The sequence below is a fragment of the Grampus griseus genome, assembly GCF_964374135.1.
Source record: "Grampus griseus genome assembly, chromosome: 2".
In the NCBI taxonomy this organism is placed as follows: Eukaryota; Metazoa; Chordata; class Mammalia; order Artiodactyla; family Delphinidae; genus Grampus; species Grampus griseus.
This window is the reverse complement of record NC_139018.1, coordinates 176,385,531-176,667,483: the sequence shown is the minus strand read 5'-3', so window position 1 is coordinate 176,667,483 and position 281,953 is coordinate 176,385,531. Positions and strand designations below refer to the sequence as shown.

General features: G+C 40.9%; 1 protein-coding gene across 2 annotated transcripts; it reads right to left on the bottom strand.

Annotated features, from left to right (window-relative positions):
- Positions 1-82,730: 82,730 nt before the first annotated feature.
- Positions 82,731-279,942, bottom strand: ODAD2 (outer dynein arm docking complex subunit 2; the record flags this gene model as incomplete). Of its 2 annotated transcripts, none has more annotated exons than XM_082649613.1 (19): positions 82,731-83,189; positions 163,641-163,862; positions 165,003-165,191; positions 199,196-199,310; positions 217,019-217,261; positions 218,275-218,429; positions 220,994-221,104; positions 221,455-221,697; positions 225,952-226,161; positions 226,561-226,707; positions 249,484-249,631; positions 255,076-255,174; positions 256,569-256,774; positions 269,004-269,120; positions 271,363-271,499; positions 271,673-271,779; positions 272,406-272,607; positions 274,831-274,988; positions 279,719-279,942. In XM_082649613.1, the coding sequence occupies 19 exons, from the start codon at positions 279,940-279,942 to the stop codon at positions 83,076-83,078; spliced, it is 3,147 nt and encodes a 1,048-aa protein (XP_082505739.1). In that variant the 3' UTR covers positions 82,731-83,075. The 2 variants fall into 2 exon arrangements, with proteins under 2 accessions (XP_082505739.1, XP_082505740.1); XM_082649614.1 differs by having other exon boundaries at positions 256,569-256,771.
- Between the last annotated feature and the right edge of the window lie 2,011 nt (positions 279,943-281,953).

Genomic DNA, 281,953 nt, shown 5'->3' with positions numbered 1-281,953 from the left:
AAAGAGCGGGAAGAGGTGCCGCGGTCTGCGCACCGCCGGGCCTGCGGCTGCCCCCGTCGGGAAAAGCCGCCAGCTCACCTCCCGGGTCGCGGCGGCCCGGAGCCTCTGCCCGCCGCGCGTGAGCGTCGGGGGCCGGTCCGCGCCGCCGCGGAGCAGCCGGGTGACCGCCCGGAGGCGTGCAGCAGCCCCAGCCAGCCCTACCTCCCCGCCTCGCGCCTGGGGGCAGCTCGCTTTGCTCCCGAGCTGCCCCCGCCTCACAGCTGGCGCCCCTTAACCGCGCCCCGCCCCGGCGAGGGCCGCCACGCCCCCACACCCACGCCGCGTGCCCACGCTCGCCAAGACCCCCCCCAGCCCCGCCCTCCGGCCATCGCAGCAGGGGCCACGCGCGACGTGTAGTGCTGTGACCGCAGAGATTAAACGACAGCCCCCGTCAGTGCTCGCGGGGAGGTGAAGTCAGACCTCTACTAGCTGCCCCCCGCAGACAGGTACGTGTCTGGGCCGTCCGTGCAGCCTCCGCGGCCAGTGTGAGAGCAAAGGTCCGTGCTCGCAGCCCTCGTTCGAGGCGTCAGGAGGCGCCTTGTTTTTCCTTTTAAATCCGTGCGCTCGGTGATTTGCGCTCAGGCTGTTCTATTTGTGAAGCAACCCGTTCCCAGCCCCGCTGTCTGTCCCCACCTCAGCTCTGTGTTCCTGTTGGCCACGGCGTGTTTTCCCGGCCATTGCGCCGCGAAGCTTGCCACGCGGACCCTCCCCGCTATCCCAAGCCCACGCCGAGGTCGCAACCACAGACCCCGGCGCGGCTGCGTCTGCAGGCGGCAGGCGCGGCCAAGGGCCGGGAGCTGGGTCCCCGCGCGGTCCCCAACGCCGCCTCTCGGCTCTCGTGCTCCCCACTTACCCGGATTCACTCCACACTGGCTTGGGGAGCTCCCTCCCTGCGGAACCGCCCCGCCCCACGCCCGCGAACCAGGTGGGCTCCCCGGCTCCTCGCAGACCCTCGGGCCAGCCTCGGCCGCCGCCCCCACCCCCCCTCGGGCGCGTCCCCAAGGGCCTCGGAGGGAGGTGGGGGAAGGGCGGGGAGAGCCCAGGCGCGCGGAGCAGGGGGAAGGAACGGCTCGGGAGCCGTAGCGCGCCTCTCTTCCCGCGGCCCCGCGCCGGGACGCGGCGACCGCGAGCTGTACCGGTGGCGGGTGGGCCCGCGGCCGGCGGCAGGGCGGCTGGCTCTCCCGCGTCGAGGCTAGGCGCGCTCCCATCCCCGCCGCATGTTCTCCGCGCGGGCTCCAGCGCGCTCACCGCGGCCACCGCCGGCGTCGCGGCTTTATTTACCCAGACGGGCGCGCGCGGCCCGGGAACAGGAATAGCGAGGCCTTCTCATGTTTCCTGACTGCCCGGCCCAGCCGGCGAACATCCTGCGGTCGCGGTATCCACGTTCCCGGGCCGGCGAGGGGAAGCCTCCGCGGGGACCGCTGTTAACCCTCGCGGAGGAGCCGCCGGCGCCGGCGCCGGCGCCTCCGGGCAGCCCCCGGCCCGCCGAGTGCTCCGCAGCCGGGCGCGGCTCCCAGAGCTGCCGGCCTCGCAGGCGCGCAGCGAAAGGGGCGATGGCCTTCGCACTTCGGGGAGCGACTGGAGGAGCCGCAGCAGCGCCCGGCGCGGGCTCTGGGAGCTGAGCGGCTGCGGTGCAGATCCCGTGTCTCGGCCGCACCGAGCGCCGGAAATTTCACCACGCGTGGCTAGGCTGCAGGGGGCACTGCCACGCGCCCTTTTTCCTCCTCGCGGTTAGCTGGAGGGAGGTTAGTTAGAGCTCGGTTTATGCCCATAACGCGTGAGAACGGGTTGCAGAAGGTGCTTGCGCCCCATTTCTCGTGTCACTGGGCTTCTGCGGTCCTGGGTGTCTCCAAGCCAGGCACGCAGTCACCTTCCAGAGCCAGCGCTGGAGAGGAGGGAGGCAAGACGGGGTCGAGGCGGGCCCAGGTACTCAACCCACGGCGACCCAGGTGTGGGAGAGACGGCGAGTGCAGGTAGGGCCAGGATCTGCATGGAGCAAAGGGGAGGGAACTTGGAAGAATCCCGAACCTGGACACAGTGCAAGGGGAGAGAATCCTATCAGATTCTCTTAGAGGTGATACTTGCCTTCCCACTATCACCCCAAATATGGGAGTAGCGAAAGCTGTGGTTTAGGTGTCACTGGAAGCTCGGAGCCTCTCGCAGCCTAGGTGATCCTCGCGGCGCCGAGCGCACCAAGCCGCCCGCGTTCTCGCCGCAGGCCTCACTGCGGCAGCGACACCTTTCATCTCTTTTTAAAGAGCAAAAGTAGATTTCCCCCAAACCTGAAAGTTATGACATCATTTGTTCTTTTCTCCCCTAAGGGTGGCTGGCCATCCTGGCGCGGTGGCCCACCTAAGCCGCTTGCTTTTATTTGGCCTGGAAGTGGTTAAAATGTACAGTAAATCTGTTATTTCCAGCACTAATCGCCCCCGAATTTTCCATTACGTTATACCCCAAACGTGACTGCACACCGGGCAGGGGCACAGTCTAAAGCAGAAAGAGGCGTGGGTTTAAATTTTTGCGCATCTGGCAGATAAATATTGTCGTTTGATCCTGTTTCCAGATGTCCTTGGTTCTATTCTATCGTACGGTTTGCGGTTGTGGCGCTGCCGCATCTTGCCCTTGGCGCTGCACTTGACTTCTGCAGGGTGGATTCAGTGCAGACGTGTGTCTGCAGACGTCGCCGTGGGGACTTAAAGTCAGGGATACTTCATAAAATTTCAGTCACCGACTTGCAGCGAATAAGTTTCACAACAAAAGCAGATCTAATTTATAATTCAGAGGAGGAGAGAGATTGGTTCTCTTCTAAAGACTGTGACTGGTGGTGGTCACCAGACGTTATAATGAAACCAACTGTTACACGCCCCTCTGACATTTATTTTGCTCAGCTGTGCTGGATAAAGCACCAGGCATGTATGCCGTTGCTAGCAATTTCACAGCATTCTACTGGCTTACCTAGCTGTTTGCTGTAGTATATAGGCCAGTAGAGGACAAGTGAATTTTGTGGTTTTAGTCTTAACTGTATTTACTCAACTTTAAAATGCATTTTGAGGACTTTGATTTAACGCATTTTTGCATGTAATAGTACAAACCTGATATATACAGCAAAAAGTCTTTCTGCAAAATATTTTAAATTTGTTATAGGAATAACATACACCTTAGTCTCAAATTAAGTCACTGAAAAATTAATACATTTTAATTCATTTAGACTATAGTTTAATAATTAAAGTCCATTTTAAAAAATCTAAGAACAATGGAGGGTCCATTTTACAATGAAATAGTGTGGAGAATCCCTCTCTCATATACAAATGAGCATCTATTGTGTGATAGACCAGAATTGTATTTTTGCGAGTGTCACCCTCTATGCAAGAGAGAAATTCCTTCTTCCTTTTAATGCACAATACAGATCCATTTATCATTATCTTAAATTTCGTCTTTTCCTAAAATGAATTTTACTCAGCTGCTTCTGCTATATTCCAATCTCAGTATGTGAAATACTGTATTATAAGCCTCAGAAGTAAAGCTTTCAGTTTTAGAAAGCACTATCAGAAGATTTAAGAAAGTGTATGTAGTTTGTGGGCATCGGCCATATATGGGGGAAAAAACCCAGAACTTAGGCTACAAGTCACAAGACTTGAGCCCTAATCTTAATTCTGATTAATTTGATGTTGGTTTAGGCTGAATCTACTGAAGTGTAAACTGAAGATACTTAGTTTTCCACAAACTTGCCTTACGCTACGAAGATACTTTTTTTCAATGTGAAAGTAAAAATTGCTATTGCTAAAACTTGAAAAATGTTAAGTAAGAGCATTTGGCAGAAATCTTAATCCAGTCTATTGGACTTTGAGTGTAGTTATAAATGTAAGTAATGTTAACTTTCTAATAAAAAAAAAATAAGAAGCCTACATTTTAAGCCTTTTGATATTTTACCAAGGAACCTGACATTTCAGAACAAATATTGGTCAAAGTTTTTGAAAATAATGATTGCTTTTAAACTCTCTTTTCCAGTTATTACTTATAAGCAATGAAATGAATTACAAAGCCAGGGAATGAGTGTTGCCTCCCCTCCAAATGGTATAAAGTAGTAAATTTATGAGCAAATAGCCGTTCCACCTCACACTCGGCCAGTTTGCCTTGTAAAGCTACACACTGGAGTGTGTAAGTGGCCAACAGAACAAGCAGTGAGAGACTCCGCTGCAGAAACATCCTGAGTGAGCTAGGAGGATGGATGGCCCGAAGTATCTCACTTTTGCTTTGTTTATAATTTAACTTTAATTGCATACATAGTACAGAATAAATTCTCTCAGCGAGGGCCTTCTCCATAAATGCGCCCTTAAACGTCAAAGAACAGAGTACGAGTGAGAGTTCCTCTCCCACCGGTTGCCACTCCTGAGAGGCAACAACCAGGAGGTGGGCATCCTTTCAACTCTTTTCCACACAGTCACGGACATGAATACAAACAGATCATTATCGTTTTGTTGTGTGAGTTTTTTAAATCAGTGAGACCGTACTTTACATACGTGTACGCACACACCCAATAGTAAACTGAAACTTGCTTTTTCACTCCCTGATTTCATAGAGCACTTTCATATTGGTCCATATGAATGGAACTCCATCTTTTTAACTGGTACATAATGCCCCATAATCTGTTTATCCATCTTCCTATGAACGTTTCTGTCTTTTCAGTTTTCACTGTTATAAACGTTAAATACTCTTGTGTATGATTCTTTCTGTACGTGTGTAAGTATTTCTCAAGGCATAACTACATAGAAGTAGAATTGCTCAACTGAAGGAAACAGGATTTTAACATTTGGATAGGTCCTTACAGACTTCCCCCCAACCTCCAGCCCCACAAAGTCCCCGTTTCCTCACATGCTGCATAGCATTTCATGTGTTTGGTCTTCATTATGTTTCCCTATATGATAAGTAAAGTAATTTCTCATTGTTTGAGAAACTTTTCATTTATTTATAAGCATTTACATTTCTTAATTGAAGAAATTTGCTTATATCCTTATTAGATGCCTTATTCATTTATAAAAGTTCCTTTAAAAAACACTTTTCCATGAAATATATACTTTATGTATTGACAATATGCATTGAGAAGACTGCCTTTTACCTAGTTTGTCTTTTGCCTTACAGAAGGTTTAAACGTGGATAAAGGTCAATAGATATGTCTTTTTCTGTATGGAGTCTGGGTTTTGTGCCTTCCTCACAAAGACTTTTTCTATATTTTCTTCTAATAGTTTAAAAAATTGTTTTCACTCAGCTCCTTAATCCTTTTGGAATGAATTTGTGTATGTTGTAAGGGAGAAGTCGAACTTGATTTTTTTCTTCTCCAACTGAATGGTCAATTATTCCTATGGAATTTATTAAAGAGTTTCCCCCATCAATTTGAAATAACTTTCCTCATATATGTGGTGAATTCCTTTCCATATGTAGGTTGGTCTAACAAGGCTTTGAGAGATGTTGCACCCAATAGACTGTAATAAATTTAATCTTCACATTTTTAAAACCATCTTGCGCTCCAAAGACTTCCAATATTATTCTGTTTCTAATTTCAGAACATGTCAAGTATCGGAATAGTAATGTGCGTGGCCTGGTTATGTTTCCAATTTAGAAGACTAATTCAATCTGTTCTAGGATGAAGGTGCCGTTTTTTCTGTCGTGGTCCTGCTCAGAAACAGGAGAGTAGTTCCAGGCAGCCATGTTCTCCAGAATAGAGTACACTGATTAGAGCTCTTCAAACACACCATGTAACCAAGTGACAACCAACCACCGGTAACATAGGTTATTTGTAGAAGTGATGATGCCCTGCCATCCGTGATTTGAAAAGGGAAATTCATCTTTCTTCTTGCTCAATTCCTTATGGAATGTGAATTAATTTTTTTTCACAAAGCAGCCAGTCAAGATGAGAACCTTCGATATGATTGCAAATTAGGCAAACTCACTCTGGACAAAAATGCAAAAACGTAATCACCGAAATTTCTAGAAAACATTAGCTACGTATAAGTGCAGAAAATACAGGTAATAAGCAGTCAGCAGAGCTGAGATCCAGGTGGGTTAATGTCTTTTTCTACTTCATAGAGCTTGAGACAGGGCCTGAAGTAACCCTGCAGCCCTGACTAAGACTCCATCTTTTCTATTGATTCCAAAATATCTTCAGTAACTGCCGGCGAATACTGCGTCTTCACTACGTGGGTCCGGAGGGGAACCTGGACATTTTGTCCTCAGCATGTGCATTGAAATACAAGAATTTCTTGCAGAAGTTTATTCTAGCTTGAAAATCAATTTGCCTTCACGTCAGAAAGTGGCCCTTGTGATAAATAGAGTGAAGACTTTTCATCACAGGCTAGCGTGACTCTGTATTTGGGACCCAATGGACTTAAGGAACTCAGTAGATTTTTGAGGTTTAGTTACTGTATGTACTCCATGCTGTATCAGGCTTTTGGTTGAACCTCACCCCCTCCTCTCTCCATCCTCCCTGCTTTCATTTTCAGCCTCATTGCCTTCATCTCTGTGTAAGATTTTTTTTTAAACTTTTCTTGGAGTATAGTTGATTTACAGTGCTGTGTTAGTTTCTGCTGTACAGCAAACCGTGTAGGACATTTGAATAAGTTCACCAGAAGAACGCATGTGACAGAAGTGCTGTGTGCAACTTCTGCTTACCATACTTAAAAAGCAATTGCTTGCCCGCCTTTGTAGCCGCTCCCTGTTACCCTGTTACAGAGGGCTGGAACATGGATATGGGAGTGACCCAAATCTGCCAATCAGATAGCAACCTGGATGGAGACCAGCAGAGCCAGCGCAGGATGGAAAGAACCTGGGGCCTTGGATGGACCCCTTGAGTGAGATCTCCTTGGCCTGGGCTCAGCAGATTATTTCTGTAAAGCGCCAGGTAGTAAATGCTTTAGGCTTTGCACGTCATAAAGTCTCTGTTCAGCTTTGCCATTTGTAGTGAAAAGTAGCTGTAGATAATACTTGACTATGAGTTGTGGGTAGGTTCCAGTAAACTTTTATTTAAGGGACACTGAAGATTGAATTTTCTGAAGTTTTCATGTGGCACAGAATATGCTACCTTCGATCTTTTCTCAGCCATTTAAAGATGTAGAAACCAATCTTACCTTAGAAACAGGCAGCAAGCTAGATTTGACCCCAGGCTGTGGTGTTGTCTCCTACTCACACCCCCTGCACGATAATACTCTAATGGGAGACAAGTAAAGTTCCTTTTCTTTAAGTCACTGTATTTTGGGGTTTCTGGCTAAAAGAACTTAGCCGGTACCCTATGTAATACACACCTGTTCAAAGATGGTCTCAGTCACCATGGGTGGACTTGGATAAGTGCTTTTTACATGGCTCGAGGCTGCCATAAACAAGAACTGGAAGGAGATGGAGTGACAAACTGCCTCCCTCTCTTCTCCTTCGAGCATGCTGCGTGTGTTTAGAGAATCAGTCTGACTATTTTCACAATAGTTTACGTCAGGTACTTTTCACATTTTAACTACTTGTTTTTAAGGTATTGATATGCCTTTAGACCCAGTATTGATATTCGGGTTTGGATACCTGCGTTTTTTGTAGTCATGGAAAATAGTGATTACTTGATAAGAATTGCTATTTTCTGACTTAGCCTCCCCCTCCCCCCAAAAAAACCCCACGAAATTTGAACCATTTTTTCATTGTTTTCCTTTTTAATAGTCAACAATAAATATTTATGGGGCAACTGCATACAAAATCCTGCCAAGAACTGCATCAAATTTGATTTAAAAGACATGATCCTTGTGTAGTTTACAGACTGGTTAAGAAAACACGGGGAAACAAGTATACCTCATCTAAAAAGTTTTAGGGTGTCTGATGTAAAGATTGCTTGAATCCAGTAACCTGCAAATCATCTGTAGACACGCACGAGGACCTTGAAAGTGATAGAAGGGCCATTTGGTGTGTCGGCTAAAAATTTTGTAACCGTATTACAGACAGTTCTTCCCCAAAACATGCAAAACGAGATCATTATTTCAGAAATTTGAGCCTGCTCGAAAAACAGCATCTTCACCTCTTACATCAGACTTTTTCCAGTTTTATGCCCAAAACCTCTGGGTTTCAAGAGAGATTTTTAGAGCTTCTGTTGGAAAAAAATACAGTAAGAGTAAATAAATATCCTGAGGTTAGTGCACCATCTTTCTTTCTTCCCTTGTCCAGGCCTCCTCGAACTTTTCTCCACCTTTACACTTTTCGGAAAAGTGTTGAAAGGAGAGAGGGCTGGAGGGGAGAAGTTGTGGGTAACTCTGTTGTGGGTAACCCGTGTATCTGGGCCGCAGAGCCACGGGCAGGCAGCTGCACCTTGGACTACATTGTGATCCTAAGTAATTCACCTCCTCTTTGTCTTGGTATTCATTGAACTTTGTGAAGTGGGCTTCGGTGTTGTAGGCTACCACAAATATTGTTTAGAGGGGAGCTTGGACCATGAGAATGGGAGAAGGAGAAAGGTGCTATGCCACTTAATTGTTCCAGTTAATGGCCCAGAGTCTAGGGTAAGGGGAGCCATGCAATAGTCAAGTAGCACAAATTCTTTTTCCCTGGACCTGCAGTAGTGGTCAGCTCAAAACATACGACCTCATTTTGCAACAACATGGATGGACTTGGAGGGCATTATGCTGAGTGAAATGAGTCACACAGAGAAAGACCAGTACTGTATGTTCTCACGTATATGTGGACTCTAAAAAATAAAATGAATGAATGAAAATAACAAAACAGAAATAGACTCACAGATATAGAGAACAAACGTGGTTACCGTGGAGCGAGGGGCAAGACGGGGTAGGGCCTTAAAAGAGGGACAAACTACCATGGATAAAATAAGACACAAGGATGTAATGTATAGCACAGGGAATATAACTTTATATAATAACTTTAGATGGAGTATAGTCTATAAAAATATCAAATCACTGTGTTGTACACCTGAACCTAATATAATATTGTAAATCAACTGTACTTCAATTTAAAAAAAGACATATGTCCTGATAGTACTCTTGCAGACTCTTATAAATGGGGGCATAATTAAGGATACTTTTATTTGCATAATACACATGTAGCAGTTACTACAGGCCCACACACTATTCTAGGAACTTAGCCCATATGATCCTCGCACCCACCCTTTGGGGTAAGTACCCCTTAAAAACCATTCTGTAGAAGAGGACACCTAGGCATAGAATTGCCCCAAGTCACAGGTTGGTAACTGTGGAGCCAGGATCTAAATGGAATCAGGGAGATGCCAGAGCTTGTTTGCTGAGTTGCCTGACTAACTGCCTCTTTGCAGGTGCCTAGGAAGGACAGAGAGAGAGAACTTTTTTTTTTTACATTTTTATTGGAGTATAATTGCTTTACAATGGTGTGTTAGTTTCTGCTTTATAACAAAGTGAATCAGTTATACATATACATATGTTCCCATATCTCTTCCCTCTTGCGTCTCCTTCCCTTCCACCCTCCCTATCCCACCCCTCCAGGCGGTCACAAAGCACGGAGCTGATCTCCCTGTGCTATGCGGCTGCTTCCCACTAGCTATCTATTTTACATTTGGTGGTGTATATATGTCCATGCCACTCTCTCGCTTCGTCCCAGCTTACCCTTCCCCCTCCCTGTGTCCTCAAGTCCATTCTCTAGTAGGTCTGTGTATTTATTCCTGTCTTACCCCTAGGTTCTTCATGACATTTTTTTTTCTTAAATTCCATATATATGTGTTAGCATATGGTATTTGTTTTTCTCTTTCTGACTTCACTCTGTATGACAGACTCTAGGTCTATCCACCTCATTACAAATAGTTCAATTTCGTTTCTTTTTATGGCTGAGTAATATTCCATTGTATATATGTGCCACATCTTCTTTATCCATTCATCCGATGATAGACACTTAGGTTGTTTCCATCTCGGGGCTATTGTAAATAGAGCTGCAATGAACATTTTGGTACACGACTCTTTTTGAATTATGGTTTTCTCAGGGTATATGCCCAGTAGTGGGATTGCTGGGTCATATGGTAGTTCTATTTGTAGTTTTTTAAGGAACCTCCATACTGTTCTCCACAGTGGCTGTACCAATTCACATTCCCACCAGCAGTGCAAGAGGGTTCCCTTTTCTCCACACCCTCTCCAGCATTTATTGTTTCTAGATTTTTTGACGATGGCCATTCTGACTGGTGTGAGATGATATCTCATTGTAGTTTTGATTTGCATTTCTCTAATGATTAGTGACATTGAGCATTCTTTCATGTGTTTGTTGGCAGTCTGTATATCTTCTTTGGAGAAATGTCTATTTAGGTCTTCTGCCCATTTTTGGATTGGGTTGTTTGTGTTTTTGTTATTGAGCTGCATGAGCTGCTTATAAATTTTGGAGATTAATCCTTTGTCAGTTGCTTCATTTGCAAATATTTTCTCCCATTCTGAGGGTTGTCTTTTGGTCTTGTTTATGGTTTCCTTTGCTGTGCAAAAGCTTTGCGGTTTCATGAGGTCCCATTTGTTTATTTTTGTTTTTATTTCCATTTCTCTAGGAGGTGGGTCAAAAAGGATCTTGCTGTGATTTATGTCAGAGTGTTCTGCCTATGTTTTCCTCTAAGAGTTTGATAGTTTCTGGCCTTACATGTAGGTCTTTAATCCATTTTGAGCTTATTTTTGTGTATGGTGTTAGGGAGTGATCTAATCTCATACTTTTACATGTACCTGTCCAGTTTTCCCAGCACCATTTATTGAAGAGGCTGTCCTTTCTCCACTGTACATTCTTGCCTCCTTTATCAAATACATAAGGCAAATACTAACAGCCATAAAAGGGGAATTGACAGTAACACATTCATAGTAGGGGACTTTAACACCCCACTTTCACCAATGGACAAATCATCCAAAATGAAAATAAATAAGGGAACACAAGCTTTAAATGATACATTAAACAAGATGGACTTAATTGATATTTATAGGACATTCCATCCAAAAACAACAGAATACACATTTTTCTCAAGTGCTCATGGAACATTCTCCAGGGTAGATCATATCTTGGGTCACAAATCAAGCCTTGGTAAATTTAAGAAAATTGAAATTGTATCACGTATCTTTTCCGACCACAACACTATGAGACTAGATATCAATTACAGGAAAAGATCTGTAAAAAATACAAACACATGGAGGCTAAACAATAAACTACTTAATAACAAAGTGATCACTGAAGAAATCAAAGAGGAAATCAAAAAATACCTAGAAACAAATGACATGACGACCCAAAAGCTATGGGATGCAGCAAAAGCAGTTCTAAGAGGGAAGTTTATAGCAATACAATCCTACCTTAAGAAACAGGAAACATCTCGAACAAACAACTTAATCTTACACCTAAAGCAACTAGAGAAAGAAGAACAAAAGAACCCCAAAGTTAGCAGAAGGAAAGAAATCATAAAGATCAGATCAGAAATAAGTGAAAAAGAAATGAAGGAAACGATAGCAAAGATCAATAAAACTAAAAGCTGGTTCTTTGAGAAGATAAACAAAATTGATAAACCATTAGCCAGACTCATCAAGAAAAAAAGGGAGAAGACTCAAATCAAGAGAGAGAGAACTTTAAATGTGTGCCGGCATAATTGTGGGCACAGCTGACTGTGTAGCTGGACCTTCTGGCTTCTCACTTAAGAGCAGGGCATTCAGTGCCAGTGTGTTCATTTCCCTTCCGTACGTGCCCTTCATCCTGGGTGGGGAGAAAGTGGACTCTTAGGGTCAGCTGGAAAATGACGTCCCTTGGCTCTGACATCGTGGTGAAAAGGCTATACTTCACGTGGACCTTCCTGTGTGAGCTCACACTCAAAAGCCAGTGACTTCTGAATCTTCTGCGGGTCCTCTAAATCTGGAGGGCATCCTTCCCACTGGGAATGAAGTGGTTCAGCAATGAAAAACAGCAGGCTGTAGAGCGGCCAAGGCAGCTGGAATAGTTGCTCTGTCGCAGGAGTGGACACAGCATGGTTTAAGCAGTGTATCTTGAGTGCAGTAAAAAGCAGCAGCTTTGATTAAGATGGCAGTGGTCTCTACAGCTTCCTAATCCTGTCTTGCAGCTTCGTCTCTGTTATGTTTTGTTTCCTCTTGTTTTCCTTTGTCAGGCCTGCCTCTTACATTTGCATAGCCCAAGGCAAGAGTGCAAGTGAACGCCCACATACCATATGTCTAAATATTTAAAAGTTATAAAATCAGCTAAAACACAGTTAAATAAAATATGTTCCATCCTTCTACCTTGACAAATATACCATCAGAAGGAAGAATGGAAAACTATGTAAAGTTATGGGTTTTGGTGGGAAAATATCAAAGAGAAATCAGTGTAATTTTTATTGCATGTCCCAGTGTTTTGTCCTTGGACTGGAAATGTTCAGAAGAGTAATAAAATGAAAGAGACATAATTCATAATTTACTATATATTCCATTAAATTGACATTTTTGTCTTCATTTCAGCAGAAATCACTAAGGTGTCATTATAATCAATATTCCATCATAATTTGTGTTCTGAAGGATTACAAATAAAATGTAATTCTACTAAAAGGGTCCAAAATTTGAATATATTTTATCAATAATGTACATTAATATAAATATAGAACAATTTAACATTAAATTTATTTAATACATATTATTTATAAAATGCTATTTTTATTCTAAAATACTCAAAGTTACACATACAAATAGAAAAGAAAAATTATAAGTAATGAATATAAGATTTTAAATAAGGCTGAAATTTTATTTAATTTTTTGGAAAATAAATTTGAAATATTTTATGCAAATAAAAGTATTTGCTAATGCAGCTGGTTTTCAAGGTGAAGTATTAGTGTTATATTCATAAATTATTTGTGTAGATCTATAGACTTACCAACCTAGGAGTGATATGAATTGTTCAATATTGCAAAATGTCCCTCTGCTGCCAGGTGCAGCTGTTGCAAAGAGTCGCTAAATATTCAGTACCTGCAGAGCCAAGCACTGGAGAAGCAAGAAAACAATGCCAGGCCCCCTGGGAAATGATAGTGCAGGAGGAAAGGCTACATTGCATTCGCGTGATCTGCCAGGTTGATTAATGGTCTTTTCTGCCTGCTCTTGGAAGCAGTGTTCTTATCAGCACAGCCCGAGCCTTTATGCCATTTGGGTGTGATCACCTTTGACTTTGAGGACATATAGCAAGTGATGTGTGGAAGCATTTCCGTGGGTCCTTAGTGGTGCTGGTCACAAGAGCAGATGTTTGAGTTTAAAGTTGCACTGTATGCTGTTGAGCCCTAAATCCCAAATGACAGAGACATCATATGTTCTTGAAGTTCCGTGTGTGTGTGCGCGCGCGCACCCGTGTGTGATGTAAGGCCTTTAAAAGAAGGGCTCAGGGCAGTGGCCCTTTGCCTTGGTCTAAGAGTGGTACTGGTTTGGGGAATGCTTTAAAATAAGTATTATTTATTGACATACTTTTTACTTATTTTTATTTAAAGTATTAAACTTGGACCCTGTGATGCAACAAAATGAAATCACTCTTACGGGAGCCTTTCCATGAGTTTTTCCTCTGATGATCCTGCAGTCGTTAATACAAACCACAACTTCTGAAGTTGCAGAAAGCAGAGTTATTTTTAAAGCCCTTCTGGGGGCGACATATATTTTTAACAGGGGCAATTGTTTAAGAATCATCCTTTAGGAAATAATGTCTTCACTGAGGGTCAGAGGTTTATACACTTGGGAGAGGTCAGTTTTGCAAAGTCTTCCCTTCGACTTTCAACAGGACGAACAAGGAGACAGCTGGTTGTGGGCACTGCCTGTGGCACATGGCTACTACTTAACCACCTTGCTCACAGGCACTGTGGTCCCCATAGAAGGCTTTTTATTTCCTTCAGGGCCATTTTTTTCAGCGTGCAGCCTATGAACCACCTTAAGTAGGAGTGCTTGTTAAAAATACATGTTCCAGATCTCAACTATACATGCTCCAAGTGAGGTGTTCTGAGCTTAGGCCCTATAGCGATACTTACACAGATGCTTCTCAAACCAGGATTTGAGAAAAATTAGTCTAAATCAATGACCCTTAAGCTTTTGTTTGATTATACTCCCTTATCATTAAAATATTTTGGGCAGGCGGATCTAATATATAGTCATTTATGTATAAACAGTATACATGTACTATTATGCTAATATGTCATGTAGATAGTAAAACAAAACGAAGTTTTCTAAAAGGCAAAAATGAAATAAACAATATTTTTAAATAATTTTGTTTTATCTCTCAATGATACAAAATTTTTTTTGCTCCCACCAAACTGTCACTGTTAATGAATAAATAATTAATAATATGGTCAACAGGCTATTTTTAGTGAAAGCAATGTAATTTGAATTGCTTTATACTTTAAAAAATCTTGATTTAATAATGATATAAAGATTGGGATTCAAGTTCAGGTGAATTAGAGACTTGTTTTTAATGTCATCTTTAAAAGAGATGCTTCAGGACAAGCCAGGTTCACACAGCAGAGGTGGATTTCTGACTGTATTTGTACCTGTTTTCAGTCTTATCCACAAAATTATATAAAGGGTTTGTCTTTATAAGTCTTCCTTGAGATCCATCAGTTCTTATAAATTTTTCACAATTACATTTTTACTTTCAACAATTGACTTTAATAATTTGCTGAAACTCTTTGAGAGATTTTAAAATAGATTTGAAAATTCTGTTTCCAAGTTTTTAAAATGTGGTGAGTTTCAATAGGCAATACAGTCATTTTCAGGAACAAAATCACACGGTGATGGGTACATTTTTAATCATGTGTGTTTTGGAAAGCAGTAACTTTCTCATTGTTGTTAAATGTCATCTTTACCTGAAGGGGGCAGATAAAGAGTGTTTTATGGTTTTTGTTTTTAAATAAAGTAGATGCTCATAGAAAGTCACATTTCCAAAAAGATGAACAAATTACTGTGGTTTACGGCTGAAGTTGAGGAGATATTAAGGAAATAGTGAAAATCATGAGACTGCCAAGAAATGGGCAAAGGCTAGATAATGTGAGGCCTGTATTTTATGCCCGCGACCTTCATTTCTATCCTAGAAAAATGGAGCAATCATAAATGCCAGTCATGGACACCCCATTCACTGTGGGAGGGGAACAGGGCCTGTGGGATGTTTCTCAGCCCTAAGTGGGTAGATGACGGAATCCTCTCTGTGAGAGAGAATAGTAACAGTGACCAGAGCTAATCGTAACGGGGCCCTTAGGGGCAGGCACGGTTCTAGGGCTTTCACGCGTTGCAGCACTTCATTCAATACTCACACCAATGTATCAGCCTTTTATGGGTGAGGACTCTGAGCTCAAGGTCACACAGCTGCTGAGTAATGGATTCAGGAGCCCAGCAGGTCTGGGGATGACAGTCGTGGGTAATGAGGAATTACCGTGCTGTATGGCCTTGGACCTACTCATCACGATTCAACTCTGCCTTCCCAGTCAGATGGAAGGGGTACTCGAGGGTACCTGGGGGCTGAATGCTACACACTCAGGAAGCAGACCTCCCTCTCACTGAAGGTGCCCTCTGCGGTCTTCAGTCTGCAAACAGAGCAGAGGCTGGAGTATCTGAAACCATCAGCTGAGCTTGTGGGCCATGGATTTCCTGAGGTCTGCAAACTTCTCGGCAAGAATTCTCTGTCTGGTTGTTTTGGATATCATTTGCTTCAGAATGTGTTTCTTTAATTTCTGTGACATATATAGAGATGTAATATTAGTGACGGGGGCATTTTCTTTGATTGTTATAAATATTCGTTTGTGTTTTCTTGGACTGCTTCCTCCAAATGAGTCAATGTATAAGCATCCGTTCTGTTGCAGGCGTTGTGTTGAGTCTTGAGATGCAGCAGTTTCAAAGGTCTTTCCCTTACTCTCAGGAAAATTGCAATCTAGAGAGGAACAGGTTACGTGGGTGTGGAGTTCATATAGCATGTTGAGATTGTTCATAGGGACAAACGGCTGTGCACAGACTTGGGAAGACAGAGAAGGCTTCCAGAAGGAATGGTTTGCGGTCGGCTGGGGGGAGTGGTGGCCTTCTTTCATTTGTTTATCACAGTACCTGAAAATGGATATCAAGTGCTCTCTCTTTCACTTTCCACGTTCAGTCACCATTTCCTCTTCGCAAATTTCCTCCTATCCACACTTCTGTTTATTTTTTTTTTCTTACTTTTAGTAAGACAGAATTCCTTTCTTATCATCAGAAGATGTATTATTAGCAGGAAACAGGATAGGAGGAGCAGATATTCACCGACAGTCCTTACCTAGGGTGAAAAGTTCTCTGTTTGAATCCGTCCACATTTACTACAGTAATCAGTGCCAGGTAACAGAAAGGTCTAAAACTTTAAGGTCATTGAATCAAGGCACTCCTACCCTCAGCACACAATGTTTTTGTTCTTTTTTTTTTTTAATAAAGAAATACGTGTTATTGTTACAAAAGCTGTATATGTGCCTTGAGAAAGCTAGAAAATAAGATAAAAATAAGAAAATAAAAGCACTGGATTCCTACCACTGGAGATTATCTTTAATATCTTTTTGATTACATTTTCAGGTACCACATATATGTGTGTGTGTATGTATTTATTAAGATGAAATACTTTGCAAGTTGTTTTATATCCTGATTTTATAGGTTAATGATCTTTACTTCTATAATTCAAAATTTTTGTTTGTCTAATAGTCTATCCATATTTAAATTTCCTCAATTAACCCCAAAATACCCTTTAGAGCTAGTTTGCGCAAATTTGAGTCTAATTCAGGCCCACATATTGAACCTAGTTGTATGTCCCTCGGTTTTCTTCTAATGTAGAATCATCCCTGATCTCTCTTCCCGCTACACACTTGACTTGGTGGATAGACCAGACCAAGGATCCCAAAGGATGATTCGCCATCTTCATTTGTCTGGGGACCTCTGGTGCTGTCATTGAACTTTCCCTATTCCCTCTGTTGTCTTATGGTGAAAATTAAGTCTAAACGCTTGCTGGAGTCATGTTAAACATTTGGACTAGACTATGCCACAGCCGATGGTTTGTACTTTATTGTGTAGCACAGCGGGAGGCACAGCAGCTGATGGTTCCACCATCCATGGGGCCAGATTTGACCACTGCGTTAGGACGATGAAAGTCTGATCCCTCCATGAACTGGCACTTAGGTTCTACTCCGGTGGCTAGAAGGAAATCTTTGTGGGGTTACTTTGGGACCCTGGGAATGTCGGATTCCCCATAAACCATGCATTTAATGCTTTTTTTTTTTATTTTAAAAGAAGATGTTGCGGGTAGGAGTTTGTTAATTAATTTATTTTTGCTGTGTTGCGTCTTCGTTTCTGTGCGACGGCTTTCTCTAGTTGTGGCAAGCGGGGGCCGCTCTTCATTGCTGTGCGTGGGCCTCTCACTATCGCGGCCTCTCTTGTTGCGGAGCACAGGCTCCAGACACGCAGGCTCAGTAGTTGTGGCGCATGGGCTTAGTCGCTCCACGGCATGTGGGATCCTCCCAGACCAGGGCTCGAACCCGTGTCCCCTGCATTAGCAGGCAGATTCTCAACCACTGCGCCACCAGGGAAGCCCCACTTAATGCTTTTAACACTAGTTGACTACCCTTGCCTGGGTCAGTAATTTCATTAGGGATTGACAATGATTAAACTCTAATTTAATGCTTCCTTTTCTCTTAATAGGTGGCATACTTCTGTAAAATAAAGCTTTCTCTCATTACGTGAAGTTTTTCTTCTTTTTCTTTTTTCTTTTGGTTACTATGAAATATAGTCCTACGGGAAACATAGGATAAATGTTTAATTTTTCCCACTAGATACATGTTATCAAAGGAAGGAGGTGACCTAATAACTGCTTCAAATGATGACATATAAGTTGGAGGCTGCTTTCTTTTTTTTGAGTATCATTATCTATTCATGGATTTTCAGTGATTCAGTCAATGCCCCTACATCCCTGTAACATTTTTGGTCTAAGAAGTTGTGAGTTGAATAATTCAGTATCAGTTGTTTTACTCTTTAGTGTTATTCAGATACCGCCTAATCTACAATTTTATGAACATTTTGAAAAAATGAGATTGACCCAAACAGTGAAAATAGCTTTCATTACACATGACGGGTCACTCAGCCCAGAAAATGCCCTCCACCAGGTGTGGTGTCTGATGTTCAATCTGTCAGCCTCAAGTGATTAAAATGAATTTACTCTTGGAAAATGGGTTCACTGAGACTTAAAGAGAAACACCATTTCAAGAACTGTTCACCTGTACCACGGTCCAGACAAGAAGTTTCTGTTTGGGGAATTTTTAAAAAATTTAACACTGTGGCTATTGAACTTTATACTTTTTTCCTTCCTTTTTTAAAAAATGAGTTGCTGAATAGCCAACTGTTGGCTTAATTGCGCAGTTCATTACAGAGCACATCCGTTGAAAAGAGCTTTATATTTGGCTATCATTCTGCTCTCTAAAGTGACGTTAAACCCAGAAGAAAATGATAATGATAAACATGTGTGAGTATGCACACAGATACAGGCACACACGTGCATTGAGAGGTGTATTACTAAATTATAGAGTGACCAGTTGTCTCGGTTTTAGTGCTGAAAGTCACGTGTCACAGTAAACCCTCCAGTCCCAGGCAAAATGGGCTGGTTGGTCACCCGAAAGTTGTCAGAATGAGAAACAGCCTGGCATTCAAGCAACGGATCTCTGATGGATCTTCCTGGTCTTAACTCAAATGTTTAATGAAGTCTTTAATTCAAAAACAAATTGATATGTCAGACTGGCAGGGAAATTACCTTTTAAGTACATATGAATTGTTAGAAATATCAGGAATGCGCTAAAAGTGTCTAAAACTGCCCGTATAAAAGGGCCCAAGTATCTAACTACTGTAGAAGAGGTAATATAGTTGCCAACATTTTGAATATTTCAGCCAAAGCTTAGAAAATGGAATGGTGTGAGGTAAAATGTGCTTGTGTTGATTTTCACTATGGAATTTTATTTATAGTAAGTACTGTTCTATAGAGACTATTGATTGAATGTTATATTGAAAGGGACCTTGAGAAGTTATAGAATCTGTTTTCCATATCTAGTCAAGGCCACAATTAGACCATGGTGGGATTCTACCCAATATATTTTTAAAATACCCTCAAAGAAGAGAATATTCTATTTTTAATTTTATATCTTACCTAAAATTCTCATGCTTTACAGGAGACTAATCTTTTTCTCTGGTTGCTGCTAGTAATTGTGAACAGTAGGGCATCATTCTTTAACAAAAGTTTAGAGATTATTTTTCAATTCTCTTTCAGTATTTTAATTCTAGAAGGTTTTAATTTTTTTTCAAAGTGTATTTTCAAACCCTTATTTACACTTGTGGCTCTCCTTTAAATTCCTGAAGCATAGATATGGGTGTATTAACCAAGCAGGGCTGCAAGCAGAGGTTTTTCTTTGGGAGAAAACAATTTCTACTTTGTAATACAAGTTTTTGTATTTGAATTATGGCACTCATGAAACTGACATATTTATAATGAACAAAGTATTATATAATAGCCTATTGTTGAAAACCCTTAATAAATTCATGTCTCAAGGAATAAAACTATTAGTTTAACTTATCAGAGTTTAATAGATTTTGCGGGATCTCCAAATGGTTCTACAGGTAGGACATCTGATTCTTAGGATTTATCACTAAAATCCCATTCTTCATCTCAGGACCAGAGAGGAACCCAATCCTGGATGCTTTCTAGTAAAAAAAATTTTTTTTAAGTGCTTTGAGCCCATAAAAGGGAAAGAATATGATGCTATGAGACATACGTTTTAATTTCAGTCCCTTTTCTGGTTTCCAGATCTTTGACCGGAGTTACTGCATTTCGCGGGTAGTTCAGGGATCGGAAGTATTTTTTTTAGGTGGTTAGTATTTTTGAGATTGAAAGCGCTAACTGAAGTTAAAGGGTATTTGCCACTTGATGTTAGTGTAGGAGAATTGAAAAACAGCTTTCCCAAACTTTAACGTGCATGCAAGCTCGCCTGGAGGGTCTTATTAAAGTCCAGTTCTGGTGCAAGGTTGCCCAAGCTCTGTATTCCTGCCAAACTCCTAGGTGGTGCTGATGGCCCAAGGACTACGCTTTGAATAGCAAGATTGTAAAGAATTTCCCTACAGCCTAATTCAGCCTTTCTTTTCTTAACCTAGAAAAACAAATAGCATACAATGAGAAACTATCATTATAGAGAGAGGTGTGGACATGGGTAGGGATGAGAAAAAACACCTTTATAGTACTATTGGTATAGTGGAATATTTGAATTTCTAATTAAAACTAATTAATAAGGCTACTGGTAAACTAATGAATAAAACTTGTAAAACTAATTAAGAAAGCTCTTTCTGTAGCACAGTGACTAGAATGTGGATATAAATCTGAACACTGTCTATAATGGCAGCTGAGCCCATAATTGCTTAGTGTTTTAGTTTGAATTTTTAATCCACACTTTATAAGTAGAGTTAGACTTGTTTTATTCCCCTTTAAGGAAATGTATTTTTCTCTATTTTCTATCATGAAAACACCAAATCACTTTCTACAAAGAAACTTCACATACAGAAATTTGGTATTGCAAATACTGTAAACCAAATAAAATTATATGTTTTTACCCAAAGTTGGCATTTAGATCTTTTGAGCCAAGCCCCAATAGCCTTATTTCATGCAGTGCTTACTTCAATTCATGGTCATTTATTAATCCAGCAGAACTTATTTACTGAGCAGCTCTTTATTCATTTATTATACTTTGGGAATTTTTTCCTGATCTGTTAGGATTGTTTGGTTGTGAGTGACAGAAAAAAAAAAATCAGAATAGTTTAAACAAGATAATAGTTTACGTCTTCCTTATATCCAGGAGTCCATCTGGTATTCCAAGATGTCAAGGGTGTAGTAACCTTCTGCCTTGTTGCTTCCCAATGCATGGCTTTCGGTCCTGAGATTATTATCTGGTCCAGAATGGCTGCTGGGGTCTCAGCCATTACCACCACATCCCAGCCAGAGGGCAGGGAGAACAGGAGATAAAAATGCCTGCTTCCTCCACTCCCACACTACCTTTCTTTGGCTCCCATAGATGGTGTATAATCCCAGGGCCATACTGAGCTGAGGAAGGCTGGGAGCTGTAGTCTTTATTCCAGACGGCCATGTGCCCATCTACAAAATGAGGAGGACGAGGGATCCAGGGATCCGCAGGCTGAATCTTGTGAATAACGTTTGATTAGGACATTACCACGCCCATTCATTTACATAATGTCCACTGTTGAGCTCTCTGTGCAGTGGTGGAGCTGAGTAGTTGAGAAAGAGACCATATGGGCCACAAAGTCTAAACCTTTTCTGTCTGGCCCTTTACAGGAAATGTTTGCCGATTCCTGCTGTGAGAGAAAAGGAGGGATAACTTGTAGCCCCTGTCACATTTCTTAGGCGATTGCCCTCTCTTCTCTCATCTTTAGCCAAGTTTAGCTCATTTATAAAATCCAGCAGCCTTTACAAAGTGCTAAGAAGTAGGGTCTGAGTTGCACTTGCCATGGTACCGGATGTTAGGAGTAAGGTACCAAGATGTTCCCCCATATTACTGTCTTTTTCTTTATTTTATCAAGGTAAGATTTATAATTGTTCGACATTTGGGTCTTGTATCAGTCTGGCCAAAATTGATGCAAACAGAACCCGCTTTAGCTAGGATAATCAGGAAGGAATTTATTACAGGACACTAAGCAACACACAGAATCACTGAGAGCTTAAGGTGGCGAGGAGGGAGGGGCCAAACAAGTAAGCTCTAGGTAGATTTTTCAGAAATGACTCTAAGTACAGCACAGAGCAGGACCACCAGAAGGGCTTCTCTCTTGTCCCTGACCCACCACCACTTCTGCGGCACCGTCAGGAAACGTCGTGATTACAAGCCACCACTTCTGGGGGCACCAGAACTAAGGCTCACACAAGGAGCATCGGTGGCCTGCTCGGTGCCCCTGACACCCGTGGACCTTGTGTGTGGGCCTTGGAACATCTGCTGACGCTGGCACAAAAAACTTCAGCTGTCTCTGGGAGGAGGTCTGCAAGAAGAAACAGCGAAACTGCACAGGCAGGGCGTCTACCTTACTTCCAAATGCCAAATCTCACACAGGATGCATCTAATTTGTCAAATCTAAATGCATTTAGAGAATTCAAGCTGCAAGGCAGTCTGGGAAATGTAGATCTTAGTTTTCCAGTTTCTGTAGCATGTGAAGGCCGACTAGAGAAAGGGTGGAGTGGATGTTGGGCACCAATACCTCATGCTTGTTCTGGAACTAGAACGGAAACTCAACATTTATATGGGACAGTGTCCTTTTTTCTTGATTCTGACAAGTCAGTATGTTAATCTATCAACAATCTCCCTCAACTTGATCAAACCATGAAAGTTTTATATTTTCAGAAGTATACCAAAATCAGGTGATCTTAGATTTGACATAATCATTTTTATCATTGAATTGATGTCTTCATACATTTTTTTTTTTTTGGCAGAGAACTTTCTTCATATAAAATACCCCTTGGAAACATTGTATACAAGTAAATAAATAAATAGCTACTCTCATTGAGGCAGCCACAGGGCCCTGTGGCAGAAGTATTTTGTGTTCCTGGTATATTCCAGATGCTTGCTTATGTCTCCCAGATTTCCTTGCAGTTAGATTGGGACCATGTGACAGCACTGGTTGTTTGTGGGATGAGAAGTAAATGTCTATGGTATGACGCCGCTGAGACCCTGTGTTGTCACAACAGAGCCTGTCTCTCTTGACACAGTGGGCCTGGGGTCCTACAGTCACCGCCTGTCTCTGCTGCTTCTCTCCCTGGTCCTACCCAACTCCTAAGGCAACTCCACCCAGCTGTTTCTGGGAAGCACAATTTGTAAACCATAGGCTTTTTTTTTTTAATAAATTTATTTTATTTTTTATTTATTTATTTTTGGCTGCCTTGGGTCTTTGTTGCTGCTTTCTCTAGTTGCAGCGAGCGGGGGCTACTCTTCGTTGCAGTGGGCAGGCTTCTCATTGCGGTGGCTTCTCGTTGCGGAGCACAGGCTGTAGAGCGCAGGCTCAGTAGTTGTGGCTCACAGGCTCTAGAGCGCAGGCTCAGTAGTTGTGGCTCGCGGGCTGTAGAGCACAGGCTCAGTAGTTGTGGCACACGGGCTTAGTTGCTCCGCAGCATGTGGGATCTTCCCGGACCAGGGCTCGAACCCGTGTCCCTTGCCTTGGCAGGTGGATTCTTTTTTTTTTTTTTTTTGCGGTACGCGGGCCTGTCACTGTTGTGGCCTCTCCCGTTGCGGAGCACAGGCTCCAGACGCGCAGGCTCAGCGGCCATGGCTCACGGGCCCAGCCGCTCGGTGGCATGTGGGATCCTCCCGGACCGGAGCACGAACCCGTGTCCCCTGCATCGGCAGGTGGATTCTTAACCACTGCGCCACCAGGGAAGTCCCAACCATAGGCTTTTAACATGCCCTCTCCTCTGGTTTTGGGATGTAAAAAGCTATAAAAAATGAATATTACAAGTAGAGATAAATCCTGGAACAACAGAAGGGGGGTGGGGAGAGCAGGTTCTGATTCCCTATTGCACTTCGTAGAGAATTTATGTTTTACATATGGAACTTCCACTGCTCAGAAAGAGTGTAAAATCCATTGTTTTCAGATTTTTAATATATTATATATGGAATCCAGTTTCCTTTTCTGGAGAGAACATTGTTTGTCAAAGTGATATAATTTGCTCTCATTTGAGTCTGACTTTTCCATAGAAATAATGTTAATATAGAGACTAAGGTTGCTGAGTAAAAGCCCAATTTCTGAAATAAAAATTACTACAGGTACAATGTTTAACCAGATAGAAACAGTATAATTGATTAGCATATCAAAATAAAGTCATATTATTCAAGTAAATGGGAAGATGTATTAGCCAAATCACAGCACATTTTATTTAATAAGGAACATGATTCTGGAACTAACCCATCAGCCCATGAGAAACAATCTCAACAAATAGGTCGCAAAAGTCAGAAGGGCTTCTCTGAAAGACTGACAGACCTTTGGATTGGAAGCTTAGGTCACAGACACACTACATGACTCATCCGGGGATCTGATGACTTTCTTCTCCTCATCAAACATAACCCTGTAATAACCTTAGGCATCAGAGATCAAGCAGTTGATCTTCCTGACGCATCAGAGGTTGGACTGTGTCTCTGTCCACTTCTTGGGGACTCATGGTGGTCTCGCACGCCTGGAGCGTCAGGAGCAAAAGTGTGAGTGGACCGAGTGCAGCTGTCTCTGCTGTAACGGTGCGAGCTTCTGATGCATTCAGGCCTCAGCTCAGAGAGATCCTCCCTGACCACCTGGGCCGAAATGGTCTGCACTTCTCCCCAGCACTTCCCAGTCCCCGCTGTACCTTATTTTCTTCATTTTGCTTTTACCACTGACTGAAATTAGGTTGTCTTTGTCCTACTTTTCCGGGAGCATGTGAGCTCCAGGACGGAGAGCTTTCACTTAACATAAGTATGTCTCCGACAGAGACATGGCCTGGTACCTAGTAAGGCACTCGGTATTGTTTAGGTTTCCCTGGAGACTCGTTCTCAGGTATCATCTGAGACACACAGTTCTCTCGGTTGTATTCCTCAGCTGTTTCACAGGGGCCCTACTGATGGGCGGGGAGGTGTGGAGGGAGGGAAGCATCCTTGACCTCCTGGGATCAGGTCTCAGTCTTCAGTAGCCTGTGACCCTGGGCTGTGACCTCCGCATGTGAGGCTGTGACCACGTCTCCCTGCCTTAGGTCAGACAGGATTTCTAGAATGGAAGAGAGTTGGGTGTTTCCCTTCCTCTAGGTCAGTCAGGCTCCGGTATAACCTCTGTAGATAAGGCTCTTGAAAAGTAGTTTCTCTTGAGGGCAGGACAGGTGCGCTGGGCATATTTAGAATGGCTGTTCTCTCCTCCCGCTGCCAGAAGCAGGAGGGGAACTCCCTCTGGTATTTACTGTGAGAACCCGTAGGTAAAACCCAAGGCCCAACCCCCCAAGTCAGGACCCCGCCCCCTTCGCCCCCTAACCCGCAGAGTTTTTAATTTCCAAACTTGTCCACATGGGGCCTCCAGCAACTTGTCACTTACAGCTTAGGTTTCCTGCCATTGCACTGGTTCCCAAGGACATTTCCCCTGGTGGGATCCACCCATCTGTCTACAATTTTGGAGGTTTGCCCCCTGACCTCAGTTCTCTGATAGGTTCTGTTTGTTCAGCTTTTTTCTTTTGAGTCGATGGGAGAGATGACTTCCAAGCTCCTTACATGCTGGGCTGGAAACTGGAAATCCTTCGATACTTTTTTTACGAATGAGTTGAATAAATGCTGTAGGAATGGACAGCTATTGGTTGCTTCACTACACTTTGCTCTAGTTTTGCAAATCTGAACTGTATTTTAATCAATCACAACGTAATTGTACAGGAAGAGATGCACTTTCATACCAGCGAAAGGTGCTTCTTAAACATGATGAGGATCCCCTATGATTGACTATTTTGCTACACCAGATTGTTGGCATAATACAGAAAGCAGCATGTGTAAGTTATATTACCCATTTTAGTCAATAACTCCCTAAACTAAAAGCGACATATTCTACATGTATTGATCATGGTATGGCTAAGCTACAGTAACAAATACTTCTTACATATTAGAGGTATACTCTGCTCTCACGGGAACAGTTTGGGAGGAGGTACTTGACCAGTACGGATGGCAAAAGAGCCTGCAGAGACCTGGGTTCCTCCTGTGTTTGGCTGCTGCAGTGCTGTTCTGTCCAAGTGCTTGAAATGGGCTCAGCTCCTTCACACTTCAGCCTCAAGAAAGAGAAAATCTAGAGAACAGGCAATCTTCTTGTAAGTGACGCAGAACTTGCACAGTCACCTCTGCTCACCTCCGCTGACGCACACTTAGTCCAGTGGCCAGCTAACTGTGAGGGAGGCTGGGAAATGTAGTCTCTAGCTGTGTAGCTAGATATCAGGAGGATGGACTGAGGATCAGTTAGCGATCTTCTCTAGCACTGCGTGACTCTGTGCCTGGGGAGAACATAGCCTTGCTTAGAAGTTTTAAAATGCATTTTGAAGTCCAACGAAAGTGCCTGTGTTTATAGGTGATATCAATATTAGTAACTTTCTCTTCTTAAAAGTAGGTTCAAATGAAAGTTTTCCACTAAATACACAGAAGACACTCTGGAAAATGCGCTTTAGTGATTTTGTGGAGTTTCAGAGACTAATGAGTATGTAATGCGGACACTTGCTGTTTAGTTAGCAAACACTGCCTGTGATCGAAATGTGCAGTGTGTGTGTCTGTGTTGGGGCATGGTTTCAGATGAGTCGCTTTGTTGTTGTTGTTGTTTTTTAAAGAAGATGTTGGGGGTAGGAGTTTATTAATGAATTAATTTATTTTTGCTGTGTTGGGTGTTTGTTTCTGTGCGAGGGCTTTCTCTAGTTGCGGCGAGCGGGGGCCACTCTTCATCGCGGTGCGCGGGCCTCTCACTGTCGCGGCCTCTCTTGTTGCGGAGCACAGGCTCCAGACGCGCAGGGTCAGTAGTTGTGGCTCACGGGCCTAGTTGCTCCGCGGCATGTGGGATCCTCCCAGACCAGGGCTCGAACCCGTGTTCCCTGCATTAGCAGGCAGATTCTCAACCACTGCGCCACCAGGGAAGCCCCAGATGAATCAGTTTTAACATAGTCTTCCATCTGAAGAAATACATACTGCAGTGGCCCAAAGTAACTTAAAAGGAATTTTAATACTTTATGTGCATTTCTAAAGACATGTTGAGATCTGTGTTATAACCCACACAATTATTTTTAAGATATTATCTGTCTTCCACACTTCTTTCATTCTCCGCGTGTTCCCAACGTCCACCTTTTATGGCTTCTGTCTTCTACCTCCTGCCCGCACATCTGGCTCCTTCTTATTTAGATCAGTTTAGAATTGAGCTTCTTTTCATAGTTTCATTTCTGCTTTGCTCATCACCTGGACTGTCCTCAAGAAAGCACCCAGGGCTGACCCAGGAAGCAAAAACCCCTCCCTGTTCTTCATGCATCTCCCCGTCTCCTAATTTTGCATCACAGAAACACGAAGAACTAGACTGGCACAGAAAGGGTGCCTGCGATGGGGGGTGGGGGAAGTCTGCACAGACGGAACAAGCAGGCTGTGAACGCTTCTGCATTAAAAGCCTTGTTTCCACCACGCGTATGCTATTAAGAGCTCTCGTGAGGATAATGTGGACCGCTCTAACTCCGAAACAGATGGAAAGTCTCTCCGTTTAAAAATAGTCTCAAAGCTGGGTTTATACAGGTGTCCCACCTGAAGGCAGAGCTGAACAAATTAATGCTCACAGTGGACTGCGAAACTCTAATCTGTAAGGTGCAAAGGGAAGGGAAGGGAAGGGAACTAAAAATTATTGAGCACTTACTCAAGTATTGTGTTAAACTCTTTAAACAATGTCATGTCATTTACAACCCTCATTAACCCTTTAAACAATGTCATGTAATTTAAACCACCCATTAACCCTTCGGATCAATGTTCTTAGCTTGGAGATCTACAGACCATATTCTTGCTAGTCCGTGAGTGGTGAGATTTTAAAATGCTTGTGTGTTCACATCAAAAATAATTTTAAAATGTTTAACACGTTGTAGTGCAAATGCCTGACAATAAGCTCTTTGAACGTAAGTGCCTGACATTAAGCTTTTGATCACAGAAGCATCCATTTCAAAGACCTCATCTCCTGTAAACAGATTGCCAGCTGTGAGCCACGGTTAGTAGCCAAACAGCTAGGCAAGGAACTAGGCTGACCCTTCCCATGAAGTTCCCCTTTTAGAAAGTCCTGGGTAATTTCGATAACTGACTGCTGGAGTGATCCCACTTTTCCCTCCTGCACCCTAATCCCCACCTCATGTTTTAAATTTGCCAATGAAGAGTGAACCCATAAAACCCTAGGCACCCACGCTGAGACCCCAGTAAAGGCAGAGCCCCAGGTGCATGCTGCCTCTCTCTCTCTACCCGTGACCTTGCTGTGTGGTTCCATACCCACCAGAACCTGTGAGTAATAAACCTTGCTTTTTCCAGTGCCCTGATGCTTGTTGCTGAGGTACATCTTGCAGTCATAATAAGAATGACAAGGGCTGGTCCAGTCACTACATTGGCTCTCATTGGTAAATGTCTGGGGACCTTGCCATAGGTCATATGGGCCCTGGTGAATGCCCTCTGGCATTCCTGGGGATAGCATCACTGTCAGTAGGATGAGACCAACACAAAGCCCATGAGCATATTCTGGGTCATCAGGAGGACTTATTTTATCATCAAATACTTGAAGCCAAAGAGTCACACAGTATCTCAGTGTGCGACTTTAGTTGAGGTAGACTGATGAGAAGGGCATAAAGGCAGACTTAATAAATGACACCAGTATGCCAAGTAGAGGCCAAAAGATTTCATATTGTAGGAAACGAATGATGGCTTTGCAGGAGTTTAGATTCAGAATAGGGCTAAGAGATTTGAGTCATCACCTGGCCTGTGGTAGCAAAGTCATATTCTAAAGGACATGCATCATGGCAGTATCATGTTAATAACTGGGTACAAGCAAGACAACATCATCACACTGTTAATGCTGTTTCTTTGAGTTTTGTTGTTTTTGAGTATTGTAACAAATTTACAAATTTGTGTTGATTTATATCAGTGTGGTAAATTGGATTATTCTTCCCAACTTTTCAGTCCTTCTCTATTATGTTATTATACAGCCAAGCTTATGTCCTGTGCCTTTGCAGTGCCTTCCGCCAGAGAAGACAGAATGTCATAGGAGGCTGGGAAGAAAGCAACCTGTATTATGTGGCAGTGAAACATTGGCAAAACCGTCACTTTCTTTTTTTTTTTTTTAGGTATTTTTTTAAAATGAGATCTTTTATTCATAGTTTTATTTATATAGTTTAATGCTATATAGTAGGGCATAAGAGTTTATAACTGTTATATCTTTTTTTGTGGGGGGGCTGGGTTGGGTCTCTGTTGCTGCATGTGGCTTTCTCTAGTTGCGGCGAGCGGGGGCTACTCTTCCTTGCGGTGTGCGGGCTTCTCATTGCGGTGGCTTCTCTTGTTGCAGAGCACGGGCTCTAGACGCACAGGTTCAGTAGTTCTGGCACATGGGCTTCAGTAGTTGTGGCTCGCAGGCTCTAGAGCACAGGCTCAGTAGTTGTGGCGCACGGGCTTAGTTGCTCCGGAGCATATGGGATCTTCCCGGACCAGGGCTTGAACTCGTGTCCCCTGCATTGGCAGGCGGATTCTTAACCGCTGTGCCACCAGGGAAGCTCCAAAACTGTCCCTTTCAATAACGTAAAGGCCAAAAAAAACGTGTACCTAATGAACTTATAGCACTGGACAAGCAGTTTCTGAATCAGAGTGTAGACCATCTGGGCGGGCTGCAATTCACCGCATTTGGTAAGGTACAACAAGAAAGTGATGAGCTCAGAAAAGAATTGGCCAGTTTGTAAGCAAAATTGAGAGGGAATGTAGGGAGGCTAGAAGTTCCAGCAGCTGTAGGGTTGACAAATAAAATTGTTCCTTGTTTCCAATCAGTAGAAGATAAAATTTTTAAATGCCTTGTATTTGAATGACCTACTAAAATAGCCTCAGGGAAATGACAAAATCCAGGTATAACCCCATTAAGACAAACCTCAGGGCAATGTCCGACAGTAGATACTTTTACCTGCACAAAACAACTTTGAGAAAAGTGGCTCAGTGCTCTTGATCAATATCTGGATTAAGAAGAGCCACATCTGGCCCCAATGTAGAGCACAGATTCTGAACTTGGAGCCTGACGCCGTGATTGGATGAGGCTTATGGCATGTTTTGAGAAGTGGGGAAGAGTGCACTGCATAAGGGTGCAAAGTGAGTAATTACCGTGAGCAAGACTGTGGGACCATGCAGTGCCTCTGAGAGAGTACACAGGGTGTATTCCACTGCCCCATGGAAGCTGAACTTGGGTGGAATGTTAACGAACATGACACAAGATGAGGCTTTAAATATGTATGCATGATTTGCTTTGATCTTTGCAGTCCCATGATACATCATTAAAAGAAACACTCAAAGCCAAACCAACCAAACAAACCCTAAAACCCGTGCCCCGTGTTGCCTGTGGTCTCAGAATGAAGACGTGGGTGTGGGGAGCAGAATCCTTATCCAGTCCAGCTGAGATGAGCCCAACCCTACTGTGAACTGAAAACAAACTCATTCATCAGCTGCTGAGACTTGGGGGTTGTCAGCTCTGCTGCACTGTTATAGTCGACCAACACAAGTGGCATAAGAAGCATAAAAAACTTCATACCTAGTTTTATATTTACACATAACTCAGTAGCATTAAGTTAGAAAACATTTTGAATCAACACTAAGGTTCTATTTTTTAAAAGGTCTCCATATATTAATTAAGTCTTAGAAACCCTGCCTTGGAGAGTCCTGTCTAACCCCATTTTATGGATGAGGAAACTGAGGCAACTCAAAGAGGTCACAGGGTCTGAACAGGCCCTGCCTGACTTCATCATGAAGATTTTTCTTTCTTTTTTTTAATTTTTATAAATTTATTTATTTATTTTTGGCTGCATTGGGTCTTTGTTGCTGTGCGCGGGCTTTCTCTAGTTGTGGCGAGCGGGGGCTACTCTTCGTTGCGGTGTGCGGGCTTCTCATTGCGGTGGCTTCTCTTGTTGGGGAGCACAGGCTCTAGGTGCACAGGCTTCAGTAGTTGTGGCTCACAGGCTTCAGTAGTTGTGGCTCGCAGGCTCAGTAGTTGTGGCTCGTGGGCTCTAGAGCGCAGGCTCAGTAGCTGTGGTGCACGAACTTAGCTGCTCCGTGGCATGTGGGATCTTCCCAGACCAGGGCTCAAACCCATGTCCCCTGCATTAGCAGGCGGATTTTTAACCACTGCACAACCAGGGAAGTTCCAAAGATTTTTCTACTATACACCTTACTGCTGCTTTTTATTAGCTTTAAGTAACTTCCCTTTTGTTTAGGTGATTATTAAATTAAAATTTGACATAAGAGCATACAGAGATCAAAGGGAAGACAAAAAAATGTTTTCCAAAAGGAAAGATAGAAAGGACAAAGATATACTGCCTTATTCACATGATGAGGCCTGGCAGAAGAGCTGTAAGCAAGACCTAGAGTTACCCAAACCCTGTCAGGTCTGTTCACTGTCAGAGGACTGTGTCCCATGTGGCTCTACTCTTAGCAGCTAAGAACTGCTTTCAAAATACTTCAAAACCTGTGACCGTTCACCAGTTTCGACACTAACGTCACAGCGTGCATCCTGAGGAAGGCCACGCTGCGGGCAGTGTGGAGTGAGGCCTGGAGACCAAAGGGCAGGCTCCAAGGCAAGCAGGTTCTTTTAACGTTCAAGAGAGATTTTCTTGTTTAAGTTTTCCTCATAGGAGCATAATTTGAGTAGTTTCAGATGTGAATCGCATCAGGAAGTGGGGGAAACCCCTCTAGAGTATTATTTTTTCACATGGCTTGGTGTTAACAGGCCCTTTTAAACGTGGAAGAAACTCACAAGCTCCTTGGGATAGTTTTTCACACACTGTCTGTTTGGAACCCTGTCGTCAGTCAGGCCGTGGTGAGAGTGTTTGCTTCCTTAAATCATTGCCTCTTTGGGTGAGGAGAGACCCTAAACGCCACATGTGTCAGCAGCCCTAGGTCTGCCCTGTCCGTCTTGGGGGACCTGTGGTGAGTACACGGAGGTGAGTTGATAACAAGAATGTGTTGTTGATGAGCATTGCTTCCTCAAGGAAAGCTGGAGGAGTGCTCAGCGGTGAAAAGAAGAAATGGGAAAACTCATAAGAAAAGGGGGAGGTTAAATCTCTCCTCCAAGCACTGATACCCAATCTCCATCACTTTAGAAAACTTCTTCTTTATTTCTGAAACATCTCAAAAGACACACATTAATCAAAATAACAAAAATTAAATACAAAGAAAAAATACTAAAAAGCAGCAAGGGGAAAGCAACAAATGACATACAAGGGAATCCCCATAAGGTTATCAGCTGATTTTTCAGCAGAAACACTGCAGGTCAGAAGGGAGTGACAGGATATATTTAAAGTGACAAACGGGAAAAACCTACAACCAAGATTACTCTACCCAGCAAGGATATCATTCAGATTTGACAGAGAAATCAAAAGCTTTACAGACAAGCAAAAGTTAAGAGGATTCAGCACCAACCAAACCAGATTTTTAACAAATGCTAAAGGAACTTTTCTAGGCCAGAAACACAAGAGAAGAAAAAGACCTGCAAAAAACAAACCCAAAACAATAAAGAAAATGGTAATAGGAACATACATATCAATAATTACCTTAAATGTAAATGGATTAAATGCTCCAACCAAGACACAGACTGACTGAATGGATACAAAAACAAGACCCATATATATGCTGTCTACAAGAAACCCACTTAAGACCTAGGGACACATTCAGACTGAAAGTGAGGGGGTGGAAAAAGATACTCCATACAAATGGAAGTCAAAAGAAAGCTGGAGTAACAATACTCATATTAGACAAAATAGACTTTAAAATAAAGACTATTACAAGAGACAAGGAAGGACACTACATAATGATCAAGGGATCAATCCATGAAGAAGATAAAACAATTGTAAATATTTATGCACCCAACATGCAAGTACCTCAATACATAAGGCAAATGCTAACAGCTATAAAAGGGGAAATCGACAGTAACACAATATTAGTAGGGGACTTTAACACCCCACTTACACTAATGGACAGATCATCCAGACAGAAAATAAGGAAACAGAAACCTTAGATTACGCATTAGACCACATAGATTTAATTGATATTTATAGGACATTCCATCTGAAAGCAGCAAATAAGCTTTCTTCTCAAGTGTACATGGAACATTCCCCAGGCTACATCCCATCTTGGGTCCCAAATCAAGCCTTGCTAAATTTAAGAAAATTGAAATTGTATCAAGCATCTTTTCCAACCACAATGCTATAAGATTAGAAATCAATTACAGGGGAAAAAACTGTAAAAAACACAAACACATGGAGGCTAAACAAAATGCTACCAAATAACCAGTGGATCACTGAAGAAATCAAAGAGGAAATCAAAAAATACCTAGAAACAAATGACAATGAAAACACGACGACCCAAAGGCTATGGGATTCAGCAAAAGCAGTTCTAAGAGTTTGAATTTATAGCAATTCAAACTCACCTCAAGAAATAAGAAAAATCTTAAATAAACAACCTAATCTTACATCTAAAACAACTAGAGAAAGAAGAACAAATAAAACCCAAAGTTAGTAGAAGAAAAGAAATCATAAAGATCAGAGCAGAAATAAATGAAATAGAAATGAAGAAAACAATAACAAAGATCAATGAAACTAAAAGCTGGTTCTTTGAGAAGATAAACAAAATTGATAAATCTTTAACCACACTATCAAGTAAAAAAGGGAGAGGGCTCAAATCAATAAAATTAGAAATGAAAAGGAGAAGTTACAAATGACACCGCAGAAATAGAAAGGATCATAAGAGACTACTAGAAGAAACTATATGCCAATAAAATCGGCAACCTGGAAGAAATGGACAAATTCTTAGAAAGGTACAAGCTTCCAAGACTGAACCAGGAAGAAACAGAAAATATGAACAGACCAATCACAAGCACTGAAATTGAAACTGTGATTAAAAATCTTCCAACAAACAAAAGTCCAGGACCAGATGGCTTCACAGGTGAATTCTATCAAACATTTAGAGAAGAGCTAACACCTATTCTTCTCAAACTCTTCCCAAAAAATGTGGAGGGAGGAACACTCCCAAGCTTATTCTACGAGGCCACCATCACCCTGATACCAAAACGAGACAGAGATATCACAAAAAAGGAAAATTACAGGCTAATATCACTGATGAACACAGATGCAAAAATCCTCAACAAAATACTAACAAACTGAATCTGACAGCACATTAAAAGGATGATACACCATGAACAAGTAGGATTTATGCCAGGGATGCAAGGATTCTTCAGTATATGCAAATCAATCCATGTGATACACCATATTAACAAATGGAAGAATAAAAACCGTATGATCATCTCCATAGATGCAGAAAAAGCTTTTGACAAAATTCAACACCCAGTTATGGTAAAAACTCTCCAGAAAGTGGGCATAGAGGGAAGCTACCTCAACATAGTAGAGGCCATATATGACAAACCTACAACAAACATTATTCTCAGTGGTGAAAAACTGAAAAGATTTCCTCTAAGATTAGAAACAAGACAAGGATGTCCACTCTTGCCACTTTCATTCCACAGAGTTTTGGAAGTCCTAGCCACCATTGTCAGCGAAGAAAAAGAAATAAAAGGAATCCAAATTGGAAAAGAAGAAGTAAAACTGTCACTGTTTGCAGATGACATGATACTATACACAGAAAATCCTAAAGATGCCACCAGAAAACTACTAGAGGTAATCAGTGAATTCAGCAAAGTTGCAGGATACAAAATGAATACACAGAAATCTTTTGCATTCCTATACACTAAAAACAAAAAATCAGAAAGAGAATTAACTAAACAATCCCATTTACTATTGCAACAAAAAGAATAAAATATCTAGGAATAAACCTACCTAAGGAGGCAAACGACCTGTATTCAGAAAACTATAAGATACTGATGAAGGAAATCAATGACTATACAAATAGATGGAGAGATATACCATGTTCTTGGACTGGAAGAATCAATATTGTGAAAATGACTGCACTAGCCAAAGGAATCCCTATCAAATTACCAACGGTATTTTTCACAGAATTAGAATAAAACATTTTACAATTTTTATGGAAACACAAAAGACCCCAAATAGCCAAAGCAATCTTGAGAAAGAAAAACGGAGGTGGAGGCATCAGACTCCCTGACTTCAGACTATACTACAAAACTACAGTAATCAAGACAGTATGGTACTGGCACAAGAACAGAAATATCAATGGAGCAGGATAGAAAGCCCAGAGATAAACCCAGACACCTATGGTCACCTAATCTATGACAAAGAAAGCAAGAGTATACAGTGGAGAAAAGACAGTCTCTTCAATAAGTCGTGCTGGGAAAACTGGACAGCTCCATGTAAAAGAATGAAATTAGAACACTCCCTAACACCATACACAAAATTAAACTGAAAATGGATTAAAGACATAAATGTAAGGCTGGACACTATAAAACTCTTAGAGGAAAACATAGGCAGAACAATTTTTGTCATAAATTGCAGCAAGATCTTTTGTTACCCACCTTCTAAAGTAATGAAAATAAAAACACAAGTAAACAAATGGGACCTAATGAAACTTAAAACCTTTTGCACAGAAAAGGAAACCATAAGCAAGATGAAAAGGCAACCGTCAGAATGGGAGAAAATGTTTGCAAATGAAGCAACTGACAGGGGATTAATCTCCAAAATATATAAACAGCTCATGCAGCTCAATATCTAAAAAACAAACAATGCAATCAGAAAATAGGCAGAAGACTTAAATAGACATTTATCCAAAGAAGACATACAGATGGCCAAAAAGCACAAGAAAAGATGCTCAACATCACTAATTACTAGAGAAATGCAAATCAAAACTACAATGAGGTATCACCTCACACTAGTCAGAATGGCCATCCTCAAAATATCTACAAACAATAAATGCTGGAAAGGGTGTGGAGAAAAGGAAACTCTCTCACACTGTTGGTGGGAATGTAAATTGGTGCAGCCAGTATGGAGAACAGTATGGAACTTGCTTAAAAAACTAAAAATAGAACTACCACATGACCCAGCAATCCCACTCCTGGGCATATAATTGGAGGAAACCATAATTTTAAAAGATACATGCACCCCAGTGTTCTTTGCAGCACTATTTACAATAGCCAGGACATGGAAACCACCTAAACGTCCATCAACAGAGGAATGGATAAAGAAGATGTGGTACATATATACAATGGAATATTACTGAGCCATTAAAAGGAATGAAATTGTGTCATTTGCAGAGATGTGGATGGACCTAGAGACCATGATACAGAGTGAAGTAAGTCAAAGGAAAAAACAAAATCATATAATACCACTTATATGTGGAATACTGAAAAATGATACAGATGAACTTATTTGCAAAGCAGAAACAGACACAGACATATGGATAGCAAGGAGGGAAGTGGGGGGATGAACTGGGAGATTGGGATTGACATATATACACTACTATGTATAAAATAGATAACTAACGAGAACCTACTGTATAGCACAGGGAACTCTACTCAATGCTCTGTGGTGACCTAAACAGGAAGGAAATCCAAAAAAGATGGAATATATTTATATGTAGAGCTGCTTCACTTTGCTGTACAGCAGAAACTAATACAACATTGTAAAGCAACTAGACTCCAACAACAATTAATTTAAAACAAATCTTTCTCATTGAAAAATTTCAAATAACTCAGAGGTGCATACGAAATACTCAGATCTCCCTGGTAACTGTTTAACACTTTGGTGTATAGTTTTACAGGTGCATTTGTACACACATGGATCTTTAACAAGCTTTTCTCCCCTACTTTTCATTGGTACATAAAATTGACTTCATTTTTCCAAACAGTTACATAGTATTGTACCTACTAAAATTTATTAAGCTGTCTTCTATCAGTTGGGTGTTTAGGTTATTTCCAGTTAATTTTCTATTGCAAACAATGTTAAAACAAACAAGTGTGTATGTATGCATTTTTACACACCTTGAGAAATTTTTGCAGGGAAGAGTCCTAGAATCAAGTGATATACTAGATTAGATGTTATGCATTTAAAATTTTAGTGGATGTTTTCTAATTATTCTCCTAAACAATGTTACCAGTTTACAATTACATCAAAAATAGATTTAAAAATTTTCTGAAATACCTTTGGACTTCTGTACAATCATAGCCATTTATCATAAAAAGGACACTTTTAACACTTTCTTTCCAAGTCATATACTTTTTTTTCTCCTTCCATTTACTAGGACTTCCAAGTGCATGTTCAATGAAAGTGGTGATATCAAGTATCCTTGTCTTGATCTTATTTTTAGTGGGACTGTTTCTATAGTTTTACCAGCAAATGTAATATTTACTGTGGGTTTTGATAGATATCCTTTGTCAGATTAAAAGAGTCATATGGACTCAATTGCTTGTGTCCCCCCGAATTTCATATGTTGAAGCCCTAAGCCCCAGTGAGCTGATGTTTGGAGGTGGGGCCTTTGGGAGGTCATTGGGTTTACATGAGGTCATAGGGCGCGGCACCCATCATGGGATTAGTGTCCTCATAAGAAGAAGGGGTCTTGCCATGTGGGGACACGTGAGACAGTGGCCATCTGCAAGCCAGGAGGTGGGTCCTCACCAGAACCAGAGCATGCTGGCACCTTGATCCCAGACTTTTACCCTCAGGAATGCTGAGAAACAGATTTCTGTTGCTTAAGTCACCCAGTCAGTAGTGTTCTGCTACGCAGCCCCTGCTGACTAATACAAGAGGTTTCTTTTGGCTCAGTCGGGGTGCTGTCAGCTGCAAGTAACCAGAAAGCCTCGTTAAAACGGGCTGAACCTCCAAAGGCATCTGTTCCCTCCCTTAAGAACGTCAGCGTTTCCAGGAATTCAGGGCTGGGTTCCTGTCTCTTTTCGCTCTCCAGCTCTCAGCCTGTTCTGTTCCCATTTAGGTACTCCTGCCTTCCCTCATGGTCTAGACACTGCCACCACTGTTCAGGTGTCTGACTCAGATAGCAACTTTTGAGGCAGAAGTGGGAGTATTTGTGACTCTTTCAGAGTGAGGAAGCCTTTCCAACCCTCGGAAGCATACTTACACTAATGTGTCACCATCCAAAATTGAGTCATAAACCAAAGGCCACCATGATTAGCTTGCTTCAGTGAAGGCCTGCCCTTGGATCTGGGAGATTCCAGCCTTCCTGGAAGATTGATTGCATTACTTACCTATTGCTGCCTAACAAATTACTCGCCAAATTTAGCAGGTTAAAACAGCAACCCTTCATCATTTCACACAGTCTGTGACAGTTGGACTCTGGGGTGCTTAGCTGGTGGTTATGGCTGAGGGGTCTTCAGTGAGGTTACATAAGGCTGTCAGACGGAGGCTGTCTTCCAGAACAGCTCACCACTGTGGCCTCCGGGGGCCTCCGTTCGCGCCGTGGAGCCTCTCCATAGGGCTGCTCAGACGAGGCAAGCCCCACGGAGACAGCAGGGAAGAAGCTGCACTGTTGTTTATGACATAATCTCTCAAGCCAGTCGCACTTCAGTCACTAGGTAGGCTCCACTATTGAGAGAGAACAATCAAAGCTCTTGTGGACATATCTGAACACCACCACGACTGCCATGAGGGGACAGTGAGTAAAGGTGGCAGTTCTTTTAGGAGGGAAGAAGTGCAGGTGACTGATGGCATAACTAATTATTTTTTCTACCTTCCAGTCCTAGTTTGCTAGGGTTTTATCTTTTTTAATGATGCAACTCGAATTTTATCAAACATTTTTTCAATTATGGAAATAACTGTCAGTTTTTTCTACTTTAATCTTTTGATTTGTTAGATTATGTTATTTGATTTTATTAAACTTGAAACACCTTGTTGCTAATAGGGTACAATCTTCGATGTCATTCTGTATTATTATTTTTTGTACACTGCTGAGTTGATTTTGCATCTGTATCCAAGGTGAGATCAATTTCTTCTTTATGCCTCTATGGTCCTTATCTAGTTCTGGTGTCAAGGATATACTAGCCTCATAAAATAATTTGGGTTCTTTTTTTTTTTTTTGCTTTTTCTGTTCTCTGAGAAACAGGCTACGTCAGGCCGTCTGGCTTGCTCTTTGTTATCTTGCTCAGCCCATCTTGCCTTGGGCATATCTTTGAATCTGAAAATTTGTCTTTCGTAAGTGTATGGAGCTTCTTCCACTGCTTTTCTTCTTCTTCTTTTTTTTTTTTTTTTTTGCAGTACGCGGGCCGCTCACTGCTGTGGCCTCTCCCGTTGCGGAGCACAGGCTCCAGGCGCGCAGGCTCAGCGGCCATGGCTCACGGGCCCAGCCGCTCCGCGGCATGTGGGATCTTCCCGGACCGGGGCACGAACCCGTGTCCCCTGCATCGGCAGGTGGACTCTCAACCACTGTGCCACCAGGGAAGCCCTACTTTTCTTCTTTTAATAGCCAAATTTAGCCTCTGGCTCCATAAGGGTCCCACAGTTATACTTTCCCTGCTTTATTTAGAGAACAGTTTTTCAGGCTCTATTCCGGTGAAAATGCCACACTTTCTGTGGGGTCCTAGATGAGTACTTCTGCAAAATTTTGAGTACCTGTCTAAAAGTGCATGGCTCACTTTAACCTTTCACCGAGGTTGCTGAGAGTATTCTTTTTTTTTTTTTTAACATCTTTATTGGAGTATAATTGTTTTACAATGGTGTGTTAGTTTCTGCTTTATAACAAAATGAATCAGTTATATATATACATATGTTCCCATGTCTCTTCCCTCTTGTGTCTCCCTCCCTCCCACCATCCCTATCCCACCCCTCCAGGCGATCACAAAGCACCGAGCTGATCTCCCTGTGCTATGCAGCTGCTTCCCACTAGCTATCTACCTTACGTTTGGTAGTGTATATATGTCCATGCCTCTCTCTCGCTTTGTCACAGCTTACCCTTCCCCCTCCCCATATCCTCAAGTCCATTCTGTAGTAGGTCTGTGTCTTTATTCCTGTCTTACCCCTAGGTTCTTCATGAAATTTTTTTTCTTAAATTCCATATATATGTGTTAGCATACGGTATTTGTTTTTCTCTTTCTGACTTACTTCACTCTGTATGACAGACTCTAGGTCTATCCACCTCATTACAACTAGTTCAATTTCGTTTCCTTTTATGGCTGAGTAATATTCCGTTGTATATATGTGCCACATTTTCTTTATCCATTCATCCAATGATGAACACGTAGGTTGTTTCCATCTCTGGGCTATTGTAAATAGAGCTGCAATGAACATTTTGGTACATCACTCTTTTTGAATTCTGGTTTTCTCAGGGTATGTGCCCAGTAGTGGGATTGCTGGGTCATATGGCAGTACTATTTGTAGTTTTTTAAGGAACCTGCATACTGTTCTCCACAGTGGCTGTATCAATTTACATTCCCACAAACAGTGCAAGAGGGTTCCCTTTTCTCCAGCATTTATTGTTTCTAGATTTTTTGATGATGGCCATTCTGACTGGTGTGAGATGATATCTCATTGTAGTTTTGATTTGCATTTCTCTAATGATTAGTGATGTTGAGCATTCTTTCATGTGTTTGTTGGCAGTCTGTATATCTTCTTTAGAGAAATGTCTATTTAGGTATTCTGCCCATTTTTGGACTGGGTTTTTTGTTTTCTTGTTATTAAGCTGCATGAGCTGCTTATAAATTTTGGAGATTAATCCTTTGTCAGTTGCTTCATTTGCAAATATTTTCTCCCATTCTGAGGGTTGTCCTTTGGTCTTGTTTATGGTTTCCTTTGCTGTGCAAAAGCTGTGAAGTTTCATTAGCTCCCATTTGTTTATTTTTGTTTTTATTTCCATTTCTCTAGGAGGTGGGTCAAAAAGAATCTTGCTGTGATTTATGTCAGAGTGTTCTGCCTATGTTTTCCTCTAAGAGTTTGATAATTTCTGGCCTTACATTTAGGTCTTTAATCCATTTTGAGTTTATTTTTGTGTATGGTGTTAGGGAGTGATCTAATCTCATACTTTTACATGTACCTGTCCAGTTTTCCTAGCACCACTTATTGAAGAGGCTGTGCTTTCTCCACTGTACATTCCTGCCTCCTTTATCAAAGATAAGGTGACCATATGTGCGTGGGTTTGTCTCTGGGCTTTCTATCCTGTTCCATTGATCTATATTTCTGTTTTTGTGCCAGTACCATACTGTCTTGATTACTGTAGCTTTGTAGTATAGTCTGAAGTCAGGGAGCCTGATTCCTCCAGCTCCGTTTTTCGTTCTCAAGATTGCTTTGGCTATTCGGGGTCTTTTGTGTTTCCATACAAATTGTGAAATTTTTTGTTCTAGTTCTGTGAAAAATGCCAGTGGTAGTTTGATAGGGATTGCACTGAATCTGTAGATTGCTTTGGGTAGTAGAGTCATTTTCACAATGTTGATTCTTCCAATCCAAAAACATGGTATATCCCTCCATCTATTTGTATCATCTTTAATTTCTTTCATCAGTGTCTTATAATTTTCTGCATACAGGTCTTTTGTCTCCTTAGGTAGGTTTATTCCTAGATATTTTATTCTTTTTGTTGCAATGGTAAATGGGAGTGTTTTCTTGATTTCACTTCCAGATTTTTCATCATTAGTGTATAGGAATGCCAGAGATTTCTGTGCATTAATTTTGTTTCCTGCTACCTTACCAAATTCATTGATTAGCTCTAGCAGTTTTCTGGTAGCATCTTTAGGATTCTCTATGTATAGTATCATATCATCTGCAAACAGTGACAGCTTTCTTTCTTCTTTTCCGATTTGGATTCCTTTTATTTCCTTTTCTTCTCTGATTGCTGTGGCTAAAACTTCCAAAACTATGTTGAATAAGAGTGGTGAGAGTGGGCAACCTTGTCTTCTTCCTGATCTTAGTGGAAATGCTTTCAGTTTTTCACCATTGAGGAGGATGTTGGCTGTGGGCTTGTCATATATGGCCTTTATTATGTTGAGGAAAGTTCCCTCTATGCCTACTTTCTGCAGGGTTTTTATCATAAATGGATGTTGAATTTTGTCGAAAGTTTTTTCTGCACCTATTGAGATGATCATATGGTTTTTCTCCTTCAATTTGTTAATATGGTTTATCACACTGATTGATTTGCGTATATTGAAGAATCCTTGCATTCCTGGAATAAACCCCACGTGATCATGGTGTATGATCCGTTTAATGTGCTGTTGGATTCTGTTTGCTAGTATTTTCTTGAGGATTTGTTGCATCTATGTTCATCAGTGATATTGGCCTGTAGTTTTCTTTCTTTGTGACATCCTTGTCTGGTTTTGGTATCAGGGTGATGGTGGCCTCGTAGAATGTGTTTGGGAGTGTTCCTCTCTCTGCTATATTTCGGAAGAGTTTGAGAAGGATAGGTGTTAGCGCTTCTCTAAATGTTTGATAGAATTCACCTGTGAAGCCGTCTGGTCCTGGGCTTTTGTTTGTTGCAAGATTTTTAATCACAGTTTCAATTTCAGTGCTTGTGATTGGTCTGTTCATATTTTCTATTTCTTCCTGATTCAGTCTTGGCAGGTTGTGCCTTTCTAAGAATTTGTCCATTTCTTCCAGGTTGTCCATTTTATTGGCATAGAGTTGCTTGTAGTAATCTCTCATGATCTTTTGTATTTCTGCAGTGTCAGTTGTTACTTCTCCTTTTTCATTTCTAATTCTATTGATTTGAGTCTTCTCCCTTTTTTTCTTGATGAGTCTGGCTAATGGTTTATCAATTTTGTTTATCTTCTCAAAGAACCAGCTTTTAGTTTTATTGATCTTTGCTATCGTTTCCTTCATTTATTTCTGATCTGATCTTTATGATTTCTTTCCTTCCGCTAACTTTGGGGTTTTTTTGTTCTTCTTTCTCTAATTGCTTTAGGTGCAAGGTTAGGTTGTTTTTTCGAGATGTTTCCTGTTTCTTAAGGTAGGATTGTATTGCTATAAACTTCCCTCTTAGAACTGCTTTTGCTGCATCCCATAGATTTTGGGTCGTCGTGTCTCCATTGTCATTTGTTTCTAGGTATTTTTTTTATTTCCTCTTTGATTTCTTCAGTGATCACTTCGTTATTAAGTAGTTTATTGTTTAGCCTCCATTTGTTTGTATTTTTTACAGATCTTTTCCTGTAATTGATATCTAGTCTCATAGCGTTGTGGTCAGAAAAGATACTTGATACAATTTCAGTTTTCTTAAATTCACCAAAGCTTGATTTGTGACCCAAGATATGATCTATCCTGGAGAATTTCCATGAGCATATGAGAAAATTGTGTATCCTGTTGTTTTTGGATGGAATGTCCTGTAAATATCAATTAAGTCCATCTTGTTTAATGTATCATTGAAAGCTTGTGTTTCCTCATTTATTTTCATTTTGGATGATCTGTCCATTGGTGAAAGTGGGGTGTTAAAGTCCCCTACTATGAATGTGTTACTGTCAATTCCCCTTTTATGGCTGTTAGTATTTGCCTTATATATTGAGGTGCTCCTTTGTTGGGTGCATAAATATTTACAATTGTTATATCTTCTTCTTGGATCGATCCCTTGATCATTATGTAGTGTCCTTCTTTGTTTCTTCTAATAGTCTTTATTTTAAAGTCTATTTTGTCTGATATGAGAATTGCTACTCCAGCTTTCTTTTGGTTTCCATTTGCATGAAATATCTTTTTCCATACCCTTATTTTCAGTCTGTATGTGTCTCTAGGTCTGAAGTGGGTCTCTTGTAGACAGCAAATATATGGGTCTTGTTTTTGTATCCATTCAGCCAATCTGTGTCTTTTGGTGGGAGCATTTAGTCCATTTACATTTAAGGTAATGATCGATATGTATGTTCCTATTCCCATTTTCTTAATTGTTTGCGTTCGTTATTGTAGGTGTTTTCCTTCTCTTGTGGTTCTTGCCTAGAGAAGTTCCTTTAGCAGTTGTTGTAGAGCTGGTTTGGTGGTGCTGAACTCTCTCAGCTTTTGCTTGTCTGTAAAGGTTTTAATTTCTCCATCAAATCTGAATGAGATCCTTGCTGGGTAGAGTAATCTTGGTTGCAGGTTTTTCTCCTTCATCACTTTAAATATGTCCTGCCAGTCCCTTCTGGCTTGCAGAGTTTCTGCTGAGAGATCAGCTGTTAACCTTATGGGGATTCCCTTGTGTGTTATTTGTTGTTTTTCCCTTGCTGCTTTTAATATGCTTTCTTTGTATTTAATTTTTGACAGTTTGATTAATATGTGTCTTGGCGTATTTCTCCTTGGATTTATCCTGTATGGGACTCTCTGTGCTTCCTGGACTTGATTAACTATTTCCTTTCCCATATTAGGGAAGTTTTCAACTATAATCTCTTTAAATATTTTCTCAGTCCCTTTCTTTTTCTCTTCTTCTTCTGGAACCCCTATAATTTGGATGTTGGTGGGTTTAATGTTGTCCCAGAGGTCTCTGAGACTGTCCTCAGTTCTTTTCATTCTTTTTTCTTTATTCTGCTCTGCAGTAGTTATTTCCACTCTTTTATCTTCCAGGTCACTTATCCGTTCTTCTGCCTCAGTTATTCTGTAATTGATCCCTTCTAGAGAATTTTAAATTTCATTTATTGTGTTGTTCATCGTTGGTTGTTTCATCTTTAGTTCTTCTAGGTCCTTGTTAAATGTTTCTTGCATTTTGTCTATTCTATTTCCAAGCTTTTGGATCATCTTTACTACCATTATTCTGAATTCTTTTTCTGGTAGACTGCCTATTTCCTCTTCATTTGTTAGGTCTGGTGGGTTTTTACCTTGCTCCTTCATCTGCTGTGTGTTTTTCTGTCTTCTCATTTTGCTTATCTTACTGTGTGTGGGGTCTCCTTTTCACAGGCTGCAGGTTCGTAGATTCCATTGTTTTTAGTGTCTGTTCCCAGTGGCTAAGGTTAGTTCAGTGGGTTGTGTAGGCTTCCTGGTGGAGGGGACTAGTGCCTGTGTTCTGGTGGATGAGGCTGGATCTTGTCTTTCTAGTGGGCAGGTCCACGTCTGGTGGTGTGTTTTGGGGTGTCTGTGGACTTATTATGATTTTAGGCAGCCTCTCTGCTAATGGGTGGGGTTGTGTTCCTGTCTTGCTAGTTGTTTGGCATAGGATGTCCAGCACTGTAGCTTGCTGGTCGTTGAGTGAAGCTGGGTGCTGGCGTTGAGATGGAGATCTCTGGGAGATTTTCGCCGTTTGATATTATGTGGAGCTGGGAGGTCTCTTGTGGACCAGTGTCCTGAAGTTGGCTCTCCCACCTCAGAGGCACAGCACTGACTCCTGGCTGCAGCACCAAGAGCCTTTCATCCACACGGCTCCTTAATTTGGGATGATTCGTTGTGTATTCAGGTATTCCACAGATGCAGGGTACAGGAAGTTGATTGTGGAGCTTTAATCCGCTGCTCCTGAGGCTGCTGGGAGAGATTTCCCTTTCTCTTCTTTGTTCTCACAGCTCCCAGGGGCTCAGCTTTGGATTTGGCCCCGCCTCTGCGTGTAGGTCGCCGGAGGGCGTCTGTTCTTCGCTCAGACAGGATGGGGTTAAAGGAGCCGCTGATTCGGGGGCTATGGCTCACTCAGGCTGGGGGGAGGGAGGGGCACGGCGTGCGGGGCGGGCCTGCGGCTGCTGCGGCCAGCGTGACGTTGCACCAGCATGAGGCGCGCGGTGAGTTGTCCCGGGGAAGTTGTCCCTGGATCCCGGGACCCTGGCAGTGGTGGGCTGCACAGGCTCCCCGGAAGGGGGTGTGGACAGTGACCTGTGCTCGCACACAGGCTTCTTGGTGGCGGTGGCAGCAGCCTTAGCATCTCCTGCCCATCTCTGGGGTCCACGCTTTTAGCCGCGGCTCGCGCCCGTCTCTGGCTCTCCTTTAAGCAGCTCTCTTAATCCCCTCTCCTCGCACACCAAGAAACAAAGAGGGAAGAGAAAGCCTCTTGCCTCTTCGGCAGGTCCAGACTTTTCCCCGGACTCCCTCCCTGCTCGCCGTGGTGCACTAACCCCCTTCAGGCTGTGTTCACGCCGCCAACCCCAGTCCTCTCCCGGCGCTCCGACCGAAGCCCGAGCCTCAGCTCGCAGCCTCGTGCGCCCCGGCTGGTGAGCAGACAAGCCTCTCGGCCTGGTGAGTGCCAGTCGGTGCCAATCCTCTGTGCGGGGATCTCCCCGCTTTGTCCTCCGCACCCGTTGCTGCTCTGTCCTCTGCAACTCCGAAGCTTCCCCCCTCCGCCACCCGCAGTCTCCGCCCGCGAAGGGGCTCCTAGTGTGTGGAAACTTTTCCTCCTTCACGGCTCCCTTCCACTGGTGCAGGTCCCTTCCCTATCGTTTTGTCTCTGTTTATTCTTTTTTCTTTTGCCCTACCCAGGTACGTGGAGAGTTTCTTGCCTTTTGGGAGGTTCGAGGTCTTCTGCCAGTGTTCAGTAGGTGTTCTGTAGGAGTTGTTCCACGTGTAGATGTATTTCTGGTGTATCTGTGGGGAGGAAGGTGATCTCCGCGTCCTACTCTTCCGCTGTCTTCCAGTTTCTGAGAGTGTTCTTGATGGGAAGATGGTAACTTGCTCTCCGACAGTCCTCACCTACACGTGCTTGGGGTTATGGACACTTACCTCTGGTTTCTTCTTAACTCCAATTTCATTTGCTTTTTGTCCTACAGAAATTCTTCAGCATATGTGGTTTGATGATAATACTTGTCCTTGGTTTCTAGCACTGTTATGGACTCTTTCCTTTTAGTGTTTATTCCCTTTGAAATTTCCATGAGATATGGGGAGGAAAAACTACATAAACCTTCACGTAGTTTTAGTCAGTCTGCCATTAAATTGTGAGTCTGTTGCTGCCACACAGTGTTCACATAGCACTTGTGTGAACAAGCATGTCCTCCGACGTGCCACTTAGAAACCAGTATCTTTTAAGATATATGGTATAAAAGTAATATATGCATATTAGAGAAAACTTGGAAAATGCAAAAGCATGAAAGGAAGGAAAAAAGATCCAATCACCTTAAAACAGTGACTTTTAACAGGCTTGGGAATTTTCTTGTAATCCTATTAAATAAATATTTGTAATCATAATATGTATATATATGTATATATATATATATTTGTATCTTTTAAATTTAGCCTTATACCAGAAGTGTCTTTTACTGTAATTGCTTGTTTTGTAATGATTGTATTATTTTTTAAACCACAATTTCCGTGGTTCTAAAGTCTTATTTTAAAAATTTATGTACTTTCATGTTCTTTAGAACATGTTGTTTTATTATTTTACATGGAATTTTCTTTTAGTCCTTGAGTGGTGTTTCCTATGACCAAGGATGGCTCACCTTTTATCTTTCTGTGATGCTCTCCATTATTTTCTTTGCTGTAAACATGTTATTTCTTTTCCGTAGGCAGCTCTACCAAGGTGTTCTCTTTCATCTGTGAGTGAGTCATCTCGGTTCCCTTCTGGCTTTGCCGAAATCTCAGAATGTCGGAGTGGGGTGTTGTTCTGGCTGCTTTCTGGAAGCCTGAGGGTCTGGATAAAGAGGGGAAGTGCCGTGAATACCCGATCAATCATATTTAGTGAATGAGTTTGGGTCTCTCTTCTACAATTTAACATAAAGCCCTGTAATGGATTAATTCCATCCAGGCAGTGGCATTGCCTAGACTCTTAGACAGGATGTAGCCCTTCAGCTAAGTCACTCCCTTCACTCCCACCAGCTTGCCCCAGGAGCTGTCCGTCCTCTTCTTTGGCTTCTTCTAGAAAATAATAGTTTTATTAAAATATAGTTCACACACCATAAAATCCATTCTTTTAAAGTGTACAGCTCAGTGTTTTTGGTATATTCACAGAGTTGTACAACCATCACCACTAATTTTAGAACAGTTTCATTATCTCCAAAAGAAACCCTCCCCCGTTAGCAGTCCCTCCCCATTGCCCCTTCTTCCCCCACCCGCACCCTACTTTCCTGGGAATCACTCATCTACTTTCTATGGATTTGTACTTTCAGGACATTGTATATAGATGGGCTCCTGCAGTATATGACCTTTTGTGATTGGCTTCTTTCACTCGGCATGATGTCTTCAAGGTTCACCCATGTTTTCTGTTGCTGCTGTTTTTAACTGTGACAGGAACTCTTAATGTGAGAGCTCTCCTCTTAGCAGATTTCTGCGTGTGTACTGTGGTACTTTTGTCTGCAGGTGCAGTGTTGTACAGCAGCTCTCTAGAACTTACTCGTCTTGCATAACTGAAATTTATACACGCCGATGAGCGGCTCTGCAGTTCTCCCACCCCAACCCCTGGGGCCCACTGTTATATTATTTGCTTTTATGGATTTGACTATTTTAGACTCCTCATGTAAATGGAATCATGTAGTATTTGTCCTTTTGTGACTGATTTATTTAACTTGGCATGATGTCCTCAAGGTCCATCTGTGTTGTCACATATGGCAGGATTTCCTTCATTTTAAGGCTGAATAATATTCCATTGTATGTATATACCACCTTTTCTTTATCCACATTGTAGCATGTAGCATGTGGATGTACTTCATCTCTTTTTTTAAAAGATTTCTTTATTTGTTTGTTTATTTATGGCTGCGTTGGGTCTTCATTGCTGCGTGCGGGCTTTCTCTAGTTGTGGCAAGCAACGGCTACTCTTTGTTGCAGTGCACAGGCTTCTTATTGCAGTGGCTTCTCTTGTTGCAGAGCATGGGCTCTAGATGCATGGGCTGCAGCAGTTTTGGCTTGCTGGCTTAGTAGTTGTGGCTCGAAGGCTCTAGAGCACAGGCTCAGTAGTTGTGGTGCACGGGCTTAGTTGCTCCACGGCATGTGGGAACTTCCCGGACCAGGGCTCGAACCCGTGTCCTCTGCACTGGCAGGCAGATTCTTAACCACTGCACCACCAGGGAAGTTCCATCTTTTTTTATTTCCAAATACAATTCTGTTTTATAGCTATAGCACATTTTGTTTATTCAACATCAGTTAATGGGCATTTGGGTTGTTTCCACTTTTTACCTTTTTCCAATAATGCTGGGATGTCTCAGGGGTTTTAAGAGGGGAAATCCCAAGGATTTTGGTCCAGGAGTTCTTAGACGGGGCTGTAGGAGGTTCCCCTGGGTCTCTCCACTCCATCTTCCTACTCCTGCAAGTGGACTTGCCTTGTTCTCCATTCTCCTTTTCTTTCTGTCCTGGTAAATCGTCGTTTCCTGCTCTCTGCACCTCATGCTGACTGCTTGCAGTGGCTGCCATGTCTTCTCCTGGTCAAGAAAATCAAGAACAGAGAGCCAAACACCTTCCCCTGTCAGTGGCGAGATGCTGACCAAAGGCTCTTGCTTCTGCAAGAGTTTGCTGCTTTTCTTGTCCACACTGCCTCTCCTCTATCCCAAATGAGCCTCTCCCCAAACTGAATAGGATTCACAAGAATGTTTAGGATGCCATCAGCTCTCCTTTTTCGCTTCCCCACTGTCTGGAGAGCTCGGAACTCATCCAAATGACATAATGTATTGGTCTCTCTCTTGCCCTGACTACCACTTTTCAAGTATTATTATAAGAAGCTGACCTTCTGAGTGCTGGCTTTCTCCTTCTGTTTTTACCTATTTTTGCTCATTTCATTAGTTTTAAGGGGAAGGACATTTTGCAAGTTGGCTTCACTTTTTCTGGGAAAGTCTTCAGGTGATTCTCCCAAAAAATTACAAATTATTTAATTGCTAGGTAATAGTCCAGTGAGTGAATGTAACATGATTTATTAAAGAACTCCCCCTATTTTTGGACCTTAAATTTGTTTCCATTTTTGGCTATTGTAAATAATGCTTGGAGGAGCAATCTTTGCAAAAATCTTTGTTTTGAGATCATTTTCTTTGGCTAAACTGCCAAATGTGTAATTATCTGACCAAAAACTAGGATAGTTTTTAAAATCCTTGGAACATCTGTGCCAGATTGTGTCCCAAAAAGATTATTCTAATTTGCACTCCCACCAGCATGGGTTAAGCATGCCTCTCCGATCGAATCCTTGCTTTTACTAAAACAAAGCAAATCAACAAAATGCACAGCTAACTTTTTTTAGAATTTATAGTGTTATGGGGGCTTAGAAGGAGCAGAGGTCATTGCAATTGCCTTAAAAGGCATGAAAGTGTGACAGTGCTATTGTTACTGTTGTTTATATGTGTACTTTTAAGTTATTTATTTCAACCAAAAAAGTAGAAAGTCGTTTGTTGGATCGGTGTGAGCTAGCAAGTTTGAGTAGATTTTTCTGTAATTAAGTAGATTTTTCAGAATCTTGACTTCATCCGGGCCACTTTTTAACAACTTTATCAAGGTAGACATATATACTGAAACATAGCATATTGCATATTTTAAAGTGTACAATTTGATGAATTTTGACATGTATACACTTGTGAAAGCATCACCACAGACAGTAATGAACATTTCCATCACCCTCGTTTTGGTTTATTTTTAATTTTTATTTAATTAATTTATTTTTGGCTGCGTTGGGTCTTCGTTGCTGCACGCAGGCCTTCTCTAGTTGCGAAGAGCGGGGGCTACTCTTCGTTCTTTCACCACGGTGGCTTCTCCCTCTGAGGAGCGCAGGCTCCAGGCGCGTGGGCCTCAACAGCCCGCCTCGGCTCAGCAGCTGTGGCACGCGGGCTTCGTTGCTCCGCGGCATGTGGAATCCTCCCAGACCAGGACTCGAACCCATGTCCCCTGCATCGGCAGGCGGACTCTCAACCACTGCGCCACCAGGCAAGCCCCACCCTCGGGTTTTCTTTTGGTCCTTTGTATTCTTTCCAGATCCTTCCTGCCCTCCCATTACCCCACTGGCTTTTTGTCGCTAAAGATTAGTTGGAATTTTAGAACGTTTTAAGTACATGGAATCATAGATCATCTACTCTTTTTTGTCTGGCTTTTCTTTCAATCAGCATAATTATTCTGAGAGTCATCTGTGTCCTGTTTCCAGTTCAGAACTATTCCAGAAGAGTTTCTGTGAGCATTTGTGCTATGCAGCTTGTGTAGGACATGTGCTTTCTCTTCTCTTGGGTAAATAGCTAGGGTGGAAAGAGTCAGCCGCAGGTGGGTGTATGCTTAACTTTTAAAGGAGCTGCCAAACTGCTATCCAGAACGGCTGCACTGTGTCACATCCCACCAGCAAAGTATGAGTCCCCTGTCCCCTACATCCTTGCTATCCAGAACGGCTGCGCTGTGTCACATCCCACCAGCAAAGTATGAGTCCCCTGCCCCCTACATCCTTACCAGCACTTGGTGCAGTCAGTCTTTTGAGTCTAGAAATTCTAATTCTAATGGGTGTGTAGTGGATCTCACTGTGGTTTTAGCTTGTCAACTGGGTTACTTTGATGCTGTAATGAAGCAGAGTTATATAAGGGCTGTTCTGTCCCTTTGTAGTTTGGTGACATTGGGTAAATTATTTAATATCTCTGTGCCTTGGTTTAGGTCATCTAAAAAATAAAGATGATGAAAACTGTACTGCATACTTTAACAGAGTTGTTATTAAAATTAGTGGACGTAGTGAATGTAAAATGCTTTGTAGACTACATAAGTATTAGATATTATGATGATGGTTAAATTGCTGCATGATTTTAGGCAAATCACTTCAACTTATTTGACAATTACTTTCCAGCCCTATAAATTGAGGGGCTAAATAGGGTGACCTGTAAGTTTCCTTCAAGTACAAAAATGTTCTTGTCTAAAAAGTATACTGATGTTCTAATACCACATGTATGTAACACATTTATGGCAAGTACTCTTTAATGTGGAAAAAATGATAGCTAAACATTAAAAAACCATGTGTACTTTGTAATCTCTTATTATCTTAAGTATGCCAGATTTTAAAATTCTAACACAGATTTCCATTCTTTTGTGTCCTGTGTGGGGATAGTTAGTAACAAGTTGTTCCTTTATTTCTGTAATTAATCTGATCCAAACAGAAAGCAATTTTAGCGTTTATGCAGAAACTCATCTTTTGTATTCCAAATCTTCAAAATAATGTCATAATTTCACTAAAAATCATGCAGTCAGTTCAAAGTATTTTTGAAAAGGTTAAAAAACTGTATCTGTTTATTCAGATCAAGAGCCAGGCCAAATTTGGGGATGATAAAAGGTCTAAGAACCACATTTATTTGGATTTGTATATAAATGAAATCGTTTAAAGAAATACCTAACTGAAATTGAGAAGACCAAATGAACTGTGGTCTAAGCTGTTAGGAAGATGCCCGGCTCCTTATTTTAATAATATCCTCCAAGCGTCTGTTGTATTACTTAAAGTCAGGTAAACGAATAATATGAAATTTGATAGAATAGCAACTCAGACTTGACTGTCAAATTATTAAGAGATTTAAGAATATCGTGTCTTGTACCTAATTCATGTATGTCTTAATAGTTGACTCAAATACATGTTTATTCCCTGATAATTTCAGTGTCTTCACTGATATGTTATCATACAGTTTAATTGTGTGCCTGGAAATACACTCACAGTATCATTTTTTCTTCACATTTCCTTGAATGTATTATAATTTATCCATATTTCATAGGGTTTAACAGTCATATTTAGACAGATGATGGATAGTAGAAAGAAGGAGCCGAGTCCTTCCTTCCTATTCTCTGGTATTTAACAAAATTACAACCATTGGTCTCTATTTCTGTTTAAAAATTCTATCTTTCCAACATTTTTTAAAAATTTTTATTTGTTTACTTATTTATTTTTGGCCGCATTGGGTCTTTGTTGCTGTGTGCAGGCTTTCTCTACTTGCTGTGAGCGGGGGCTACTCTTTGTTGCGGTGCACGGGCTTCTCATTGCGGTGGCTTCTCTTGTTGCTGAGCACGGGCTCTAGGAACGCGGGCTTCAGTAGTTGTGGCATGTGGGCTTCAGTAGTTGTGGCTCGCGAGCTCCAGAACGCAGGCTCAGTAGTTGTGGCGCATGGGCTTAGTTGCTCCGTGGCATGTGGGATCTTCCCGGACCAGGGCTCGAACCCGTGTCCCCTGCATTGATTGGCAGGCGGATTCTTAACCACTGCGCCACCAGGGAAGCCCCCAACATTTTTTAATTGAATATGTTTGACATACAACATTGTGTACATTTAAGGTGTACAATTCGTTGCTTTGATACATTTGTATAATGTAATATGATTGCCATTGTAGTGGTATTTATCACGTTACATAATTATAATACAATATTGTTGTCTGTATTTATTATACTGTACGTAGATCTCTGTGGCTTATTTACTGCTCATTGCAGGTTCGTACCCTTAAACAATATCAATCTTATCCCCCCACCCCTATCCCCTGGTAACTGCCATTTTACTCTCTGATTTTTACGAGTTTGACATTTTTAGATTCTGTGTATAAGAGTAATCATACAGTACTTGTCTTTCTCTGTCTGACTTATCTCACTTAGCATAATGTACTTAAAGTCCACCTGTGTTGTCACTAATGGCAGGGTATCTTCTTTCCTCATGGCTGAATAAAATCCCACTGTTTATATATACCAGATCTTTTTTTAATTTATTCATCTGCTGATGGGCAGCTAGGTTGTTTCCATATCTTGGGTATTGTTTATAATGCTGCAGTAAACATGGGAGTGCATATATATCTTTAAAATACTGTTTTCATTTCCTTTGGGTATATACCCAGTAGTGGAATTGCTGGATCATATGGTAGATATATTTTTAATTTTTTGAGGAACCTCCATATTTTTTCCATGGTGATTGGACCAATTTACGTTCCCACCAACAGTGTATAATTGTTCCCTTTTCACCATCCTCATCAGCATCTGTTGTCTCTTGTTTTCTTGATCATAACCATTATAACAGGTGTGAGGTGATAGCTCATGGTGGGTTCAACTTGAATTTCCCTGATGATTAGTGACGTTGAGCATCTTTTCATATGCCTGTTGGCCATTTTGATATCCTCTTTGGAAAAATGTCTATTTAGTTCTTCTGCCTATTCTTTAATTGGATTGTTTGGGTTTTTTGTTATTAAGTTATATGAGTTCTTTATATATTTTGAATATTAACCCCTTATCTGATATATGGTTTGCAAAATTTTTCTCCTATTCCTTTTATTTTGTTAATTGTTTCTTTTGCTATGTGGGAGCTTTTGAGTTTGCTTGTAGTTCAGTTTATTGATTTTTGTTCGTATTGTTTGAGCTTTTGGTGTCATTTCCAAAAAATCATTGTCAAGACCAATACTGAGGACTTTTCCCCTACATTTTCTTCTAGGAGTTTTATGGTATCGGGTCTGTGTTTAAGTCTTTGCTCCATTTTGAGTCCATCTTTGTGACTGGTGTTGAGATTGGGGTCAAATTCCATTGTTCTGCATGTGTCTCTCCAGTGTTCCCAACCTATTTATTGAAGAGACTGACCTTTCCCCAGTGGGTGTTCTTGACTCCCTTGTTTAATATTAGTTAATCGTGTGTGCTGAGATTTAATTCTGGCCTCTCTATTCTGTTCCATTGGTCTATGTATCTATTTTTGTGCCAATATCATACTGTTTTTACTACTACAGCTTTGTGGTGTCATTTGAAATCAGGAAATTTTGTCCTTTTTTCTCAGAATTGCTTTGGCTCTTCAGTTCCATGAAAATTTTAGGATTGTTTCTTCTATTTCTGTAAAGAATGCCTTTGGTATTTTTTGGGGGGGCGGGGGGGCGTGTTGAATTTGTAGATGGCTTTGAGTAGTATGGACGTTTTAATGGTATTATTTCTTCTGATCCATGAGTGTGAGATGTCTTTCCATTTGTTTGTCTTCTTCAGTCTCTTTCAGTAAAGTCTTGTACTTTCCTACTTTCACTTCCTACTTTTATTCCTAAGTATTTTATCATTTTTGATGCTATTGCTAATGGGATAGTTCTCTTTATTTCTTTTTCAGATGTTTCATCATTCATGTAAAGGAATACAACTAAGCAACTGATTTCTGTATGTTGATTTTATATCCTGCAACTTTACTGAAATTGTTGATTAGTTCCAGCAGTTTTTTGGTTCACTCCTTGGGGCTTTCTATATATAAAATTATATCATCAGCAAATAGCAACAGTTTTACTTCTTCCTTTCTGATCTTGATGTCTTTTATTTCTTTGTCTTGCTAATTGCCCTAGTTAGGACTAGCAAACATATTGGATAGGAGTGTTGAGGAAGGGCATCTTTTTCTTGTTTCTTGATCTCAGAGGAAAAGTTTTCAGTTTTCCTCCATTGAGTATAATGTTATCTGTGGGCTTATCATGTATAGCCTTTATTGTGTTGAGGTATTGCCCACACGGTATTTCGCCATATCGTCATCTTTTTCTGGTCCCTGTCCTCCGTCGCAGGGCTTGATGTTACTGGATTTGTCTTTTCCAGCAGTTGTAGAATCACGACGATGGCTCCAGTTCTTTCTCCCTCCCTGCGTTCACACCTTCTGCCCTCTCATTGCAGTGGGCGGAGTGACTGCCTGCCCCTTAGGGCAGGTGAATGGGCTCAGGTGAATGCTTTGGCTAATGGGTGTTCGCTGACTTGACACAAGCCAAGTCTTGAAAAGGGATTGCATCTGTGGCTTCCTCTTAGCACCTCTGCCGTCACCATGAGAATATCTTTAGGCTAAACTGCCGGAGGATGTGAGAAGTGTGAACACAGCCAAGTCACCCCGGTCCTGCCCAGTCAGCTGGATCAGCCACTGGCCAGCTGACCCTCAGCTGTGTGAACTAGTCCAGCCAAGATCAGCAGGACCACTGAGCTCAGCCTGAAGTCACCCCGGATGCATGAACAGTGAACATTTCATGTTTTCTGCCAGTGAGGGTTTGTGGCTGTTTTTTATTGCAGTAGATAAGAACACATTAACTTAAGTCCCATTTCTAAGCAACTTCCCTTCATGTACATAAAAAAATTTTTTTAACTAAGCAAATATGAAAGGGTAATAATCTAGAACAAAAAATATATAGGTATCTTTTGGTGAAAATTTGCACCTATGTCAGGAATCTCCTGCACCATTGGTAGTGAACGAGAAAGTTTCAGACTCATGTTGTTTGACAGGATGGATTTACTAATACCGTCAGATCTTTTGTCAGGTAGTATAAAAGCCAGAGTCAGCGTTTGATGCTTTTCTGACTTAAAAAAATTCAGGTAGGTTTCTTAAAGAAAAATGGAGTTTCATTTTTAGTTCTAGGTGCAGTTAGATTATATAGTTCTTAGGCAGTGGTTCTCAACCCTGGTTGCATATTATAAGCAATGGGGGAGCATTCCAAAAATACCCATGCCCAGGCCCAATTCCAGGCCACCTGAGTTACCATTTATGGGAATGAAGCCCAGGCTTATATATTGTTTAGCAGCTTTCCCAGGTTTTTGTTTTGTTTTGTTTTGTGGTACGCGGGCCTCTCACTGCCGTGGCCTCTCCCGCTGCGGAGCAACAGGCTCCGGATGCGCAGGCTCAGCGGCCATGGCCCACAGGCGCAGCCGCTCCGCGGCATGTGGGATCCTCCTGGGCCGGGGCACGAACCTGCGTCCCCTGCATCGGCAGGCGGACTCCCAACCACTGCACCACCACGGAAGTCCTTTCCCAGGTCTTTTGATGCACAGCCTAGGCTGGCAGATGCAACCCTAACTGGAATGATTGCATTATGTAGGTGGTAGTGCTAAACATTTTAGTCTGGCCTCCAAAAGCAGACTTGTTATAAAAAATTTAGCATTGGGTCACTTCTATGCTTACAAGATACAGAACAGAATGTTTTTAAGATAGGAAACATATAAACATCTAACTTGGGGGCCTTTTCTCCTGACATAGGTAGGAGTTAAATATCTTGTGAATATTCCCAACATTTGTTTTACTGTAACAATTTTGACCTGGTTTAAAGAGTACAGCACAATATTCAACAATCTCTTAACTTTCCAGAGCTTTTCACTAACATCTGCTTTTTAAGCATCTGATTCTCTGCTTCTCTCAAGAACATACTAACCAGAGCTGAAACAAAGACAAGTACAGAGCCTCTAGAAATCAAGGCCTGAAGCAAAGATCACAGGTTTGGAAAATGACAGTGATAATTTCTCCTTCCACAGCAGGTTGAACTACTATTTGAATACTTTTAGTGTTAGTATTGCTTACTAGGGTAAGAATTCTAGGTCCCAGTTTAGTTAGGCCTGGGTTCAAAATCTGGTTTTTTCACTTACTGATTTTAGTTTCATTAGTTTTAAAATGGAGCTATAGTAATGATCACTTGCTCATGAGGTTCTTAGCTGAATCAAATAACATAACGTGGGAAAGTATCCCGCCCAGTTCCCGGCACATAGTAGCACTCAGTAAACGTTGCCTATAATAATGATAGTAATTGCTTTAATTTCTGTTATAATACAAGGCAGTTGGTTCTGTTCTATTCTATTGGGCAGCTCTTTATTACATTTAGGTAATTATATATTTTCTTAGAACTTCCAATTACACTAATTTTCTTTTATGGAGTAACATGGAATAAATTTAATATCTCTTCCAACTGAGGAGCCTTCAACTGTTTGGAAGAAATGTACAATGTTTTGTACTTTGGACATTCCCTCCCCCTCTTCTACTTTCCCCCTTCCTTTGGCAGATGGCCTCTGCTTCAGTACATGCAGTCTTAAGAAAAAGATAAGCCAAATGAATTTGTTTGCTCAGTCTGCCCTAACAGAGCACCACAGACTGAGTGACTTAAACAATAGAAATTTATTTTCTAACAGATCTGGAGGCTACAAGTCCAAGATCAAGGTGTCAGCAGGGCTGGATTCTTCTGAGGCCTCTCTCCTTGGCTTGTAGACGGCCACGTTCATGCTCACATGGAATTCTCCCTCTATAGGTGTCTCTGTCTAAATTTCCTGTTCTTATAAGGACACCAGTCCTATTGGATTAGGGCCACTCTGATGACCTCATTATAACTTAATTACCTCTTTTAAGACCCTCTCTTCATACATAGTCATCACATTCTGAGGTACTAGGAGTTAGGACTTCAACACAGGAATGGGGGAAGGGAGGGCACAGTTCAGCCCATAACACCAAGCTCCAGCCTCTTCTCCCAGGACTTTGCATCTAGAGCACAGCGACCAGGGGAAACATGACAGAGCTGATTCACTGGGGCAGAAGTGTCCTGGAGGGCCTTTGCAGTAGATCCCCACGGCTGCCCTGTCTTGTTCTGTCCTTCATGACAGATCTTTCTCTTTTCTATGAGTAACCCGGATACCATTGTGATAAATTCTTTTCTTTTCCCCTTAAAGCTAGCCAGAGTCCATTGCTATTGTTTGCAATAAAATGACTATAATTGATACCTACCCCTAAGTCCGTTCCCCAAATGTGTTTTCTAGACAACGGGTGCTGGAAACCAGGCTCACCCCTTGGAGGATCCTGTTACCAGAACCAACAAGTTCCCAATTTCAGATGGAACTAAAGAAAACTCTCTAATTGAGTATGTGTGTCTGCACATATTTCACTTTACAATTGGATTAAATTATGTATATGTTTAATATTAATATGTGCTGTGAAAATATCAGGATAAAGTGCTCAATGATGTTTTTAAAAAATTCTGTTTGTCATTGAAAACCCTTATTATAGACAAATAATCTGTTTTTGTTTGTTTAGTTTACAATTGTGATCCATGATGAAGACCAGAAAAAAAGCTGAGTTAGAAGCAGTTTTGTTGGAGCACAAGTTCTGTGTGCAAAGACAGGTGTTGCTTGGGAATAAAAGGTTACCATGAAAGGTCAAAGCCATCATGCTTCATTCGCAGGGACTAGTTGGCGGCTCTGGCAGAGACTGCTAAACGTGTTTGATATCCACTTGCTCTCTTTTCTATGGTATTAGACTGTTAGCTGTGCACACGGCACCCAGAGTAAAGGTGGCATTTTCCAGCCTCTCCTGCCATAGGGGTGGCTGTATGGCTGTGCTCACCCAGATGAGATACATGCACAAATCACATGTACAACCTCTGAGGTTTGTACTTGCCCTTCTTTTTTCTAAGTTTGAATCTGGTGGGCTCCCCTGAGTTATGCCTACAAGGGCAACACTCCAGAAGAACACTAAGCTAAGGGAGAGAAGGAGCATAGACATCTGACGATTGTATGGGACAGAGCTTTGGTACCAGCTTGGAAATTTGTGTGATGCAGAAAAAGAAGCCTCTCTCTTCTTCCAGGCTCTGTGTTTTTGTTTGACCTGCAACATATTTATGTCCTAAGTGTTATAGTGGCCATTAATATGCTTCCTATTCTTAAGTATTGGGGTAATAAAGACCGTTTCTATGACTTCCAGTGGTTTGCTAAAGGAACATGTGTTGCAGTCTAGTTGTTTTTGTTAATAGCCTGATTCTGTCACTTCAGAGCCAAAATTAACTTAATTTTTAATGTGGGAGATAAGAGAATTTCTTAAGCAAACCAAGCTCTGGTGCAAACAGCTCTATCACTGTGTGTATGACTTTTCAAACACCAAATACTCAATTTTCTTCCATCTTTAGAGGAAAAAAATAATGACATCATATTGGGCACATTATAAAACCACATACATATGCTGTAACAGTGGGAATGCTTTCCAGAGTCAAATGCAACCAAAGAATGGAAACCATTTGCCCCTAACTCCCAAGTGGAAGCGTACAACAGTCCAGCTTTTGAGTGTGTTATATTCCTTGATTTAGTCCTTGACAGAATGCTGAAAGTAGAGTCCTCAGTTGGAAATTTTTCTATAATTTCAATCCAGATATCCAGATCCATTTGTCAGAGCCAGAAAACATTTTCTGCCAGTTCTGATGAGTTGTGAGTTAGAATTTTCTTATCTGGTAGAATAAAGACGAAAAAACAAAACCATTTGGACCTGGACCCGGACCTAACACTTTAGCTATTCATTTGTGATATTGATGTGGATTTTTGGTGAAAAGATTGCAAATGTTAAAATCCCTCAACAATCACATACTTTTTTTTTAAATCCTTATGAATCTTTTTAAAGAAATTTACCTAAAAATGGATGGCCCCTATATACATCCAATGTTCAATTAGAGGATCTTGTATTCCAAAAGTTAAAGAAAAACTACTCAAAATCCTCTTTTTTCCCAGAGTTTTCATTCTCAGATTCCTTAGGATACAGATTCTTAACTGGGATCCACGAGTGGATTTCAGGGTCTGTAATGTGGATAGAAATGACAGGCAAAATTTCGAGAATACAGATCCATGGCTTTCATCAGATGTACACAAGTGTCTATGACCTCCAAATAGGTTAAGAACCTGTAAGGTATTGAATAATAGGTATTAAATAAGAGTCTAATATAAGCCTGGCTCTATAGCATTAGAAGATTAAAGCAGCTTAATCCTATTGGAATGACAAAAGCAGAACATCTGTTGCAAGAGTCCATGGTTTTCAAAACCTTGCTATTTTTCCTCAAGTGTACAGAATTCTGCTTGCTGTCTGTGATACTGAAGCCAGAGCCTCACCGAGGCTTAATGGAGACTATAACCCAAGACTGGGGTAAGAGTTTGATGTTTACTGCATCAGCTTCAAAGTCCAGCTGTAAATATACTATAGTTGGGAGATGGAGCAATATAATCTTTTCAGGCTTGTGAAAACAGTGATGTGTAGCCAGATACTTTGAACTGTTTGCTTGTTTAAGAAGAAATCTATTTCAAGATTTGATTACCCTAACTCAGACAACTTTTTCATCACTAAGTCCTTTCAATTCCATATCATGTGTTTCAAATTTAGTCTGCATAACTTATTTTTGTTCTACTTTTCTGTCAAAAACAATGTGGAAATCCCAGGTTATATAATTGAGGTCTTGGAGAGGCAGTATACATCTAGCCAACCAAAATAAAATGAAAGCTATTATCATGAAACATGCTTAAGGAAGTCTATCCTTTGTTCGGTTAAGAGTGCCAACATCTGAGATCTTAGGGTGAAGTCAAAGGAAACTAAAATGGGTTTTCCTTAATGCAACCATGTGCAAAATCACTCTTTATCATAGCAGATGATCTGTAAAAATATTTGTGGATTTTTAAATACCCATGAGAAGAAATCAATTTAAAATATAACAAGAATGGATTATTCTTATGATGTACGTGGAAGCTGAAGTCATCATATTCATCTTCCTTATTTGAGTTTATTATCAGCCCTGTTAGACAAGCCAAGTGAAAGACTCTTCTGCAAACCCTCCCTCTCTAGGGCAGACACTGAAATGTTTATTTTTTCCTCTTTCCTTGCATCAGGCTGGCCACGCAGTTCATTTGAGTGACTGCTAGAAGGGAAATGCTGCGTGGCTTTGGACTAATAACTAAAATCCATAGATTTGTAAATACACATATGAGGATGTTCCAGGAAGAGGAGGTCACCCCTGTGCAGAGTTGTGAAGCTAATGATAAGAGTCGACTCGGAGATGTTTAGTTTGGCAATACCCGGGGCAATTTCGATTTCCTGGTAGCGTGGTCCAGGAAGGGAGTGAGAGACTCTTCTGATGACCACCGGATAGGATAAAGGAAACGTTCCTCTGCGGGGGCATTGGGGGCAGTACAGAAGGGCCGACCTTTACTGGACTGGCTGGTTCTGTAAAATTGCTACAACAATGTTAAATAAAGTGAACAGCCTACAGACTCTAGCTGAGACTTCATGGAAACACCCAGGGAAAGAAAGAACAGAGGGCAGTCTTCCCAGTGTGCATGGAAGAAGTAAAATGTTTCCCTGAATTCTTCTATCAATGTCAACATTTTGGATGGAAATATGCTATTAAAAAAAGATTAGCTCCGGTTTGCTTAGAAAGAACTCTCCCTGCAAATAATCCTGTGTGAGTTTTTAATGTGTAGGGTTTACATTGTCGATCAGTTCTATTTGGCTGTTTTCAATATGATTTCTTTTTGAGCCATGAATTATTTAGAAGTGGGTTTTTAAATTTCTGAATATATTGATTTCTTGGCTATCTTTAGCTGTTGGTTGTATTTCTGATTTTAATGCATTGGGTTTTTTTGTTGATAGTGCCTTAGAGTCAAGAATATGATCCATTTTTGAAGATGTTCAATGTGTACTTGAAAATAATACGTATTTACTATATTTTTGTGGGACTAGCTACATACACAGTGTATACACATACATAGCAGTTATGCCAGGCTTAATTCTGTTGTTCATATTTTCTCATTTCTCTCTAAATTTTGGTCTGCTCAATCCACTATGATCTGTAATCGTAAATTGTTAATTTCCCCCTTGTGCTTCTGCTTGCTTTTTGCTGCATATATTTTGAGGCTACGTCTTTTTTTTTGGAGGATAGGGAATCAGAATAATTATGTCTTCCTGGTGAATTTATCATTAAGTAAAGCAACTCTTGGTCTTTAATAATGCTTTCTTGCCCTTAAGTCTGTTAAGTATATATCAGCTTTCCTTTGATCAACATTTATCTGCTGTTGTGATCATCACTGGTTGCCTAATCAAAATCCATTTATCCCTTTTCCTTCCAATAGAAGCTCGGTTTTGCTCAGGTAGACCACCTGTTTCTCTTTCACACAGCTAAATGTCTCAGACTGGTTGGTCTACGGGTGAGTGCATTCTGTTTTCCAGTTGGTTGGTTGTTGGGCATGAGATTCAGTGTCGGCCAAAATGAAGTGTGCTGACAGGCGGGGAGCCTCTGGGAAAGCGTCCTTCTTCTGAGTAGAGCCGTGGTCTCCCCCGCCACCTGACGATGGCTGTTCCTCGTGTCACCCCTGGATTTGCTGCAGCCGTCTTGCTACAAGCCTAAAAGCCAGCACAGAGCAGAGAGAAGGAAAGAACCCAGGTCCTTCATACAAACGTTTGCATAATTTCTTGTTGAGTATCCTTCTAATTTTTATGTGTAACTTTTCTTTTAGTGCCTTATATAAACTGAACAAACTGAGTTTGCTCTGGACACAAACACAGAGGGCTTTTTTTTAAACCTCTTATGAGGTACATTCATCCACTTACACTTAGTAGTATATTTGCTCTTCTGTCATCTTATTTTGCGGTTTTAAACTTCTTTGCAATTCCTTTTGCTTTTTAATCTTCTGTTATATGTACTTGGCCTTATTTGCTTTTTTCCTTATATTTTTTGAAAATTCTATTTTTTTCATTCTGCAAGCAGTTGCCTTTAAAAATAAGGAAAATTCTTGATGCTCCGTGCCAGTTTAGTAAAAGCAAAACTTGATGCAGTCTAAATGCTACTAAGAATTAAATTAGCATACATACGACGAATGGGTTGTTCATAAGCAACTGAAGTGGTAATTCACCTAGAAAAAAATTTAAGATATACTGCTAGATGATAGAAGTTGTTTGGAAACTCTGCACACTTGACCTTCCGTAACTTCCTTTAGTCTGTTCCTATTCCGAATATATTTAGCAGAAATTCTGTTATGTTTCTGACATGTAAATGCCCCCTTTTCCTAGTTTCCACAGCTAGTTCAGGCTGTCTCCCATTTTTGTATTCCTTTAGTCTTATCATTGGCCCAAGTGGTGGTGTAAGAATTAGGGTTTCTATTTTTCTAGGAAGCCTATTTTTTCCTTTAAAAACCAATGTCATGCTTTATTTATTCATTCCTTCAATCAATATTAATGACCGTTTACTAAGTGCCACATATTTAAATGTAATTGTAAGGCTAGATGTTTAAGCTTAACTGTAAGATTATGTAATCTTTAAACTAAAAATCACCAAAGGAAGATACCGGAAGATAGAAGCTGCATAGACAATAAAAGCCCACAAGGGTAGCTTTGGCCAGGGATGAATGACAGAGACAGTCTCTCCTTCGTGCATTTGCTGTGTTTCAGCTGAGTGCTAAGTACCCTATTTGGTGGGGTACTTAGTACTCAGTTGAAACACAGCAGAAGAATGTTCAAGGAAAGTAAAAGAGACTAGTAAGTCTGAAGTTATGACGCGTGACTTTTACTCAGTAACTTACCAAGGAAAAACTTCTGCCACTTCAAATGCCTTCAAAAACCAATAGCCTTAGTATCTGTGCCTCAGTTTCCTCCTCTGTAAAATGGGATAATAAATATTACCAATCCCCCTAGGCCTAGTCTGAGGACTGAGTGAACACAGGTAAAGTGGGATAACAATGATACCACTATTCTATAATGATATCATATATTAATATACTATATAATGATTTTTTTTGTTTCTTATGAGCACATCAAGTTTAACTTCTTGAAACTAAGAAATTGATCACAAAGTTATTTTCTACTAATCAATACAAGCTGGTCTACAGACAACTCACAAGGTGGAGCTTGATCTTACTGAAATTAAGGAGGTGATACACTGAGATTAAACTGAGGGATAAATCAGTGCACTTAAAGATAATCCGATGACATAGCCTTTAAATTTGTCAATATTTTCCTTGTTATGATGCTGGGAAAGAGAAAGCAAGAAGCATGAAACTGAAACTTCAGGACTGGGTCAGCAGCCTGAATCTGTACACCACAAACCACAGGGCAGTTATCGATGTGGAAAATCCCATGATCTTCAGCAGGCCTGTCACAGAAAGCCGGTTCCTCTCCCAGAAGGTGTGGGTGGTGTCGGCAGCTGCAGCATCCTCTGATTCAGGTTCTTGGACTCATATGTCTGTCTTTGCCACCTTCCCCAGAGCATTCAAGACCTCTCTAGCCGCCCGTTCTCCACTTCACTGTGTGGCAGTCTCCGTGCCTGGAAAGCAGATACTGCCTACGGGCTGGCGAATCGCCCTTCTGTCCTGTCCTGAGCCCTGAGCCCAGGGGGAAGAAGGAGTGTGGCGGCCCCCGGAGCATTACTCCTCTCTCGTCGTAGTGCACCGGGTGTAAAGCTTCTGGGGATCCATCCTAGCCCTTTGGCGTAGAACTCACAGATTGTCCTTATTTCTTTATGGACCTCAGCAAGGCGGTCAGCTTTTCAGGCAAGGATGACGCCCATGATGGCGGGCAGCGATCCATCTGGCTTGGCGTCATCCAGGGTCATTGAAAGCGGAGCGTCCTCACCTTCGATGATCACACAGCCACGGTAATCCTTCTTCTTCCAAAAGGCCTCCTGTGGTGCCAGGCAACAGGCTTGCACGGAAAAATGTGAAATCCAGGGGTGGTTATTCAACCGAATGATAACACGGTCAATAAGAACTTGGTTTCTACTAGTGCGGCCGATTAACCACTTTCTGGTGTCTTTTATGTCTACCCTACACTGTATTATCTTTCTCACTTTTGATGTGGTCCCTACACATGTGTTCATCCTTGGTGATCTGGCTGGACATCCTTTCTTAGTTCCCTAATTTGCCTTCAGAACTTTGCATAGTTCCGTTTTGCCAATTTGGCAGGCTGTTCCCTGTCCTTCATGTCCCATACAGTTTGTTCACTTGCCAAAATTGTTTGTTTAAAGGCCATCCAGCTCTTTGGACTCCTTTCTTCCCAAGTCTTTTTTTGCCAGTGCCCTAAACTTGCTGAAATTTGCTTTCCCAGAACTGATTATTTTTTCCTCATCAGCTTCTTTCCTTTTCCCTAGGAAAGGAATTTTATGTCTGTTTTTTTATTATTACTTTCACAGAAGTTTCAGTTCTCTTTTAGTTCTTCATGAACTCTGCCATTATTGAAAATTGAATTAGAAAGGATCTTTGCCTTCTGATGCATTTTGTAGCAATTAATTATCTCCAGTGGACTTTAAATCTATTTCACAGTTTGTGTGTGACCTATTTTCTACAGCAAGCATCAGGATAGTTAGAAACCTGTCTGATCACCACACTGGAGTATTAGGATGCATGTCCTCATGTACTTCTGTGGTGAATAAAACAAAATAAAGCAGCTGTAAATATGTATTTATACTGTTGGCTTATCTTAAAGACACTACAATAACGTCTTGAAAATTAAAAATTAAATTATCATCATACTCCCAGGAGCCAAAATAATGACTTATTCTTAACAACCCCCCACCCATCGACACACACACACACACACACACACACACACACACACACACACACACACACACACACACACACACTGGCACTATTTCTACGTGTTCTTGGGAAGAAACAACCCAGAAGTTTAAGAGGTGCCCGCAAAATTCCTCTGAAGGGGAAAATGTAATTTTTGTAAAAACAATTTAAGGACTATTGATTGTGGAGAGATAGCCCTGAGGATTTGTCGTGGACGGGTTCAGAGTGAGGCACAGAGAATTGAATCAGTCTCTATCAGAGAAGGAAGAAACTGTAGTAAGTATCCTCCTAGAGACACACCTGCTGTGGTGTGACTTGTAGCCCGCGCCATTGAGTGGAGACCTTTGACTTGTTCTGACCGATAGAATGCAGTGAAGAGTTGGTGGACCAGTTGTTCCTAAGGTTCAAGAAGCCTTGGGTGCTTCTGCCTGTGCTCACGGAACCCAGCCCAACCTCCTTGTGAACAAGCCCAGGCTGGCCTACTGGAGGGTGAGAGATTGCGTCGGGCAGATTCAAGTCAGCCCATCTGTCCCGCTGAGGCCCTAGACACACGAGAGCCCAGCCTCTAAAAACAAAGCCAGTCTGCCACTGCCAGCAGACGCCTGAGGTGCCCAGCTGAGTCCAGTCCAAATTGCTGCCCAGCAGACTCACGAGCTAAATGCATAGTTGTTTGGAACGACAGGGGTGTGTGTGTGTGTGAAGCAATAAAAGCTAATTGATACAAAAACATTTAAATCTCTGAAGATAGCATCACCAAGGCCAGGAGTTGGTGCTGGGAATAGGCGAGACTCTGGGAAGAGACATAGGTGGTGAGGGAGAAAGAGCCCAACAAGGCAGGTGATGTCAATGACAGGTTTTTAATTTTTTTTTTTTTTTAAACATCTTTATTGGAGCATAATTGCTTTACAATGGTATGTTAGTTTCAGCTTCACAACAAAATGAATCAGTTATATATATACATATGTTCCCATATCTCTTCCCGCTTGCGTCACCCTCCCTCCCACCCTCCCTATCCCACCCCTCCAGGCGGTCACACAGCACCGAGCTGATCTCCCTGTGCTATGCGGCTGCTTCCCACTAGCTATCTACCTTACGTTTGGTAGTGTATATATGTCCATGCCACTCTCTCACTTTGTCCCAGCTTACCCTTCCGCCTCCCCATATCCTCAAATCCATTCTCTAGTAGGTCTGTGTCTTTATTCCTGTTTCACCCCTAGGTTTTTCATGACATTTTTTTTTTCTTAAATTCCATATATATGTGTTAGCATACGGGTCTCTTGTAGACAGCAAATATATGGGTCTTGTTTTTGTATCCATTCAGCCAATCTGTGTCTTTTGGTGGGAGCATTTAGTCCATTTACATTTAAGGTAATTATCGATATGTGTGTTCCCATTCCCATTTTCTTAATTGTTTTGGGTTTGTTATTGTAGGTCTTTTCCTTCTTTTGTGTTTCTTGCCTAGAGAAGTTCCTTTAGCAGTTGTTGTAGAGCTGGTTTGGTGGTGCTGAACTCTCTCAGCTTTTGCTTGTCTCTAAAGGTTTTAATTTCTCCATCAAATCTGAATGAGATCCTTGCTGGGTAGAGTAATCTTGGTTGCAGGTTTTTCTCCTTCAACACTTTCAATATGTCCTGCCACTCCCTTCTGGCTTGCAGAGTTTCTGCTGAAAGATCAGCTGTTAACCTTATGGGGATTCCCTTGTGTGTTATTTGTTGTTTTTCCCTTGCTGCTTTTAATATGTTTTCTTTGTATTTAATTTTTGACAGTTTGATTAATATGTGTCTTGGCGTATTTCTCCTTGGATTTATCCTGTATGGGACTCTCTGTGCTTCCTGGACTTGATTAACTATTTCCTTTCCCATATTAGGGAAGTTTTCAACTATAATCTCTTCAAATATTTTCTCAGTCCCTTTCTTTTTCTCTTCTTCTTCTGGAACCCCTATAATTCGAATGTTGGTGTGTTTAATGTTGTCCCAGAGGTCTCTGAGACTGTCCTCAGTTCTTTTCATTCTTTTTTCTTTATTCTGCTCTGCAGTAGTTATTTCCACTATTTTATCTTCCAGGTCACTTATCCGTTCTTCTGCCTCAGTTATTCTGCTATTGATCCCATCTAGAGTACTTTTAATTTCATTTATTGTGTTGTTCATCGTTGCTTGTTTCATCTTTAGTTCTTCTAGGTCCTTGTTAACTGATTCTTGCATTTTGTCCATTCTATTGTCCATTCTATCTCCAAGATTTCGGATCAACCTTACTATCATTATTTTGAATTCTTTTTCAGGTAGACTGCCTATTTCCTCTTCATTTGTTAGGTCTGATGGGTTTTTATCTTGCTCCTTCATCTGCGGTGTGTTTTTCTGTCTTCTCATTTTGCTTATCTTACTGTGTTTGGGGTCTCCTTTTTTGCAGGCTGAAGGTTCGTAGTTCCTGTTGTTTTTTGTGTCTGTCCCCAGTGGCTAAGGTTGGTTCAGTGGGTTGTGTAGGCTTCCTGGTGGAGGGTACTAGTGCCTGTGTTCTGGTGGATGAGGCTAGATCTTGTCTTTCTGGTGGGCAGGTCCACGTCTGGTGGTGTGTTTTGGGGTGTCTGTAGACTTATTATGATTTTGGGCCGCCTCTCTGCTAATGGGTGGGGTTGTGTTCCTGTCTTGCTAGTTGTTTGGCATAGGATGTCCAGCACTGTAGCTTGCTGGTCGTTGAGTGAAGCTGGGTGCTGGCGTTGAGATGGAGATCTCGGAAATTTTTGCTGTTTGATATTATGTGCAGCTGGGAGGTCTCTTGTGGATCAGTGTCCTGAAGTTGGCTCTCCCACCTCAGAGGCACAGCACTGACTCCTGGCTGCAGCACCAAGAGCCTTTCATCCACAGGGCTCCTTAATTTGGGATGATTGGTTGTCTATTCAGGTATTCCACAGATGCAGGGTACATCAAGTTGATTGTGGAGCTTTAATCCGCTGCTTCTGATGCTGCTGGGAGAGATTTCCCTTTCTCTTCTTTGTTCTCACAGCTCCCAGGGGCTCAGCTTTGGATTTGGCCCCGCCTGTGCGTGTAGGTCGCCGGAGGGCGTCTGTTCTTTGCTCAGACAGGACGGGGTTAAAGGAGCCGCTGATTCGGAGGCTCTGGGTCACTCAGGCCCGGGGGGAGGGAGGGGCACGGAGTGTGGGGCGGGCCTGCGGCGGCAGAGGCCGGCGATAAGTTGCAGCCTGAGGCGCGCCTGTGCGTTCTCCCGGGGGAGTTGTCCCTGGATCCCGGGACCCTGGCAGTGGCGGGCTGCACAGGCTCCCCGGAAGGGCGTGTGGCTAGTGACCTGTGTTCGCACACAGGCCTCCCGGTGGCGGCAGCAGCGGCCCTAGCGTCTCATGTCTGTCTCTGGGCTCCGCACTTTTAGCCGCGGCTCGCGCCCGTCCCTGGAGCTCTCTCAAGCAGCGTTCTTAATCCCCTCTCCTCGTGCACCAGGAAACAAAGAGGGACGTAAAAGTCTCTTGCCTCTTCGGCAGTTCCAGACTTTTCCCCGGACTCTCTCCCGGCCAGCCGCGGTGCACTAACGCCCTGCAGGCTGTGTTCACGCCGCCAACCTCAGTCCTCTCCTTTAATTTTTTTAATTGAAATATAGTTGATTTACAATATTGTGTTCGTTTCAGGTGTACAGCAAAGTAATTCAGTTATTTGTGTATATATATGGGTTTTTTCAGATTATTTTCCATTATAGGTTATTAGAAGAGGTTGAATGTAGTTCCTTGGGCTATACAGTAAATCCTTGTTGCTTATTTATTTTATGTGCAGTAGTTTTTATCTGTTAACCCCATACTCCTTATTCATCCCTCCCCCCTTTCCCTTTGGTTTGTTTTCTTTGTCTGTGAGTTTCTGTTTTGTATAGATTCATTTGTATTATTTTTTAATTCAACATGTAAGCAAAATCATATAATACTTGTGTTTCTCTGCTGACTTACTTCACTTAGTATGATAATCTCTAGGTCCATCCATGTTGCCGCAAATGACAAGATTTCATTCTTTTTTATGCTTGAGTAATATTCCATTATATATATAATGGAATAGATACATGAGACTTTATATATATATATATATATATATATAAATTTTCTTAGACTGTTCATCTGTTGATGTGCACTTGGGTTTGTTTCTGTGTCTTGGCTATTGTAAATAGCGCTGCTATGAACATTGGGGGGCATGTATTTTTTCAAATGATAGAGTTTTCTCCGGATACATGCCCAGGAGTGGGAGGTTCCTGATGGAGAGAATGGCTAGGAGACAGCGCTGAGGCTGCTCTCACAGACTGAGGCTTTCTTCAGTGCTGCCCTAACCCCAGAATCTTCCGCTAATGGCTCCCACTCATACTTGTCTTGGATGGGTGGCATTTTTCAGAAATCAGAGAAAAGGAGTTGTGTTACATATCTGCGCCCACAAGGGCAGGAAGGGAGGAAGGAAAGGGGAGCACTTGCCAGAGGTGAGGCTGGGAAGAACTGAACACTGACAGGAAGCAAGCAATGACCAGAATCGTGAGGTGACTTGGAAGAATGTGTCCTGCTCAGGAATTCCTGGAAATACTCAAGAGTGTTGAGTTTGTCACTCTCTAGAGGTTCACTCTCTAGAGTCTTGTCTAAATCTTAGTGGGTAAAATCACTCTCACAAACCAGAGGACTTGCAGCCACTAGGAGCTGGCGTCGGGTTATACAGAGTTTCCCCACCGTACATAATGTTTCGTGTTTCATTCATTTTGAAACTGTGTGGCGTATAAGTTCAGCTCTAGAATCATTAAGAAGTAGTTTTCATCGCTTCATTGCTAACTTGCTTTTAATACATCAGGAATCAAAAGAAAAATTTCTCACCAAGCAATGTGAAAAGCCAGACAACAGCAAAACAAGTGTGAAGTCAAAACTGGATTCTTGTATGTATTTGAAGGGAAGGGAGCGACGCGGGCAAGATGTGGAAGCAGGGCCGTCCGGCATATGCGGGGGAAGAGAAACAGTTTAGCTTGGCCGATTACAGCGGGTGAGATTTTGAAATGCCGTACAATGGCTCTTTCCTCCTTAACAGTTCCAGAGCTGGTTTTTGTGTTGGTTGGTTGGTTTGGTTGGTTAGTTGGTTGTTTTCCAAACCCTGCAGCTTCCCCTCCATTGAGCCAAGAAGCTGAAGACAGTTTTTTTACAGGGAAGGGGAGACAGAACACCACCCAGAACAAAAGAAACCCTTGCTCAGCGTTGAGTTTCAAACTGGACTTTTAATATAAAGTCGGTAGGTGCATCGTAGTCTCAAGAAATCAGACTTTCAAGCAGGAGTAGGGTGTTTTCTCAGACCTTTCGCAGCAGACTTCCTACATCACAAGTTTGGAGGCTTGGCTTCAGGGAGGACGAAGGCGAACATGTGTCCAGAACTGCCAGCCACACAGGGGAGAGTAAGCGCCTCTGTTCCGGGAGGACTGAGCGCCGGGCAGAGGCGGGAAAGGGCGCCCCAAATGCTGGGCCTACTTGGGAGCCTGTGGGACCTAAGAAGCCGGTAGAGGGCCGGGCGGGGTCCGGAGCCCGCCCAACAGCAGGTGCGGCTCGGCGGCCGGAGCCCGGGCGGCCCCCGAGTCCCCCGCCGCGGCCCCGGGGTGCGGGGGAGGCAGCGCTGGGCCGGGCCCGGAGGCTGGCGGGGTGGGACTCACGCGGGGCCCCTCCCGGCTGCGCCCCCCGCCGCTCCGCCCGGGGCAGCCGCCTCGCTGGGGGCCCGGACGCCGGGCCGGGCGGCCGGGCGGGCGTCGCGCCGCCTGCAGGGGCCCTGGCGCCCGGGACCGGGGCGGGGACAGCCTGAAGGATGCGGCGTTCGCGCCGAGGCGCCGTTTTACGCTACTCGGTCCTTTAAAAGTCTTCTTTCCGCTTTACTGACGTGCGATGGGCAACAATCGCATCTCTTTAAGGCGTGCAGCGCGACGGCCTCCTATAAATGTGCGCTGTGAGAAGATGGCCGTCGCCCAGCCAGAGGGGCTGTTTTCACCCGGGAGACCCGGCCCCCCCCCCCCGCCCGAGCTGGCAAGGTCACGTCCGGCCGCCGTCGGGGGAGGCGGGTAAAACTTGAAGCTACGCACGCTTTTGCACGTCTGAGTCAGCGCCGGCGGTTTTTTTGAGCAAAGTCCCAGCAGAGTCTACGTGGAGGAGGACTGAGCGGGCCGACACGAGGGCGCGGAGGTCGTCCGTGAGGAGGCCGGGCTGCAGCGGACGGGGGGCTTTCTCCCGAGGGACGCGATGCTCGGCGAAATGAACCAGTCCCGAAGGCCGAACGCGGCCGATCCCGCTTCCGTGAGGCTACGAAAGCGGGCGGGGTCGCAGAAGCAGAGCGCACGGCAGGGGCTGTCGGGGACTGGGGTCCGAGTTCCGCCGCAGGACCAAGTGCTGAGATGGGCCGCGCGCGGTCCCGCGGTCCCGCGGTCCCAGCGCCGTGCGCTTCAGACGCGCTCAGGGCAAGTGCCCCTCCGCTGCCATCACACACACGCACACACGCACACACGCGCACGCACACGCGACAGGCAGACTCCGCGAGGCGCTTTTGGTTTTATGCCTTAACACCTTTGCTGGAGCCTAGCTGCTGGACGATGGTGTCTTAGTTTCTGCTCTGCAACAAAGTGAGTCGGCCCTGCGTGTGCATCTACCCTGGGAGGCGTTGATGCTTCTCCTGCCTAGACTGTGGTGCTCGCGAGACTGCTGTTTGGCATGACCAGAATCCTCAAGTCGCGCATGTTAAAAGCGCACAGTTCTCTGTGTATCAATCAAACCTCAGTAAAGCTGTTTTAAAAAAAGAATCGAGGGTTGTCTAAACTCCTAAGGAATTCTTTCAGCCTTCCTCTGAAACGTCCGTGCTCCGCCCAGAGGGCGTGAGTAAATACCCTTCCTGAGGAAGGTGCTCACATCGTTACCCTCGCGGGCGAAAGGGCCACGCAGCCAGAGTGGGCGCACGGGAGCGCACGGAGCACCCCTGGGCCCCGTGCAGCGTCTGCCCGAGTCCGAGGGGCACACGTGTCCCCAGAGTCACGACGCTCCAGGCGGGAAGGAAGACCCGCCTTCCCTCCACGCCTTCACCTCTGTTGTCGGAGCTCATGGTCAGTTTAGTTTCAGAGAATAATCCAAATAAACTAACCTCGGAGATCACAGTGGGGTCGCTTGTCTTCTGTTTTAAATCAGCGTCAGCAGCTGTCTATTGCTTCAAACAGGACAAAATAATTAAGGTGCTTCCTTAATGTTTTACACCTTGCGAGTGCAGATTAGGAAGGACCATCAGAGCTGAAAAAAGCAACACATTCCCTTCAAAGCAAAACCGGGGGCCAACCGTGACATCCTCCCCATGTGTCCTCGAGGTTCAAGCAGGACGCGGGTTGGTTGGGGCCAGCGTTTTTCTGCAGCGGAGGGGACGCATTTGCAAGCTGTCAGGGGCCACGCTCGCCATCTTTATGTGCCTGGGCCACATCCGCAGTGCAAACTGAGCAGATTGTCAGGGCAGCTCCCAGCCTAGAAATAGTTCTCACAGCCCCAGCACGAACTTTTCAGAGCCCTTCAGCCTCTTTTTCTCTCTCAAAGTGCTAAATTGTACATGGGAGTTGCAGAAAACTCACATTTGCCTTTTAGCACAACGTAAACACCGCACAGTGGAACTTTTGAGAGTTGGGTTCATTTTTTAGGCCATTTTGGTAGATTTAGTGGCACCGTTAGGAGACCGTACTGTTTTTCCAAAAGTATGACTATATCTTCTTAAATGCCTAATTTGCACCCACTGAATCACACACTGGGAGAACTTGGCTCATTCAGAATTAAAAATATACTGAACTGACTGAGGTAACTTGAGAGGATTCTTTGTCCATGAGTCAGTGACTGTGAAACTGTTGGGATGCTTACAAAATAGAGTCCCTGCTAGAGACGCTGTGGAGTGTCTCTCAAGTCCACTGACTCTGCTGGTAAGGATGCCCCGAACCACCTTTTCTTATTATAGGTTTGACTAGTTAGGCTTTAAAAATAATTTTATCCAATCCAGCTATTCCACTCCTGGGTGTATACCCAAGAGAATTGAAAGCAAGGACTTGAACAGATGTTTGTGCACTCATGCTTATGTCAGCATTATTCACAATAGCCAAGTGATGGAAACAACCCAAGCGACCACCAGTGGATGGATGGATAAACAAAATGTTGTATGTGCACAGAATGAAATATTATTGCCCTGTAAAATGGAAGGAAATTCTGACATACACTACAGCATGGATAAACCTTGAAGACAATGTGCTGAATGAAATAAACCAGACACAAAAACACAAATATTGTATGAGTCCACTTACATGAGGTAGCTAGGGAGGTCAGATTCATAGAGACAGACAGTGGTTTCCAGGGGCTGGAGGAGGGGAGGTTAGGAGCTGGTGTTTAAAGGGTGCAAAGCTTCAGTTTGGGAAGATGAAAGCATTCTGGAGATGGATGGTGGTGATGCTTACACAACGGTGTGAATGCACTTAATGCTGTTGCACTGTACAATTTAAAAAACAGCTGAAATGGTAAATTTTATGTTGTGTATATTTTACCACAATAAAAATAACTAAAACTAACTGTACACAAAATACGTTGACTATGGTCTTCTAGATGAATTGCCTTTGAAATTCGTATCAATTTGAATTTAAAAAGGCATCACGCCAACAGAAATAGCATGACTCTGAGAGGTCTGTCAGAAGGAGAAAAAGCACTAAGACACGATGCCTGATGATCTGGCATAACCCAAAGAAATAGTGAAAACTCACAGAAATTGAAACAGTATTGGTAAGAGAAACCCCTTAACCTAACCAAGTGTATAAGACTAAGACATACCAACATGGTACCCAGTGGCCACATAAGTGTGGCTCGCCTGAATTGAACTGTGCTATAACTCTAAAATACACACCAACCTCAAAGATTTAGTGAAAAACAACGTAATATATTTCATTAGTAATTTTTATTCATTAAATGTTTAAATGATAATATTTGGGATACATTTGGTTAAATTAAGCATATTAAAATTAATTTCACCTGTTTTATTTTTACTTTTTTACTACAGCTACTAGAAGATTTTATATGTGTATGCAATGTATGTACTTTATTGAGGTACAATTGACATATAACCTTATATTAGTTTCAGGTATACAACATAATGATTCGGTATTTGTATATATTGTGAAATGATCACCACAGCAAGTCTACTTAACATCTGTCACCACACATAGTTACAAAAATTTTTTTTCTTGTGATGAGAACTTTTAAGATCTACTCTCTTAGTACCTTTCAAATATGCAGTACAGTGTGATGAACTAGAGTCACCTTGCTGTACACTACATCCCGATGACTTATTTATTTTATAACAACACCCCACAGCCCCGCCTCTGGCAACCACTGAACTGTCCTCTGTAAGTTCAGTTTTGTGGGGGTTTTTGGGTTTGGGGGTTGTTTTTTAGATTCCACATATATGGATCATGTATTTGTCTTTCTGTCTGATTACACTTAGTGTAATGCTCTCAAGGCCCATCCATGTTGTAACAAGTGGCAATACTTCATTCTTTAGTATGGCTGAATAACATTCCATTGTATGTATTTACGGCACTTTTTCTTTCTTTTTTCTTTTATTTATTTTTTATTGAAGTATAGTTAATTTACAATGTTGTGTTAGTTTCAAGTGTACAGCAAAGTGATTCAGTTATAGATATATTTATATTCTTTTTCAGATTCTTTTTTTTTTAACATCTTTATTGGGGTATAATTGCTTTACAATGGTGTGTTAGTTTCTGCTTCACAACAAAGTGAATCAGTTATACATATGTTCCCATGTCTCTTCCCTCTTGTGTGTCCCTCCCTCCCACCCTCCCTATCCCACCCCTCCAGGTGGTCACAAAGCACCGAGCTGATCTCCCTGTGCTATGCGGCCGCCTCCCACCAGCTATCTACCTTACGTTTGGTAGACGGCACATTTTCTTTACCCATCCATCAACTGATGGACACTGAGGTTGTTTACATATCTTGGCTATTGTAAATAATGCTGCAGTGAACAACGGGATGCATATATCTTTGCAAAATTAGCATTTTAATGTTCTTCAGATAAACAGCCAGAAGTGGAATTGCTGGATCATGTGGCAGTTCTATTTTTAATTTTTTGAGGAACCTCCATACTGCTTTCCATGGCGGCTGCCCCAATTTACATTCCCACCAACAGTGCAAGAGGGTTCCCTTTTCTCTATATCCTTGCCAACACTTGTTATTTCTCGTCTTTTTGTTGATAGCTATTCTGATGGCTCTGACATGATAATCTCATTGTGGTTTTGATTTGCGCTTCCCTGATGGTTAGTGATGTCGAGCGGAAAATTTTAGATTACGCAGTGGCTCGTCCCATATTTCTGCTCTAGAGGCATGTGGTATGGTTCATGGTATAACAGCATAGAGGCAGAGTTCGTTTCATGACTGTGGGCTCCTTCTCTAAGGTATAAGAGACCAACTTTTAAGACTTCGTCAGTTCTGCTACCTTTCTATTCCTACTCCCTAGTCTTAGCCGTCTACTTTATAGCAGGCCCGGTACAACAAACTGTGCAGTGTTCTCATTTCCTCTCTGTATTCTATTCATTGTACCCTACCAGATTAACTTTTAGAAAACCCTTGTATACATTTTTTTTGCCATGCCCCAAATCCAGTAACTACATCTGGGAAGTCTGCAGATTCCGGGTTTCCCAGAGATTCTGAATCAGTAGGATGGGGGCAGGACCGAGACTTTGCTTGCATTTCAACGGCTACCCCAGACTAGCATCATGCGGGAGGTCTGGGGAACACTGGCCTGTGGGGTTAAGCTGGATTCCTCAAAGTATTTCTCAAGGCTCTTTTTTTTTTTTTTTTGCAGTACGCGGGCCTCTCACTGCTGTGGCCTCTCCTGTTGCGGAGCACAGGCTCCGGACGCGCAGGCTCAGCGGCCATGGCTCACGGGCCCAGCCGCTCCGCGGCATGTGGGATCTTCCCGGACAGGGGCACAAACCTGCGTTCTCTGCATCGGCAGGCGGGTTCTCAACCACTGTGCCACCAGGGAAGCCCTCAAGGCTCTTTTTTTTTTTTTTTTATTGGAGTATAATTGCTTTACAATGGTGTGTTAGTTTCTGCTTTATAACAAAGTGAATCAGTTATATATATACATATGTTCCCACATCTCCTCCCTCTTGCGTTTCCCTCCCTCCCACCATCCCTATCCCACCCCTCCAGGCGGTCACAAAGCACTGAGCTGATCTCCCTGTGCTATGCGGCTGCTTCCCACTAGCTATCTACCTTACGTTTGGTAGTGTATATATGTCCATGCCTCTCTCTCGCTTTGTCACAGCTTACCCTTCCCCCTCCCCATATCCTCAAGTCCATTCTCTAGTAGGTCTGTGTCTTTATTTCTGTCTTACCCCTAGGTACTTCATGACATTTTTTTTTTCTTAAATTCCATATATATGTGTTAGTATATGGTATTTGTCTTTCTCTTTCTGACTTACTTCACTCTGTATGACAGACTCTAGGTCTATCCACCTCATTACAAATAGCTCAATTTCGTTTCTTTTTATAGCTGAGTAATATTCCATTGTATATATGTGCCACATCTTCTTTATCCATTCATCCGATGACGGACACTTAGGTTGTTTCCATCTCGGGGCTATTGTAAATAGTGCTGCAGTGAACATTTTGGTACATGACTCTTTTTGAATTCTGGTTTTCTCAGGGTATATGCCCAGTAGTGGGATTGCTGGGTCATATGGTAGTTCTATTTGTAGTTTTTTAAGGAACCTCCATATCAAGGCTCTTTTTATCTTCATAAGCTGGTTAGTCCAATCTGTCTGAGGGGGAATGGGAAGCAAATACCTGGAGAACCTTTGGAAGAGAATAGGCCTCTGTCCTGAGCAGCTTTGATACTTGCCTGATAGAGGGCAGGGAGTTGGCCCTAAAGGTGTTTCCAGCTCTGCTATTCTTTGACCCTAAACCTAATTATGATTATCTACATCCTCAGAGTAATTTTTCCAAGCTTCAGTCAGTTTGAGGAAGTCAGCCTGTCCAATGCTGCATTTTGTAGTGCTGACATCATAATATGAATCTACATGAACCAAGATGGTTTTGACATGTGCTCTTTTTCATAAATTATTTTCCTTGCTTTTCTATTGATTAGCTCCAGGCATCTTTAGGGATGTTAATGTCAGGACTTAAACTCTCATTCTAATAGATGAAGGTGATGACATTGCAGACTGATGAGCTGAAGGCCATATCTGGCTCACAGGGTCTTTTTGATTTTTCTGCATGGTTGCTGTTATGGACTGCATCCCCCACCCCCAAATTCATATGTTGAAGCCCTAACCCTCAATGTGACACTAGTTGGAGATAGATAGGCCTATGAAAGAGATAAGTAAAATTAAATGACGTATAAGGGTGGGGCCCTGATTCCATAGGACTAGTGTCCTTGTAGGAGGAAAAGACACCAGAGATAAATCTCTTTGTGAGCACACGGCAAGAAGGTGTCTGTCTGCAAGCCAGGAAAGAGGTCTCATCATAAACCAACCTGTCAGCCCCTTGGTCTTAGACTTCCAGCCTCTAGCACTGTGTGTTGTTTAAGCCACCCAGTCTGTTGTATTCTGCTATGGCAATGAAATTGCCAATACTTAAAATTTGGGTGATTGCCTATAAAAATCTGAATTTCTCTTGAAAAATGATAAGATCTGGCTACAGTTAGCTAGAGATGAGTAGTAATTTGTCTGCACTCTCCACTTCTCCACAGTCTCCACCACTCCCTTCTGTCTCCCAGACATGGAGGATAAAGGTCAATTGGCAATTGTCTCAGTATTCTTATTATTTTTAATCCAGCTCTTTTCACTCATTTACATTACTTGCCTTACCATTGTGGATTTAGGTTTGTAGCTGATAATGTAACTAATCTATTGACAAAGGTCAGTTTTCTTCCAATAATGAAATAGGATTTGCATTTAACTATCCACACTATCTTGTCTGAACTCGCTTTTGATACATAGTCTTTCTTTATGAGCAAGCTAACCAGCTGTAGATTCTGAATATGTATGAACCATGCTGGTATACACTAATATACCTTTCAATCATGAAAATAAATTAGGACATAAATCTAAACTGAAATGACAAGTCTTAACTCTGAACATCATGGGCCAATTATGTACTCTGCAAAGGATGTCTTTTATCAACTAATGAATCAGGGTGGCATGAACTGGCAAAAGAAAAGCTCCCTTTTGTCTTGATAGATGCAAATAAAGAATAATTACTTTTACTTGAAATTTTGAAAAAAATGAATTGGGAGTATAAGGATTCCATCTGTTGCATGATTTCAAGTCAGCCATGAGAGCTGTGCATCAGAAACATTGAAATATTAACTTTAGATCTTGCATTTATGGAAATGAAAGCATAAGGCATTTTAAGAGCCAGAAAATGTAACAACCATTTATCAGAGAAAATGGGAGCAGAAGCTGGAGACACGGAAAGTAAAATGGAGGAAAAAAGAAGGAAAACAATTGCTGGAATGAGGGGAAATTAATGTAACAGAGCAGAAAAATAAAGAGCACAAAGGAGAAAAACACGATGCTTTAAAGGAGAACAGAAGTCTATGAAACTGTACTATATTTATTTATTGGTTGGAAGTGTATTTCTATTAGACGAATTCAGGCAAAATATATAAAGGAACAGTAAATCCCTATATTGTTTGTCTTAGGCATCTACAACAATAAACAAATGAATGGATCAAAATCATTCTTTTCAAAACAACAGTGTGTAAAAACCAATCTATCAATGACTTTTTGACTAATTTCATTTGTCTGCTTTTGGTGCTCTTGGAATAGAATTCAGCTGCTTAGACAAAAAGAAAATTTTCAGAATTTACTTATGGGCCATTTCAGCATGCTTCAAGTACACTGTACTACTATTAGTTGTAGTTGAAAGGTATTACAGATGTGCAGTTTGTAGGTTAAAGTATATTATAGTGTTTTAGATGTTGAAGCGACCATTCTTTTGTCAAAAAAAAAAAATTTATGTATGGGTCGTGTCTCCCATTTGTAAACTGAGGATCTCTCTTTTAAAGTTAGTATGAGGAAGAATGTCCGCCTTAGAAGTTTCCAAAGAATAAAAAAGTAAAATTCACTGGGAGTGTTTTTATTAAAAAAAAGGTAATTCATGTTTATTGTAAAATAGTTTAGAAAACACAGATGAGCAAAAGAGACAACAAAAATCATTCTTACTCCACCATTCAGAAATAATCACTTCTTTGACTAATCACAGCGTGGTGTGTATAAGTCCCATCTTCTTTCATTGTGACTAGCTACATGTATATAATTTTAAAAATGTGATCACACTGTATACATTGTTTCAGAACCTGCTTTCCAATTTAACAATGTCTTGCAAAAAGCTTTCTATGTCATTAACTATTATTCTACAACATGTTTTCATGGTGAGGTTGCACCGTAATTAAATTAACCAATTTTTCCCTAACATTTTTACCATTATAAATAATGATGTGGTGAACACCCTTGTACATAAACCCTTGGGCATAATCCAAAGGGCACAAAAAATTAAAAAGCTTCTGGTGTGCGTTGCCAAATTGTCCTTGCAGAATAACCGTGCCCACTTAGACAGACCCTAGTATGATACGAGATCAGCTGGTTTTACCAATTCTCCTGCATTTTAAATGAGATCACAAGTAGGAAGTACCTAATACAGTGACAGCATTAGGTAGCGTCACATAACATGTTGTTCTCTTTCTACTCCTTTCTCACTGAGGAAGAGAATCCCACTTTTTACACTAAGTACAGGAGGAACATAGGTGTTTTTTGGGCGCTTAATGCATTTGAGGCAGTGAGGTTCTTAAATAAGTGGGTGTCCTTACTGTTTTCACCGAATTATAAGAATGGACATAGCCTATTCCATTCTTGTCTTTTATGGAATGTGATTACACACCTTCAATTATTTGGACTGTGAACTTTTCTTTATTATTTTTAACCTAATCTTGTTAGATGGCTGTCTGTCTATCAACAACTGAATTTCTCATTTTCCTAAGTGGAAATAAATTTTCCAAATAGTTTGAATCATTGACTTTCAAGTCCATGCAAATGCCTTAGAGATTCATAGTGGTAATTCCAAAATCTATCAAAATAATAGGATTTGCAGTGTCATTCCCTAAGACATCTAACCTTCCACTCACTTTCAGAACCTAGAGAAGTTTTAAAAAGAAACTATTTACACACAAGTCATCCTGAGAGGCAAAATGATAGTGAGTACAAACAGCAGAATGATGGTGACCAGGATTTCTAAAAGGAAACTTTCCAAGCTAAAGACAGTAGAAGATCAGAGAGTATCTATCTGTTTAAAATTCCTTCCACCTTAATTAAACTCCTTTCAGACTGAAATAGCCAGCTATGATGAGGAACATATTGGATTCCCAGGATGTCCTGGGGAAGAATAAAACCTAAAAAAGAACTTTGTCGCTGAAAACTTAGAATTAATGTTGTCAGCTTTAAAGCAGAAAACAACTATAAAACAAAACATCTTATACAAAAACTAAGGCAAAAAAAAAAAGTAAGTGCTGTCCCATGGAGAGAGAAAAGTTGGTCTCTTTGCATGGAGTAGCAAAGAAATAGTGTGATCCTCAGCATGCTTGCTCTCTGACATCTCTGGGTGCTTTCACTCACTGCCTTTGACATTTTTCTAGTCAGGTCAGAATTTTCTGTTACGCCATTTCACACACACACACACACACAGCCAAAAATTGACCTTGAAATTCAGGTTCTCTTTTGTTTACTTTAAAGCTACTGCATTCCTGGTACTCAAGAATTAAAAGAAAGAATTCTTAGAAATACACAAGATGATTTTCATGTTAGCTTACTGTATCTGTTTCCACAAGCTTAGTTTCCTTTAGAATGGTACTTTGCTCTTATTTTATGCATTTAGTGATCATGCAAACAAGAGCCCCAAGCTCGCATATGGTAAAGGAACATCCTTCTCAACCGTTCCTCTGGTTCTTTGTGCTGCTGCTTCCCTCCACTCTCGGGACCCACTAATTCCAAGAATATTTAAAAATCTTAAAATGACGGTGAAAGCTTCTTTTAATAATAGCGTAACAATAATATACTTATTAATTTTCTATAGCTGTCATAATCCATGATTTCTAGATGTGTTTTTAATGTTAGTAGAACACAGCCAACCAGTGACTTTAACATGACAAATAACTGCTGTTGAAAGCTAAAGGATTTACACTATTATTTAAATTCTATTCTTCGTTAGCATTGATACTTTTTCCTTGTTTCTATTATCCTCTTTTGTAACCTCCTTTGAAAAGCAGTGAAGATGAATTGGTGTTTTACAGAACCTTAAAGTTCGCAGAAATGCCTCACCTTTTTATTGGAGAATCTATCACTGGTATAACTTTCATCCTGTACAGGCTTTTCATTTCATACAAATTATTTACACTTAATTCAATTAAGTTTATGATCTTCTCCAAATTATGAAGAACGTACCCGGTACTTAATGTTTTTCAATAAAACCTTGCCTGCTCTCTAAAGCATTAAGTGAGATGGTCGGTCTCCTGAGTGGACACATACAAAGCTGTTTTCCTAGCTAGTTTTAGACGCTGGGGACGGTTAGTTCCCAAACATTGCAGCACACCAAGGTTACATATGTGATGCTTTTAAGTGGCTTCTAATGTTTCTATAACCTGATAAATTGCCATTAATCCTTTCTAGCCACTTTTTAAAAAGTATTGTTTGTGCTGAAAACAAGTTCAGAAATTCAAAGCAATTTTCTGTGAAGTAATATTATCCTTAAATCAGCATAAACTAATTCTTTCAGTAAAAGTGTTGGTGAATCCTGTGAGGGAAATAAAACATCTAATTGTTTATACTTTGGAAATCCAAAAGTGAAAACCTCACTCATTGCTTGTTTTTGTGATTTGCATTATCTGGTACAGTGCCAGTTATACGTTGTCTTCTCAGATGTTTGATAGTTTTCGGAGAAACTTGGAATGACCTCGGGATGCTCTCTCTCTCAGCCCAGCTGCTTAACTCTGAATTCTATTCCATAACAGTTTGTGAAATCAGCACATCTCCTCAGAGCTCTCCCGTGGGTTGCAGGCGATCAAACAAACAAAACCATAGTGTCAAGACAGTTAGATTGGTTTAACAGAAAGGGAATTCTAAAGACATTCATGAATGACTCTAAAAAATGCACAACGGGAAGGTCATATCTTTATTAAAATCACCACAAACAAAAGCATCGCCAGTATATGTATATATAGATATAGATACACACACACACAAGCTGTATACATATATTCTCAAATTCCTGGAAAATTATCACAGATATATTGGCTTTTACATGTCATTACACGGCGTATCCCTAAAATAGAACAAAAACACCCACACGGTTTTTGGATGAACAGCATCCTTTGCATTTCTAAATTCCTGTGTTTTCAGACATTTGTTTGGAAAGGATTTGCTATGAAATGTTTCCCAGTTGAGGCCTCCCGGCCCTGGGAGTGACATGGCCTGTGTCGTGTAACATTTGGTAGCTATAATGTCCGTTCAATGGTATCTCGCCTTTTCTGTAGCAAGAGCCAACCTGCGAATGTTGGATATACAGCCAGCTGCGGCTTCCTGGAGCTCCTGGTCAGGTGACCCCACCATACGCAGTAGAAGCTGCACACACGGAGGAGCAGGGGGAGGAGGGAAATAAGAATAAAACCGTTAATCTAAACAGGTAAAGTTAGACTATGAGAATGATGTTAAATATGAAATGCTTTTTAAGTCACCAAAAAGAAGGGCCGAGAAATTCCACTGTGGCAAATGCAAATATAAATGGTACTTAATCAGATGCAGGAATTTCTCATGAAATTCTGCCTTTTTATTCAATGGAGCTGAGCTAGACCTGTTTCTCCCTCCTTGCTTTGGTCATCTAGCTGCTCGAAATTTCTGCTTTGAAATTCCTCTTGCATCCTTGTGGCTCTTCCGCCTCCGGAGACAGGCCAGCAGCGCGTCATGCCTAGCTTGTCGTGCACCCTCGAGGCTTAATCTCTGCGTTCCAGGCTACCCCATCGTGTCACAACCTCATTATATCAGTCCCTCAGTAGAGACTTTCATTGACTCCCAATGCCAGCTAACTCGAGCCCAGTCTCTCAACCTGTCCTTGAAGGATTTCTGTGCTCTGGCCTCAGTTTACCTTTCTAGCCATTCATCTTTCTCCTGTTCCATCCTGTAGTCCAAGGTCACGCTTCCCCACTTCTTTTGCCTTGATTGGTGCCATTACTCTACCTAGAATGCCCTCCCACCTCCTTCTCTGACTCTGTTATCCACCTTTCATGACCCAGCTAACTTTTCTGCAAAGCCTCCACTGATTTCTGTCAAGCAAAATGCCGTTTCTCCCTCATCAGAACTCTCATAGTTGTTTACTCAAATGTCTGTTGCTATACTTGTATTCTTCCCTTTTTCACAGACTTGTATTAATGCTTTTTGTCCTACTTTAGATTGTAAACTCTGGAAGAATCTTATAAAATCATACAGTGCCTCATACATGGTAGATGCCAAATAAATATCAAATAAATTAGAACTTTTTTAATCTATCAATTATAATTCTAACAGTTCTGATGAAAGATTTAAAATGTAATTTGAATTGAACATTTTTCATACAGTAGCCTTTGAGTACAAATGTGGATAATGTCCTAGAATGAGGATGTCCTGCTAAGGAAAGAAATATTGTAAAGAAAAATATTGTGAAACATCTTGAATATGGCAGGCCTAGGAGTTTGGCTTGTATTCTGCAGGTAAGGAAAGGGAGTTGTTGAAGCACGTTGATCAGGAGAGTGACGCGGTCGTGCTTGGATTTTAGAAAGATTAATTCGATGGCAACTTCACAGAGTAGGGACTGTGGAGAGAGGGGGCTGGTGGGAGCTGCAACACATCAGGCCAGAGGTGACGAGAACTGAGTAAAGCAGAACCGGGAGCAGCAAGGAAGGAATGAGTTCAAGGGATATTTAGGGACTAAACTATTCAACAGATGGCCCAAGGCCAGCTGGTTATCCAGAGAGAAGAAGATGAAAATGGTAATCTCACACGTAAACATCCCTTCCAGGTAGACTGATGACTTAAATAAGAAAGCAAAACGTGAAACGTTTAGGAGGTTGTACAAGAGGAGACCTTGATCACACTGGGGTGTTGAAGGGCGTCTGGCCTCTCTGTTTCTTGACCTCCTCATGTCAATGATTTTCACCACACTTCAGCCCCTACTTCCAGGGTCACACCCTGGTTCTTATTTTTCATCACTCTCAACAGTCCAATCTCCAGACTCTGATAACAATTACTGCTCTTCTGATTTGGCCATTGAACTTACTTGTTTGTTCTCATCACGACCTCTAGTCCACTGGCCTGTGTACTTTTCCTTAAACCGTCTCCTGTCTTCACTTCCTCCATAACCAGTTTAGATTGTACAGTCCATCTTTTCATTCATTCTCTTACCAGTTGTAAGGAACGGCACCAAAAACGGAAGAGAGCTTAAACAAGCTTTATTTGGGAACGCTCCCAGGTGAGGTTCACTGGCCCGAGAGAAAGGGGCCAGAGAAGTCGCGCCCGGGTGCGGGCGCGAACAAAATTTATCGGGGTGGACGCAGGGGAGGCGCTTGCTGTGTGAAGCAGCCCCCTTTTGTGGTGATCTTTCGGGTGTTGTGGCTATGTTGGGTGTCAGTTGCCTCAGCCTCAGAGCCATTGGTTCCGCCCCTCGGGGAGCGGGAAGACCGGTCGGTTGCATCAGCCTCCTTGGCGGGGGTTCCGTCTGGCTCCCTGGGCCCTTCCCCGGACCTGCTGGCCTTACATCCCGACTTCTTTGGTGTAATGGGCAACATTTGGTCTCTGGCTACTTCCTGCTGTACAGGGGCGCCGGAAGGGAGTCGGGCGGCCAGCGGTCCGGAGGTTAGGGGAGGGCGGCAGCGGGGGGTTCTTTGGGTAGTAAGGCATGTGGGTGGAGGAGCATCTGATTCACCGCCACCCGAGAGACTTCTTGTATGCGGCTGCGGAGGAACCTGTTGAACCACCTGAGAGACGAAGGCGGGTCCGTTGTCCGACTGGATGGAGATCGGCAGGCCAAATCGGGGGATGATATGTTGGAGAAGGATGGTGGCGACTGTGTCTGCCGTTTCTCGGGCCGTTGGGAAGGCCTCGATCCAACCTGAAACGGTGTCAATGAGAGTGAGCAAATACCGGAAGCGTTTACAGGGGGGCATGTGGGTGAAGTCAGTCTGCCAGTCCTCGCCAGGTTGGTGTCCGCGCATCTGGTGAGCAGGGATTCGGGGCCGTAGGCCTCCTTGTGGAGAGACGGACGCGCAAGTCTGGCAAGCCACGTGAGTTTTTGAGATGGCATCTCTGAGTCCAGGCATGTAGAAGAGGGGATCTAGGAAATGGAACATCGCCTTCGGGCCAATGTATAGGGACTTGTGGATGTCTGCTAGGAGGCTGGCCACTTGGGCTGAAGGGAGGGCGACTTTGTTGTCCATAAAAATCCATCCTTTTTCGGTCCTGTGGCCCCCTTTGGATAGTAGGGCTGTCTCTTCGTGGGGGTCGTATGCGGGTCGGATTGAGGTGGTGAGGAACAAGATCGGAGCTGGAGGGGCCTCTTTGGCGAGCTCGCGGGCCACGGAGCCAGCCTTTGAGTTACCGTGTGCTGTTGGGTTAGAGGGAGGCTGGTGGCCCCTGCAGTGGGTGATTGCCACCTCCTCAGGCAGCTGGAGGGCATCCAGGAGTTCTGCGATGAGGGAGGCGTTGACCACCGGGGAGCCCTTGGTGGTCAAAAATCCGCGCTCCCTCCGAAGAGCCGAACGGCTGTGTGCGATCGGGAAGGCGTATTTGAATCTGTGTAGACATTGACCCTTCGGCCCTTAGAGAGGTCGAGGGCCCGCCTGAGTGCGATCATTTCAGCCCTTTGAGAGGTTGTCCCTTCTGGGAGGCGGTTGGCCTCGATAATGGTTGAGATGGCTACTACCGCGTAGGCCGCCCGGCGGCGTCCGTCGGGGCCGAGTATTGAGCTGCCATCTATGAAGAGGGTGCGGTCCGGGTTTAACAGTGGAGTATCAAAGAGTCCCTCCCTCGGCGGGCTGAGGGCCTCTACGACTTGGGGGCAGGAGTGAGAAGGGGAGGTCCCGGTGTCAGAGGTGGGCAAGAGGGAGGCTGGGTTTAGGTGGGGGGGAGAGGTCGAGGGAGATAGCAGGGTTTTCAATGAACAGCAGGTGGAATTCCTGGATGCGGGAGGCGCCCGAGAGAGAGAGCCTTATGGCCGAGGAGGTCGGCCAGTCGGTGGGAGGAGAATACCGTCAGCAGGCGGGCCAGGGTCAGTTTGAGCGTTTGGTCAGCTCGGAGGCGTGGTTGCCGTCCCCGAATGGTTGGGTCGGGTTGTTTGGAGAGGTAGGCCACGGGGCGATGGGAAGGCCCTACGGGCTGGGCAAGGGGTCCAGTAGCTATTCCGACCCGTTCATCTACAGAGAGGTGGAAAGGACGGTCGGGGTTAGGCAGAGACAGGGGAGGGGAGGATAGCAGGGTGTCTCTGAGGGTGAGAAAGGCCCGTCGAACAGTGGAGGGAGAGGTAAGGGGTCCTTGGGGGTTTCTTTAGCAGCTAAATATAGGGGCTTAGCAAGAAGAGCGAAGTCAGGGATCCAGCGTCGGGAAAATCCTATTAGGCCCAGAAAGGAGAGAAGCTGGTCAGCTGCCTCTGGAGGTTGGAGGTCGCGGATGGCCTGGGTGCACTCGGCTGTCAGGCTCTTTGTTGTGGGGGTAAGGTGGATTCCCAGGTAGGTTACTGAGGGTATAGACAGCTGGGCCTGGGCTGGAGAGACCCGAGAGCCAAGATAATTGAGGAGGTCAGCAGTGTGCTGTTTTGAGAGACTGAGAGATGGGCTACAGAGGAGGAGGTCATCCACGTATTGGAGGACTATACTGGGGGTGAGAGGGCAGGAAGCGAGGTCCCGCGCCAGAGCCTGGCCAAAGAGGTGGGGCTGTCGCGGAAGCCCTGGGGAAGAACCGTCCAGTGAGCTGGCGGGAAGCACAACTGGGCGGAGGGGAATTATCGCCTCATTGATCAGCGGAGGTCCTGGACCAGGCGGTAACTCCTGAGGCCTTGCGGACAGGCAGGATGGGGGTGTTGCAGGGAGAGTCCGTGGGGACGAGGAGCCCCTGGTCTAAGAGTCTGGTGATAATAGGTTGCAAGCCCCTTAGATGAGTCTCAGAGCTGGGGACTCGGGGCCTGGATGGAAACTTAGAGGGGTCATTTAGACGGATTAGGACGTGGGGTGGTATGTCGCTATTATGGGTTTTGATCTATCCCAGACCTGGGGGTCTATCCGGTTGGGGGAGATGGGAGGAGGAAGAGAGGAGGGAGAGGGTTCCGCTGCAGACTGAGGAGGGGGAGCAGGAGTTGAGAGGAGGAGGCCTTAGGATCAAGCCTGGCAAGTTGGAGAGAGGCCCCTAATTGGAAGAGAACATCACGACCTAGCAGAGGAACTGGGCAGGATGGTATGACTAAGAAAGAATGAGTGAAAGGGAGCCTCTCAATGTAACATGAGAGGGGGCCGGTCTGGAGCGGGAAGGACGGCTTACCATCGATGCCCATAACCGAGATCTGGGAAGGAAAAACTGGCCCGGAATATGTAGGCAAGACCGAATAGGTAGCCCCCGTGTCCACCAGGAATGAGGTGGACTTACCCGCTACCTGTAGCGTTACCCTGGGCTCGGCGAGGGTGATGGGGGTCTTCCAGTCCGGGTGTTGTCAGTCGTCAGCCAATCCCAGGAGTTTGAGTGGTGGAGCCGTCGGGTCGGTCCGCCCTCCGCGTGGAGGCGCTGAGGGAGGGCCGGCCGTAGGGCAGCCACTCTTCCAACGGCCTGTTAGCCCGCAGCCAGGGCAGGGCTTGGAAGGAGGCCGGGGATTGGGACATTGGCGAGCCCAGTGCCCCTCTTTTCCGCACTTGAAGCAGGCCCCTGGTGGGGTTGCCTTCGGCGGGTCCCGTGGATGTTGTCCATGGGAGATGGCCAGGCGCAGGGCGGCTACGAGGGCTTGGGTCTGGAGGGCCACCTTTTGGTGCATCCGGGCCTGTCGGCTGGACTCTACCAAATCCTCACGGGCATTGTAGACTTTAAAGGCCATTTTTACCAGGTCTCGGTTGGGAGTCTGGGGGCCGTCCTCTGCCCGCTTAAGTTTTTTTCTGATATCAGGGGCTGATTGGGTGATAAAGAGGGTGGCCAAGACCGTTGCGCCTGCGGGGGTGTCAGGGTCCAAGCGGGTGTAGAGAGTTAGGGCCTCTGTAAGGCGGTTGAGGAAAACGGCTGGATTTTCACTGGGCTCTTGGGTTATCTCTTTTAGCTTTTCGAAGTTGACAATCTTGTGGGAGGCAGCCTGCATACCAGCCAAGAGGCATTGGATCATTAGATCGCGTTTGTGGTGACCGTCTTGGCCGTCCTGATAACTCCAGCCCGGATCGGTGCCAGGAACGGCAGTGGCTCCGACGGGCATAGAGTTATCAGTGAGGTGGACCTGATCTGCGTGGTTTCAGGCAGCAGTTAGAATTCTTTCCCTCTCGTCGGGGGTCAGAGTAGAAGATAGGATCACAAAGATATCGTGCCAGGTTAGATCGTAAGCTTGAGAGAGGTCGCGAAATTCTTTGATGTAGCAGGAGGAGTCGGCAGAAAAGGAGCCTAATCGCTTTTCTATTTGAGAGAGATCTTGGAGGGAAAAGGGAACATGAACCCTAATTAATCCTTCCGCTCCGGCCACCTCTCTTAAGGGACAGAGAAGGTCTGGGTCCTGGGAGTCGTGGTGGTGTGAGCGGGCGTGTGAGCTGACTGGCGAGGAGAGGGGCGAAGAGAGAGAGGCGGAGGGGGAGGAAGCGGGGGAAGGGGGGGGCCAAGGGGGAGGTTGACGGGGGGAGTGGGGGAGTGGTGGGGGGCGTTGGGGTGGGCTCGGGAGGGAGAGGGGCCGGTCCAGGGTAGGGTGGGGGTTGGAGAGGAGCTCTGGAGCGGGGAGAGGCGAGAGATTCAGGTGGGTCGGCTACTGGAGAGGGGTCATCGTCAAAAGAAATTAGGGGCTTGGATGTAGGAGATGTCTGTTTGGCAAGAAGGATCTGGGAAGTTGAACAATCGACGCAGAGGGAAGGGCAGGAGCGTAAATACCAGAAGGCCTGGACGTAGGGGACCTCGGACCATTCACCCGTCCTGCGGCAGTAGTTACCTAAATCGCGGAGGATGTTGAAATTGAAAGTCCCTTCAGGAGGCCATTTAGATTGATTGTCTAGAGGGTACTGTGGCCAGACCTTGGTGGAATAGAATACGAGCCGCCTGCTGCGGAGATCTTGAGAAAAGCCGAGTTTTGTAAAGTTGGCCAGGAGACACCCCAGGGGTGCCTTAGGATCTGGTTTGGATTCCCCATGACCTCCGGTCTGTCCCCGTGTGAATAGAGAAAGAGAGAGACGTCTCTGGTCTCAGTCTCTGGTCACGGCGGATCCGAGAGCAGTCAGGCGGTTGGGACGTCTCCACAATCGCCCGAGGCTCGGAGGGAGGACGGAGGAGTCCCTGACGCGGCCGCGGTTAAGGACAGGGAGTCCGGTGGGTAGGGCCCCCGGGGGTCAAGGGGAACGAAGGAGGGACTTACCCTGCTTCTGCCAGATCGAGTGGGTGAGCAGAGGTCCCCGGTCGGGAGGGGTGGCCCCGCGGTAATTTGTGGGGCTGGGTACCCCTCCCGGGTTTCGGCACCAAATGTAAGGAACGGCACCAAAAACGGAGGAGAGCTTAAATGAGCTTTATTTGGGAACGCTCCCCGGGCGAGGTTCACTGGCCCGAGAGAAAGGGGCCAGAGAAGTCGCGCCCGGGTGCAGGCGCGAACAAAATTTATCGGGGTGGACGCAGGGGAGGCGCTTGCTGTGTGAAGCAGCCCCCTTTTTGGGTGATCTTTCAGGTGTGGTGGCAATGTCAGGTGTTGGTTGCATCAGCCTCAGAGCCGTTGGTTCCGCCCCTCGGGGAGCGGGAAGACCGGTCGGTTGCATCAGCCTCCTTGGCGAGGTTCCGTCTGGCTCCCTGGGCCCTTCCCCGGACCTGCTGGCCTTACAGCGGTTTCTTAAGCCTCCTTATGACATCCATCCATTAAAACCATAACCTACTCTGTCTTCCCCGTGGCCTCACCTCTAACTGAGCCCTGCTGGAGACAATATGTGTGCAACAAGGCAAATGAACCCATCGTAAATCTAGCCCCAACCGGATCCTCTCACTGCCCAGCAATCTAAATATGTCTCTCTCTAATTAGGTCACTTCCTTGTTCTTTTCGATGCCCATTTAAAGTCTCCATTCTTGGACTTCCCTGGTGGTGCAGTGGTTAAGAATCCGCCTGCCAATGCAGGAGACATGGGTTCAAACCCTGGACCAGGAGCAACTAAGCCCATGGACCACAACTACTGAGCCCGTGTGCAACAACTACTGAAGCCTGCGTGCCTAGAGCCCATGCTGTCCAACAAGAGAAGCCACTGTGATGAGAAGCCCGCGCACCGCAACGAAGAGTAGCCCCTGCTCGCCGCAACTAGAGAAAGCCCACGCGCAGCAATGAAGACCCAGTGCAGCCAAAAATAAATAAAAAGAATTACTCTCTTCTGAGTCAAGGAAACAGGGCCTTTTAGGGGAGCTCACGCCGTGTGAGTTTTGCATTGTTAACATAATTAAACAAGGAGGCCATTAGGTGAGGTGGTTCTAATGCCCTGGTAGCCTTCATAAGCAAAGCAAAACCTCAGCTAGAGTCAATGCACTTGAACCTGAGAAAATACAGCTTAAAAACAACCAATCACAAATCACCAGCTAGGCTTTCCCAAATAAGGCAACTACTTAAGCTGTGGCCAATCGAGTCACTTCCTTGCTTTGCTTCCACCTCTTTGAAACGGAGCAGGACCCTATGGTGCTTGCCCCCCATGTTCTCAGCCTGCCTTTTGTCTGTGGAAACACTTTAGCCAAAGAATAAGTTTAATCAGAGAAGGGAGAAAATGCAGAAACAAAGGAAAACAGTCCAACAAGACTAAATAAAAATAGTTTAGTCATTAAGCAAAGTCAAGGACCTTTAGTTCCTCTTCAAGGGCTATAGATACTGTTCTGAGCCATGTCCTGTGAGCTGTCCTGTAGGTCCTGAAGCCCCACCAGGTGGGAGAAGTTAACCACATGATGACCTGACTGTAGCCATGACAGAAGCTGCCACAATTCCAAGAGCTGGCCTCCAAGAAATGGGAACAAACCAACCCTGGAACTAAAGACTAACTGTACTTAAACGATCAAGATGACTCTGGTCAGACCACCGCGCGACCAATGTCAAGATGACCGTCAGAGCTGACCGTGCTGTTTCTGCACAGAGCCCCCTCTCTCCGTCTATAAAAGCTCTTGTCGCCTGATTGTCAGGGGGGTGTGGGAGGGAGTAGGCCCTTGGACAGGGGTCCACCCTCCCCCCACCCCCGATCCGGTTACCAGCATCCAAAATAAAGCAGACTTTCCTTTCCACCAACGTTGCCTCTTCGTTGGCTTCTGAGTGGCGAGCAGCCCGACCCCGCTTTTGGTGACATCTTCTCTATAACCCCCCGGCTCCTGTCGGTGGAACCTCCTAACCATGTTCAATCTGGTGCCGCCTGATATGAATCAATGTTTGCTCAAACAGACTCTTGTAAATGCCTCCGTTTATCTTTTAAGAGCGTTATTGCGAGCTTTTCTCCAGCATCATTCAATAACCTAGGCGTAGGATGTAGGACAGAGGACATATATTATAGGACTGTAATTCATCTGAACAGCCATGCAGTCTGGGCTGGGCTGGAAGGGAAGTAAAACAGAAGTCTACTGATAATCTACTGATAATCTACTGATAATCTACTGAAAGTCTACTGAGAATTAGGAAGGGAGACCTCAGTGAGGTAGGAAAACAGTGTTAGTGGGAGTGAAGCACAGGAAGAAGTGGAAAAATAGGACGTTACAGTCTGAGAATGGATGATTTGGAGCTGAAGATTTACAGGTGAGGTTGTCTTGAGAATTGACAAAGGCCAGGATGTGGCCATGGGAATACAGGTCAGTATAACATTGTTACACAGTTTTACACACACACACGAACACAATTTATATTCTCATTCTCTGTCTCTCTCTGCAGAAAGAGGAAATGGTGGGAGAGTGGAAGGAAGGGCATAGGGGCAGCCAGCTCTCTGCAGAAAGAGGCAATGGTGGGAGAGTGGAAGGAAGGGCACAGGGGCAGCCAGCTCTCTGCAGAAAGAGGCAATGGTGGCAGAGTGGAAGGAAGGGCACAGGGGCAGCCAGCTCTCTGCAGAAAGAGGCAATGGTGGGAGAGTGGAAGGAAGGGCACAGGGGCAGCCAGCTCTCTGCAGAAAGAGGCAATGGTGGGAGAGTGGAAGGAAGGGCATAGGGGCAGCCAGCTCTCTGCAGAAAGAGGCAATGGTGGGAGAGTGGAAGGAAGGACACGGGGCAGCCAGCTCTCTGCAGAAAGAGGCAATGGTGGGAGAGTGGAAGGAAGGGCACGGGGCAGCCAGCTCTCTGCAGAAACAGGCAATGGTGGGAGAGTGGAAGGAAGGGCATGGGGCAGCCAGCCCTCCTTGGCTGCTGTGACGCGGAGCCTAAAAGTCTTTTGTAGCGGCTCACACTTGAGCCCCTTTCCTAGCTTGCAGCCATCAACTCTTTATCTACAGTTTGGTATTTTTACCAACCTACTTATTTGTTTATGCCTCACTTTACTATTATATGAAACCTTTTAAAGCAGATATGACGATACGAGATTTAGACTGTCTCTTCTGAATGTGTATTTAGCACAGAAGTTCATCCACCACTTTTTTTTCATGCTCTCACGGATTGTGGTCTCCCACCTCATCACTGGAACCTTCCGTTATCTTCACGTGTGGAGCGCTTGCTGTAAACGTGGGGCGTTGACGCTGCCGTGTCATTCCTAAGCCATTAACTAAGAGCATCCCAGGCTTGACGTCGAGGGAGCCTAAATCCTCTATTCTCAGAGGGGCCTGTTTCCCCTTCATTCTACTTTCCAATCTTCAAATTAGTTATTTTATCAAAACCAAACGTTCCAATCAGTTTCTCAGCAAATGACATAATCACTTGAGGGTTTTCTCCCTCCTTTTCCCAAGTACAATAGATGATTAATATGAGTTCATGAGTTCCCTCGTTGATCCCACTGTCTTATAAAATATAGCATTAACATTCTCCCACCAGTCTAAATCACTTTAATAGACAATATTTATTACTATATTAATTTTTAAAATTATAGTCATGTCATCATAATGTCAGTTACCTGTAGATGTTTCTGGGCCCTGGATTAGGGGGCCTGATGCCACCTTAAAAGCTTGATTTCTACAAGCAAATGGGATGTAGAAATGGTCCAGTGTCCAACTGCTCTGCATATGCTATTCAGAAAACTGGAGGACAATAGGGGCAGAGACTTGGTACGGAGAACTCACCTAAGCTTGCCTCGCGGGGATAGCCTGCCTCACTCTGCTCTAGTCTTGCGCCTCTCCTGCAGCAGTTTTTGTTGTTGGTTTTTTAAATCCAGGGAGAAGTGAAATGAAGCTCTAGCTGTGAACTCCAACCACCTGAGTGAGGAACTAGACGGCTCCTTATGCTGTCCAGCTCCTCTACAGAAAAGGCAGCGTCAAATAGTAGTCACGGCCGGGGCTTTGAGGTTGCAGCTGCTTCGATCTGCATCCTGACTTCTCCACTTACTGGGTAAGTTACGGAGCCTTTCAGCTCTGCCTTCTCGTGTGTTTAATGGGATCAGCTACCTCTGAGGGTCATCGTGAAGATGGATGAGACAGTACACACCTTTAAAAGTGCTTGACCACCTGTGTTCACAGGCTCTTGCGGTCTCTCTGTCTTGTGATCTTTGTATCCCCCCCCCTTACAGTTCTGTCTGATTGTTCCCTGAGGCCGTGTGTGAGGGGGAAACTGGAGAAGCACAGGCAGGGAGACTTTACAGCAGAAAGGGCAGAGGATTCCTTGTGGAGAGAAGCCACAACAGATGGGAAGGAAAGGGGAAAGGCAGAGAGAGGGCAGAGGATCCACCCGGTGTTGAAGAGGGTTTGGAGAGCTTGGAGGGGGCTTATTCGGGAGCAACTTCAGAGAGAGAGACTGCGTGGAACAAAGGTAGGAGATTTTAGAGAGCTTCACAGTGCTCTTAACAGAGCGTGACTGTGCTCTCTAGCTTCAAGAGAGGGAAACCAGGATAACAGTTAGTTACTTCCAATTGCTCCTGGGCGGCCAGTCTCGTGTGTCTCGGACTGCACGTCCCAGTCACGAATGGACCGTGAGGGGCTTGGCTTCATCCAGGTTACGCACTCGAATCCCGTAAACCAAGGGCCCAGGACAAAGCAGGTGCTCTGAATCGCTATCCATGACCATGGTGATTTCTTCACCAGTTCCAGAGTCTGCTTCTGGCATTTATTCTTTGGAGCCCAGCCCTGGTTCGTTTGAGAACGAGGAAGCAGGCATTTTGGCCCTGTGGTCCTTCTGCCCCTGTCAGCACTTGCTCCAGGCCCTACCTCGTCTCTGGTTGACATCGTGGGTACCGATGGTCCAGGCTTCACTTGGCCTCAGCCGCTGCCGCCGCTGCCTGGCACGGCTCCCTTAGAAAGCAGCCCATTGGCTGATGCTGCCCAAAACGGGCCGGTGTTTTTCCCATGCTCACCCTCAGACCTGGGCGCTGTCCTGTGGTCCCCTCTCCAGCTTTCCAGGAGTAGGTGCATTTATTCCCAAGCCCTTGATGCCAGTTACATAATTTCAAATTACACAAACCAGTGAACAGTGAGTGTGAAATGTCTGGCCCGCTGTTGGCACCTGTGTCTGTGACAGAGCCTGTGGCGTGCTGGCGGCCGCGGGAGTCCACTGGACAGGGCTGCTGGGAGGGCATATGCCCTGTGCCGTCACACACGCTGTGTTAGAACACAGCGTTCAGTCAGTGCCAGTACCTTTATGACCCAACTGCCTAGATGACTTTGTCTGTTACCGAACTTCTCCTGAGTGCATCGGAAGGACTACTACTCTCTGGGGAATTAATTTTGCCTCCGTTTCTTGCTCTCACCGTGAGGCTTCCTTCCATATCCAGTATGGTGGTGAGTGAATGTTAGGCGAGCCCAGCAGTCCAGTGTTTTAAATGACTAAAATGTAGACAGGGGTGAAAGGTTTAAAAATAGATGAGAGGAGAAAAGCATGGCTTAGAAAGGCACGTGTGGTAGAGGTGACAGCTGCCCCCTTAAACATAGCTTCTGTGACTCACTGGCCTCAGGCCACAGGCTACCTGATGTTTGTACAGCGTGAAATGGTTTCATTAGCTACCAAGCTTACTACGGGCCAGGCACTGGGATTTTTTCTTGTTGGTTAACCTCATCCTGCTCTGGCCGTTTTCCTTACCCAGGAACATTCCCAGTCAAGGGTGCAGAGCTGGAAGGGTAGCGTTCTCTGCCTGATAAAGGTGTGGAGGGCTTGATCCTTGAAAGGCATTGCTAGGACCCTCCCCGGGTGATGCTGATCTCTGAATTTATTTTCCCTGAACTTCATTTTCCCGTTAATGAATGCTACTCGTTGCACTGTTAATACATCCAGAGGCTGTGTAGCTAATGCTGCTTTACAAATTGAGTAAGGATGTGCGACTTCCCAAACCATTATCTGAACAACATGTACTGTGTATGTGTCTTGGTTTTGAATTGGGCTCAGGAATATATGTTTTTCTTAAGAGCGTCACAGGCAAACTAGGGCACCCAGGGGAACGCTTTAAAACGACTATAGAGAGCCACATAATGGAAACTCAGTGCAAAATCCTGCCTTTGAGGGGCAGCTGACCGAAAGTAAAGGGCAGCACGTTTTCACGTCACTAACACCCATGGCAAGGGGAAGGGGGTATGTGACACTTTGCGATCATCACTTAAAAGGAGTACTTTCCTTAGGAAGGTGAGGTGCAAACTGGGTACCAGGGATTATGGAATTGGTATGCATTTTTTTTCCAGTATGTATTTTTTGATTTGTAGACTTTTTCCAACTATAAAAACATTTTAAAATCTTATAAGGAGGAAAAACACCTCAGATTCACCTTTTTGAAGTGTTCCTTTCCAAAACTTTCCTCTTTTTCATCCTCCCCCTCCCCCAAACGTACCCAGAGGCCTTAAATTTATTGGGAGTTTCATATATACACTGAAGGAAAACCAGCTCCCTTGCTTTAGAACTTAATTGCACAGGGCACTTTAAAACGTCATTCCAACACATAACTTTTCACAGCGTTGGTGTGGACGAGGACACGGGGAGGTGCACCGAGAGTGGTCTGTGGATCGGGCGCACGACTACTTCTTCCAGTGGCGAAGGCTTTGACCACAAGGCACACACCCTCAGAACGCAGCTGGGACCCGAGCTTCACATCCCCTGGAAGGTGAGACCAAGGTAGCCAGGGAATCAGAGTCTGCGTCCAACTTCTACTTTTACAACTAACAGTTCATGACTTTATGTAATATTTCAGTTGTATGAAAAGTATGTATGGAAAGTACCAATTTGAGTGATAACAGATTTTCTTGTGGTTTGACTTGACATTGTTCGGGCGAACCCAGGCTGGGAATAGGGGTTCTCGTTAGAGCCGGAGGAGCGCTGAAATACCTGCATGCATGCTGAGCTCAGCGGGTTTTCCAGAAAACTCTGGCGTTCCCAGAGCTGATCTGAACCCTTCTCCTGCTGTCAGTTTCCCAGGCACTGAGGTGAGGTTTGCGCGACCCAGGAACACACGATGCCTCTGGACCCTGCCCTCCGGACCAGCGGCCTCCTGGCTGTCCGGCAGGCTGTGCTCTGCTGCAGACTCTCGGTGGGTCCCGACCCCAACTCTGAGCCTTGGTAACTCATTTCACGTGGCAGCTCCCCAGAGCCATGGGCCTCAAAACACATTTTACATTTGCTGGTTGGGGCAAAACTTCTGATTCTGCTTTTCAGCGAAGTGAAGCAAGGAGCTTGCCTTTGCATGGTGCCAGCTTGCCTCTGGGTGACAGGAGCACACGCCCTGTGATCCAAGGGCCATGTCCACAGAGCTTGGGAGGGGTCTGCTCTTCCATCCACTGCCCTTTCTGTGTAGACGTTCCTTCACACAGGAGTAGGTCTGTCCTTGGTTTTCCCTCAAGTTGTCTTTACATGAGCCTTCCACTAGAGCGTTGTTGTGCCCAGATACACACACACACACACACAGGAGATTAGAGTGTTGGGTCTGGTGTCCTGGGTGGGAGAAATAGGTCACATAACAAAGAGTGCCCTAACAGCCCTCTGCTACAGAATGCTAGAAATGGAGAATGACTTGGTTTCTGGCTGGATCAGAGTTCATGGGACCCTGTTCTGTACTAGAGGAAAAGGAAGTGACAAGTCTCTGCACGCCCTGGGCAGAAGCTCACGGTGTCACTTGGAACAGCTTCAAGTCACTCTCCCATTTTGCTTCCTATCAAATATAAAGAACATTTGTGTCTACGGAGGTTTCCCGGATAAGAATGCCGAAGAAAAGACAGGGTAGGGATGGATAAAAAGACACACATGGACACAGTTGTTTAGAATTGCATTTTGCTATTGGGTAGATCAAAGTGACAAAGATAATTCGAGTAAAAAAGAAAAAAGAACGTGCTCATAGATTATGGAATGTAGTGGCTGTGAGTTCACACCTTGGGTTCAGACAGTCTGGTTTTCAGTCTTATATTCTCCTCACTGTGTATGACCTGGGGTGACTTTCCCTGAGCCTCAGGTTTTATCCTTTTCTTTTTTTATTTTTTTCATTTGTATAAGTACATGTTTTTGCTTTATTGTGGCATACTATGCCAAGTAAGATTTCTACATGATACATTTTTTTGAATTTTATTTTATTTTTATATAGCAGGTTCTTATTAGTCATCCATTTTATACATATTAGTGTATACACGTCAATCCCAATCTCCCAATTCATCCCACCACCACCCCACCCTGCCACTTTCCCCCCTTGGTGTCCATACGTTTGTTCTCTGCATCTGTGTCTCAATTTCTGCCCTGCAAACTGGTTCATCTGTACCATTTTTCTAGGTTCCATATATAAGCGTTAATATACGATATTTGTTTTTCTCTTTCTGACTTACTTCACTCTGTGTGACAGTCTCTAGGTCCATCCACATCTCTACAAATGACTCGATTTCATTCCTTTTTATGGCTGAGTAATATTCCAATGTATATGTGTACCACATCTTCTTTATCCATTCATCTGATGATGGGCATTTAGGATGTTTCCATGTCCTGGCTATTGTAAATAGTGCTGCAGTGAATATTGGGGTGCATGTGTCTTTTTGAATTATGGTTTTCTCTGGGTATATGCCCAGTAGTGGGATTGCTGGGTCATATGGTAGTTTTATTTTTAGATTTTTAAGGAACCTCCATACTGTTCTCCATAGTGGCTGTATCAGTTTACATTCCCACCAACAGTGCAAGAGGGTTCCCTTTTCTCCACACCCCCTCCAGGATTTGTTGTTTGTAGATATTCTGATGATGCCCATTCTAACTGGTGTGAGGTGATACCTCACTGTAGTTTTCATTTGCATTTCTCTAATGATTAGTGATGTTGAGAAGCTTTTCATGTGCCTCTTGGCCATCTGTGTGTCTTCTTTGAAGAAATGTTTATTTAGGTCTTCTGCCCATTGTTGGATTGGGTGGTTTGTTTTTTTAATATTGAGCTGCGTGAGCTGTTTATATGTTTTGGAGATTAATCCTTTGTCCATTGATTTGTTTGCAAATATTTTCTTCCATTCTGAGGACTGTCTTTTCGTCTTGTTTGTAGTTTCCTTTGCTGTGCAAAAACTTCTAAGTTTCATTACGTCCCATTTGTTTATTTTTGTTTTTATTTTCATTACTCTAGGAGGTGGATCAAAAAAGATCTTGCTGTGATTTATGTCAAAGAGTGTTCTGCCTATGTTTTCCTCTAAGAGTTTTGTAGTGTCCAGTCTTACATTTAGGTCTCGAATCCATTTTGAGTTTATTTTTGTGTATGGTGTTAGGGAGTGTTCTAATTTCATTCTTTTACGTGAAGCTGTCCAGTTCTCCCAGCACTACTTATTGAAGAGACTGTCTTTTCTCCATTGTATATCCTTGTCTTATTTGTCATAGATTAGTTGACCATAGGTGCATGGGTTTACCTCTGGGCTTTCTATCCTCTTCCATTGATCTATATTTCTGTTTTTGTGCCAGTACCCTATTGTCTTGATTGCTGTAGCTTTGTAGTATAGCCTGAAGTCTGAGAGCCTGATATCTCCAGCTCTGTTTTTTTCCCCTCAAGATTGCTTTGGCTATTTGGGGTCTTTTGTGTCTCCATAAGAATTTTAAGATTTTTTGTTCTAGTTCTGTAAAAAAAATGCCATTGGTAGTTTGATAGGGATTGCATTGAATCTGTAGATTTCTTTGGGTGGTACAGTCATTTTCACAATACTGATTCTTCCAATCCAAGAACATGGCATATCTCTCCATCTGTTTGTTTCATCTTTAATTTCTTTATCAGTGTCTTATAGGTTTCTGAGTACAGGTCTTTTACCTCCTTAGGTAGGTTTATTCCTAGGTATTCTTTTTGTTGCAGTGGTAAATGGGAGTGTTTCCTTAATTTCTCTTTCCGATTTTTCATCACTGGTGTATAGGAATGCCAGAGATTTCTGTGCATTAACTTTGTATCCTGCAACTTTACCAAATTCATTGCTTAGCCCTAGTAGTTTTCTGGTGGCATCTTTAGGATTCTCTATGTATAGTATCATGTCATCTGCAAACAGTGACAGTTTTACTTTCTCTCTTCCAATTTGGATTCCTTTTTATTTCTTTTTCTTCTCTGACTGCTGTGGCTAGGCCTTCCAAAACTATTTTGAATAATCGTGGTGAGAGTGGACATCCTTGTCTTGCTCCTGACCTTACAGGAAATGCTTTCAGTTTTTCACCATTGAGAATGCTGTTTGCTGTGGCCTTTATTATGTTGAGGTAGGTTCCCTCTATGCCAGCTTTCTGGAGAGTTTTTATCATAAATGGGTGTTGGATTTTGTCAAAAGCTTTTTCTGCATCTATTGAGATGATCTTATGATTTTTCTTCTTCAGTTTGTTAATATGGTGTATCACATTGATTGATTTGCATATATCAAAGAATCCTTGCATCCCTGGGATAAATCCCACTTGATCATGGTGTATGATCCTTTTAACGTGTTGTTGGATTCCGTTTGCGAGTATTTTGTTGAGAGTTTCTGCATGTATATTCGTGAGTGATATTGGTCTGTAATTCTCTTTTTTTTGTAGTATCTTTGTCTGGTTTTGGTATCAAGGTGATGGTGGCCTCATAGAATGAGTTTGGGATTGTTTCTTCCTCTGCCATTTTTTGGAAGAGTTTGAGAAGGATGGGTGTTAGCTCTTCTCCAAATGTTTGATAGAATGCACCTGTGAAGCCATGTGGTCCTGTACTTTTGTTTGTTGGAAGATTTTTAATCACAGTTTCAATTTCATTACTTGTGATTGGTCTGTTCATATTTTCTATTTCTTCCTGGTTCAGTCTTGGAAGGTGATACCTTTCTAAGAATTTGTCCATTTCTTCCAGGTTGTCCATTTTACTGATGTAGAGTTGCTTGTAGTAGTCTCTTAGGATGCTTTGTATTTCTGCAGTGTCTGTTGTAACTTCCCCTTTTTCATTTCTAATTTTATTGATTTGAGTCCTCTCCCTCTTTTTCTCCCTAATGGTTTATCAATTTTGTTTATTTTCTCAAAGAAACAACTTTTAGTTTTATTGATCTTTGCTATTGTTTTCTTTGCTTCTATTTCATTTATTCTTGCTCTGATCTCATGATTTCTTTCCTTCTACTAACTTTGGGTTTTGTTTGTTCTTCTTTCTCTAGTTCTTTTAGGTGGAAGGTTAGATTGTTTAATTGAAATGTTTGTTGTTTCTTGAGGTAGGATTGTATTGCTATAAACTTCCCTCTTAGAACTGCTTTTGCTGCATCCCATAGGTTTTGGATCGTCGTGTTTTCATTGTCATTTGTCTCTAGGTATTTTTTGATTTCCTCTTTGATTTCTTCATTGATCTCTTGGTTATTTAGTAACATATTGTTTAGCCTCCATGTGTTTGTGTTTTTTACGTTTTTTTCTCTGTAATTGATTTCTAATCTCATAGCACTGTGGTCAGAAACAATGCTTGATATGATTTCAATATTCTTAAATTTACTGAGGCTTGATTTGTGACCCAAGATGTGATCTATCCTGGAGAATGTTCCGTGTGCACTTGAGAAGAAAGTGTAATCTGCTGTTTTTGGATGGAATGTCCTATAAATATCAATTAAATCTATCTGGTCTATTGTGTCATTTAAAGCTTGTGTTTCCTTATTAATTTTCTGTTTGGATGATCTGTCCATTGGTGTAAGTGAGGTGTTCAAGTCCCCCACTATTACCGTGTTAGTGTCGATTTCCTCTTTTATAACTGTTAGCAGTTGCCTTATGTATTGAGGTGATCCTATGTTGGGTGCATATATAATTGTTGTATCTTCTTGGATTGATCCTTTGATCATTATGTAGTGTCCTTCCTTGTCTCTTGTAACATTCTTTATTTTAAAGTCTATTTTATCTGATATGAGTATAGCTACTCCAGCTTTCTTTTGATTTCCATTTGCATGAAATATCTTTTTCATCCCCTCACTTTCAGTTTGTATGTGTCCCTAGGTCTGAAGTGGGTCTCTTGTGGACAGCATATATATGGGTCTTGTTTTTGTATCCATTCAGCGAGCCTGTGTCTTTTGGTTGGAGCATTTAATCCATTCACGTTTAAGGTAATTATCAATGTGTATGTTCCTGTTACCATTTTCTTAATTGTTTTGGGTTTGTTACTGTAGGTCCTTTTCTTCTCTTGTGTTTACCACTTAGAGAAGTTCCTTTAGCATTTGTTGTAGAGCTGGTTTGGTGGTGCTGAATTCTCTTAGCTTTTGCTTGTCTGTAAAGCTTTTGATTTCTCCATCGAATCTGAATGAGATCCTTGCTTGGTAGAGTAGTCTTGGTTGTAGGTTCTTCCCTTTCATCACTTTAAATATGTCATGTCACTCCCTTCTGGCCTGTAGAGTTTCTGCTAAGAAATCAGCTGTAAATCTTATGGGCGTTCTCTTGTATGTTGTCATTTTTCCCTTGCTGCTTTCAGTAATTTTTCTTTGTCTTTAATTTTTGCCAGCTTGATTACTGTGTGTCTCAGCATGTTTCTCCTTGGGTTTATCCTGTATGGGACTGTCTGCGCTACCTGCACTTGGGTGGCTATTTCCTTTCCCATGTTAGGGAAGTTTTTAATATAATCTCTTCAAATATTTTCTCAGGTCCTTTCTCTCTCTCTTCTCCTTCTGGGATCCCTATAATGCAAATGTTGCTGCAATTATTATTGTCCCAGAGGTCTCTTAGGGTGTCTTCATTTCTTTTCATTCTTTTTTCTTTATTCTGTTCCCCAGCAGTGAATCCCACCATTCTGTCTTCCAGGTCACTTATCTGTTCTTCTGCCTCAGTTATTCTGCTATCGAGTCCTTCTGGTGGATTTTTCATTTCAGTTATTTTACTGTTCATCTCTGTTTGTTCTTTAATTCTTCTAGGTCTTTGTTAAACATTTCCTGCATCTTCTCGATCTTTTCCTCCATTCTTTTTCTGAGGTCCTGGATCATCTTCACTATCATTATTCTGAAATCTTTTTCTGGAAGGTTGCCTATCTCCACTTCATTCCGTTGTTTTTCTTGTGTTTTATCTTGTTCCTTCATCTGGTGCATAGCTCTCTGCCTTTTCATCTTGTCTATCTTTCTGTGAATGTGGTTTCCATTCCACAGGCTGCAGGATTGTAGTTCTTCTTGCTTCTGCTGTCTGCCCTCTGGTGGATGAGGCTATTTAAGAGGCTTGTGCAAGTTTCTTGATGGGAGGGACTGGTGGTGGGTAGAGCTGGGTGTTGCTATGGTGGGCAGAGCTCAGTAAAACTTTAATCTGCTTGTCTGCTGATGGGTGGGGCTGGGTTCCCTCCCTGTTGATTGTTTGGCTTGAGGTGACCCAACACTGGAGCCTACCCGGGCTCTTTGGTGGGGCTAATGGCGGACTCTGGGAGGGCTCACGCCAAGGAGTACTTCCCAGAACTGCTGCTGCCAGTGTCCTTGTCCTCACAGTGAGCCACAGCCACCCCCTACCTCTGCAGGAGACACTCCGACACTAGCAGGTAGGTCTGGTTCAGTCTCCTATGGGGTCACTGCTCCTTCCGCTGGGTCCCGATGCACACTCTACTTTGTGTGTGCCCTCCAAGAATGGAGTTTCTGTTTCCCCCAGTCCTGCCGAAGTCCTGCAATTAAATCCCGCTAGCCTTCAAAGTGTGATTCTCTAGGAATTCCTCCTCCCGTTGCTGGACCCCCAGGTCGGGAAGCCTGACATGGGGCTCAGAACCTTCACTCCAGTGGGTGGACTTCTGTGGGATAAGTGTTCTCCAGTTTGTGAGTCACCCACCCAGCAGTTACGGGATTTGATTTTACTGTGGTTGTGCCCCTCCTACCGTCTCACTGTGGCTCCTCCTTTGTCTTTGGATGTGGGGTGTCTTTTTGGTGAGTTTCAGTGTCTTCCTGTTGATGACTGCTCGGCAGGTAGTTGTGATGCCACAGTGCTCTTACAAGAGGGAGTGAGCGCACGTCCTTCTACTCCCCCATCTTTGAGCCTCAGTTTTCTTATCAGTAAAATTAGCATTTGCAATAATGCCATTTTAATGGGATAGATGTGGGGATTCAATGAGATGATGAATGTAAAGTGCTTCCACTACATGCTCATAAAGGATGATCCTTTTTATTACTATTGTTGTTGTCGTGAGTTGGAGGTTGTTTGTTGTTGAGTAGAGAGATTCAAATAAAACTTGCTGTCAGCTCACTTTCTCTGCTAGAGTTCCAACTGGACTGATCCACATATGCAATTTTAATCTAATTATGTTGGAAATTAATGTTAACAGGAGGTTTGTGGTGTCCTGTTAAGTGAACAAAAACATAAGGCAAGGAAGTTGCACTAACACAAGTCTGTGTTCATTCTAATACATGATGAGTTCTGTTCAGGTTAGAGTCCCCTCCTGTGTCAGTCTCTAGTCCAGAAGGACATCAGACCCCCACGGATGAACAAAGGCATATAGTAGATAATTAAAGTGGGATAAATGCCTTGGATCTGGAATATATTTGCAACGGGAAATAGGAGAAGTTGGATGAATTTTAAATATTCACGGAAATGTAAGGCTAAACTATATAACTTATTAATTTATATTATAAAAAGACAGAGCTCACCCACACCTCTTGTGTTATTAGAATAATAAAACTTCTCTAGCTCCTTCCTGCAAAAGGACTATCCTATAAACTCAGTTGCAAGGCTGGCCAGAACTCAAATGCATTTTCACTCACGTATTTTTCTTCCTATTGGGTTGGCAAGTGTTAAGGGTAACTCAGTCTAAGTGAAGGAAGGTGGAGAAGATGGTAGAGAAGGGAAATAAACTGATAATTTAGTATTTTAAATTATTACTATTAATCTCTTCCCCTTTACAAGATGTGATAAGAAAAAGATAAGTAAGTGCCCAGCCTGCAACTGCTCTCAGCGGAAGGCAGGGGTGAGCTAGGAGAAGGTGCAGTCTAGGATAAGGCCATGCGGAATGGGCATGGGAGGCCACCTGTGATGGCCCCGAGTTCACTATTATCTGTAAGTTATATTTTTAAGGTTCTTGGACCAAGGCCTGGCTCACAGTAACTGCGCTCCAGTTGTTAGCCCTTAGTACTCTAGTAGAAAACATACTTCAGGAGCTGTACACTCATCCCAACACTAGTGACAGTGATGAAAAGTGTCTACAATTGGCTGGAACAACTGACCCTCTCAAGAAGAGGTTAGGCTGCTCCTGGGCAGTGGAGGCTGGGTCATGTGCTTGAGCACCTCTGTAGAAGAGAGGGCAGAGTTTCTCAGGAATAGGTCGGTGGGACAGAGTCTCTGAGTCCCTGTCAAGTTCTGTTTCTGTGATAGGTTCCAAGAGTCCTTTCTGGAGAAATCAGGGAGACCCGAGAGATAGGGCTCACAGTCCTTGGGGGCTCTGGTGGCCGGAATATAGGCCGGGTGCTGCAGAAGAAGGAAGAGACTGCTCTGTATTTTTGCTTTGAGTTTCACTATGGCTTTCCTCTGGTTCTTAGGAGCTCAAAGAACACTTTTGTGGGGTAAAATGACTTTGAAATAGAGCAGTCAGGAACTTCACCAATATGTGTTCAAACAAGACCAAGTATGAATTAGAATATGAGCTGGGCTTGCCAATATTCTATTTGAAGGTTTAGAAAACATTTGAAAGATATTAAAAGGGTAATCATATCCTCCAGTAGCTTCTTGAAAAATGTGCAAAGGAGGTCAATCTCTTAAGACTTAGATGACTTCTTTCATACGTAATTTAACAGTTTGCTTTGGTATAGAATTCTAGGTTGGAAGTAATTTTTGAGGAGTTGGAAGAGTTTTGAAGGCAATGCTCCATTTTCTTCTTGCTTCTGGTGTTACTGTTGAGAAGTCCAAAGTGATTCTTGATGTTTGCTTTGTGATCTCTCTCTGTCTCTCTCCTTCTTTCTCTTTTGAAGATTACAAAATTGTGTGTGTGTGTACTTAACGTCCTGAAATTTTACAATGCCGCATCTCATCGTAGGCCTGTTTTATCCACTGTATACAGGCACCTGATAGGCCCTTTCAATCTAGTGGTTCATGCACTTCAGTTCTGGGAAATTCTCGTTATTTCATTCCATTTCCTCCTCTCCGTTTTCTCAATTATCTCCTTCTGAAGCCAATCTTCCGAAGTTATGTCTTTTGCATGGTGTTCTCTTTTTCTTAATCTTTCCTATTTTCATTTCTTTATCTTTTTGCTCCACTTTCTGGGAGGTTTCTTTACCTTTATCTTCCAACTATTCTATTGAATTTGTGCTTCCTGAATGCTTTTTTTTTTCATAGAGTCCTATCCTGGTCTCATGGATGTGACACCTTTTATATCACCTGAGGATGTTGATTGTTTTCTTCCCTGTGCTACACTGTGTTTCTTCCAAGGACTGATTGGTTTCTGTTTGTTTCAGATTCTACCTCACAGGTTCAAGACATCCTTCAGATGCAGTTACTCATTGGATGACTGGAGATTCTGAGTATGTAGGTGGGGCCTGCTGACTTTGTGCTTTACTACAGGGTGACCGGGGTGGTCTCAGGGCCACTTACAATGGTGCTCTCTATGAAGACGCCAGATTGAAGGGGGCTCAAATGCAGCCCTCAGTTGCGTACCAGTTCATGAACCCTGGTCAGAGGCCATGCGTCTTCCTGAAAGAAGGGGTGCCTTTTTCCTCCCACAAAACTGTGACCTGCTTTCCAAGTCCGACATTGGCAAAGCTTCATCTGCCCAGAGAAAATAACGTTTTCCCATCCACACAGCAGTTTCCCACAAGCCGGCAGAGGCCCTGGGAAGGCTGGCTGAAGTTCTCCCCAGGTCAGTATCTTGATAGCTTTTGTGTTGAGCTGGTCAAACTTTGCAAGAAAGAGCTTTTCAGACTCTAGCCAGCGAGTAAAGGATGGGCGTCGAGAGATTTGTGAGTGAGTAGGACAGAGAGCTCCATTCAATGGAGCTTAATCTCCACCTTGGGTAGAGTAGCCACACCTCACAGTGGCTGCTGTCCTCCAGCCCAGAGACACTGTTTTACCCTCTGTAGACAGATGCTGGGCTGCGGACAGCAGTGACTCTGTGGGGTGGAGTTGGACAAGGGGCTCTGGCTTTCACCCAGTCTTCCTTATTGGACTCTGCACCCTCAACCCTACCAAACAGTTCCAGAGGTACTTAGTCCTACTAGTTCCTGATATTTTGAGGCTTCCACATTGAAAATTGGATTTGGTCTCAGTTTTCCCCACTTTTGACTTTGCATTCTGATTCCTCAGATCTGCTGGGCAGTTGCCACTCTCCCATTGAATTTCAACATATACAAATTTATTACGTTCTCCTCTGCAATTCTCCAATTTTCCTTGTCCCTGTTGGTTTGTTGTTGTTGTTTTTTTTTAAGTTTCTTGAATGTAATGTTTGTTAGTAGATTTCAGAAGGAAGAAAAATTAAACTCAGGAGTTTAATTTGCTATCTTACTTGGAATAGTCCATAGGTTTCCTCCAGACTCTAAGAAAAATGCCCTCTTGTTATCAATTCTGGATACAGTGCCTACATTTAACTTGTGTTTTCTCCCTTTGGGAAGAGATTGAAAGTCCATGTGGCTGTCTGTGTCCTATTGTTAAATCACTTTTGTGAGAGAATATTTAGAGGTAAGTTATTTTAGAGACAAGTTATATGTGTGTGTGTAAATATAAATACATATATGCAGTCATCCTTAAGCATCCGTAGGGTGTTGGTTCCAGGACCTGCCACGGATACCAAAATCCACAGATGCTCAAGTCCCATGGTTGGTCCCCTGTAACTGTAGTTCCACATCCATGGATTTAACCAACTATTGAAAAAAATCTGCAAAGAAGTGGACGCACACAGTTCAAACCCATGCTGTTCAAAGTCAACTGTGTGTCTGTGTATACATGTATATGATGAATGTAAGTTGTACATATGATGTATATGATATCAAGGAGTGGAATGATAAAATTTAAGTCTCCAGCTCTGACCTGAACTCTGACAATTTGACTGCCTAGCTGACATCTCAACTTGGATATAAAAATACACATTAAATTTTACATGGACAAAGCTGAACTCCTGATTCTCCCATCTGAAACCCGTTTTCTCACAGCCTCCCCATCTCGATTCATGTCAACTCATCTCTCCACTTGCTTGGGCCAAAGACATTGCAGTGTCCTCAGCTTCCTCGCTTCTCATGGCCCTCATCCAAGACATGAACAAATCTGTTGGCTCCACCTTCAAAATGCGCCCAGAGTTGGACCTCTTTTGACTACCTCCACAGCACTGGTCTGAGTCACTATTCTCTCTTGCCTGAACGTAATAATTAGGCCAAGTTTTTGATATGCAAAAAAGACCTGGGGCTGACTTTGAAGGTATAGCCTAGAGAAAACTAAATCACTCAGATTGGTAACTTAGGAGAATCTTTCCTTCTTTTAAGAAGAAAAGGCAGAGAAGAGAAAACACAACTTAAGTGATCTGCTGGGAGAATGAGGACCTAGCTCAGAAATGTTAAAGGGACTTCCTTAAGCTGAAAACAAATGGTACTAATTAATAACAAGAAAACATACCGGGTCCAGGGGAAGATGGCGGAAGAGTAAGACACGGAGATCATCTTCCTCCCCACAGATACACCAGAAATACATCTACACGTGGAACAACTCCTATAGAACACCTACTGAAAGCTGGCAGAAGACCTCAGACCTCCCAAAAGGGAAGAAACCCCACGTACCTGGGTAGGGCAAAAGAAAAAACAGACACAAAAGAATAGGGACGGGATCTGCACCAGTGGGAGGGAGCTGTGAAGGAGGAAAAGTTTCCACACACTAGAAACCCCTTCATGGGCGGAGACTGCGGGTGGTGCACAGCAGATGAAGGAGCAAGGTAAAAACCCACCAGACCTAACAAATGAAGAGGAAATAGGCAGTCTACCAGAAAAAGAATTCAGAATAATGGTAGTAAAGATGATCCAAAATCTTGGAAATAGAATAGACAAAATGCAAGAAACATTTAACAAGGACCTAGAAGAACTAAAGATGAAACAACCAACGATGAACAACACAATAAATGAAATGAAAAATACTCTAGATGGGATCATAGCAGAATAACTGAGGCAGAAGAACGGATAAGTGACCTGGAAGATAAAATGGTGGAAATAACTATTACAGAGCAGAATACAGAAAAAAATAATGAAAAAAACTGAGGACAGTCTCAGAGACCTCTGGGACAACATTAAACGCACCAACATTCCAATTATAGGGGTTCCAGAAGAAGAAGAGAAAAAGAAAGGGACTGAGAAAATATTTGAAGAGATTATAGTTGAAAACTTCCCTAATACGGGAAAGGAAATAGTTAATCAAGTCCAGGAAGCACAGAGAGTCCCATACAGAATAAATCCAAGGAGAAATACGCCAAGACACATATTAATCAAACTGTCAAAAATTAAATACAAAGAAAGCATATTAAAAGCAGCAAGGGAAAAACAACAAATAACACATAAGGAAATCCCCAATAAGGTTAACAGCTGATCTTTCAGCAGAAGCTCTGCAAACCAGAAGGGACTGCCAGGACATATTTAAAGTGATGAAGGAGAAAAACCTGCAACCAAGATTACTCTACCCAACAAGGATCTCATTCAGATTTGATGGAGAAATTAAAACCTTTACAGACAAGCAAAAGCTGAGAGAGTTCAGCACCACCAAACCAGCTTTACAAAAAATGCTAAAGGAACTTCTCTAGGCAAGAAAAACAATAGAAGGAAAAGACCTACAAAAACGAACCCAAAACAGTTTAGAAAATGGGAACAGGAACATAAGTATCGATAATTACCTTATATGTAAATGGACTAAATGCTCCCTCCAAAAGACACAGATTGGCTGAATGGATACAAACACAAGACCCATATATATACTGTCTACAAGAGACCCACTTCAGACCTAGAGACACATACAGACTGACAGTAAGGGGATGGAAAAAGATATTCCACGAATATGGAAACCAAAAGAATGCTGGAGTAGCAATTCTCGTATCAGACACAACAGACTTTAAAATAAAGACTATTAGAAGAGACAAAGAAGGACACTAGTAATGATCAAGGGATCGACCCAAGAAGAAGATGATATAACCATTGTAAATATGTATGCACCCAACATAGGAGCACCTCAATACATAAGGCAAATACTAACAGCCATAAAAAGGGAAATCAACAGTAACACAATCATAGTAGGGGACGTTAACACCCCCACTTTCACCAATGCACAGATCATCCAAAATGAAAATAAATAAGGAAGCACAAGCTTTAAATGATACATTAAACAAGATGGACTTAATTGATATTTATAGGACACTCCATCCAAAAACAACAGAATACACATTTTCCTCAAGTGCTCATGGAACATTCTCCACGATAGATCATATCTTGGGTCACAAATCAACCCTTGGTAAATTTAAGAAAATAGAAATTGTATCAAGTATCTTTTCCGACCACAACACCATGAGACCAGATATCAATTACAGGAAAAGATCTGTAAAAAATACAAACACATGGAGGCTAAACAATACACTACTTAATAACGAAGTGATCACTGAAGAAATCAAACAGGAAATTAAAAAATACCTAGAAACAAATGACAATGGAGACACGACGACCCAAAACCTATGGGATGCAGCAAAAGCAGTTCTAAGAGGGAAGTTTATAGCAATAAAAGCCCACCTAAAGAAGCAGGAAACATCTCGAATAAACAACCTAACCTTGCACCTCAAGCAATTAGAGAAAGAAGAACAAAAAAACCCCAAAGTTAGTGGAAGGAAAGAAATCATAAAGATCAGATCAGAAATAAATGAAAAAGAAATGAAGGAAGCGATAGCAAAGATCAATAAAACTAAAACCTGGTTCTTTGAGAAGATAAACAAAATAGATAAACCATTAGCCAGACTCATCACGAAAAAAAGGGAGAAGACTCAAATCAACAGAATTAGAAATGAAAAAGGAGAAGTAACAACTGACACTGCAGAAATACAAAAGATCATGAGAGATTACTACAAGCAACTCTATGCCAATAAAATGGACAACCTGGAAGAAATGGACAAATTCTTAGAAATGCACAACCTGCCAAAACTGAATCAGGAAGAAATAGAAAATATGAGCAGACCGATCACAAGCAGTGAAATTGAAACTGTGATTAAAAATCTTCCAACAAACAAAAGCCCAGGACCAGACGGCTTCACAGGTGAATTCTGTCAAACATTTAGAGAAGAGCTAACACCTACCCTTCTCAAACTCTTCCAAAATATAGCAGAGGGAGGAGCACTCCCAAATTCATTCTATGAGGCCACCATCAATCACCTTGATACCAAAACCAGACAAAGATATCACAAAGAAAGAAAACTACAGGCCAATATCACTGATGAACATAGATGCAAAAATCCGCAACAAAATACTAGCAAACAGAATCCAACAGCACATTAAAAGGATCATACACCATGATCAAGTGGGGTTTATTCCAGGAATGCAAGGATTCTTCAATATACGCAAAACAATCAATGTGATAAACCATATTAACAAATTGAAGGAGAAAACCCATATGATCATCTCCATAGATGCAGAGAAAGCTTTTGACAAAATTCAACACCCATTTGTGATAAAAACCCTGCATAAAGTAGGCATAGAGGTAACTTTCCTCAAAATAATAAAGGCCATATATGACAAATCCACAGCAAACATCATCCTCAATGGTGAAAAACTGAAAGCATTTCCACTAAGATCAGGAACAAGACAAGGTTGCCCACTCTCACCACTCTTATTCAACATAGTTTTGGAAGTTTTAGCCACAGCAATCAGAGAAGAGAAGGAAATAAAAGGAATCCAAATCGCAAAAGAAGAAGTAAAGCTGTCACTGTTTGCAGATGACATGATACTATACATAGAGAATCCTAAAGATGCTGCCAGAAAACAACTAGAGCTAATCAATGAATTTGGTAAAGTAGCAGGATACAAAATTAATGCACAGAAATCTCTTGCATTCCTATGCACTAATGATGAAAAATCTGAAAGTGAAATCAAGAAAACACTCCCATTTACCATTGCAACAAAAAGAATAAAATATCTAGGAATAAACCTACCTAAGGAGACAAAAGACCTGTATGCAGAAAATTATAAGACACTGATGAAAGAAATTAAAGATGATACAAATAGATGGAGAGATATACCATGTTCTTGGATTGGAAGAATCAACATTGTGAAAATGACTCTACTAACCAAAGCAATCTGCAGATTCAATGCAATCCCTATCAAACTACCACTGGCATTTTTCACAGAACTAGAACAAAAAATTTCACAATTTGTATGGAAACACAAAAGACCCCGAATAGCCAAAGCAATCTTGAGAACGAAAAATGGAGGTGGAGGCATCAGACTCCCTGACTTCAGACTATACTACAAAGGTACAGTAATCAAGACAGTATGGTACTGGCACAAAAACAGAAGGACAGCTCAATGGAACAGGATAGAAATCCCAGAGATAAACCCACGCACATATGGTCACCTTATCTTTGATAAAGGAGGCAGGAATGTACAGTGGAGAAAGGACAGCCTCTTCAATAAGTGGTGCTGGGAAAACTGGACAGGTACATGTAAAAGTATGAGATTAGATCACTCCGTAACACCATACACAAAACTAAGCTCAAAATGGATTAAAGACCTAAATGTAAGGCCAGAAACTATCAAACTCTTAGAGGAAAACATAGGCAGGACACTCTATGACATAAATCACAGCAAGATCCTTTTTGACCCACCTCCTAGAGAAATGAAAATAAAAACAAAAATAAACAAATGGTACCTAATGAAACTTCAAAGCTTTTGCAAAGCAAAGGAAACCATAAACAAGACCAAAAGACAGCCCTTAGGATGGGAGCAAATATTTGCAAATGAAGCAACTGACAAAGGATTAATTTCCAAAATTTACAAGCAGCTCATGCAGCTCAATAACAAAAAAACAAACAACCCAATCCAAAAGTGGGCAGAAGACCTAAATAGACATTTCTACAAAGAAGATATACAGACTGCCAACAGACACATGAAAGAATGCTCAACATCATTAATCATTAGAGAAATGCAAATCAAAACTACAATGAGATATCATCTCACACCAGTCAGAATGGCCATCATCAAAAAATCTAGAAACAGTAAATGCTGGAGAGGGTGTGGAGAAAAGGGAACACTCTTGCACTGCTGGTGGGAATGTGAATTGGTTCAGCCACTATGGAGAACAGTATGGAGGTTTCTTAAAAAACTACAAATAGAACTACCATATGACCCAGCAATCCCACTACTGGGCATATACCGTGAGAAAACCAGAATTCAAAAAGAGTCATGTACCAAAATGTTCATTGCAGCTCTATTTACAATAGCCCCGAGATGGAAACAACCTAAGTGCCCATCATCGGATGAATGGATAAAGAAGATGTGGCACATATATACAATGGAATATTACTCAGCCATAGAAAGAAACGAAATTGAGCTATTTGTAATGAGGTGGATAGACCTAGAGTCTGTCATACAGAGTGAAGTAAGTCAGAAGGAGAAAGACAAATACTGTATGCTAACACATATATGTGAAATCTAAAAAAAAAATGTCATGAAGAACCTAGGGGTAAGACATGAATAAAGACACAGACCTACTAGAGAATGGACTTGAGGATATGGGGAGGGAGAAGTGTGAGCTGTGACAAAGTAAGAGAGTGGCATAGACATATATACACTACCAAACGTAAGGTAGATAGTTAGTGGGAAACAGCTGCATAGCACAGGGAGATCAGCTCAGTGCTTTGTGACCGCCTGGAGGGGTGGGATAGGGAGGGTGGGAGGGAGACACAAGAAGGAAGAGATATGGGAACATATGTATATGTATAGCTGACTCACTTTGTTATAAGGCAAAAGCTAACACACCATTGTAAAGCAGTTATATCCCAATAAAGATGTTAAAAAAAAAAAATACCAAAGTAAAATACCTCACTGGAAAAGGTAAATATACAGTAAGGGTAATGAATCAGTCACTTATAAAGCAAGTATGAAGGTTAAAAACAAAAGTAAAATTAAATAAAACTACAATAATTAGTCAAGGGATGCATACAATTAAAAGATATAAAAAGTGACATAGGGCTTCCCTGGTGGCGAAGTGGTTGAGAGTCCGCCTGCCGATGCAGGGGACGCGGGTTCGTGCCCCGGTCCGGGAAGATCCCGCATGCCGCGGAGTGGCTGGGCCCGTGAGCCATGGCCGCTGAGCCTGCGTGTCCAGAGCCTGTGCTCCGCAACGGGAGAGACCACAGCAGTGAGAGGCCCACGTACCGCAAAAAAAAAAAAAAAAAAAGTGACATAAGTGACATATCACTTTTTATATCATATAAAAAGTGATATGACATGATGGGAATAAAAAGTAAAGTTCTAGGATGTGTTCAAATTTAAGTTATCAACTTAAAACAGACCATTACATACATACGATGTTATATGTGAACCTCACAGTAACCACAAAGCAAAAAACTTATAGTAAATACACAAAAAGAAAAATGACAAAAGAACCTGAACATAACACTAAAGAAATGCATGTAACCGCAACGAAAGAGAGAAAGAGAAGAAGAAAGGAACAGAGAGAACTACAAACCAGAAACTACAAGCCAGAAAAGAGCTAACAAAATGGCAGTAAATACATACCTATCAATAATTACTTTATGTGTAAATGGACTAAATGCTCCTATTGAGGGGACTTCCCTGGCAGTCCAGCGACTCAGAGTTCACCTTCCAATGCAGGGGGTGTGGGTTCAATCCCTGGACAGGGAGCTGAGAGCCCACATACCTCATGGTCAAAAAACGAAAACATAAAACAGAAGCAATATTGTAACAAATTCAATAAGGACTTGAAAAATGGTCCATATAAAAAAATTAAAACATAAATCTAAAAAATGCTCCTATTGAAAGACACAGAGTGGCCTAATGGATGAAAAAACAAGACCCAACTATATGCTGTTTACAAGAGGCTCACTTTAGAAGTAAGGACACACACAGTGAAAGCAAAGGGATGGAGAAAGATATTCCATGCAAATGGAAATGAAAAGAAAGCTGGAGTAGCTATACTCATATCAGATAAAATAGACTTTAAATTAAAGACTGTAATAAAAGACAAAGAGGACATTACATAATGATAAAGGGGTTAATCTAGCAAGAAGATCTAAACATTTATAAATATATATGCACCCAACATAGGAGCACCAAAATATTTAAAGTGAATATTAATGAGCCTAAAGGGAGAAATTGACAGCAATACAATAAGAGTAGGGGACTTTAACACCCCACTTACATTGATGGATAGATCATCCAGACAGAAAATCAATAAGGAAACATCAGCCATAAATGACATATGAGACCAGAGATTTAATAGATTTATACAGAGTTCCATCCAAAAGCAGCATAAATTCTCAGTGCACATAGAGCGTTCTCCAGGGTTGATCACATGTTAGGCCAGAAAACAAGCCTCAAGAAATTCAAGAAGGCTGAAGTCATATCAAGCATTTTTCTCTGACCACAATGGTATAAAACTAGAAATCAGTTACAGGAAGAAAATTCTAAAAACCATAAACTTGGAGATTAAATAATATGCCACTGATCAATCAATGGGTCATTGAAGAAATCAAAGGAAAAAAATTAAAAATACCTACAGACAAATGAAAACAGAAATATGATATACCAAAGTCTATGGGATGCAGCAAAAGCAGTTTTAAGAGGAAAGTTCATAATGATACAGGCCTACTTTAAGAAAGAAGAGAAATTCCAAATAACTAATCCAACTTTGCATCCGAAGGATCTAGAAAAGAAATGAAGCCCAAAGTTACTACAAGAAGGAAATAATAAAGATCAAAGCAAAAGTAAATGAAATAGGGACTAAAAAGACAATAGAAAATATCAATGAAAGTAAGAGCTGGTTCTTTGAAAAGATAAACAAAACTGACAAACCATTAGCTAGATTCACCAAGAAAAAAAAAAAGAGAGTGGGCTTAAATAAATGAAATCAGAAATGAAAGAGAAGTAACAACTAATAGTAAAGAAATAAAGAGGATCGTAAGAGACAACTATGGACAATTATACACCAACAATTGAACAACCTAGAAGAAATGGAGAAATTTCTAGACACACACAATCTTCCAAGACTGAATCATGAAGAAACAGAAAATCTGAATAGCTTGATTACTAGTGAGAAGATTGAATCAGCAATCAAAAACCTCCCAACAAACAAAAGTCTAGGACCAGGTGGCTCACTAGTAAATTCTACCAAACATCCAAAGATTTAATACCAATCCTTCTCAAACTATTTCCAAAAAAATGAAGAGGAAGAAACACTTCCAAACTCATTTTAAGAGGCCAACATTACCCTGATACCAAAACCAGAGAAGAATACCACAAAAAAATTACTGGACAATATCCTTAATGAACATAGATGCAAAAATCCCCAACAAAATATTAGCAAACTGAATCCAACAGCACACTGAAAGGATCGTACACCATGATCAAGTGGGATTTATTCCAGGGATGCAAGAATGGTTCAACATCCACAAATCAATGTGATTAACACCTTGACAAAGTGAAGGATAAAAAATATGATCACCTCAATAGATGCAGAGAAAGCATGGAACAAAATTCAATACCCATTCATGGTAAAATGCTCAACAATGTGAACATTGAGGGAATGTACCTCAGCATAAATAAAGGCTATATATGACAAACCCACAGCTAACATCATACTCAATGTTGAAAAGCTCAAAGCTTTTCCTCCAAGATGAGGAACAAGACAAGGATACCCACTCTCACCACTTTTATCAATATAATATTATTGCAAGTCCTAGCCACATCAGTTAGGCATGAAAAAGAAATCGAAGCCATCCAAATTGGAAAGGAAGAAGTAAAATTGTCACTATTTGCAGATGACATGATACCATATATAGAAAACCCTAAAGAGTCCAGCAAAAAAAACCCACAAAAATTTGTTAGTTAGAACTAATAAATGAATTCAGTAAAGTTGCCAGATATAAAATCAATATACAATGATCATCTCAATAGATGCAGAGAAAGCTTTTGACAAAATTCAACACCCATTTATGATAAAAACCCTGCAGAAAGTAGGCATAGAGGGAACTTTCCTCAACATAATAAAGGCCATATATGACAAGCCCACAGCAAACATCATCCTCAATGGTGAAAAACTGAAAGCATTTCCACTAAGATCAGGAACAAGACAAGGTTGCCCACTCTCACCACTCTTACTCAACATAGTTTTGGAAGTTTTAGCCACAGCAATCAGAGAAGAGAAGGAAATAAAAGGAATCCAAATCGGAAAAGAAGAAGTAAAGCTGTCACTGTTTGCAGATGACATGATCCTATACATAGAGAATCCTAAAGATGCTACCAGAAAACTACTAGAGCTAATCAATGAATTTGGTAAAGTGGCAGGATACAAAATTAATGCACAGAAATCTCTGGCATTCCTATATACGAATGATGAAAAATCTGAAAGTGAAATCAAGAAAACACTCCCATTTACCACTGCAACAAAAAGAATAAAATATCTAGGAATAAACCTACCTAAGGAGACAAAAGACCTGTATGCAGAAAATTATAAGACATTGATGAAAGAAATAAAAGATGATACAAATAGATGGAGACATATACCATGTTCTTGGATTGGAAGAATCAACATTGTGAAAATGACTCTACTACCCAAAGCAATCTATAGATTCAATGCAATCCCTATCAAACTACCACTGGCATTTTTCACAGAAGTAGAACAAAAAATTTTGCAATTTGTATGGAAACACAAAAGACCCCGAATAGCCAAAGCAATCTTGAGAACAAAAAAAGGAACGGGAGGAATCAGGCTCCCTGACTTCAGACTATACTACAAAGCTACAGTTATCAAGACGGTATGGTACTGGCACAAAAACAGAAAGATAGATCAATGGAACAGGATAGAAAGCTCAGAGATAAACCCACGCACATATGGACACCTTATCTTTGATAAAGGTGGCAGGAATGTACAGTGGAGAAAGGACAGCCTCTTCAATAAGTGGTGCTGGGAAAGCTGGACAGGTACATGTAAAAGTATGAGATTAGATCACTCCCTAACACCATACACAAAAATAAGCTCAAAATGGATTAAAGACCTAAATATAAGGCTGGAAACTATCAAACTCGTAGAGGAAAACATAGGCAGAACACTCTATGACATAAATCACAGCAAGATCCTTTCTGACCCACCTCCTAGAGTAATGGAAATAAAAACAAAAATAAACAAATGGGACCTCATGAAACTTCAAAGCTTTTGCACAGCAAAGGAAACCATAAACAAGACCAAAAGACAACCCTCAGAATGGGAGAAAATATTTGCAAATGAAGCAACCGACAAAGGATTAATCTCCAAAATTTACAAGCAGCTCATGCAGCTCAATAACAAAAACACAAACAACCCAATCCAAAAATGGGCAGAAGACCTAAATAGACATTTCTCCAAAGAAGATATACAGACTGCCAACAAACACATGAAAGAATGCTCAACATCATTAATCATTAGAGAAATGCAAATCAAAACTACAATGAGATATCATCTCACACCAGTCAGAATGGCCATCATCAAAAAATCTAGAACCAATAAATGCTGGAGAGGGTGTGGAGAAAAGGGAACACTCTTGCACTGCTGGTGGGAATGTGAATTGGTTCAGCCACTATGGAGAACAGTATGGAGGTTCCTTAAAAAACTACAAATAGAACTACCATATGACACAGCAATCCCACTACTGGGCATATACCCTGAGAAAACCGAAATTCAAAACGAGTCATGTACCAAAATGTTCATTGCAGCTCTATTTACAATAGCCCGGAGATGGAAACAACCTAAGTGCCCATCATCGGATGAATGGATAAAGAAGATGTGGCACATATATACAATGGAATATTACTCAGCCATAAAAAGAAACGAAATTGAGCTATTTGTAATGAGGTGGATAGACCTAGAGTCTGTCATACACAGTGAAGTAAGTCAGAAAGAAAAAGACGAATACCGTATGCTAACACATATATATGGAATTTAAGAAAAAAAAATGTCATGAAGAACCTAGGGGTAAGGCAGGAATAAAGACGCAGACCTCCTAGAGAACGGACTTGAGGTTATGGGAAGGGGGAAGGGTGAGCTGTGATGGGGCGAGAGAGAGTCATGGACATATACACACTAACAAACGTAGTAAGGTAGATAGCTAGTGGGAAGCAGCCGCATGGCACAGGGATATTGGCTCGGTGCTTTGTGACAGCCCGGAGGGGTGGGATAGGGAGGGTGGGAGGGCGGGAGACGCAAGAGGGCAGAGATATGGGAACATATGTATATGTATAACTGATTCACTTTGTTATAAAGTAGAAACTAACACACCATTGTAAAGCAATTATACCCCAATAAAGATGGTAAAAAAAAAATCAATATACAGAAATCTGTTGTATTTCTATACACTAATAATGAACTATCACAAAGAGATTAAGAAAACAATCCTGGGAGGGGGGAAGATGGCGGAAGAGTAAGACACGAAGATCACCTTCCTCCCCACAGATACAGCAGAAATACATCTACACGTGGAGCAACTCCTACAGAACACCTACTGAACGCTGGCAGAAGACCTCAGACCTCCCAAAAGGCAAGAAACCCCCCACGTACCTGGGTAGGGTAAAAGTAAAAAGAAAAAACAGACAAAAGAATAGGAACGGGACCTGCACCAGTGGGACGGAGCCGTGAAGGAGGGAAGGTTTTCACACACTAGGAGCCCCTTCGCGGGCGGAGACTGCGGGCGGCGGAGGTGGGAGCTTCGGGGCCGCGGAGGAGAGCGCAGCCACAGGGGTGCGGGGGGCAAAGCGAGGAGATTCCCGCACAGAGGATCGGGCCGACCGGCACTCGCCAGCCCGAGAGGCTTGTCTGCTCCCCCGCCGGGGCGGGCGGGGCTGGGAGCCGAGACTCGGGCTTCGGTCGGAGCGCAGGGAGGGGACTGGGGTTGGCGGCGTGAACACAGCCTGCAGGGGTTAGTGCGCCACGGCTGGCCGGGAGGGAGTCCGGGGAAAAGTCTGGAGCTGCCGAAGAGGCAAGAGACTTCTTCTTCCCTCTTTGTTTCCTGGTGCGCGAGGAGAGGGGATTCAGAGCGCTGCTTAAAGGAGCTCCAGAGACGGGCGCGAGCCGTGGCTAACAGCGCGAACCCCAGAGACGGGCGCGAGCCGCGGCTAACAGCGCAGACCCCAGGGGCGGGCGGGAGACGCTAAGGCTGCTGCTGCCGCCACCAGGAAGCCTGTGTGCGAGCACAGGTCACTATCCACACCCCCATTCTGGGGAGCCTGTGAAGCCTGCCACCGCCAGGGTCCCGGGATCCAGAGACAACTTCCCTGGGACAACTCACCGCGCGCCTCACGCTGCTGCAACGTCACGCTGGCCTCTGCCGCCGCAGGCCCGCCCCGCACTCCATGCCCCTCCCTCCCCCCCGGCCTGAGTGAGCCAGAGCCCCCGAATCAGCGGCTCCTTTAACCCCGTCCTGTCTGAGCGAAGAACAGACGCCCTCCGGCGACCTACATGCAGAGGCGGGGCCAAATCCAAAGCTGAGCCCCGGGAGCTGTGCGAACAAAGAAGAGAAACGGAAATCTCTCCCAGCAGCCTCAGGAGCAGCGGATTAAAGCTCCACAATCAACTTGATGTACCTGCATCCGTGGAATACATGAATAGACAACAAATCATCTCAAATTCAGGAGGTGGACTTTGAGAGCAAGATTTATGATTTTTTCCCCTTTTTCTCTTTTTGTGAGTGTGTATGTGTATCCTTCTGTGTGAGATTTTGTATAGCTTTGCTTCCACCATTTGTCCTAGGGTTCTGTCCATCCGCTTTTATTTTTTAAATTTTTTAAAATTATAATTAGTTTTAATTTTAATAACTTTATTATACTTTACCTACTCTCTTTGCTTTCTTTCCTTCCTTCTTTCTCTTTCTTTCTTTCTTTCCTTCCTCCCTCCCTCCCTCCCTCTCTCTCTCTCTCTCTTTTTTTCTTTCCTCCCTTCCCTCCTTTAGACAACGAATCATCCCAATTTGAGGAGGTGGACTTTGAGAGCAAGATTTATGATTGTTTCCCCTTTACCTCTTTTTGTGAGGGTGTATGTGGATGCGTCTGTGTAAGAATTTGTCTGTATAGCTTTGCTTCCACCATTTGTCCTAAGGTTCTATACGTCCCTTTTTTTTCTAAATAATTATTTTTTAATTCAATAAATTTATTATACTTTATTTTACTGTATCTTTTCTTTTTTCCTTCCTTCCCTCCTTCCTTCTTCCCTCCTTCCCTCCCTTTCATTGCTTTTCTTTCTTTCTTCCTTCGTTCCTTCCTCCCTTCCCTCATTTCTTTCTTTCTTCCTTCCTACTTCTACTAATTCTTTCTCTCTACTTTTTCTCTCTTTTATTCTGAGCCATGTGGATGAAAGGCTCTTGGTGCTGCAGCCAGGAGTCAGTGCTGTGCCTCTGAGGTGGGAGAGCCAACTTCAGGACACTGGTCAACAAGAGACCTCCCAGCTCCACATAATATCAAACGGCGAAAATCTCCCAGAAACCTCCATCTCAACACCAGCACCCAGCTTCACTCAACGACCAGCAAGCTACAGTGCTGGACATCCTATGCCAAACAACTAGCAAGACAGGAACACAACCTCACCCATTAGCAGAGAAACTGCCTAAAATCATAATAAGTCCACAGACACCCCAAAACACACCACCAGACGTGGACCTGCCCACTAGAAAGACAAGATCCAGCCTCATCCACCAGAACACAGGCACTAGTCCCCTCCACCAGGAAGCCTACGCAACCCACTGAACCAACCTTAGCCACTGGTGACAGACACCAAAAACAATGGAATCTACGAACCTGCAGCCTGCAAAAAGGAGACCCCAAACACACTAAGAGAAGCAAAATGAGAAGACAGAAAAACAGCAGATGAAGGAGCAAGATAAAAAACCCACAAGACCTAACAAATGAAGAGGAAATAGGCAGTCTACCAGAAAAAGAATTCAGAATAATGGTAGTAAAAATGATCCAAAATCTTGGAAATAGAATACACAAAATGCAAGAAACATTTAACAAGGACCTAGAAGAACTAACGATGAAACAACCAACGATGAACAACACAATAAATGAAATGAAAAATACTCTAGATGGGCTCAATAGCAGAATAACAGAGGCAGAAGAATGGATAAGTGACCTGGAAGATAAAATAGTGGAAATAACTACTGCAGAGCAGGATAAAGAAAAAAGAATGAAAAGAACTGAGGACAGTCTCAGAGACCTCTGGGACAACATTAAACGCACCAACATTTGAATTATAGGGGTTCCAGAAGAACAAGAGAGAAAGGGACTGAGAAAATATTTGAAGAGATTATAGTTGAAAACTTCCCTAATATGGGAAAGGAAATAGTTAATCAAGACCAGGAAGCACAGAGAGTCCCTTACAGGATAAATCCAAGGAGAAATACGCCAAGACACATATTAATCAAACTGTCAAAAGTTAAATACAAAGAAAGCATATTAAAAGCAGCAAGGGAAAAACAACAAATAACACACAAGGGAATCCCCATAAGGTTAACAGCTGATATTTCAGCAGAAACTCTGCAAGCCAGAAGGGAGTGGCAGGACATACTGAAAGTGATGAAGGAGAAAAACCTGCAACCAAGATTACTCTACCCAGCAAGGATCTCATTCAGATCTGATGGAGAAATTAAAACCTTTACAGACAAGCAAAAGCTGAGAGAGTTTAGCAGCACCAAACCAGCTTTACAACAAACGCTAAAGGAACTTCTCTAGGCAAGAAACACAAGAGAAGGAAAGGACCTATAATAACGAACCCAAAACAATTTAGAAAATGGGAATAGGAACATACATATCGATTATTACCTTAAATGTAAATGGAATAAATGCTCCCACCAAAAGACACAGATTGGCTGAATGGATACAAAAACAAGATCCATATATATGCTGTCTACAAGAGACCCACTTCAGACCTAGAGACACATACAGAATGAAAGTAAGGGGATGGAAAAAGATATTCCATGCAAATGGAAACCAAAAGAAAGCTGGAGTAGCAATTCTCATATCAGACACAATAGACATTAAAATAAAGACTATTAGAAGAGACAAAGAAGGACACTACATAATGATCAAGGGATCGATCCAAGAAGAAGATATAACCAGTGCAAATATTTATGCACCCAACAAAGGAGCACCTCAATATATAAGGCAAATACTAACAGCCATAAAAGGGGAAATCGACAGTAACACATTCATACTAGGGGTCTTTAACACCCCACTTTCACCAATGGACAGATTATCCAAAATAAAAATAAATAAGGAAACACAAGCTTTAAATGATACATTAAACAAGATGGACTTAATTGATATTTATAGGACACTCCATCCAAAAACAACAGAATACACATTTTTTCTGAAGTGCTCATGGAACATTCTCCAGGATAGATCATATCTTGGGTCACAAGTCAAGCCTTTGTAAATTTAAGAAAATTGAAATTGTATCAAGTATCTTTTCCAACCACAAGGCTATGAGACTAGATATCAATTATAGGAAAAGATCTGTAAAAAATACAAACACATGGATGTAAACAATACACTACTTAATAACGAAGTGATAACTGAAGAAATCAAACAGGAAATTAAAAAATACCTAGAAACAATTGACAGTGGAGACACAGCGACCCAAAACCTATGGAATGCAGCAAAAGCAGTTCTAAGAGGGAAGATAATAGCAATACAAGCCCACATTAAGAAGCAGGAAACATCTCGAATAAATAACCTAACCTTGCACCTAAAGCAATTAGAGAAAGAAGAACAAAAAAACCCCAAAGTTAGCAGAAGGAAAGAAATCATAAAGATGAGATCAGAAATGAAGGAAACGATAGCAAAGATCAATAAAACTAAAAGCTGGTTCTTTGAGAAGATAAACAAAATAGATAAACCATTAGCCAGACTCATCAAGAGAAAAAGGGAGAAGACTCAAATCAATAGAATTAGAAATGAAAAAGGGGAAGTAACAACTGACACTGCAGAAATACAAAAGATCATGAGAGATTACTACAAGCAACTCTATGCCAATAAAATGGACAACCTGGAAGAAACGGACAAATTCTTAGACATGCACAAACTTCCAAGACTGAATCAGGAAGAAATAGAAAATATGAGCAGACCAATCACAAGCACTGAAATTGAAACTGTGATTAAAAATCTTGCAACAAACAAAAGCCCAGGACCAGATGGCTTCACAGGTGAATTCTATCAAACATTTAGAGAAGAGCTAACACCTATCCTTCTCAAACTCTTCCAAAATATAGCAGAGGGAGGAACACTCCCAAATTCTTTCTACAAGGCCATGATCACCTTGATACCAAAACCAGACAAGGATGTCACAAAGAAAGAAAACTACAGACCAATATCACTGATGAACATAGATGCAAAACTCCTCAAGAAAATACTGGCAAACAGAATCCAACAGCACATTAAAAGGATCATACACCATGATCAAGTGGGGTTTATTCCAGGAATGCAAGGATTCTTCAATATACGCAAATCAATCAACGTTATACACCATATTAACAAACTGAAGGAGAAAAACCATATGATCATCTCCATAGATGCAGAGAAAGCTTTTGACAAAATTCAACACCCATTTATGATAAAAACCCTGCAGAAAGTAGCCATAGAGGGAACTTTCCTCAACATAATAAAGGCCATATATGACAAACCCACAGCAAGCATCATTCTCAATGGTGAAAAACTGAAAGCATTTCCACTAAGATCAGGAACAAGATAAGGTTGCCCACTCTCACCACTCTTATTCAACATAGTTTTGGAAGTTTTAGCCACAGCAATCAGAGAAGAAAAGGAAATAAAAGGAATCTAAATCAGAAAAGAAGTAAAGCTGTCACTGTTTGCAGATGACATGATACTATACATAGAGAATCCTAAAGATGCTACCAGAAAACTGCTAGAGCTAATCAATGAATTTGGTAAAGTAGCAGGATACAAAATTAATGCACAGAAATCTCTGGCATTCCTATGCACTAATGATGAAAAATCTGGAAGTGAAATCCAGAAAACACTCCCATTTACCATTGCAACAAAAAGAATAAAATATCTAGGAATAAACCTACCTAAGGAGACAAAAGACCTGTATGCAGAAAATTATAAGACACTGATGAAAGAAATTAAAGATGATACAAATAGATGGAGACATATACCATGTTCTTGGATTGGAAGAATCAACATTGTGAAAATGACTCTTACTACCCAAAGCAATCTACAGTTTCAGTGCAATCCCTATCAAACTACCACTGGCATTTTTCACAGAACTAGAACAAAAAATTTCACAATTTGTATGGAAACACAAAAGACCCCGAATAGCCAAAGCAATCTTGAGAACGAAAAACGGAGCTGGAGGAATCAGGCTCCCTGACTTCAGACTATACTACAAAGGTACAGTAATCAAGACAGTATGGTACTGGCACAAAAACAGAAAGATAGATCAATGGAACAGGATAGAAAGCCCAGAGATAAACCCACGCACATATGGTCACCTTATCTTTGATAAAGGAGGCAGGAATGTACAGTGGAGAAAGGACATCCTCTTCAATAAGTGGTGCTGGGAAAACTGGACAGGTACATGTAAAAGTATTAAATTAGATCACTCCCTAACACCATACACAAAAATAAACTCAAAATGGATTAACGACCTAAATGTAAGGCCAGAAACTATCAAACTCTTAGAGGAAAACATAGGCAGTACACTCTATGACATAAATCACAGCAAGATCCTTTTTGACCCACCTCCTAGAGAAATGGAAATAAAAACAAAAATAAACAAATGGGACCTCATGAAACTGCAAAGCTTTTGCACAGCAAAGGAAACCATAAACAAGACCAAAAGACAACCCTCAGAATGGGAGAAAATATTTGCAGATGAAGCAACTGACAAAGGATGTATCTCCAAAATTTACAAGCAGCTCATGCAGCTCAATAACAAAAACACAAACAACCCAATCCAAAAATGGGCAGAAGACCTAAATAGACATTTTTCCAAAGAAGATATACAGACTGCCAACAAACACATGAAAGAATGCTCAATGTCACTAATCATTAGAGAAATGCAAATCAAAACTATAATGAGATATCATCTCACACCAGTCAGAATGCCCATCATCAAAAAATCTAGAAACAGTAAATGGTGGAGTGGGTGTGGAGAAAAGGGAACACTCTTGCACTGTTGGTGGGAATGTAAATTGATACAGCCACTGTGGAGAACAGTATGGAGGTTCCTTTAAAAACTACAAATAGAACTATCATATGACCCAGCAGTCCCACTACTGGGCATATACCCTGAGAAAACCATAATTCAAAAAGAGTCATGTACCAAAATGTTCATTGCAGCTCTATTTACAATAGCCCCGAGATGGAAACAACCTAAGTGCCCATCATTGGATGAATGGATAAAGAAGATGTGGCACATATATACAATGGAACATTACTCAGCCATAAAAAGAAATGAAATTGAGCTATTTGTAATGAGGTGGATAGACCCAGAGTCTGTCATGCAGAGTGAAGTAAGTCAGAAAGAGAAAGACAAATACCGTATGCTAACACATATATACGGAATTTATGAAAAAAAATGTCATGAAGTACCTAGGGGTAAGACAGAAATACACAGACCTACTGGAGAATGGACTTGAGGATATGGGGAGGGGGAAGTGTGAGCTGTGACAAAGCGAGAGAGAGGCATGGACATATATACACTACCAAACGTAAGGTAGATAGCTAGTGGGAAGCAGCCGCATAGCACAGGGAGATCAGCTCGGTGCTTTGTGACCGCCTGGAGGGGTGGGATAGGGAGGGTGGGAGGGAGGGAGACGCAAAGGGAAGAGATATAGGAACATATGTATATATATAACTGATTCATTTTGTTGTAAAGCAGAAACTAACACACCATTGTAAAGCAAGTATACTCCAATAAAGATGTTAGAAAAAAAGATCAGTCAAGCGGGAGGAAGGAAAAACAAAAAAAAGTGGTGCTGAGAAAACTGGACAGCTACATGCAGAAGAATGAAATTAGAGCACTCCCTAACACCATACAGAAAAATACACTTGAAATAGATTAAGTACCTACATGTAAGACCAGACACTATAAAACGCTTAGAGGAAAACATAAGAAAAACACTGTTTTGACCTAAACCACAGCAAGTTTTTTTTTGACGCACCTCCTAGAGTAACGGAAATAAAAACCAAAACAGGGCTTCCCTGGTGGCACAGTGGTTGAGAGTCCGCCTCCCGATGCAGGGGACACAGGTTCGTGCCCCAGTCTGGGAAGATCACACATGCCATGGAGCGGCTGGGCCCATGACCCATGGCCGGTGAGCCTGCGCGTCCGGAGCCTGTGCTCGCAACGGGAGAGGCCACAACAGTGAGAGGTCCGCGTACCGGAAAAAAAATTTTTCAAAGAAAACACCCAAAAAAAAAAAAAAAACACCCAAAAATAAACAAATGGGACTTAATTAAACTTAAAACCTTTTGCACAGCAAAGGAAACCATAAACAAGACAAGAAGACAACACTCAGTATGGGAGAAAATATTTGCAAATGAAACAACAGACAAAGGATTAATCTCCAAAATATACAAACAGCTAATGGAGCTCAATATCAAAAAAAGAACAATTTAAAAATGGGCAGAAGACCTAAATAGACATTTCACCAAGGAATACATACAAATGTCCAATCTGCACATGAAAAGCTGATCAACATCACTAATTATTAGAGAAATGCAAATCAAAACTACAATGAGGTATCACCTCACACCAGTCAGAATGGCCATCATCAAAAAATCTACAAACAATAAATGCTGGAGAGGGTGTGGAGAAATTGCACTGTTGGTGGGAATGTAAATTGATACAACCAGTATGGAAAACAGTAATGAAGTTTCCTTAAGAAACTAAAAACAGAAGTACCATATGACTCAGCAATCCCACCACTGGCCATATACCCTGAGAAAACCATAATTCAAAAAGAGACATGTACCACAATGTTCACTGCAGCACTATTTACAATAGCCAGGACACAGAAGTAACCTAAGTGTCCATCGAGAGATGAATGGATAAAGAAGATGTGGCACATATATATAATGGAATATTACTCAGCCATAAAAAGAAACGAAATTGAGTTATTTGTAGTGAGGTGGATGGACCTAGAGTCTGTCATACAGAGTGAAGTAAGTCAGAAAGACCAAAACAAATACCATATTCTAACGTGGACATATGGAATCTTTAAAAAAAAAAAAAATGGTACCGATGAACCTAGTTGCAGGGCAGGAATAAAGATGTAGATGTAGAGAATGGACTTGAGGACGCGGGGTGGGACAGGGAAGCTGGGGCAAAGTGAGAGTAGCATCAACATATATACACTACCAAATGTAAAATAGTTGGCTAGTGGGAAGCAGCAGCATGGCACAGAGAGATCAGCTCAGTGCTTTGCGATGACCTAGAGGGGTGGGATAGGGAGGATGGGAGGGAGGCTCAAGAAGGAGGGGATATAGGGACATATGTATGCATATGGCTGATTCACTTAGGTGTACAACAGAAACTAACACAGTATTGTGATGCAATTATACTCCAATAAAGATCTATTAAAAAAAACAAATAAATGGAAAGATATTCTATGATCATGGATTGGAAGAATTAAGATTGTTAAAATGTCCATACTGTATAAAGCAGTGTACAGATTTAATGCAATCCCCCTCAAAATTCAAAGGGCACTTTTGATGGGAATAGAACATTAATTCTAAAATTTGTATGGAACCACAAAAGACCCCAAATAGAGCAGTCTTGAGAAAGGAGGACAAAGCTGGAGGGATCACACTCCTTGATTTCAAAGTATGCTATAAAGCTATGGTAATCAAAACAGTATGGTTTTGCATAAAAACAGACACAGAGATCAATGGAACAGAATAGAGAGCCTAGAAACAAAGCTACACATATATGAACAATTAATTTACAACAGAAGAGTCAACAACATATACATGGAGAAAGAATGGTCTCTTCAGTAAATGGTGTTGTGAACACTGGACAGCCATAGGCAAAAGAATGAAACTAGACTATTATACACAGAAATTAATTCAAAATGGATTAAAGACTTGAATGTAAGACCTGAAACTATAAAATTGCTAGAACATAGGCAGTGAGGTCTTTGATACTGATCTTAGTGATGCTTTTGTGGATCTGACTCCAAAGGCAAAGGAAACAAAAGCAAAAATAAGCAAATGGAACTGTGTCAAAGTAAAAAGCCTCTGCAGAGCAAAGGAAGCCATCATCAAAATGAAAAAGCAATGTACTGAATACAAGCAGATACTTGCAAATTACGTATCCAGTAAGGGGCTAACATCCAAAATATACAAATAACCCATACAACTCAACAACATAAAAGCAACCTGATTAAAAAATGGGCAGAGGACCTGAATAGACATTTTTCCAAAGAAGACATACAGATGGCCAACTGGCACATGAAAAGATGTTCAGTATCCCTAATTATTAGAGAAATGCAGATCAAAACCACAATGAGATATCACCTCACACCTGTTAGAATTAGAATGGATATTATCAAAAAGGCAACAAATAAGTGTTGGCAAGGATGTGGAGAAAAGGGAGCCCTCGTGCACTGTTGGTAGGATGTAAATTCGTGCAGTCACTGAAAAACAGTATGGAGACTCTTCAAAAAAACTGATAGAAATACCATATGATACAGCAATTCTCCTTCTGGAATCTATCTAAAGAATGCAAAAACAGTAATTCGAAAAGATATATGCACCCCTATGTTCATTCTAGATCATTTACAATAGCCAAGATATGGAAACAACCTAAGTGTCCATCAATGGATGAATGGATATTTTATGTATACACACACATGCACACACACACACACACAAAAAATGGAATACTACTCAGCCATAATAAAGAATGAAATCTTGCCATTTGTGACAACATAGATGGACCTTGAAGGTATTATGTCCAGTGAAATAAGTCAGAGAAAGACAAAGACCACATGATATTACTTATGTGAAATCTAAAAAACAAACAAACAAAACCCCAAAACGAACAAATACAAAAACTCATAGATACAGAGAAGAGACTGGTGGTTTCCAGAGGGGAAGGGGGTTAGGAGGCAGGCGAAATGGATGAAGTGGGTCAACTGCATGATGATGGATAGCAATAGACCTTTGGTAGTGATCATTTTTTAGTGTATACAGATGGTGAATTATAATGTACACCTGAAACTTATATAATGTTATATACCAATTTTACTTAGACAAAAATTTATGAAGATTGAATATGCAGAAGTTAGAAGAAATAGCTAATGCAAAATTTCCAGCTTCTGAAGGAGACAAAATGGGATCATGAGTGTGGTGGGTGGGAACAGCCTGGAGAAGAAATGCTGAGATACCAGAGGGAATATGTTTCTACTGAATGTCGCTACAGGTAAGTTCGTAGGGACTGCAAGTTGAGGTATTTTCTGCCTATGACCTCCATTTTCTTTTTAATATAGAAGGCAAGTTCATGTGAGAAATACCCCTACTTAACACATAGGCTTATAATGGGTAATTTCACATAGAAGTATTTTAAAACGATAAGAGACATGAACTCTTTATTAGAAAACAATTGCCTTAATTATACAAAGGCATTTTCCATGGAAGGATTTTGTTTTGGTTTACAACTTTGCTCTAGGAAATGCTAAGAATTTATAAAATCTGAGGTAAATCTATAAAATTGAATTCTATCAAGCTAAGCAAGAATTCTAAATTTTTTAAGAATAAGGCCAGGTCAAGAATCATCTAAATATGGATATATTAAAATGGATAAAAATGTCCACAGCATATCTACACTACCAAATGTAAACTAGATAGCTAGTGGGAAGCAGACACATAGCACAGGGAGATCAGCTTGGTGCTTTGTGACAACCTAGAGGGGTGGGACAGGGAGGGTGGGAGGGAGACGCAAGAGGGAGGAGATACGGTGATATATGTATACGTATAGCTGATTCACTTTGTTATACAGCAGCAACTAACACACCATTGTAAAGCAATTATACTCCAAGAAAGATGTTTTTTTTAAAAAAAGTCCACAGTATTCCTTAATTTTAGTCTAAATTCTTAATTTATCTTGTCTGCATTTATATTTATCTCTAAAAATTGGCACATTATTAGAAGGAATTCAAAACCAAAAACATGTTAATATTTAAAATACCTCATTGGATAGAGAATTCATTCCCCATAGGAGTAAACATGGAAAGATATCCAGAGGAGACAAAGCCAAAGAATTGAAAAGGAAAAAAAGAACCTTTAGTTAAACCACTTTCCCAACTTTATTTTGATTTCTTTTAGCTTTCAAAAGCAGATTAATATGGAAAAATAAAGCACAAGGCTGGAGAAAAGAGCCACAATTTTTCTTCTTCAGTGTCAAAGAAATAGCTTTCCCTGCTCCTACTAAATTGGAACTAAGCTCATAAGGTTGAAAATAAATGACTAATTTCTTGGGAAATAACCTTAAGTGAAAGATTCTTTTGGCCCAATGATTGCTTTTCTTAAACTCCAGTTGACTTAACCTCATTCTCAAGGCCTCTTCTGCCCTCCCTTCCATCACACCCTACTGGTATCAAGTGTACCTAAAAGGCGGTCTTAGCACTTGCTACCCATCTCGGGAATGTTTTCCTTCTCTGATACAATTTGTGGGCAGGAGTAAGTCAAAAGTGTGCTTCCTTCATTTCTTTTACAAACTTCTCTCTGACGTCTAAGATCTTTAAAAATGGGACCTAAAAAATATTACCACAAAATTTCACAAAGTAATGTTTCTACCAACTTTGAAAAAAACTGTGATAACCCTCTAAAAAGTTTTAATACATAACTAACATGTTAATTTTCATCTTCTCGTTTTGCTAAAATTGTATAAAATGATACTTCTTAGTCTCATCTATATAAGAACTTCAAATTTCAGTGAAAGAAATGGAATGAGTTTTATAACAGAATGATCCTTCTTCCCCTTCTGGCAAAGACCATGTTCATTTCAGAGCCCATCTTGCATTATTTTTACCAAGTTAGCTGTTCAGAACTGCAGGGTTGGCTCTAAGCATGGTATCTAGGCCAGAGATTAAATTAAAAAATTTTTTCAGCAGTGGAACTCTTTTCCTTTCTTTAAAAAAAAAAAAAAATTTACCAAGTATTTATCACTATGAATTGATGTAAGAATTAACAATATAAAATCTCATTTCCAGGCATAAGCATATTCAGAAGCAAAATTTACACACATTTATCATAAAATAGTAAGTAGCAAGAGAAATATAATTTTATTAATCCTGGAGCTACCTTGCAATATTAATAAGAATATTAAGGACTGAAAGCTAATAGTACAAATTGGAATGATGAAATATGTCCCTACCAAATGCAGATGCATTTCTTATATCAGGTATATTTCCTCTAATTTTTATTAGCAGTGTCCTGAGTTGGAAGAACGTTCAAGTTAATGTCTAGATGTACTATGTAAAAGTAATACCTATATAATTTTTTGAAAACTGTTTGTTTCAATTTAAGTGGAAGCATTCCTTAGCTATGCAGTGATTCTTAGCATCTTTCTTTTAAATGTAGTTCTCAAAAACGGATAAATCCATTAAACTCTGAAAAGTTTTGATATATTTTCTTGCACATCTGAAATTGGTCATCAAACTTTATATGATTTAGTAATTTCTTTCTTAATACATAAATTCATATAATCTTTCTAAAGTTCTAGGAAGACTTAGCAATAGGAAGTCCCAGAAACTTTTAAGGAGTGGAAGAACTCTTTTCCTTTCTTCCCCCAAACAAAAAACTCAACTCTTCTATGAAATTCACATAGATACATGAACATCCTGTGTAAGGCAAAACGGAAGGTCGGAAGGGAAAGCAGAGCATGGGTTCCTAGAGCTCTGCCTGTCCTTCTCGTCCCCCATACGGACCCTCAGGGTACTGTCTCCAGTTTTGTGATACACAACAAACCACTCATCTTCATAACCTTTGACCTCCTCACCTCTTCATTTCTGTTCTCACAACAGATCAGCTCCCTTTGCTGCTCCTTCCACACAGGTCTCTGGCCACACTCACTCCTCCAACAATTGCCCCACGATCCTAAAAACTGCCGTTCCCTCAGTTTCGATAGAGTCTCAGCCAGACATTCGGAAGGGAACAGTTTAAACACATTCCTGCTCAGTTTTAAATGAGTGATAGCTTTGCTTATGCTTCCTGGATCTCAAAATTTGTGTTTTTAGGCTAAATCTTGAGCTTACAAAATTTCAAATTATACACCAAAGTGATACATCTTAGGCAGCACGTTAGGATTCAGGAAGTTCTTCCTTAGGATTTAGGAAGGTCTTTGGGGCCCCCTGACATGATACGTGTGGAACATTGTTTCTGTGTGACCTACTTCAGAATCCTCCTGAGGGAGCTGGATGAATCATATTCCTGGGCCTGCTCCAGGACCAACCCAGAGCTCCTGGTCAAACACGTTAATAAAGTCATCCTTCCAATCTTACTGTGTCAGTTTGGATCCGAGGTACTGAAGTAGTTTATTGTGTCCATACTTATTTTGTGTTAATCTAGCTTTCTTCAACGTGTATCTTACACTTGCAAGATTTACACTTCGGGCAAGATTTTCCTTTTAAATTAACATCTTCTCTATCACATCTCTTTGGATGTGATGAGCACAGGTGGGCAGGTCTTTGTTTCCTTGTCTACCGGGAAAAGATGTTGCTGGTCACCTGCGATGTCATGTGAAAGGCACCACGAGGAAGTGACGGTCCAGCCCTCGAGGCGGGTAGAGGGTGAGGAGTGAGGCATGCGGCGGGCAGCCCAGGGCACAGCCCTCCCTCCGTCTCGGGCCAGAGGACCCAGCTTTCTGGGTTGTTACAAGCCCCGTGTCCCCAGACTCAAGGAACGGGGGGGGGGGGGGGAGGCCTCGCTCCCTTTTCACAAAGCAAAGCCTAGGCAGGACACAAGCTAGAGCTCAGGCAGGCTTTGCTCAGTTCATCACCACCCAACCTCCACCAGAAATGACGTTCCCCACCCCCTCCACCATTATGCATCCAGGGGAGGCAGGGAGGGTGGGGATCCCGCAAGACGGAAGGGGATGGTAAAGACGATGAGCAACGTTTCAAGCAGCGGTTAGCGCCTGCGACACCATGAAAGTGCCTTGTATATACTAGTGCACTTAATGCTCCCGACAAACCCAGAGTTGTGGATTATTAATTTCCTAGTGTTACAGATGAGGAAACTGCAGCATAGAGAGACCGAGTCACTTGCCCAAAGTCACAGAGCTTGGGAAAGCCAGGATTTGAACGTAAGCTCTAGGTCCCATGCTCTCATCCATCATGAACACAGCCGCCCTTTTGTCAGAAGTGTGCATGCAGAAGGAGCCGGTCTGGCCCGGACCCTGGACCCCTGGCGCTGCATCCCCTCAGGCCATCACGCCCACGCCCACGCCCAGTGCCGAAATCTGCGGCCACAGTCAACTGGCTCCACTTGCAATGATTCCACTCCAAGGGGCCTCTGTTTCTGCAAATGCTCCCTGTGGGTCCGCTGCAGACCAAGTGCAAGCTGTGGGGAGTGGGCCCCGGCCGGGACTGACCTGTTAGACATTTATCTCCACCAGTGGTGCACCACTGCCCCTGCACCATTTTGGACTTGCAGTCCAGCACACTCAGAGCTTCTCCTGAAGGCTGAATCCCTTCCTTTCTCTGTGTATCCTCAGAGGTTATGCCAATCAACACCATTCTGAAGTTAAGATGCTCTGCATGTTTCAGCTCCAGCAACAAACAAGGCTGAGAAGGTTTTGAAATCACTAGTCTGACCCTTCCACTCATTCCCACTCATACCCCTTTTTAAATCCCTTTTTAAATGTACTTGAGTTATTTTTCTCTGGTACAAGATAAACCTTATCAGTTCTTCTTTCCACTCTTTTGGGCACAGTGACTGGATCTCTCTGGTTTAATATTCCTAACAGCTTATATTGTGTTCACAGACTGCACTCTACTATGTATGCTGTTTTTCAAATTGTTCCATAAGATTCTTCCTCGTACTGACCCTGGAAGAGTGTTGCCAAGGAACAGCTGCTTCCTGTCTCTACTCTGTCTCTTGTCCCTGTCCCCTTGTCAGGTTCCCTAACCGTAACAAAGCTTACCCCTCCCCGCCCCCGTGTTGTTATGCCTCTCTCTCTCTCTCTCACACACACACACCCCCCTTTTGAATTGCTTTGGTGAACTTTGTCACAAACGTCCTAGAAATCTACATAATGACCCGTTTGCTCCTTTTGGGGCAATCAAGGAGGCCATAAGTTCATCTGTGAGCACATTTCATGGATTACCCAAATATAGGTAGGTAACCAGCAATGCTAATTTTTCCCCTCCAGCTTTACTGCTTCACACGTAAGGCAAAACGACTTAATGATGCATTTCAAGAGGATGCGTTAAGTGTGGATCTTACTCTCCGTGAGCCAGTGGGATGTTAAAGCTCTCATGCCTAAAACTGAACATCTCTTTTCAGCCTGTCAGTTTACTCTGACATAGGCGGTTGCTGTGAAAATTATCCTAATGAGCATCAGAGAAATAAATAATAGAAATATTTTTTTAAATTATTTCAGTAAAGTTTGAGGGTATAAGAAGAAAGTGTCGGTGCAAAATGGCTTTGCCAGCTTGGCAGTGGCAGGTGGAGTCTGTGATGAAATTTTTACCTTAAATGCAACAGACTAGCTTTCTCCATTGCCCAGCCATGCTTTGTGCAGTTTTTTACGTACCACAAAATACATAATAGAGGGCAGTTAAATTCACTCCGAACCCCCAGCTACATGACCATGACGTATTTGGAGGTGACTCAGGTTCATTCCCAAACATGGTGCAACGACTTCTACATTTACAGTCTGATTTCCTGCTGCCAGTTATGACTGCCAAATGCTTCTGACCGTGCGGCCAGTTTGTGGCGTCCCTAAAAATCATCAGCAATTTGAAAACATTAGCACCCAGCGATAGTCATACTTTGCAATGATTGCCTGTATTTATCACCTCACTTTTCCAGGGTACAAACTGAAAAAAAAAAAAAATCAAAGAGAAAAATTAAACTTCTCTAGCAGCGGGGAAAATATAGAGTTGAAAACCAACTGCATCAGAGGAACTCAGCCCTTTTCTATATTGTTCACAACTTAAACAGTTTGAGCTCTGTGGCTGTATAGAAGAAAAATATTGTAACATGTTTCCCTCTGTCAGATACTTTTTATTTGGTCTTCACATGTGCAGGATATTTTGATATTTGGATATTCTGTTCTGTGGCAGGACTGAAAATGGGGAGAGGTTCATTGCTTCATTCGACAAATATTTACTACGTTCTGCTTCGTGGCACGAACTGTGCCTGGGAGTCCGAACTGGACGAGACAGGCATGGCTTCTGTCGTCAGGAGCCACAGCCTCCTGAAACCAACAATTCCATCATGACAAGGGGAAGAAGAGACATCCAAGTCTTAGGAGCGCACAGATGGGGGCAGGGCTAGAAGCAGCCCTTCCCGAGGAAGAAGAGTGCATCTGAAACCTGAAGGACGGACGTGGACAACACAGTGTGGTGCGGGGATCTGAGTGGCACCGAGGCAGAGGAGGAGCGGTGGGACACCTGACAGGGACCTGCCGAGCGCAGAGGTGGCCGGCCCCTCACCCCCGCCCTGCTCTCCACTCGCACATCCTGGCTGGTGGCTGGCCCCGGGGAGCAGGCTTTACTTCACACAAAAGGAGACAATGTTTGCCACCAAGCCATGTCCCATGAGTGTATTCACTGGAGTCCAGGACAACCAGTTTTCACACAAAGACCCTCAAACCCTAACCCTAACCCTTACTCAAATGTAGTGGTTTAAACAACCTAGAAGTCTGTCTTCCCTTGTGTAACGCTGCAGACGGTCCAGGGCTGGCAGCACGGCCCTGCCATCTTCAACGTGTTGGCTAAACTCAGTCCAAAGCTGCCCCAGTGGCCTCTACACCTCAGCCTTCGAGTTAGGAGAGGGACCCAGGATACGCCTGCATCCTTGACGGGGGGCAAGAAACAAAGTTGCCCACATCACTGCTTCACACGTCCCATCCCGCAGAACGTAGCCCCGTGGGCACAGCGAGAGTCAGGGGAGGCTGAGAACCGTACTCTGTGCTGTGCTGAAACCGTCCTTAGCCGTCCGTGCCACAAGGTAGGCTGGGGGAGGGGCCAGATGGTGGCAGAGAGGCAGGCAGGACTCGGGTTCTGGGATTAAGCAAGGTCTTGCTCAAAGCACAGGAAAGCACGTTAGTGTTGTAGAAGGTGCAAGGGCAGATTGAGGAGAATTTGCTCGCAGAAAAGGCTGGATCAGGGTGGACACAAGACAAGGCTTCCCAGTGAGTCTCCCATTTAATTATCCAGACAACCCCAATTCTGCATTCAGAGGACACACAGCTGAGTCATAGGGCCTCTGAAGAAATTGCCTGAGAGCTTATATCTCCACAGAAAGGTTCTGGTGGCTATAGACAGAAACCCGGAGTATCCTGTATTATTCAGCGTTCCTCCGCAGTGACCCTCGGATGTGCTCTGAGTTTACGATGGTCACAGGTCCCAACAAAGCACACAGCCTGGGGTGCAGAGGTGGGCGCACCAGCACAGTCACAGATGTAGATACGAGTGTGGCCTGCGCCCTGGCCAAGTCGCAGGAGGACCGAGCCACTCTCGAGGGTGGCACGGACCTGCCAGCAGCCCCTCTGCGGAGCGTCAGATCCTGCCAAGGATGCAGGGCCCATCCACATGGCGCTCAGCCCCTCAGGAGAACTGCTGCTGGAAGCCAGCACCTCAGATTCTTGTCTACACTGAAAACGTGGAGGCCGAGGCCTTGAGCGCTGCTGTCTGAGTCGGTTCAGTGCACGGAAAGGGAACTTGGCTCCAGGGAGGGGCACTTTAGAAAGACGCCTACCCCACACTCACAGCATCCCCCCGGCCTGGCAGGACTCTGCTCCTGCTGAAAACAGCTGCTGCATTTGGATACACCCCCGCCAGTCAGCCTCTTTATATATATGAATCTCTCTCCATACATTTCATTCATTCTTCTCCTCTCATCCTCTTTGTGTTATCATCCTTTAGAAGTGGTGAAGACACAGCTAGGGAAGCTGGGTGGCTTGAAGCTGTACCCACAGCCAGGACTCAAACCCAGGTCTAGTCTGGCACCAGACACAAGCTCATTTCTCTGTACCCTGTGTCATTTATTTAATGAGTAGGTTTCTCCCTCAGATTTATCCATTTTCTAAATTGCATTAATGAACTAACTTTGGGATCTCTGTCTAAATTACACTTATGTGTATTATATTATGTACCTATGCCACCTAAAATGATTTCAAAACCTACCTAAATTTGCATACAAATCACTGGCTATATCCTATGAAAAGTACAGCAGAAAATTCTGATGTTCTTTCTCATTCTTGCAGAATGGCTTGTGGTAGCTTGAGTGCCTACATGCTGTCAGGAGCCTTGTTTTCATGGCTCACTACCGAATCATTCTTTTTATGATAGCACATCACTGCTCTTAGGATTTCAATGAATATGAAAAATTTGGGTAAGCCATACTAGTGGTTTTGATTTAATTATTAATGATAAGGGTTATCAATGGATTGATAATTAAGTTCTGACTGATCTATTAGTAATTTAACTGAACAGTTAGCAGAGCTAAAGCTTGAAATCGTGCTGAAGCATGGAGGACCAATTTAATAGAAGTCCCACCTAACGAGGACAGTTTCGTGAGTCACGACTCAGCCTGGGGCTTCTTTCACTTAGCCCAGTGTTTTTGAGACCTGTTCGTGCTGTGGCACATGTCACTGGTTTGTTCCTTCTTGTTGCTGAGTAGTATCCATGGTATGAAGGCACCTACGGTTGTTGATCCACTCACCTGTCGAGGGACATTTTGACAGTTTCTATGTTTGGGTGACTATGAATAATGCTGCTGAAAGTACTCACAGAGAGATCTTTGTGTGTATACACATTGTCGTGTTTCTCTTGGACAGGCACCTGGGAGTGGAGGCACAAGGCTGTGTGGCATGCTCAGCTTTCTGAGAAGCTGGCAAACTGTTTTCCGGGGGTGGGGGCCTGTATCATTTTGCATTTTTGTCAGCAGTGTGGGAGGGTTCTGGCTCCTCCACATCCTTGTCAGCACTTACTATTGTCAGTCTTTTCAATTTTAGCCATTCTGATAAGTATGTGGTTGTGTCTCATGAAGTTCTGGTTTGCACTTCCCTGATGGCTAGTGGTATTGAGCATCTTTTCATGTACTTGTGTTTGCCATCCATATATCTCTGCTGAAGCGTCCAGGTATTTTGTGAATTTTTAATTGAGTTGTTTATCTTGAGTTGTAAGAATTCTTTATGTAATCTGAATACTACAAGTCCTTTGTCATATATGTAAAATATATATACACACACACACATATACGTACATGGGGACTTGCCCTGGTTTTGCAGAAAAAAGCTGGACCCAGTGTGGCTTCAGTCAGGCTCCTGAGTGCCCCCTTACAGGTCCCAAACAGTCCCACTGTGAGGATTTCCAGGACTTGTACAAGCAAAGCTGAGGGCATATTCTGGCACAAGAAAGGTGTATGTCCAGATAGATACAGGATAATTTGTTGTCAACACATAATTTCACTTTAAGCAAGCCAGCAACTTTGTTGCCTCTCCCGGTCACAGGGAGGACACCACATTTCCACCTGTGCTGCCCTCTGACCAGCATGGGCGGCTCTCCCAGACCTGTCTCTAGGTGACCAGCAACACATCTCGGATGAGTGTTTCTACCCTTCTTTGGCAAAGATGACAAGATTCAAAGAGGCTTTCATTTTTACTTCTCTGCATGCAAATTGGAATGAAAAATATTGGGTCAACATTCTGACAAGTGTAGTTTCATTGGCAAGTGACCATCTAAGAAAAAATACCTTAGAAATTTAACTTCACAAAAATTTGATCAGATTTCCCCCCAATCAGAAAATCATGGTCTAGTGAAAACTATCAACATTTCCAGTAGTTTGTGTGCACATTTTAAGTTAGCTCTTATGATAAGCAGAGGTATAAATACCAAGCCGCCCATTGTAAAGAGACCCCCTCAAACTGCACGTCAGTTTTCCTTGCTGTAAATGGAGCATTAGGGGTGCTTTTCTGATTTTTTTTCCTCCTCAGGGATTCAAACTTTAAACTTGGGTTATAAAGAATGTTAGCTTAAACTTTAGAAATGTTTTTCTTACTTTTACTCACAGGTAAACAAAGACCTAGAGAATGAAGTGATTGAAAAACTGAAAGCACATTGCAAACCAGGATATTATAAACAAGTCCAGACTTGTTAACCAGAAGCATAAGCCATTATGTCTGATCACTCCTTAACCACAGAAATCGTTGTTCTAATTTAAATATGCATACACTATAATTATGCTGATTTCAAAAAACGTAACTTTTGTTGAGCACCTATACTTTTAAATTTGTGTCCAAAGACATTTCAAAGGGAGACATCTTACACCATGGCAATCAATGGGTTGGAAAATACAGAGATCACACCCTCTATGAACTGAAGAGTTTTGTATTTTTTTAATTAAAAAAAAAAAAACCCGATTGATCCTGAAGGAGGTGAAAAAAGGAGCCTCAGAAGGGAATGTTAATGCATGCATAGTTTTGGTACCTTAAAGACTTCAACGTGTTAATTCAAGCACTGTTTACTTTTTGTATATAACAGGATTGCTGTTTTCAAGGGTAAAACAGAAGATATTTTCTGAGTGCCAAAAACTACTTATTCATGAAGTCTGAAATACCATTATTATTATTAATTCTTATGTCTAGCATCTGTGAATAGCTTCTTATACGAGGAAACTATTTTGGGTCAGCTGGAGGCCAACATAATGAGCTGGCGCCTGCCTTCGTGCACTGAGTCCAGTAGCTGACAATTAAGAAAACGGATTTTTTTCTTTTTTGCTCCCAAGATAAATTTCAGAAAATGGAAACAAACATTTGTTGGTGCTTTTTATAAATTTCCAATGGAAACAATCTATTTCTCGCAAGTTTAAAGACTGACAGCACTGTAAGTAACCAAACAATTACAAGAAGCTGCCCGGTGTATTTCTGTGGTTTCAAAAAAGGGCCAAGTCGGAAGGAAAAAACATTCCCAGCATTTTGTGAAGCTAGATAAATACAGAGAAGAAATACAGATGAAACATGGAACTGCTCTCTAGAACCCTGCCAGATTCCTCGACTTTCTGGCAGGCTGACTGAATTTGGCAAACGGAACCAGTAGCAATCTTTTCCATTAAAAGGAGCAGCATATACTTCATTTTACCATACTGTTTGTGCATTTTTGACCCTCCCCAACTGGCTCTCTTTTTTTAGAAGGTGATTATTTCTGCAGAGTTGGCTGCAATTTCATTTATTTGAAACAGATCATTTATCACCACAAAAGCTGTGGGGCAGAGCTACTGTTGAAGGACTCCAACGGACCTACAGCTCGGCAGGAAAAGTGTCTTTTTCTGAGACCAAGAGATGCTTTAACGTGTTCCAAGAGCATCTTATGCCAACCTAGCGCCCTGATAGCCAAACCTATTTAAATTTGAGGAGTCCTGGACTGTACAGTTTAGACAAGATAAACTACCCAGCCCTGTCATTTTCTTTTATTTGTGATCAGAAAAACTGTAAGGTACCCTGATGTTTCTAATTTTGGTGACATGATTAAGTTAAGAGAAAGACTAATTCTCCAGCCTCGAATCTAAATTCTGTGGACTCTAACACCCCTTAACCCTAAAGTTTTTCTTATCTGGCAGTGATTCTATTGTAAAGTTATTAGGATATATGAGTAACAAGCTCTAAAAATGTCAAGGTCATGGTTTCTGGCTTCACCCAACTCAGGAAGGGAGGTTCACACCTGAGAGGTCTTTCATGCTCTCAGATGGAAATGACTTTTTGTTTTTACCTTTCATTGATTTCCTCTAAACTAAATGAAAATTTAAAAACATTAGTGTGTTCACCTTTTGCTGTGAAGTTTTTGAACACAACATGATGGACAGGTGTTTGGTTTCTAAACGGCCAAAAATTCAAGCAGCCTTTCTATAGGTGACAGTGATTTGGATATATTATTGTTCTGATGTTATCTGCCATCTTGTGCATCTTTCTTAATCATAAAGTAGCAGCTAATTTAAAGCAAAGGAAAAGCATTAGCTTGGTGTGAGTGTCAGATAAACCCTGTGGTTTCAATTTACAGTTTGGAGCCATCAGTGACAGATATAAAAATAAGAATCTGTAATTTGCCAAGTTTAAAATCCCAAAACCAACATGTGAATGCTTCACAGGTTTATATGTGCATAAAATGAAGACTGTTTTGCATAGGTTTTTAAATGGTGAAGGAGTGTCTTTTCTTAAACTTAGGTTGACAGTTTAATAGTTTAATCACAAAGTATCTGACAAAAAAAGATCCAAAAGTTACTGTTTAAATTTCAGAATGCTAAATCCATACCAGCAGTTGGCAGTAGCTCGATCTGGAACATTTTCAATAAAAATTATAAATAATTACCGCTCACATTTTATAATTTACATCCATTTAACTCACAGAGCTTGCCCTGTGAAAGAGTTCTTTAATAAAAATAAAATAATAATAATAAATAAAGCTGGCCAAAGCTGTTAGCAGGAATTTATAATTTGAACAAACAAGGCACAACATTTTAGAAGTGTTGGGTAAAATGCCCTCTATACATAGTCTTTGAAAGTCTTGCCATGATAATGTCATAACAAAAGTATATATAACTCTGAACACCGCCAATAATAACATGATAATACAGTGAATGCCCACTGAGCCAACAACTTCTCATGTTAGTTGGTCCAGAAATCTAAATCATGGCTTGACACATTCGTGTGTACCTTACACCATCTTCCCAGCTCACCAGGAATGCCCTGAACTGTCCCTATCCCTCACCCCCAGGGGCTGCCTTGGGAGCCATTTGTTAAGATACCACACTGTTTTCTTGTCCACAGTTGATTGGACTAAGGGTGGGTACTTTTCCCAAACTGAGCCAGTCAGATTCCTTTCCCTGAGATTTTTGAATTGGAAGTGAAAATACTATGTGACCTCCCTGGGTGACTGGAGAGGAAACCTAGCACAAACAGTGGAGACACACGTGGAGAAACACAGCCAGCTCACAGAGAAAGAATAAAATGAAACAGATACAGAAAGGAAGTGAGATGACAGATGAAAGAAAAGATTCTGAAAAGCGTCTTTAGCTGGTCCTTCCTCCAGCGTCTTCCTAGGACGCTGCTGTTTTCCGGCCCATGAGCTGTCAAACGCCCGCAGATCCCCTTTGCTGCCTTAGCTTATTTGAGTTGTGTTACTTGTAATTTACTGAATCCTACTGGATCCTGCATTCTGTCTGTGGGACACGGGGCACATCACTGAGGCTGCTGAACTAAAGCTTCTCAATCTTTAAAATGGGGACAGTAATGCCTGTGTCACAGGGTGACTGTGAATACAGTGAGAGCACCTAGCCCAGCAGAAAACACTAAGTAATTGGTTTCTGTTTTAAGAAGAGATTATGCTGTAATATACATTTTATAAAAATATATAGTCATTCATATTAACTAAGTGTTAGTCTAAGAAAAGCACTGCAATCTCATATTATTGTCTAATATTTGCTAACTTTTTATTTAAGGGGTGACTCCAAATTATTTGGTGAAGTTTAAAATGAAAATGGGAAAAATAAATGCTGGAGAGGGTGTGGAGAAAAGGGAACCCTCTTGCACTGTTAGTGGGAATGTAAATTGATACAGCCACTACGGAGGACAGTGTGGAGGTTCCTTAAAAAACGAATAGAACTACCATATGATCCAGCAATCCCACTACTGGGCATATACCTGGAGAAAACCATAGTTCAAAAAGAATCATGTACCACAATGTTCACTGCAGCACTGTTTACAATAACCAGGACATGGAAGCAACCTACGTGTCCATCAACAGATGAATGGATAAAGAAGATGTGGCACATATATACAATGGAATATTACTCAGCCATAAAAAGAAACGAAATTGAGTTATTTGTAGTGAGGTGGATGGACCTAGAGTCTGTCATACAGAGTGAAGTAAGTCAGAAAGAGAAAAACAAATACTGTATGCTAACTCATATATATGGAATCTAAAAAAAAAAAATGTTCTGAAGAACGTAGGGGCAGAACAGGAATAAAGATGCAGACATAGAGAATGGACTTGAGGACATGGGGAGGGGGAAGGGTAAGCTGGGACGAAGTGAGAGAGTGGCATGGACATATATACACTACCAAATGTAAAACAGATAGCTAGCGGGAAGCAGCCGCATAGCACAGCGAGATCAGCTCGGTGCTTTGTGACCACCTAGAGGGTGGGGTAGGGAGGGTGGGAGGGAGACGCAAGAGGGAGGGGATATGGGGATATATGTATACGTATAGCTGATTCACTTTGTTATACAGCAGAAATTAACACACCATTGTAAAGCAATTATACTCCAATAAAGATGTTTTATAAATAAATAAACAAACAAACAAAAAAGATAGAATGAAGGCCAGGGACCTTGAAATCATATTTTTAAGTAAGGAAAAAATCAAGCATTTGCCACATGATACAGTTAATTTGTAACTGTGTTCACTGAGGCCCAATTTCTGGAACATATGTATTAGCTATAAGCTATCATAAATCTCTCCTGGAAGTGAATTATTTGACTTGTAAACACCATTTCTCTGAGACCTACTGTAAGATCCAGTCATGAGGTGTTAAAAGATTTTGAACATTATATTCTGGTTGAGTTTTTTCAAAATCAGTCAGTGACTACTGGACTTTCTTCGCCAGCACTAGCTAACACATCTATGCAAAATGCCCTTGTGAATTACTGTAATCAGACTTTCATAAAGGCCAAAACTTCCAACACATTTTAGATTAAAAACTTAGCAGTCAAACTGTACGTAAGCAGGTGTACATATTATATATATGCGTGTACTTTCTGTGTATTCAAGTTAAAGCCATTATAAAATGCAGTATGACATACTGGCAAATCCTCAAAGGTCAGAATTCAAGCCCTTTAATGCACTGCTTTACCCTGGGTAATGGGTTTAACCTTTCTGAGCCCCTCTTTCCTCAGCTGTAAAAATGGCAACAATGGGAATAATGCTGAGTATCTTACAGGATTGCTGTGAAGAATAAATGTGATATTTGGTTAAAAATTAAAAAATAAAATGAAAATGGGCTGTGAGCAACTGTTATCACTATGATTATTTCCCTCTTTATAGTAGGGGAAAAAAGGTTTGTGAATGGACCCCTAATTCTTCCTGTTCCCTTAATCTCTCATCCCATCTGTAGCCAAGTCCTGTTTTGGCCGCCATGTTCTTGGGCACTGACTGCTTACCAGCCCCTAGAGGGCTTTTTGCTTCCACTCTTTCTGACCCACTTTCTACACCCCTCCAAGACAGATCTTCTAAAAACACAAATGGGATCATGTCAGTGTTCTAATTAAGCATTTTCAATGGCTTCTCAATACACTAGAATAAAACCCCAATTCCTTTCTGTGTCCTGGCAGTCCCCACGTAGTCCAGCCCCATCCAGCTCTCCAAACACACCTTGTGTCACTCTCCCTTCCCCCACTCAGCCTCAGCCACCTGCTCTTCTTGCAGGTCCTTGGACACGCTAAGCACATTCCCACCTTATGTCCTCTGCACATACTTGCTGCCTGTAAACTCTTCTCTCTTCATCCTGCATATCTTAGTTTAGATGCACCTGCTCCAGGATGCTTTCTCTGACTCTCTGGTCTAAAGTAGGTTATCCCTCTACTACTCTTCATTTAACCCTATTTGTTTCCTTCAGAGCATCAGCACACTGGTAATTATTTTGTCCATTTACTTGTTGATGGCCAGGTCCTTCCTATAGTGCCTAAGAGGGGTATGGAACTCTTGGCGCCACCCTCTCCTCGCGAATTCTGGGAGTGGTGAGTAGAAGGCCAGGTCCTGCCTAGGTGCAGAATCTGTATAGTCTATCTTTATTCTATTCCTTTGAAAAAAGGGGTTCCCCTTCAAAGGTGGAGTCATTTCCTAAATCAGCACTAACCATACGTGGTCATTCTTGACTACACTTTGTAAGAGGTTTGCCTCCAATTAGCAATGCATATTTTCCTCTAATTTCAGTAAATTAATAACCAATATATCAGGACGAAGTAGGATGGAATCACCTCTTCTCACAAATAGTTATCAATCTTCTACCACTTGAAGGATTAATTTGTTAAAAGGAGAATTCAAAAGCATATAAAATTATCTTTTAAAAGATTCTATAAAACCATGGACCGTTTCCAGACAGATTAACTTCAAGTAGAAATCAATTTCTCACAGTAAAATCTTTAAATAAATGTTAAATGATAAACTGAAAGGGAAAGTCAGATAACTGATTAGAATTCTGAATAAAAATATTTATCCAAGTTTTATATTTGAACTTTCATCTGGCATGATATCAATGGAGTAAAAGTAATCACTTAATAATAATTATAAAACCAATTATACATATACTCTTTGAGCCAGCATTTCTTCTCCTCAGCATACACTCAATCAGTGCTGTGTCCACCAAAAAATCATGTCAAGGATGCTCACAGAAGCACCATTTGTAATAGAGCCAACTCATTTTCACTCTAATAGGTAGAGGATTCTTTAAAAAATGTTTCATGTTCAAATTATCCATTCACAAGTTTTTCAGAAGTTGGATAAATACTGTATAATTTGTAACTAAATGTCTGAAATTATATATAAAATAATATATATTCCCTAGAATAAATTAGAAACTGGTATCTAAAATAAATTAGAAAACCATTTCTGGAATAAATTAGAAACTAGTGTCATAGTTAAAAAAAATAGGCTGAAGGCACTTGTGGAGTATAAAGTCTTAAAAATAAAATAGAAACAGCGTATCTGCACACAAATCTGTGCGTGAAAATCCTGAGGGTTAGGAAAAGATTCAGCTGAATAAATAATAATAATAATTTGTCTCCTTGGAAACCACTGCAGTGGATGAGTACCATTATAGCAGTGCGTGCTGTGGTGTGCTACCCAGTGTGACTGAGTGGAAAAGTAACTGACTGGGTGATGGGAAGTGGCTCTCCATATATATGGTTACTTGAGAGGTTAACTATAAACCTTAGCATTTAAACTTAATAAATTAATTAAGAATACTAGTAGGCTAAATGTGGACTAGTTCATCCAATTCCAGGATATTAAGGCAAAAGGGTGTCCTTTTCAACTATGGTGTTAGCAACGTTAGGGAAAATAAAAGGCTGCTTTATACTGAGGGTAGAAGATTTAACGATTTTCTTGTTTAAAGGGGGGTTTGGGATAAATAGGTGAAATACCTGAGAAGGGCTTAGAAAAGTTATAGTGACCACACGTTCTGATCCCAAGTCAGGAATTTTAGCAATTTATATAAAAAGTTTTATAATCGCATAAAAATTACACCTAAGTCAAGTTTTAGAAAATGTTTAAACTATATCAAATTTGAATAGCTAGTAAAGGCAGCCAATCTGCAAGACTGCAGGTTCCTTTTTCTACGTTTGCTGAAGAGGGTGCGCCTTGTCCAGCGCTTCTCAAACTTTACCGTGGATGTGAATCATCTGGGAATCTTGTTAAAATGCAGACTCTGATCCCGTAGGTCTGGTATAGGGTCTGAGGTTGTGCATTTCTAACAAGCACCTCTGTGCTGCTCTGTGTCTGGGACCACACTTTGAATAGCAAGCCCTCAGTCCTCACGGCGCCGGGAGAGGCCCCAGACCAGTTGCCTCCAGGCCACAAATAGCTTTGTCCATTAACAAACACTGAATGTTTTCCTGATGACAGGAAAAAAGTTTAGGAAGCACTATTCTATAGGACAATCATACAGCATATACTTTGATATCCTTTCAAAGGCAATTAAATTAACTGGATTGGCCAAGGGTCTGGCATACTGCATCAGACCTTATATTCCTAGTTTCAAAGCTTATAGCTTTGAAGATAGTATTTTAAAGTAGGTAACAAATAAATTCAGGCCTCTCTCAGTTAGAGGAAATTATATTTTTATAGTATTAGCAGAAAGTCCTCCTTGTCTTGTCTTTGATTAGGAGCAAATGAAGTGCCCTAGGCAGACCGTCTTCACACTTGCAGAGGTACTGCCAAGCAGAGCACCACAACTGCCTGCACCCTAATTCCATACGGACTAGAGCCACACTCTTCCTGTTCAGCGTGATGTCACACACCGCTGCATTCCAAGTGCACAATCAGTATTTGTTGGGTGGGTTAAGCTTCCATGCAATGGATTCATCACCATCAGGTTTCTCTAACCTTTTTCTTTGAATAGGTTGACTTTTGAGCATCAGAGGATGACAAATGTCAATGATGGTCTGGCACCCTTGCCATTGAAACTCATGTGGATCAGTGGTCCTCAAACTTCCCTATCACCTTAGGAACTTGGTTAAAACACAGTTTCCTGGTATTGCTCACGGAGACTCCGTGTCAGTCGATTTAGGGTGTGGCCAAGCAATGTACGTGTTTCTAAACAAGCCCCATATTGCTTCGAGACAAGTAGACTGTGGACCATGCTTTGGGAAAGACTGCTGTAATGGACCACAGTGCACTCGCGTGGCCCAGGAGTAACTGGTGGGGTTGCTCCCTGATACTCAGGATATTGGGTGAGGAGACAGGAGAGTTCTGACTCATAAGAAGTCATATGACTTTAAGAACGGACACTCTTATTCATGATATACTAAGAGGCCTGAGACTTTTGTCCCAAATTTCCAGGTTAAGCTTAGATTTTCAATTTAATTTTTTTGATTAGGGATTTCTCCTTTTATAATGTCATAATTAGTGGTATTTATAATAATACCTAGAAGTATGCCCCTTGGCGGTAGGAGATGTTTTTAAAAGTAAAAATAATATAAAGATCTTGGACTTTTGGAATATAGCTCATGTAGACCTAAAAACTTGCTATAGATTAGTGAAAAGGTTTAAATTTAGCCCCAAACTTAATGGAACTGTATTTTATTTCCAATTTTCTTAATTCTAAAAATGTCAAGTATACACATACACACACACGGAGCATAAAATGCCATTCATATTAGCTAAATTAAGCAATATTAACCAATGTTACCTTTGGAAAATACAGCTACCCTTGTTAAAATCTATGTAAAGATTAGCAAAGTAATTTTTTAATCACAAAATCATCTGGTTTTAACTTTATATACTATAACTCTTTCTAGTAATAATGTTTAATTGGGATACATTAAGAATATGCAAGAGCTTCCAGGGCAGTACGAGAGGCTGGAAAATCATGAAGACGAAGGAGGAAAGTACAGCACTGGGGACATAATTCAAGAGAGGGTGTGAGGGCTGTGACCGGAGGGATGGGCGCCAGTCCACCACAAGACAAGCGTGCCCTCTGCCACATCCCGGTCCTGTCTGTGCGTCCCAGACACGGACTCTGCCTCGTAGAGCAGCTCCGCAGCCCTTCAGCACAGGCGCCCACGCCCATGTGTGCCCAGGGGACTTCAGCTCGACCTTGCAATGGGAGTGAAGAGAACAGACCCTGGAACCAGATTTCTTGGGTCCTTTCCTTATGACCTGGATGATTTGGGGCAAGTTACTTAACCTCTGTGAGACCCCATTTCTTCATCTGTAAAATGGAGAAAATGACAATTCCCATCTCATTGGATAATGGAGAAGATTGAATGAAAGAATATACGTTAATGTGCTTTTAGAATAGAATCTGCACATAAGAAGCTGAATAAATGAAAACGATGTTACTTTCATTATTATCTAGCACTTTTCTTTACATGCAGCTGTCTTTTTCATCTTTTCTCACCTTTAGCTTTCAAGAAGGGGGGGATTCGTTTTGCTCAGGGTTGGGTGGGAGTGAGGTAGCAGAAGCAGGGTGGATTCGCTCCAGTGAAGCAGAGCTGGCATGGAAGAACAGTGAACATTTTAGAAGACCACTGAATCACCTCACGGGCAAAGGCATTGCCTAGAGCTCTCCAAGGAAAACTTACACTAAAAAAAGTTATTTTTAAGAGTCATTCTCACATCAGATTTTTATATGCACTAAACTTGTCAGAGTACAAAGAATTAAGATTAGAATTCTTAATTCCTGCTGGAGAGATTCTTGGTTTGTAAACCTTTCTATCAAAGAAAAGCAAAAGTGCTAAATAAATACAAGGATGGCCCCTACTGGGCTTCATAAACAACTACTGAAGGGCAGCACGGCCTAGTGCAGTAATTTCCAATTCTTTTTAAAGCAGCCAAAAGCTTCCTGAAGCAATTTCATGTATAATTTCGATACACAAAATGGACAAAATAACCACTGTAACGGAAGTAGGTGACTCCAGTGACTACTCCCTGCCCCCCTTCCCCAGGGCCTTGAGTACTAGGCGCTGATCGCTCCCTGGGGGAAACCCTAAGGGTCCAGGAGACGCGGTTTGGAATTCACTCATCTAGTGGAAACAGCACTAAACTATACATCACAATCATAAATGATGTTATGCCCTGTAATGACTGTGTGGTTTTAGGAACTTCACCTACCTGACCCTTTGTTTCCTCATCTGCAAAATGTGTGTTTAAAATGGATAACTCACCTCTACCAGCTATCACTTTCCATGAATTTATTATATAAGAGAAAATCTAAAAGGGAAATAAGAATTCTGCTTCATGCCAAGATAGGGTAACAGAGACTGAATATACCTTCCTGCCTCAAGTAATTTAAGAATAGAAAAAAGTAAAAAAACAATGGCTTTCAAGTCATCGGACATCAGACAACAAACAAAGCACAGTGATCACTGAGAAAAGGAAAACAAAAACGGTTAGCCCTAAGGGTGTCCCAGCCTGCTGCCTGGAGAAAGTCTGCTGCCTGGGGAGAGTTTACAGGTTGCAGTGCAGGAAGAGAGAACCCACGCAAAGCGTGGCCATCTCCCTGAGGTGGGAGCCAGAGCTGGGAGTCTGGGGGACATGATGACTAGAGTCCTCCGGGAACATTACTGGAGAGGAGGGGGCAGACTTCTGGAGACCTGCATCAGTGCCCCTGGATCTCCAGTACTGACCATCACCTGTGTGTAAGGAGCCTACTTGAGGACAGGAAAAGGACACCTGAAAGATGGAATAATCCCTGGAGGTCACACACAGGGAGGAATAGTGCCTAAGCCCCCTACTCAGAGTGGAAGACTTCATAATTTACAGGGTGTCAGGTAGAATAAACATAAGGGTCTTGCCTCAGAAGTGGGGAAGAATTAGCCCTACTCTAGTCCTGCCAGCAAAGTGTAAAAGCAAGAACTGAAAAGATCAACTTGTTTCACAGTAACATAACTGCATCCCAGAATGAAACTCAAGAATATTTATGGAAACACACACACACACACACAAAGATATCCAACACTCAACACAGTAAAATTCACTGTCTGATGTCCAATGATCCATGCAGCAATGATATCAGAACTGTAATTAGAACTGGATTTTGTATGTGCAAGAAGCCAGAGGAAAGAATCACCATGTTAAGTGGGGACATGAGAGATGAATAAAAAGACACAAACTGAATTTTAAGAGGCGAAAATTATAGTATCTGAAATGTAAAACACACTGAGTGCGAATAAAGGGAAATAAAACATTGCAAAAAATTACGCTCCTTGAGGACATGGAAATATCCCAAATTAAAACACAGAGAAGAGAAAGGACTAAAAAGAAACTAACAGCACCTGAGGCAGCTGTGGGAAAACCTGAAGTAGCCCAAATGTCAGTGAAAATGTAGTTTCCAAGTACAGTAGAAAGAGAAGGGGAAAAGGAAAGTATTTGAAGAAATAATGGCTCAAAAATGTCCCAATTTGATGAAAACTATGAGTCCACAGGTCCAAGAAGCTCAACAAACCTCAAGCACAAGACACATGAGGAAAACGGCACCAAGGCACGTCATAATCAAGTTGCACAAAATCAGTGAAGACACAGAAGTTTACAAACCAGCCAAGGAAAAAAGACACGACATACAGGCGAGCCAACGCAAAGATGGTAGCAGGTTCTTCTCAGAACCAATGTGAGTGAGAATAAAATGGGGCAACACGCTTAAAGTTCTGAAAGGAAGAAAAAAGTCAATGTAAAATTCTACACCTAGCAAAAACATTTTTCAAAAACAAGGACAAAATAAAGTCTTTTTTAAACGTAACAAAAGTTGGAAGAATTGAAGCCAACACTGCCCTGATAGCAAAACAGAGAAAGACATTATAAGAAAAAAAAATACTATAAAAATGAATATAGATGCAAAACTCTAAGCAAAAATTCAGCAAATTAAGTTCAACAATGTATGAAAAGGATAATACATCATGACAGAGTGGGTTTACCTCAAGAATGCTGGGTTGGTTTAACATCTGAAAATGAATGTAATTCTCCAGAATAACAAACTAAAAAAGAAAAATCATAAGATTATATCAATAGATATAGAAAAAGCACTTGACAAAACCAGCATCTATTCCTGATAAAAAATTCTCATCAAAGTAGTAATAGAAGAGAACTTCCCTACCCTGATAAAGGTTACCCATGAAAGACCTGTTGCTAACATTAAACTTAATGGTGAAAGACTGAATGCATTACCTTAAGATAAAGAGTAAGACTAAGACATATGCTCTTACTGCTTCTTTCCAACACTGTACAGAGTTTCTGGCCAGTGCAATCAGGAAAGGAAGATAAATAAACGCATCTAAGTTGGAAAAGAAGAAAGTCTTTATTTACAGATGACATGATTGTTTATGTGAGAGGCTGGCAAACCACAATCTGTCTTTGTATGGCTCACAGAATGAAGAGTGGCTTTTGCATTTTTGTATGGTGGTAAACAACAACAACAATGGCAACAATAAAAGAAAGAAGAATCGGCAACATAGACTATATGCCACCCATTAAAGCCTAAAATATTTAGTATCTGACCTTTTACAGAAAAAGTTTGCCTACCCCGGTCTATATAGAAAATATGATAGAATCTCCAAAAACCTACTAGAGTAAATAAGTGAGTTTAGCAAGGTTGTAGAATACAACATTAGTAAAAAAATCAATCACATTTCTTTATAATAGCAATTAACAATCAGAAATTGAAATTTTAAAAGTACTATTTACAGTAGCATCAAAAAATATTGATTACATAGGGAATAATCTGTATTGATTACATAGAGATTATGTGAAAAACCCATATGATGAACACTACAGAATGTAGCTGAGAGATATGAAATAAGATCTAATTCAATGGAAAAACAGAGCTGGAGGAATCAGGCTCCCTGACTTCAGACTATACTACAAAGGTACAGTAATCAAGACAGTATGGTACTGGCACAAAAACAGAAAGATAGATCAATGGAACAGGATAGAAAGCCCAGAGATAAACCCACGCACATATGGTCACCTTATCTTTGATAAAGGAGGCAGGAATGTACAGTGGAGAAAGGACAGCCTCTTCAATAAGTGGTGCTGGGAAAACTGGACAGGTACATGTAAAAGTATGAGATTAGATCACTCCCTAACACCATACACAAAAATAAGCTCAAAATGGATTAAAGACCTACATGTAAGGCCAGAAACTATCAAACTCTTAGAGGAAAACATAGGCAGAACACTCTAGGACATACATCACAGCAAGATCCTTTTTGACCCACCTCCTAGAGAAATGGAAATAAAAACAAAAATAAACAAATGGGACCTCATGAAACTGCAAAGCTTTTGCACAGCAAAGGAAGCCATAAACAAGACCAAAAGACATCCCTTAGAATAGGAGAAAATATTTGCAAATGAAGCAACTGACAAAGGATTAATCTCCAAAATTTATAAGCAGCTCATGTAGTTCAATAACAAAAACACAAACAACCCAATCCAAAAATGGGCAGAAGACCTAAATAGACATTTCTCCAAAGAAGATATACAGACTGCCAACAAACACATGAAAGAATGCTCAACTTCATTAATCATTAGAGAAATGCAAATCAAAACTACAATGAGATATCATCTCACACCAGTCAGAATGGCCATCGTCAAAAAATCTAGAAACAATAAATGCTGGAGAGGGTGTGGAGAAAAGGGAACCCTCTTGCACTGCTGGTGGGAATGTGAATCGGTACAGCCACTATGGAGAACAGTATGGAGGTTCCTTAAAAAACTACAAATAGAACTACCATATGACCCAGCAATCCCACTACTGGGCATATACCCTGAGAAAACCAGAATTCAAAAAGAGTCATTTACCAAAATGTTCATTGCAGCTCTATTTACAATAGCCCGGAGATGGAAACAACCTAAATGTCCATCATCGGATGAATGGATAAAGAAGATGTGGCACATATATACAATGGAATATTACTCAGCCATAAAAAGAAACGAAATTGAGCTATTTGTAATGAGGTGGATAGACCTAGAGTCTGTCATACAGAGTGAAGTAAGTCAGAAAGAGAAAGACAAATACCGTATGCTAACACATATATATGGAATTTAAGAAAAAAAAATGTCATGAAGAATCTAGGGGTAAGACAGGAATAAAGACACTGACCTACTAGAGAATGGACTTGAGGATATGGGGAGGGGGAAGGGTAAGCTGTGACAAAGCGAAAGAGAGGCATGGACATATACACACTACCAAACGTAAGGTAGATAGCTAGTGGGAAGCAGCCGCATAGCACAGGGAGATCAGCTTGGTGCTTTGTGACCACCTGGAGGGGTGGGATAGGGAGGGTGGGAGGGAGGGAGATGCAAGAGAGAAGAGATATGGGAACATATGTATATGTATAACTGATTCACTTTGTTATAAAGCAGAAACTAACACACCATTGTAAAGCAATTATACTGCAATAAAAAAAAAAGATCTAATTCAATGGAAAGATAGTCCTTTTTAATGGGTCAGAAGATTCAATATTGTTAAGATATCAATTTTCCCCAAAAGATCTATAGATTTAATGTCATTCCAATCAAAAATGTTAGGAAGCATTTAACGTAGAGAATGACAAACTGATTTTAAAGTTCATATGGAAAGAACTAGAATAGCCAAAACAACTTTTAAAAGACAATAAGGTAGGAATACTTATACTATCTAACTTTAAGGCTTATTTATTACAAAGCTACAGTAATTAAGACAGTGTGATATTGGCATAAATATAGACAAACAGAACAAGGGAACAAAACAGATATGTATTCATTGATTTTCTTTCCAAAACTACAAAAGAAATTCAGTGGAGAAAGGACAATCTTTTCAACAAATGATGCCCTTATGCCCCCCCAAATTAGCTTCAATTCCTACCTAGCATAATAAACAAAAATTTACTCAAAATGGGTCATAGACTTAAATGTAAAACCAAAAGTTTTAAAACTTCCAGAAGAAAACATAGAAAATCCTTGTGACCATGTGTTAGGCAAATATTTCTTAGATATAGCACCAAAAGCATGATCCATTTTTTAAAAAGATCAGTTGGATTTCATCAAAGTTAAGAATGTCTGCTCTTTAAAAGACACTGTTAAGAGAATAAAAAGACTAGCTACAAAGTGGGAGAAAATATTTGCAAATTATACATCTGGTAAAGAACTTACATCCAGACTATACACAGAACTCTCAAAACTCAATAATAAGGAAACAAATAATGAAATTTTAAGATGGTCAAAAAATTTGAACATTTTCCCAAAGGAGTTATAGAGCTAGCATATAAACACATTAAAAGATGTTCTACATTATTAGTCATTAGGAAAATTGAAATTGAAGTCATGAGATACCATTACACACCTATTAAGATGCCTCAAATAAAAAAGACTGAACACACCAAGTGTGATAAGGGCGCCCCCATACACTGCTGGTGGAAATGCAAAATGGTACGGCCGCTTTGGAGAGCAGAATTGGCAATTTCTTCAAACGTTAATCACACACATACCACATGATCCAGCCACTCACTGGTAGGCATTTACCCAAGAGGAGAGAAAGCGCACGTCCACACAAGACTTGTACATGAATATCCACAGCAGCTTTGTTTGTAATAACCCCAAATGGGAAATAACTCAAAAGTCCATCAACAAGTGAAAGGATAGCCAAATTGTGGTATGTCCATACAATGGAATACTACTCAGCAATAAAAGAGTGAAGATTGACACATGTGAGAACAGAGATGAATATGAAAGCAATTAGGCTGAGTGAAAGAAGCCAAACAAAGAAATCAAGCACATACTGTATGATCCTATTTATGTTAAACTCTAGAAAATGCTAATCTACAAAAACTAATCTATATTGATAGAAAGCAGATCAGTGGTTGCCCCAAGACAGAGAGGGGCAGGCAAGAAGCTTTACCAAGGGGTAGCAGGAAACTTGGTGGGATCATTACATTGATTTGGTAATGATGTCACGTGAGTATGTGTATGTACAATATATAAATACATACGTCAAAACTTACCAAATTGTATACTTTAATCATGTGCATGCATATGTCAATTACACTTTAATAAAGCTATTATATTTTTAAGTTAAAAAACAAAAATGAAATAAGGAAAATGCTTGGCATATGAATAATATTAAAGTTTAACAGGATAAACTAAAACCTAACTTACTGGAACCCTTAAGTAATCATAAATTTCTTTCTCACTTTAAAGGAAAAGTTCAAATACCGTAACAAGAAAAAAGTCAATCAGAAACAAATCTGTATATGACTCTATGTGTGATATTGTAATAAATTCAGTGAGGGCTTCCCTGGTGGCGCAGTGGTTGGGAGTCCGCCTGCCGATGCGGGGGATGTGGGTTCGTGCCCCTGTCCAGGAAGATCCCACATGCCGCGGAGCGGCTGGGCCCGTGAGCCATGGCCGCTGAGCCTGTGCGTCCGGAGCCTGTGCTCCGCAACGGGAGAGGCCACAACAGTGAGAGGCCCGCGTACCGCAAAAAAAAAAAAATTCAGTGATACCTAATAGTCCTAACTAAGTAATTTAATTGCATATCATCAAGTGAACTATCCCCAGCACTCCAGGGAATATCTGAAATGTGAGGAAAGTACTCAAAACCATAAAGTTACATGAAGCGTCTTAATTAACCAAAAATATTATAGTTCAATCAAACATTATGTAGACTTGCATACGGACAATGAGAGCTCCTGAGTGATCTGAGCACCTAAAGTCCACTTACTTGACTCGAAAGCATTAGTGCTATTTTTCTTGCTTCAAAAACCAAGGGGTGTGTGAACTTCTGGGTTCATCTTCCGGTACTGTGGAGGCCACTCTGCATGGTGAGTCTGGGAACAGCCAAGACGACCCTTTCAGCTCTACTCAAATTGAACCCCTCTTCCGTCACTCTGCCACTGCTGGGAGTACTCCAGGTTGCATCTTCCGCAGTCTCTTCAATTTCCTGCCTTCCAGAAAGTTATGGTAGTTTTTACCTGCTTGGTATAGACGTTTGCGAAACAAACCCAATGTCACGAGGGGAAGGGAGTTTCCTGCTTCTTAAAGGTGCTCATCTTCCTTCTGTTTGATCACTTTTTCTGTCCTAGGAAAGGGCTTGTCTTGCTCAGTTTTTCTGCAACTTCTTCTATCACTCGTTCTATCACTTTCCTATGTTACAGTTTTGTTATAATTAGCAAATGACTTTGGAATATCTCCTAGATGTCTCATATTTTCGATACAGTTGCGAACAGCTCTGCTTCCATGTTCGCAAGGTTTTGTAATGACACAGACCCTGGGCTGATACTCTGGAGAAGGAAGTCTGTGTGAAACCATAGAGAGGGTAAGGACTGGATTATTCCTACCCATTGTACACATCAGAGCAGGGGGTTTATTAGTTCCTATAGAAGAGATGCTTGCCGGGAGAGCCTCTACCACAAGGATTATTTTTCATCATAACTGACGGCTTAGCAGTATTCAAACACAAACCCTTTGGAAACCTACTCTTCCTTTGGCTTCTAGGGCTCCTGGTTAACGGGCTGACTTCCTGAGTTTGCTTTGACAGTTCTTCTTCCCGGTTTACATGCTTCGTGAGTAAAAATGTAGACATTTCCCAGGCTTCTCTAAACTCCCAGCCAAAAAAATCTTATCCACCCTCATTCATGGCTTACTACCTCTCCAATGATACTTCCGGAATCTGCCCTCTCTCCTGTCTCTAGCCTATGCTGTGGAACAAGAAAACCACTAACCACCTGCTGAGAACTTGAAATGTGGCCAGTCCAAATTGAGATGTATCGTAAGTGTAAAAACACACACCAGATTTTGAAGATTTAGTACCAAAAAAAGATAATGTAAAGTATTAGTATTTTATTATATTGATTCATGTTGAAATAATATCTTGGGTGTACTGCGTTAAATTAAATATATTACTAAAATTAATTTTACCTGTTTCTTTATCTTTTCTTTAATTGGGGCTACTAGAAAATATAATATTACACATGTGGCTCACATTATATTTCTACTGGATAGCATTGCTCTAGACCTAAAATTCAAACTGACCGTTTAAATGGAACACATTATGACCGATGTGAGGGGATACCTCACTGTGGTTTTGATCTGCATTTCTCTAATGATTAGTGATGTTGAGCATCCTTTCATGTGTTTGTTGGTAATCTGTATATCTTCTTTGGAGAAATGTCTATTTAGGTCTTCTGCCCATTTTTGGATTGGGTTGTTTGGGTTTTTTCTGATATCGAGCTGCATGAGCTGCTTGTAAATTTTGGAGATTAATCCTTTGTCACTTGCTTCATTTGCAAATATTTTCTCCCATTCTGAGGGTTGTCTTTTGGTCTTGTTTATGGTTTCCTTTGCTGTGCAAAAGCTTTGAAGTTTCATTAGGTCCCATTTGTTTATTTTTGTTTTTATTTCCATTTCTCTAGGAGGTGGGTCAAAAAGGATCGTGCTGTGATTTATGTCATAGAGTGTTCTGCCTATGTTTTCCTCTAAGAGTTTGATAGTGTCTGGCCTTACATTTAGGTCTTTAATCCATTTTGAGTTTATTTTTGTGTATGGTGTTAGGGAGTGCTCTAATTTCATTCTTTTACATGTAGCTGTCCAGTTTTCCCAGCACCACTTATTGAAGAGGCTGTCTTTTCTCCATTGTATATTCTGGCCTCCTTTATCAAAGATAAGGTGACCATATGTGTGTGGGTTTTGATGTAAAACATAAATAAATAAAATTTTTAAAAAATAATAAATAGAACACATTAGAAACTGGACTTAATTTATTCCAGACCCTCAAAACTGCTCCTTCTCTGTTACTACAGAATAAACACCAGTTGGCACTCACAGATACACTGCATAATGTCAGCTGCTACTGTTGAGGAAACTGTACAGGGAAAGAGCTAACTCTAGAATAAATTACTTATGAACAGGGTGACAGGATGACTCTGGTAATTGTCAAAGAACCTGTCCACATTGCTCATGGCAGCTGCTGCAGGAATGTTTGCAGGACTAGGAAATAACTCTATACAGCTGTGCCTTGGTGTCCAAGGGGGATTGGTCCCAGGACCCCCAAGGATACCAAAATCCACGGATGTTCAAGCCCCTCATATAAAGCGATGTAGTATTTACATATAACCTACACACATTGTCCTGTGTACTTTAATTTTTTACTGAGGTATAGCTGATTTACAATATTATATTAGCTTCAGATTGTGACAGTGATTCACAATTTTTAAAGATTATACTCCATTATAGTTGTTATAAAATATTGGCTCTATTCTCTGTGCTGTACAGTAGATCCTTGCAGCTTATCTATTTTATACCTAGTAGTCTTGCCACTTTTAAATCCCCACACCTATCTTGCCCCTCCCCCCTTCTTTCTCCCCTCCACTTACCACTAGTGTATTCTCTGTTACCTGTGAGTCTGTTTCTTTTTTGTCATATTCACCGGTTTGTTGCATTTTTCAGATTCCATATATAAGTCATAACATACAGTATTTGTCTTCCTCTGTCTGACTTATTTCACTCAGCATAACGCCCTCCAAGTCCATCCATGTTGTTGCAAATGGCAGAATTTCATTCTTTTTTATGGCTGAGTAGTATTCCACTGTGTGTATATACATTGTGTGTATATATATATATCACGTCCTCTTATCCATTCATCTGCTGATGGACACTTAGGTTGCATCCATATCTTGGCAATTGCAAATAATGCTGCTATGAACATTGGGGTGCATGTGTCTTTTCAAATTAGTGTTTTCATTTTCTTTATATATATACCCAGGAGTGGAACTGCTGGGTCATACGGTAGTTCTATTTTTAGTTTTTTGAGGAACCCCCATTCTGTTTTCCATAGTGGCTGCACCAATTTACATTCCCACCAACAGCGCCAGAGGGTTCCCTTTTCTCCACACCCTCTCCAGCATTTGATATTTGTGGTCTTTTTGATGACAGCCATTCTGACAGGTGTGAGGTGATATCTCATTGTGGGTTTTTTTGGGGTTTTTTTGGGGGGGTACGCGGGCCTCTCACTGCTGTGGCCCCTCCTGCTGCGGAGCACAGGCCCCGGACGCGCAGGCCCAGCGGCCATGGCCCACGGGTCCAGCCACTCCGCGGCATGTGGGACCCTCCCGGACCGGGGCACGAACCCACGTCCCCTGCCTCGGCCACTGCGCCACCAGGGAAGCCCCTCATTGTGGTTTTGATTTGCATTTCTCTGATGATTAATGATGTTGAGCATCTTTTCATGTGCCTGTTGGCCATTTGTATGTCTTTAAATCATCTCTGGATTATTTATAATACCGAATACAATGTAAATGATATGTAAATAGCTGTAAATACAATGTAAATGATATGTAAATAGCTGTAAATACAATGTAAATGCTATGCAAATAGCTGTAAATACAATGTAAATGCTATGCAAATAGCTGTAAATACAATGTAAATGCTATGTAAATAGCTGTAAATACAATGTAAATGCTATGTAAATAGCTGTAAATACAATGTAAATGCTATGTAAATAGTTGCCAGCACATGTGGCAAATTCCAGTTTTGCTTTTTGGAACTTGCTGGAATTTTTTTTTCTGAATATTTTCGATCTGTGGTTGGTTGAATCTGCAGATGTGGAGCCCACCAATATGAAGGGCCGACTAAGCATTTGCCTAGAGAGGTGCTGTAGCATTTAGGAACAAAAATAGTCAGGGATTTGCCAAAGTAGTGGATACGGTTCATACGCATTTGAAGTCAGAAATGTTAGCACAATGTGACAATTCACTGCAGGGACCTTCACCACCCTGATGGGCCACATATTTTCTTGCGTTGTCGTAGCTAATGGAATCTTCCTCTTCACCTAGCCTGAAGACGGGAGTAATTTTTGAGTCAACACTTTCCTTTATTCCCCATATCCAAGCAACTACCAAACCCCACTGGATTCTACCAACACCCACTACACTACATCCACATTTTTTACCTCAAAACCAAAGAAGGGACACAGATCCTTATGCTTCCCCGACAGCCGCCTGAGGGAGAGCCCACCATGAGGCCAGCCTCTGTTCGTGACAGAGTAGCCTACAGCAAACTTACAAGAATCGGTTCTTTACACTTATCCTCCAGTAGAAATAGCAGGTAGTCAGGAATGCCGATGGGCAAGACAGAGAGGCCCTCCACACACCCTTAGAGACCCGGGAAAGGGTCTCACGGACAACAAACCAAACTTCCTGCTTTTCTCTATCCTGTCCCCTCACCCTCATCATGTTTATTGCTTTATTCTTTTGTTTATATAAGCTGTGTGGGTGGGTGAACACAGTGTCAACATTTTTCATAGCAGAATACAATCCATAAATGATTCTGGATTACCTACTGACTTGTATTAGGAGAAATAATTGAGAGTTGCACATAGACCTGGCATATATGTCAAATGAAGGGTAACACGTAAACCTATTAAATTTGAAAACTTTCTGAGTAGTCTAGAAATTCTGCTCTTAAACTGACAATTGTCTAAGCATGTTACGTCAGACACTTAATCAGGCTACTTAAATTTATAGCTTCATTTCTTTAAAAGTCTTTAGGTTGTGCATATTAGATTGTCCTTGTTCAATAACAGAACGTATAATTTTAAATTAGAAAATCTTCTTTTTTGAAGTGTGAACATAATCACATAGAAGTGATGACATTTTTACCATTCTTTAGTAACTTGAAGTAAACATTCCAGTATATTTTTTTATAATTAACTTTAAAAAATTAGTGCTTAGTTTAAAAGGTGCTTTTTATGCCAGTTTTTTGCTTGAAAAAATTAATATGGCCTAACCTATGTGCTGAAAAAATGGATTTATAATGGAAAAGTTGACATATTTAAATGTAAACTGGGTTTAATTTCAGAAAAATTAACATCGTATTCTTCAGCTATAATAGGTTTAAAGGTTAAATTAAAATAATGGCCTCAAAAAAGTACCAACTGGCATTCTAAGAGTCATTCCTCCATAGATGTTTCATATTCAGCATATGTAAGCTTGACAAGATATGATTAACTTAAGGTTTTATTAGCTTTTGTCTAAAAGATCAAGCTAACTTTGGGTATACATTTCAAAATGTAAATGCAGCTGGCTGTCAGAGGCTCCAAACTGAGGTAACAGACAGTAAAATTACATTGTACAAGGAAACAAGCCACAGAAGAGAGCTAGAATTTGAAATCAATTTCTCCTAATACTTGTAAGCTGTTCATGTACTCTTAAGTATTTTTCTGTCTGTTGTCATCAAAACATTCCACTCAGAATAAGCTCTAGGTGGTTTCCAACGTACAGATATATCAAAGTCTACGTGCAGAAACTTTCCCACCTGGATATTAGTTAAAGGCAAAGAAAATTTGATGCAGTTTTTTGTTGTTGTTTTTTTTAAAAAACGTCTTTGAATTGGTTCTTTGCTTGTGGTTAAGACTGGCAAGACTGTCTAGCTGCTGTTCGTCAGCTCCTTTGCTGTGCATTTGGTGTCTGTATTTTATTATTTAAGTGCTAAGTAAATAAAATATTAAACAGAATTATGAATACCACTGATTATTCATGCACTATACATTTTCTTTAATCCAATTCAGATTATGGAACTTGTACTTATTTAACTGAGTTCACTTTATAGTTTTCAATTTAGAAAAATTCTGTCTCCACGCAACTTTTCTGCAGCACAAATCATGATAATGATAACACACGGCTCATTTGCAGCCGTGATGCAACAGGTGGGCAGTTTGGTGTGTTCAAATACCCTTTCAGTAAAACCTTAACATCACTTGTTTCTTCCCAACCCACATTGACATAACTTGAACTAAACCACGAAGTTGGTCAACAGTACCTTCACTGCGCCATTCTCATGCATGGTGATGCAGTTATCGGCATCTTCTGAAAGCTGGTACAAGGCTTGGGCTGTCGCTCTGTGCACGTTGGTGTCATTTGATTTCAGGTACCGCACTAATGGAGCCACTGCCTTGTGCTCGCCAAAGGCCACTCTGTTTCTGCCCCACATACAGCAACGTGAAATGGCTTCTGCTAGATGACGTCTCAGTGTATCATCATTCTGCACAAGGAGAAGGGATTATGGCATGTGCATCATAATGACCCTGTGATACTTTTGCTCTAGGTGTTTATTACCCACTGGCTGCTCAGGTGGTGTCTTGATGGGAACTAGTATTCTGGTGGGTCACCAATGCATCAAGGTTCAATGCTGCATTTTCTTTTTATGAACGGAGTGGAGTGCATGCAGGTAAAGGCGATCAGGTGTCTGGCATTAGTTATTTGCTCAAGGTTCAATTTCCTTTTGAGCAAGTCTACTCACAACACAGAGCTACAGATCAGCGAGTGGCCAAGTAATAAAAACAACTAAAGAATACTGGACACTCTTAAGGGAGCCTGCCAGATAACTGGGGGAAGTGGATTAACTCTACCTCTTCACCTTAGGAATACTTCCACATCAGGAATACACCTTGGTTCCCAAGAGGGAGAAGACACTGCAGCAGACGAGGACAGGTTCTGAGTCTGCCATTTTCCTTCTGTATTGTTTACACAGACCACATACTTCTTTCTGGATGTAATTACCTCATACAGATATAATACAACTGAATAACACCATAATTTTCTGTCTATTAATTGTACTGTTCTCTCGATTCAGGTCACAACTTGGTGTCCTTAACTGAAACTGGCAGATATTCTCAGGAATTTAGTATTAGACTGGCCCAAAAGTCTTCTAGACCAAGCAGGCTTCCAATCATTGAATTTCTGCTCCACGACTTTTCTGCCAAGTTCAAGCTATGCTCAAATACCTCTGGTCATGGTGAAGTCATTATCTCTCAAGCCTGCTTGTTCTATCTGGCACAACTCTGGGTAAACAATACAGCGATTGCCAAAACCTTCTAGCTCAAGAATGCCATCGACCCAAGCTTGCTAAGCTGGGAGAGGAGCACTTAACTTCTGAAGTTGGCATGAACAATTATCTTAAGGCTCGTAGTAACGACGATGGTGATGATTTCAGTTTGAAATATACTTTCACGTTTATTAGTCTCAGAGAAACTAAAATGAATTCACTACAATCTCAAACCTCACAAGTGGCAGATATTAAACTTGAATCCAGGTCTCTGGATTTTAAGCTCATTGTTTTTGCTACTACACCGTGATATCTTATGACAATATACATTTTGAAATAAAAAGATACATTACTTACTGTATTTGCTAGTTTGGACAATAAAGGGACAACTCCATGATCTGTGATAACAGCTAAATTTTCTTGGTCTTTTGCTATATTGGTAATAGCAGCACATACACTCGCCAAAACTTCTTTATTATCTGATTTCAGTAAATTGACAACAAGTTCCAAACCACCAACAAAGGAACGAACCATCTCTCCAGCATCCTAGATAACAATAAAAATAAAGATGATATCAAAAATAAACCTATGCTTAGCATTTTTTTAAAAAGCACAAAGTAATGATAAGGCTGTGAGGTATACCTTCGGCATGAAAAAAATTCAATTTATATGTCATATAAATATTTACATGTTATGTTATACACACATACATACATGTATGTATGTACGTACAACACATACATAGAGACAGGTCCGTTTCCACAAATGTGTATTGAACAACTATTACGTGAGAGTCACTGTGATAACTACTGGGAATATAGAAGTTAACAAAACACACTGAGTCTTATTATTGCAGTAGTTATGTTCTATTAAATCATCACAGAAACAGAATTAGCTAATACTGAACCATTGCTACTAGGGGAGATACAGGGCTAGCTTCCTGCAAGCCTCTGGTCACACTGTCACGAACTGATCAAAATATAACCTTGTTTTATGTGTGCTTCTGTTTAAAGACATCTCATTTCATATGCGTTAATTCATTAACATTGAACCCATAGACAATACACTGTAACTCATGCCTGAATGAAGCTTATCTAGCACATGTATTTTCTCCATAAGGCACATCACAGCTTTCTTGCACTTAGGAACACTAGACTGCACTTCAGTACTATGCATGGGGGCCATTTTCAACAGTGAAACCAACAAAAAACACAAAAATGTGGAAAACGTGGCACTAAGCAGACTGCACAACGGAGGCTTGTTGATGGTCCAAGGGCGGAGACAAGCGCGCAGAGCGTCAGCTTGCTCAACCCCCACTGAGAGTGCGTGTCGGGCAACTTAAAATTTTACTTTTCTGTGCACGTCCAAGAATGACTGAGAAAGTGCCCTGAGTGCTGATTTGGGAGTTACAAAAAACGTGAGCAAGCAGGTGACTCCCCAGGTAGAATCCGTGAACAACGTGGACTGACCGTGAACACGCCTCAGCCACCACGTCGCCACAGTCTAGTGGGGAAGATGGGCACTGAAGCTACAAGCAGACCGAGTAGCGTTAATGGGGAAGAGGGAAAGACACTACAAATACGTGTGCGAGGGACTCCTGGCTGGTGTAAGATTCAAGGAGTGCCCCTCCACCATGATGCTTGCCAGCTGAGACCTCAGGGGCGAGGGGTTGTCCAATGTGAAGGGGATTCTGGGTGAGGGACCGAGAGTGGGAGACAAGGTACTTTCTTCTGGGTCAGGATGGTTAGAGCATGAAGTAGGAGAGGGAGAACGGGAGACCGTAAGGCTCGCCTCGGCGGCATGCGAAAGCCGCTAAAGAGGCTTGTTAACTGTGTGGGGACGCAGCAGAGGCGACTTTCTCCATTTTGCCTCGTGGGAGGTCCCTCAGGATTGTAGCGTGGGGGCAAAGAATGGTGTTGGGGACTCAGGCTGTTTCACAAGCTCAGGTAACAGGTGGTGGTGGTTTGGAGGAGGTGATGGTCCAGCCTGGAGAGAAGGGTGTGGACTTGTGAGGAGAAGATAAGGACGAGTGACTCAATTCCCATGCTTCTGACTTGCCCTAGTGGTGTTGATAATGTTGGAAAGTGGGGTTTGGTTTTGTTTTCTTGGTGTGGGAAAGGGTGGTGTTAGGTAACAGAAGAAGTACCCACAAGGCATTTAAGTGGAGGGTTCCACTTAAGGAGTCAGTTGGCTTTGCGGCTCTGGGGCTCAGGAGTGAACACCAGGCTAGAGGTAGAGACTTGGAAGTCATCAGCATAAAGACCGTAACTGAGGTAGTAAGTGAGAAAAAGCGGGCTTTCTGTCCCGGTATGGCCATGTGGGCAGAGACAAGGAATTTGTCAGAGGAACCTGGAGACAGATGGCGAAACAGAAACCCCACCTCCCCTGGTGTTGGACAGCGGCTGCGTGATGTCCACCAATTATCTGGCTCCGTGGTTTTCTCAAACAACAGAAATTCACATCTTTTGAGTATCAACTATATGTCAGGCACTTTGTGCATAAATTAGCTCAGTTAAACCTCCAAATAACCATGCAAAGTAGATACTGTTTTTCCATTTTTGATTTTAAAAACTGAGGTTCAAAGATGTTGAACCTCATAAACTAGATTGTATCACTCATGACGGCAGGGGCCATGCCTTAGTAAACTCCATGATCCTTATAAACCATGAATCTGATCTCCTCATCCCCATACCTCCCCAGTCCTTCCATAGCTCCCCCACCCTTAGGATAAAATCCCAACTCCACACATGCTTTACAGCCCTTCCCAGGGCACCCCTGGGTTCCCTGCCTCGCCCTCCCTAGCTTGAGCCCCCTTCCCCAGCCCCACACACACCCTAAGCCAGTGGCTCCCCAGAGGAGCTAACAGCCAGAATCCTGAAATGTTCTCTGAGAATGCAGTTCAGCAAGTCTGGGCTGGGGCCTATAAAAAAAAATCTGATTCTTTAAAAACCCTCCTGGTGAGTCTGAGCTTCAACCAGTACTGGAAGCACTTTATGCATTAGTCCTTCGCTTTGCGTCCTCAGATGTGCTGCCTGCGTGTCTCCTTGCCTTTGCACGTGCCCTTTTGTCTGCTTTCCTATTGGCTTGGGGATTCCTACACATCCTCAGCTACTAGCTAATGTGCCATTTTCTTCGGGAAGCCTTTCCTGAACCTCAAGTCTGAGTTAAGCCGCTCCTCCTATAATACCTGGTTCTTCTCTGTTTATTTTTAAATTTATTTATTTTATTTATTATTTATTTTGGGATCTCAGTTGCTGCGTGTGGGCTTTCTCTAGCTGCGGTGAGCAGGGGCCACTCTTTGCTGGGGTGCCTGGGCCTCTCATTGTGGTGGCTTCTCCCATAGAGAAGCATGGGCCGTAGGCGCATGGGCTTCAGTAGTTGCAGCACATGGGCTCAGTAGTTGTGGCTCACGGGCTCTAGAACGCAGGCTCAGTAGCTGTGGCGCACAGGCCTAGCTGCTCCGCGGCATGTGGGATCTTCCCGGACCAGGGCCCAAACCCGCGTCCCCTGCATTGGCAGGCGGACTCTAAACTACTGTGCCACGAGGGAAGTCCCTCTTCTCTGTTTATAATACTCTATGCAGTATTAGCTTATCTGTTTGCCTTTGACCTTGAACTGTAAATTCCAGGAGGGCAGGGACTCTGTCTGTCTAGCTCAGTGTTGTATGTCCAGTGCCTAAGCCAGTTTCTAACAGTGAGTACATGCTCAATTAACATTTATTGAATTTGATTACATGCAAACTTGCAGCTATGGAAGGAAAATTTTCACTGAGGGTATAACAAACCAAACTAAGCTTCTAGGAAATGATGAAGGAAGGGTCTAAGTCAGGTTCTTCCCAATTTTAAGGGCAAAGCATCTTTGTCCACAACATGTTGCCTCCCCTGATTGCTAGGTGAGATGGTATCAGCAATATTGGTGGGCTTGTTCTCAATGTCAAATTTAAATATAATTTCTGATAGTTAGGACACACCTCCTAATTCTGATGTATCAATAAAATTATTTTGAAAATATTTAATTGCCATTTTTTCTAAAATTCTACAATAAAGGTTTTTAAGTAACACAAAAGAAATTATCTTTCTACATTGTCACCTTATTACACTTCTGTGCTTCAGGATGCAAGCAAACCAGAAGATTATAAATGTGAATTTATTAACCTCTGGTCAAACGTCCAACTTAACTTCATTCAAATTACTCTTTGAGGTAGTACTTGGTAGTGGTAGTTGTAGTAGTATTTCCACCTTATAGATGAGAAAAACCTCAGAGAAATGAACTAATATGTGAAAAGAAAACTGATAAGTGGCAGAAGTGGGATTTGAATCCAGATATGCCCAACCTTTTCTAAGTGATGTCATATGCATCAATAATCTAATAAATTTAGCAATTATATAATTATCTAACAATTTTTTCTTGAGAAAAAAACTGGAGGAATTCCTGAAAGATGATGGTGGGCATAGTTTTTGAATCTCCCTATGGAAACAGAGCAAGTATTATAGCAAAACAAAAAAGGTACAACACATACAACAATATTCAGCAACTAGATATCTACACCAACCCCCAAATACAAGCTGATCAGGACAAGTTACCGAGCGCTACAAAGCCCACATGCTCTAAGAAACTCTGAAATCTGCAGGCGAAAAGCAAAGGGAAACTAAATTGCCATTAGGTCACATTGGAAAGCTCAGGAACAGCAACAGAAACTGGGAGCTGACTTCTCAGGCTCTGATGGATGGATAAAACTAAAAGGACACACAGGTATGATGGTCCTAGAATGTTCTATAGGTCTGAGTCCCATGAATTCTTAAAACTGAAGCCTTGTCACAGGACAAAGCCAGCACTGAGGAGAAACTACTGGGGTTGCATCCTAATTGAACAAGGCAAGGGTAACAGGAAGAAGAGAAGAGAAAGTCCAGATAAAAAGAGGGCAAGAGAGCACAGGAGTCTGAGCCTACTCTCCATCACTGTGACAGTAGCAGACATGGCATCCTAAGAGCCATGAAATTAAAAATGCTACCCTGGCCCACATCTCTCTCCTAAAAGACCATGAAAACTCATTTCAATTAAAAATGCACTATATATAAAAAGACCACAGTCAATTTCCATTTGGAGTTACTACAAGAAAAAAATGAAAAAAAGAAAATCATAGAAAGTATGATTAGAATTATTAAAGCTCACAAATTAGGTGATTAGTAAAAACCCATTTTTAAAGATCCATAAAAATTTAGAAATAAAATTAAAATTAATTTTGGAAATAAAGAGCAAACTAGAAGTAACACAAGAATGAATAAACAAAATGGGAAATATCTTTAAATAAATAGAAGATGTGAAAACTCCAAAATGATGGAAAAAGAGCTCACAAAAACTTCAGGAGAACAAACAGGCAGAGAAGATCTAACATATGTACAGTAAGAGCCCCCAAGAAGGAAACAAAGCAATACAAGAGAGCAAAATTTTAAAAACTGTAATTCAAGAAAACTCTCTCCTGAAATAAATAAAACCTGAGAATATATTGAAAGGTCACTCAATATACCAGGGAAAACTGGCCCAGAATTGGCTAACATAAAGACAAATACTAGTACAACTGCTGGACAGTAATAAAACAGAGAAAGATTCTTTGGTCTTCCAGGCAAAAAGACCAAGGCACCTCTAAAGAAAATAATAAGCTATTATCCTTAGACTTTCCAACAGCAATGGTTTATGCAAAGGAAAAGAAAGTAACACGTGTGAGCTACTCAAGAGAAAATGTGAAGCAAGGTTCCAACTTCCAAAAGTTTGAAGCCCAACGACCTTCAAGGATAAAACTGTTAGAAACATGGATGACTTCAGGGAGTGATGCTAACACAGGCCCTTCCTGAGGCACCTACTTGGGAATGAGTGTCAGACCTCCAAAAAGACTAGAAAGACGTTGACAAAGGGACAGAAGATTTCTTAAAATCCTTTACTGGCTTCATTTCCTTCAGGATCAGGTCTAAATGACATTCACGTATTTTCCCAACCTCTTCTTTCCCATACTCTTTTGCATAAGCTATATTCCGGCCTCTAGGATTATTGCTGTTCCCGACGTACCATGTTCTTTTATATCTTTGACCAAGTTATTTTCTTTACCTGGAGTTTAGCCCTACCAAACTACAAACTCCTACTCAGTTCTGAAAACTCTGACTCATCTTTTAATAGCAGCTTAAATAACAGCTCCTCCATGAAAATTTCCCCACTCCCCTTCTCAGTGTTGGTCACCCCCTGCCTTCCATATTCTTTTCGATGGTTTTGTCCAAAAACCTCACCCTCTCGTGTTTGCAAAGTCTTTTTTTGCAATATATTCTTTTTATATGTTATTTAATAAATATATGACTATATTTTCACATATAATAGAATTTTAATAAAGATAAATCAAATAAAACTATATTTTAGATAGAATTTGTAATCAGTTTTAGTTATTTTTATTGGAGTATAGTTGCTTTACAATGTTGTGTTAGCTTTTACTGCACAGCAAAATGAATCGGCCAAGTCTTGATCTTGTTTGGTTGTCTAGTTCTCACAGACAAGCATCAGGAGAGGGCGTCTCTAACCCCAGAGGCCTAAATCTATCCTTGAAGTCTCCTTCCCCTTGCCAATGATTTGCTTAGGGGTGGCCTAGATATGGCCCAGTTGTGGCTAATGACTTCTGAGATGACAACTCAGAAATCTTCTGGAAAAGTTTTCCTATTTATAACAACACTGAGAATGGCAGAACAGAAAGAGGACAAGAGCCTGGTCCTTGAAGACACCGTTGAGCTGTTGAATCAGCTCATCCTAAAATCCGATTTGGCTATTGAAAACCAAAGGCATCTGTAGCTGTTTACTTTTCATCATACTGCAATGATTTTCTCATGGGTCCTCTCCCCATTAACATGTGAGTTCTTCAAGAGCAGAGACACCTGGTCTTGTTCTTTGACTCTCACTTGGGATGCTGTCTGGTGTCTGTCACTCAGAGGACTTTCAATAAATGTTTGCTGAATTATGAAAAAATAAAGGGAATAAGGGGACTATAACTTTAAGATACTTAACCACAATCACAAGCACTAAAAAGAAAAGAGCGTTAGCTCTGTAAGACGGAGTGTAAATGCATCCGATCACTTAGCCTCCCATTCTAGTGACTTCCTGGTTCTCTCACTGCTTTATCAGTGGATCCCGTGAGCCGCAGCACTGGGGCAGCGGGGGGGGGGGGGGGGGGGGGGGGATAACGAGAGTGATCGCACCTGCCTCTGATCCAAGAACTTCCTGAGGTGCGTGGTAAGAGACCCAGCGAGCCAGTGTCAGCGAGGTCGTGGGCGTGGCTCACCAAGGTCTCCTAACGTTTCTAATCTGTGGGACAGTGAAGTGATACACTCAAGCCTACAAGCCCCTCCAAAGTTTATTTGTTTTGAAGGTGAGATTCTTTCTTTCTTTCTTTTTTCCTTTTTTCCTTTTTAGCTTTAAAGATTTTAGACACATGACTTCTTGCCTCACATAGTTTCTCTGGAAAGGAAGACAGTATATTTGAGGATGGAAAAAGTAATTATTCCACCAAGACTGTCTTTCACTAAATGCTAAGCAGCTGGGAAATCCACCACATTTCCCACCTTCTCATGTGTCTTAATAACTAGTCTTTGCCAACTTCACCACTGGTACAATATGGGTTATAGACAATTCAAATACTTACCTGTAATGGAAAAATCTTTAATAATAATAATGATAATAGTAATAATAGTAATAGTAAAAAAAAGAAAGAGAAAGACAAATACCATATGATATGACTTATATGTGGAATCTAAAATATGACACAAATGAACTTATCTATGAAACAAAAACAGAATCATGGACATAGAGAACAGACTGGTGGTTGCCAGGGGGAAGAGGTTGGGGGAAGGATGGAGTGGGAGGATGGGGTTAGTAGATGTGAGCTTTTATATATAGAATGGATAAACAACAAGGTCCTACTGTATAGCACAGGGAACTATATGCAATATCCTGTGATAAACCATAATGGAAAAGAATATAACAAAAGGAATGTATATATGTGTGTGTGTGTGTGTGTGTGTGTGTGTGTGTATAACTGAATCACTTTACTGTGCAGCAGTAATTGATGTAACGTTGTAAATCAACCATACTTAAATAAAAATAAATAAGTAATAGTAATACAATAACAACAGCCTAATTCTTTTGCAGTTTACAAAGGACTCCTGCATACATTATCTCATCTGATGCTCACAGCTCTGCCTTAACAAGACATGACATCCTCATTTTATAGATAGGAAGGCTAAAGGTTCCTAAAGGTTCATGCACAATGAGTGACAAAACTAAAAAGCAACTTCAGATCTCCTGATTTCTCATTTAGTGTCTTTTCACTACACACTGTGTGTTTGGACTTAGAAGTGCCAACAGTTGAAGTTGTCACATTACAGTTAGTTTATAAACAGTCAGAAGAAGCTTCCCAATTCAGAGAGTTAATAATTCCAAAAGAGATGAAGCTATTTTGCCAATGACATTTCCCAAGACAAACAAAAACCATAACTGAAAAAGAGAATATGAAACACCTTCACGCTGCTATCAAAGTAAAGCTTGAGTGGTTGAATAAGTAGGAAAAGATGTCAAGTTCAAATTAAACAAAATTAAGTCAAATACACAAATGTGATGAAAACATAAACTAGCAAAACATTTTTGGTTAAAATTCAACTGGTAGGGGGCTTCCGGGAAGATGGCAGAAGAGTAAGACGCGGAGATCACCTTCCTCCCCACAGATACACCAGAAATACATCTACACGTGGAACACCTCCTACAGAGCATCTACTGAACGCTGGCAGAAAACCTCAGACCTCCCAAAAGGCAAGAAACCCCCACGTACCTGGGTAGGGCAAAAGGAAACAGAATAAACAGAGACAAAAGGATAGGGACGGTACCTGCACCAGCGGGAGGGAGCCGTGAAGGATGAAAGGTTTCACACACTAGAAGCCCCTTCGCGGGCGGAGACTGTGGGCGGCGGAAGTGGGGAAGCTTCAGAGCCGCGGAGGAGAGTACAGCCACAGGGGTGCGGAGGACAAAGCGGGGAGATTCCCGCACAGAGGATCGGGCCGACCGGCACTCACCAGCCCGAGAGGCCTGTCTGCTCCCCCGCCGGGGCGGGCGGGGCTGGGAGCTGAGGCTCGGGCTTCGGTCGCAGCGCAGGGAGAGGCCTGGGGTTGGCGGCGTGAACACAGCCTGCAGGGGTTAGTGCGCCACGGCTGGCCGGGAGGGAGCCCGGGAAAAGTCTGCACCTGCCGAAGAGGCAAGAGACTTTTTCTTCCCTCTTTGTTTCCTGGTGCGCGAGGAGAGGGGATTGAGAGCGCTGCTTAAAGGAGCTCCAGAGACGGCGCGAGCCGCGACTAACAGCGCGGAGCCCAGGGACGGGCGGGAGACGCTAAGGCTGCTGCTGCCGCCACCAAGGGGCCTCTGTGCGAGCACAGGTCACTCTCCACACCCCCTGCCGGGGAGCCTGTGCAGCCCACCACTGCCAGGGTCCCGGGATCCAGGGACAACTCCCCCGGGACAACTCACCGCGCGCCTCAGGCTGGTGCAACGTCACACCGGCCTCTGCCGACGCAGGCTCACCCCGCACGCCGTGCCCCTCCCTCCCCCCGGCCTGAGTGAGCCAGAGCCCCCGAATCAGCGGCTCCTTTAACCCCGTCCTGTCTGAGCGAAGAACAGACGCCCTCCAGCGACCTACATGCAGAGGCGGGGCCAAATCCAAACCTGAACCCCGGGAGCTGTGCGAACAAGGAAGAGAAAGGGAAATCTCTCCCAGCAGCCTCAGGAGCAGCGGATTAAAGCTCCACAATCAACTTGATGTACCTGCATCTGTGGAATACCTGAATACACAACGACTCATCCCAAATTGAGAAGGTGGGCTTCGAGAGCAAGATTTATGCTGTATAGCTTTGCTTCCACCATTTGTCCTAGGGTTCTATCCGTCCTTTTTTCTTAATAATTATTTTTTTATTTTAATAACTTTATTATATTTTATCTTACTTTATTTTATTTCACTTTATATTCTCTTTTCTTCCTTCCTTCCCTCCTTCCTTCCTTCCTCCATCCCTCCCTCTCTCCATCCCTCCTTTCTTTCTACTTTTAACACTTTTTTATTTCTACTTTTTCTCCCTTTTATTCTGAACCGTGTGGATGAAAGGCTCTTGGTGCTGCAGCCAGGAGTCAGTGCTGTGCCTCTGAGGTGGGAGAGCCAACTTCAGGACACTGGTCCACAAGAGACCTACCAGCTCCACATAATATCAAACGGCGAAAATCTCCCAGAGATCTCCACCTCAACACCAGCACCCAGCTTCACTCAACGACCAGCAAGCTACAGTGCTGGACACCCTATGCCAAACAACTAGCAAGACAGGAACACAACCCCACCCATTAGCAGAGAGTCATAGTAAGTGCACAGACACCCCAAAACACACCACCAGATGTGGACCTGCCCACCAGAAAGACAAGATCCAGCCTTATTCACCAGAACACAGGCACTAGTCCCCCGCACCAGAAAGCCTACACAACCCACTGAACCAACTTGAGCCACTGGGGACAGACACAAAAAACAACGGGAACTATGAACCTGCAGCCTGCAAAAAGGAGATCCCAAACACAGTAAGAAAAGCAAAATGAGAAGACAGAAAAACACACAGCAGATGAAGGAGCAAGATAAAAACCCATCAGACCTAACAAATGAAGAGGAAATAGGCAGTCTACCTGAAAAAGAATTCAGAATAATGATAGTAAAGATGATCCAAAATCTTGGAAATAGAATGGACAAAATGCAAGAAACATTTAACAAGGACCTAGAAGAACTAAAGATGAAACAACGATGAACAACGCAATAAATGAAATGAAAAATACTCTAGATGGGATCAATAGCAGAATAACTGAGGCAGAAGAACAGATAAGTGACCTGGAAGATAAAATAGTGGAAATAACCACTGCAGAGCAGAATAAAGAAAAAAGAATGAAAAGAACTGAAGACAGTCTCAGAGACCTCAGGAACAACATTAAACACACCAACATTCGAATTATAGGGGTTCCAGAAAAAGAAGAGAAAAAGAAAGGGACTGAGAAAATATTTGAAGTGATTATAGTTGAAAACTTCCCTAATATGGGAAAGGAAATAGTTAATCAAGTCCAGGAAGCACAGAGAGTCCCATACAGGATAAATCCAAGGAGAAATACGCCAAGACACATATTAATCAAACTGTCAAAAATTAAATACAAAGAAAGCATATTAAAAGCAGCAAGGGAAAAACAACAAATAACACACAAGGGAATCCCCTTAAGGTTAACAGCTGATCTCTCAGCAGAAACCCTGCAAGCCAGAAGGGACTGGCAGGACATATTTAAAGTGATGAAGGAGAAAAACCTGCAACCAAAATTACTCTACCCAGCAAGGATCTCATTCAGACTTGATGGAGAAATTAAAACCTTTACAGACAAGCAAAAGCTGAGAGAGGTCAGCACCACCAAACCAGCTTTACAACTGCTAAAGGAACTTCTCTAGGCAAGAAACACAAGAGAAGGAAAAGACCCACAATAACGAACCCAAAACAATTAAGAAAATGGGAATAGGAACATACATATCGATAATTACCTTAAATGTAAATGGACTAAATGCTCCCACCAAAAGACACAGATTGGCTGAATGTATACAAAAACAAGACCCATATATTTGCTGTCTACAAGAGACCCACTTCAGACCTAGGGACACATACAGAATGAAAATAAGGGGATGGAAAAAGATATTCTATGCAAATGGAAATCAAAAGAAAGCTGGAGTAGCAACTCTCATATCAGACACAACAGACTTTAAAATAAAGACTATTAGAAGAGACAAAGAAGGACACTACAAAATGATCAAGGGATCGATCCAAGAAGAAGATATAACAATTGCAAATATTTATGCACCCAACATAGGAGCACCTCAATACATAAGGCAAATACTAACAGCCATAAAAGGGGAAATCGACCTAACACATTCATAGTAGGGGACTTTAACACCCTACTTTCACCAATGGACAGATCATCCAAAATGAAAATTAATAAGGAAACACAAACTTTCAATGATACATTAAACAAGATGGACTTAATTGATATTTATAGGACATTCCATCCAAAAACAACAGAATACACATTTTTCTCAAGTGCTCATGGAACATTCTCCATGATAGATCATATCTTGGGTCACAAATCAAGCCTCGGTAAATTTAAGAAAATTGAAATTGTTTCAAGTATCTTTTCTGACCACAATGCTATGAGACTAGATATCAATTACAGGAAAAGATCAGTAAAAAATACAAACACATGGAAGCTAAACAATACACTACTTAATAACGAGTGATCACTGAAGAAATCAAAGAGGAAATTAAAAAATACCTAGAAACAAATGACAATGGAGACACAACGACCCAAAATCCATGGGACGCATCAAAAGCAATTCTAAGAGACAAGTTTATAGCAATACAATCCTACCTTAAGAAACAGGAAACACCTCGAGTAAACAACCTAACCTTGCACCTAAAGCAATTAGAGAAAGAAGAACAAAAAACCCCCAAAGTTAGCAGAAGGAAAGAAATCAGAAAAATCAGATCAGAAATAAATGAAAAAGAAATGAAGGAAACAATAGCAAAGATCAATAAAACTAAAAGCTGGTTCTTTGAGAAGATAAACAAAATTGATAAACCATTAGCCAGACTCATCAAGAAAAAATGGGAGAAGACTCAAATCAATAGAATTAGAAATGAAAAAGGAGAAGTGACAACTGACACTGCAGAAATACAAAAGATCATGAGAGATTACTACAAGCAACTCTGCCAATAAAATGGACAACCTGGAAGAAATGGACAAATTCTTAAAAATGCACAACCTGCCAAGACTGAATGAGGAAGAAATAGAAAATATGAACAGACCAATCACAAGCCCTGAAATTGAAACTGTGATTAAATCTTCCAACAAACAAAATCTCAGGACCAGATGGTTTCACAGGCGAATTCTATCAAACAGTTAGAGAAAAGTTAACACCTATCTTTCTCAAACTCTTCCAAAATATAGCAGAAGGGGGAACACTCCCAAACTCATTCTATGAGGCCACCATCACCCTGATACCAAAACCAGACAAGGATGTCACAAAGAAAGAAAACTACAGGCCAATATCACTGATGAACATAGATGCAAAAATCCTCAACAAAATACTAGCAAAGAGAATCCAACAGCACATTAAAAGGATCATACACCATGATCAAGTGGGGTTTATTCCAGGAATGCAAGGATTCTTCAATATACGCAAATCAATCAATGTGATAAACCATATTAACAAATTGAAGGAGAAAAACCATATAATCATCTCAATAGATGCAGAGAAAGCTTTCAACAAAATTCAACACCCATTTGTGATAAAAACCCTGCAGAAAGTAGGCATAGAGGGAACTTTCCTCAACATAATAAAGGCCACATATGACAAACCCACAGCCAACATCGTCCTCAATGGTGAAAAACTGAAAGCATTTCCACTAAGATCAGGAACAAGACAAGGTTGCCCACTCTCACCACTCTTATTCAACATAGTTTTGGAAGTTTTAGCCACAGCAATCAGAGAAGAAAAGGAAATAAAAGGAATCCAAATCAGAAAAGAAGAAGTAAAGCTGTCACTGTTTGCAGATGACATGATCCTATACATAGAGAATCCTAAAGATGCTACCAGAAAACTGCTAGACCTAATCAATGAATTTGGTAAGGTAGCAGGAAACAAAATAAATGCACAGAAATCTCTGGCATTCCTATACACTAATGATGAAAAATCTGAAAGAGAAGTTAAGGAAACACTCCCATTTACCACTGCAACAAAAAGAATAAAATATCTAGGAATAAACCTACCTAAGGAGACAAAAGACTTGTATGCATAAAATTATAAGACACTGATGAAAGAAATTAAAGATGATACAAATAGATGGAGAGATATACCATGTTCGTGGATTGGAAGAATCAACATTGTGAAAATGACTCTACTACCCAAAGCAATCTACAGATTCAATGCAATCCCTATCAAACTACCACTGGCATTTTTCACAGAACTAGAACAAAAAATTTCACAATTTGTATGGAAACACAAAAGACCCCGAATAACCAAAGCAATCTTGAGAACGAAAAGCAGAGCTGGAGGAATCAGGCTCCCTGACTTCAGACTATACTACAAAGGTACAGTAATCAAGACAGTATGGTACTGGCACAAAAACAGAAAGATAGATCAATGGAACAGGATAGAAAGCCCAGAGATAAACCCACGCACATATGGTCACCTTATCTTTGATAAAGGAGGCAGGAATGCACAGTGGAGAAAGGACAGCCTCTTCAATAAGTGGTGCTGGGAAAACTGGACAGGTACATATAAAGTATGAGATTAGAACAATCTCTAACACCATACACAAAAATAAGCTCAAAATGGATTAAAGACCTAAATGTAAGTCCAGAAACTATCCAAATCTGAGAGGAAAACATAGGCAGTACACTCTATGACGTAAATCACAGCAAGATCCTTTCTGACCCACCTCCTAGAGAAATGGAAATAAAAACAAAAATAAACAAGTGAGACCTAATGAAACTTCAAAGCTTTTGCACAGCAAAGGAAATGATAAACAAGACCAAAAGACAACCCTCAGAATGGGAGAAAATATTTGCAAATGAAGCAACTGACAAAGGATTAATCTCCAAAATTTATAAGCAGCTCATGCAGCTCAATAACAAAAAAATAAACAACCCAATCCAAAAATGTGCAGAAGACCTAAATAGATATTTCTCCAAAGAAGATATACAGACTGCCAACAAACACATGAAAGAATGCTCAACTTCATTAATCATTAGAGAAATGCAAATCAAAATTACAATGAGATATCATCTCACACTGGTCAGAATGGCCATCATCAAAAAATCTAGAAACAATAAATGCTGGAGAGGGTGTGGAGAAAAGGGAACCCTCTTGCACTGCTGGTGGGAATGTAAATTGATATAGCTACTGTGGAGAACAGTATGGAGGCTCCTTAAAAAACTACAAATAGAACTACCATATGACCCAGCAATCCCACTACTGGGCATATACCCTGAGAAAACCATAATTCAAAAAGAGTCATGTACCAAAATGTTCATTGCAGCTCTATTTACAATAGCCGGAGATGGAAACAACCTAAGTGCCCATCATCGGATGAATGGATAAAGAAGATGTGGCACATATATACAATGGAATATTACTCAGCCATAAAAAGAAACGAAATTGAGCTATTTGTAATGAGGTGGATAGACCTAGAGTCTGTCATACAGAGTGAAGTAAGTCAGAAAGAGAAAGACAAATACCGTATGCTAACACATATATACGCAATTTAAGGGGGAAAAAAATGTCATGAAGAACCTAGGGGTAAGACAGAAATAAAGACACAGACCTACTAGAGAATGGACTTGAGGATATGGGGAGGGGGAAGGGTAAGCTGTGACAAAGAGAGAGAGGCATGGCCATATATACACTACCAAACGTAAGGTATATAGCTAGTGGGAAGCAGCCGCATAGCACAGGGAGATCAGCTCGGTGCTTGTGATCAACCGCCTGGAGGAGTGGGATAGGGAGGGTGAGAGGGAGGGAGACGCAAGAGGGAAGAGATATGGGAACATATGTATATGTGTAACTGATTCACTTTGTTATAAGCAGAGACTAACACACCATTGTAAAGCAATTATACTCCAATAAAGATGTAAAAAAATATTTTTAGGATAAATAATAATAAAGTCTAAGTGACTGATGAAAAAAAATTCAACTAATAGGAAGATATTAGGACAGATTATTTTTTATAGATTAATGAATAAAACAGGAACCCGGATGTTTGGCACAGAGCAATAAAATAACAGGCTTGAAACTCCCTCTCTTGCCTCCATCAAAAAAACCGGCAGCTTTCTGAGGAGGTGAGGTACACAGAATGCAACTTTAAAGCACATGCAAGACAAGAGTAACGTGACTTCAGAAAAAATTTTTGACTAGAAGGGCTATAAAAACACTGCTCTGTGCCATATAGAGCCCATACAATGCATAATATAATATTTGAAAGAGATTTTAAAAGAGTACATTGCATATAAAAACTTTCAAAAATGCTACATTCACATTAGAATAGCATGTCAGAGAAACCAAACTGAACAGGCAGTTCTTTTCCTAAAGATATACTCAATAAATTGCTTTTCAAATTCTAAATATACCTCTATATACTCAAGGAGAGCAGACAGTTTGTGTGGCTCTTTCACAATAAGACCCTTGTTCTGGTCCTAGTAGTTAACAAGTCCTACAGCTTAAATATATATATATAGCTGATCTAGAATTACTTTACACTTTCAAATGTAGTTCTTCAAAAATCAAAAATAGAACATCACTGATCATTCCTTTCCTTCTGAACTGAAGGAACAATAAATTAATTTCCAGTGAAATAAATGACATGGTGGCTCACAGTCTAGATATATGTAGCAGAAAATGTATTAAACATTGAAGGTGGCTTTATCCAATTAATTCATAAGATAAATTTTTTAAAAATTTAATGGTTCTGATTTTTTTCTACTTCTTAGCCTAATTTAAGATAATCTTTTAAATTATCACGGTCAACTGTGATTTTTCGATTTTACTATGTCCTGTGTTGATTTTGCTTTAGATGCCATAGTCTGTTAATGAGGAGGTCGAATTTGTGAAGCACCAGTGTGTATTCAGAGGCTTATGGAGGTAATTAAGTGACCTTCTTAGCCAATGATGTATTTGAAAGAAGTCTGTAAGTACAAGGTGCTAAACAAATATAAGACATGTTATCGTAAAGTACCTATTGCATGTAAATCTGTACATATGCATATGCATATATATATTTAGAATTTTTCCCACTTATAGTCAATAACCCACAGATCAAGATGGGTAAACCAGTTTCTGGTTAAGATCCAATCAGTGAGTTGTGTAGATCAGGCTAAGAATAATACTTGAAACCATAACCTTGACTGAAAAAAATTAACTGTATGGAATACTACACTTCAAAAAACAAAAACAATAAAACAGGGAGTCTCTAATTTATGAAGAGATTCTATTCCAAAAGTTTACTTGTTGGGTCTGTTATATCGTATTTTTTATAAATATGTGACTAGCTTCCCAGTTCATCAGATGAATCTCCTTAACTCATAATGAACATTATACTACCTGCAACTAATTTTCATGAATGTTCTTCTAACATTTGAAGCCAGCTACCTGGTCTCCCTCATTTTCTGTGTGTACCTTTAACTGATTTTCATAGTAAATGGTTTTCATTGGTCTTCTCTCTCATTTATCGAAGTTTCTCTGAGAACACACCGAGTTTAACACAGCTCCAGATGTGGTCTGACTAGAACAGAGACTGGCAGACTTCTTACCTCCTGAGATAGCCATGTGGAACCTCAGAAATGTAACGTACTATTTTACGTTGTGGGATTCAAAATAAATAAGATCTAGATCAGTGGTTCTCAGCCTTGGTTTCACATCATAACCACCTGGGGTGACTTTTTAGAAATATGTATGCCAAGGCCTCAATCTCAACAGACAGAACAAGGGTTAAGCCTCTTGCATGAGGATATCGTTTTTAAAGCTCTGAAGATGACGTGTATCTAGACTGGAGAATAACCAATCTGGATAATTATCAAATTGTGTTGCTATTACTTCCAAAATCGTAGCATCAGTGCAAAAATGATTAACCTAAATGCCCAAGCGCTTGTGGAATGGCAGGGTAAGGATACGATCGTCTATAACAACAGTGAGTACACTGGCAAAAAATGGCCAAATCAACATTTTTGGAACTCTCGAATTTAATGAAAGGCTTGTAACAGGGGTGTTTATTCAAGAAAAACAGCTGAACTTCAGTAAGAACAGTGAGCTTTGTGGCATCTTAACTTTCCCACCTTCCTCTCCCCAGCTCTGCAGTAGCCTTGAAAACCAACGGCCTGGAAACCATGGTATCTGTCAAAAACCTGCAGCCTGGCAGCCACAGGAGGGGGAAGAATGGGTTTGGAGCTCCCCCAAAAGCCTCATTACAAAAGAATGGTCACTATCTGACCTGAATGGCAACTTTTAGGAAAAGCTCCAAAGGCTTGTCTTTACCTCAGGACTCATTTCATGAGGAAAGTCCTATCCTCAGGGTGTGTCTTAAAGAAACAAATCAGCGGCAATTATTGAACATAAAAGCTGAGATGGCAATATCAGTTGGGACAAACAAGAGGCTGGACAAAAAAAAAAAATTAAAAGGAAAATCTTGGAAATGTGAGGTCTATAGAGGGCTTTGAAAAAGTCCACCATATTCCTGGGGCTTTAAAATGCCACAAGCAAGCGTAGGGATACGCACCTGCTCAGAAGACCTGAGGCAGCTGCGATCGCTTGTCTCTGCCTGACCGTGAGGCCCTACACGAGAAGTGAAGGGTAAGACAGATGTGTGAGCTGCTGGTGTTCTATGTCTGCCATAGAATGTACACAGGGCCCCACACCAAACGGTAAGAAATCTAATGATGCAAAGTGTTTAAGAAAAGCTCTATCAACTCATTAGCTGTCCAATGAGCTAACTGAGAAGAAACCTCAGTGGTCACACTGAGAAGGAACACAGATGTTACAGAATTAGTCCAAGAAAGTCAATAACAAACAATAGCAAAAACAACAACAAACAGCAAGAACACAACCCCTGAAAAGGGGGGAATCTGATTTCCAGTGTTTCTAAATTATATTATTTTAAATATAAGGTTTCCAATAAAAAGTTACAAGATATACAAAAAAAAAAAGTATGCCACAAAGTACACCCCAGGGAAAGAAAGCAGTCAATAAAATCTGACTGTAAGGAAGCCTGTACCATGTTGGACTTATTAGATAAAGACTTTAAATCAGCTATTATAAATATGTACAAGGAACTAAAGGAAACCATGCCTAAACAATTAAAGTTTGAGAACAATGTCTCAGGAAGTAGAGAACATTAATAAAGAGATTTAACTTATAAAAAAAGTCAATTAGAAATTCTGGAGCTGAAATGTTCAATAACCGAAGTGGGAAATTTACTATATGGGCCCAACATCAGATGTGAGCGGGCAGAAAAGAGACTTGGTGAATTTGAAGATAGGTCAGTTCAGATTATCAAGTCTGAGGAGCCAAACAAAAAATGAAGAAAAATGAACACATTCTCAGAGACCTACAGGATACCATCAAGCATACCAACCTATGTACATGAGAGACCTGGAAGAAGAGAAAGGGACAGAAAGAATATTTGAAGAAATAAGGGCAAAAGCTTCACAAATTTGAGGAAAAAAATTTAACCTATATATTCAGGTATCTTAAGGAATTCCAAGTATAATAAACTCAGATACACACCTAGACACATTATAATTAAACTGTTGAAAGACAAAGAGAGACTCTTGAAAGTTGCAGGCTGCACTTGAAAGTTGTACATGGCTATCATGTACAAGGGAACTTCATTAATACCAGTATCTGACTTCTCATCAGAAAGCATGGAGACATTTCCAAGATGGTGGACTTAGAAGCACCAGACACTTGTTCCCCCATGGAAACATTAAATAAACAACTAACAGACTGGCTAAAGTAACTTTATAGGAGCTCTGGAAACCAATTCAGAGATCTATAGTAAATAAACAAACACTGAACCAAGATAAAGTCACATTCAGAACTTCAGGAAATTTCCTGGCATTTTTACTTGCCCATGTCCCATCCCCTTCCTGGCAATGCTACAGGTCAGGAGGAAGCGGGCCAATTCCCAGTCCCCTCCCTTGACCAGAACAAGAGGAACAGAAACGACTTGCAACACTCTGGCCTGTGGATGAAGCTACCTGAGAGACTGGTCCCTGTCTCATGTGACTAAGAACTTAGATGTGAAATTGTGGCATATGCTGGACCTCAGGTGGCAGCAGCTGTGGAAGACAATGGTACTCATTGTGGGGTGTGAAAATTGCAGGGGGACTGCAGACTCACAGACACCTCAGGGCAAGAAGTTATAAGAAGAGGAATAAAATAGAACATTTAAGTCCCCAAGAAAAAGCTGGGGTGAGACTCTTGGGGAAATTAAGACATTAAAAGCAGCTATGAATATGCGGGACATTTTAAGTAGACAGACACACTGGGCCAGATAAAACACATGCCCAGAAAAGATCTGCGAAGACCTTACACCTTTACCATAGGTGATTCCAATAGGAATGACAAGAATGACTAGTGAAAGTCTGCCAAGTCAATCTGAAACGACTAGTGGCTGTTTTTTCAAATGCCCGATTTTCAACAAAAAAACCCACAAGATACACCAAGAAAAAGGAAAACATGGCTCACTCAAAGGAACAAAGTAAATCTCCAGAAACCAACCCTGAAGAAACAAATGCATCAGACTTACAGATGTATCAGGCGAAGACTCTAAAACATCTATCTTAAGTATGCTCAAAATGCTCAAGAAATACACAAAGAATTAAAGAAAATAAGGAAAATGATATAGAAATAACATGAGAATATCAGCAAAAAGACAGAATTTTTTTAAAGCACCAAATACAAATTGTAGCACTGAAAAATATAATAACTGAATTGAAAAATTAACTAGAGGTATAAAATAACAGACTGAAATAGGAAGAAGAAAGAATCAGTGAACCTGAAGACAGGACATTTGAAATTACTAAATGTAAGGAGAAAAAAAGAGAGAGAGAGAGAAAGGGGCAGAGAGATTATTTGAAGAAATAATGGCTGAAAACATTCCAAATTTGAGTATAAATACATGGATATACAAACCCAAGAGGTTCAATATACTTTAGGATAAACTTAAAGAGACCTGATAAAGGTAAACAGAAAAATACAAATAGCAGCGTTATAGTAATTTGGTTTGTAACTCTACTTTTTATTTTCTATAAGATTTAAAAGACAAATTCATAAAAATAGTTATAAAACTATGTTATTGGGTACACAACATGTAAAGATGTAATTTGTGGCATTGGGAACATCAAGGGGAGTGGGAAAGCGGAACTGTAAAGGAGTAAAGTGCCTGCATGCAACTGAAGTTGTATCAATTTAAGGTAAACTGTCATAACTTGAGGATACTATATGTAATCCCCATGGTAACCACAAAGAAAATATCTATAGAATATGCACAGAAGGAAAGGAGAAGGGAATAAAAATATGGCACTACAAAAAATCAACTAAACACAAAGGAAAGCATTAATGAATGAAATGAGGGGAAAAAGCCACAAAACATACAGAAAACAAATATTAAAATAGCGAAAGTAAGTGCTTCCCTATCAGTAATTACTCTAAATATAAATGGATTAAACTCCCCAATCAAAATACACAGATGGGCTGAATGGATTTTTAAAAGAAGATCCAGTGTGATGTCTACAAGAAATTCACTGTAGGTCTAAGGACACACATAGATTGAAAGTAAAAATATGGGAAGAGGGCTTCCCTGGTGGCTCAGTGGTTGAGAGTCCTCCTGCCGATGCAGGGGACACGGGTTCATGCCCCGGTCCGGGAAGATCCCACATGCCATGGAGCGGCTGGGCCCATGAGCCATGGCCGCTGAGCCTGTGCGTCCGGAGCCTGTGCTCCGCAACGGGAGAGGCCACAACAGTGAGAGGCCCGCATACCAAAAAATATATATATATATGGGAAGATATTCCATGAAAAGTCAAAAACTATTTGAAAAGAGAAAGAAGGATGTATAATGATAAGAGGGTCAATTCAACTAGATATAATACAATAATTATAAACATTTGTATAAATCCCAAAATATATAAAGCAAACATTGACAGAACTGAAGGAAGAAACAGACAGCTCCTTAAAAACAAGAGTGGGATACTTCAATACCCCATTTTCAATCATGGATGGGACAATCAGACAGAAGATCAATAAGGAAATAGAGGAATTAAACAACACTACAGACCAACTGGATCTAACAGACATATATAAAACACTTTACGCAACAGCAGAATATACATTTTTCTCAAGTGCGCATAGAACATTGTCCAGAAAGACTATATTTTAGGCCACAAAATCAGTCTAACTTAAAAAAAAAAGATTGAAATCATACAAAGTACCTTTCCTGAACACAATGACTGAATGAAAATAGAAATCAACAACAGAAGGAAAACTGGAAAATACACAAATATGTGATAATTAAGCAATACACTTGTAAATAACTATTGGGTTAAAGAAGACATCACTCTATTTCCTAAAGAAAAAAATAGAAAAACAGTAGAGAAAAATCAATGAAACCAAGAGTTGGCTATTCAAAACAAAACTGACAAATCCTTAGCTAGATTAATGAAGAAAAAAAGAGAAGACTCAAATCCAAAATGAAAGAAGGGACATAACAATTTAGAGAAATAAAAAGGATTGTAAGAATACCATCAACAGTTGTATACCAACAAATTGGATAACCTAGAAGAAACGGATAAATTTCTAGAAACACATAACCTACCAAGACTGGACCATGAAGAAACAGAAAATATGAACAGATCTATATAAGTTATAAGTAAGGAAATTGAATCAGTAATCAAAAACCTTCCAACAAAGAAAAGCCCAGGACTGGATGGTTTCACTGGTGAATTCTACTGAACATTTAAATAAAAATTAACAACAATCCTCAAATTCTTCCAAAGAATTGAAGAGGAGATAACACTCCCAAATGCAGTGTATGAGGCTAGCATTACTCTGATACCAGAGCCAAATAAGGACAGTATAAAAAATGAAAGCTGCAGTCCTCAGCGGAACAGCAGCAAACCAGAGTCAATAGGAGTACACGTCATGACAAAGTGGAATTTATTCCTAGAAAGCATGGGTGGCTCAATACAAGAAAGTCAATCAGTATACCGCCCTGCATTAATAGAATAAAGGTTAAACCCATAAGAGCACATCAATTGACGCAGAAAAAGTATTTGACAAAATTCAACATCCTCATATCATTAAAAAAACAAGCTCAACAAACTAGGAATAAAGGAAAATGATCTCAACATAATAAAGGCCAAGTAGGAAAAACCCACAGCTGAGATCATACTCCATGGTGAAAGACTGAAAGTTTCTCTCCCAGATCAGGAACAAGACAAGTGTGCCTGCTTTCGGGGAATACAGCCAATATTTTATAGTAACTATAAATAGAATATAACTTTTAAAAATTGTGAATCACTGTGCTGTACACCTGAAACTTATATGATACTGTAAACAACTCTACCTCAATTTAGAAAAATTAAAAACAAAACAAAACAAACAAAAAAGCTCTGTGCCCAGAGAGACAGAGGGACATAACGTTGCATGAGAAACTGGGGTCCAAACCCATGAACGGTGAGATGACACAGTCTCTGATGGTGATCAAGTGCAGGGTGTGGTCCTGAGAGTTCTTGGCTGACGTGGAGATAATGATACGATTAACTCAATGGATGAGATTATTAGTTTAGTAAAGTAACTGGAAGCTGATAAGCTGTACTTCCAAATAAAATGGTTTCATGAGCAGCTTATCGTTGGCACACCTGTTTAGAACAGGCTATACCTTTTAGTCGTTACTTTCCATTTTGTATACTACACCTCTGTCAATCTACCCCTTCCTAAACTAGCAACCTCCACTGTAGCCCCCTTTGGGGCTGAGAAGCACGGAATGGGAAACAGTAGCAGGACAGGAGGGGAATCCAGGTGAACGCAACAAATGTGACCCATAGATACTGAAGACAACTTTGTCACACCCTCACTTTTGTTTGGGCCTTCAAGTTCCCACTTGAAAATCTGGCGCACAGAAAAAATACCTGTAACATAGTTCACTTCAGTTTATAGGATTTTAGGAACTGGGGGCCAGATGAGGAGCCTACTTTGAACTATTTGGTGACTTATTGAAAATGATAGCCGACCCCAGATAGGTGGGCTGCCAAACACGGATGACATTTTAAACAGGTTTTCAATGTTTTAAAAACCTATGCAGGCTTTTTGGCACACCGTGGACAGCTATACATTCTTTGGCCCAAACGTGACCAAATGCAAGCTCCTAAGCCGTGTCCACGGCAGTCTTCTCAGTATGAAGTTACAGCCCTACACGCTCCTTTTCCAGGTTCTCTCTGGCTTCCAGATTGGGCATGGCTCATTGGGCAGCTGAAAGTAAACAGAGTGTGATGCAAATTCCTGCCTGGTTTGATCAGCTGCGTTCTGTCACACCTGTAGTCAGGAAGCTAAAATTGCCCAAGCTTGTATTTCAGCCGCACAGAAATTAACTTTTTCCTTGTCTCTTCTGGGGGATCGTTCTCATACACCTTCTAATTGGCTTCTCTGTTTGGGGCAGATCCTCAGGTTGCTGGTTTTGAAATTACTAGAGATTTTTTTTTTTCCCTCTGAGATCAAAATTCACAACAAGACATTATTTTCTAAACAAGCAACAAAATTAGGTTTAAGAAGGTTACAAGGCCAAGCGATCTCATGGATATATTACTGATCTGGAAGACAGATTGAGTTTTCCTCCTAATGCTACAGCTGACTTATTATACAGAGTGTTTATTCTAAAATAAAATATCTGTTTCCCATCTAATTCATGAGGAAGTGGTGATTACAAATTCATATGAATTATGTGAGTCACTTCTTATAAAAAGGCCAATAAATATATGTAAACTTCTACTTTTTTCTTAATAAAACCTTTTAAAAGTCATTAATGAAAAGAAATAGGATTAAATACTATCTTACAGCATTCATAAAAAGAAAATATAAAAAAACGCAGTGATATTTTAAGAAAGAAACATGATTCCTATAAATGCTGGCAAAAAGCTTGAAAGTAAGTGATGTAACACAATTATACATTCTTTATGTGAATTCTGTAAGTTTTCAATATCTGATTTTTCATGGAGCACAAATGTGAGTTGATTTTCTGCAGCAGGAAATTTTGGTTCTTAAGAACAAAGAATTTAATACGTGGATCTTTGCCAGATTCAGTTGTTGCATTCTTTACATCACAAGTTCGTAATACTGAACACCTGTTCAACCAATGTTTTCCTCCAAAAATGTGTTTGATCATTCAGCTGGGAAGAAGCAGCTTTTCACTTCCATTTACAAATCTCTCACGCTTTTTACAAAGCAGCTCTTCATCTGCAGCCAGATTTGCAGCTCATGAATTTCACCAAATAACATCACTACAGAGGTCACATCTTAGGATCTCTGTCCTTTTTAGTAATCTTAACAGGAAAACAACAACAAACTTTCCTTAAGCCTTAAATAAAACCTTTTAAATAAAGCTACTTAGAAAAATATGCAGTGAATTTTTTGTAATTACTTCAGTTTTATTTCAGCCTCTGTTGTTTAGTTCTTGATAGACTGAAGAATACTGAGTAGTTTTTAAACTGAAGGTGCTTATTTCCTATCTTAAATATTCTTTCAGGTTTAATATAAGACCATAAAACAGACTTACATTTCACACCCTGATTTTCGAATCATATAAGGAATGGACAGATAATTATCAAGCAGGCAAAACATTTCCTTTTCACTTAGTACATTTTCTGTATCACTGATAAGTGACCAAAAACTATAATATACTGACTTTCTCCAGAATGAAGGAAAATTTTAAGTTTCCTAGTTGAGACACTGGTCTCCTGGTAAAAAAAGTCAATATTTCTTACTACAAAAATCCCACTGTCCGTTTGTTCAATACATCTAATTACAACGCAAATACAATGCCAACTTACTTTGTGACTCTTCGTCACAATTATTCCACAGTTCATTACTGAAATACTTTGCTGTCTCACTCATTCACTGATAGGTAGCTTTAAATATTCCCCAGCAAGAAAAGAGGCAATCCATCCAATACAAGTAATTTCCACATCTCATTTTCTTAACAGATCTGAAAATGTGTTCTAATGTATATGCTGCTAACAGTATAAAAAATGGGTAACATCTGTCTGGAACAGTTGACACCTCATCACATCCATTCCACATGGACACACACAGAGCGTGCTCAGATTGGCACGGCCCTTAGCTATCATTGACAGTGGCTGGTTTCTGCAGCATTACTGTCAGTGCCATCAATCCAGACAAAGAAGTGGTTTATTTCTAAATGATGCCAACTCCTATGATTCATAAGTTAATAATTTTAAAGTGACTTGCAAAAGCATCTTACATGAAAAATGTGTAAATGCTTTCTTATAAAATAAAAGGAAACTTTCCCTAGAAAGCTGAGTCATTAACTTACCTGAAGCAGAGAGCGGGAGGGAGCGGGGAAGAGGGAAGAATGGGCCAAAATATCTGGCAAGATCTTTTCTGGTTCTGTTATTTTACTGCAAGCTGGATGCCCAGCATATTCAAAAAATGTTTCCTGCCTCTACTCTCCCATAGAACATATACTCTTATTTGAAAACAATTTAAATTTACCCAGAACAGTAGAATATACAAAATATATTCTTGAGGATGCTAACCTGAATATAACCAAGTGGGTTAAGTTTTGGATAGTGATGTAATATAAGACACGTGAGACCCTAAAGGAGTCCCAAGCATTCGTAACTTCGGTGCATATAGACATTTATAAGTATCTTTACCTATATTACTTTAGCTTATCAAAAAGGCAGCTGATTGTAAACTGTGCTAGTATTTTACATTTACCACCAAGAGAAGACACTGCCTGTTCACCTGGGACACAGTGTCAATTATAAAACATATCCCTAGGGAACTGTGCTCAAATTTCTACCAATAGGTCATAGGTAACTTTATTTTCTCTCCCTATGTGAAGGAACATTCTAGAAAGGCTCAAATGATGGAAGTTTTGCTTCATTTAACCTCACTCTTTTTTTTTAACACTAGAAACTTAATTGCATAAATATTATGCATTTATGTTAAGATGCAAAAAAATGGGCGTACAGAATGTAACGAGCACCTGCACAGGGTCTGGCAAACAGTTAGTGCTAAACAAATGTTGTTGAATTAATGACATTATCTGACATGCCTGGAGATTGAGTTAAATCATTATCAACTTTTATCAGTTTTAATTTTATTATATTCATGTACTGTCATGAAGCTCAAGGCAAAATGAAAATTAAATGTAAATGCTTATGAAGTATAAACCCAGTCTAACTACTAATTATTAAAACTATAACATGTTCTTCACCAGCAGCATTTTATATTCTGGGGCTGTCTTTCACAATTACTAAGAGGTAACAGAAGTTGTATCTCCTTGGGTATAATACATGAGTGAAAATGAGATAAAATCTCATTTAACCCCCAGATTACTATGTTTAGGTTAAAATTTGAATGAAAAACAAGACAAAACAACCCCTATTCTATTCCTGATTTGTGATTAATTTTTGGTATGAGTATTGAAAAAAACATTTTATGGATTTTAATTATTAATTTGGGTTAGTATGGAAAGGATTAATTAATATCATGTAAAATCTTTTCCAACCACAATGCTATAAGACTGTAAATCAACTACAAGAAAAAGACTGCAAAAAACACAAACATGTGGAGGCTAAACAATATGCTACTAAAAAACAAATGGATCACTGAAGAAATCAAAGAGGAAATCAAAAATACCTAGAGACAAATGAAAATGAAAACACGACAATCCAAAATCTATGGGATGAAGCAAAAGCAGTTCTAAGAGGGAAGTTTATAGCAATACAATCCTACCTCAGGAAACAAGAAACATCTCAAATAAACAACGTACCCTTACACCTAAAGCAACTAGAGAAAGAATAACAAGCAAAACCCCAAGTTAGTAGAAGGAAAAATCACAAAGATCAGAGCAGAAATAAATGAAATAGAAATGAAGAAAACAATAGAAAAGATCAATGAAACTAAAAGCTGGTTCTCTGAAAAGATAATCAAAATTGATAAACCTTTAGCTAGACTCATCAGGAAAAAAAGGGAGAGGTCTCAAATCAATAAAATTAAAAATGAAAAAGGAGAAGTTACAACTGACACCACAGAAATACAAAGGATCATAAGAGACTACTACAAGCACTATATGCCAATAAAATGGACAACCTAGAAGCAATGTACAAACTCTTAGAAATGTACAACCTTCCAAGACTGACCCAGGAAGAAACAGAAAATATGAATCGACCAATCACAAGTACTGAAATTGAAACCGTGATTTTAAAACTTCCAACAAACAAAAGTTCAGGACCAGATGGCTTTACAGGAGAATTCTATCAAACATTTAGAGAAGAGTTAGCACCTATCCTTCTGAAATTATTCCAAAAAACTGCAGAGGAAGGAACACTCCCAAGCTCATTCTATGAGTCCACCATCATTCTGGTATCAAAACCAGACAGAGATACCACAAAAACGAAAATTACAGGCCAGTATCACTGATGAACATAGACCCAAAGATTCTCAACAAAATACTAGCAAACCGAGTCCAACAACACATTAAAAGGATCATACACCATGATCAAGTGGGGTTTAGGGATATAAGGATTCTTGAACATATGCAAATCAATCAGTGTGATACACCATATTAACAAATTAAAGAATAAAAACCATATGATCATCTCAATAGATGCAGAAAAAGCTTTTGACAAAATTCAACACCCATTTATGATAAAAACTCTCCAGAAAGTGGGCATAGAGGGAACTTACCTCAACATAATAAAGGCCATATATGACAAACCCACAGCCAACATCATTCTCAATGGGGAAAAACTGAAAGCGCTTCTTCTATGATCAGGAGCAGGACAAAGATGTCCACTGTCGCCACTCTTATTCAACATAGTTTTGGAAGTCCTAGCCACAGCAATCAGACAAGAAAAAGAAATAAAAGGAATACAAACTGGAAAAGAAGAAGTAAAAGTGTCACTGCTTGCAGATGACATGATACCATACATAGAAAATCCTAAAGACGCTACCAGAAAACTACTAAAGCTCATCAATGAATTCGGTAAATTGCAGGATACAAAATTAATACACAGAAATCTGTTTCATTTCTATACACTAACAACAAATGATCAGAAAGAGAAATTAAGGAAACACACATCAAAAAGAATAAAATACCTAGGAATAAACCTACCTAAGGAGGCAAAAGACCTGTACTAGGAAAACTATAAGACACTGATGAAAGTAATTGAAGATGACACAAACAGATGGAATGTTCTCGGATTGGAAGAATCAATATTGTCAAAATGACCATACTACACAAGGCAAGCTACAGATTCAATGCAATCCCTATCAAATTACCAATGGCATTTTTCACAGAACTAGAACAAAAAATATTTTACATTTATATGGAAACACAAAAGACACTTTCCTTTGTGTTTTTCTTTACTTTTAAAATTGGCATAGTGAATATATAACCATATGCCAACTTATATAATTCTTGAGGTTTAGAACTTTTTGTAGAAGTTGCTTTTCAAAAACAACTCTCCATTATTTGCATATCTTAGACTTGGGATATTCAAAACAAGAGCCACTAGCTACATGTGGCTACTTAAATTAATGAAAACTTAATATAATTAGAAGTTTAGTTCCTCAGTCAGACTAGTCACATTTCAAAACCCACACATGGCTACGGGTTGCAATATCTGAAGAGTAAATCTCCATTATCATAGAAATTTCTTTTAGATAGAGCTGTCTGAAACCACGGTTTGATTGGGATCTATATGAATAATGAGATATTATTTTTTAATATAAATGTGCTTTCTTTCCTCTTGCCTTTCTGAGCACATGACCTCTCTTGCACTTGACCCCTGAGGTATCCTTCTGCCTTGGGAAGATGAGTTTTGTTCTAGAAGTATGCAAGAAAGGAAACCAGTATAATATTCACCTCCTGGTCCTAGAAAATAGGAGTTTTCAAAAGGATAAGAGTCTTGCAAATTAGGGTATTTTCTTGAGGAAAGATGTTTTAAATTTCCTTCTCTCCCATTTCAAGGGCCAGACCTGATATACTAGACCAATAGTCTTCAAAATTTTTGCTCACATATCTCAATACATTTTTGAAAAGGTATGCATCCTCGTCTATTTTGAATTGACATCTAAAAATGTTCATCATAAATTTAGTCATAAAAGATGAATTTTGTGATATATTTGACATCAAATTTTGACTCTGCATATTTAGTGAATTCAATTTATGGAAATGTCTTCTATATTATGTAATCAGAAAAGCCAGTCCCCATTGTTGAAATAATCAGCCAAATTATACTTACTGTCAGCTAAGAAATGTGTGACTTCAAGTCTTTAAATTCACAGAAGGGTATTAACTCAGATCCCTTTGATAACTTTGTCACTTCTGAATTGGATGACAGAAAGATAGATAGATAGATAGATAGATAGATAGATAGATAGATAGATAGATAGATAATAGATAGATGAATAGATAATAGATAGATAGATAGGCCGACAGACAGACAGATAGATAGACAGGGAGACAGGAGATTGGGCATGTGTTCGTTGCCTCGATGAAGTTAGAAGTTGCCTTTTTCAGTGTTTCTTACCAGAAGTCCTTCCTGTCACAGGGCTCACCCTCAGGAGTTATGTATTCTAGAAGTGTCCTTCTGCTTGGTGCTCCAGAAGTTTTTTACTCTACTTAGAGCAATGTGCTTAGAAGGTTTAGGCACAGTGAGAGCTATGCTTTCTTCCTTCCTTCCACGCATCCATTCTTCCTTTCTCCATCTACTACCGACACACACCCTCTCCATCTCTCTCATGCCTTTCCCGTATTAGTCATTCCCTCAGCCTAAACTGTCTTCCGGATTTCATATTGGCTCCTTCTACTGATATTAACAGCTCAGCTTCCAGAAAGAACTATTAATCTTCTTTGTATCTATTTCTCCCCTTAATTCATTTCTCACTCCAGTACCACGGACTTAAACTCTCACCTCTCAACTGAAATGTCTATGACCGATGATCTCTTAATTTCCATATTTAATGTGCTCTTTTCAGTTTTCAAAGGCAAATGACCTCTTAGGGGCAAATGATACTGTTGAGCACTCCTCCTTTCTTGGCATTGCTTCCTTTCTTGTCTTTCCTGAAATTGCCCTCTCCTGGTGATCTCACCACATGTCGGTCTTCCTCTGTGACTGTTCTTTGTCACTGGTCTTCTCTTGTCGCCCACACCCTCTGCCGTTCATCTTTGCGCAAGACTTCAACCGCCTCCTACATACTGATGGCTCCCATATATATATATATATATATATATATATATATATATATATATATATATGTATGTATATATATATCTCCAGTCCAGAATCTCTCCTGACACCCAGATTCATATATTCAAATGACTGGACATCTATACCTGGATGAAAGCAAATCCCCCATCTTTTCCCCAAATTGTGTTCTTCTCACGTTTGGTAAAGGTTACTAACAAGGTTAGCAACTAAGGTTACTTAGTTGTCAAAGTTAAAACACCAAAACAAAAACAAAAATTCTCTCTCACCTCTTTCTCATAGCCAACATCCAATAACTCACCAATTTCTGATACTATTTCCCAATCATTTCTTGTATTTGCTCTTCCTCTTCACCCACACTGTCCCTGTATTAGGTCAAACTCTAATTACTTTCCACTGAATCATGGTAATAGCCTAATCAGTCACCCACTCACACATTTTCTAGTGAGCCAGTCTGCTTATGTCTCTTCCTTGTTCAAAACTCTTCAGATGTTCATGTTACCCAAATGAAAATGCATACAGAAGTTCTTGGTCAGAGAAGTGAACAAGCAGAGATCTTCATGGGTCTTTCCTTCCCCCAGGAGTGGTAGGAAGGGAGCTGAGAAGAGTTCAAAGATGCTGAGTTGGTGGGAGTGGAGAGCAGTGGAAGGCAGGAGAGGTTCAGGAGAAATGGAGCTCTTGAGGGCTTGGGTGTAGACTGGCCTTGGGGCCAAGGGCTTAAACACAGACAAGATGGGTTGTTCTTAAAGTCTGAGTGTGGCTCAGTTTGGGTTGCCAGCAAAGGAGACCAGTTGGATATTTGGGACAGAAATCCGGGGCAAGAATAATGAATGTGGAAATGCTGGAATACCTTTTAAAGCTAATAATAGATAAACAGGCAGATTTGGAGTTGAAGTCCATTCGAATACAGGACACAGTTTACACGTAATAACAGCACTGATAGAAATGTTATCTATACAAAATGGTATCTCATCAATGATAATATTAAATTCATCATATTTTCAATGATGATTGAGATTTAACCAGTATCTCTAACACCCTTCTCTAGGAAAAGGAAAGACTTTTGGCATGTTTTTACCTATTACCTTCCACTCCCTAACATGCTTTCCGAATCATCTGGTAGTTTAGATTCAGATTGTTACTGTGACAACACCATCTGCTTTCATTTTACTTTATGCCATTACTTTTAAAGTAATTCTTTCTTAATAATCTGACAAAATTTGAAAGCCATATTACCAACACAAATTCATATTTAGCTATAAATTCTAATGATTTATTTGTTCATTATTGTTTCTATAACTCATGTTATTCTCTTCCTTAGAATCTTCTGTTTTGCTGGAAAACATTGTAATTTTTTTTCAAAGAAGACCCCTGGGGGATAACTTTCCTAAGTGCTGACATTTCTAAAGGCTCAATGTCTTTATTCTGTCCTTAGTCTACTCTCACTGGAATGCTAGTTTTGCAGGGTATAGAATTCCAGCATAAAAAGTGTTTTCCTCTAAAGACAGTAAAGGCTTTTTTGTTCCTTTTTCTTGTAGAATTTATTGTGAATAATGTTAAACCTAATGCTGGTGTGATTCTTACTCTTATGTAACTTTTTCCTTTCTTTTAATTTCTGGAAACACCAAATTTGTATTTGTGTCTAGGCGTAGATAAGTTCTTTTTCCCTACTTGGCACTAAATGGATCTTTTCAATCTGAAGACTAGAGTCTTTCTTCAACTCTTCAACTTACAGAAACCACCCCCCTCCTTTAAAAAAAAATGACTGTTTCTTCTTTTCAATTGCTCTCTTTTTGTGTGCTTGCGATTCCTATTCAGTTTTTACTTTTACTTTACATTTTTAGCTATTTACTAGACCTTATCATCCAGGTAATTACGTAGTCATATCCCAGCATCACACATAACCTAGTATTTATCTCTTTTATTAAATTTATTACTTTTTCAAATATATTTCTAATTTCTAAAAGTTCATTCTTAATCTATGAATATTTCTTTTTTATTCAGGCTTTTTGGGCCTAGTAGTATCCCTTGGGTCATTCTGAGGATATTAATTTTTAAAATTTAATGTTATCTTCTGTTCTCTACATTATCTCTTTCCTCTGAAGTTAGTTCTGCTTATTAATCTTGGCTTGCCTCTGATACCATTAACCTTCCTTAAAGATAATTAAGATCCTTAAAGATATGAAAGATTCCTTAAGGAAGATTAAGGTCTTTCTTAAAGAATATCCTTAAAGATATTCTTTAAGGATGTGTAGCAATCTTTCTCCAGTAGGCTTCTTTCTTGCTCCCTAAATAATATCATTTATATTTTGCATTTAAAAAATTTCTTTGGACCTTATATAATAGGATTATATTGTATGTCTGCTTCTGCAACTTGTTTTTATTTTGCTCAATATGTTTACGTGATGTATCAATATTGATGAACACATTGCTGAAATACATTCATTTTTCACTGCTGCATTGTGTGACGTTATGACTGTACTATCATCCTGTTGTCCATTTTCCTGTAGGTTGACATTTGAGGTGTTTTTATTTTTATTTTTCCTTTTTTGTTGTTATAAAAAAATGGTTCCATTAACCAGTTTGTAATAAGTCTTTTCTACTATTGCTATATATCACAATTCACTTTTTACAAAAGATTACTTCTAGTCACAAATATTTAGGAAGATAGAGGTATGTTAAATTTATTACAGGAATTAAGTGCTTTAAATAAAAATACTTTAGATAAAAATACTCAACAGAGAGAAATATCTCTAGCAACAAGGATCTTAAAGGGAAATCCCTAAACCTATAGGAAAAGAAATTTAAGTGAAGATAACAGAAATGGGCTGAAAAGAGATCCTCAAAGAAAATAATAAAATTTACAAATGAAGAGCTAAAAGACTTCAGAAACTTCCAGTTCAGTCTTTTTTCATATAAAAATTTTACCCATAGGTTTTATATCCAGTCTTTATTGACAGATAAGAAAAGTGGGATTCATGAAATTATGTGACTTTTTCAAGGTAACAAAGAACTTAGTGATTTTTCATTGTAGTAATTCAGACAATAAATAACATAGAAGTCATCTTGAGCTTCTGAAAGTAGCAGTAATACAATTTTCTTTTCACCCAAGAAATAAGATAAGTCAACTTTCCTCCCCCTAATCTACCTGGGGTAGTGGTTTTGACTGCACCAGCCATGTAGAACATGGTAATAAGCACTGCCATCTTAGCCCCGTTTCATTTTACACATAAAAACTGACCAGGAGAAGGTATTGCTCAAAAATTAGTTTGGCACAAACGTTCAGCACATTTTTTTCCCCCAGATAAATCTGACCAAAAAGAAGTGAAAAGAAATTAGTGACCTGTGGTGACATTATTCAATATGGTATTAGAGATTCTAGAATGGATTGACTTGCAGTCTCTTCTCACCTTTGCATTCTGGATGCAGGGACAGAGGGCCCAAGCTGCACTGGCCTTCACGTCTGGGTGAGGATTTTTTAGTAGGGACCACAACAAACGAACTCCATCTAAGTGATCAATTATCCTATTGTGAAACAAAAAAACAGAGGTAGAGACTGTAATTAGTACATGAAAATAAAAATTTAAATGGCCTATCTATTCACACAATTATAATTATTTTTTCTCCTTCTGACATTTCGCTTAGCTACTTCTTTTCAAAACTTTAACAACAGCAGGGACATAACATGCTGTTGAGTTGTCAGCTCTCTGATTTCAGTTTTAAACTCGCTGACACAGAAAGCAAGCTCCACGATAGTTACGATTCACATGAACTGAAAACCAAGCCACGTAATTCTTTAATTAGCTGTATACAGACTGTTACCTAAATGTAAAAATACTGGTTTCTTTCATATAGTAACATCTAAATACTTTCCAAGACAAATATTTATGGCTCAAAGCTGTGCAGTTACCTTTTCTATTTGGTCTGTGTTTAACTGACTTACCGTACGGCATGACACAGTTTAACCTCTTCCAGTACTAATCTAGCACTAGGAATTAAAATCAGTACAACACACTGCATCCTTTGTGGGGCACAAATAACACATAACTTGTTTTCCATGTGCTCCCTTCCCAGCAAGACCAACATTGCAGACTGTGTTATAGTTACTTAAACACACTGTAATCAAAATATCTTCTTGACTAGCTGAAAAATGAATTATCATCAGAGTCATCTCCACACCATCTGTCTTCTGTTTATGTATCAATCAGTCCAGGGAGCATAACCTTGCATTAAGGTCCATCAAGTACTTGCAGTTGAGAAGAAGGTCAAACAAAACTTAATATCCTTTACAAACATGGCTTTGTTCAGAAAGATAAACTCAGAGCATATGAAAAAAGATAAAGAACATCAGAATTCCTTTGATTTTGAACCTCAAGTTGAGTTAAATACACGTAATACTTAGCCACAGATAGAATAAATACTACTAGCTTGGCACCATTCAAATTTTTTCTTGAAAATTGACATTAAAAAACTATATTTCTTGATTATCTGAGTATGCCAGGGGGAAAAAATGTATTATTCCAAAGGTTCCAAGTTGGATATGTTTTCCATAACCTTATAAAACAGTTGGTAATGCAAATAGCTTATAGTAAGATATAAACTATCTCTTTAAAAGATGATTTTTAATAAGAAAAAAGCACATTGAGAAAGTATTTTAACCCAGAGTTTAACTAAATAGCTTTCTAAAACTAAAGCTTTCTGTCTGTATCATGCTGAGGGAAAATAAAGTTTTATTTCTTGATTTATAGAAACTATAAAGAAAGATACTGAACACATTGTACCTCACAATGAAGGAATTACTTTGCAAACTTAAAAAAGCTTACTGGTTTACATATGCCACTGAAAGTGTAATTAATGGAGCTCCGTGGGTCTCTATTTTTTCACATGCAATTTCTCAAAGAACAACAGTGAATGTTAATCCATCCTACTCTCTCTCTAACGTAGTAGTAATAGTTGCATTAGCAATATTTAGCCATACAATGAGGGACATAGCTTGTCACCAGAGTGGAAGTCATCTGCATGGCACATATTTTCAGTTAAAAAGAGGCATAATTCAACTCTGGGTCCCCCCAGGAAAACTTTCACAATTAGCAATAAAAATTCACCATTCATTCTAAAACCAGATGTACTGTCCTTGACCGTCACCCCAAACCCTAGGCAATTCATCAGCTGCTTAGTTACAACAGATGGGGACTGTGACCCCATTATAGATGTCTTAAAAGACAGCACAGCACAGAGTAATTACCTTAGATGAGGAAAACATGTTAAAAAAAACATTTGCAAACACAGGAACTAACAAAGTCATGGGTAGCAAACCTCAGAGTTTAGTTTTGTCCCTCCATCTCCCTCATCCTACGTGTCGAGTCATATACTGTGGATTTCCTTCAAATAACTCAAGTATCTTCCCCTACTTCTCTGTTCTCCCTGCCAGCATCCTAATCCAGGTGTCTACTACCTCATATCAGGATTGCTACAGTAGTTGCCTAACTTGGTTTTATGTCTCCTGTTTCTCTCAATTCCAATCCATCCCATAAATCCCTGGGAAATTAATCTTGCTGAAGGAGTTTTGAGAGCTTCTGCGGTATCTCCTTGCCAGCAGGGCCCCGGGGATGTTCTTTCTGTCCGTCACACCACCCGGAACGTTCAGTCAATGCTTGGTGAACAGTTCACAACTGACAGGTCACTCCCAGGAGACAGTCTCTGACAGCTTCCCGCTGCCTGCATGGTATTCACACCCCAGTTCCTGAATTCAGTATTTAACATTTCCAATGAGCTGGTTTATTCCTCCAAACTCCCTACATTCAGGTGTTTGCTCATAAAACTCTTTGGCCATCTACTAAACACTAAGTGCTAAGCATACGGAAGTAACACACACAGTCAATTCTTATTACTCAGGGTAGTTCGCTGTATAAAGTCACTGCAAACAGTGAATTTGTAGATACCGAATCATTGCTCCTGGGGGAATATAAAGTTTTGCTCCTAAGAGCCTCTGGTGAGAATATTTTCGTTAACTGATCAATACATAATCTTGTTCTATGTGTGTTTCTGTTTGAAGACACCTTACTTAATACACATTGTTGACTCACTAACTCTGAACCCACGGGCAATCCAACACACATATTTTCTCTGTGAGGCACATCACAGCCCCCTTGCACTTTGGCACTATGCTTGGGGAACATTTTAACCAGGAAGATCACCAGCTCAAAGGACGAAAATGCAAAAAACGTGGCACTAAATACTGGGAAGACGACACTTGTTTACAAAATGAGAGCGGATACAAGAAGGCAGAGTGTGGTCCTGTTCAACCCCAGCTGGAAACACGTGCACCAGGCAACTCCAATTTTTCATGGCTCCACACGTGTCCGTGAATAACTGCAAAAGTGCTATACGGATTAACTGGGGGGATTACAAATACATTTTAGCAAGGATGTGAATACACAAATACAGAATGTGCAAATAATGAGGATTTTAATTGTCCTTTAGGAAACTGCAGTCTAGCGAGTGTGTTAAAGAGACCATAATAATCTATTCTGGTAAATGCTACAATAGATGCGGGCATGGGGTTCCCTGTGAACACAGAGGGGAAACACTGTTAACTCACAAGCCACAGAAATTCTCCCAGGACTAAGCGTTTGCCCTGCCATCTCCATCTTTTGCTGAACAATCCAGACTTTAAGATCTACCATAAGACCTCTCCCAAGTCCTCTGGCTTCTCCCTCCTCTGAGATTCTTTTGAGTTTTGCTGCCCTCGTTTCTAGCACTCATAACACATTGCTTTGCATTGTAGGCAGGTGCGTATGCTTCTTATCTCCCCAAGTACTGTGTAATCTCCTTGACAGCAGGAATCTGCTACTGCCCGCCATGCTTAGGGCAGCTCCCGCAGACAGTAAGTATTGGTTAAATGGACCTGAAACAAGACAGCCTTTGCCTACTCCTTTTCCGATGAATCAAAAATCTCTCCCAACACAAATACATTCATTTTCAACCTCATACTTGGAAAGTGCACGTTCAAATTCAAAATCTAACCAGTAAATTTTTATTTGGAGTTGCCTCTAAGTCGAAAGTGCATTTTAATAGATCTTCTTTACAACTTTAATGCTTTGAATATACAACGCTGGGCTTGTAAATGGTATTCACTACACCACTGCCCATTTTCAGTGGGTCTGTATCTCCTTTTGTATAGTTCTTTAATTTGATTAGCATCTTGCTCTGAAATCACTTCCAGCACTATGTTAACTCTTCCTGCTTTTATTGTCAAGAGAATTTTACATTAATACTTTGATATTATAAAAACAAAACTGAACTATATGTTTCCAAAATCTTCAACTTTATCATAGAAATCAAACTGTGTGGCTGACAAAATAACAGTTCTTGAAAGATGACTACACGTTCATGTTCCGGCTCTTAAAAACAAACACACACACACAAAAGGCACAGCTGCTTGTTGTGGCTTCTCAGTGTCTTTGGTTCTATTAACTCTTGTCAGGATTGTTAACAAGTCTGGCTGGCTGGCCTGCCCACTGAGGCCACATATACGAACAAATGTGAACAGTGGGCACCCACACAGCCAGCACGGCTGAGGTTGCAGAGTTTCTTTCTGGCAATGCCAATACGTCTATTTTGAAACCATAATTTTGCATCTTTTCTAAAAATTTCACAATATTTGCTGATAAATGATACATGGCTCAACCTAAATGTGGTTATAGCCTAAAGGAACATGATGTTCGTAAGCCACACTATAAGATGCAACTGAAATCTATAGGTTTTAAAACCAAGTTGGCAATTCCACAAAAATGGAAACATAAATGGATGTCAGAATTAATGATCGCTGTGAAAAACTATGATTAGAAAAGAATTTTATATTTTCATAAAAATTCTCAGAGTTTTAATGTTTATATCTCTGTGTATTCTTTTAAAGAGGCTATGGGAGACCAAATTGGGAGAAAAGATGTGAATGTAGCAGCCTCTGGAAATGCATGTCAAGTGTGTCCCAGAATTCCTTGGCTTTGGTAGAGTAGAAGGATAGTCTATCCTTTTATCGTTGTGTAAGCACTATGACAGAAAAGCTTTCAAAACTTTTTCATTCATATGAAAAGTTATGCATTCACAGAATAATATTAAGAAGGCCCAACAATTTTTGAGGTCCAGCTCATATTCAAATATTCCCATTTCTTTGCAAAACTTTCTTTAGAGCTTTTTAAAAAACAAACAAAACCTAGATTCAAAAGGGATCATACACTGTATTCTTGATATGTCTTTTTAGTCTCTTTTAATCTAGAACATTTTTATGGCATTGACTCTTTTAAGAGATCAGGACTGTTGTAGAAACTCCCACAGTTTGAGTTTGGCTGACTGCTTCCTCAAGGTGTCGTTTGACTTTCCCCTCTTTTCTCTGTACAGACCTTCCTTGACTTATCCATGGGGCTGTGTCCTAATAAACCCAGCACAAGTGGAAAACACATTTAACACACATAACCTACCGAACATCACAGCTTAGCCCAGCCCAACTTAAACATGCTCAAAACACTCACATTGGCCTACAGCTGGGCAAAATCATCTAACACAGAGCCTATTTTATAATACAGTGCTGAATATCTCTTGTAACGTATTGACTAGTGTACTGAAAGTGAAAACCAGGATGGTTGATGGGTACAGAATGGTTGTGAGTGTTTGTGTTGTTTACCTTCCTGATCACATGGCTGACTGGGGGCTGCAGCTCACTGCCACTGCCCAGCATCATGAGAGAGTATTGGACTGCATATCCTACCAGAATTAAAACAGACCCAAATATGGAGATATACACCATATTAGTAGATTGGCGATCTCAATATTGTTAAGATTTCTATTCTTTCTAAATTGATCCATAGATTCTTAACAACAATTATTAAAATTCCATAAAGCTTTAAAAAAAGATTTAGACAAGATGACTCTAAAATTTATATATAAATGCAAAACATCTCAGATAGCCCAAAGCATCTTAAAAAGTTGGAGGACTTACCACTCCTATTACAAAGCTATAATGATCAAGATAGTGTGGGACTGACATGAGGATAGAAAAATAGATCAATGGAAAAAGGAGTTCTGAAATAGATCTGCTAATATACAGTCAGTTGAATTTCAACCAAGGGACCAAGCTAATCAACTGAGAAATAGTGTTTTCAATAAATGATGCTAGATCAATTGAATATCATATGAAAAAATTAACTTGGACTCCCCTTTCCACACCACACTTAGAAACTAGTTTGAGGTATATCATATAGTACACTAGCCATGAAAGTAAAATTGATAACTTTAACTTCATCAAATTAAAACTTTCTGCTGAAAAGACAGCCTTAATACTGACTGGGAAACATCATTCCACAGCACGTAAATCGAACAATGGATTTGTATCCAGAAACTGTGAAGAACTTCTTCAAATTGCCAAAAAAGATAAACAATCCAAATTGAAAATGGACAGACAACGTGAAGAGACTACAAAATAACATATGCACACGAAATAAGCACATGGAAAGTTACTCAACATCATCAGTGATCAGGGGAATGCAAAGGAAATCTACAACGACATACACTTTTACTGTTAGAAGGGCTAAATTAAAAAAAAAGAGCAACATTAATGTTGGCACCAATGGGAACGTAAAATTGTACAACCACTTTTGTATACTATTTGGATGTTTCTAATAAAGTTAAACTTCTACCCTATGACTCAGAAATTCCAATCCCAAAACAGGGCAAAACTAATCTATAGTGATGGAAATCAGAAAGTGGTTGCTTGGGGTGGGAGCGGGGATTGACTGGAAAATAGCATGAGTGCACTTTCTTGGGTGAAGGACATGTTTTCTATCTTCTTTTGGCTGGTGGTTATATGAGTGTATACAATTGCTAAAATGCATCAAACTGAGCAATTAAGTGTTAAAATAACCTATAATTTTGAACAAAAAAATTCAGACAAAACCCAACACATATTATATGCTTCCATTTGTTTCCAAATAGAAATAAAACTATTTAGGGAGGCATTCTCAAATATAAAATGATGAAAACAGAGTAAGATATGAATTACCATAAAAGGCAAGAGAGGGGCTCTCCCCAGACTGCAGGGCAGTGGGCACTGGGGGGCCGTGATAGGACAGGCAGCCCGGGTGTCTGTAGGGTGATGATGGTATTCTGCTTCTTGGCTTGGGTGGCAGGTATATGAGTCCTCCCTTTTCAAGAATTTACTAAGCTGTACGTTTACGTCATGCACCTTCCTTTATGTATATTATATTTCACAAATTAGAAGCTTTAAAAATGTGTTTTAACTTCACTATAAACACACACACACACTCACACACACACACACACACACTCACACACTCACACACACTATAAACACACACTCACACACTATAAACACACACACCCACACACACTATAAACACACACACCCACACACACTATAAACACATACACACTCACACACACTCTCACACACACTCACACACACTATAAACACACACACACTATAAACACACACACTCTCACACACACTATACACACACACTCACACACACTATAAACACACACACACTTACTGTCACACACAGGAAATGGTACTGAAAAGCCAATTTGTTCAGCTATGGAGCTAAGCACACATCACACCTGGATGGATGAGATATATAATGTGGATAAATAAAATCCAAATAATCCTCAAATTAAACATCCCCAGAGCTTGCTTTAAAATGAGGAAACTAAGATTCAGAAGATTAAATTATTCACATAATTAATTTTCATTTGGCATTTCAGTATCTCAGTTAAATCCATATGCTTTTAAAAGTATACAGATGAAAAACAAATAACAGAAGGAAAAATGTTCTTATTGATACAAACATATAAAACATATATTCTATTTTATAGCTTACATAAACCCTAAAATGTCACAAGGACTGGTTTCGTGGTAAATGAAATTTCTGGGCAGCCACAAAGAGATTAAATCTCTTTTGTATGCAAACAAGCACAGCTTTATTTTTTCCCCCCTTTTAAAAAGAACAAATAAACCCAATGTAAAAAAAAAAAACTATGTAAATGCAACATAATTATGTTTAAACCACAGAAGACAGGAAATTTAGAGTTACAGATTCCATGGTAAGTTTTAATTCTATCCTTGTGTATATGTTTTATAAAAGAGTCTTTCATTACATGATCACATAACACTGGACTATGCAACAATCAGTTCAGCAAATGTTTGTTTTACAATGTGTGGAAGGAGAATATTTTACAGGATAAATTGTAGGAAATTAGTATATTATTTAGGTAAACTGTCATGTAAAACTTCTTAGAATCTTGGGCATTTACAGAATATTAATAGAAACATTTTTTCTTGATTATTTTCTAAAGAACATGAAAATTAATTCTTTTGTAGTCAGGCACTTATATTTGAAAGCTGACCTTTAGGTTTAAGGTTATTCTGAAGTAATGAAAAACTTAGGACATTAGAATTTTAGCATGTTTTGAATCATGTATGCCAGGAATTTTGTATTAAAGGCACAGGAGAGACAAATAAATCATGAGGATCTACAAGTTCCTAAAAAGTCTGAAAAACAGCCCTTATTATCACTACTGGCATTTGCTAGGCTTCCTGACAACTCATATATCTGAAATTTGACTTTTTCAAAAGGAAAAGAAAAGCATTGATCCTGACTTTCCTGTATTAACTATATTTCAGGCTAACCAAATGGTTAGCAATCAACTCTAAGATAAACCTAGTAAAAGTATTAGATTATAAAGATGAAGAAAAAATTCTCATGCCCTCCAAAAGAAAAGATCAAATAACTCACAAAGAAACATGAATTCGACTAACATCAGAATTTTCCCAAAAAAGGTATGAAGCAAGACAACAATGGAGCAGAATTTTTTTAATTCAAGAAAGAAAGTGGGAACCAAGAATTTTATATCTAGCAAAGCTGTCCTCTGAGTATTTATAGGAAAATAGCTTCACTAGATATAAACATGTGTTTCTGCACAGCAAAAGAAACAATCAACAAAATGAAAAGGCAAGCTATGGAACAGGAGAAAATATATGCAAGCCGTACATTTGATACGAAGTTAATATTCAAAATACATAAGGAATTCATACAACTCAATGGCAAAAAAAATAAATAAATAACTCAATTTAAAAATGGGCAAAGGAACTGAACAGACATTTCTCCAAAGAAGACATGCAAATAGCCAACAGGTATATGAAAAAATGCTCAACAGCACAAATCATCAGGGAAATCCAAATCAAAACTACAGTGAGATACTGCCTCACTCCTCATTGGAAGGGCTGTTATTGAAAAGACAAGAGATTAAAAATATTGGCAAGAAGTGGAGAAAAGGAAATCCCTGCACACTGTTGGTGGGAATGTAAACTGGTATAGTCATTATGGAAAACAGTATGGAGGTTCCTCAAAAAATTGAAAATATAACTATCATTTGATCTAGTAATCCCATTTTTATGGGTATATATCCAAAGGAACTGAATTCAGTAGCTAGAGAAGATATCTGTGCTCTTATGTTTATTATAGAATTATTTACAATAGCCAAGATATGGAAACAACCTAAGTGTCCATTGACAGATGAATGGATAAAGAAGTTGTGGTATATTTATACAATGAAATATTATTCAGCCTTAAAACAGAAAGAAATCCTGCCATTTGTACATGGGTGAACTTGAAAGACATCATGCTAAATGAAATAAGCCAGACACAGAAAGTCAAATATTGCGTGAAATCACTCACAGGTAGAGTCTAAAACAGTTGAACTTAGAGAAACAGTGATTCGAATGGTGAAGGGGCTGGGAGTGGAGGAGATGGGGAGATGCTGGTCAAAGGGTACGAAGTTTCAGTTATAAGATGGATAAGCTTTAGAGACCTAGTGCCCAGCATGGTAACTGTATTAATAATAATGTGTTGTACACTTGAAATTTGCTAACAGAGCAGCTTTTAAGTGTTCTTGCCATACACCAAAAAAAAAAGTATCTTTGTGAGATGAGGTTAATTAGCTTGGTTGTTGTAATCATCCCACAAAGTATACTTATATCAGAACACCATGTCATACACCTTAAATATACATAATGTTTAAATTTGTCAATTATACCTATATAAAGCTGAAAAAAAGAAAGGTACTTTAAACATATAAAAACGTAGGGAATTCTGTACCCATGAGCCCTTTTTGAAGATTCTACTAGGGGATGAGCTCCAAAAATTAAACTCTGACTGTAAAACTGCAGTAAAAACTGGTAATAAGTATATGTGTATATATGTTTGCTGGTCTAGATTAAAACAGGGGCAGGGTCAAGGGTAGAATAATAATGTTCCAATTTTACATGTTATGACAAAGTAGAAACAATGCACTTTAAAGTGGAGAGGATAAGGAAGAGGAAAAGAGAAAAGTGAAATAAGCCCATTGATTACTATATAGACAATGGGTGGGAATTAAAAGATACCAGCAAGAACTGAGAAACTAAATAGCAAATAACTACATAACAGAAAGGAGAAAGCAAGCATTAGAAAAATGTACAGGTACAAAGACAGTGACTAGAATGAAACAAAAATGCAAACTTTTCTAAAAAACACCAAAAAAAAAATTAAAGAGCAAAGATTACAAATCTTACAGAGAAGAGCAAATATAAAAGAATATGAATAAGTATAAAATATTATGCCATTGTTGAGACCGAACATCAATGAGTGTGAATGGGTTTAGCTCACTTATTAAAAATATTTTTAGCTTGGCATACAAAGCAAGACCCATCTATATACTGTATGAAAGGGCACACCTAAAAGAAAGTGGTTCAACAAAGACTAAAGATAAAGGTAGACCAAGATATTCCAGGAAAATGGAAAAACTATGAACGCAGGGGTAAAGATCCTTATAACAAAGTAGAAATATCAAGCCAAAACTCATCAAACATGACAAAGAAGAGCTCTTGAAAAATTAAAATCCACAATTCACAATGATCAGAAACATTTATGCACCAAACAATATACTGCCTGCCTTTAAGAAGCAAAAACTACATGAGTTGTAAGAAGACATAGGTAGAAGCACACTAATAATTTTAATACACCATTTTCAGTATGAGACAGATCAAATGCATGAAAAATAGTAAGTAGAGATAGAAGACTTACATAACTTAATAGAATAGATCTTAAGAATACACATCAGGACTTCCCTGGTGGCACAGTGGTTAAGAATCCACCTGCCAGTGCAGCTGACACGGGTTCAAGCCCTGGTCCGGGAAGATCCCACATGCCGCAGAGCAACTAAGCCCGTGTGCCACAACTACTGAGCCTGTGCTCTAGAGCCCACGAGCCACAACTACTGAACCCACGTGCCACAGCTACTGAAGCCCTCATGCCTAGAGCCTGTGCTCCACAAGAGAAGCCACTGCAATGAGAAGGCCACGCACCGCAATGAAGAGTAGTCCCCACTCGCCACAACTAGAGAAAGCCCACGTGTAGCAACGAAGACCAAACACAGCCAAAAAAAGAAAGAAATTTATTTAAAAAAAATATATATATATATATACATCAAACTCTACACTCTATTGAAAGAGGATACATCTTCACCCCAAGCACCTATAGATGCTTTGTAAAAATTCATCTTCTATTGAGTCATAAAGAAAACACCAGTGAGTTCCATAAAAAGTGGAAATAAAACACTGACTAAACTGCAACATAGTAAGAAATATCTAACAAAAACAAAAAATAAAAAGGTTCCTCTTTGTGGAATTAAAAAAAAAATTCTATTAAACAACACCTGGCCTAAAGGGAAAATATAAACTGAAATTAAAGAACGTCCTAAAAATAATGATAATGAAATCACTACATATCAGAATGTACAAGGGACATTTAAAGAAGTGTCAAAGAAAAACTCATAGGACAAAATATTTTTATTATTAAAAAAAGAGGGAATTCCCGGGCAGTCCAGTGGTTAGGACTCCATGCTTCCACTGCAGGGGGCCCGAGTTCGATCCCTGGTCGGGGAATTAGGATCCCACAAGCTGCATGGCACAGCCAAAAAAAGAAAGTAAAAAAAAAGAATAAAATTAAATATCTTCTCAGTTCAAATAAATTAGAAAAATAGTTACGAAATAAACCCAAAAAAGGCAACATGGAATAAATATAAAAGAAATTTATGAGCTAGAGAATAAATGAACAGTATATCTAATTAATAAAATTTTTTCAGAAAAAAAATCAAAATAGAGAAACTATACTAGATAACTTGATCATGGAAAAAACAGGAGAAAGCTCACATACACAAATATAAAATGACAAGTGGAAAACAGCCATTGAAATGAGACAAAATTTAAAAATCATAAGACATTGTTTAAATAAATTTGATGATCTAAATGAAATTGATCATTTTATAAGGAAATGCAGATTGCCAAAATTGACCCCAATGCATAGATTAGATTTCACAGAACTAGAGAAAACCAGTAAAGAACACACACACACAGAGTAGGTCCAAATGACTGCACAGTATAATTCTCTCAAAACTTTAAAGCCTAGATGGTCCCATTGCTCAATAAATTATTCCAGAGTATTGAAATGAAAGAAAACTTCCTAATTCCTTTTGTGAAGCAGGTATAACATTGATACCTAAATTTGACAAAGATAGTTGTAAAAAAAAAAAAAAGAAAGAAAGGAAGGAAAAGAAAACCACAGACCAATATAATTCAAGGATATCATTACAAAAATACTAAGTCAGATTAGCAAACTTGTTCCCAGAATGCATGGTTGGTCCAGTGTTTGGAAACCCATTAATATTATTCAATATATTGATAGATATAAGGGAAAAAATCATAATGGAGTATTCGGAGCATAATCTCCATAAATGCTTAAAGAGGGATTTGACAAAATTCAATGCCTATTTCTGATTTTTTTTTTTTTTTTTTTTTTTTTTTTATGCAGTACGTGGGCCTCTCACTGTCGTGGCCTCTCCTGTTGCGGAGCACAGGCTCCGGACGCGCAGGCTCAGCGGCCATGGCTCACGGGCCCAGCCACTCCGCGGCATGTGGGATCTTTCCGGACCGGGGCACGAACCCGTCCCCTGCATCAGCAGGCGGACTCTCAACCACTGCGCCACCAGGGAAGCCCCCTATTTCTGATTTTAAAAACACTCTTTAAAAATAGAAATTGAGAGATTTTTTAAAATATGATAAAACATATATACTTTAGTCCTCAAGACATTATTTTACATAATAGAACACCACTAGAGGCATTTCTACTAATATCAGGAACAAGGCAAAGAAGCTATCTCCATTACTATTTAACACTGCAGTAGGGAATTAGCTAATGAAATTAGACAAGAGAAATCAATCTAAAGAATAAGAATTTATAAAGAAGAAATAAAGCTTTCTTGGGAATATCCTGGAGCAGGGTTCAGCAATTTTTTTTTGTAAAGGGCCAGGTAGCAAGTATGTCTTTGTGGGTTATTTGGTCTCTGTACCAACTATCAACTCTGTCATTGTAACACAAAAGCCACCAAAGACAATATATAAATCAATGAATGTGAGTATGTTCCAATAAAACTTTATTTACAAAAACAGGATTTGGCCCACGTGCTGTAGTACGTCAACAACTGTGCTAGAGAATCAACAATAAAGTGAACTCAAACAAGAAGAGAATTCCATTAGGTAGCAGCATAGAGAATTAATACACAAAATTCAATAGTGGTCATAGAGACAATCAACTGAAGCACATAATGGCAGTAAAAAACCATTTATACCACCAACAAGGAAGATTAAATACTTAGGAATGAACTGAACAAAACTGCACGAAATCCACATACAGCAATCTTCAAATGAAAAAAACTAGACTTCAACAAATGAAAAGTTTCTATAATTTCACTATGGTTATGTAGGATGTTAAGGGAAGCTGAGTGAAGGGTATATGGGAACTCTGTACCATGCACTCTATACTTTTGCAACTTTTCTGTAAGTCTTATGCTATTTCAAAATAAAAGTTAAGTTGGTGGGAATGTAAATTGGTGCAGCCACTGTGGAGAACAGGATGGAGGTTCCTTAAAAAACTAAAAATAGAGCTACCATACGATCCAGCAATTCCACTCCTGGGTATACACCCAGAGAAAACTCTAATTCGAAAAGATACATGCACTCCTATGTTCATAGTAGCACTATTTACAATAGCCAGGACATGGAAGCAACCTACATATCCATCAATGGATGAATAGATAAAGAAGATGTGGCACATGTATACGATGGAATGCTACTCAGCCTTAAAAAAGAATGAAATAATGCCATTTGAGGCAACATGGATGGACCCAGACATTGTCATACTGAGTGAAGTAAGTCAGACAGAGAAAGACAAATATCATATGATATTGCTTATATGTGGAATCTAAAAAAAATGATACAAATGAACTTATATTTATAAAACAGAAACAGTCTCACAGACATAGAAAACAAACTTGTGATTACCAAAGGGGAAAGGAGGGGAGGGATAAATTAGGAGTTTGGGATTAACATATACACACTACTATATATAAAAATAGATCATCAGCAAGGACCTACTGTATAGCACAGGGAACTATACTCGATATTTTGTAATAACCTATATGGGAAAAGAATCTGAAAAAGAATACACATATATGAATCACTTTGCTGTACACCTGAAACTAACACAACATTGTAAATCAACTATGCTTCAATTAAAAAATAAAAAAAAAAGTTTAAAAGAAAGTAAAGATCCTGAGGTATGGAAAAGAAATTTTAGATATTTAAGTTTTCAGCATGAATACTTTTTAATTGTTTGAAATGTTATAGTATTTTATGAGAAAGTTACACTCCTCAGAACACAAGCGTTAACTGTTTTTTGTAATGTTGATGTGATTTTTATATACTTGAAGGCCAAATTACCTCCAGATGAATTCTGTACGTATCAAATAGACATTAAAAAGTCAACAAGAAAAGAAAATTCAGCATGAATAAATCTACTTTTTCATGAACCTACTACGTTGGGATACCTGTTGCTCCACGTTAGTTCCTCAGGAAGGGTATAATTAATATGAAACTCTTTATGCTGAGTCTTTAAAAGCAGTATTCTGATGTACTGAGAAAAGTCAGTAGAGTTTTATGAAATCACTGTTGTCTTAAAAATCATTTTTGAGTCAGTAGCCAAACTGTTATTATTACGATGTTTCTTATTCTTACTGAGAAATAGATACGGGAAGAAAACTGTGCATACTAGCACACAGAGTTAATAAAACTCTGCTGAGTATGTACGTTCATCCTCACATGCAACCTACGTTGTAGCCATAGCCACAGACATATCATTAAAACATAAGACTGCTAATCATTAGAACGAGTTCCTAACCTATGAATTATTTAAGCCTTACACAAGGCAAAGTTATTTCTCATTTCCTTACCATTTAACTTAAAGCTTGAAGACTCAATAAATCCTGCAAATCTAGCAATAAGAGCCATGTCTGATATATGATGCCAGATGTAACGCTGTTTGGATTCTTACCAACCCAAAACACTGTTTTCTAAAACTGACTTTGTGTGTTTCTAAAACCATCTGTGGGAAAACCATATTCACACAAGCACAAAAGGATTCATCAACCTCCGTGTCACACAAGAAGGAACAGTTTAGTCTATCTTATGAGGCTTTGTCATAGAATTTGACACTTTTGATCACTTTCTCTCCTTAAACACTCTCTTCCCTTTGTTTCTTCAGTAACTCACTCTTCTGGCTTCCCTCACAACTCTGGCTGTCCCTTCTGCATTTCTTTATAGGCACCTCTTCTCTGGTCCATTCATTCTCCTTCAAAGATTGGATGCAACAGAACTCTGTTTTTGTCCTCCTCGTTTCCCTTTCTTTCTCTTCCTCACAATCTCACATATACTCATCACTTAAGTTACCAAATACTCATAATGCTATATGCCCAGCCCACATTCTATCCTAAGCTTTAGACATGAATGAATATCCAATTGGCTAGTTGCCATCACCACAGAGACGTCCCATGAGAACCTCAATGTGTACCCAACGTAACTGAACTCGTCATTCATTTAGTGTACGATAACTGTTTGCTGAGTGCCTACCCTGAGCCTGGGACTGGGTTAGACAATGAATATATCACTAAGGACAAACTGACTTTGTTTCTCCCCTAGTGAAGTTCATTCTGCCCCCACCAGTCCTCCAGCTGTCTTCCCTGTAGCAGCAAGTGCTACAATTATCCATCCAGCCACCCAAGTCAGAAAGCTAAATAGCCCTCATGACTCCCCCTCTTCTTCACAGCTCATGTTCACTCACTCACCCGGTCTTATCCATTCTCTCCCTTTATTTCTCTCTACTCTGTCATTTTTTTTGTTCTTTAGTGTAATATATTCCACAGGCTTAGTTTAAACCACCCTCACCTCTGGCCGGCAGTGATCTCCTAAACAAGCTTCTCTGTTTCAGGTTATACTTAAAACCCTTTAAAAACCTTCAATTGACTTTAAAGCAAAATTCAAACTTAGCATGACGCACAAAGGCCTGAATTATAATTGCCTATTGACATGCCTATGCCACACCGTCGAAGCCCCTTGACTGCAGCCGAAAGGGCCCCATTTAGGGTCCTCTTGTTCTCGATTTATAGCCAGTTAAATAACATGAGTAATCTGATATAAGAGAAACACAGGGGGCTTCCCTGGTGGCGCAGTGGTTAAGAACCCGCCTGCCAATGCAGGGGACACGGGTTCGAGCCCTGGTCCGGGAAGATCCCACATGCCGCAGAGCAACTAAGCCCGTGTGCCACAACTACTGAGCCTGCGCTCTAGAGCTCATGAGCCACAACTACTGAACCCATGTGCCACAACTACTGAAGCTCGTGTGCCTAGAGCCTGTGTTCCGCAACAAGAGAAGCCACTGCAATGAGAAGCCCACGCACCGCAATGAAGAGTAGCCCCTGCTCACTGCAACTAGAGAAAGCCCGTGTGCAGCAAAAAAGACCCAACACAGCCAAAAATTAATTATTTTAAAAAAGCGAGAAACACAGAATGGACTCATCTATAGATGAGTACAGATACTGGACCCTTTGACTTTTTTTGTATTTATGTATTATTGGTTTAAATTGTTGTTCATTAAAGCTATTGCTATGTGAATGATACTAGCCAACATTTACCTAGCACTATCATGTATCAAGCATTTTACATATATTAATTCACTCAATCATTACAACAATTCAGTGAGACTGGTAGCATGACTGTCCCCATTTTATATATTTGGTAGCCAAGGCACCAAGTAGTTTAATGATTTTCTGAAGGAAACATAGCTGGTAAGTGGTGAGACTGGCATTCCAGGCAATGGTTCCAGAACCTGTACTCTTAACCATCATGCACTGCTGTTCAGAGTAAAACGGTACTGTGCAAGGTACTAAACAAGAACTTTAATTTTTTTAAAGATGATACATATTCATCATACAAATTGTATAGAAAATATAAAAAAGAAAGTAGAAAATATCCCAAATCCTACCATCCAGAAACAATCACTGTTAACAGCTAATATAAATTACTCCGGATATCTCTTTATGCCTACAGCTAGATAAAAGGATGTATGGATAGGTAAGAGAGATCGATAGATGGGACTTCCCTGGTGGCGCAGTGGGTAAGACTCCACGCTCCCAATGCAGGGGACCCAGGTTCGATCCCTGGTCAGGGAACTAGATCCCTCATGCATGCTGCAACTAAGAAGCCCGTGTGCTGCAACTAAAAGTCTCACACGCTGCAACAGAGACCCCGTGTGCCACAACGAAGACCCAGAGCAGCCAAAATAAATGGATAAATATGTTTTAAAAAAGAAAGATATAGATAAATGGATGGATGGATGGATAGACAGATAGATAAAATTATGTTTTAAATACTATCTATTGATTTATTTATTGCAAGATAAAATTTGCACACCTACTCATCCACCCTTCTCTTTTTGTCAGTTGTATTATTATATTATCGTTATCAATATCTATAAAGTATAGATGATTCCCCTAATGATAATTCCCCCACTGTTTTGATTGATTACTGGCTATTTTAATCAAAACCCTCCAGCTCATCTGAGGGAACAATGTGCCTCGGTAATTCATGATTTGGTCACCCTGTGTTATTTCTATGTGGGCACATTTCACTTTTCCGTCACTTGTGCACACCGGTTCCAAGAGATGACACCATTCCGTCCTCTCCAGTGTTCCCCTAACTCTCCCAAATAAAAGCCTTCAGGGCCACTTACGCCATACTCTCGGGCTCTAGTGCACAAGCACCAATTGCTTTTGTGACATTGACAAGTAGAGCTCGGTTTGTTCCCACGAGGAGGTCCACGAGTGGCTGGACGCCACCACGTTTGCGGATGGTGACTCTGCCCTCAGACTCTCGGCAACACTCTCCCAACGCACCAACTACATTCACGAGCACTTCTTCCGGCTGGTCCGTTAAAAGTTCCACCAAGGCTTCAATGGCTTTGTATTCCCGAAATCTAAGTTCACCACAAGCAAAAGAGGGTGGGAAGGGAGGAAAAGAGGCGAACAGTATTATTTTGGGTATAAAGTTAGCTGATAATCATGTTAGTGATAATACTGATAGCTAAAATTTACTAAATGCCGACCGTATGCTCATTCCATCTTTACAGCCACCCTGTGGCATGGATGCTGTTACAACCCCGTTGTCAAAAGGCTAATGTGAAGCTTGGTAAACAGTGAAGTCAACCTCCACACCCGACCTTCTGTGCCCTTAAGTGCTGCACTGTACAGCCCGTAAGACACTACAGCTGCTTCCAAAGCTGGGCGCCGACAACCCCACTGTGCTAAGGGTTTTCCCTCAGGTTACAGGAATTACTTTACACGAACAAAGCAAAATAAACTTTCGTGTGTGTTAAACAGAACATGTGAATTTCTTGTTAAAGAAAGTCACCACCCTGAAACGGGAAAGAGTTGCCCCAGAACACCCATCACAGAGTGTGTAAACTCTAAAAATATACAAAAAGATAAATTCAAAGATTAAAATCAATCAAGTGGTCATAAAGTTTACAAATACTTTAAAATTCAATGAAATCGTTTTGAAAATGACCACGCTTTAAGACTAACATGGTTAGTTGGCATTTAGCTGACTCATTTATCTTTAGCAAAAGAAAAAGAATAAAACCACTTCCATTTCTAAAGATTCTGTGGGAAATTCATTCCCTCACCTTGCTAGGTCTCTGCAGGAAATATCAGGGACACTTCTCATTTACATGGCTGCCCACATGCAAAGGAGTCCATTGGCACAGGGAGCTTACGTCAGCACCCCTTTCTCCTACTGAGGCACAAAAACCATTGTCGGATGGTGGGATGGGAAGAATCCCTTAATTCTGCCAACCTAGTCCAAAATGTACAGCTTTGAAAACTACAGGAGTAGCCTTAGAATCAACCCTTTATATAAAATAGCATGAAAATAGAAGGACATGTTTTGATGGCCATATTTTAATACGGAACATTGGACGCCTCCACTTACTTGGTCACATTCTCTCTGCTGGTGGAACATTTCCATGTGGCCCCTGTGACCGCGGCCAGCCGTTCCTTATTGTCAGTGTTACTGAGGAGAGAAGCCAGGGCTCTGAGTCCTCCATGCAGCCTAACCAGCTCGCGGGTTTCCTCATCTTCGGCACACTACACAAAAGCCAAATCAGACGCTGGCGTTGATCAAGGCGTATCAAGCTTTCAGTGACTGCTAAAAAGGCTGCCATTCTAGTAGCTGGGAGACCTCTTTTCAGAGAGTAGCATTTCCTGAAGGAGGCTTCAAGTAAAGTACAACTCTTGTCTCTATACTGGCAGCTGCCTGACAGGACCGCTCTTCCTCTTCGGGGTTTTGGCAATGTCTAGAGGTTTCTACATACTTGGCAATCCTCCCAAGCCAGTTCTGGGGTAGCCTGGGCCTCTACCAAGACAGACGCAGAGGTTGGCAAGGAACCTAGAACACCACATGCATGGATGGAGGATTTCTGCAGTGCTGCAACCCAGAGCCTTGGGAAAACATAGTAGATAGATGAGTGATGGGGATTCCGTCAGATCTTTAATGACCCCCAAAATCTAAGAAGTGAGGAATTTCCCCAACAGCGTTTCTATGCCCAGAGCAGTGGGTTATATCAACAGCAACTGATATGTTATTCAGACATGTTTATCTGAGGTTGACATGCTTGTGTCAACCTTTGAAATAAATACAGGCTGCACAGATGTTCCCAACACATGATCCTTCCCAGTTTATAGAGCCCAAAGATGCCAAGTTTAGCATAGGTTTGATATTAGTCTAAGTGTACAGTTGTTCTCTAAGGCCATGAACTGCATATCGTGCATCACCCACGAGGGCCCCTACAAGAAGTCCTCTTCACACTGCATCACACAGCACCTGCCACGTCTACCTTCTATTAGCGACGTTCAGCTCTGGCTCAACTGCAACTTTAAAAAATTAATCACTATTTCTAACTGATCCTTAAAATATACTCATATGAGGCATACATACAAGTCAAAGGGAACTCTTGTACGGTGCTGGTGGGAACGTAAATTGGTGCAGCCACTGTGGAAAACGGTACGGAGGTGTCTCAATAAACTAAAAAGAGAACTACCATATGACCCAGCATTTCCACTCCTGGGCATTTATCCAACAAAATAAAAATACTAATTCAAAAAGATACATGCACCCCAATGTTCACAGCAGCACTATTTATAATTGCCAAGAAATGGAAACAACCTAAGTGTCCATCAATAGATGAATAGATATAGGAGAAGTGATACATGTATATATAATACGTAATGGAATACTACTCAGCCATAAGAAAGAACACAATTCTGCCACCTGCAGCACATGGATGGACTTGGAAGGCATTGTACTGAGTGAAATACGTCAGAGAAGGAGAAATACTGTATGCTATTGCTTACATGTGGAATCTAAAAACTACAGCAAACTAGTGAATATAACATAAAAGAAGCAGACTCACAGATACAGAAAACGCACTAGTGGTTTACAGTGGGGAGAGGGGAGGGGTACCACGGGGTGGGGGGGTGGGAAGCACAGACTTCTGGGTGTGAGACAGGCTCGGGGGTGTATGTACAACACGGGGAAGACAGCCAATATTGTGTAATAACTGTAAATGGAAAAGTAACCGTTAAAATTATATAAAAATTAAAAATAAAAAAGACTATTACATATCCCTGTTACGAGTGAGCTATGTCCCTCAAAACTCAGACGCTGAGGTCCTCACCCCTGTGCGTCAGAATGTGACAGAGGTAATAACAGTTAAATGAGATCACTGTGGTGGGCTCGAATCCAGAACGCCTGGTGTCCTTCTAAGAAGAGGGTATTAGGGCACAGAGGAAGGACCATGTGAAGACAGAGGGAGAATGACAGGGGAACATGAAGACATCCATCTACAAGCCAAGGAGAGATTCCTCAGAAGGAACCAACCCTGCTGACACCTGATCTCAGACTTCCGGCTCCCAGAACTGTGAATAAACAGATTGCTGTTGTTTAGGCCACCCAGTGTGTACAGTTATGGCCGCCCCAGAGAACTCATGCGACCCTCTGCTGGCTGACCCGAACCCCTCTCTGACTCCATCTTTCTGGCACATTCTCTCACTCTGCACATTCTGAGATGCATTCTTCTAGCAGATCTACTCTAGCTAGGCAGAAGCTGGTGCTGCCAAGAGCCAGCCAAGTATGAACTTGTCAAAGCCATCTTTTCTTCCCCTTTACCATTCTAATCTACTTTTTTTGTATACTATGAAACTTGTAACCCACAAAAAGTTAATGAAGATTAAAATCAGCAAATTAATAAAAAGATAAAACAGGAATACGCACACAACACACACACACTCATGCATCTATCTCGTCCTGGTGGGAGATTTATTTCCCGAGACCGCGTGTTTGAATAGGATATATGAAGGCGACACAGAAGCACCACGTACATCCCTGGCTATTTTACACCAAAGTTCCAGCATTTCAGCAGACAGACATGTGAGTGTCTCACAGAATTGTGAGTATCAGACATGCTGGAGCGGATCTCTCTCTGACATTCAGAGGCATCTGCCGTTACCACAGGACAGTGGTTCTCACACCTGTGTGTGCATGAAAGCCCCTAGGGGGATCTTGTTAAAAATGCAGATTCCCGAGCGCCATCCCCGGAGGATGGGACCTCACGAAACAGCACCTTAAACCCCGTGAGGAGGAGCCGCCGCACCTGGTAGATGGCCATGGCGCAGTGCTTCTGCAGCTGCTTATTTTCACTATTCAGCTTCTTTACCAGAGTTTCAATTATCCTTTCAGCTTTGATTGCAGCTCGGTAGTTTTCCTAGGAAAGTAAACTTTAATAGTTCTATATTGCATAAACATGCATAAATATAAGTGTCTATTCCCACATTTATTAATAACTACACTGAAAAAACTTTCTTAGTAAATAAACACCAAAGTCCAAGTTTAACACACCATTATAACAATAAGAGAATTTAGTCAGCATTTTCAAAAATATACCATCCAGGTATCAATGTAATTAATTTTCCATTAGTCTGATCTTCTCTTTCAAATAGAAGGGTGACTTCTTAAAAAAAATTCCTTAGCAGTCGTGTTAACCTTAAAAGTTATGTTTCCGCTAAAGAAAGTCAAGGTGAATGAGAGCAAGGGAAGCAGAGCTGGGCTGCATACCTCTGAGGCACATTCCTGCAACGTCCCCACCACCGGGATTAGCATGTTTTCATGAGAAGTCTTCAGTAACCGAGCCAACAAAGGGATGCCCCCAGCTCTACGAATGGCTTCTTTATTCGCGTAGCTCTTGCTGCAGCTCCACAGCGCCAGTGCCCCGCAGCGGGCCACCTCCCCATCGTCGGCCTCGTACAGGCTCCGCTCCGCAGGCTCTGTGGCATGCTGACTACAGTCAAGCAGAGCGACCTACGAGAACAGATCAATAGAACATAAGCGGGGATCTTCGGGATAAGACTTAACGCTGGGGTGGGATAGGGAGGGTGGGAGGGAGGGAGACGCAAGAGGGAGGAGATATACATATGTGTATATATAACTGATTCACTTTGTTATAAAGCAGAAACTAACACACCATTGTAAAGCAATTATACTCCAATAAAGATGTAAAAAAAAAAAAAAGTTAATGCTGCCAGGCTGTAGATGACATCGTTTAGGGGAGCACCCACCCTAATAGGAGATTTTGACCTATAAAGGTCCCAGTCTTTAATGAGGAGAGTTAGTGCCCTACAGTCACTGGCATATATTTGGGGTGTGAGGTGGACTTCCAATATCTGGCTGTCACAGCTTGCAAAAGAACCTAGGGCCAGCCTGGCTTCAAAAAAAAAAAGACTTAACCCACCCCGCAATCGCTGCAGGGTTGCTACCAAGCTCACCTCCCTCAGAAGTAGGAATCCTCTCAGAAATTAACTTCTGTACCACACAGCAGTCAAAGAAACAAACAGAACCTTCGAAACACCTTCCTCCAGACTTGGAAGCTTGTACATTTCCTTCCCACAGGAATTTAAGCCCCCAAGAGAGTATTTTCTTAATACAGCTCTAACATTTACATTAGTTAGATTTGTAAAGCACACCCCCATCCCTGCTATCTCAGAAAAGTAGGCTCCCTAAAGCCAGGAGAACTTTCCAGTGAGAGCTGAATGGCCCGAACCAACCAGGCTCTTAAAACCACGAGGCCTCTTTGGAGGACACAGCCCTCCCCCTGCACTGCCGAAACCAACTAAACCAAACGCACAGCAGCCAGGATCCTTTCTCTTCTCGGCAGTAACCAAAGTCACTGAAGCCCTTGAGGGAGAGGCAATTTACATGCATACAGCAGAGTGGCCGGGGAGGACGGGAAGCCAGGCTTCCCAGAGCTGTCTTAATCCCACGCGTAACCGGAGACCAGATCCCATGGACACTGCCCACTGAACCACGGCCACCGTTTAGAAGGCAGTAGCCCGGACTGAGTCACTGATTCCTAACCCCAAACTCCTGGAGAGAGGACCCTGATTTGCATCAGGGGACACTCATGGTCTAATTAATTATGGCTCAAGGACAGGGTGGGGGAAGACGATGTACACGGCTTCCAGGTAACTACCGGGCCCAGGGCAGCAAGACAATGGGTTTGAACACGGGGAAGACGGTTTAAAAGTACCTGTCTATGTACTAGTTATTCCCTCGTTATCTGTACTAAGTCCAAACTCCGTAGCTCTTGGACAAGACTGTGTGAGATGCCCGTGGCCCTCAATCTTCGTCTCTCATGGCTCAGCCCACCTCACCCGAGGTCTGGCCACGTTACACCACTTAGTTTCCAAACATTCAGTGTTGTTTCCCAGCTCTGGGCCTTTACCAACGTGGCTTCATCCTCCTTAAATGCTTTTGCCTGATGTGTCTGCCTGATAGATACCTACTCACCTTTCAAGACTCAAGAAAGGTGACATCTCCTCTCTCCAGCCTCTCTTTTTTTTAAAAAAACAATTATTTAAAAAAATTTTCTATCCTAGTTAATTAACTAATTCATTTAAGTTTTTAAATTTTTCATTGAAGTCTAGTTGATTTACAATATTATATTAGTGTCAGCTGTACAACATTCAATAATCCTATAGATTATACTCCATTTAAAGTTATTGTAAAATAATATCTATATTTCCCTGTGCCATACAATATATCCTTGTTGCTTAATTATTTCATACATAGTAGTTTGTACCTTTTAATCCTCTGTATTGTCCCCACCCCCTCCACTCTCCCCAGAGTGGTAACCACTAGTCTGTTCTCTGTATCTGTGTGTGTGTGTTTCGTTATGTTCATTTGTTTCTTGACCCTCCTTCTCCAAGTAGAGTTGATTGATCACCCCCTCTTAGTTCCTCCACTATTCCCAGTACTGACTTCCTCGAACTACCTAATACACTCACCATTATGCTTATATTTTTGCCCGTATCCCCGCTGCCCTCACATCCCCACGACCATGAGGCTGTGACATCACTGTGGTTGGGGACATACATTTATTTACACTTATATTTATACTTGGATTCCCACCACTTTGTTCTGCAGATCTACACCTCTAGAGGCATCTGAAATGGTTTTCAGTGAAAGGACTGAGTACGCTCTACATACAGAGGCGCACGTAAACTGGCCTCGGGACTGACGGCCCTGGACGTGCAGTGCTTCCAGCCTGGGTGCACTCTCCCTGCTTGCTCAGGCGTCACACCTTCTGCCCAGTCTTATCGAGCTGCCCCTCCAGAGCCTGAATGCCATCTAGGTGCCCAGACCCCACTGTGGCCAGTGCCCTCCTGCCTGCTCTGATCCTGCCCTTGGTTCCCTTGCTCTGGGGCCATAATCAGCCCACGGCTTCATCTCTGTACTGTGTGATGTCCCTCATTTCCAGTCTTCGTTGGGGACTCTTGCCTGCGTGTTACATACTCCCCCGCAACACACGTACCCAACCAAAAGTGGATCCCCAATCCTGGCTGAGAAGTCAGATGTGTTCCCAACCTAGCAATTTCAAGTTTATCCGTTAATGGTCTTTCCTGTTCCTAATTTTGCTATTATTTAAAATTAAATTAAAATGTATGTCATTATTTTGATTACGTGACTGTAACTGTCCAAACTCCAAGGCCCTAAACATGACGCATAAGATGTCCATAAATCACACATCAGGCATAAGTGTTCTGTCTTTCATTCTCATGGAGTAGTTTCGGTGGACAGCCATGTCAGCCTACCGTACGATTTCATTATTTAAGCAGGACAATGATAATCACAGTAATAATTACTTTCCCCCCAACGTTTTATTATGAAAATGCTCAAACACACACAAAGGCTGCAAGAATACAGCAACGTCCACATACTCACCACCTGGATTCTATAATTCACATTCTTCCACGTCTGTTTTATCACATAGCTAACTATCTGTTCACCCATCTATCCAGCCATAAGTCCACCTTGTTTTTGAGGCAAATGATTATAAGGTACAGTGCTCTACAGATTACAAGTGGATACAGTGAACACACAGAACCTCTTTCAGTAAATTTCTGAACGTGTTTCACTGTGTACGTATTCACATTAAATCCATATGAACTCGATAGATATTTATGAACTGTTTATATGTGTGAGGTCCTGGGCGAGGTGCTGAGGAGGACACTAGGATGAATAAGACACGTCTCTCATCTTCAGGAACCTAAAGTAGGGAAGTGGTGACAATCCAGCGTGATAAAAGCCGTGGAAGCGACTCAAGATCCAGTGAGGATACAAACGCGCTTCCATACTGCACTGCATGAAGGTCCCTCCTGCCGTGGCAGGGGCACTGAGCCTGCTTCTTTCTTTCAGCGATAGTTATTGAAATAATCATTTTTTCTGAACATAAACGTAACACACAGCAAACTGGCAAATGTAGAAAAGTAGGAAGGAAATGTGGTGGTCATTTCTGAGAAAACCCCTGATGAACAATTTTGTGTATTTATTTCAAGTGATTTTTCTGTACTTGTTAGCTCTGGTCTTTAAAAGTTGGGATCATGGGTATCATCAGTTTTTAATCCTGTTATGATTTTGTATAATATTAAACATTCCCTGTTACTATGTAAACTTCCAAAACACAATACTGACAGCAGCCAGTGGACACTTCTTGTGGATATGATGCCTATTATTTTACTAACCTCACACTGTAAAACATGCTGTTTTCAGCTGTCACTCCTCTAAGTAGCAATGAGATGAGTGAGTGCCTGCAGCTCTGACTGTCTCCATGGAGGACACCTCCTCATAGTGAGGTCACCACGGCAGAGGATACGGGCTACCAGACAGTGTTCCAGTGCAGAGGGTCTCACCACCCTCTCTTTTTTTTTTTTAACTTTTTATTTTATACTGGAGTAGAGTTGATTAACCATGTTCTGATAGTTTCAGACTGAGTGAAGTAAGTCACCACCCTCTTACTGACGCTGCCCACACACACGAGTGTATCCCTACCTATGGGATACGTAAAAGTTACTTCTATTTGTTTAAGTTTGTATTTCTTTGAAAAGTGAGGTTGAACATGTTTTTTGGCTACTTGCCAACGTAAATACACAAAAATAATTTTCAAGGACACGTTACACAAAAAGAAGATTCCCAGAGCACGCCCAGTGGTTATTTGATATCCGGGAGGAGCCGGGAAGGACGGCGGGGTGCCCGCTGCCCTGAGTGGTACTTACTCACCAGTTTGGTGATGCCCCCATGGCGTCTCACCGCCCGCCAGGCTCTCCTAAACTTGGCGACGTTCGCAATTGTCTCAGCTGCCAAACATTTCAGGCTCTTATGTGGAGAGTCAAGAATATTAACCATGACTGGCAAGCCCCCAAGGTCAACAATATTACGTCTGATTTGAGGATTATGGCTGATTTCCTTCAGGATTTTTAACGAACCAATCTAAACGAGAAGAAGAAGTTATAGATGAATGGGTGCTTAATGCGTAAGCAGTGCTATATTCTTTAAAAATTCCAAGCTACCTAAAATCCTTCCCCAATTAAGTTTTTTAAGGGAACAGTTTCTATTCCCAGGTGTTACACATATCCCCCCGCATTTTCCTTCAATTAAGTAAACAAACGTTCATCATTTAAGAAGCACACGCTAATGGAAAAGAGCCAAAAGAGAAGGAAGAAAAGCAGAGAGTTGACAAGAGCAGCTAATAGCTAATAGCAGAAGCGGGTTGTCAGTAATCATAAAGACAAGAAACAAGCAGCAGGAAGGGCAGACGCCCAGCACTGAGAAGAGAAGCAGGTGAAGGCGTGAACGAGGCTCCTCGTCCACCGTGAGCCAGCCACTCACCTTACATTTGACTTCATCTGTCTCAAGTAAGTTTATTAAAACTTCAAGGCCTCCAACATCCCTGATCGCCAACTGGCAGGTCTCTTGCGCTAAGTTGAAGTCCTGCATGCAACACAATGCGATCACTGTAGCCGTCTGATTTCCTCCCTGCAAAGACGCAAGGCCACAGGAAGGTTAAATAAGCTCACACTCCCATGGAAATTTGCTAAAGGGTGATGAATCCATGAGCCGGGAAGTGCGTGACCCCATACACAGCATGTTCAATTCTTTTAAATCCTCCGAGTGGATTATAATTTGTTAAATGAATCATGCAGAGCTGAAGCCCAAGAAAGCTGCGCAGGGCGTCATAAGATATTGCTCCAGTCGAGAGTCACCACGGAAAGGTGGTCTGCCTGCTTTCAACAGCTGCGACATTAGGTGGCATTAGGATATTAAATAGAGCCGGGGGCGAGCCCTGAGAGATGGTCTGAGGAACGTGAGTTTTATGTGGAGGTAACAGGCAGTCCCTGAACTGTGTACTCTGCAGCGCAAACCGTGTCTGAAAATTATTCTTAACACGTGTACACAGAACAGTCTGGGACAGAGGAAACCTGGGGAAAGCAAAGCCACGTGGGAAGCAGCACAGCCGTCCACACGGGGACCGAGAGTAAGTGGAGTGAGGGCGTGGGGCTGAGAAAGAGAAGGTAGTTCCATTAAACCCGGGGACCTACCGATGGGTGGACTGAAGGAGAAGAAAGACCGTTTCACTGTCGTGAACGAAACACTGGCCCACCAACATGCAAATCAGTGTCTGTTTAGCTAATCACCACAAGTGAAGAGCAGTGGGGAATTGCTTTTTAAAAAAATCCAAGAGATTCAAAAATTTGTAATGATTGATCGGTGAATCAGGCCTGCCAGGAAATTAACTCAGAATTCACTGCAGGAATTCTTAAGCAATGTCCACTGATCATTAACGCTTCGAAAATCTTTGAAGAACACAGCATAGTACATATTGCTTCTACTGCTATTGAGAGTGGTTGGTAAATAAGAGTCCCCAAAATAGTTCATGAGACACAAAAGCAACAATTCTAATGGAGCCAAGAATAAACTATTTTTGTAAAAGGTGTTCATAAACGACAGCCCTGGATTTCTACCTCAAAACATAGTAGCAATGGCCTCGAATAAACCTCTCTTTTTTGAGGGAAGACACCTTCAAATTATATTTATCATCATTTGCAAATCATTACTTTATATTGCTATATATTACATACGTGTGTATGCAGATAGACAGACTGAGCACAAAAAATGGAAATTATCTTCAAGCTACCCACCCCCTCCTTCACATCACACAAATGCGCACATGCCAATCCTTTGTGAATTCAACACAATATGTTTCTTTTAACATAAGAAACTAAAGTGGGATCAGTAGAGGGTGAGCATCAGCAAGTGAGGAAGGAAACGCTTAGGCTCAGACTTCCTACTAACTCCTTTCCAGAACATTCCTTCCACTTCTCTAAAAATGCTATGAGCGCCATTTCTGCTTTCATTCTAACTTTCCCTCTGGGTACTCTAGGCTGTCCTCCATATTCAAGATTAAGTTTAGAATGACCAGAGCCTTAATTCTGTTACTTACATTTAAAATAATAAGTTTTGTTCTTATAGCTTTTAGCATCTTTTTCTCGATATCAAGAGAAATTTCAACACCACCAATTTCCCCACAGTGGGTTTTAAAACATAACGCAATACACCCTCTGTCACTGCTGTCAGACACGGGATCCCACATGCCAGCACCTCTTAGAAAAAGGTAGATATTTTGTAAACCATAAGGAAGAATCTAAGTGCTAACCATAATTAATTAAGGAAAATAATACAGAAAAAGGAAAAGCAAAGAAAATAAGGGAAACAAGGCTCTTTTTCTGAATTTAAATGGAGAAAGGAGGCAGAAGGATCCTCCCGGGGCACCTGCAGGAACAGAGGTGGGCTCCTACATGAAAGGTTTGAAATGGAAGCCGAGGGCCTCGGGTCGAGCGGGCTCTTGAGCCGGCGGCTGCAGACTCAAGCACAAGCAGGGGTGAGAAGTCGTCCAAAAGCACTTCCGTCCCCCAGGCCACTCCCTGGACAGGGATGTTCTGTCCTGCCATTCTCGGTCGCACGTAATGGAGGACCCTCTTGACCCCTATGCCTGCATTCTAGTTTCTGTGATGATAGCACTTTTCTACTTAGACGCTCAGCACAAGCTTTGCTTCCGAGTTCAAGTGCTTTTCATTTGTCTCTCGTAGACTATTTCCACCTTTTGAGTTTTATTACTGACGCTACAACTGACGACATACATTTTTAAAAGCCATGTAAACTGCAGCTGATGCCCGAAAGGTAAGGCCCTGTATTTTGCTGAATTATCTCTAGGCCAATTTTGAAGCCAAATGATGGAAAATTTACATTTATCATTAAGAGGTTAGATCCTTATAGAAAAAATATTTTTTTCTGTAAATCATCAGCTTTTCTGAAAATCTGGAAACATAGTCATAGGCTTGAGGGATTTTTTTAGAACAGTTTTTTATGAGGGAAAGTTAGTTTTTCCACATTTCAGGATTTACTTCTACTCTTGTCACTGACCACACTCCCCAAAGGATTATAAATCTTTCAGAATGAATACCAGCGGATGGGAGCCAAAATATTCAATGTACAGAGCCACAAATGTTAGCCAATTGCTATTCTTTAAATACCAGCGATGTCAAAGGATTTTCAAATGTCCGTTCTACTTTGACCAGATGCCATAAACATCTTACTGAAGAGAAGTAGTACAAATATGCGAATATGCCCCTTTTCAATTAAATCTCCCCTGAGAATGCAATTAGTTGCCAATACTTATTTTCACATTTTATCACGCATTTGCATTTGTGAGGTTTTAAGAGCTGGAGAAAAACGCAGTAAAATATTATTTTACTAGCTTCTGAAGGGTTTTGAAGAATGCTTCCAATAAGCTTTTCTACGTCTTGAATTAATGCAATTCTTTTGCTAGCTGTCGTCCATCCCCTGCTGCTTCTCAGACATCTCCAGGCTCCACCGGCCTTAGGATAGTTTACCAGCTCAGGTTCCTTTCCATGACCAGGAGGCCGACGTCCGTGGTTGCAATCACGCTTCAAACATGCCGAGATCAGACGAATGCTGCTTTCTCTCACTTTTCTCAAAATTTCTTCTTAAAAGATGAATAGAGGACATTTTAAAAAATAATGTTTTTCCTGGATTTAAATAAAATCTTTGAAATAAAGAAGTATTACCCTATCCAGTATAGAGAGTAAACCCCTCCCCTTACTGCTGATAAGGAAGAAATAAACATGACTAAGCTGAGATGAAGCATGTATTCAAGAGTAAAACAGGGAGAAAGCTGCCTGAAATCACTTCTGTATTCTTTCATTCAACAAATTTGCTTCCTATTTACTTAACTATTTGTCGAGTCCGATGCCAGGCCTTAGAGACATCCTGGTAAACAAAAACAGACGTAGTCTTTACTTTTATGGAGCTCACAGTTCAGTGGCGAAGAGCGATTTTAATTTTTTAAAGCCCATCCCAATAAACGGAAATTTAAGTCCAAGAGGTAACAGGAGGGAGAGGGGCAGAAGGCCAGGGACACCCACACGGGGGCTTTGAGGAGAGAAGCCTGCGCGGAGGTCCGCACGGGAGGAGGGGCCGGCGCGACAGAAGGAGCGGGTGCGGCCACGTGGCGGAGGCCAGGAGGAGGCCGGCGGCCCAGGTGAGCGGCAAGGCCAGGCGGGCCACACGACCTGCTGGGCCAAAGGCCAGGCTGAGCACTTTCGCCTTTAGTTCACAACAGACAGAAAATATTCAAGGGTGGCTGGTCTGGGTGGAAGGAGAGGGCTAACGGGAGCTGACTACATTCTTAACAGATCCCTCTGGCTGCACAGGCCCCTGGCTGGAGCCGGCCAGCGTGGACAGGTGAGACCACTCCGATTACCACAGGAACCCGGAGCAGGGGACAAGGGGCTGGCAGGCCGAGGTGACCCATCATGTGCTCGAGTAACTCGGTTCCTAAAAGGGTGCCAGAAGCTAGGAGGTGGCAGTGCGATGGCAAGCACGCTCACAGGGCCCTCCTTCCGGGCGTCCTGTCGGACCCAGTGACACAGGATGGCAGGCGGAGGTGCAATGGGGAACAGAGGTCTCCTTCTCTTGTTCCCCACTGTCTGCAGTCAGGGGGCAGCGGGTGAGACCCGGTGAGGTGACACAGCCATCACAGCCGTCCAGCTGGCTTTCAATGTTCTCAGCATTTTTTCCTCCAAACATGCCACTCATAGAGCAAGAGCCGTGAACCCTGCCAACGACTGTTTATTAATGATGACAGAGGGGCTGGCGCCCGGCGCAGAGCTTGGCTCAGAGATGCTCTTCATCTCTCAGGAGTAGAAATGGTAAAGAGTCAGAGCTCCAAGTGAGTGGCATGGAACCACGTAAGTCAAGCTAGTAAAATATATTGCTTTGCCTTTGGTTTCTTTGCAAGCCAATTTTATGCTGATAATTCAGCACTCATAAACCTAGGGCTCAAGAGATGAGACCAGGAGGAAACTCCAAGGAAAAAGAGAAGATGCTGTTCCAGAAGAAAGAAGAAATTAGACTCAGATTGTTGGATTGCAGGCTGGCTAAGAATTATTATTATTTTTTTAAATCAGGAACGGGTAAGGAACAATTCAAGGATTCCCTACACTTTCTTTTTAAACCACCATGGAACATTTACAGAAATTGATGATCTACTGGAATGTTACTGCAATGATGAAAAATTTGTAGGAAATATAATAGTCTTTCTAAAAAGATTCAGAAGAATGAACTGAATAATTATGATAATTAATAAAAATATCTCAGTAAAGTGACTGGATACGAGGGTAACTGGATATTCAAAAGTGAGTAACCCTCCATACACTAAGAATAACAAATCAAAATATGTAATTTGATAAAAGTTCCCATCCCAGTATTGGCAAAATAATAATAGTAAAAATATCTAGAAGTGAATCTCACAGGAAATGTGTTGTAAATATATGGGGGAAAGCTATTAAGTTTTACTGAAGTATACAAAAGGTTAAATAAATGAATGGTCATACCATGTTCCTGAATAGGATAATTCAATGTTATTAAAATTGCAATTTATCCAGAAATAATTTATAAATTCATGTAAGCCAACCAAAATCCCAACAGCATTTTTTAGATTTTTTTTTAATTTGATTCTCAAGATGATCTGGAATGGAAAATATGCAAAAAGTAATTTTAAATATTTTAAGAAAACTCTCTGGCCAATCAAATACTAAAATATACCAAAGCTATAGTAATTAAACAGCATGGGAACGTCCAAATAAATCAATGTAACAGAGAAAGATCTGGAAACAAGCTCTTAAAAGTGAAATGACAATATTTGATAAAAGTAGCATCTCCAATCACTGGAGGAAAGAATGGGGAAGCCAGTCATCTGGCTTTGACATATGACAAGCAGAGAGGAATTATTTGCACATAAAAAACAAAGGATTAATTTTCATCAAGAATCAAAAGACAACCACATAGGAAAATAGGCAAGGTATACAATACAATGGATACTTGACGTATGAAAAACTTTATGAACCTCACTAGCAATGAGGAATAGGTAAATTCACATAAGATACATTTTCCCCCTATTAAACAAACCAAAAAACCTCCTGCAGATTAGAATTTATAACGGTTAATCTCAATCCTAGGTGAGCAACTTTAATACCCTGGGGAGATTTTAAAGACCATCAATGCCCAGACCCCATTCCAAACCAATTCAATTAAAACTTCCATGAATGGTACCTGGGCACCAGGGTCTTTGTTTTGTTTTTAAGAGCTGGGCTGATTTCACTCTGTATCCGAGGTTAAAACCTTTGGTATGTTACTGATAGAGTGTAAACTGATGCTTGCTTTCTGTAGGGAGTATCAAAAAAATTTTTACATAAACCAAGCTTGGTTGATCACTTTTCACTATTTCCCTCTGAAATAAAAAAAAAAATTAATGCAGTACTTAGACTTTACTGTGCATATATTCTTTTTTTTTAACACAACTCTACTGAGGTATAACTGATATACAAAAATACTGCACACATTTGATGTATACAATTTGATGAGTGTGAACATATGCACATACCTGTGAAACCATGACCACAATCAAGACAATAAACATACCCCTCGCCTCTCAAAGTTTCTTATACCTCCCCCTTTTTTGTCTGTTAATAACACTTAACGTGAGACCTGCCCTCTTAAATTTTGTAAGTGCACAAACAGCATTATTAACTATAGGTACTGTGTCGTATGGCAGATCTAGAGCTTATCCATCTTGCATGACTGAACTTTTATACCCATTGAACGACTGCCCGTTAGAACTATCAACATTCGAAATGTGCATACTCTTTGACCCAAGCAATTCCATTTCAAAGAATCCATCCTACGGAAACAGTGTACATATCCAAAGCATATGTAAAAATATTTGCTGTGGCATTTTTGTAATTACATGATTTGGGGAGACAACCTAAAAACTTATCAATAAGGGAACTGTTAAATAAATTACTGATTTATGTATAATGAAATACTATGGGGCAATTAAAAGGAGTAAGGCTGATATGAAAGATCACCAAGACATAGCATTAAATACAAAAGGTACAATGTAGAATCCCAGTCTGACTTCACTTTACGTATAAAAATCACAAATATGTGTACAAACAAACATGTGGAAGGGGGCTTTCACTTTTATTCCTTTGCATGGCTTGAATAATTACGATGAGCATATGTTAATGCATTATGTTAGAATACTTTAATATTTTAAATACAGAAGAGAGTAAAGGATAGACCAGAGGAGGAACACAAGCTTCCGCTATGCTCTGTGTGTCACAGAAGCATCAGGAGGCCGCAGCCAGCCAGACCAAGAGCTGGGTTAGGGTCCACAGCCCTTGTCAGCAGGAATCTCAAAGGCCAGCGGACCAAAAAGGGACAAAAGATTTATAGACATATATAAAATGAAACATCATTTATACCAAATCTGGTACCTCTTACTCCTCGACCCTTATGCTTAGAAATTCTTCAGCATGCAAACTTCTGTAACAGGACTTGAATATGTGTTTTTAAAACAAAAAGTAAAGCAGCCTAGTGCACTACATAAATTGGGAACTAGGCAAAGCTTCTTTTCTCTATTTAGCCTCTCAAATAAATTTGGGGGGAAAGCATGCTTCGAGGAATAAAAAGTATTTTTGTTGCAAATACATCAGGCAACAAGTTCCCTGAAAAGATCTATTACATTTTCAGATCATTACATTAAATTACCTTAGATATCAACATTCTTTATCGTCAGAAATCTTAATGAGTAGCTAGACAGCAGTGAGAAGGCTCTAATTATGCTCTAGCTGGACTAGTTAATAGTATGTGTCCATGAAGAAGTGAATGGAGTTAAAGCTTAACAGCCCAGAGATTTTTCATATGGTCATTTTTCAGCAGTTAAGTTGATGTGGTCATATAATGCTGGCTAGGGGAGGTATACACTGTTACGATTCAATAGTGTATTTATCATAATCATCTAATTATCTTTGCTTTTTCTCTACTTCTCTTTATTTATGATAGCCAAGCGGCAAAGCGAATTTAAAGCTCGGAACTGAAAACAAGTTACTGTTGTATTTGTAGAGCATGGATTCCCCTTTGGAGGTGAGGTCCTCCATCACTCCCACCATCTCCTCTGTAATAAAAATAAAAGAGGACTAATCCTTTCTTAGTGGGCATTATAAACGTACAAGTCACACACATCTGAATAAGTAAAATTCTTATTTAAGAAAATGTAAGTGCAGACTCTACTGAGTAATTTCATTAGAAGATGGAGTTTAAATATCTTCTGATTAGTAACAGATAATTTGTTTTCAGTACAAAATTCCTCCTACTCTTTTTGTCTTAGAGACTATTTTTAAAATTAACTAGATCAGTGTAACAACATATGTATTAACTTAAAGCTTGTTTCTCAGGAAAGTGGTTCTAATTTTCCTTTTTAACTACTGGAGTTCATCTGGCTGCATAAGCAGTAACCATTGTTTTCCAGTTTTGAAAGATTCTTCTTAACAATAATAACACTGCACTATCGCATTTTTCTCCATCTTTTTAAGTAAACACCTGGTGCACTCTGCTACTGCCTCCCAAACGCGGAATTCCTCGGTGAAGAAGTGTGCTCCACGTGTAACTAGCCTCTGACTCAAACAGGAGAGAAAACAGGAATGTGAGGCCTTCAGGCACCCTGAGCCCTGAATTTCTGGACAGAGGGACAGACTAACCAGGCAACGAGCAGTAAGCAGAGGCCCCTGGATGCCTTCCCGGCTCACAGCCACCTTCTGTGTGGCCTGGAGCAAAGTATTTCTCAGCTTTTCCACCAACGAAACAGGGATCGCACGACCTGCCACTCCATACCCCAAACCCACGTAATGGGAAAGCAATTAATTAACTGTAGTTGATTGCAAAGTACATCAAATTCCTCTGAAGAAAAACCATATAACTCCCAATTACCACTTAGAAGAACCCCTTAACCAATTAAGGTCGTGCGCGAGTGTGCGTGTGTGTGCGTGTGTGTGTGTGTGCGTGTGTGTTTTAAGCAGTTCGTGGGAGATCATGAAGGAACCGAGTCCCACAAAAGCAGTCTTAAACAAAGGTTTTCAAGTCTGAAAATGTCTTTGCCAAGACTGCCCCTCCAGAGAGGAAATCCAAAACATTCCAGGAAGCGAGCCTGGAAAGTCTCTTCAGAAGCCTCCAGGGATTCCTGATGTGACTGTCTTCTAGATGTCACTCTGAAGTAGAGCCCTGTCACTGCTGAGCTGGGGCACCACCAAACACCTTCACTTCTCATGGCCTGAGAATTCTGAGTTTGTGGATACGTAACAGAAGTACTAGCAAGGTCCCTGACTCACGAGAAAGGTGAAATCAACACAGGTTTGATCACACAGTGTAAATCAGTGAGGCACTACCCCTCACCAACACACAGTGGATGGGGGGAGAGGATTAATATGTGATGCCCCTGCCACCGTGATCATAAGCTGAAACTCAGCAGTCCACGCCAGCCACTCTCCACTGACTGACCTGTGTTCAGATAACATCATCACCCGTCTAGAGCTTGAAAACAAAGTTTGCCCCAATATCATACTCCAGGCTGATACCACATTTCTGAATTTACATTAAAAAGCCCATCTTTCCAGTCTTCATACCTGGCCTTCCCAGCGTTAGCATGTAGGAACATTCAGTTGGAGGGAAAATTACTTTAAAAGTAAACGTTTTTCTCTTTTTGCTTCAAACTTTCCTAACTATTTATCTTCCTTTAATTAATCTTTTTAATCCATTAACTGGTTGCATAAAATTACCAAATAAGATGTTACTTTAAGATTAAAAAAAAAGGCAAATGAAGCAATCTACTTATAAGATGGCAAACTAATATTTAAAGGAAGACTGACCATTTAACATAAATATTTTGATCCATAAACACTGCCTTAGTTGTATGTGCTAACTCAAGTGAGAGACAGCTACTTTCTGATTAGCTTTTAAGAGGCACATTCAATCATGAATTTAAAAAACAACACAAACATGCCCACCTGCTCCACACTCCTTCCTAAGCCTTTCATTCCTCTGGGTCCCAAAATGGTAGCCCCATTTCTAATGAATAATTGGAGCTTCAATCCTTTATTTCCAACTATTGTACCGGCCTTTCTATTTGGACATTTCACTGTCTTCAACTCAAGCTGCCCCAAACCAGACCCCAAGGACACTGCCCTATTCCAAGTCCCCAACACACTCTATCAGGGCAACACGTCACTGGCTTCTGGTCTTCTCACTGGGATTCATTTTGCAAACCACCTGCTGCTGAACTCAGCTTTCGAAATGAATGCTTTCCTCTTCCTGCTTCCCCAGGTGGGGAGGTGGTACACCTGGGGAAGTGGCCCCAGGGATGAACCCTGGATTCCTCCATTACTGCAGCAAGTACTCAGGAATGAGCCCAGCCGAGCGAAGCGCTTCTGAGTAGGGGCAGACGTCCCCAAAGCCGCTTGCTAACAGTATCCCAGCTGAGCCTGGAGCGACGGTGCAGACAGCTTATCCTCAAGTAACAGCCCTAAGAAATGCCTAAAGGGGAGATAAAGCATGATTCTAGACCCAGCCTCTGAGATCCCTTCGAACTGCCTGAAACCTCACCAACCATTTTCTAATCTCCTCAATTTTCTCTTGGATTTCCTGATCCTATAGTATTAAATTCCATACGCAATCTACCTTCAAACCACATAGAAATGGATTCTAGCAGGCTTTCAACTATGGGTCCAGAAATTCATTCTTCAGTTTAAGGATACTTACACTAAGGTGCATGAAATGCAGATCTACTTATAATTATGACCTTTCAACATTTTATCTCGTGTTACTAAAGAGTACCTATTTACATTAAGAATAATATTAGGATACTTGTGATGAAGAAACCCACCATTTCCAAACAACAAAAAATCCTCCAACTCTCCTCCTATTTCACAAAGGGGTTCTACATTTGTGATTTAGAAGTGAGTGAAACTTACTGTATTTTTAGAGAGACTCACAGTATTAGTGTGGGGTGCACGCCTTAACAACTGTCTTGCCCAATCGCTGGGATGGATACAAAGCAAAATATTTTCATTGCAAGATTTTGAAGCAACCATGGACAGGGGAGAAGATAATATCCACATAAAGCGGGCAAATGCAGCAAGGAAACAGTATGTCTACAAAGAGAAGGGGGGCAGGAGAAGGTGGGGAAAGACATCAACAGCAGAGGGAACAGAACGACTCAGGCTCAGAGGGAGGAAAAGCTGCTCTGAAGGACCTGAGAGCGAAGGACAGCCGGGCCCCTCGGGAGCCTTGTTCTGTCACCATCCCTCCTGAGCAGAGGATGGACAGTCCTGTGTTTACTAGCAAGACAGCCTGCAAGACACAGAAATGAGTTTAGTACGGTCTCCCCACTCAAGGAGCAGCTGATAAGACAGACAAGCTGTACTGTGATAAGTAGCAGAAGGTAAGCGCAGAGGGCAGCGGAATAAGGAGTTTATTACTTCATTCAGAATTAGGGTACAGAGTCATCGGCTGTGTGGGGAAACAGAAGTTGGAAGGTTGGTGAGTAAAAATGCAGAATATCCATTAGTTTAAAAATTAAATTGTGTTCTAAAACTCCAGATTAAAAGCATATATACAGATACAAAACTTGCAAGTTGAAATGAACATATGTCAAAGCCAAATGATTGCAGACTAAGTCCCTTTATGATATGCCAAGACCTGAGCTCATAGCTCTGGATAAATACCAAGCTGTGTCATTCATCGGCTTGTTTGGGTATTAATGAACGCATCAAAAGTTTTCAACAATCACAGACATTGCTGCACTTGGAAAACGGTAAGTGGAGAGTCAGGTCAACGTGAACATTTCTCTGCTGGTTGAAATCTACATTTAAGGCATAATTTTGTAAAGTACAATGTCAGGTGTATTATTTTGAGATTACCTAGAGACATTCAATTTTGCATTTCATAGACTTTTCATATCCTTTTGTGTCTCCACAGAAAAACATTTATCTGTGTTGAAAATCCTGAAATCATTTGTAGATATACTTTTTCTTTTATTGGCTATGGTAAGAATATTTACCTGTGGGAACTATAATAATTCCAAGCAATTTACTGTCTGGCCAAAAGTATCACATTTGCACAAGATTTACTGATGGGTAACTTGTGCAAGCTTGAGTAGCACTTCATCAATACACGCTTTCCTCAGCTGTTCTGGGACAGCAACAGGGCATCCCTTTTTGACCCACCATTATATGGATTTATCCTAAATAGCTGAAACACGCAAGACCGTGATTCAATAATGAGACTACCACGAGACACTCTTAGCCGTGTTCACGGAGAAGGTATTGTGGAGAATGCTGCACGCCACCTACCCACTGTCTGCCCCATTAAGTCCTCGGGGAGAAATTCTTTCTGCTCTTAGCACCAGGATCAGTTACACTCACCGGCAGGTGGGCTGTTTTTACCTTATGGTAGAGAGGCCCTCACTGTATTAACTCACTGTCTTTCTGCCTTTCTCTGGTTGCTAGAATCTTAAAGCAAAGCTGAGGACCACCTGTGTGGGTGGTAAAGCCTCCCCACCTCACGCTGTCTAGAATAACAACATGCAACAGTAACAATTACCACTGCCAACAGGTGCTGAGCCCCTGGTGCCAAAGCACTTATGTGTGTCAGGTTTCATTTAATATTCAGAGTAATCCTAAAATGCGGGCTCTTCTATTTTGCCACCTTGACCAATGAGGAAACCAAAGCTCACAGAGGCCCGCCAGCACCCCAAGGCCGCTGAGCCAGGGGGTGGCAGAAACCCGACTCAGCTGACGTCTTTCTGACACTGGAGGCCACGCCTCTAACTCTTCATTATTCTGCCTCCTGGCCTGGCCGATGCTTCGGCCCCCTTTGGCTCTTTATTTCCTTTTACTAATGAAATTAAGTTAATAGACCAAAATTCTTTGCGTCAACAGCAGGGCTCTTCCAAACCTTCTTCCAAAGGCCATGTCTGAGCCCCAGTGCCTGTCTGGCTCAAGCGCTGGATGACAGAGATCTCTGCTGCCAGTTTTTCCCCAGAGGACATGCGCTTCATGAGTAGAGGCTATGGGCAGCCCTGTGGCTCGGGAAAGGTCAGGTGGGTCTCCTGAGTCTGGACTTTGCTGCCGTGTGTGCTGGGCTGGCCACTGCGCTGACTCGGTGGTTTGTGCACAAAGACGACTGCCGAGGCAGAGGCAGGGGCAGGATCACAGGGATGGAACGCCAGCCTATGCTCCCTCCACACGAGTGTTTCCAAATTCTGACAGATATGAATCTTCCAGATTCCGGAATGAGAAACTGGAATTCCCAGAAATTCTCAGGAATTCCTGAAATCATGTTATTTCATATTTGTTCCTAAATTTTATTTACATGTTACTAAATAATAATGATGACCATAATAGTAAATTATTTCCATAAAAAACAACGAACCATTTATGATAGAGATGCTAAAAATTTCAGAGGTTTTCTGTAAAAAAAACTATATATTGCAATAACATGTAAAAATGATCTCCACCTGTTATCTGGTAACAGAAAACATTAGGAGAACATTAACACAAAATAAGTGCTAAATAAAAGCCATTTTAGGGGGGTGCTGGGAAGATGGCGGAAGAGTAAGACGCGGAGATCACCTTCCTCCACACAGACACACCAGAAATACATCTACACGGGGAACAACTCCTACACCAACACCTACTTAATGCTGGGAGAAGACCTCACACCTCCCAAAAGGCAAGAAACCCCCCACGTACCTGCGTAGGGAAAAAGAAAAGAGAATAAACAGAGACAAAAGAATAGGGACGGGACCTGCACCAGTGGGAGGGAGCTGTGAAGGAGGAAAGGTTCCCACACACTAGGAGCCCCTTCGCGGGCGGAGGCTGCGGGTGGCGGAGGGGGGAGCTTCGGGGCCGTGGAGGAGAGCACAGCCACAGGGGTGCGGGGGGCAAAGCGGGGAGATTCTCGCACAGAGGATCGGGCCGACCGGCACTCACCAGCCCGAGAGGCTTGTCTGCTCCCCCGCCGGGGCGGGCGGGGCTGGGAGCCGAGACTCGGGCTTCGGTCGGAGCGCAGGGAGAGGCCTGGGCTTGGCGGCGTGAACACAGCCTGCAGGGGTTAGTGCGCCACGGCTGGCCGGGAGGGAGCCCGGGAAAAGTCTGGACCTGCCGAAAAGGCAAGAGACTTCTTCTTCCCTCTTTGTTTCCTGGTGCGCGAGGAGAGGGGATTCAGAGCGCTGCTTAAAGGAGCTCCAGAGACGGGCGCGAGCCGCGGCTGAAAGCGCGGAATCCAGAGACGGGCGCGAGCCGCGGCTAACAGCGCGGACCCCAGGGGCGGGCATGAGACGCTAAGGCTGCTGCTGCCGCCACCAAGGGGCCTGTGTGCGAGCACAGGTCACTCTCCACACCCCCTGCCGGGGAGCCTGTGCAGCCCGCCACTGCCAGGGTCCCGGGATCCAGGGACAACTTCCCCGGGACAACTCACCGCGCGCCTCAGGCTGGTGCAACGTCACACTGGCCTCTGCCGACGCAGGCTCACCCCGCACGCCGTGCCCCTCCCTCCCCCCGGCCTGAGTGAGCTAGAGCCCCCGAATCAGCGGCTCCTTTAACCCCGTCCTGTCTGAGCGAAGAACAGACGCCCTCCGGCGACCTACACGCAGAGGCGGGGCCAAATCCAAAGCTGAGCCCGGGGAGCTGTGCGAACAAGGAAGAGAAAGGGAAATCTCTCCCAGCAGCCTCAGGAGCAGCGGATTAAAGCTCCACAATCAACTTGATGCACCTGCATCTGTGGAATACATGAATAGACAACAAATCATCCCAAATTGAGGAGGTGGGCTTCGAGAGCAAGATCTATGACTTTTTCCCCTTCTCCTCTTTTTGTGAATGTGTATGTGTATGCTTCTGTGTGAGATCTTGTCTGTATAGCTTTGCTTCCACCATTTGTCCTAGGGTTCTATCCATCCATTGTTTGTTTTTTAATAATTAATTTTAATTTTAATAACTTTATTATACGTTACTTTCTTTTTCTTTCTTTTCTTTCTTTCCTCCATTCCTTCCTTCCTTCCTTCCCTCCCTCCTTTACACAACGAATCATCCCAAATTGAGGAGGTGGTCTCTGAGAGCAAGATTTATGATTTTTCCCCCTTTACCTCTTTTTGTGAGGGTGTATGTGTATGCTTCTAAGATTTTGTCTCTATAGCTTTGCTTCCAACGTTTGTCCTAAGGTTCTATCCATCCCTTTTTTTTCTAAATAATTATTTTTTAATTCAATAACTTTATTATACTTTATTATATTTTACAGTATCTTCTTTCTTTCTTTTTTCCTTCCTTCCCTCCTTCCTTCCTTCCTCCCTCCCTCCCTTTCTTTCCTTCTTGCCTTCTCTCCTTCTTTTCTTCTTTCTTTCTTTCCTTCTTCCTTCCTTCCCTCCCTTCTTTCCTTCTTTCCTTCTTTCTTTCTTTCTTTCTTTCTTTCTTCATACTTCTACTAATTCTCTCTACTTTTTCTCCCTTTTATTCTGAGCCGTGTGGATGAAGGGCTCTTGGTGCTCCAGCCAGCAGTCAGGGCTCTGCCTCTGAGGTGGGAGAGCCAACTTCAGGACACTGGTCAACAAGAGACCTCCCAGCTCCACATAACATCAAACGGCGAAAATCTCCCAGAGACCTCCATCTCAACACCAGCACCCAGCTTCACTCAACGACCAGCAAACTACAGTGCTGGACAACCTATGCCAAAAAAATAGCAAATCAGGAACACAACCCCACCCATTAGCAGAGAGGCTGCCTAAAATCATAATAAGTCCACAGACACCCCAAAACACACCACCAGACGTGGACCTGCCCACTAGAGAGACAAGATCCAGCCCCATCCACCAGAACACAGGCACTAGTTCCCTCCACCAGGAAGCCTACACAACCCACTGGACCAACCTTAGCCACTGGAGACAGACATCAAAAACAACGGGAACTACGAACCTGCAGCCTGCAAAAAGGAGACCCCAAACACAGTAAGATAAGCAAAATGAGAAGACAGAAAAACACACAGCAGATGAAGGAGCAAGATAAAAATGCAACAGACCTAACAAATGAAGAGGAAATAGACAGTCTACCTGAAAAAGAATTCAGAATAATAATAGTAAGGATGATCCAAAATCTTGGAAATAGAATGGACAAAATGCAAGAAACATTTAACAAGGACCTAGAAGAAATAAAGATGAAACAAGCAACGATGAACAACACAATAAATGAAATTAAAACTACTCTAGATGGAATCAATAGCAGAATAACTGAGGCAGAAGAACGGATAAGTGACCAGGAAGGTAAAATAGTGGAAATAACTACCACAGAGCAGAATAAAGAAAAAAGAATGAAAAGAACTGAGGACAGTCTCAGAGACCTCTGGGACAACATTAAACGCACCAACATTCGAATTATAGGGGTTCCAGAAGAAGAAGAGAAAAAGAAAGGGACTGAGAAAATATTTGAAGAGATTATAGTTGAAAACTTCCCTAATATGGGAAAGGAAATAGTTAATCAAGTCCAGGAAGCACAGAGAGTCCCATACAGGATAAATCCAAGGAGAAATACGCCAAGACACATATTAATCAAACTGTCAAAAATTAAATACAAAGAAAGCATATTAAAAGCAGCAAGGGAAAAACAACAAATAACACACAAGGGAATCCCCATAAGGTTAACAGCTGATCTCTCAGCAGAAACTCTGCAAGCCAGAAGGGACTGGCAAGACATATTTAAAGTGATGAAGGAGAAAAACCTGCAACCAAGATTACTCTACCCAGCAAGGATCTCATTCAGATCTGATGGAGAAATTAAAACCTTTACAGACAAGCAAAAGCTGAGAGAGTTCAGCACCACCAAACCAGCTTTACAACACATGCTAAAAGAAACTTCTCTAGGCAAGAAACACAAGAGAAGGAAAAGACCTACAATAACGAACCCAAAACAATTTAGAAAATGGGAATAGGAACATACATATCGATCATTACCTTAAATGTAAATGGACTAAATGCTCCCACCAAAAGACACAGATTGGCTGAATCGATACAAAAACAAGACCCTTATATATGCTGTCTACAAGAGACCCACTTCAGACCTAGAGACACATACAGAATGAAAGTAAGGGGATGGAAAAAGATATTCCATGCAAATGGAAACCAAAAGAAAGCTGGAGTAGCAATTCTCATATCAGACACAACAGACTTTAAAATAAAGACTATTAGAAGAGACAAAGAAAGACACTACATAATGATCAAGGGATCGATCCAAGAAGAAGATATAACAATTGTAAATATTTATGCACCCATCATAGGAGCACCTCAATACATAAGGCAAATACTAACAGCCAAAAAAGGGGAAATCAACAGTAACACATTCATCGTAGGGGACTTTAACACCCCACTTTCACCAATGGACAGATCATCCAAAATGAAAATAAATGAGGAAACACAAGCTTTAAATGATACATTAAACAAGACGGACTTAATTGATATTTATAGGACACTCCATCCAAAAACAACAGAATACACATTTTTCTCAAGTGCTCATGGAACATTCTCCATGATAGATCATATCTTGGGTCACAAATCAAGCCTTGGTAAATGTAAGAAAATTGAAATTGTATCAAGTATCTTTTCCGACCACAACGCCATGAGACTAGATATCAATTACAGGAAAAGATCTGTAAAAAATACAAACGCATGGAGGCTAAACAATACACTACTTAATAATGAAGTCATCACTGAAGAAATCAAAGAGGAAATAAAAAAATACCTAGAAACAAATGACAATGGAGACACAACGACCCAAAACCTATGGGATGCAGCAAAAGCAGTTCTAAGGGGGAAGTTTATAGCAATACAAGCCCACCTTAAGAAGCAGGAAACATCTCGAATAAACAACCTAACCTTGCACCTAAAGCAATTAGAGAAAGAAGAACAAAAAAACCCCGAAGCTACCAGAAGGAAAAAAATCATAAAAATCAGATCAGAAATAAATGAAAAAGAAATGAAGGAAACAATAGCAAAGATCAATAAAACTAAAAGCTGGTTCTTTGAGAAGATAAACAAAATAGATAAACCATTAGCCAGACTCATCAAGAAAAAATGGGAGAAGACTCAAATCAATAGAATTAGAAATGAAAAAGGAGAAGTAACAACTGACACTGCAGAGATAAAAGAGATCATGAGACATTACTACAAGCAACTCTATGCCAATAAAATGGACAACCTGGAAGAAATGGACAAATTCTTAGAAATGCACAACCTGCCAAGACTGAATCAGGAAGAAACAGAAAATACGAACAGACCAATCACAAGCCCTGAAATTGAAACTGTGATTAAAAATCTTCCAACAAACAAAAGCCCAGGGCCAGATGGCTTCACAGGCGAATTCTATCAAACATTTAGAGAAGAGCTAACACCTATCCTTCTCAAACTCTTCCAAAATATAGCAGAGGGAGGAACACTCCCAAATTCCTTCTACGAGGCCACCATCACCCTGATACCAAAACCAGACTAGGATGTCACAAAGAAAGAAAACTACAGGCCAATATCACTGATGAACATAGATGCAAAAATCCTCAACAAAATACTAGCAAACAGAATCCAACAGCACATTAAATGGATCATACACCATGATCAAGGGGATTTATTCCAGAAATGCAAGGATTCTTCAATATATGGAAATCAACCAACATGATACACCATGTTAACAAATTGAAGGAGAAAAACCATATGATCATCTCAATAGATGCAGAGAAAGCTTTCAACAAAATTCAACACCCATTTGTGATAAAAACCCTGCAGAAAGTAGGCATAGAGGGAACTTTCCTCAACATAATAAAGGTCATATATGACAAACCCACAGCCAACATCGTCCTCAATGGCAAAAAACTGAAAAAATTTCCACTAAGATCAGGAAAAGACAAGGTTGCCCACTCTCACCACTCTTATTCAACATAGTTTTGGAAGTTTTCGCCACAGCAATCAGAGAAGAAAAGGAAATAAAAGGAATCCAAATCGGAAAAGAAGAAGGAAAGCTGTCACTGTTTGCAGATGACATGATACTATACATAGAGAATCCTAAAGATGCTACCAGAAAACTACTAGAGCTAATCAATGAATTTGGTGAAGTAGCAGGATACAAAATTAATGCACAGAAATCTCTGGCATTCCTATACACTGGTGATGAAAAATCTGAAAGTGAAATCAAGAAAACACTCCCATTTACCAGTGCAACAAAAAGAATAAAATATCTAGGAATAAACCTACCTAAGGAGACAAAAGACCTGTATGCAGAAAATTATAAGACACTGATGAAAGAAATTAAAGATGATACAAATAGATGGAGAGATATACCATGTTCTTGGATTGGAAGAATCAACATTGTGAAAATGACTCTACTACCCAAAGCAATCTACAGTTTCAGTGCAATCCCTATCAAACTACCACTGGCATTTTTCACAGAACTAGAACAAAAAATTTCACAATTTGTATGGAAACACAAAAGACCCCGAAGAGCCAAAGCAATCTTGAGAACGAAAAACGGAGCTGGAGGAATCAGGCTCCCTGACTTCAGACTATACTACAAAGCTACAGTAATCAAGACAGTATGGTACTGGCACAAAAACAGAAAGATAGATCAATGGAACAGGATAGAAAGCCCAGAGATAAACCCACACACATATGGTCACCTTATCTTTGATAAAGGAGGCAGGAATGCACAGTGGAGAAAGGACAGCCTCTTCAATAAGTGGTGCTGGGAAAACTGGACAGGTACATGTAAAAGTATGAGATTAGATCACTCCCTAATACCATACACAAAAATTAGCTCAAAATGGATTAAAGACCTAAATGTAAGGCCAGAAACTATCAAACTCTGAGAGGAAAACATAGGCAGAACACTCTAGGACATAAATCACATCAAGATCCTTTCTGACCCACCTCCTAGAGTAATGGAAATAAAAACAAAAATAAACAAATGGGACCTAATGAAACTTCAAAGCTTTTGCACAGCAAAGGAAACCATAAACAAGACCAAAAGACAACCCTCAGAATGGGAGAAAATATTTGCAAATGAAGCAACTGACAAAGGATTAATCTCCAAAATTTACAAGCAGCTCTTGCAGCTCAATAACAAAAAAACAAACAACCCAATCCAAAAATGGGCAGAAGACCCAAATAGACATTTCTCCAAAGAAGATATACAGACTGCCAACAAACACATGAAAGAATGCTCAACATCACTAATCATTAGAGAAATGCAAATCAAAACTACAATGAGATATCATCTCACGCTGGTCAGAATGGCCATCATCAAAAAATCTAGAAACAATAAATGCTGGAGAGGATGTGGAGAAAAGGGAACCCTCTTGCACTGTTGGTGGGAATGTAAATTGATACAGCCACTGTAGAGAACAGTATGGAGGTTCCTTTAAAAACTACAAATAGAACTACCATATGACCCAGCAATCCCACTACTGGGCATATACCCTGAGAAAACCAGAATTCAAAAAGAGTCATGTACCAAAATGTTCATTGCAGCTCTATTTACAATAGCCCGGAGATGGAAACAACCTAAGTGCCCATCATCGGATGAATGGATAAAGAAGATGTGGCACATATATACAATGGAATATTACTCAGCCATAAAAAGAAACGAAATTGAGTTATTTGTAATGAGGTGGATAGACCTAGAGTCTGTCATACAGAGTGAAGTAAGTCAGAAAGAAAAAGACAAATACCATATGCTAACACATATATATGGAATTTAAGGGGAAAAAAATGTCATGAAGAACCTAGGGGTAAGACAGGAATAAAGACACAGGCCTACTGGAGAACGGACTTGAGGATATGGGGAGGGGGAAGGGTAAGCTGTGACAAAGCGAGAGAGAGGCATGGACATATACACACTACCAAACGTAAGGTATATAGCTAGTGGGAAGCAGCCGCATGGCACAGGGATATCGGCTCGGTACTTTGTGACCGCCTGGAGGGGTGGGATAGGGAGGGTGGGAGGGCGGGAGACGCAAGAGAGAAGAGATATGGGAACATATGTATATGTGTAACTGATTCACTTTGTTATAAAGCAGAAACTAACACACCATTGTAAAGCAATTATACCCCAATAAAGATGTTAAAAAATAATAATAAAGTAAAAATAAAAGCCATTTTAAAAACTGAAAGATGACATTAAAATATTTATCATTTATAAGATATTCTTAAAATACAATTTTAAAATACACAAAGCATTAACCGTCCTATCCAATAGTCTTGATTTTTGTTTCAGGACAAATATGCCAGATGTTACAAATGTTTTTTTTCATTTTACATTGACATTGGTCAAATTGTTGACAGGCTTCCAAAAGCATAGCCAAGTTAGGCGTTAGAGTTTGCATCATATATGCTCATTTCCTTTTTTAATGATGAAAATATTTTATCTGCCTGCCCTGATTCTGGTTGGACCATTGAGGTCTATGTTGTTTTTGCTAATTAAGATTTTAGATCACTTTCTGGTTTCATGATGCATTGTTGCACAACCCACACTCACATCTTCCTCTCTTTGCATTTCTTATGTTCAATTACTTGGAAAGAACAAATTGTAATACATAATATATACAATATAGTGAATATTCAAACACAAAACAATGCCCGGGTGCATCCAATGACATACCATTGAGATCTCCTAGCAAGCTCACCAGGGCTACAGAGAATCACAGATCAAAATTTCAGATTTAACGACTTACTTTGCTTTACAAATTTGTTATTTCTTAGAACACCACTAACAGGACTTGTATGAAGTATATGATGCATATTAGCAGATCGTTTATTTTTGCAAGAATGACTTGCACATACACATCATTTAGAGCACGGCAACAGCTACAAGCGAGGCTGACCGCCTGGGCTGTGACCACTTTACTCTTACCGGTTCCCGTCCCGATGCCTGGAAATGTCTACCTTCACCTTTGATTCTGCTGCCATAATTTTCTTTTTTTAAAAATTTTATTGAGGGATGACTGGCAAATATAATTGTATCTGACGTGTACAATGTGCTGATTTGATACCCACGTACGCTGTGGAATGATTACCAAGATGATCAGCAGGTGTTGCTCTCCATGATGTCAGTAGATTCCTCTGAGCCAGTAATGTCTTCAGGAAGATTATTAAATTTTAATTGTCAAATTTTAATTCTAACTTCCCGTTTTCCCAATTTCTTGACTAATTTTTCTTGGGATTCAGGATTCAGGAAAACATAAAAAACTTTTTCTGAGAAGTGCTGAGAATTGCCGCTGAGACTGTGTCCAACAGGCAAGCGGGCATATTTTTCTTTCAGGAAAACCTTTTTTGGCTTACTTATACCTACCAGACTGTCCACGCAGCGGGCCTCTGTTGAATTCACCAAAATGTGCATATAGGCTAGTTCACCTGTCAGCTTGGGACGACCTCAGAGGCACAGGAAAAGTACCCTTTAGCGATTTAGGAGTCACATAAATATCTTGAACTATGCAAAGCTTAGCAAATGCAGGAGAACAAGATGACGTAAGTCAAAATGCTGTTTTCACAAGTACTTCTGGGCTATCGCTTTAGACCTGGCCTCGCCATTTATCAATATCCAATATCAGAAATGAACAGTAATCTGGGCTTGGGTAAATCATTTTCCTTGCCCCACCCCACATTCAAGGACTTAAATATTGATACACTGTTATATGGGCCATTTATTTATTTATTATTATAAAATGTTTTCACACATGGGATATTACTTGAGAGTAATGGAAATGGACCAATATATATTTTAAGCACCTACAATGTATCAGACACACCACATGCTTCAAATGTGTTTTCTCACATGCTTCAAATGTGTTTTCTCAGTCCTTAAAATAATCCTATAGTGGGTATTACTAATTTCACTCCATGGGTTGGGAAAATTAAGGCTCAAAACCATAACTTTTCAACAGTCACATTGCTAGTAAGTGATACAACCTAGAATTTAGTCTAAGTCCAACTTCAAGACTCCTTGCTCTTTCCACCGCATCATACTGCAGATCATAAAATGGTGGCAAGTCACAATATCTGACGGCTGCCATAGCCCGCTGACCGCTCCCCAGCTAGGGGAGAGGGCTGGTACCTGACAGCCCAGCTGCTCCATGAGGACGAACCTCGCTATCCTCAGGGTAATAGGACCTTCCCCTGTGCACACTGAAGTAGTAACAGGGATACTTACTACCCTTACTTGAAATAAATATATAGTCAACTTGGAAGCAGAACATACATTTTCAGGAAAAAATTTTAAATAAACATTGCAAACATAGTACAAAAGGTTTCTCTCTCACCTTCAAATATTTCACCAGCTTCTGAATTTGCCAGTATTCTGATGGCAAATCTGCATTTGTTTCCTGAAGATGGTCAGGTGGTTCTTCATCTTCCTCACTCTCTGAGGAGCTCTCACTAATAATCTCCTCAATCTTTTCAACACTCTTACTAAGAACAACAACAACAAGGTATAATAAGTATGTTTATGCTACAGTATGGACATGGTTATAATGTTACTATTTCAGCAACATGTACACAAGCAATGGATAAGGTACCAACACCTTCTGAGTTCTGGAAGATCTTTGTTAATATCTGTATGAGGAGGTGAGCAAACACGTCTCAGTAGCAGATGCATTTCAGTATTATTGCTACGGGTGCAATAAGAATAAGGAACACAGCAAGAAATGGCAAGGGTATTAGGTAAACAACCGAAGACCGCAACTTGTCACAGCAGCTGACTGACTTAACATGTTGTTCTTTATATTTACACTTCTTTTATTGACTTACTTAAAATTGAATACAATTAAAAATTCAGTTCTCCAGTCACACCGGCCACACTGCAAGTGCTCAATAATCATAGGTAGCTAGCGGCTACCGTACAGGACAGCTCAGAAATAAACCATTTCTATTACTGCAGAAAGTTCAGTTGGGCAGTGCTGCCAGTGCCCCAAAGGGAAGGCATTTATTCCCTTACCAAAGAGAATTCACTTTATTCCTCACTGCTCTAGAGGCTTCTAACTTAACACCAAGGTCACAGACACAGGCTAGTTCACTCAAGCCCTTGGGAACATAGTCAATTCACCATTATCTTCTTTCTTTCTCTCCCTCCTTTTCTCTCTCCATCCCCCCAGGTGCTCTCTTCCATAAAACTCTTTCCTAGTCTTTTCCATTTGGAAGCATAGTAGGAGGATGGGTAATTGTCAAGTTTCATTATTTTTAAGGTTCTACCATTCTCTTAATTTCTCAAAGGTTTTTCAGCACAGACAGCTCCAATTCTTATACTTTCAAAAGTGCAGAATGGTGCAGCTGTGCTCTCTGGGCCACAGTGGGGGGAAATCCTGAACTGAAGGGCCTGGAGCTGAGTTTCAGTTTTATGTATCCTCTTGTCCAAAAGATGTCAGGAAACCTGTGTTGGTTAAAGAGGAAAATCTGGTACATCAGGTCTATCTAAAAATGAAGTAAACCCCAATGTTCACAGCAGCATTATTTACAATAGCCAAGACACGGAAGCAACCCAAGTGTCCACGGACAGATGAATGGATAAAGAAGACGTGATACATACAAACAATGGAATATTAGTCATAAAAATAGAAGGAAATCCTGCCATTGGTGACAACCTGGGTGGACCTGGAGGGTATCATGCTAAGTGAAATCAGTCAGCGGAAGACAAAATACTCTATAATTTCATCTAGACGTGGAATCTAAAAATAAAAAACAAAAACAAAACAACAACCAAACTCATAGAAATCAGACTTGTGTTTACCAGAGGTGGAGGGAGGGAAACTGGGGGAAGGTGTTCAAACGCTACACACAGGTATCTGATAAATAAGTGCTGGGGATGTGGTGTACGAGATGACTACGCTAACACTGCCGTGTGGTGTATCTGAAAGTCGCTTAGAGAGTAAGTCTGAGGGTCCTCATCACAAGAAACAGAGTTATTTGCAACTACATAAGGGGGTGTAAATTAACTGAGCCTATTGCAGTCATTTCACAATACACGTATGTCAAGTCATAGGGTGCACCATGAGCTTATACAGAGCTGTATGTCAATTATATCTCAATAAAACTGAAAAATGCCACACACATACATACACACACAAAGATATATCAGGTTTTCTGTACATAGCTAAAGCAATGCAGAAAGAGAACTACATGGCACTAAAGGCCTACATAAGAAAAGAGAAGTCTCAATTCAGTCATCTAAACTCACATCTAAAGAAACTAGAAAAAGAAGAGCAAAACAAACCCAAAGAGAACAGAGAAAAGGAAATAATAAAGAGAAGAAATCAATCAAATTGAAAACAGAAAAACAACTTGAAAAATCTATAAAAACAAAAAACTGCTCATTGAAAAGATCAATAAAACTGACAAAGCTCTAGCAAGACTGACAAAAAAAGAGAAGACACCAATTTCCAGTACCAGAAGTGAATGAAACGTAGCATATCACTACAGATCCTGCTGACAACGAAAGGATCATAAGAGAAAACTATGAACAACTGAACATTAATTTTGACAATTTAGATACAACGGACCAACTCCTTTAAAGGTACAAACTACCGTAACTTAACCAATGTGAAGCAAATAATTTGAACAGCACTACAACTACTAATGGGATTCATTCATAATTTGAAGAGCACTACAACTACTAATGGGATTCATTCATAATTTGAAGAGCACTACAACTACTAATGGGATTCATTCATAATTTGAACAGCACTACAACTACTAATGGGATTCATTCATAATTTGAACAGCACTACAACTACTAATGGGATTCATTCATAATTTGAAGAGCACTACAACTACTAATGGGATTCATTCATAATTTTACAACTCATAGCAAAAGTCTCCAGTTCCAGATGATTTCACTGGAGAATTTCACAGGCACAGAAGTACTAACACCAATTTTATACAATCTCTCCTAGAAAATACAAGAGAAGGGAACTCATTTTATGAAGCCTGATATCAAAACCAAAGTGCAAACAAAAACAACACACTGTTATTGAATATCCCTCATGAGTGTAGATGCAAATATTCTTAACATACTATTAAGCACACATAATTCAGCTATATATACAAAGAATGAGCCCACCATGCCCCAGTGGGGTTTATTCCAGGAACGCAAGGCTGATTCAGTATTCAAAAATCAGCCATTGTAATCTACCACAGTAGCAGCCTAAAGAAGCAAAATGACGTGACCACACACCAACTGATGTAGAAAAACCATGTGACAAAATTCAACACCCAATGGCGATTAAAACTCTCAGAAAACCAAGAACAGAGGGGAACTTCCTCAACTCGATAAAGAATATCTGTACAAAAACTGTCATCATACTTTCCGGTGAAAGACTGAATGCTCTCCTCCTAAGATTGAGAAAAAGTAAGAACTTTGATCACTGATAGTCAACATAGTACTGGCGTTTCTACTTCTAGATGTAAATCTAACAAAACATGTACAGGACTTATATGCTGAAAACTGCTGGTGAAGGAAATCAAAGGCTTAAATACACAGACATACAGTGTTCATGGATTGGCAGAGTCTACATAGTAAAGAGATCAATTTTCTCAAAACTGATACAGAGTTTTAATGCAATTTCTATCAAAATCTTCAGTAAGTTTTTTCTGTTAGATATAGCAAGGTCATTCTAAAGTTTATGTGGAAAGGAAAAAAGCTAGAATAGGTCAAAACGATTTTGGGAAGAAAAATAATAAAGTGAGAGGAATCACTTTACCAGATTTCAAGATTTACTATAGAGCTACAGTAATCAAGAATGTATGGTGTTGGCAAAGGGCTGGACATAAAAGTCAGCTGCACAGAATAAAGATCCAGAAATAGACCCACACGAGTACACCCACCCGATTTTTGATTAAGGTGAAAAAGCAAGTCAAAGGTGGAAAGATAGGCTTTTCATCAAATGGTGCTGGAGAAATGACCTAGGGCAATGGATCTTGACCTAGGTCTCATACTTTATATAAAATTAACTCAAAATGGATCCCAGTCTTCAATATAAAATGTAGAATTATTAAACTTTTAGGAAGAAAACATTGGAGATAATCTTCAGGACCAAGGGCTTTGTGACATCAAAGGCACAATCCATAAAAGAAAAAACTGATAAATCAGACTTCATCAAAATTAAAGAGTGTTCTCTGAGAGGCCCTATTAAGAGGATGAAAAGACAAGTCACAGAAAGGGAGAAAATATCTGCAAACTACGTCTATAACCAAGGATATCCTGGATAGAAAAGAACTCTCAAAACCAACATGTAAAAAACAAATGATTCAACTAGAAAATGAGCAAAAGACATAAAAAGACATTTCACTGATGAGCATAAAGGGACGGCAATAAGCTCACGACAAGATGTTAACATCATGAGCCATTAGGGAAATGCTAAGACCACGATGAGCTATCACTACACAGCTTTCAGAAGAGCTGAAATACAACACGCAACAATACCAAATGCTGGCGGGGATGAGGGGAAACTGAGTCTCTCAGACGTCACTGGTGGGAACATAAAATGGTGCAGCCAGTCTGGAAAAGGTAGGCAGTTTCTTAAAAAAGCTAAACACACACAATTACTATCTTGTCAGCAACTGGGCATTTGTCCTACAGGAATGAACACTTCCATCTATACAAACACCTGTGTGTGACTGTTCACAGCAGCTTCATTTCTAATAGCCAAAAACTGCAAACAACTAAAAGGTGCATTAATACGTGAATAATTTTAAAAACTACCACCGCATGGTATATCCATACGATGGAACGCCACCCAGCAATCAAAAGGGACAAACTATTAATACATGCAACAACTTAGGTGGATCTCAAGGGTATTATGGTGTTGAAAAAAAGTCAATATAAAAAAATGTATGAATCTATTTATATGGCGGTCCAAAATGACAAAATTATGAAAATAGCGAACAGATGAATGGTTGCTAGGAAGTGGGAATGACGGGGGTTGTGGCTATAATGGGGCGGCCGGGGGATGTCTGTGCGGGGTGAACAGTGCTCTATCTAGCCTGGTCGCCACGGTCATCACACAAACCTGCACAGGGTATAATGACACTGAACTATACCTATACAATGTACCCGTGTTAATCTCCTGGTTTTGATCTTGTACCACAGTTACGGAGGATGCAGGATTTAACCATTGGGAGAGGCTAGGTGAAGGGTCTATGGGACCTCTCTGCACTATCTCCACAACTTTCTGTGAACCTACAATTATTTCAAAATAAAAAGCTTTAAAAAGTTGTCAAAAAATTAATAGTTTATTATGTCTAACTCCCCAAAATGGCATACACGTTGTAGAGTGTCTTAAAGTTTGTTTTTTCCAAGTGTGCAAATTTAAAATGTGAAATTTCTGCCATTTCTTCCCACCACCACCTTAGAGTAAAAATGGCTGAACCTTCTCCCCAGATACGTCACTTTTATCAAACGGAAAACTGGGTAAGAAGCTTATTCGTTGGCCTTCTAATAATGGCTGTTTTAATGAGAAATAACATTTATCACTTTAGAACTGGCAGAGCCATCAGTGACCAGTAAAGTAAGGCTCAGAAAGATGACAATTTTGTATGACATGATTATTCAGAGGCCAGAGATCAGATAAGAGCCCAGTTTTGCTACCACTTAGTTAACTGCTTTTTGCATTAAATATATTCATTTACAAAGAGTTAACTAATACCAGTAGATCGCTGTATTAAAGAAACTCCACATTAAAAGGATATTCTGTAAATGTATTGAAAGAAATCCACTATTACCATTTTTACAGCATTCCTACTAACTGTCAATATAGATATCTTAGGACCCTAATGTGAAAGTAAAACACCATTAACCAGCATTAACTAGCCTGTCGCATAGGGCTGGCTTTAAAGAACTGGTCATGTGAACAGAAACTCACCGAATTAACTGTGCTTTTCCAGATGAAGTAGATGGTCTGGACTTTTCAAGTCTTCCTCCATGTTTTTCTTCTTGGGTGTCTCTTAGTGAGCTTTTGTTCCTAAAGAGATATTAATTTTATTAATTACTTTATGCTGACTAAAAGGAAATTAAAATAGAAATGTATACAAATATTCCATCATTTTCACGCATCCAAATGATGTGTTTTCCTAACACAGAGAACGACTATGAGCTCCAGTCTCATCTGACACCTGAGAGGTCCCTTTTGTCCTTCAGGCACAGCCATGCATTTTATGTAACGGAGAAACACTCTGTCCAGTATTTCTTTGTGCTAGAAACAGGCCTTCATAGGCTGCCATCATTGGGAAGGTCCTTCAGTCTGTCCTGGATCACAGCTGCCTGTTTTTCCACCTTGCCCACCTGACACTGCAGCAGGTCCTATGCCTGATTTTCTGGATACTCTCAAGCTTAGTCTACACCTTGGCATGTACTGGGTTTGCATTAAATACTTGTTTAGTGAATTCTTAATTGAAGAAAATAAGCACATGCAAAAAGCAGCATTTTATAATTCACCTCCCCATTAACAGAGTAGCCCATACATTTGTCATTTTCAGACTCACTCTTTCAAACACAGCCACAAAGGTCAAACACCCCAAAATCAGTGAGACTCAGAGGACCAAGCATGTCTCCTCCTTCCACAGGACTCCTCTGCCAGCTCTCTGAGTTTGCACCCAAAATACAATCACCTGTGGCTCTCAGAATCCCTGCAGGTGAGGACCCATGTGACCGGCAGGGACCCAGTTCTTAACCCAATAAGGGGATGACATGGAATAAAAATAGGCTGTAACTTTTAACCTATTTGCTAAACTTGAAAAGTGCTCTAGGTGCTTCTGTTGCGTGTTGGTAACACTGGCTTTGGCACCAATTTACAGAGGGTCCTAAATGGAACTAGGCTTGTATATTTCAGACGTTCATCAAACCTGTGTCCACTTTACTCAGACCATCCATATGTTTGCAGTTCTATCCTTTTTTATAGTACTTACTTAAAGTTCTGTTAATATACGAGATAACACGTCTATGAAGTTTCCCCTAATTAACTACACATAATGGTACATTTAATCACATAATTTAAAGTGGAATTCTTCTAACACTTACTTAATCAGGTCCCTACCACAATGTTTACATTTCCCATGGGATTCCTCCATGTGTTTTTATCATCTTTTTCACGTGTTATTTGCCCTGACTCACCAACCACATGAAAGTGAATTGGGCTCTCCCTCCCTCCGTGGTGCTCTGCACACAAACGCTGTTGGCTGTCAAATCTTTCTGCCTGGAACGTGAAGAGGACAAGAAGGAACCAACTTATATTATGGAGGGAGGTGTGAGTATCTCCTCTGTAGTTTTCTCTGATGAAACTGAGTTATGTGAAAAGTTGGGCAACTGTGTGGTTAGCAAGGATGTATCAGAAAACCCATCATGTAAGCGTCTACATACTTTTTGGCATCAAAAAGTATGGTCTTCCAGTTCAAACTTGGCTCTAATCTCTTGGTCATCTGACTCCTTCCCAAACTGATTTGCTTCTTCTCCAGCGCACTCCCGCGGGAAGCAGCGCTAGCTTTACGTAAAGCGGCTGCTTCCTCCTCAGGTTCCTCATTAGGCTGATCCTTTTCCTTTTGCTGTTCTTCATTGGATCTAACCTCCTTTAATTAAAAAAAAAAGAGCATATTTTTACCATGATATCACTTCTGAATTACCTCGTGTTATCTGAAAATTAACCCTGGCGATAAATTCAGACAGGAAGTCTCAAGATGCTCTAACTTGTGTTGCTTAGCAACACAAATTGAATCTGGGCAACTTCAAGACCAAGGCCTCTGTTGGAGTTAGGCTGACAGTGATGGGCTGATCCTAAACTCACACCCCCGCTGCAGCCCACATGGATACAGCAGCAGGACTGGACCAACTCACTCCTCACCATCACCACGAAAAAATTACACTTAAACCCTGTAAAGACTGGGACACATCTTAGTCAAACTGCTGAGACCAAGGATAAAGAAACCACCTTGCAGGCAGCCAGAAATAAAAGACAGATTATAGAGAGAGGAAGGAACATAACAATTAAAAGAGACTTCTCATCAGAGACAACGCAATCCACAAGACAAGGGAGCGATATAGCTAAAGTGATGAAAGGGAAAAAAACCCATATCCTGTCAACCCAAAATTCTATACAGAGAAAAAAAATCCTTTGAAAATGAAGGTAAAATAAAGACTTCACAGATGAAAAAAAGCTGAGAGAATTCACTGCCAGAAGACCCAGGCTAAAAAAATTGTTCATGAAGCTCTTCAATCAGAAGGGAGCTCACACGAGACAGAACACACATCTACACAAAAGAATGCAGAAATGGTAAAAATAAATATAAAAGTTTCTTTGTGATAAGGGGTTGATAGCATGTCAAAGTAAAATGTATGACAACAATAGTACAAACACAGGGAGAGGCATTCGAAGCACACTCTTGTAAGGCTCTTAGACTACTTGTGAAACTGTATAATACTGTTCAAAGGCAGACAAGGTAAATTAGAGACATATATTATAAGCCCAACTGTGATGTTTTTTAAAAAGTATAACTGATGAACTAATTGCATACACAAAATGCAATCATTTCTACAACTTCAGTTAATTCAAAGGGGGAAGAAAAAGAACAAAGAACAAATGGGACTAATAAAAGCAACAAGCAAAATAGTAAATGTAATTCAACTCTATCAGTAGGCACATTAAATGAAAATGATTTAAAAACGTCAATTAAAAGAAATTGTCAGAGTGGATGAAAAAGGAAAACCCAATTATTTGTGGTCTAAAAGAAACCATTTTATATATAAAGATATAAATACACTATAAGTAAAAAGCTGCAGAAAAATATTCCATGAAACCAATAATCAAAAAAAGCAGGAATGGCCACATTAAAATCAGACAAAATGGACTTCAAAACAAATAATATTATCAGAGATAGAGAGACATATAATGCCCAAGAGCCAATTACACCCAATTCTAACTGTGTGTTCACCAAACAATAGAATTTCAAAAGATTAAAGCAACAATAGAACTAACAGGAAAAACAGATAAATCCACAATTAGGAGACTTCAAAACCCCCCTCTCAGTAATCAACAGAATGAACAAAATAAAACTTAATAAGAATATAGGGCTTCCCTGGTGGCGCAGTGGTTGAGAGTCCGCCTGCCGATGCAGGGGACACGGGTTCGTGCCCCGGTCCGGGAAGATCCCACATGCCGCGGAGCGGTTGGGCCCGTGAGCCATGGCTGCTGAGCCTGCGCGTCCAGAGCCTGTGCTCCGCAACGGGAGAGGCTACAGCAGTGAGAGGCCCGCGTACCACAGGAAAAAAAAAAAAAAAGAACAGCAAATTAAACCCAGAGTGCAGAAGAAAGAAAAATTTAAAGAGCAGAAACAAAATAAAATAGAAAGCAAACAATAGAGAAAATCAATGAAACAAATAGCTGTTCTTCAAAAAGATCAATAAAATTTATCACTTCTTTCCAGACTAGTCAAGAATAAAAAGAAGATATAAATGACCAATATTATGCATGAAAGAGGGGTTATCACAGCAGAGCCTCCAGACATCAGAAGATAATAGTGGAGTGTTATACTTGATGCCAACATCTGAAGTAAGTTAGATAAAATGTGCAAATTCATTGAAAGACACGAACCACCAAAGCTCAGTAAGAGAAAGAAATCTGAATAGTTCTATATCTACTAAGGAAATAAAACTCTCAACATAAAACCTTTCAACAAAGAAACCTTCAGGTAGAGATGGATTCCTTGGTAAATTCTACCAAACATTTAACAAAGAGTAGTGCATACTTCCCAATTCATTCTGAGGCCACATTACCCGGATACCAAAACCATGAAAACATAACTACCAGCCCATATCCTTCATGACTACAGATGCAAAACTCCTCAGCAAAATATCATCAAATTACACCTAGCAATGTCAAATAGGGTAAGACATCAGGACCAATCCCAATCCCGGGATTAATATTAGTTCAACATTCAAGAATGAATGACCATATCAACAGACTAAAGAAGAGAAATCATGTTATCATCTCGAGATACAGTAAAATCACCCCCTCCCAGTAGTAAGAGGCTCATCCCCCACGGCTTAAGTTGAGGCCCCACGGGAAGCATGTAATAAAGCACCTCCCCCTCCTAGCCAGGTGCGTGTCAGCAGAGGCCCAGTGGGGAGACCGAACTTCCACCCCCTGCCCAGTGGTAACGAGGCACCCTACACCACCAGGTTCTCAATGGAGTCTAAGTGGGGAACTTGGATTTTTACATGCACCTTGTAGTACCTCAGACCTACACTATGAGACCTACACTTAGAGAAGTCCGGCTAAAACAAAAGGTTTAAATAAAATCCAAAGTTTCATAACATAATCCAAAAATGTCCAAGACAACACAAAAAATCACTCATCGTACCAAGAACAAGGAATGTCACAACCTGAATGAGAAAGGACGACGAGTGGATGCTTATACCACAGTAAAATGGATGATGAAATAATCTCAAATAGATGTTGGAATAAGATTTTAAAGTAGCCATCATGAGGCTTCCCTGGTGGCACACTGGTTAAGAATCCGCCTGCCAGTGCAGGGGACATGGGTTCGAGCCCTGGTCCAGGAAGATCCCACTTGCCACAGAGCAACTAAGCCCGTGTGCCACAACTACTAAGCCTGCGCTCTAGAGCCCATGCTCTGCAACAAGAGAAGCCACCGCAATGAGAAGCCTGTGCACCAAAACAAAGAGCAGCCCCCGTTTGCCACAACTAGAGAAAGCCCGCGCACAGCATCAAAGACCCAACACAGCCAAAAATAAATAAATAAAATAAATTTATTTTAAAAAAATAAAGTAGCCATCATAAAAATGCTTCGATAATCAATTACGAAGACTTGAAACAAATGAAAAATCAGAAAGTCTCAGCAAATAAATAGATGATATACAGAAGAACCAAATAGAAATTCTGAAAATGAAATTTACAAGCCAAAATAACTCACTGGATAGCTCAGCAACAGGATGGAGAAGACATAGGAGAGAAACCATGAACCTGAAGACAAACAACAGAAATTACCCAATCTGAACAACAAAGAGGAAATATATTGAAAAAAAAAATTTTTTTAATAAATAAACAGGGCCTCCAGATCCGTGGGACCACAGCAAAAACTCCAACAGTCATGTAATCAGAGCACCAGAAGGAGAGGAGAAAGAAGGTCAGACTGAAAATGCATTCTAAGAATGTCTGAAATTTTCCCAAACTTGGAAAAAGACATAAATCTAAGATTCAAGAAGTTGAGCAAACCCTAAACAGAATAAACCCAAAGAAATTCCTGCCAAGACACATAATAATCAAACTCCATAAAACTAAAGTCAAAGAAAATTCTTAACAGCAATGAGAGAGAAACAATATTTTACCTATAAAGGAAAAACAATTAAAATAACAGCAGATTTCTCAGGAGAAACCGTGGAGTCCAGAAAGACTGCAACAACATTTTTCAAGTGCTGAAAATAAAAAACCGTCAGGCCAGAATACCATATCCAGTGGAAATATTCTTCAGGAATAAAGGGGAATTCAAGATGCTCTCAGATAAAGGAAAACTAAGGGAATCTGTCACCAACAGACCTACCTCAATGAATAAGAAGTTCTTAAACAGAAAGGATATGATAAAAGAAGGAAATTGGCAACACCAGAAAGGAAGAAAAGAACAACAGAAAGGGGCTTCCCTGGTGGCGCAGTGGTTGAGAGTCCGCCTGCCGATGCAGGGGACACGGGTTCGTGCCCCGGTCCGGGAAGATCCCACATGCCGCAGAGCGGCTGGGCCCGTGAGCCATGGCCGCTGGGCCTGCGCGTCCGGAGCCTGTGCTCCGCAATGGGAGAGGCCACAAAAGTGAGAGGCCTGCGTACCGCAAAAAAAAAAACAAAAAAAAAGAACAACAGAAAGAATAAAAGCATGGGTACATACAAAAGACTTTCATCCTCCTCTTGAGCTTTCTAAATGATGTTTGATGGTTGAAGCACAAATTATAACAGTGTCTCATACAGTTATCAATGTGACGGAAATAAAGGCAAACATAAATGAGAGAGTGTAAAGGGACTTAAAGGGAGATATGGTTTCTATACTTCACTCACCTGGTAAAATGTCACACCAGTAGACGATGATAAATTATGTATAATACAATATCTACAACCACCACCAAAAACTACACAAAGAGATACACTCAAAACACTATGGAGGGGCTTCCCTGGTGGTGCAGTGGTTGGGAGTCCGCTTGCCGATGCAGGGGACACGGGTTCATGCCCCGGTCCGGGAGGGTCCTGCGTGCCGCGGAGCAGCTGGGCCAATGAGCCATGGCCGCTGAGCCTACACTCCGCAGCGGAAGAGGCCACAACAATGAGAGGCCCGCGTACCGCAAAAAAAAAAAAAACACTATGGAAAAATCAAAATGGAATTCAAAAAAAATGTTCAAGTAATCCAAAGAAAACCAGGGGAAAAAAAAAGTGAAAGAAAACAGAAGGAAAAAACAGAAAATGAAACTAAGCTGGCAGACTTAAGCTCTCACATATCAATAATTAAAAGTAAACGACTTAAACACACCAATGGATACGTCAATAGATAGAGTTTCAGAAAATGGATTTTAAAAATGACTCAACTATATGCTGCCTACAAGAAACTCACCACAAATATAATGATATAGGTAGCTTGAAAGTCAAAGAAGGGAAAAAGATACACCATGCAAACGTTAGTTTAAAAAAAAGGTAGGAGTGGCTATATGAATAGCAGATTAAGTAGCCTTCAGAAAAAAGAAAATCACCAAAGACAGAGAGGGACATTACATAATGATAAAATGGTCAATCAAGAAGACATAATCCTAACTGTGTATGCAGAGCTGCAAACACAAAAACAGAACTAAGAGGAGAAACAGACAAATCTACAATCATTGTTGGAGGATTTCAAATCCTTCTCTCAACACTGATAGAAAATCAGCAAGGATGTGAAGAACTCAACCACACCAAAAACCAAACTTATAAAGATTTAAGTTATTTAGAGTGTGTTCTCTGACTACAGTGGAATCAAACTAACAATGAATCACGTAATAGAAAAATCTAACGCTAAACAACAAACTTATAAATAATCATGGATCAAACAGGAAGTCTCAAGGAGAAAAAACTTTTATTGAGGTATAGTGGATTTAAGGGAAGTTTAAAAAATAGAACTGAATGAAAATGAAAACAGTGATAATATAACGCCAAAATGTGTGACAGGTAGGTAAAGTTCTGTAAGGGCAATTTATAGCACTAAACACTTACCTTAGAAATGAATCAAACTCTCAAATCAAGAGTCTAAGCTGCCACCTTAAGAAACTAGCAAAAGAAGAGCAACATAAACTCAAAACAGGCAGAAGGATGTAAAAATAGATGCATCTCTGAACTGTCAGTGCTAAGGTGAGAGCAGGAAAGTGGAGACTGCCTTCCATCTTACTGCTGTCCTGCCCCAGAGAGGTGCTCACTTGTTCCTGAATGTCTTTGTCCAAAAGACAAACTCTCCGTAGATGAGTGCAGACTTAAGAGAATTCTTTCTTAATTTCATTCACCCCTGAAATCACCAAAATCCCTTTCAATGCAAATATAACTAGCTTAAATTAAATGTATGATTAAAAAATCTAGAGAAATAAGAGTAAATGAAACTCTAAGTAAAAAGAAAAGAATAAGTATCAAAATGAAGTAGAAAGAAGAAAAATAGAGAAAAATCAATGAAACCAAAAGTGAATTCTTTGAGAGAACTGATGGACTTCTAGCCAGATGGATCAAGAAAAAATAAAGCACAGTGATTAATATCAGGCATGAAAGAGGTAACAACAGCTATAGATTCTACAGTTGTTAAAAGGTTAATAAAAGAATAAACAAGTTTATACCAATCAGTTCAACAACTTAGATGAAAGGGATGCATTCCTTTAAAGACAACCTAGCAAGGTCCCTCGAGAAGAAACAGATAGCCTGCATGGTCCTAGAACTAGTAAGGACATTGAACTTGTAGTTAAAAACCTTCCCACAAAGAACACTCCAGGCACAGACTGCTTCACTGGTGAATTCTACCACACAGTTAAGACAGAAAGAATAGCAATTCTACACAAACTCTTCCAGAAAATTGAACGGGAGATAAAATTTTCCAGCTCATTCTGTAAGGCCAGTATTACTCTGACACCCAAACCAGACACAGATATTGAAGAAAAGAAAACCACACATTGATAATCTTACACAGATGCAAAACGTCTTAATAAAATCTTAGCAAATTAAAATTTTAAAGTATATAAAAAGGATAATACACTCTGAACAAATAAAGTTTGTCCCAGAAATGTAAGGTTGGTTTATCATTTGAAAATCAATATAATTCACCACGTTAAACTAAAAGAGGAAAAAAAGAACATGATTAATGCAATAGGTACCGAAATATCATTTGATAAAATCCTATATCCAATCCTAATAAAGTTCTCAACAACTTGGAATAGAGGGGAACTTCCTCAACCTCACAAATTTCATCTATGAAAAACCGACAGCTAACAATAGTTAGAAACTGAAAGTTTTCCCTTTACCATCAGGAACAAGAAACCACGTCTATTCAATTCCGTACTGGAGGTTCCAGCTAGTGCATTAAGGAAAGAAAAGGAAATAAAATCACTGAAATTGTAAAGGAAGAGGTAAAATGATCTTTATTTATAGACAATATGACTATCTACACAGAAGACCCTTTGAAATCTACAAACCCGACAAAACTAATAAGTGACTTTAGCAAGGTTTCAGCGTATGAAATCAATATACAAAAATCAAGTGTATTTTTATATAGTAGCAACAAATAACCAGAAATTGACATTTTAAAACTATTGTTAACAATAGCTCCCAAATAGGAAATATTTACAGATAAGTTTCACAAGAGATGTGTAAGACATGTGCACCAAAAGTTACAAAGCAATGCTGAGAGAAATTAAATAAGATGGAGAGACATGCTAAGTAATACTAAACAAATGGAAGGATATACTGTGTTCCATGGATTGGAAACCCCAATATTGTTAAGATGTCAGTTCTTAAATTGATCTATAGATTCAACACAAGATCAGTCATAATTCCTTCGGGATTTTATGAAGAAATTGACAAGCTGACTATAAAATTTGAACGGACATGCAAAAGATATAGAATAGCCAGCAACTCCGAAGAACAACTGGATTGACAGAGGATTGACACTACCTGACCCAAGACTTAATGCAAGTAAGTAGGTAATCAAGACAGTGTGGTTCTGGTATAAAAATAGACAAATAGATCAACGGAACAGAAATACACCCAGATAAATGGACAACTGTGCAAAGAAAGGACAATTCTTTTTCAGCAAATGATGCTGGAACAACTAGATATCTACATGCAGAAGAAAAAAATGAACTTTGATCCATACCTCACATCATGTACAAAAAATATATTAAATTGGATCATAGGCCTAAATGTAAAACCTAACATTTAAAATCTTCTATAAAAAAGCACTGGAGGGCTTCCCTAGTGGTGCAGTGGTTGGGAGTCCGCCTGCCGATGCAGGGGACATGGGTTTGTGCCCCGGTCCGGGAGGATCCCACATGCCGCGGAGCGGCTGGGCCCGTGAGGCATGGCCGCTGAGCCTGCGCGTCCGGAGCCTGTGCTCCCCAGAGGGAGAGGCCACAACAGTGAGAGGCCCGTGTACCGCCAAAAAAAAAAAAAAAAAAAAGCACTGGAGAAAATCTTTGTAACACTGGGTTTGGTAAAGCTTTATTAGGTACAACACTATAAAAGAATAATAAGTTGGACTTCATCAAAATTGAGGACATTTGCTTTCTGAAAGACTCTTTTTGGAGAATGAAATAACAAGCTACAAACTGGCAGAAAACATTTATTTATAAATCCTGTATCTGAAAGAATATATAAGTCTATATGTATGTATATCTCACAACTCAGTAATAAGGAACGAAACAATCCAATAACAAATGGGCAAAAGATCTGAATATACACTTTACCACTTAAGATATATAAATGGCAAATAAGCATATGAAAGGACGCATTCAAGTAAGGCAAATTAAAACTCAGTGAGATATCCGTACACACCTATTAGAACACCTAAAATAAAGGACTGACCGTTCCACTTATTGATGAGTGTGTGGCACAGCTGTCAATCTCATGCACTGCCAGAGTGGATGGAGATGGTTATAACCCCTTTGGAAACCAGTTCACCGATGGCTTAAAAAGTTACACATATAACCGCCATGTAACCTTGCCATTTCAGTCTGAGGTTTTACCCAAGAGAAATGAAAGCATGTGGTCTGTAAAAATAAACACCCCAAAACAAAACATTAAAAACATAAGAGCTTAAATTTTAAAGATTTGTACAATATTTGGAAGACAAAGTAAAGGAATATTTGCAGAAAGTGTGGTGGGGTGTATGAGAGAAAAGAAAATCAGTGGATCAGTCTCAGAGGCCCCAAGATCCAAATAGAAGTTTCAAAAAGAGAACAAAAAGATCAGAGAGGAAAAAAAATGATTAAAGATATAATACAAAAATATTTTTCCAGTTCTGAAGGACATATGTCATCATTAACGAAAAACAAACAAAAACCAGCACCAACCATATCATCATGAAAATTACAGAACATCAGGGATAAGAGAAAATCCTAAAGCCTCATTATATGGGAAAAGCCAAAACAAACAGGTCACATAGGAAAAATGTCTTTAAAATTCTAAGTAAAAATTATTTTCAAACTGTCGTTATAGAAACAACAACTGAGAGAGAAGAATAAAGATATTTTCCAACATGCTAAGCCTCAATTTTTTTCCCTCCTATATGCCTCTTTTACTCAGGAAGTGCTACCAAAATGATGGGGTGGACCAAGAAAAAGAAAACTGATGAGAAGGGCACTTCCTCAACAAGATAAAGGCCATGTATGGAAAGCCCACAGCTAACATCATATTCAGTAGCAAAAGCCTGAAAGCATTTCCCCTAAAGAGTAAGGAGTAAGACAAGGAATCTACTTTCGCCACTTCTATTCAACATAGTCCTGAAAGTTCTAGCCATGGAATTTTGCAAGAAAGAGAAATTTAAAACATCCAAATTGGAAAGGAAAAAGTAAACTATCTCTGGTCACAGGTGACTTGATCTTATACATAGAAAAACCTAAAGATTCAAAAGAAACTGAATTAAATAAATTCAGCAAAGTTGCAGGATTCAATTTTGAACTTCACAATCAAAAATCAAATCTGATTGTAACACTCAAAAATCAGTTGTATTTCTATACACTAGCAGTGGACAATCAAAAAGGAAACGAAGAAAACAATTCCATTTACAATAGCATCAAAGAGAATAAAATACTTAGGAATAATTTAACCAAGGAGTCAAAAGACTTATACACTGGAAACTATAAAACATTGCTGAAAGAAGTTAAAGAAGACACAAACAAATGAAAAAACTTTCCATGTTCATGGATTAGAAGATAATATTGTTAAGATGACAGTGTTATACAAAACAATCTACAGATTCAATACAATCCCTATCAAAATCTCAATGGTGTTTTTTGTGGAAATGGTAAAACCAAGCCTAAAATTCATATAGAAAATCAAGGCACCCCGAATAACCAAAACAGTCTTGAAAAAACAAGGACAAAGTCTGAGGACTCACTTTGATTTTAAAATCAGTACAAAGCTATAGTAATCAAAACAGTATGGGACTGGTATACAGATAGACATACAGACCAATGGAACAGAATTGAGAGCCCAAGAATAAACCTTGAAATCTATGGTCAGTTGATTTTTACAAGGATGACAAGACCATTCAGTGGGGAAAGAACAGTGTCTTCAACAAATGGTGCTGGGAAAACTGAACATCCATGTGCAAAGGAATGAAGGTTTTCCCTTACACCATATACAAAACCTAACTCAAGATGAATCAAAGACCTAAACTTGAGAGGACTAAAACTAAAAAATTCTTAGTGGAAAACTTAAGGGCAAATCTTTATTACCTTGGATTTAGCAATGGTTCCTTAAATATGATACCAAAAGCACAGGTAACAAAAGAAAAAATATATTAATTAGACTTTATCAAAATTTAAAATGTTTGTATACCAAAGGACACTATCAAGATGAGTAAAAAGATAACTCATAGAATAGGGGGAAATATTTGCAAATCTTCTACCTGATAAGGAATTAATACCCCCAATATATAAAGAACTCTAGCTCAACAACAAGACAATTTAATTTTTTTAATGGACAAAGGACTTGAATAGACATTTCTTCAAAGAAGATATACAAATGACCAATAAGCACATGAAAATATGCTCAACATCACTAATTATTAGGGAAATACAAATCAAAACCACAATGCAACACCATGTTCACACTTATTAGGATGTCTATAATAAACACAAACATACACAGAAAATATCAAGTGTTGGTGAGGATGTGAAGAAACTGGAATCTTCATACATTGCCTTGGGAATGTAAAATGGTTCAGCTGCTGCGGAAACAGCTTGGAAGTTCCCTCAAAAGTTAAACGTAGAATTACCCCCGTATGACTGAGAAATGCCACCCGGACGTGTAGACCCAGAAGAACTGAAAACAGGGACTCAAACAGATATTTGTACACCAATATTCATAATATTTTTCACAATAACCAAAGGTGGAAAAACCCAGTGTCCATCAATAGATGAACAGATAAAGAAAATTTGGTATATACATATATGGAATATCATTCAGCCATAGAAAGAAATGAAGTTCGGATACGGGCACGTCACGGATGAACCTTGAAAACATTACGGTACGTGAAATAGGCCAAAACAAAAGGACAGAATATTGTATGAGTCCACTTAGATGAAATACCTCGAATAGGTAAATTCGTGGAGACAGAAAGTAGATTAGAGGTTACCAAGAGCTGGGGGAGGAGGAATGAAGAGTTATTGCTCAGTTTCAGATGATGAAAAAGATTTGGAAATAGTAGTAACGGTTGCACAACTTTGTGAATGTACTTCATGCTACTGAATGATACATTTAAAATGGTTAACATGGCAAATTTTACATTTTATGTATATATGTACTTTAGGACAATAACAGCAGTGCAACAACAACGGAAAACTGAGGTCCAGGAAACAGGTGATCAAACACCAGGAAACAAAAAGAATTCACAAAAAGATGACAAAGTGCCAGGATGAGAGCGACAGCAGTCTGACAAGAAAACGGGGCGCTCCACAAGCAGCAGCATCAGAAAGACGATGGACCTGATCAGTGAGCCCTGTGGGCTCTGTGGAGTTGCCCCCAGCCTGAGGATCAGCCCGGAGCATAAGGGAACCACACTCGTGTTCCCTGTGTATCATTTCCTACCTACATCAGCTTCAAGCAAAATCTTTTTCACAAAATATTACATTGACTGATTTCTTTGTCCAGCACTATTTCACAAACCATGGGAGACACAAAAGCCCAGTTCTTATACACACGCAGTTGACACACTTATTAAGACAATCCAACTAGGTAGTAGTCATGGGATTACCAGAAAGGATAAAAATAATCAAAACGTCTAGGCTTCATGAACAGACCTGAGTCCCTTGTTCTTAGTGTAATTAATTCAAAACGGAAAATGAAAAAGTCCTATTTAGAAAGCACTTTGAAATATTACACCTGTCACCTAAAGAAAACCAGAAACATTCTTAAATGGCTACATTTACAGTATTTATTGCTTTATATTGTGGGAAACACTCCAATAATTGAAAGTACTGTCCAAAACAAGGCAGAATTACTCTCCAATTTTTTATGCTATAGAATGTTGTAGCCAAAAAGTAGAATGCTATGAGAGTTCAAAAGAGACTAAAACTTACCTGTTGAGACATATTTTCGGAAAATATTGCTGATTTTTCTCTTAAAAGTGTGACAAGGTCTTTATAAATTTCTCCTTTTCTCTCATAATTAATTTCCCCCTCATCATCTGTTTTGCCCTTTGGAAGAAAAAGTTTGGTGCTATAATTAATGGATGAGCGATATAAGAACCAGACCAATACATCACAACCCAAGCACAAGTATTGTTTTCTTCTCTGAAGGATCCATGCGGTAGTCTTTATACACGAAATGTACGGGCACACCCTTCCCTCTTAATGTTACCTATCCATTCATTCGTTCATTCATTCATTCGTTCGTTCAGCAAGACTTTACCAAGTGCCCCCGAGATGCACAGGGCACGCTGCTATCCAGCAGAGACCTGAAAGCTCCCTTCCCACTCCTCTCCTGTGAAAATGCATTATGACTTCAAGAGCTTTTGATGAAGTCATAGAAGGCCTGGGTTAGAATGTCACCACATAAAAGGCTGTGTTTCTGTTGGTCTCACTCTACCCCTGCTGCGTGTGGAGCGAGATTGCTATGGGCTCATTTTCTAGGGGTAGGACCTCTATGTGACCACCTGTCCCTCCACCCTCAGCCTCTGTCTCTCCTCTTCTCTCTTTCCGTTCCTCATTTCACTTTGCTTTCCTACTATTACTCTTCCTTCACCCTGTATGTGTGTGTTTGCACATACATATACACATAAAAACTGTAGTGTTACATGTATAACTGTATATATATGTAAAACATACAGATACATGCAAACTGTAGTGTGTTATACATTTTCTTGTAACGACTGAACAGCTTCAGATCCTTGTCTTTCATTCTTTAACCTGAGAGAAACACTCAGATGTTTCCATGTCAAATAAAGTTGTACGTGCGTCAATAGCCTTTTACAGAGACAAAGGCTCCTTGCCCCACTCTGGAAGGCCCAAGAGAAGCATTCCGTTTTTTCTCTAAGCTCTTATTTTCCGGTTAGAGATTTCGCTTTTCTAAAGCATCAAAGCAAACCAAAAGCAAATCATAGTTAGGCTGTCGGGCTCCTCTGTGCAGAAATAAGCCCAGGACCACGCTGACGGGACAAGCACGAAAGGCAGGTCGGAAGACAAGCCCCGCCGCCGAGAACACGGCCGCACGTCGAGAGCAGCCCAGGCCAAGGCTCCAACGGCGCCCTGCGATAGCTGGGTCCCCATTAAGGATCTGGACCCTCCCTGCAGAATTCTGCTGCGAGCCCCAGTTTTACACGGAAGACAGCAAGAGCCGGGTTTTCAGAGGAAGCTGAGCTCCTTCTAGCCAAGTTCAGTCAGCAGACGTGAGGCTCAGTGTCAAGGTTTTAACCCAGAGGATCCAGAAGGCCATGCATGTGCCGACTCTCTCAGGTCGAGGCCCACCGCCCACACTCTGCTTTGCGACCCTTGGGCCGGGAGCCTGCAAAGCTGTGTTTCTCCGCTGCCAGGCCGGCTGAGTCTCGGGCAGCAGGCGGGGAGAGGCCGGCAGAGGGAGGCCGGCGGGGGAGAGGGCAGTGGGGAGGCTGGATGAGGCAGAAGGGACATGCTCCCTCCCACGTCCTGTCAGAGCCACCTAGCAACGGCCCCTCACCCGGCAGTGGCAGTTGCTCCCCGTAGCAACAGTTGGTTCTAATTTCCCTTGGAAGAACCCAGAGGCCCAGAACCAGGCTCACCGTGACCCCTGAGATACCCACTAACACCCCGGGCCACCGTCAGAGGCCCAGGCCAGGCTCTGCCCCAGCCTGCCCCAGCTCCTGCACCACCAACACTAAGTGGGCGCCGCTTACTCCTCAGGGCTCCGGGGCCGGTTCCATACAGACTCCTGGGCTCCGAGGGGACCAGCACGGCCTGGAGGTGACCATTCTCCAGACATGTGAACCCACGCAAGCGGGGTCCACGCCTCAGGGGTCTGAGTCCCAGTCTGCGCGGGCCCTGCCCGGAGCCGCTTAGGCCCCAGACTGCGGAGGCCCCAACTCCGGGGGCACGTCCTCCAGGCTCCCACATGTGGGTCCCCTCCCTGCTCTTTCGTCTGTCCCCTCAACTCTTCCAACTGCTTCCGCATTACCTCGGTGCTCCTTTATCGACTTGTCTTTCCTTAAATACTTGTGTCATTAATCAGCAAACTGATTATGTTAAAGAGGCTGTAGTTAGTGGAACGGGTCACTTTGAAGGCCATTTCCTAGAATACTGACTTAAGGACCTGCAAGGGGACACAGAGACAGCAAACACACAGCAAAGGGATCTGCATGAATCCCACAGAACATACTTCATTTTCTGTGGTTTTGGGATTCAGTCCTGGAGACATGCCTGCCCTGACGGAGACCAAAGTCAATACGGTTTTTAAAAAATTACTTACACCATTTAAAAACACTCCTTCTTTGCTACAAGTAATGCACAAAGTTTCAGCATCATGTGGTTTCACCAGCACATAACAAATTTCCCCTTGAATTTGTCTCCAAGGTGGGGCTCGACATCCATTTGAAAATTCGTAATCTGAAACCAATTATCAATCAATTAAAAGGAGCTCCTTAACCTCAACTTGTAAAATAGGTTGGCTTCAAAAAAATAGGATTGAAATTTTAAGTTTTCATTTCTTAAATATTTAATGTAGCTACTGAAGCATTTTGAAAATATAATTATGAAAATATATATAATATAAAATGAACCTGAGGTGTACTCGATAGATTCCAAGACTGTCTTTTCTCCCTTTCCTGAGAACCGTTTAAGCAGCTCTATATCATTCTTAACAGTCCCTGGATTTAATCGTATTTCTCTGAAATAAATGTTTAGAAATTCATTTTAAATACTTTAAAACAGAATCTACAGAAAACAACATGAAAACATTTCATTATATCAGGGGGAATATCTTTTTTTGTAATTAAAGTATCAGTTAAATTATACAACAACAAAATTACAGTGAATTTTAACCAGGTTACAGTGTTATAACACTGTCAAAACATCAAAGAATCAGTGATTCGCGTTGAATGCAACATTAAATATACTCATTTCAACATTCACTTCATTTCTTAATGATAATTCCAAAGTACTAGAAAATACTAGACAAATGAACAAGTTTTAAACTTGATAAACTACACGATAATTGCATTATAATTTTTAAATTTATCTAATAGTTTGAGACTTTGAAAATAACAAGACCACTTAATGTCTTCAGAATTAGATGAAACTCCACTACAATGTTTTAGCCATGTTAACTGAAAATTGTACTGTTTAGAGTTAGAAATCTTCATGCAATAACTAAAATTTTATTCCAAAAAATGTAATGTTAAATCAATAGCAACCACTTCCAAACTTTATTTTTCTTGTGTCTTTTCCCTAAAGCTCTGAAAGTACTTTTTATAACCAATTTTTAGAGGCTTCTTTTTGAAAAAAAAGACTCACAAGGAAATATTTTTCAGAGAATGATTGAGTAGGTGCAGATCCAGCTGCTTGAGTAGCAGGGCAATCTTCATCTTAATCTCACTTTCAGGATCATCATCTTTTTTAATTTTATCAAGAATAGTTAATACAGATGAGTCTTCATTTATTTCCTTTATCATATTATAATCCAAGCCCAGGATTTTTGCTATGGGGTTTCTGTTTGCTGATCAAAAAAGTGAATTAAAAAAAATTATCTTCTTATCTTCTATTGCAAGAACCATAAAGACTATCATATCCTTTGGAGCCCACTCAAATGTGTTTCTTTCATTAAGCTTTCTCTGATTGACCCAATTTGAATTAATCTCTACTTCTCAGATTTTACTGTACTTAGGAACTTTCTCACACCTCTTGAGATGTTTACTTGTACTGTAATATCATCTCTATATGCTATCACCCTAATAGGACAGAAGCTAAGAGGTCTATTTTTTTTTAAGTTGACTGTGGGGCATTGTTCAGAAGAGGCATTCAATCAATACATTCAGAATTGATTTGAAGATAGAGAAATACTGGTCTCCTTAGAAGAATGATCACTAGAACCGTGTGTGTGTGTGTGCGCGTGTGTGCGTGTGTGTGTGTACACCAGTGAACAGTATTCACAAATGCTTTCTCTTCAAAATAGCATGTTTTTCTCAGTCTACAGATCTACTGCCAATCTTTTCCACCTGTCTGAACTGCTTATATTTTCAATGGCTTTTGACATTAGTTGGGAAAACGAATCTAACCAGTATTTACGTACATGCCAAAATCATAGTGAAAATTCTAAATACCAACTTGTGATCAAGGTTGAAAGTTGAACCTAGAAATGTTGAAAACAGAATTTAATAAAGGCCAAAAAACTATATGGTTGAAAATGAGGGAGAAAGGGGCAGAACCGTGTTTAGAAAGGAGGAATTCAACTCAGGTGAAAATCTATGTGCATCTGGATGGGTTGGGGGATGCCTATGGGACTAATTCAGAAAGCCTGACCTGATGGGAAGCACGGCGACGGCACTAACTTTCCCACAGGACGCAGACTACCAGCAGGAGAGTCTTGGGGGGAGCAAGGGAAGGAGGCCTGGGAACCAACCACTTAGTGAGCATCTCCACTCACCACCTTACGGCTGTCATCTCTAAGGATTATGAAGATACTAGGTGAATTCTGGGGAAGGACACAAAGCTGACTTCCAAGTTGCCAGGTACCACGCAATGTGGACCAAAAACGAAGAGCTGTACCTAGAACTCTTACAGAAAGGGCAAAATGCAGCAAAGGACACATATTTAGCCAGACTGGGCATACGACACTCTATGGATTAAGTTTACACGTTAAGTTGGATTTAATGAACAACCATGCGTCTACTGACTCTTCTTAAATTCACTCTTATTCTCAAGATTTCATCCCTCTCAGAAAAGTAGCTTTGACGTACAGGGAGAGCAGTCAAGATGTAAAAAGAAGCTGCTGTTCTAAGGTTCACATCTTAAAGAAAAAGGACTAACTTTCCACCTCACAGCCACGGACAGTGGCAAAGAATGATGAGAGACAGATGAGGGACCTTATGCCTGGGACACACTGGTCACACGATTCCAAAGAAGCAGAACACATATAGGACATAATTACCTACTGTCAGGTGTTTCTACTCGTAAGAAATACTTAGAGCCCAATTATAGCAGGTGATCAATCACATTCTTTTTTGCATGTTAGACGATTAGACAATAATAAGAACATTACATAACTTTAGTGAAGAGGAAAAATACTTCCCACTGAATGAATGTAACTATTCACAGAAAGCTGTGTTATTTCCGCAATGCAAAGGGCTGAGACAAAAGGGAAGTGAGATGATTATGGGCTGTACGCTAAAGCAAGAGGCTACATTCATTTTAAAGGAAACGAATCACCACCCATCACAGCAGAATGCAGGATGAGAGGGTGGATGCTGGTGCTGGCCCTGGACAGCTGTTTTCTCCCCGACATGAACCTTAAAGGCGTCAGGCCTTTCCAGGAGCTAAGAAGGCTCTCTTTAAACCAGCAGAATGCAGGATGAGAGGGTGGACACTGGTGCTGGCCCTGGACAGCGGTTTTTTCCCCCCCGACATGAACCTTAAAGGCGTCAGGTCTTTCCAGGAGCTAAGAAGTCTCTCTTTAAACGACATACTAAAATTAGAAATCTCGAAGCTTACTAACGGTAAAGCATTAGGCTTCTCATTTAAAGTAGAAATCTGATATGAGCATAACATTTCAGCCAAAATAAATCAATGACATTTTTAAGTCAAGAAATCAAGTTGAACATAGCACTTTTTACCTTTCAGGTTAGAGAACTTTTTTCAAGAGACTGTAAGGAATGATTCCCTCCCCCGTCCCCAAGAGTAAGTTTCTGAAAGTGCAAATCACAGACTGGAGTGTAAATATCACCTTCAATACACGCTTGTGCTTCCTGCAGCTTGGCATCTGTGGCAATACGCAACACACGTGACAGCTGCCCAAAGCTCCTAATTTTGATCTGTGGTACAGAGAGAAATAGCAAAGGCTGTGCATTGCTAGCCGCTTCTTCTGACTCGACTGTTGTTTCACTAAAAAATGAAAAAAAAATTGTTTTTTGAAAGCTTAAGGTTAACCTGGAGGCCAGTAGAAGTTAAATTTAAGACATTTCAACAAATTATTTCCATGTCTCACGATAAAGCACAGAGAATATAAATACCTCTTGTTAGAAACTCATCTATTTTCCCACTTTCATCCACACTCAGGCCCTTAAATCCCCAGACTTATTAGCAACGTGCTATAGCCAGGAAGCAGATTTTTAAACCATTTCTTGAATACCTGTGTGAACTCAATCACAGTGTTGGGGTTTGTTTTTCTAATGATGCATTTGGACATGTTTTCATGTTTTGTGGATTTCTAATGTTATTTAATTTATAAAATTTTTATACCACAGTAATTATTGGTTAGGAATTTTCTTGGCTACTCTGTTTATTAGCAAAAAAAGCTATGAAATAAGACAAACTAGACCCCCTCAACGGATTATTTTCCCACTCCAAACCTCCAGTTTGGTTTACTTTGGGATAACAAGCGATCTTTCTAACTAGGCTTCTTCCTGATCAGAAATGATTAGCTCTCCTAGATTGGCGTTTCTGGCCTTTTAACTTTCTAGGTCGGCATTTCTAAAAGACTAAGACATTTTCATGGCAGTGACACAGCTCTAGATTTCTACCACTTACAACATTACCTAAACTGCCCAGCTTTTCACTGCATACTGATATCTCTGGCAAAACTGTCCACATCTTAAGACCTGATATTTTACATTGTAACACAGATAAATAGCTGTGAAATGTTGACACTCGAGACAATCTACTACTATTTTCATAAATGAAGGAGCAAAATGTTTTTAGACTTGCCAGGGACACGCATCGTTTACAAAACGTCTACTCTCCCAGGAATAAAGCTCTTGGAAGAACGCCCTAAGGATCGAGGAGCTTTCTTAGAGGTCTGCTCTGGGGCGGGCCGCTGGTGCTGAGCGGAGGAGGAAAGGACGGAGACACAGGCAGACTGAATGCCCACAGGGCCAAGCTCCCGAACTTGAGAAGCTGAAACTCCTGGGGAGACCAGGATAACGGCAGGGCATAGGACATTCTCGTTGCTTCTGCCGGCGGAAGCCTGCAGCTGAACAGACAGCTAAAACGCCAGTGATGGAGAGGACTGTCGAAAAGCAGCCTCCCGTTTCAGGCTCACGGTCTGCTGGCGCTGAGGAAAGAGCTCTTTGGAAGACAACTGCTGTAGCCACCTTGATAAGGTCAAGCAGAATGAAAGAAAGAATAAATGAAATCCACCGACCTGATCAAGAGACTTTTAAACTGGAACTGCAGGAGGGAGCTAAAAATACTCAGCTTATGCTATAGAGAGCAAGAAAAAAGGTCTGATTTATTTAATCCCCAATGTCAGGTTCCATGTCCAGAACATAGTAATTACTCCACAAATAAGTCTATAGGTGAGAAACTAGGTAGTAATGCTCAGGGATAACCCAGAGTTCAATAACAGAACTTTGGGCCACTGACCTTTATACTGTGACCTTGAAATTTTACCAAAATACGATACTTATTGTCTCATAAAACAATACCATTTTAAGGCTGGAGATCATGCAATTCAGCCTTAGTGATACTGATCAGAAAACTAAGGACCAAAAAGGTATGCACTGTGTGTGAAGTGTGCATCACTAGAGGAGGAGCCCTCGCTCAGGCGTCCTGTTGTCTCATCCACACAGAACTCGTACCGGCATATAACTTGGTCCCGACTCATGTACATAACTGAGACACAGCAGACTGCGGTTCACAACTGACATACAGCGATATCAAAGCAGACGTGATTCAAACATCATAGTTCTACCAAAGGAGAGAACAGGTACCAACATTTTCACAAAGCAATTCTGAACGCTCACCCAAGCTACATTCTAGAGACTCAAGCGCCTCAGTTCTGTGCACCCCCCACACATGGCGTCACCACTGAGTGGTGTCACTTGTCCTTAATTTACAGTGGCTTGGGCTTCATTCTGAGGTGTTTTAGGAAGATTGTTAATCTCATCCTGTGTGATAAGAACAAAAGCAATTGGAAATGGTGATAAGAGACCTATGATTTCCATTAAAATGAAAGTAGAGACATTTTCCCCTCAAAATCGAACGTGGAGAGGTGATACTATAGGATGAGCAGCTGCACACCGGGAATGAGTCTAAAGGAAATGAGTGAATCAGGCCATGCGTAAAGTCCTGCGCTTATCTAGTCAATTAATAACCATCCGCACAAAAGAAGGTGGTGGGTGGAACGTACAACCTCCTCAGTGTGTGACTAAAGGACGGGTTTCAACGTGAGATGCGATGAGCCTAAATCAGAAGAAGGCTGATCACAACTGTGCTGACAGCTACAGAGAGCGCGTCTGGAGATGCACAACATCTGCTGAGAAGTGAGGCCACAAGTATAAACACAGCCCCCAAAATATCTGCAGAGATCAACAAAAATTGTATCAGTATAGATACAATTGACTTGTTTTGGAACAAGAGGACTGAGGGAATGTATATCCCCATGAAGAATCTGCCTCTATTCTAAAACATGCAAGGATATTACTGTTTGGTAGCAATGCATCCAGAGACTCTAGGCTTAAATTCCTCATGATGACTTGGCTATCCACACGGACTTACAGACATGAATCCTGACTAGTGGGCTTCCCCCACTTTAAATAAATGAATAAATGTGTTCTAAGGTTCAAGAGCTGAGCAAAAAGAGTGCATGTGAACCAAAGGGCGAAGAATGAGGCAGTGGGGCTGCTTCACAACACACTCTTCTTGCCTTTGAGGGCACCCCTGGTTTACCTCGCTTCTTATGTTGTTGGACGTAGCAGACACCAAGTGGCTATGGGTTGCTGACAGTTCCTTGGGGTATGGTCAAGACCTGGATATGAAAGCATTTGGTATTCTCCATTATTACCAAAATCTCAGCTGTATCCTTTGCCTTCTTCGGGGCAGTCAGTGCCTACCTGGTTTTCATCAAGACACACAGACACACATTCCTTCCTATGCAACAAGCGCTGCTATCACACCCCTCTCATCCCTTCCAGCATCAAAGGTATCATCAACACAGGTAAGAAACAAGAATGACGTATAGAAAAGTTGGCCCACGGAAAAGCTGCATGGCAAATTTGACAGAAGGAAGACAATCAAGGGGTAGTTGGTTCAGAATATACATGGTGTCAAAATGTCAAAACATCCTGCTTGAGGGAACACTGTATCTAGAGACTGTATGCAGAGATACAAAAATAGAAATAAAGCAAAGAAAACTGGACAGGGATAGAGAAATAGTGATACATTATATGTATGTCAGCCCCCCTAACTAGGGCACAGATGTGATCACGTCTGCACTCGTACACAAAATTAGTACAGAGGCAAGATACAACAACAATACAACAACAATCTTGATCTCTTCTGACATTTGCTTTAAATCCATCTTTGCACCAAGTAGTTCACATTTTTAATTGATTTTACAGATGAGTTCATCTTTCAAAAATTAGAAAAAACAATGTGCGATGCTACATTGAACTTAGGTGGGAGCAATGAAGCACTTTGGGAGAAAGTGACCATAAGCACCGTTAAAAATACGATTAAAAAAAAAAGATTTCAGAAAATTCAGAGAGAAAATAGATCATGATACCAGAACTAAAGAGCTTTTGAAATACAGTTCAAGAATGATTTTACAGTTCTAAAAATTAAATTCTGAGTTTATTCTCACAAATAATCCCAAAGGGAAAAAATGGAAAAGGCATCTATAGGAAACTTTGCCTAGTTAGAGAGCTGTTTTTGAAAAGATCAGACTTTAAAAGTTCATAGGCGGACTTCCCTGGTGGCGCAGTGGTTGGGAGTCCGCCTGCCAGTGCAGGGGACACGGGTTCGTGCCCCAGTCCGGGAAGATCCCACATGCCACGGAGCAGCTGGGCCCGTGAGCCACGGCCGCTGAGCCTGCGCGTCCGGAGCCTGTGCTACCCAACGGGAGAGGCCACAACAGTGAGAGGCCTGCGTACCGCAAAAAAAAAAAGTTCATAGGCAAAACCAAAGACGGACAGAGATACAGAAAAGAGGATCAGAATGCGTAGAGTGACACATAAACTGAGGATGTGACCAAAAACAGTATATATGAATTTATATAAATTTATCATTTACAATTGTAATTTATACTTATATATCAATATTTCATATAAGTATAATATAGTTATATAAACGTATGTAATTTACATAAGATATATATTTAGCTATGTTCAAAAGACATAAACTGGTAGTCCATTGTTTGAGGTGGAGATAGGATTTTTTGTTCTAAATCTCAGATTTGGAAAGTTCTCATTTGAGGACAATGCTAATTGTTAGGAAGTTTCTCCCTTATGTTAAGCAAAATGTACCACTCTCCCTCTGCCACCCCATAGATTGTACAGATTTAAATATCAGAAGGGATTTTGTCTATATCTGAGATCACAAAATCAATGCCTAGTGGCATCTGGCAGTTCATAGGAGTGGAAAGACCAGTCACAAGGCAACAGCAAACGTTGGGAGTGTGGTGACCTGGAAAACACATCCCCTATGGAAAGAAAATTCAAATTTAAAAATTAGTGTGCTGGCCAAACAAAATATCCTCAGATTCCACCCAAGCGCCTCCGGTTTTCTGAGATCTCTGAGATTCACAGAGGTTAAGCGACTTGCCCCAAACCTACAACCAATCAATAAAAAACGTGCAACTGAAGACATTAAACTCCAGAAGCAATTCACTGGCTTACCTGACCACGTAACCCGGTCCAAAGGCTGAGGGGTCCAAACTGGTTTTCCATTCCAGTGGTTCTACAAAAACATAGTTTGCCTCTTGGGGATGTTTACAGATAAAGCTCTCCACAAACACAATAATTTCCTTCAGTATCGCCTCATTGAGAGGGGTAGTTTCCAGGGCCCTAGCCCCGTGCCCCGCAGCCGTCCACTGCGCGGACCTTGTCAGTGCCGTGCCCATGGGATCCCACGATGCTCAGACCCGAGCTCAGCGCGCACACTGCGTCAAGGCAGAGAGAGAGACAATAGCATCCACCTTTCCCCCGGAACATTGCTCATTTTCAAGATTTTAAGCTAGCACTTACCCAACCCACATTCTGCTTATTCATCTCAGAGGTGGATTTTTTAAATTATCCAGTTGCTCTTCAATTCAATAAAATAGTCAACTTTCCCTGAACCAGCGCTAAGTGAAACTGACGAGGACGTAAGGATTTTCCAGTATCTGCCTGCCCTGGAATGAAGAGCTTCTTTCTCATTTTCCTGGGCCTAAGAGAGAGAATTCAAATAGCTGGGCAGAAATTGGAAACAGGAAAGTCCAGGAGCGAAACAAAAAGAATTGCAGGAGGTTGGCATCAAGGCCTTTGGGTTGCAGCTCTGCTGGGGCCAGAGGTGAAGTGAGCGATCTCTTTTGAGCTGGATCACACATTGTTTAGAATCATGCTATTCAAATGACTTCTGTTATCCTTTGTCATCATCATACATCTGCATCAGTGCAATGATGGCTGATGAAAATGATCCTGAGAGCACTGGATGTCCCCCAAGTGCCTTCTGAATTCATAAGAAACAGAATAAAAACATTAAGTGACATAGAATTTTAATTTTTTTTCTGAAAATTGGTAAAGCGCATATTGACCCTATTAATCAAAATATTTGAGCAGTTCAAATTCCATACTCCCTGCCCAGAATATTTTATTGTAATTCATAACTTTCTTAAGAGCAAATGTGAGAACAAATGAGAATCTCTTTAGCCTGTTTATCTAGATTACCAAGAGTCTAGCATTAAAATGTAAAACAGAAATTGAAATAAATTTTACTTTAGCTAAATAGAAATTAGCCTTTAAAAGAAGATATTTGAAAAGATAACATTATCTGTAAACTTAAATAAGAGCCAAGCTAATAAATAAGTTCTGACATTAATACATAATGGACATTTAAGACTTTTTTTTCAGATAATCTATACTTGTTTATTTTCTCATCTGTAATAACACTGATCATTAAAACCTTTCTTCTGGAATATTAGAGAATGGTTAAAAAAGTTAAATAAAGAATGTAATTAGCTTCCCCCTCGACCCATCATTATTACAAAAGCTCAGTACCAATATTCTACAGAAATGATTTGGAGATTTACTTTCCATCCTGCATTAAATCTTGAAATACAGTAACAGGGACATCTAGATCAGAGGTCCTCAGATGGGCAGTACTGGCTGCTGAGAAGCAGAGGACACACACTGTACAGATGTTTCATTATCAAAATGATAAGAATGGAACACTGTTAGCATTTAGTGATGAGGACCTAGAATGCCAGATGTCCTGCAACGTGCAGGACAGTCCCCCAGAAGGAAGAATTATGCTGCGATCTCCAGCATGTAGTACGTAAACACTTCAGATAATTAATAGCTGAGCCTACAACCTATCACTATTTTACAAATAATCATGAAGGATTTTTTCACAGTTTTAATATGCACTGAATTTTCCAGAATTTAAACTATTATATAAATCAAAGGACAGTTGTATAGACTTCATTTTACACAGAACTTTACCAAGATGTCAGCAGTTGGTAAAGTCATGTCATTGACTGAAATGTTAGTCACACAATTTTAAGTTTCAGTGACTCGTCTGTATTTGGAGCTACTGCACACACAGTAATTCTATGTGAGGCTAGAGCAACTGCTCACTTCATATATATTCTGAGCATATATATATATATATATACACATATATACTTGAGCATTTACATGCTGACACTTTATTTCAATTATCTTCCTTTATTTTACATTTAGAGCACCATTGAGATTTAAAACTATGATTTTGATTTCAGAAGAGTAAAGTGGGCATTACAAACTATTTGTTATAAAAAGCAAGTATTGGATCAGATAAGGTTGAGAACAACATATATATATATACACATACATATGTACATATATATATATGAAAAAGTGTTAGTGAAATAAAAGGTATACCAAAAAATGTAC